This window comes from Prionailurus bengalensis, chromosome X (genome assembly GCF_016509475.1).
Source record: "Prionailurus bengalensis isolate Pbe53 chromosome X, Fcat_Pben_1.1_paternal_pri, whole genome shotgun sequence".
Lineage (NCBI taxonomy): Eukaryota > Metazoa > Chordata > Mammalia > Carnivora > Felidae > Prionailurus > Prionailurus bengalensis.
In genome coordinates, this window is record NC_057361.1 from 99,604,848 (window position 1) to 99,880,729 (window position 275,882).

The following is a 275,882-nucleotide window of genomic DNA, read 5'->3' on the forward strand; positions in this document are numbered from 1 at the left end:
GCCTGGGGGGCTCACTCAGTTAAGCGTCCGACCTTGGCTCAGGTCATGATCTCACAGTTCATAGGTTTGAGCCCTGTGTCAGGCTCTGTGCTGACAGCTCACAGCCTAGAGTCTGCTTCAGATTCTGTGTCTCCCTCTCTCTCTGCCCTCCCCTGCTCACACTGTCTCTCTCTCAAAAATAAACCTTAAAAAAATGGCAAGAGAATATTCTTTGACAGAATGACTAAACAAACTGTGGCATATTCAGATAATGAAATACTACATGACACTGAAAAATTAATTACAGCTTACATGCATAAATCACAAAAAATGTTACATGGAAAAAGCAAATCACAGAACACACGCAACTGATAAGTTTTTTGTAAAGCTCAAAAATAAGGAAGACTCAATGGACAGAAAATGTGGTAAAAATCATTAAAAGATAGAAGGGAAAAAATAAACACAAAACCCAGGATAGGGGATTGCTCTAGGGGAAACAGGGAAGAATTTAAGTAGATTCAAAAGCATTGATAATGTTCTAGTTCTTAGATTGATAAATGGTTTCATGGGTGTGTGTTTTCTTAGTATGCTCCATAATTTACATGTCCCACACATTTTTCTGTATGTATTAAAATTATATAATAAAAAGGTTTTTTTTTTAATTTTTTTACATTTATTTATTTTTGAGAGACAGAGACACAGAGCACAAGTGGGGAGGGGCAGAGAGAGAAGGAGACAGAATCTGAAGCAGGCTCCAGGCTCTGAGCTGTCAGCACAGAGCCCGACACAGGGCTCGAACTCACAAACTGTGAGATCATGACCCGAGCTGAAGTCGGACGCTCAACCAACTGAGCCACCCAGGTGCCCCTATAATAAAAAGTTTAAAAAAATTTTTTTAATGTTTATTTTTTTAATTTTTGAGAGAGAAACAGACCATGAGTGGGGGGAGGGGCAGAGAGAGAGGGAGACACAGGATCCGAAGCAGGCTCCAGGCTCTGAGCTGTTAGCACAGAGCCCAACGCAGGGCTCGAACTCACAGACTGCGAGATCATGACCCGAGCCGAAGTCAGACACTCAACCGACTGAGCCACCCAGGCGCCCCTAATAAAAAGTTTTTTAAAGTATAAAGACTGGGGTGCCTGGGGGCTCAGTCAGTACAGCATGCGAGTCTTTATCTCAGGGTGTGAGTTCAAGCCCCACGTTGGGCATAAAGATTTCTTTTAAAAAACTGGAAAAAAAGTTTTTCTTTTTAAATATTAATGAATAAATTATAAAAGGCTAAGTGGTGCCTTGTTGAACACTAGTGCATAACAGTTTGGAGAAAGAATAGCTGGCAGAGATGGTAAATGACAACTAGGACTGATTTCTGGAACATTTAGGCATTTCTCATGGATTCTTTCAAGTTACTTGGGGGCTGGGGGAATCACCCTCAAGCTGATGGAAGAATAGACTTTTCATGGTCCACAAGATGGGGACTTAAGAGTTGCTGTAATTGTGCATTAATTATACAAATCTGAATGTAATTTGTAGTATCAGGATAGTGAGATCTGGAAACCTAGGGGTTACTTGAAAAAGGGAATAGTGTATACAAACACGTGGAAATACGAGAAAAATGATGGCCCATTTATGCAAATGCAAGTATTATTATGCTGTGTGACTAATGTGCAGTAGGTTTGAGAGGGGGATGGTAGGAGAGGAAGACAGAGAGGCAGGCAGGGTTCAGATCATGGATAACATTCTGTGCCATGCTATAGAGTTTAGATTTGATTCCCCAGGTCATGGGTAACCACTCAAGGGCTTCAAGCAGGGAAGGGAATAATCTGATCAGCTGTGCATTTAGAGATGTCCAGGTCTCAACAACTTTTAACTACAAAATAAGGTGACACCTCCCCCTAACTCTCTGCTCCCCAACAAAAACCACTCCCTAAACATAACCTCAGTTCACAGTTTACTAATTAACAATCTTTCTGTACACCTTTAGCAACATACAGTTGTTGCTTTTAAAAAAAATAGATCATACATGAATTGTTCTGTGAGTTTATTTTGCTTACTATTATATCACGGACGTCTTTCCTAGTCAGTATACATAGATCTACCCCACCACTTTTAAGGGTAGCATAGCATACTGTATATGAATATACATTCCCCTCTCACTTTAAAAATTCTAATTATTGCATTATTGTTTGTTTTTCCCCTCTCCTTACTGGATTGACTGAATTGACTGAATTTCCCTGTTTCCTTTTTTTCAACTATTAGTGGTTGGCAAGTTCTACACACTAAATTCTATTACTAGTTGTCTTTCAGTTTTGTTAACTTACACGAATGACACACACATTCTTGTAGAAAAACATATAGAAAAATATAAAACAAAAAATCCCTTCACTGGTAGGTTTGGTGCATAGCCTTCCTCAGTATTTATATACATATATTTGTATATCTACAAATAGGCAGCTTTGGTATTTTTTTTTAATTTTTTTTTTCAACGTTTATTTATTTTTGGGACAGAGATAGACAGAGCATGAACGGGGGAGGGGCAGAGAGAGAGGGAGACACAGAATCCGAAACAGGCTCCAGGCTCTGAGCCATCAGCCCAGAGCCCGACGCGGGGCTCGAACTCACAGACCGCGAGATCGTGACCTGGCTGAAGTCGGACGCTTAACCGACTGCGCCACCCAGGCGCCCCTGGTATTTTTTAATAGTATCATTTCTGTAAATTTGGCTCTACAATTTGCTTTTTAAACTCAATATACTTCGGACAGCTTTCCATGCCAGTGCATAGAGATTTCATTCTTTTTAGGGGCTGCATACTATTTCATAGTACAGCCATCCCTTGTTTTATTTAACCACTCCCTTATTTTTGGATATTTGGCTATTTCTAATTTTTTTCTATTACAAATATGCAGCAATAAACATCCTGTGATGTAAATCTTTATGCAGGCATAAAAGTAGTTCTGAGGATATATTTGAAGAAGCAGAATCAAGGAAAAAGTATATTTAAAATGTTGATAGATTGCCATCTTACTCTTCAGAAAGGTGGTACATACACAGTCACCTTCAGAATGACTGCTGATTGCCCACACCATTAGCAACACTAAGAATTATCAAACTTTAATTTTTTTCCCAAAATATACATGAATTCATTCTCACTGTAAAACAACCACAACAAAGCATAAGTGCCCTCTACCACCATCCTCTCTCCAGAAATTTATTTGCATCTTGCTATTAATTTTTATATGAACAGTTTCATGCTTGATTTTTTTTTTTTTTACTAAGTAAGCTCTATGCCCAATGTGGGGCTCAACCTCACCACTCCAAGATCCCCAAGTCCCATGCCCTACCAACTTGAACCAGACAGGCACCATTTCCTAGACATATTCTTAACAATTATTTGTATTTAACTCTGAATTTAGCTTTTACTACTTCATTTGTTCACCATTATCTTCTGAATTGAGGGCACCATACCTCCCTTTCCCTGATCCAGGTAACAGTGACATATTCTGTCTTTGAAGGGCTGCATTAGAAAACAGAATTCATGTTTGCAGCAGTCCTCTCCCGTATCTGTATAGTGTTCTGGATTCTCGGACTCTGGCTTCTCAACCAAGTGTATCCTATTTTTATGGCTCTATCCTTTTTTTTTTTTTTTTTAACGTCTTTATTCTTATATTTATTTTCCATCTTTAATGCTATTTTGTGGAGAAAAAGCACAACTGTTCAGACTAACATCTTAATCTGCCATGCCCTTTTAAATTACGAAGACTTGTGCCCCCCACTCGCCCCCCGCCCAGTTGCTTAACCGGCAACAGACAGACTCTGGACATCCTCCAGCTATTCCGGAGGGTCTCAAAGTACGACCTCACTGCGATCTGAACCAGGTCTCTAATTATTTTCTATTTTGGCCTCTTCGTCAGGCTACAGAGCCGCGGTTGTTGGGGGTCCTCCCACGTGGTCACCACCTTTTCTCACCACCACCTTCTCTGTGGAGAAGATTTTCTCCACAGATAACTATGGCTCTAACATGATTTTCCCTAAATTCATATCGCAGGTGAGTAAAGGCTATAACTTCTAACATACCTTTTAAATGCTTGCGAATAACGAAAAGAAATACAACAAAGAGAATAACTTAAAATTGCCAGAAGCGGAGCCTTGGCTTATCGTCTCTCTGCCCGAAGTCAGGTCCAAACTCAGTAAGCCCCCAGAAGATACCCCCTCCGCTTTCCCCAGTCTCTAAGGGGCTGTTTAACTCACCGTCCCAAGAGGACCAACGGGATTTGTTGTGGTTACCGGCGTTTTAGCTATCGATTCGGATCTCCAAACCAACGTCTCGAAATACGAACCACGGCCGCCAACGAAGGACCGTCAGTCACGCTAGCAACACGCGTGTTCTTAAAGCTAGGTCCTGCCCACTGAAGCTGGAGTTCCGGCGTATCTAATAGGTCAAGGATGGCTGATTGACAGCGGATCTGACCAATCCCTTCAGGGAAAAACCCACTCATCTAACAGACGCCTGGTTGGCGCCAAGGCAAAAACCAAAAACTCAAAATGTATCTGATTTTGATCCCACCCCCCCTTTTTTTTTTTAAAGAGAAAGGGGGAGCCCGAACGGGGTCGGCGGGGGAGGTGGGGGGGGGGGGGGAGAGAGAGAGAGAGAGAGAGAGAGAGAGAGAGAATGAATCTCAAGTTGGCTCCATTCTCAGCACGGAGCCGACTTGGGCCTGGATTCCACGAACCTGAGATCAGGACCCTAACCAATGTCAAGAGTCAGATGCTCAACCGACTCAGCAACCCAGGTGCCCCGAAAAATAAAATGTTTAAAGAAGAAAAGAAGAAAAGAAAAATAATTTTGTGGGAGCTTTATTTGTCTGTGCCAGTTTGTGTTTCACACATATCTTTTTCTACTCTTGTGAATGAGATAGTTTGTTTCCTGTTTCTATTCCTGTTATTGTTTAAAAGAAAGCTGTTGGAATATAATAATACAATGGTAATTGTAAAATCTAGGTGGTGTGTATTCACTATTAAATTCTTTAAACTTTTCTATACATTTGAAATTTTTTATAATACATGCTGGAAAATAAAACAAGAGGGAGCTACTTTATAGTACTTTAAGAAAGAAAAAAAACAAAAAACTTATGGGATTCAGTGTTTATATCTTACATACAGCTTGTATTAGTTAGGACTCTGGTTTGCAAGTGACAGAAACCCAAGTTGAATAAGCTTGACGAAAATGGAGTCTATTAGCTTCTATAACTGGGAAAGACAAAGCAGATCTCAGACACACCAGGATCCAGAGACTCAAATGACTAGGTTCTCAGTCATCTCTTCATCTCCATTCTCTGCTTCTCTCTTCTCTGGATTGCCTCATTCTCTAACACTCTTCCACATGATAGAGACATGGCTACCAACTGCTTTGGGGTCACAGCCTTACAGTTTAACATCCAAGGAAAAGAGAGAGCTATTTCTTTACCTCTGATTTGGATTATTCCAAGAAAGGTCTTATGTATCTGGCCTAGGACACATGCCTACCCCTTGCAGCTGCTACTGTGCCCAGCAGAGTTTGATATTATTTTCTTTCTTTTTAAAAATTTTTTTAACATTTATTTATTTTTGAGAGACAGAGAGAGATTGAGTGTGAGTGGGGGAGGGGCAGACAGGGAGGCAGAGAATCCGAAGCCGGCTCCAGGATCCGAGCTGTCAGTACAGAGCCCGACACAGGATGTGAACCCACAAGATCATGACCTAAGCTGAAGTCGGACACTTAACCGACTGAGCCACCCAGGTGCCCCCAGAGTTTGATATATATTATGATTAGCTCATCCTGGGTTAGGTGCACAGCCATGTGTGTGGAAGGTGAATGGGACAAGGTACTATCATTGCCTATCCTACCAGGACTATACTGAAAGGACAGTGGGGTGTCTGGGTTGCTCAGTTGGTTAAGCATCAGACTCTTGATTTCACCTCAGGTCATGATTTCATGGTTCGTGTGATTGAGCCCTATGTTGGGCTCTGTGCTGACAGCACGGAGCCTGCTTGGGATTCTCTCCCTCTCTCTTTTTTCCTCCCCTGCTCATGAATGCTCTCTCTCTCTCTCTCTCCCCCTCTCTCTCTCTCAAAAATAAATAAATATTGAAAACAGAGAAAGGACAGTGAAGGAGGAGCAGCTCTCCAAAGGAAGAAGAGTGCTATTACTAGAAGCAGGAAAGAAAGAATGCTGCCAGGCAAACTGAAACAGCAGATGTCCACTATATAGACTTCTTAGTTTTCATGTTTTTTTAAATTACATTTCTTGGATTCTCAATGAATATAATCATATCATCTGTAAATAATTATTCTTTTTTCTCTGTATTCCTTTTAGATTTATATAGCGTTTTTCATTTTCTTCATTTATTACATTTTAGAACCTTCAAAACATTATAGAGGACATCCGTACCTTATTCCTGAATTTGTCGGGAGATGACTTGATCATGACGCTTGCAGATAGCTTTTTAATATTCTTTCCTATGTTTAGAAAGTTCTCTTCTATTCTTTTGTACTTAGAATTTTTATAAGGCATAGCTGCTGGTTTTTATCCAGTACCTTTTGTCCATCCATTGACAGACATAAAAAATAACAATTTTTGTAAGGAATGAAGTACATAAATCACCTGGAAACAATAAGGAAAAGAAAAAACTGGAATGTAGATTCCACCTTCCCTGAAACCAAGAGATAACTGTTACATGAAAGCATAAGTTGTGAAAATGGAAAGCAGGTTGACAGGCAACTGAATGATGATAGCTAGCATTAGGAAGCACTCACAGTATACAATAGACTGTTCTTTTTTTCCTTTTTTTAAGTATATTTATTTATATTGAGAGAGAGAGAGCAGGGGAGGGGCAGAGAGAGAGAGAGAGAGAGAGAGAGAGAGAGAGAGAGAGAGGGAGAGAATCCCAAGCAGGCTCTGCACTGCTAACACAGAGCCCAATGCGGGGCTCAAACTCATGAACCATGAGATCATGACCTTAGCTGAAACCAAGAATCAGATGTTTAACCGACTGAGCCACCCAGGCACCCCTACTATAGACTGTTCTAAGTGCTTCATGTATGGTACCCGGGCAAAGAGGTTTCTTATTTGTAGAAACTGAACCAGAGAGAGATCTGAATGCTCATGATACGGTTCTTTCTGCTTGTGAACGTTCACTGACCTATACACTTACCATTTGTGCATTTTTGTATGTTATCTGTCAGTAACAAGTTTTTAAAGTAGACTGAAAAACAAAGAAATGACAATGAACCTGAGAGGTTATAGACTTGAAGACAAATAAGGGTAGTGGAGTGTGCTAGACTAAAAATAGGGGCAATGGAGGAAAGTCAAGGATTTTAGTTTCCACATCCAGTGCCCAGAATACAGGCACCCAGGCTTACAACCCAGGTAGGATAGATTTAAACTATCCTTCTCCAGGTGCACCTGGCTGGCTCAGTTGTTAGAGCATACAACTCTTGATCTCAGGGTTATGAGTCTGAGCCCCATATTGGGCATGGAGAGCACATGAACAAACAAGCAAATAGTCCTTCTCTGGAGAACTAAACCACCCCAGAGAAAAGACTACTGATAGCCCAACCAAAAACTATCCTGCCATTTGTCCAATCACATACAACAAACACCCCCGCAACCCAAGCACACAGAACTTCCAATTGGCTTTTTAGTGCCTCGCTATTAAATATGAACAAATGACCCAGGATTTCAGACAGTTCAAGGAAATTTCAACATGAAAGCCAGAGGCCATTCCAAAAAACAAAAACAAAAACAAAAAACAAAAAGAGGAACTTGGATAAAGGGGACAATGTAGGGAGCAGATGAAAACACAAAAACAACCACTAGGCTTCTGCTCTAATTAGTATTTCAGAGAAATAAGAGACAATGTTATATTCATAAAACATGAAACAAGAATGGGGAACAAAAAGCCCACACAGAGGCACACCATTGTGAAATTTCAGAATACGAGAGTTAAAGAGCACAACTTAAAAGCTTCCAGAAGCAGGACAAAAGGCCCGTACAAAGGATTAGGAAGAAGAATAACATTGGGCTTCTCAACAGAAATAGGTAAAGCCGAAAGGCAATGGAGTCACGTGTTCAGTATTCTTAGTGAATATAATTTCCAAGATAGAATTCTATATTCAGCCAAACTATCAATTGAGTGAGTAGAATAAATACATTTTCAGACATGCAGTTACCAAAACTTTTTCTTCCCGTGCATGTTTTCTCAAGAAGCAACTGGAGGACATGCTTCACTAACCCCAAAGAGTAAACCAAGATGGAAGAAGACACAGCATGTAAGAAACAGAGGATCCAACACAGAAGATTGGAGTAGGAAGACAGAGGGCTCCAAGTTAAAAAAAAAAAAAAGGAGGAACTGATAGATTATCTGTTAATTTAACTGTGTTAAAATGTATATGGAGGGTGCCTGCATGGCTCAGTCAGTTAAGCATCTGGCTTTGGCTTAGGTCATGATTTCACAGTTCATGAGTTTGAGCCCGGCATCGTGCTCTCTGCTGTCAGCACAGCCTGATTCAGATCCTCCGTGCCCCTCTCTCTGCTCCTCCCCCAACCTCAAAAATAAATAAACATTTTTTTTAACTTAAAAAAGTTACACTGAAAGTTTGTTGGATGGTTTGGAAGGACTTAGCCATAGGTACAGACAGGGCTGCCATTACATAACTGCACTGGCCATGTGCTGTACAAATCTAAGGAACACCGTACAAAACACACAAAGCAAATGAAAAGGAGGAACAATTATTAAATCCAGGAAAAGAATAAGTTGTTTAAGAAAGGAAATATAACCATAATATAGTACTCGCTCATCAGTGAATTCTTTTTATGTAATCATAATGATATAAACAGAATAGTTGATCCCAAAATTGCTGTAATTCTACCAAGAAGATGAGGAGGAGAGGAGAGGTGGAAAGGTAAGAGAGCTAAATAGTCCATGGCCATACCACACTGAACATGCCCAAATTCACCTGATCTTGGAAGCTAGGCAAGGCTGAGCTTGTTTAGTACTTGTATGGGAAAACTAAATAAATCATGATATATCTATGCAAAGGAATACTATGAAGCCACAAAAAAGAAAGGGCTGGAACTATATGTACCCATTTGAAAGGTATTTTTGATGCATTAAGTGGGATATAAAATCAGTTATAGCCCAATGTGTATTGACTAATCCTATTTTTGTTTAGAAATATGGAGGTGCCTGAGTGGCTCAGTTGGTTAAGCATCTGACTTCAGCTCAGGGCATGATCTCGCAGTTCGTGCGTTCAAGCCCCCGTGTCGGGGTCTGTGCTGACAGCTCAGAGTCTGGAGCCTGCTTCATATTCTGTGTCTCCCTCTCTCTCTGCCCCTCCCCCACTCATGCTCTGTCTCTCTCTCTCTCTCAAAAATAAATAAACATTAAAAAAAAAGATGGGCCATTTGTGGAGCACCTGAGTAGCTCAGTTGGTTAAGCGTCCAACTTCAGTTCCAGTCATGATCTCATGGTTCATGGGTTCGAACCCACATCGGGCTGTGTGCTGACAGCTCAGAGCCTGGAGCCTGCTGCAGGTTCTGTGTCTTCCTCTCTCTGCCCCTGCCCCACACGTGGTCTGTCTCTCTCTGCCTCTTAAAAATAAAGAAACGTAATAAAAAAAAATTTTTTAAAGACCTCTCCCTTTAAATAAATAAAATAAAATACAGACCTCTGCTCTTGATGCTGAGGGCAGATCTATCTCCAGTGAAGAGGGCCTAGTCTTTAAAACCAGAGGTCCCCGACTGTTGAAGGCATCATCTCTGGCTACTCTACCATGTTGGCTTTGCAAGGGCTCAGGGAGGTCAGAGACCTGTCTCTTGGGGCAGTGGGTGGTGGGGAGCAGAGGCTGCTGTCATAGGAGGCCTAATTGAGCAAAGTCTTTCTGAGCTTGAACCTGACTTCTCAGCCCTGCGAGTGAAATTGGGAGAAGCCCCAGAGGTTGGAGGCTTTGTCTCTGGGCATCGTAATTGGCATTAGCTGAGGCTACCACTTGCTGTATATGGTTCTGCCGGATGTGTCCTGCACAAGGATGCACATTTGAAGGTGTATGTGGGAGGGGAGTAAAATCTTCTAGCCTTGTGCCCTCCTGCAGGAATGCCACTACTGGCAGAGAAAGGCAAGTTTGTTTTCCAATTGGCCTATCCAAAGGGGTGCCATTTTCTTTCTTTCTTTTTTTTTAATTTTTTTTTTAACGTTTATTTATTTTTGAGACAGAGAGAGACAGAGCATGAACGGGGGAGGGGCAGAGAGAGAGGGAGACAGAATCGGAAGCAGGCTCCAGGCTCTGAGCCATCAGCCCGGAGCCCGACGCGGGGCTCGAACTCACGGACCGCGAGATCGTGACCCGGGCTGAAGTCGGACGCTTAACCGACTGAGCCACCCAGGCGCCCCCCCCCCTTTTTTTTTTTTTTTTTGCCATTTTCTAATCAATTCACCCTGAGGGGGCACTTTTATTTTAGGCAATTTTTCTACTCTGAGGGTTCTGCTAGTGGCCAGCTTGGCCCTCTCAGAAGTACTGAAATGCAGATACTAGGTTTCTAGATCCTAATGGGGGTTGATTAGAAGTCCTGAGTAATCAGAAGCCAGCACTGTAAGAGGCCCTTTCCCCTCGCCTCTCTCGGAGTGAGTTCTAGCCACTCTCTTTGCCTCAGGCAAATTGACGTAAGAAAATTACTTTGGTCAGATTAGATCAAGATGACAGCCTAAGCACTAGTAACTTTGTCCCTATTGTCTCCTCCCCAAATCCTTTAAAAGGACCAAGAGTGGGATAATTAAAGGCAAGTGTACCATCAGCAGTTCAGAAATTGTAACGAATCCCTTGAGGATAGAAATCAGATATAATCATATTGATAAGAGAGGAGAAGGAGCCCAGTCTAAAACATGCAAGAGAAAATTATTTGAGCAAATCCAGAGAAAATCAAATCTCAGAATGAAGAAATACAAAAAGGGGGGGGGGGCGTGTCCTCTAGTCAATTACAGAATTGCATTCAGAAAACAAAGATCAATTCTGCCCCTCTGTGACTAGCCTGCCTGTCCATCCCTCAACGCACTCCAAAGTTAAAACCTAAAATTTCACACCAAAGTTAAGTGAGCGATTTGCTTTGCAAAGTTGGCTTGTGTGAGTACAGGATTCTAGAAAAAAACAGAGCGGACCTTGGTATGTATGATCTAGACTTCCACAAAATATGTGAAAAACAAAAAAAAGAAGCACCTCTGGCCAGGAGAGAATACCCTCAAGTCCTCTGCCAAAGTAAAATTGTTTTGGCAATTTACAGAGAGCTAGAGCAATAGCGTTTCTACCTCTTCCAAACCCACCCACTTTATTTATTTATTTATTTTTGATGTTTATTTATCCTTGAGAGAGAGATTGACAGAGTGTGAGCAGGGGAGGCAAAGGGAGACCCAGAATCCCAAGCAGGCTCCAGGCTCTGAGCGGTCAGCACAGAGCCTGATGCGGGGCTTGAACTCACAAACTGCAAAATCATGACCTGAGCCGAAGACAGACGCTTAACCTACTGAGCCACCCAGGTGCCCCTAAACCCACCCACTTTAAAGTGAAGCCTCTTTACCCACCACTTTATTTTTTTAATGTTTATTTATTTTGGGGGGGGGGAGGGCAGACGGAGAGGGGGACAGAGGATCTGAAGTGGGCCCTGTGCTGACAGCAGAGAGACCGATGTGGGACTTAAACCCACAAACCATGAGATCATGACCTGAGCTGAAGTTGGACGCTTAACAGACTGAGCCACCCAGGCACCACAGTATACCCATCCACTTAAAAACAGCACATGCAACCCACTTATACAGAGCCTACCTGCTCAGGAGACAGGCCAGTTGGGGAACACAAATCTGCAGAGGAAACCCAGGCAAGCTATGTTTGCTAATGATTTGTCCCTTATTCATGAATATATATGGATAACAAAGAATTACCGAAAATATTTGGAGAGAATCTACGACATAAAACAGAAAAACAAAAATGAATAAATAGTACAATTGACCCTAAGTGGTGAAGGGGAGTGGGGAATGAAATAATATACAGAACAAAACTCCAATTTTCAGATTCTAATTTTTAGGCATATTCAGAACACATTGTAGACATATTCAGAACCTCTATGAATGACTCAGGTAGGCATTACAGCAAAATGAAAAATGAATCCTCAAAACAGGAACATTGTAGAATGTAAGAAATAGTGGTAAGCAAAGAAATATAAAACTTCGAGTTTTCCAAATGCTAGCATAAAATGAGCACCATTTCAGGGGTACCTGGGTGCCTCAGTTGGTTAAGTGGCCAACTTTGGCACAGGTCTTGATCTCACAGTTTGTGGGTTCAAGCCCCGCATCGGGCTCTGTGTTGACAGCTCAGAACCTGGAGCCTGCTTCAGATTCTGGGTCTCCCTCTCTGTCTGCCTCTCCTCTGCTTGTTCTCTCTCTCTCTCTCCCTCAAAAATAAATAAATGTAAAAAAAAGATCTTTGAATCAAAAGAAAATATAATTCAGAGCTAAAAATATTAAGAGACAAGGGGCGCCTGGGTGGCGCAGTCGGTTAAGCGTCCGACTTCAGCCAGGTCACGATCTCACGGTCCGTGAGTTCGAGCCCCACGTCAGGCTCTGGGCTGATGGCTCGGAGCCTGGAGCCTGTTTCCGATTCTGTGTCTCCCTCTCTCTCTGCCCCTCCCCCGTTCATGCTCTGTCTCTCTTTGTCCCAAAAATAAATAAAAACGTTAAAAAAAAATTAAAAAAAAATATTAAGAGACAAAAGGATACTTAATCCTGATAAAAGTTACACTTGGGGCGCCTGGCTGGCTCAGTCAGTGGAGCATGCAACTCTTGATCTCTGGGTTGTGAGTTCAGGGGGCATGTTGGGTAGAGATTACTTGAAAACAAAATCTTGGAAAAAATAACAATAAAATAAATAAAATCTTGGGGCGACTGGGTTGCTCAGTCAGTTAAGGGTCTAACTCTTGGTTTCAGCCCAGGTCGTGATCTCGTGGTTCGTGGGTTTGAGCCTCATGTCAGACTCTGTGATGCCAGTGCAAAGCCTGCTTGGGATTCTCTCTCTCTCTCTCTCTCTCTCTCTGCCCCTCCCCGGCTCGTGCTCTCTCTCTCTCTCTCTCTCTCTCTCTGTGTCTCTGTCTCTCTCTCTCTCTGTCTCTCTCAAAATAAATAAATAACACTTTAAAAAACATAAATAAAAAAATCTTAAACAAAGAGGTACATTCCACCAAGAACATGTGACAATCATGGACCTTAATGCATATAACAAATGAATGAAAGATACACAAAGTCAAGTCTGTTAGAAATACAAGGAGAATAAAAATTTACAAATAACCAATCATAGGAAGGAGATTCCCCCTCTCTTGCTCCCCCTTTCCTCTCTCCCTCCTTCTGTCCATATCCCTTTCCTACCTTCTCCCCTACTTTCCTCTAAAAATATATATTTAGCAGCTAATACATGTCAGGTATTGTGTTAGGTACTGTGAGCACAATAGCAAGCAAAACAACCTTGTTGCCAATCAGTGGAGCTTACAGTCTAGTCAGAGAGACAAATGTTATTCATTTTTTAAAAAGTTTATTTATTTGTTTTGGGAGGGAGAAAGTGCAAGCGGGGGAGGGGGCAGAGAGAATGGAAGAGAGAGAATCCCAAGCAGGCTCCACACTGCCAGCATGGAGCCTGACACGGGGCTCAATCTCACAAGCCTTGAGATAGTGGCCTGAGGCAAAGTCAGACACTTAACTGACTGAGCCATCCAGGCGCCCCGAGACAAACATTATTCTAATATTAATTCAAATACATGTAAAATTATAACTGTGATGAGTGCTCTGTAGGAGAGGTACACAGAGGTGTGAGAGGTCAGGGAAACTTCCCTGAGCAAGCGAAACCTCTCCAGAGATCTGAAAAGTGCATGGGAACTAACTCGATGAGAAAGGAGAAAATATATTCCAAGAAGAGGGAAGGGCATGTGCAAAGGCCCTGTGGCAGGAGGAAGCCTACTGCATATGAAGGACAAAAGAGAGCTGGTGCCGCTGTGGCTCAGTCAGCAAGTGGAGAATTTTAATTAAATTTATATTTTAAATGTTTATTTATTTATTTTGAAAGTGGGGGGGGTGGGGAGGGCAGATTGAGAGGAAGAGAGAATCCCACACAGGCTCTGCACAGCGCAGAGCCCAGTGCAGGGCTTGATTCCACAACCCTGGGATCATGACCTGAGCTGAAATCAAGAGTTGGATACCTAATCGACCGAGCCACCCAGGTGATTCAGCAAGTGGAGAATTTTATAAAATGGCGCTGAGGAGACAGATGTTGGCCAGATTGTACAGGGACTCAGAGGCTATGTTAGTGATTTGTGTCATCCTAAACACAATAGGGATTACTGAAAGGATTAAAAGTGAAAAAGACAACTCCATCTGTAAAAGGTACTGGATGAGGGGCAAACATCAAAACAGGGAGGTCAATTAGAAGACTACAACTACCTGTCTGGTGAGAAAAGAATATATCTTAGTGGTGGTGAGAGTGGTAGACACTGAGAGAGAAGAGAGCTTTAAGAGGTGCTTGGTGAGCAAAACTGATAAGGCTTCAGGATGGGTGTTGCATGAAAACGGGAGAACCGGGACGTGACAAGGGTGACCTGTCCTGGTTTTCTGGCTCTTGCAAATGGATGGATGATGGTGTCGTTCACCAAGATAAGGAACACCGCAAGAGGACTGGATTATTGTTTCTGATTTTTAGAGGGAAGAGGAAGGAAAGAGTTTGGTTTTGAATATGTTGTGTTTGAGGTGCTTTTGAGACATCCAAGAGGAGATGTATAGTAAGCATGGGATAAAAATATTTGAAGCTCAGAGAAAAGCTGGAGATACAAATTTGTGAGATATACGAACAGGTGGTAATTGAAATCCCGGATTTGGATGAGATTTTATTTTATTTTTTTAAAATGTTGATGTCTTTTGAGAGAGAGAGTGCAAGCACAAGCAGGGGAGTCCAGCATGGGGCTTGATCTAATGAACCGTGAGATCATGACCCGAGCCAAAATCAAGAGTCAGACACTTAACCGACTGAACCATCCAGGCGCCCCAGGATGAGATTTTAAAGTGAGGAGATGGGCTATAACTGAGTTGAATGTTATCATTTAGTGGTTGAACAAAGGAGGATAAGGAGGAACCAAAGAGGTATGAGAAAAGCCAGGAGAGTGATGTGTCAGATAATCCAAGGAAAGGGAATATTTCAAAAAGAGGAGAAGGCTGTGTGGAGGTTCCCCCCAAAATTAAAAAAATAACTACCATATGATCCAGCAATTCCTCTTCTGGGTGGAAGAAAACAAAAACATCAATTTGAAGAGATATATGCCCTCCACGTTCATTGCAGTATTATTTTGTTTAAAGATTTTACTAAGTAATCTCTATACTCAACATGGGGCTCAAACCCACAACCCTGAGATCAAGAGTCACATGCTCCACAGACTGAGCCAACCAGGTGCCCCCAGTGATGCATTATTTACAATAGCCAAGATATGGAAATGACCTAAGTGTCCACTGATAGATAAATGGATAAAGAAGATGTGATATATATATACACTGGGATAATACTCAGCCATATAAAAGAATGATATCCTGCCATGTGTGACAGCATGGATGGCCCCAGAGGGTATTAAGTGAAATCAGTCAGACAGAGAAAGACAAATGCCATATGATTTCACTTCTACGAGGAATCTAAAAAACAAAACAAACAAAACAAACAGAAACAGACTCATAGATACAGGAAACAAACTGTTGGTCACCAGAGAGGGGAGGGTTTGGGGGATGGACAAAATAGGGGAAGGGGATTGAGAGGCATAAATTTCCAGGGGTGCCTGGGTGGCTCAGTTGGTTGAATGCGTTGATTTCAGCTCGGGTCATGATCTCACGGTTCAGGGCATTGAGCCCTGGTTTCGGGCTCTGTGCTGACAGTGAAGAGTCTACCTGGGATTCTCTCTCTCCTCTCTCTCTGCCCCTCCCCTACTCACATGCTCTCTCCCCACCTCCCTCTCTCTCTCTCTCTTTCTCAAAATAAATAAATCAACTGTTTAAAAAAAAGAGGTATATACTTCCCGTTACAAAATAAATCAGTCATGAGGATGTAAAGCACAGCATAGAGAATATAGTCAATAATATTAAAGTAATTGTATGACAGATAATAACTAGACTTATTATGGGGATTGTTTCATAATGTATAAAAATATAGAATCACTATGACGTATGCCTGAAACTAATAGGGTATTCTGTGTTGGTGATACTTCAATTAAAAAAAAAAGAGGGAACGGTGACCTATGACAAGAGCTGCCTACAGGGTAAATAAATGAGGATGAAAACATGTCTATTACATTTATAGCAACATGAAGGTCATCTCTTTTTTTTTTTTAACTTTTTTAAATGTTTATTTTTGACAGAAAGAGAGACACACACAGAGTGTAAGCTGGAGGAGAGGGAGGGAGACACAGAATCCAAAGCAGGCTCTAGGCTCTGAGCTGTCAGCACAGAGCCTGACATGGGGCTCGAACTCACAGACTGTGAGATCGTGACCTGAGCTGAAGTCGGACGCTTAACCGACTGAGCCACCCAGGCGCCCCTTGATGAAAGTCATTTCTGACTGCTCCAGTTATTTATTTCTGCATAATCCACAATCCCAAAATTTAGTGGCTTAAAACAAAAATTTAGTTATTTTTTTTACAAGTTTTTAAAATGTTTATTTATTTATTTTGAGAGAGTGTGAGCAGGGGAGGGGCAGAGAGAGATTGGTAGAGAGAAGTCCAAGCAGGCTCCACACCATCAGGACAGAGCCCAAAACAGGGCTCAATCGCACAAACTATGAAATCATGACCAGAGCTGAATCAAGAGTCGGACGCTCAACTGACTGAGCCCTCCCAGCGCCCCCAGTTATTATTATATCCCATGGTTATTTGTGTCAAGAGTTCAGACGGGGGATATCAGAAGAAGCTCATGCCGGATGACTCGAATAGTTCTCCAGTGTCTCCTCATTCGCACCAACACATGATATTATTTGCCTTTTTTGAAATTATTTTTTATTTTTTTCAAGTTTATTTATTTTGAGACGGGGGGGGGGGGAGACAGCATGAGTGGGGTAGGGACAGAGAGAGGGAGAGAGAGAGAATCCCAAGCAGGCTCCACGCTCTCAGCACAGAGCCTGATGAGGGCTTGATCGCACGACCCTGAGATCATTACCTGAGCTGAAATCAGGTGTTGGAGGCTCAACAGACTGAGCCACCCAGGTGCCCCTGTTCAGTTTTTAATAATTTGAAAATTTTCTGACACCCCAGTCTTATCTTATATTTTCCCTGCCTGGGTCCTACAGCCAACGTTTCTCCATGGAGCCCAGGTTCTTTCTATTGGAGAATGGAGGAAATTTGGTAGTATCTATTAAAGTAAAAATCTACTTAACCTTCAACCTTGCAATTCTATTAGGAATATAGCTTAAGGGGCGCCTGGGTGGCTCAGTCGGTTAAGCGGCCGACTTCGGCTCAGGTCATGATCTCGCGGTCCGTGAGTTCGAGCCCCGCGTCGGGCTCTGTGCTGACAGCTCAGAGCCTGGAGCCTGTTTCAGATTCTGTGTCTCCCTCTCTCTGACCCTCCCCCGTTCATGCTCTGTCTCTCTCTGTCTCAAAAATAAATAAACGTTAAAAAAAAATTTAAAAAAAAAAAGGAATATAGCTTAAAGAGGGGCTCCTGGGTGGCTCAGTTGGTTAAGTGTCCGACTTCAGCTCAGGTCACCATCTCATGGTTCATGGGTTCCAGCCCCACGTTGGGCTCTGTGCTGACAGCCCAGAGCCTGCTTGGGATTCTCCCTCCCTCTCTCTCTCTGCCCTTCCCCCATTCGCACTTTCTCTCTTTCAAAATAAACAAATAAACTTAAAAAAATACTTTAAAAAAAGGAATGTGGCATAAAGAAATAATAACACTGTTTTAAAAGAGGTATGTGCAAGCCATTTTTTGTGTATAAGCATTTTAAATGCATTATTGTATGTATTAATAATTCATTCAACAAATACTTCTTGCATGTTTATTATGGGTTCATCACTATTTTAGACCTTGGGAATAGAGCAGGGAATTAGACAAAGTACCTATCCTCTTGGAGCTTACAATTTAGTGGGAGAAACGATCAACACTAAAAAATGGATAAATAAGATGAATGTAAGACAGTCCTGCTAGTTGGAGTACTGGCAAAAAATAGATGGTACATTCTAATGCAAGAATTGATGAGTTTAATGAAAGAATATTTACAAAATGGTGAACAATGGTAAGGGAAATAACAAGGAATGATTCAGCACCCAGAATGGGAGAGGGGTGAGAAGACATTACCATAGCTTGTCATTAAGAGGCAAGGGGAGGAAGAAGTTAACTGGAACTTGGAGAGAAATATAGCATTAGGAGAGAGTCACCGGCTAGGAATGTGGCAGCTGCTGAAAAAAATCATGGTAGGGAGGGAGATGGGGAATTAATACCACAACTTCAGTCTCTCCCACCCTCCTGTCTCTTAAGGGGGCCTTTCATAGGCACAACCCAAGGGGGAAGCCAGAAGGCCAGGAAGCCTGTTGTTGAAGATCATAAAGCCTATTGTTGCAGGGCTCAGAGCAGGGTGGAAAGGGATAGAGCAGATCTGGACAGGCAACACGAGAATATTCAAGTGGTGTGGGCAAAAGAAGGGGAAAAGAAATAGAAAGTGAAATGGGTCACTATTTTATTTATTTATTTTTAAATATTTGTTTATTTTGAGAGAGAGAAAGAGAGAGAGAGAAAGTGCACAAGCTGGAGAGGGAGAGTGCACGAGCAGAGAGAGAGGGAGAGAGAGGGAGAGAGAGAGAATCCCAAGCAGTGCCACACTGTCAGTGCATGGAGCCTGATGTGGGGCTTGAACTCACAAACTGTGAGATCATCACCCGGGCTTAAGTCAGATGCTTAACCAACTGAGCCACCCAGGCAGCCCCAAAATGGAACACTATTTTAGATAGTATTAGGATAAGGTAATATTTGAGGAATGGCATGGAGAAAGTGAGGGAGGGAGTCACATGGATATCTGAGAGAAGCACACTCTAGAGGGAGCAAAGTGCAAAGACCCCGAAGTGTTATACACACAGTGAAATATTACACAACAACCAAAATGAGTGAACCACAGCAATGTGCAAATATATGTGGATGAGTCTTAGAAAATTAAATATTGAGGGGAAAAATTATGCTCTGAAAGAGTACATATAGTCTAATAATCTTTTTATTAAAAAGTAAAGATAATAAAAATACATTTTTAAGAATGATATATCTATACATGTATGTATGGACACACACATACACACTCACAAACATGTAAATAAGTACAATAGAATTGTATTAGGAGCATCTGGGTGGCTCAGTCGGTTAGGCGTCTGACTCTTAGTTTGGCTCAGGTTGTGATCTCATGACTTCCTGGGTTTGATCAAGCCCCAAATTGAGCTCTGTGCTGGCGGCTCAGAGCCTGTTTGGGATTCTCTCTCTCTCCTCTCTCTCTGCTCCTCCCCCACTCGTGCTGTCTTTCTCTCAAAATAAATAAACTTAAAAAAAATTGTATTAAATAGAGTGCCACAGAGTGATGAACGCCAGATTCAGGATGATGGTTCTTCGCCTTGGTTGGGGGGTGGGGTAGAGGCAGGGGAATGAGATTGGGGGCCATGTAGTCAGATTTGGTTATTGGGTTCATGGATACTTACTACGTTATTAAAAATAACTAAAATTGAGCTATACTTGGATTAATAAGGAGAATGTGTCATTAATCAAGGATTATGATTAATTTAGTCCTGTTCATCTGAGGACCAGTGAAAAAAACGACAGGCTCTGAGAACAATATAGACCATGCTCGGCATTCTCGTGGAAAAGCAGGAGGGCCACTGTGGTTGGAGCACAGTGCAGGAAGGGGAGAGTAGCACTAGATGACATGGAGGGATGACTGAGGGCCAGATCGCATAGGGGCTTCAGGGCATGGTGATGACCTTGGACATTATTATAACTGAGATGGGAAGCCACCTGGAGTTTTAAGCAGGAGAGTTACATGATCTGACTTATGTTTTATGTTTTTTTTTTTTTTTAATGCTTACTTATTTTTGAGAGAGAGACAGACAGGGCACACACGAGTGGGGGAGGGGCAGAGAGAGGGAGACAGAGAATCCGAAGTGGGCTCCGGGCTGACAGCAGACAACTGGATGTGGGCCTTCAACTCATGAAAGGTGAGATTATGACCTGAGCCAAAGTCAGAAGCTTAATTGACTGAGCCACCCAGGCGCCCCATCTGAATTAGGTTTTAAAAGGTTCACCCTATCTGCTGTGTAAAAAGTAGACTGTAAGGTGGCGGCAGGCACGAGAGTGGAAGGAAGAAGGGAAACTGAGAAGCTAGTTTAGTAGTCAAGGTGAGAGATGATAGCAGATTTGACCAAGTCGCAGTGGTAGAGGTATGTGAGAAGTGATGATTTTGGATAAAGATATATATGTACTGTATATACATATGTATATATATGTTTTTAAAATTTTTAATGTTTATTTATTTTTGAGAGAGAGAGAGAGAGAGAGAGGGCATGCAAGAGGGGGAGAGGCAGAAAAAAGGGAGACAGAATCTGAGAGAGATTCAGGCTCCGAGCTGTCAGCACGGAGTCCGATGCGGGGCTCGAACCCACAAACCATGAGATCATGACCTGAGCCGAAGTCAGACACCTAACCGACTGAGCCACCCAGGCGCCCCTATATATATTTTTTAATGTAAGCTCTAGGTCCAATGTGGGGCTTAAACTCACGACCCTGAGATCAAGAGTTGCATGCCCTGCCAACTGAGCCAGTCTCCCCAGATTTTGGATATATTTTGAAAACAAAGGTGATAGTATTTGCTGATGGACTAGATGTAGGGTGTGAGAGGGAGGACTTAGATGATTTTTGACCCAAGAAAATAGGTGGATGGAATTGCCATTTACTGAGGTGAGAAGACTGCAGATTGGGAGATGGGGACAGGAAGGGAGATGCACAGAGCCACAGAGATCAGAGTGGGTGGGATGAGGGGTGACTTGGGAGTCTGGGTCTTCTTACGGGACTGACGTAAGTGGAGATAGATGTTGTAATGAGAGCAGTCCCTGGTGGATTCAAGGTAGATAGTGATGGTGAGGTGGTAGGGAGCACTGGGTATCTGTGCTCCCACCTGACTCTTGTTGATAGAGGTGAGGAAGTGTGGGGAGGCTTGAAATTTGCCCCACTCTGGGCCCCCTTTTGAGTACTGTTGACAGTGGGTGAAAACCTCCAAGAGGTGTGGTTTTAGTCCCAGTGTATGAGTTTATTCTTGACTTCTGTGAGGGGCAGGGCTGTGTATGGGGTTCCCAGTGACCTCCTGGTGTGCAGTTGAGGATTTTTTTTTCAAAAAATTTTTTTTAACCTTTTATTTTTATTTTTGAGACAGAGAGAGACAGAGCATGAACGGGGGAGGGGCAGAGAGAGAGGGAGACACAGAATCGGAAGCAGGCTCCAGGCTCTGAGCTGTCAGCACAGAGCCCGACGCGGGGCTTGAACCCACGGACCGCGAGATCATGACCTGAGCCGAAGTCGGCCGCTTAACCAACTGAGCCACCCAGGCGCCCCAGTTGAGGATTTTTAAAAAAAAGTTTATATATTTATTTTGGAGAGAGAGAACCAGCAGGGGAGGGGCAGAAAGAGAGATTTGAAGCAGGCTCTGCGCTGGCAGCAGAGAGCCCAATGCACTGCTTGAACCCATGAACCAGGAGATCATGACCTGAGTCAAAGTCGGATGTTTAATCGTAAGAGCCACCCGGGCTCCTCAGTTGAGGACTTTTGAGGTTAAGATAAGTGTTAGAGCACAGGGCCCTGACCCCTCGTAATGGGAGGCCAGTAGAAGTTCTGAAGAGCATTGGAGTTCTATGGGTCCGTCCTACCCTTCAATCCTCTTGTCAGTGCCTAAATGACTATCAGAAGAGACTAGTTAAATAAATTATGGTACATACATACTGTGGAATGCTCTATAGCCATCAAAAGCAATGAAGTACTGTGTACCTATCATCTATAATCTGACATAGGAAAATCTCCAAGATATATTTCACCCATAAAGTAAAAAAAGCAAAAGCAAAATAGCATGCATAGTATGATCCTACCTATGTTTACCTATATATGTAAACACAGCAAAAAATTTCTGGAATGATACACACAAAACCATCACCAGTTATTACCTATGGGGATGGAAGGGAAGGAAGGAAAGAGCCCAGGAGGGTGGGGTGGGGCGGGGCAGGGCAGGGCAGGGCAAGGGGGAGGACTTGAACTGTTGTGATTTAGAGAGCACTACTTGGGTTCAAATCCAGATTCTGGTACTTCATAGCTTCATAATCTTGGGCGAGTTACTTAACCTCCTTTTTCTTTAGTTTCCTCATTTGTAAAATGGAAATAATAATAGTATTCATTTTATAAAGTCACTCCGAGAGTTAAATGAGTTAATATATGAAAGCACTTGCAACAGTGCCAGGCACAGGGTAAGTACTCAATAGGCGTTGCCTATTATTATTGTCATTATTGTCTGCCCCTCCCCTGATCATGCTCTGTCTCTCAAAAATGAATAAATAAAAAAAAATTAAAAAAAAAGAGGTGAGTTATTTGATAAGACTGAAGGGGCTGCTGAGGAGTGGGAGTTCTGAGAATTCAGAAGTTTTTAAAGAATCATCGGAGACAATAAGAGTGGGCTGAAAGCAGGAAAGGATTCCCCAGGAATGCTGAGGATCCATTTGTGATTGGAAACCAGAAATTCAGAGCAGTACCAATTTATTCAACCATGTGCTTTTTCTCTTGCAGTGTTTAACAACTCTAGGGTGGAGAGGAAAGGCTGTGGACCAGATGCCAGGATCTTCAATGAATCAGTGAAGGTGTTGAGGTGTAACCAAATGGTATGAAACTTAGAGGAAGAATCAGGGTTTTTCACCTGAGGGTGAAGGAGGAATTATCTGGAAGTTGTAATGTGGTTGGAGGAGGATTCCCACCTCAGCTCCTGACTCTGCGGTACACACATGTGTTGGTACAAATGGTTTTCACTTCAAAGGGCAGTAAGGGAAGCTCCATCCTCATGGGAAAGCCGTGAATATTCAGGGATGAGTTGGAGAGGATGGTAGGAGAATTTGTTAGTCATGGAATGGTGTTCTAGGAGCCACAGCAGAAGGACCTGAAGTTAAGGTAGAAATGAGAGATCAGGTAGAAAGCACAGAGGAATATGGGGAAAACAACACCGATATAGTAATTTAATAATAATAATAGGGGCACCTGGCTGCTTCAGTTGGTAGAGCATGGGATTATTGATCTCAGGGTCTTTTTTGTTTTTAAGTTCATTTTTGAGAGAGAGCGTGAGAGTGAAAGTGGGGGAGGGGCAGAAAGAGAGGGACACTGAGGATCTGAAGCAGGCTCCACGCTGACAGCAGAGAGTCTGATGCGGGGCTCAAACTCAGAAACAGCAAGATCATGACCTGAACGGAAGTCAGACGCTTAACCCACTGAGCCATCCAGGTACCCCTTGATCTCAGGTTCTTGAGTTCAAGAAATGTGCTGGGTGTAGAGCTTACTTTAAAAAAATATTGACAATAATAACTAAGAATGCTTTGCATGAATTAGCTCATTTTATCTTCACAGCAACCTCATCAAATAGAGCCTTTATTGTATAGATGAGAAGACAGACACAGTCTGTTCAAGTCACTTGCCCAAGGTCACAAAGCAAATAAGTTGAACTGGGTGCTTACAAACATGACAGTGACAGAGGAAAACAAAGATGTGAATGAGGCATGGTGAGTTTGACTTATCACAAGTTTGGCAAGATTGTTAGTCCTAACACTCTTCCGATAAATAGAGGGCTCTCAGCTCTCTCCAAATTTTCCTGTATTTGGCCCTGGAGGCAGGAGCTGCCATATTGGTGCGACTCTTAGGTGTGCCCTACCCTAGTGGGGGATCAAAGCCAGACTGCAGAGAGCTCTAAGGTGTAAGGCTGAGAGGCAGTTTGTGGGGAAAATGACCTTAATGGAAGACATCACAGGCTGTAGATGTTTTTTAATGTTTTATTTATTTTTGAGAGACGGAGTGCAAGCGGGGGAGGGGCAGAGAGAGAGAGGGAGACACAGAATCCCAAGCAGGCTCCAGCTTCTGAGCTGTCTGCACAGAGCCCGACACGGGGTGAGATCATGACCTGAGCCGAAGTTGGATGCTTAACCGATTAAGCCACCCAGGGACCCTCACAGATTGTAGATTCTGAGAGATGTGAGGCCCAGCAGGGGTCTGGCAGTGACCCAATTCTTTCTTGCAGTAAGAGCCGCTTCTCCAGTGTTCCAAACTGTGGCCTAGCTCCTAAGGAACCCCCTCTTTACCGGCTGCTCTGAATGGTTTTGGTGCCAGACTCATTGCTTAAGGAAGCTTATGAAGAACGCGAGGCGGTCTTACTGCAAACTTCCCCTAGCACCATTTTAGAGCTTTGTGTCAAGATGACCCTGTAAAATCCTTTCGTAAATTTAAGGGGGCAAATACCATTGCGAAGCATTTAATGTTTATTATGGCTAGGTTATTTGTTTTAGTAAAACGTGTGATATGATAGACTTGGGTTTTCTGTGTCTTATGCTGTATGTACGTTGAAGCACCTCATAAGTTGTGTGCAACATTCGTGCACAAATTACAGCACAGAGGAGCATGTTTGACTAAAATGTGAAAGTCCTTCATAAATACTTATTGCATGAATAAATGAAGTTCATTATTTAAAATTTTTTTTTTAACGTTTATTTATTTTTGAGACAGAGAGAGACAGAGCATGAATGGGGGAGGGTCAGAGAGAGGGAGACACAGAATCTGAAATAGGCTCCAGGCTCTGAGCTGTCAGCACAGAGCCCGACGCGGGGCTCGAACTCACGGACCGTGAGATCATGACCTGAGCCGAAGTCGGCCGCTTAACCAACTAAGCCACCCAGGCACCCCTCATTATTTTAATTTTTGAAGAGGTTTAGTATGAGGTATTCTTTTGTGACATATTGTTATAGCAATGATTTATTTGAAGATAAGTCTTTTGTCAGGACCAAACCCCCAATTATATAGCCTTGGAAAAACAAAATCCACTTTATGATGATACCACTTACAACACAAAACCAAAAACACATTACAGTGAAAATTGGGTTCTCTTTATGTATCTGTGTAGGTGGGTCATGAATGAAGGTATTCATGCACATATACAGAACTAAATATCTCATTAATGCTAGTGACCTAATTTAGCATTTGTCATAATTCAGATTCAGTTTCTGTGATTATCAGAGTGTATGAAAGTGGATTAAAATATATATGTACATATTGTACATGGGAATATATCTATTCCCATGGATATGAGATTTGTCATAATTTGGATAGAGTATGAATAATTTTATAGAATTAAAAGCTATTATTCCTAGCACTGCAAATATTTAACTGGTTTTTTTTTTTGCCAGCACAGAGCCCAATGCAGGGCTTGAACTCATGACCCTGAGATCAAGACCTGAGCTGAGATCAAGAGTTGGACACTTAACCAACTGAACCACCCAGGCGCCCCCACAATTCCCGTTTTAAAGATCTATGACAATTTCTCAGAGAAATAAAGCAACTTTCCCAAAGCCATAAAGCTAATAAATCTTGAAATATGTTTCACCTGTCTAAGAAAACAAACTGTATTTTTTTAAAGATTTTTAAGTAATCTCTACACCCAACGTGGCATTTGAACCTACAACCCCGAAATCAAGAGTTGCATGCTCTACTGACTGAGCCAGCCAGGAGCCCTCAGTATGATCTTTTTTACACTCATCTCAAACCACTTAATACCTGTTTATTTGTTTTAATGTTATTTGTTGTTACATGGCAGGCTCCCAGGGTGATGTGCCAGGAGAGGAAAGCTATTTGGCAAGAAGCCTGACAGTGTAGCACCAACCACAGCTTGGGGTCTGGGCTTCAGTTTTACATGTTCATAAACTCAATATTCTAAATGTCATAGAGTTGATTGATGCCAGGAATGTGGAGTCACGCTAAGGAAGTTGACAAGAGACTGATGTATAAACCAAAATGACAGTTCATTAATTTACAAAGATGAACAATTGTTCATGAGGATTTGAAAATAGCGAATTCTTGCCAGGCAGGTCTTCATGAGAAGCTAAATTATAATTAGAAGATCGTTCTTACCATAGAATCCAGGAAAAGCGAGTTAGTTGTACAATTCAAATACATACATTTGTTGTGATTGCTCTAAGTGCCTATCTCCCCAATATATACTATTTGCTCCCTGGAGACTGGTTTGTTTGTTTTACATGTGAGTGCAAATCCACTCCACCACCTGGGGTGGTGTCTGTTTAGTTAGGTTTTGTATGTTTCTATAGTTTCTTGGCTATTTTTTAAAAAGTAGGCTTTATGCCCAATGTGGAGCCCAACACGGGGCTTGCACTTACAACCCTGAGATCAAGACCTGAGCTGGGATCTCCAGTCAGTCTGCTTAACCTCTGCTTAATTGACTGACCCGCCCAGGCATCCCCTGATTCACTTTTTTTTTTTTTGAAGTTACACTAGTAAAACGTGTTTAACTGTTACCTCTCTTTTTAAATAAAGTTTATTTATTCATTTGGAGAGAGAGAGAGAGAGAGAGAGACAGATGGAAAGCAGGGGAGGAGCAGAGAGAGAGGGAGAGAATCCCAAGCAGACCGGGAGCTGTCAGCACAGAGCTCCACTCAGGGCTCAAGTCTCATCTCACCAATCGAGATCATGACCTGAGCCGAAATCAAGAGTTTGTCGCTCAACTGACTGAGCCACCCAGGTGGCCCTAACTATTATCTCTTCAATTGGATTAGTCTGAGGGTGCCTGGGTTGCATAGTTAAGTGTCCCACTCTTTAAAAAAAAATTAATGTTTTATTATTTGTTGAGAGACAGAGAGCAAGCATCAGTGGGGGAGGGACAGAGAGAGAGAGAGAGGGAGACACAGAATCTGAAGTAGGCTCCAGGATCCAAGCTGTCAGCACAGAGCCTGATGCGGGGCTCAAACTCAGGAGCCGTGAGATCATGACCTGAGAGGAAGGCAGCCACTCAACCGACTGAGCCACCCAAGCACCCCAAGCGTCCCACTCTTAATTTGGGCTGAGGTCAGGATCTCAAAGTTCCTGGAACTGAATCACTCCCCCCACCCCAGTCCCCTCGGGCTCTGCAACCACAGCGCAGAACCTGCCTGGGATTCTCTCTCTCCCTCTCCCTGCCCCTCCCCTGCTCATGCACACATGCGCGCTTTCTCTTTCTCTCAAAAATAAATAAACATTAAAAAAATTAATCTTGTATTACTTGCCTAGAGACCATTTTATCGACAAGGAAATTACCTCCCTTGAGGTATAGCCCAATTTATAGGTATGGGGATGAGACAGGGGACAACAACCGAATGAATAATTCTATGTGGTCACCTCACTATGGCTGGTGAGTGTGGCTGCCCGATTAAAATACAGGACGTCCAATTAAATTCAGATAACAAAGAAATTTTAAAAATATAAGTATGTCCCCAAAATCGCATGAGGTGCAGTCAAACTAAAACAAACAAACAAACAAACAAATTCACTGTTTACCTGAAATTCAAAAATTGGATGTCCTGTATTTTTGTTTGCTAAACCTGGCAAGCCCACCAGTACATTAACAAGATGCCGTGAGGCTTGCCTGGGTTCCCGGTGGTCGGTAAGCACCAGTCCATTCGGTTGTTTCGGGGAACAAAAATCGTTCCCATTAAAGAAATTGCTTAGGTTAACAGCAGGTAGCAACCAAACACGGAACACTCTTGACCCTTTGAGGAGCCCGTAACTGACGCAACTGCCATAAATGCTGCCTTGGTTGACTTCCCCGCCCCCTTCATTCTTCTCTTCCTGCAACCAGAATGTTTGCTCTATCTCTTCTTCCCTTTCTAGTCCCGCCCTTCCAGCTCTCCTCTCTGGAGAGGAATCGGTAGCCCCAAAAGAGTCGGCAAAAATGCCGACGTGTTCAGAGGAGCGGAAGTAGTCAAATTTCACTGAGAACCGTAAAGTGCGGCTGTCTGTCTCCCTTTCCGGATAACGACAACAGCTCTTGACTGTCAGTGCCGGCCTTCCTCGTGTCAAGGGATCTGCCGGACCCTTGCTAATTCATTTTTTCCCCCCCATTCCGGGCCCTTCCCTATCGTCGCCCCCTTCACCTTGGATCATGTTCAAGAAGTAAGGACATGCTGTGGGCTCCACTGGCTGCTCACAAAGTCGGTGGGGTGGGGGTGGGGAAGAGGGCGAGAGCAAAGAACCTCTTTCTCTCTCCCCCGCCCCTGCCATCCTTACTCACTAAGGTTTTCTAGAGTACTATGCTCTTACTGGCAACTTGCAACATTTAAGCTTTCCATCCCTAATCTTCAGTCGGGTTTTGATCTTCCCACCCTCGTTTTCTTTTTCCTTACTCCTCTTTTTCTTTTGCCTCCTCTCCCAGTCCTATCGCCATCCCTAGGGTTCTACCAATCACATCCTTGTACTGTGATTTAAGGGTGTATCCTCTTTAGCTGAGAGGAGAGCCCTGCACTCACTGCCATATGTTTATTAGTTATGAACTGAATAAGGGAAGGCTTGACTTCCTGGGTCATGGGAGTGAAGGAGTCTGGGTGACAGGAAGCAAGCGGCCTGTCATGCCTATTTGCCTAGCTGCCAGATTAACCTTGTCTTGAAAATAGCGTGATTGCCCCATAGGCTACTCAGTATAAGGAAGACAAAAATTCTTTGGGAACCTACTTAGTGGGTTTGCCTTCCAGATTTGGTAGACGCAAAAAGCAAAGGGGGAACATGGGCAAAGGAAGGTGGGTTTTGTGCATGACATTTTGAGCAAAAATAAATAGAAATCTTAGAAGTCATCGTCATCACTTAAAAAAAAAATCTCAGCAGATTACATAGCCTAGCAGGGGCTAATTGCCTAGGTTTTATTTGGGTTGGTCTTTTGTATTTCAATGCTCGAGGGTTTTTTTATTTTACTTTTTTTTGTTTTTGTTTTTGTTTTTTTTGTACACAGGTTTTGTTATAGGTGGGAAACTGTTTCTTCCTGGGTAGAATTGAGTAGGGTTTTCCAAGAAGGGCATTTGTGTAGCTGATTACAGATTATAATGTGAAATATGCCTCACATCCTCCCACCTGCCCCTCCCCTTCATTGTGTATACATGACAGTTTAATATTGTATTAAGACACTGGTTTTGTGCTGGACAGAATAAAAGGGAAATTATGTTAAAACAATTTATTTCATAATTATTTTAGACATCTAAATACTTGGGAATAGATGACTAATTAAAACAATATTTTTAGCTATTCTGATATTTTTGCTTAGAAATCCCTTTTTTTTCCTTGCAAAAATCATTTGACAGATTTGATGAAAAAGAAAACGTGTCTAACTGCATCCAGTTGAAAACCTCAGTTATAAAGGGTATTAAGAACCAATTGATAGAGCAATTTCCGGGTATTGAACCATGGCTTAATCAAATCATGCCTAAGAAAGATCCTGTCAAAATGGTTCGATGGTAAGTCTTTATTTATCTCTATGCACAGCTCAGAATAGCTTAATATTGTATGATTAGATTGCACTCATAAAAAATGGAATTATTGTCACATTAACCATTGGTAGATTAATTATAGGAGCAGATAAATAGAATAATTCTAAAACAATATTCGTACTGTCAAGTGTTTCTTCATGTTTGTGAAAAATGTGGCTTTGTGTACTAATTGTTTTATTAAAGAGTTAAATGTTTTTATTCAGACTTGGATTTAATTTATTTCAGTTTGTACTGTAAATATTTGTTTTATTGAATTACCTAACAATGAAATTAAAATAATAAAATGTGAAATACAATTACAGTAGGTCAAAAAAAATTTTTTTTTCTACTGGACTGGTATGGTAGATGAAACAATTTAAATAATGTTTTTTTTTGCCTGGATATTTAATGAAATTAAAAAGAGGCTGCTGTATCTTTGTATATATATGTTTCATATTTGTTATTATTTAAAGGGTGTTTGGTATATTCATTTTTCGAAGAAAATATCTAACTTGGTACTTTGTGACATTTGTCTTACAGCCATGAACATATAGAAATCCTTACAGTAAATGGAGAATTACTGTTTTTTAGACAAAGAGAAGGGCCTTTTTATCCAACCCTAAGGTTACTTCACAAATGTAAGTCTTGTTAGAAAATACATATTTGGGGATATGGAAAGATATAAGGAGAGTTGAAAGTGACTTCTGGTACTTAACTTATTTATTAATACTAGGTGATATGGGGTATAAAACTAAAATGAATCCCCGTCTTGTGGTAAATCTGAAAAATGCAAATTCTCTCATTATGCGGTCCAGAAAGGCCAAGAAAGAACATTCATTCATTCATTCAGCAAGTATTTATTGAACTTCTATGTGTCAGGTACCGAGCTAGGTACTGAGAATATGATGGGAAGCAAAGGCAGACATGGTCGCTGTCCTTATGAAGCTCACAGTCTAGTTGGAAGAATAGACAATTAGATCATTACATGAATGTTTATTCACAGACTGTGATAAGTGCTGTGAGCACTTCCGTTTTTTAAATTCGTATCTAGATATGCCTCCTAGAGATTAACTCTATCTAAGGGAAAGCATTGGCTAATTGCGGTAGTCCCAGTTATTGTTAGTTGGGTGGCAAGGTCAGCTGTTGTGAAACAAAATAATGTTTGTTACATACCTACATTTGCACATTGTTAGATTGAGTACATTACAAAAGAAAACTCAAAGGAGATAAAAACCTGGTGCACAAGAGGTTTTCAACTGTGAAGTTAAAATTTCTGCTTTTCAAACCAGTGTCTTTCTGGCATTCTAGCCAAGAGGCAGAAAGAAGGGGAGTGACTGGAAGGCTGTGTAGGTGGTAGTGGTAACTTAATGAGTTTGGTTTTTGGTAAGATGAGATAAATTTTGAATTACATGGTGGAGCAGAAGTCTGGAGCAGTGAGGCAAATCTTAAAAGAGGTGAATCATTTTAGTATTTATAAAGAATTATTTACAATTACTTGACTAAGTATTGATTTCATCAGGTTAAAAAAGTACATTGGAGAGAAACTGAGTCCTGATGCAGTGGAAAAAGTTTAAAATGAAAATATTCTGGTGACGTTAATTCCTACTCAACTAAAAGAGGACAGAGACAAAGTACTCAAATGTATTGCATGAATCTAGATTAGATCCTGGTTTGAAAAGCAAAATTCAAGCCCTCCCCCTTCCCCCACAAAAAAGATAAAGAACACTTTCTTAGGGCTCTTGGGGGGAACTCTGAATATGGTTTGGCTATAAGACAATATTGTGGGACTATTGTTACAGTTTTAGGTATGATAATAGTATTGTGGTTATGTAGGAGAATGACTATTTTTAGGTGATATGTGCTTATTTATGGTGAAGCATTATGTTTGAAATTTCAAATGGTAGAGGACAAAATGTGTGTGCATAAATAGAGATAAAGCAAACAGAGCAAAGCGTTAATGAACAATTATTCAATCTCAGTGGGTGGCGTCCAAGTATTCATTGAACTATTCTTTGTTTTTCATTTTTTGATGTTTGTTTATTTTTGAGAGAGAGAGACACACACTTACACCACAGGCAGGGGAGGGGCAGAGAGAGAGAGAGGGAGACACAGAATCTGAAACAGGCTCCAGGCTCTGAGCTGTCAGCACAGAGCCCAACGCAGGGCTGGAACTCTGAAGGGCAAGATCATGACCTGAGCTGAAATTGGACGCTCAACTGACTGAGCCACCCAGGCACCCCTTCATCAAACTATTCTTAATGGTTTTTCTGTATGTTAAGCATTTGCATAATAAGTTGGAATAGAAGGGTGTTCCTATTTAATAATATTTTGCTGGGAACCAACCTTTTAGAACATCCTAAAGTTATTGATGTGCAAGAAGCAGGATAATATGGTGGTTAAAAGCATACTTGGAGTTAGGCAGACCTGGGTTCAATTTCCAGTGTGTGTCACTTATGCCAGGCCACTTAAACAGGTCATCACTTGTTTAAGCCTTATTTCCTTTTCTTTCTTTTTTTTTTTTTAAAGATTTTTTTTTAATTTTTAAATAATCTTTACACCCAACACAGGGCTTGAACTCACAACCCCAACTTCAAGAATTGCATGGTCTACCCACTGAGCCAGCCAGGCACTCCTTAAGCTATATTTCCTTATCTTTTAAAAAAATGGATACATTGTATATCATATCTCCCAGGATTGTGAGGATTAAATGAGATTCGTGCATGCAATGCCTGGAACACAGTAATGGCTCAATATATGATAGCCATTGTAATGATGTAGTAATTGTTAAGTAACTGTCCACTGCTACTGTATATTATCATCATCATGCTCAAGATCATCATCATCATCATTATTATTAAAGGGCAGGTATTAACGAGGATGGAGAACTAGAAAACAAATTATGTTTGTTTCAGGTTTCTTTTTTTCAATAAGATGTTTAAATTAATATGTAGTCTTGGTAGAAAAAATACTTATTCTCTGAATAGTGGGAGGGCTAGTGGTAAGACATTAAAGTGAATGAATTTTACCAATTATTAATATTCCTAGAAAGCCCTGAGAGGTCTAAAAAATCCCTGCTGCCCCCCCCCGCCCCTGCCCAGCCATTGTTTTGAATCTTTCAGGGATCCTTTAATCCTTAGATTATGACACACACACACACACACACACACACACACACACACACAAATAAATTTTTTGGGATTATAAAAGGAATTTGTGTTCATTCTAGAGAATTGGAAAGTGCAGAAATAAGATCACCTGTATTCCTATGACCTAGAGATAACCATGGTTAGTATGTTGGTGTACTTCCATCCAATTATTTCCTATATTGTGTATGTGTGTTTATATATTTTTTCCTTTTTTAAAAATATTTTTTCCTTTTTAAATTGGGCTCTCCGTTAAATAGCTTTTAATTAATTGACTTTATTTTTTAGGGCAGTTGTAAAATGGAGCAGAAAAAAGAGTTCCCATATACTTCCTACCACCCTTCCCTTATTATTCTTTGGTGTCATGCATTTGTTATGACTGATGAACCAATATCAATTCATTATTATTAACCAAAGTCCATAGTTTACATTAGGGTTCATTCTTTGCATTGTACATTTGGTGGGTTTTACCAAATGCATAATGTCATGTATCCATTGTTACAGTATCACTATGATACTGTCATATGATAGTATCATAGTATAATTTATTGCCCTAAGAGTCCTCTGCTCCACTTATTTGTCCCTTCCTGCTTTTTCTCCTCTCACTCCCTAGCAACCACTGATCTCTTTGGTATTTTTTTTATTTTACTTTTTTCCTCTTAACATTATATTATGAACATTTCCCAGAGTAATACATATTTTCCAAAAGTATTGTTCTATTATATACGTACTATAGACATACCTTAAGTCATTTATCTCTTCATTGTTGGACATTGAGGTTGATTCCAGTTTATTTTTATTGTAAATAATAGTGCTGCAATGATTATATTTCTGCCTAAATATATTGTATATCTCTAATGTTTTCTTAGGATAAAGTCCTAGAAAGAGAATTACCAAGTCAAAGAGTATGAACCTTTTCAAGGCTGTTGATACATGTTGCCACGTAGTCCTAAAGAAAAGTTGTGCTCCATTATAAGCCTTCTAGCAGTGTATGAAAATGCTAGTTTTCCTAAACTCTTGCAAGCACTGGGAATTACTTTTGTTAAAAATATTTATCAACTTGATAAATGAAGGATGGTATTTCAGTTTTATTTTGCATTTTTCAGAATACTGTAATTTTGGGAAATATTTGCTCATGTCCTTTGCCTTTTTCTGTTGAGTCATTAGTCTCATTAATTTATGTGATGTATTTCTTTTCTTCTAGATCCTTTTATCCTGCCACACCAGCAGGTTGATAAAGGAGCCATCAAATTTGTTCTCAGTGGAGCAAATATCATGTGTCCAGGCTTAACTTCTCCTGGAGCTCAACTTTACCCTGCTGCAGTAGATACAGTTGTTGTATCCTTCCCAGGCTATAACTGCTGAAAAATGTATTCACAGTATTTTTGTCATTACTGGAAGATCTATCACCCAAGAGAAGATTAGGTGTACTTTTCTGGAGGTTACCGCTACTGTTGCCTCATGACTTTCTTGTTACATTTCAAGATGTGGGAAAAAACATCATTTCAGCCTTTCTTGTTGCGTTTCAATGTGTGGGAAATAACATCATTTCTATGTCCCATCTTAGAAGTTAAATGGGAACAAGTAATAAGAAGTCCCAGCTGCATTCCGGCCCAGTTACTGCCCAATGTTATCAGACTCAGGACACAGTATAAAACTTGATTATTTTTTAAAATGTTTATTTATTTGTTTTGAGAGAGAGTGTGTGTGTGTGCAAGTAGGGGAGGGGCAGGGAGAGAGGGAGAGAGAGAATTCCAAGCCGGTCCCATGCTGTTAGCACAGAGCCCGATGCGGGGCTCAAACCCACGAACTGTGAGATCATGACCTGAGCTGAAATCAAGGGTTGGACACTTAACTGACTGAGCCACCAGGCACCCCTGAAACTCTAGATTATTAATGGAGAGGCTATATATGATATGATTGGATCACTTCTTTAGACATCAGCTTGCTACTTTAAAACATTTTTTTTAATGTTTATTTTTAAGAGAGAGAGACAGAGCGTTAGCAGGGGAGGGGCAGGGAGAGAGGGAGACACAGAATCTGAAGCAGGCTCCAGGCTCTGAGCTGTCAGCACAGAGTCCGACGTGGGGCTCAAATTCACAAACCGCAAGATCATGACCTGAGCCAAAGTGGGATGCTTAACTGATTGAGCCGCCCAGGCGCCCCCATCAGCTTGCTACTTTTATAGTTGGCTTATCCATATATACTGGAGTAAAAGCACTCACAAGGGAAAATAGCTTAGGCACCAGGTGGAGTGTTAGAAGTGGGTAGTGGGAAATACTGACAATCCCCAACTTTTATATTACAGATCATTTTTAAGTTGGATGTTTGGGCCTCAGAACATATTTTCTCAAAGAGAAATGTTAAAGTTTCAGATAGTCCTTAAAACTCATGATGTAACTGAGTAATTTTGCATAATTTTCATTTCTACAGTGGTGTTTAGCTATATTCTAGATCAAATAGGTTTTTGTCAACTAGTCTGGAGAGGAGGAGATCTTCTCTTTTGTCATAAAGGGGCCATTTGCGTCAGGTTGAGAAAATACTTGGTAGGTATAGGGAAATCACTGTAGAGTGGGAAGGCCATTGGAGTGGGTTTAAGAGTGTGTCCTGTACTTGAAGGAGATTGTCTAGTCTCCCGACACTGCCCAGTGTCCTCTGTTGTGGCAGTTATGTTTAAGGGGTAGATTGTATAAGGTGTATGTTGGTACCTTAGGAACAGCTTGTGTCGACAGAGATACTGGTCACATAATAGGTGCTCAAATATTTTTGGAACGCTGAGTCTATGAATTGAAAATGAGATGGAGAAAAGTATTTTGTGAGGACAGGTTTTCTTTTTAATGTTTTTTGACTTTTCTAAGTGTTGTAGGTTTATAGTTCTGGAGATTCTCTTAAATGGAAGAATTTTCAAGTGCCTAACCTTTGCTTTTAAAGTAATTTTTATTTTGAAACAATTACAGACTTTTAGATAGTTGCAAAACTAGTGCAGGGAGATACTGTGTACCCTGGGAATTTTGCTTTGTAAAATATGTACTGCAATGTGTAACATTCTAAATGCTTCAAATGATAACCAGGAACATTTTGGTTGTTCTAGAAAGGTTGAAACATACACTGGGTTGTTACAGATAGACTGGGGGTATAATTATTATTTTAATGTGTCCATGGGGCACCTGGGTGGCTCAGTTGGTTAAGCGGCCGACTTTGGCTCAGGTCACGATCTCGCGGTCTGTGAGTTCAAGCCCCGTGTCGGGCTCTGTGCTGACAGCTCAGAGCCTGGAGCCTGTTTCAGATTCTGTGTCTCCCTCTCTCTCTGACCCTCCCCCGTTCATGCTCTGTCTCTCTCTGTCTCAAAAATAAATAAACGTTAAAAAAAAAATGTGTCCATTACATAAAATCGGCATTCATTGATTACAACATTAGAACAAATCGTGTTTATTTATTTCACAGTTTTTAATATTTACATGAAAAATTTTATCTTTTTTGCAGGTCTTATTTTGGTTTTGTTGGCATTGGGTTATGGTATTAACATTTAACTTAAAAACCAAGAATGATTATTAGATTCATTCATTTAGCATTTATTGAATATTTACAGTGTGCCCACAGACTCTGCTAGGTCCCTGCCCTCAATTGAGTTGATGGTCTGGGTGAGGATACAAGATGGGTTCAAAGTGGCTTAACTAGTAACGTGATCATTGTTTGATACCCCCTCTCCAAGGCATTTTGATAGTTTTCTTAGCTGTGTGTTTTCAGGCAATCATGGCAGAAGGAAAACAGCATGCTCTGTGTGTTGGAGTCATGAAGATGTCTGCAGAAGATATGTAAGTCTCACATTAGGCCCCCTTGGCTTTTGAGAAAGGGTAACCTATGCGGGAAGCATCAGAATTACAGGTGAAATTTGCTGTCATTCATATCATATCTTACAAATACTTAAGCACAGAAGCCTCGTTTCTGATTTTTCCTGACACTTCGGAAGCCATTGAAACCTATTTTGTCTCCAGGATTGCATTCTTTCTTAAGCACTCTGAAAAGAACCGGGTGCCAACACAGCTGTTTTATATGTATGTGTGTGGTATTTTAGGAAATAACAAAATTTTTTTTTGTTTGTGAGAGAAGGTATACACGCACGCGCTTGCGTGTGGATGCGGGAGTAGGGACAGAAGGAGAGGGAGAGAGAGAATCCCAAGCAGGCTCCGTGCCCAGCGCAGAGCCTGATGCTGCCTCATCTCACACCATGAGGTCATGACCTGAGTCGAAATCAAGAGTCAGATGCTTAACTGAGTGAACCCCACAGGTGCCCCAGGAACTTTTTATTCAGTATGACTTAAATTTTTAATTGGGGGGAAGAATGTTGTGCTACTAATTTTTAAAACTGTGACACATGGGGCGCCTGGGTGGCGCAGTCGGTTAAGCGTCCGACTTCAGCCAGGTCACGATCTCACGGTCCGGGAGTTCGAGCCCCGCGTTGGGCTCTGGGCTGATGGCTCAGAGCCTGGAGCCTGTTTCGGATTCTGTGTCTCCCTCTCTCTCTGCCCCCGTTCATGCTCTGTCTCTCTCTGTCTCAAAAATAAATAAATGTTGAAAAAAAAATTAAAAAAAAAACAAACCGTGACACAGTTCAGCACCACATGGTATTTATCTTCTATTTTGACCTAGTAGTATAGATTATTAAGGAAGTATTAAAGATATTTACCAAAATGTAGTCAATATATTGAAACACTTGGAACTCATTTGATGACCAAATTAATCCTGTTAATTTTGTTCCACAGTCAATTACAACACTCTGATGTTCTCCTGGTATGGTGACATCATTACTTTGTTTCTATAAGGCCCACTAGTTAGATCACTAGAATCATTTTAAGACAGGAACTGCAGCAGAGTAATGTCATTTAATGTAGTCAATAACGTTAATGTAATAAATAAATTCCCTGCATGGGGCTCAATAATTGCAAAATAGCAATGCACGCGGAATTATATTTACCATAAGTAAGCCTATAAAAATTCATAACAATATGTTTATGTGCTTTTCTCCTTCCACAGTGAGAAAGTCAACAAAGGAATTGGCATTGAAAATATCCATTATTTAAATGATGGGCTGTGGCATATGAAGACATATAAATGAGCCTCAGAAGGAATGCACATGGCTAAATATGGATATTGTGCTGAATCTGTGTTTGTGTGTGTGACAGCATGAAGACAGTACCTCTGTGGTTATGCTGAATAAATTCAACAGATGCTAAAATTCTGTTAGCTTCAAAAATTATTTTAATTTTTCTTAAAGTCCAGTTAAAATTGGGTAGCAGACTTGGACATTAAGAGGTATCTGGTAAGTAATCAAACTCAGACAACTTAATGTCCTTTCTTAGGCCAATAATGTAAAATTGAAGGGCAGGACTTGGTAGATGAACCTGCCGACCTCCCAGAGAATTTGGCTACTTAATGGGGCTGGAAGCTGGACTGGGAATTTTCTCCTATTACCCTAGAAATGCCTCTTCTCTTTTGTGTGTGTTTTTTGTTTGGTTGGTTGTCATTTTTAAACTTTTCATTATGGAAAATTCCAAGCATATATAAAAGTACGTGGGGAATAGTAGTATAATGGACCTTTTCTGTATCCGTCACCCAGCTTCAATTCATGGCAAATCTTACTTCATCTATATCTCATTTACTCCTTCCCCACCCTACTCCCTGATTATTTTGAAGCAAATCCCAGATATCTCATTTTATCCACAGTAACTTAAATATGTATCTTTAAAAGCTAAATTTTTTTAAAAACATCATTACACCTAAAATATTATCACACCCCAAAAAAGAACTATTTCTTAATATGATCAAATATCTTGTTTAAATATGTGACAAATGAACTTGATTGCCTCTCTTTTTCATTTTTTTAACCATTGGTTGCTTGAAATTGGTACCAGACAAGGTCCACATATTGCATTTAGTTGTTATTTATTTAAGTCTCTTAATCTAGAAGGTCTCCCTTTGTATTTTCCCTTTAAATTAATTATTGAAGGAATCTGGTTGTTTTGTCTTACAGCGTTTTCTCCCACATTCTGGATTTTGTTGATTGTATCGCTGTAAAGTAATTTAACTTGTTTTTATGTCCCCTGTATGACCTGTATACAGATAGGCTTGAAGAGATTCAGGTTCAATTTATTTAGTGCCCTGGCCTGAAGCTGGTAAACTCATACTACACAGATGCCCAGAACTTCCAGATTTGGGTCCTTACTGTATTCCCCCAAAGAGCGTGTATGTCCTATCCTAAGTGGCATATGAAGGCCATGGACTTATTTCAGTAAGAACAGTAAGTAAGCTCTTTTGGGAGTTAAAGGAGCAGTTATGAATTTACATAGTGACAATAGGCATTTCTTCCTAATAACCTCGCTGTTCTAGTGTCTCAGCCATTTTCATTTGGTTGTTTACAAATATGTGACATGTGGTTTTATTTTTCAGATGGATACAGACATTTACAAGATTGTGGTGACCTGTGTTACAGTTAGAAGTTGGTGAGAAAGGTGAGGGTGGATAGTAAAAAGAGGGAGACCATTTGGCTGGCTGTTGCAGCTAGGCCTCCCAAGATACAACATAGGTGAAGGTTGTAGATCCAGGGTCTGACCCTCAGACTGAGAAACCATCTCCCACTAAATGAAACTTGTAAGACTTGGAGATTCCCACATTAGAATGTAAATGTGTTCATCTATAGTGCTAAGTCTGCTTAGGGTAAACAATTAGGAAACTGGAAGTTTCTTGGTGAACTTGGATAAGAGTAAAGGAAGGTTGAAATTTTGGGGGAGTATTTCATCTGGGCTGGGGTAAGGCTTAGAGAATTTTTCTTGCTTCATCATTAGTTACAATGCTTATGTCTGCCAAAATCTTTCCTAGCCCATAGAGGTGCCCTGATATTTTACTTTCTATAGCCTTTTGAAGTTCTTTGTAGAATATTTGCTTTTGTTATGACAGTTATATCCTACAACTTTCCGTATTGTTACATTTTCCTATGTATTCCTGGTGTATAAAAGTGTAAATAGTTCCTCAGTAGCCCATTTATAAATCCTCTTTCCGGGTATGTTTCTTCAGCAGGTCTCATGTTATGCTGACTTACTGGTTTCAAAGTCAGATGTCTTTCCATTTGAGGGATGAGACGCCCTATTTGAGGCCTGTAGCACCTGGTGTTCTTAAGAAGAAAATATCTGAGTCACTGATGTCAAAACCGAACTTTGAACCTTTATTGTTGGTACTAAGTTAATGTTAATTGACCAAGATTGCCTATGGAGTGATGGCAATGAAAACAAAGCACTCGCATATTAGAGAAGTTAAAACCTTTAATTGCCTGGTTTCTGAAATAATTTATCCTTGTTTCTAACCACTGTTAACAGTGGGTGTACGGAACACTTTAAAAATATTTAACATCATCATCTGTGCTTGTTTTTCCTACTATGCTGAGGTACAGTGACTGTGTTGCCTTGGTGATGTAGACTAAATATGTATGTTTTCTCCTTCCCCTGGGTCTGAGGCCTCAGGTCATGGTGTTAATCAGGGGTGTCACTCTACACTGGGAGCCTGATCAGTTTCTAAGCATAAGGTCGTGCAGGAAAGCTAATTCAAAGAGGTTACACTAGCATATCAGCCTCTTTGTGCTGCGTTTAAAGGAAACTTAGTTTACCCACATTCCTGAGATTACGAATACAGGGAGAGCCTGTTTTCTCTCAGGCAATGTGTCTTCGGTTCATTTTTAGTTTCCAAATTAATTTTGTGTCAAGCCAGCCTACAATCTTGCCATTTCTGTGTATATGACATCCTTAGTCAGCCAAGGTCAGTTCAGCTCAATGGACATTTATTGAATATTTGCTAGCTTCTAGGTGACGTGACACAAAGATGAATAATACACAGGTGGCCCTTGCCCTTAAGGAGCTTCCAGTCTAGTGGGTAAATTGACATTTAAGAAAACCTGGGTAATGGTTACAGCCCAATACCAATTTATAAAGCCACTGGGAAATTACTAATACTTTTCCAATTTCAGTCACTAAAATTTGCAAATTACACATGAGCTAAATATAAAAATATTGCTTAGATTGTATCCAATGTGAGAAGGTTAAAAAAATCCAGATGTCTTGGAGTTGCAAGGATTGAGCATTCCAACTCAAAGGTTGTCCCATTGTGCAAATAATATAAAGGCCTGTTCAGCCCTCTTCTAGCAGACTATTATAGTGGTTTGGTGGTGTTTTGTTGGCAGCTGCATTTTTCCTTTTCTTGTTCTTTTTTTTTTTTGTGAATGTTCTGGACCCAAAACAGGCAGCTGGATTTATCCCAGGGGTAGTCATGAACATTTCCAATTTGAGATTTGATAGTCCCCAAACAGAAGGTCATATGGCATTTGTCAAATAATGATTATATCTAGCCAAGTTCCTCCTCTGCATACAAATCAGCTACTGAGGATACAGTATTTCTAAGCATAGTGCTTCAGAAGATAAAAGAATGGCAAATGACTCAATTTGCAGATGTGTTTCATTACAGTAAAATATTTCACTTTTTTGTTGTGAGAATATTAATCATGTAGCAATTATATATTAATGGGAATATGAAATGAATGTATACCCAAACAAAATATAGTAAGTATTTTTAACTTTGTTTATCTAGGTTCCTTAATTTTGAGAATATGTCTCTCAAGGCTCTTCAGGAGACTCAAAATGTTCCAATTTCTAAAGGAGTATCCACTAAACCTGATTTATAATGAAAGGAAAAAAATGAAAATGCATGCATCCTGTGTCACTATAACCATCACTTCTGAGGTCTCAAGCAATCAGAAGCTTACTCAAGCTATAACCTGTAAGAATTAGGCCACTGAAATATATTTGGAAAGCCCTTCAGAACACTTGTGTTTAGTATGTTGTTAATTGTATTTAGATTAAATATAATTGTATTCTTAATATCTCAGTCTCTCAGCAACAGTTCCTAAAGAAATCCTGTCTTTCAACATGGAGACTGATGCGTGTAAATGTATATTTTGCATTATGTTTTTATACTTTTGTATGTATACTTTATTATGCTTTTTGTAGCAGGTAAAAGAATGACTACCTATAATGAACTATAACACTACTTTGTTTCATATTATATTAAAACTAATTAAGTACTTGTAAAGGACTGCAACTCCATCAGAACAGGAATGAATGAATGTGATTGAGAACCAGTTTTTAAATCTATATTGACACTATTAGACAGGTAGGTTGGTTGGGTTGATTGGTTGATTGGTTTAAAAGGTTGGCCTCTTGGAGAATATAATTTATGTGTGGATAAATATACAGGAGATGATTTGCTGGAATTCTCCTGGTAATATTATGTTCATTAGAACAGGTCATGGGGAGGAAAAATAGATGAAAACATCCAAACTAATTAGTACTATTAATATTTGCCTCTTGGAGTGAAAAATGAAAGGACACCAAATTTTATCCTTGAATACTTTGAGAAATAAAAGATTAATTAGTGAAATAATTTCTAATTAAGGGGTGCCTGGGTGGCTTAGTCAGTTGGGCGTCTGACTCTTGATTTTGGCTCAGGTCATGGTCCCAGGGTCATGGGATCGAGCCCTACGTTGGGCTCTGTGCTGAGCATGGAGCCTGCTTAAGATTTTTTGTCTCTCTCTCTCCCCCCCCACCCCCCGCCTCCCTCCCTCTCTCTCTCTCTCTCTCCCCCTTCCCCACTCATGTGTGTGCACTCTCTAAAATTAAAATTTTTTTTTTCTAATTAAAACCCCAGTTGTTGGGGCGCCTGGGTGGCTCAGTCGGTTAAGCGTCTGACTTCAGCTCAGGTCATGATCTCATGGTTTGTGAGTTCAAGCCCCACATCAGGCGCTGTGCTGACAGCTCAGAGCCTGGAGCCTGCTTCAGATTCTGTGTCTCATTCTCTCTGCCCCTCCCCGACTTGTGCCCTGTCTCTATCAAAAATAAATAAATATAAAAACAAACAAACAAAAAAACCCAGTTGTTAAAGAATGACATGCCTCACTCTAATTAAATGGGTTATCCTATACATTTTAAAATTTCATTTTAAAAGGAAAACAAATCACGATTTCTACATCATATTTTTTATTGCTCTTCTTGTTCCATTCTTCAATTTTAAAGTACTTTAATTTCAGCCAATATGTAATAGAGGGGACTTTTGGGGTATAATCATTCACTCCCTTCAGGTTCATTGTAAGTGTTCCCAGAGCTCTGTCATAGGGCGAAATAACTCTAAATTGAAAAGTTACAAAGATTGATTTTCTTTCCTTCTAATTTTAATGTTTTATCACAGGACGTGATTGTGAGTGATAACTATGAACTTTCATTTAATCTCCTATGATGAAATAAGTAATTTCTTCTGATTGTCACAAGCATATGAGCAAAAGACCGTTTTAAGCAATAAATCATGTAAGCGTTTGCTTGGAGGAAGTGCCATTTCTCCAAACATACTCCTTGAAAACAAATCAAATTCAGTTCCCTTTTTGCCTCAGGGAAAGCCATACTGGGGAGACTTTTGAGGTCGGGCAATCTGTTTTTATTCTTTCCACTTTTCTTTTTTTTTTTTTTTTTTTAAAGTGGATTGTGATTTTTTAAAAAATTTTTTTTTTAACATTTATTTATTTTTGAGACAGAGAGAGACAGAGCATGAACGGGGGAGGGTCAGAGAGAGGGAGACACAGAATCTGAAACAGGCTCCAGGCTCTGAGCTGTCAGCACAGAGCCCGACGCGGGGCTCGAACTCACGGACCGCGAGATCACGACCTGAGCCGAACGAAGTTGGCCGCTTAACAGACTGAGCCACCCAGGCGCCCCTATTCTTTCCACTTTTCTATTTCAAAAGGAGACTTTCTGTCTTTGTCGCCAAATGCTGGGGTTGTCCTAGGCTGATGCATGATAAAGCCCCCCAGGCTTGGAAATTTGCAAACCAGTGAGATGATTTTGTGATGAAACTGCATGTTGGATTGATACTACCTGTGATTGAGCTTAAATTTGAGACAACTTTTAAAAGGAGCTGTGCACTTTCTATCAGGGCTTGAAATGTCTGTTTCTACACACTGATGTCTTAATAAGTTTTAGTTTCTCATGATCTGATTTTGTATGCACTTCTTGGTCTGGGTACTGTTTTCATCAGGTCAAAAGCTGCCCCATTCAGAATTCACTTTGTAAAGCCAAACTCACTGTTCATTTAAACATCTGGACTAGGTTGGACAGGATGAGGAGGATGGGAGGAGAGTCCTTTTTGCCCTGTAGGCTCTGGAAGGTTTCTTAGAGAGTTGGTTTATCCAGGATTAGGAAAAAGTATGCTTTTGTATGACTAAGATCTTTCTGAAGTTTGCTTGTGTAAGCATTTTAGATTTCAGAAAGTTCAGTCTGAAATGTATGTGAATATAGAGTAGAAACAGTTTCATTTGGTGGGATAATGGCTGTCTCTAACTCATGAAATTAATTTCTCCTAAATAGCTTTCAAAAAGCCCAGGATTAGAAAATATTTGTCAATGGCAGTGCTTTATTCTGTTTTAAAAATAGTAGGTCTAAAATCTAGTAAAATGTGGACACTTAGCCCTGTACTTATTTTATGTTGTGATTTACAAGGTACAAATTTTATATTTTGTAAAATGTTTTGAAAGAAGTCGACAAAGTAACTCCCCTTTCTTGCCCCCAAATGCGGAAGTCTGAGAGAAGAAGGCACATGGCCGCATGAGCTTCTGGGTATTGTCAAACCCAATTTTCTCCCAACTACCAAATGCCCAGTTACATTTACTGGGGATGCAGGAGTCCCATTTAAGCAGTGGTTTTTGCCAATATAAAGAGAAACATCTTGATTAAAGTCTGAAGAGATAGGAACCATACTGATTTGGGCAGTTTTGGCTCTAATAATGTCTAATTTGCTGTGAAAGGGGAACTCGCTCTCAGTTAATGTTCTTAAAAGCAACTTCTGAATTTCTCCTGAAAACATATTGACTTTATAAAAAAAGCTGTTTGAGGAAGAGCTGTTTTATTGCATGGCACAGATTAGATGTACAGATGTTATCTTAAAACTTAATTAAGGAGTTCCCTTAGAATTTGAATATTCAATACCAGCTATTATTCACATCAACATTTTAATATTTTACCATCTAGGTATTTAATAAAAAGGATTGATCCATATTTAGCTGTGTGAAGTGCTAGTTAATTTGTTCAAATGGCTAAGAGGGAAAGGTAAATAACATTCCCTGGGTGCCTATATGCACAAGCTCTACTTGCAGTATCTTGCTTAATCTTTACGATGATTCTGTGAGGTAGATTTGAATTCTCATTTTACAAATGAGGAAACTAAGGCACCTGAAGATACATAACTAATAAATGACAGAATTGGGATTTGAACCTACGACTGCCTCACTGCAAACCCTGTTTTGCAGAAAGTCTCCCCTCACGTTTCATAAAATGTTAACCTCAGCCCACAGTCGTATCCCCATCTTTGTTTATGGGTTATTGGAGAGGAGTGTAAATTGGCCTGGCCTCTGTTCCACAGTGGGGAAAATATGGGTAGGATTTGAAGGTGAGAAGAATGGGTTGCTTGCACAGTGTCTTATCTGTGCTTCTGAGGGAATTTCTCTTTCCCCCTCATCAGCGGGTTATGTGGGGGAGAACCTTCTGAAATTGTGGACTCAGTCCTGAGGACTGAACTTTTTCTATTAGTCACCTTCAAGCCATGTGATTTGTGACCATTTACAGGTTAGGCCATTTAGGAGCCTTTGCGGATCTTTTTAGAAAAGGATACAATGGGGAGGGTTAGTCACGTGGGGGAGATTATAATGTGCAAAGGCAGGGCTAGCAGCTGCTTTATGACTATCCATATATTCAGAAGGTAAATAGGGGAAAGGATTAGCGAATATGAAAATTAATGACAGGGGCAGTTTGGTTCAGTTGTAATCTAAGGAAAAAAAGCTGAGGGGTCTAATCTATATATTGCTCTAGATCCAGTGATTTAATTTTCAGAAGGAAGGTCCATGCAAGGAAATGGCCTGGGGCCTGCTAAAAGTCAGGTTGCAATTGACATAGCATTCAAGACAACCAGAGAAACAAATAGGACTTTGGGAAGAAACTTCAAGTTTTCTCCCATTCATGTACTAGCCTTGGGGTGGGGGGTGGGGGGCTTATACTTCTGGAACTGGTTAGAAATGTGCTATAACTATAAAATACATACTGGATTTCAGACAATAAAAAATGTAAACTAGCACATTAATTTATTTTCTGGTTACATGTTGAAATGACAACATCTTGGATATACCGGGTAAAATAAAATACTAAAAGTAATTTCACCCATGTCTTTACTTTTTTAATGTGGCTACTAGAAAATTTAAAACAACTCACGTGGCTCACATATTTCTATTGGATGGCACTGGACTGGAGAATAGGCAGTATTCCCTGAAATTTCCCTCTAGATTCAAGTGCCTTAGAGTGGTTAAGTACAGAAAGGAAGATTCCCGGTGCCAGTATTCACTCCTCCATCAAGCTACGACCAGTTTTTCCCCTTTCCTCTCAGATGGTATGGGGCTTCTGTTTTGACTATTAGAACATCCCCGTTTAGCCAACACTTAGTACCTATGTGGATGTCTTTTTTTAATATATATTTTTATTTTTGAGAGAGAGAGCGGGGGAGGGGCAGAGAGGGAGACACAGAATCTGAAGCAGGCTCCAGGCTCTGAGCTGTCAGCACAGTACTGACACAGGGCTCAAACCCACAAACTGTGAGATCATGACCTGAGCCAAAGTCAGATGCTTAACTGACTGAGCCATCCAGGCGCCCCTGGATGTCTCTTATCAGTCACTCACTAGATCAAAGCATTCATGTTGTTTTTAAAGAAAAAGGCAAGCCCATCCCATTAAGGGCATCCTTCCTCCATCACTCCCATCCATCCATGCATCTGTTGAAAATCTGAGTCTTCTTTTTAGGTCTGTTCTTCCTGTCAAAGCTTTTGCCAAATTGCCAAAGCAACAGCATAATCAAATATGGCCATTCTTGCATGGATTTAGTGAAAACTATGAAAGAAATGAGAATTATGAGTATTTATCGAATTGAGGACTTTGAAGGCAAAAGGACCACCATATTCTAATAATGAACTATAGCTTGTTTTATTGCTCATGCAGAGCTTACATGAAGTGATTGACTCTTTGTATGAATTATATGACTTTGGGCCTCTTTTGCTTTCCACAAAATACCAGGCCTAGTGTTGAGCTGGTAGACACTCTGTTTATGCAAGGAACATTATGTTGTACAGATGTCTCACTAATAAAGGTGGATTTATCTTTTTTTAAAGTTTATTTAAGTAACCTTCACACCCAACCTGGGGCTCAAACTCATGACCCCAAAATCAAGAGTTGCACGTTCCTCTGACTGAGCCAGCCAGGCACCCCAAAGGTAGATTTATCTTTTTAAACAAAAAAAATTACGGTAATTTTAAAGTCGGTAAGCTTCCAACTTAGGCTCAGGTTATGATCTCACCATTCATGGGTTTGAGCCCCGTGTCGGCTCCACCCTGATAATGTGGAGCCTGGAGCCTGCTTGGGATTCTCTCTCTCCCTCTTTCTTACCCCTTTCCCCCTCAAAAAAATAAAATTATAGTAGGGGCGTCTAGGTGGCTCAGTTGGTTAAGCGATCAACTTCAGGTCATGATCTCGCGGTTCGTGAGTTTGAGCCCCGCTTCAGGCTCTCTGCCATCAGGACAGAGTCTGCTTTGGATCTTCTGTTCCCCTTTCTCTCTACCCCTCCCCCTGAGTCTGTCTCTCAAAACCCATTAAATATTAAAATTATGGTAGAAACTTCAGATTTATACCATCATTTCGTACTTTCTGAACAAGTCATTTCCCCCATTATCCTTTAAATACTTAATTTTATCCTTGATGATATTGGAATTATTGAGTGATAACTTTTTTATTTTTTATTTTTTGAGGGGGGGGGAGGGGCACAGGGAGAGGGAGAGAGAGAATCTAAAGCAGGCTCCAGACTTCAAAATGGATGAAAGACCTAAATGTAAGACAGGAAGCCATCAAAATCCTCCAGGAGAAAGCAAGCAAAAACCTCTTTGACCTTGGCCACAGCAACTTCTTACTCAACAAGTTTCCAGAGGCAAGGGAAACAAAAGCAAAAGTGAACTACTGGGACCTCATCAAAATAAAAAGCTTCTGCACAGGAAGGAAACAATCAGCAAAACTAAAAGGCAAACAATGGAATGGGAGAAGATATTTGCAAATGACATATCAGATAAAGGGTTAGTATCCAAAACTGATAGAGAACTTATCTAACTCAACACCCAAAAAACAAATAATCCAGTGAAGAAAGGGGCAAAAGACATGAATAGACACTTCTCCAAGGAAGACATCCAGATGGCCAACTGACACATGAAAAAATGCTCCACATCACTCATCATCAGGGAAATACAAATCAAAACCACAATGAGATACCACTGCACACCTGTCACAATGGCTAACGTTAACAACTCAGGCAACGACAGATGTTGGCAAGGATGCGGAGAAAGAGGATCTCTTTTGCATTGTTGGTGGGAATGCAAACTGGTACAGCCACTCTGGAAAACAGTATGGAGGTTCCTCAAAAAATTAAACATAGAACTACCCTATAACCCAGCAATTGCACTACTAGGTATTTATCCAAGGGATATAGGTATGCTGTTTTGAAGGGGCACATACACCCCAATGTTTATAGCAACACTATCAACAATAGCCAAAGTGTGGAAAGAGCCCAAATGTCCATCAATGGATGAATGGATAAAGAAGATGTGGTGTATACACACACACACACACACACACACACACACACACACACACACAGAATGGAGTATTACTTGGCAATGAAAAAGAATGAAAGCTTGCCATTTGCAACTACATGGATGGAACTGGAGTAAAATTAGAGAAAGACAAGTATCATATGACTCCACTCATATGAGGACTTTAAGATACAAAACAGAGGAACGTAAGGGAAGGGAAGCAAAAATAATATAAAAACAGGGAGGAAGACAAAACATAAGAGACTCATAAATATGGAGAACAAACAGGGTCACTGGAGGGGGTGTGGGAGGGGGGATGGGCTAAATGGGTAAGGGGCATTAAGGAATCCACTCCTGAAATCATTGTTGCACTATATGCTAACTAACTTGAATGTAAATTGAAAAAAAAAAAAAAAAAGGCTCCATGCCCAGTGCAGAACCCAGCATGGAGCCCGATGTAGGGCTCAATCTCACCACCATGAGATCATCACCTGAGCTGAAATCAAGAGTTGGACACTTAACCGGTTGAATCACCCAGGAGCCCCTTGAGTGATTTTAAAAAATGTTTTTAAATGTTTATTTATTATTGAGAGAGAGAGACAGAGCATGAGCAGGGGAGGGGCAGAGAGAGAGAGGGAGACACAGAATCTAAAGCAGGCTCCAGGCTCTGAGCTGTCAGCACAGAGCCCGACGCGGGGCTTGAACCCATAGACCGCGAGATCATGACCTGAGCCAAAGTTGGACGCTTAATCGACTGAGCTACCCAGGCGCCCCATCCCCTTCAGTGATTTTTAGTTAAACTTTGGGGGACTCTTTTGTGGAGAGGTTGGCAAACATTTCTGAATTTCTTTGTATGCCAAAAAAAAAAAGCTAAACTTACAAACATAAAGCTCTTCATGACACCACTCAGATCCTGCATCGAATTCATCAATACAAGTCAGCCAGCACTTAAAGGAACACAATATTCTTTTTTTTTAATGTTTATTTGGGGGGGGGTAGGGCCAGAGAGAGAGGGAGACACAATGTGAAGCAGGCTCCAGGCTCTTTGCTGACAGCGCAGACACAGCCTGATGTGGGGCTCAAACTCACAAACCGTGAGATCATGACCTGAGCCTAAGTCAGAAGCTTAACCGACTGAGCCACCCAGGTGCCCCAGGAACACAATATTCTTAAAAAATTAAGGGGAAATTAGTGGTACCTCATCACTAGACTCTGTGATTTTGGTAACCTTCCTAATACAGGTGTGCCCTGTTTTAAGAAGGCCCAATTAGGGTGCCTGTGTGGCTCAGTTGGTTAAGTGTCTAACTCTTGATTTAGGTTCAGGTCATGATCTCATGGTTCATGGGATTGAGCCCTGTGTTGGGCTCAATGCTGACAGCATGGAGTCTTCTTGGGATTCTACCTACCTCCTCTTGGGATTCTCTCTACCTCCTCTCTCTCAAAATAAATAAACTTCCCTCAAAATAAATAAACTTGAAAAAAAAGCCCAAAAGAAGGGTGCCTGTGTGGTTCAGTTGGTTAAGTGTCCAACTCTTGATTTCGGCTCGAGTCATGATCTCACAGTTTGTGAGTTTGAACCCCATGTTGGGCTCTGCACTGACATTGTAGAGCCTGCTTGGGGTTCTCTCTCTCCTCCCCTCTCTCTGTCCCTCCCCTGCTGTCTCTCTCTCTCAAAATAAATATACATTTTTAAAAAGCCCAAAAGATGAGTTTAAATGCATTACAGCAAAATCTGGGCACTATAAATCAGATTGGATACATAAGCAACCTTTTAGCTACATGAAAAGAAAAAGGGCAAGGGGTCTAATCTGTATTTTCCTCCAAACTGAGTGTTTTCATTTTGAGGAGGAAGATCTAGTGATTAAATTCACACAAGGAGATGGCCTAGGGCCTGCTAAAAGTCAGGTTGCAGTTTCCACTGCATTCAAGATACTCAGCAAGATAAATAACTTTTAGAAGAAACTTCAAATTTTCTCTCATTCACATCTCACCCAGTGGGTCTAACATTTCTGGAATTGGTTAGACCTGTGTTGTTCAATATGGTAGCCACTAGCCATATGTCAAATATATTCACAACCATGATCAATTTTCATTAGACTTTCACTCTTCCCAATTCTGTCCTCAATAACAGAGCGAGGTCAGGGTTACAGTTTTTGCCTATTGAGTGCACAGTGATCAAAACTGTAACCGTGACCTCAGTAATACTATTTTCTATGTTACTGATTCAGATTTTATCTACAAGACTGGGTACAAATAAGTTCAAAGACACAGCATATTATTTATTTTTCCTCTTTTTAAAAAAAGTTTATTTTTGAGAGAGAGAGAGAGAAAGAGGCAGAGAGATGGAGACACAGAATCTGAAGCATGCTCCAGGCTCTGAGCTGTCAGCACAGAGCCTGACGTGGGGCTTGAACCCACAAACCGTGAGATCATGGCCTGATGCAGAGTCAGACGTTTAATTGTGCCACCCAGGTGCCCTGAGGCAGCATATTATTTAAGACAAATAATATTTTATAAAGGAAAACTTGTGTATAAAAATACAACCAAAAGCATCAATTTGGTTTATTTCAAACATTTTTTAAATTTTTTATTAAAGTTTTTTTAATGTTTAATTTTGAGAGAGACAGAGAGACAGAGCACGAGCTGGGGACAGCAGAGAGACAGGGAGACAGAGAATCCGAAGTAGGCCCCAGGCTCTGAGCTCTCAGCACAGAGCCCGATGTGGGGTTCAAACTCATGAACCGAGATCATGACCTGAACCGAAGTCAGATACTTAACCGACTGAGCCAACCAGGTGCCCCTAAAAATTTTTTTAAGTAATCTCAACACCCCATGTGGGGCTCAAACTCACAATTCCAAGGTCAAGTTGGCATGCTGTACCAACTGAGCAAGCCAGGCACCCCTGAAGAGCATCCATTTGGTTTAAAAAGCAATTGTTACCTGAGGCGCCTGGGTGGCTCAGTTGGTTAAGTGTCTCACTTCAGTTCAGGTCATGATCTTGCAGTTTGAGCCCCGTGTAAGGCTCTGTGCTGACGGCTCAGAGCCTGGAGTCTGCTTCAGAATCTAGGTCTCCCTCTCCCTCCCCTGCTCACACTGTCGCTCTCTCTCAAAAATAAAATAAACATTAAAAAAAATAAAAGCAATTATTATCTTAGCACCCACTAGAAAATCAAACAATGGGATGCATTCTCTGATATATTTATTACAATTACACCTTAATATACTAATATAATTGAAGCCGATAAATGCATAATTAAAAAAATATATTGTTGGGGCACGGTTGACACTAGTAAAATTTTTTAACGTTTTTATTTATTTTTGAGACAGAGAGAGACAGAGCATGAACAGGGGAGGGTCAGCAAGAGGGAGACACAGAATCTGAAACAGGCTCCAGGCTCTGAGCTGTCAGCACAGAGCCCGACGCGGGGCTTGAACTCACAGACTGCGAGATCATGACCTGAGCCGATGTCGGCCACTTAACCGACTGAGCCACCCAGGCGCCCCACGGTTGACACTTCTAAACTGGGTGTCACACTCAGGGTGATATTGTTTATCATTGTACTTACACCAAACATGACTAGATCTGTATTAATTGCATCTGAGACCACATATTAGGGTGCTTGATAAAGAGATTTTTATTATTTTTAAAAATTAACAATTCTTCATTTTAACCAAAAACCCCAATAAGGAAGATCAGATCAATTTTTAAAAAGTGCTTTACACACCATTCTGATGATCAATAATAATTTGAAGCCTGAGGCCCTCGAGGAAATTCTTTCTGGTTTGCAAAAGCTATGGGAGACCATTAACATCATGAGGCCAGTTACGGCAAATATTGATCTCTAAAATGTCATGGTCTCACACCCTATGGGGGGCGGGGGCTTATGGATCTGACTTAATATAGCATGTGCAGGCCTGATTATAGGACAAATCAGTTCCAAGTACTTCACACATTTATAAGCACAAGAACTATTGTATCCACCAGTGGATAAAGCTTCTGTGTAACCACTGAAATGAGGCAAATGGTATGGTAATCCAAGGTGACTGGTGAGGTTAAGGCCTCCACACCCAAAACCATTGGATAGGATGCAACTATGAACATGGGAAAAATCTCAGGATTTTAACAGGTAAAGAAAAACCAGGGCAGACTCCACTGCCAGATTACCAAAACAAGTTCTTCAAAGACTTCCAAAGAACTCATCCACCCAGCAGCAGTAAAGAACACTCAAGTATTTTTATCCAAACCACAGCCAAGAGCTTGATAAAGTGGGAAACAACACAGTTAAATGTTAAATGAAATTAGATTCTTCATAGTGACCACCCCTATTTCATTATCTGCACAGAGAAGTAGAAGAGAGTTACACTGAGCTTGTGTATGCTGAGGAGTGCCACTAAATTAGCTCCTGGTGAAATTATTAACCTTTATAGATCATTTTCACTTTTTCTCCCAGGGACGCAATTCCACTTTCACTGTAACATTAGTTGGGAACATTTATTTCCTTTGTGGCTTGGTTGTGTATTTTGAGAAAGCAATCCATGGGCCCTTGCAAAAGTTCAGAACATATATCAGCATTACAAGTAATGGAAAACACATAGCTGAAAGTTTTAATCACAAATTCACAACTAGAGATTTCATTCACGTATCTTAGAAAGCTAAAAACACATGTTAAACTTTTTAATGGATCAGCAAAAATATGTGCCACAGATTCATAATTTAGAATTTATCACATAAATATAATATTTATAAATATCTTTTATTTGCAAAATTATTCTTAAAACATTTCTTTCCAACATGTTTGACGTTTTCACATGTGTTTTAAGGGGGAAAAACCACCCTATTTAAAATGTACCACTAAACTTTAATGTGCCATTAAACCAGTGCCACCAAAGTAAAAAAAGGAAAAGAAACATACTGCTGTGTTGGACATGCAGTTGTTACTGCAAATAGTGACAATACCTGTCCTATATGGTGATTGTACACATGCTCTTCTTTCACTTCTCAGTCATTGTCAGAACCATTTGGAGGTAAGAAGACCAATGCATCATTGAAAATATGCCCAAACGCCCTAAGACGGTATACTCCATACATCATCACATGCATCTGATTAGGAGTCAGTCCATTAAAAGTAACAGCCATATCCGAACAGCATCCTTCTACCACCAGGTTGGGGTGATTAGTCATTGCCTCTTTAATAAAAAGCCCAATGGATTTGGTATTAAATACATCTTTTCCTTCAGAATCTTCTGCATTTTCTGCAAACACTCCAGCATATTTCAGGCAGACTGCTAGCTGCTTATCTTCAGATATCTTCCAAATCATCCCTCCCTGTTCAGGACACTTTTCAGGGATACTGAGAAGGCTGTTAAGCCTTTTCATGGATTCTATACTTAAGACAATGCCTCCTTCCACACTCACATATTCAAGGTCTCCAGATTTTATAGTGTGGCCTAGATAGAAAGGTTGTGATGGATCCTTTTTTAACAAAAAATACTTTAAGTTTTCAATAATAGCAAATGTAGAGGGGCGTGCAAGGAAGAACCAGTTGTATTGGTCTCTGTATTTATCAAAGGCATATTTGTAAGCTTTTCTCATCATCAACCACATGTCATTTGTTTCCATGTTAATTGACTCAAACACTTTAACATTTTCAGAACTGAAGAATTCTGCTTTGTCACAGTGTTTGGTCCAAGTCTCCTTCACTGCAGCCCAAAGACTCACATCTTTGGGTTTTACAAGAATGATACAGTATACTCGAAAGCTCTTACTGAGCTCCATGCGTTCATCCTCTGAAATCTTCGAGATATCTTCTTTATTAGGAGCTTGTAGGTGATGATGCTCATGGTGCATTCTGTTTCCATGACCAATCCTAATGTGTCCTAGCATAGTGATCAAGGCACAGAAAATGCTTCCGAGCATCACACCCTTCAAAAATGAACTGCTTTCAGAAAGCATTTTTCCTATAAAGAAGAAAAAAGATCCTTAGGATACTTAATAGAAAAGGATTAGTCTAGTGATTTGATTTGGTATGCCTTATAGACTTACATTTTGCTCTTAACATTAAAAAAAGTTCCCAAGTTTGAAATCAAGTTAGTTGCATAGAATACCAAGAAGTCTAAGAATCTTTAGCTTCCAATGGTATCTGATTACTGTTCTGTATAAACTGGAACTTTGCAACAACACCTCTATGCACTAGAATTTTCTGGGAGGCCATTTTTGCACTTCTTCTATGGGGATTTAATTAACTAAGTACTAAATCAAAACATTAACTCTAAAAATCAATGTTGTAGGGGCGCCTGGGTGGCGCAGTTGGTTAAGTGTCCGACTTCAGCCAGGTCACGATCTCGTGGTCCGTGGGTTCGAGCCCCGCATCAGGCTCTGGGCTGATGGCTCAGAGCCTGGAGCCTGTTTCCGATTCTGTGTCTCCCTCTCTCTCTGCCCCTCCCCCGTTCATGCTCTGTCTCTCTCTGTCCCAAAAATAAATAAACGTTGAAAAAAAAAATTAAAAAAAAAAAAATCAATGTTGTAGAGGTTGTCAGTCCGTCATTCTCTTTAAAGGAATTTCACTTCACAAGCTTGCTTATATTATTTAAATATTTCTGTATATGAATGGACTTTATATCAAAACCTTAAATTGAACAGATAGAACCACCTATAATTAGCAAATCACCAATGACATCTGTGCTAGCATTTCTGTTCTTAACCTAGTGCTTTATTTAACTGATGGCTGCTGTCCTTAGGTGTTCTGAGTACATCTATATCAAATTTCTTGAGATTGAAACCATACATGTTAATATTTACTCTTTTGCTCCTAAGACTAAATGGTTTCTGATACAGTAACCCAACTAACTGATGTAATAAAAGCCCATAATGAAAATAGTTAAATTATTTAGATGAGAACTGACTCAATATAGGCATATCTGGGGAACCATTAACCAACATCTTTATTGCCTCCAAAGGCATTTTCTTATTCTCTGGGGAAGTAGAAAGAGAAAAGTCTACACTTTTATTTCAATCAGAAATGAAAAGAAAGCCAACATTAAATACAACTGTTGAGATTTCCCAATCTTCTATCTTCACAAGAAATGTTCTACTGAGCTACTTAGATTTTTCTCTTTGTCTCTTAAAGCTGAAAGAAGCCTTAGAAGTCACCTAATACCATTTTTTCTCACTTTACAGACAGGGAAAGAGAGGGTCTACAGAGGTTAAGTAACTGACCCAAAGTCACACAGTCAGTGGTAGAACTAAACCAGCAATCAGATCTCTTGAGATCAGTGTAATGCTTTTTCTATTACAGAATAGTGATCTGAACAGTGCTTCTATTCATACTGTTGAAAATTTAATAGATGGGTTACTGGATAACCTTGTTTTCCTACAAATGAAAAAAATATGGGGTTTGTTAACCGTAATTGACATTTTGCACCCACGATCAACATCCTGCTAGAAGGAAACCACCCCTTTGGTTTTCTTCTAGAGGAAATGGACTTTGACTTCTACTAGGACAAGGTGTGGAATAGTTTGACAGATGTAATTCCTGAGTGGGGGAGGAAGGGTGAGCAAAGAGGCTGGACGGTTTTCCTATGTCACTCACAGAACTTGATCAATACACAGCTCTATGAAGAAAGAGAACTGACAGAAAATAAGCTCTGCTTAGTATCAGAATTCTCAGATGCACTCTAAAAGTAATTTATATAGGATTTTGACATTTCATATTATACAATTTTCATTATTTCTAGCCCATATATGATAATCCACACGTGTCTCTTAGTTTGATAATAGCATATCTAGATCAGAATTCTTCCTGATGGGGATACTACTCATGGATCATTTGCATAAATTATTCTAAGGAGATTTTTTTTCTCCATCAGGGGAGGCAAAAAAATGTAACACTGAAGATGTACATGATAGGATATTTGTTGCAGAGGAGAGGGAAACTTAAAACTGCACACAGGCATAAATGAAGCAGAAACTCCCAGAGTGGTTTCTGAGATGGCATCTTTTTAGAAGGTCAAAGTGGTTGGATGGAGTATGGAAAAGGGAGAAGAACGAAATAGAGAAAAACGAGAGGGAGGACGTGGTCACCTCAAAACCCCACTGAGGGGCCAAGGCAGCACCTCCAGGAAGGCAGTTCTCGGTCTCCCCGACTAACTACTGCACCCCCGGCACCTGCCCTGGGATCCGGCGTGGAGCATGCTGGGAGTGGGCCAGGGCCCAGGCCTTCCCCCAGGAGAGGGGCGGGGTCGATCCGCTCCGGGGTCCGCGCAGGGTGCGGGCCGACGCCCCAGCACTCACCCGCGTCTACAACGGCTCAGGGGCGGGAAAGCGCAGCCGCGCACGGCTTTCCTCTCACGTTCGCGCGCCACACGCTTACGCTCCTGGTCGGGCTGCTCTAGCTGCAGGCGGTGTTCTCTCGTTGGTTTCGCTAAAGGCGGGGAGGGCCAGGAAGTGAACGCCGCTACGGCGCGGGTAGCGGGGCGGGGCGGGGCGGGGCAAAGGAACCCACGGCCAGGCGGAGCGGCCGGCCCGTGCTGACGTCGGAAGGGCCGGCACGCACGCGGCGCTCCTTTATTCCCCGCCTCCCGCGGAGTTCACAGAAGCGCGTCTAGCTGGCGTGACCCGCACGCTTGCCTGTATCCAATGGGACGCCCGGAGGCGTGCGTGCGTAAGAGCCGCTGACACCTCCCACCTCTTCACCTTCTTGGCGTGGAAACCGCGAGAGTGAGGTAGAGCTTTGCTGCTGGCAGCGCTTGTGTCAGGTTTCTCGGTGGTTTCTCTCACGTGCTCCTGCATCGTTGCACCTTCATATCGACGAGAGGGTGCGCCAGCCCGTATTCCTGGGCTGGGACCAAAGTGCAAGCCACTGAAATATTCCTCGAATTATGAGGGCAAGGATTTTCTGTGGTTATTGGAATGGCATCTGAAGCCCCACTGACTGGAATCCAATCCTGTCTTCACCGCGTCCTTTGGTATGCTGGGAAAGTTACTTCACCTCGCTATGCCTCAGTTCCCTCCTTTGTAAAGTACAGAAAATATCACAGTAGTGCTAGGAGATTAAATGAGTGCATATGACTCCATTAGCAAAAGACCAAGCACAGAATAAGCATTCATTAAATGTTGGCTATTACTATTATTCATCCCTGTATCACTGGCACCTAGCTTAGTGCCAGCGCACAGTAGACAATACATGTTTGTGGAATTAATGAATGTTAGAACTACAAATGAGACTAGGACCAGAAAGGAAAGGAACTTCCTAAAGGCCACACAGTAATTAATGTTGGAAGTGAGACTAGAATCCAGGTGTCCTAATTACAAGTGCAGAACTCTGTTAAACACATGATCTTTTAAAATTCTTTTTTTTTTTTTTGTGGTAGCGAGGGTTTTTGCTAAAAAACACAATTTACCCCAAATATTTAAAATGACTAGGTTCCATCCAGATAACATTGAGTGGTGACTGTCTTGGGTCTGAGTTCCTAAAGATAAATGTTTTGAGTATTGACAGTGACCCAGTTTAAATAGACTGAAGGTTTCCTGAAGCACCGAAACAACAAATAGATATTAGGCAACTACTATCCTAGCAGCACTAACCTAAATTCTGGAGATACAGTGGTGAACAAAATTGGCCCCCTGCCTTCATGGAGCTCTTAGTTTAGCAGGGAAGAAAGACATTGAACAATTCATTACAAATAATTATAGTGGTGGTATGTTCTGTGAAGGAATACAAAAACAAGTTTTAGAACTGGAAAGGAACTTAAGTATCTCCACTGTGTTTTGTTAAATGCTATATATTGTCATTGTCACATATATATAAACATATATATGTATATATGGACATACATAGTTCAGTGAAACAAGTTGCAGAATAATGTGTATAGTATGATTATACTTTGGTCTAAACAAAATTTTATATATGTGTGCATGTTTGATCTGTATGAGCAGGGAGAGTTGTGAAAGACTGGGCAGGCTGTTAAGATTACATCAGGAGGTTGAGGTGGAGGTGATTAGCTTTGTCTTTATACATCCTTGTAATGCATTGTTTCACTAGTTATAATAAGCATTTGTTACTTTTGAATTTGAAGAACAGCAAATAAAGGGATCTTCAAAATGAGAGGGACAAAGAGTAAAAGGAAAAGTTACCAAAAAAAGTACTTTTTTAAGGACAGATTGACATGGCATTTAGAATTCAGAGACTGACAAAGTGACAGTTTAAAATGCCACTTCTGGGGTGCCTGGGTGGCTTAGTCTGAAGCATCTGATTTTGGCTCAGGTCATGATCCCAGGGATCATGGGATTGAGCCCTGTGCTGTTAGCATGGAGCCTACTTGGGATCCTCTCTCGCTGTCTCTGCCCCCTCTCTCAAAATTAATAAATAAACATTAAAAAAAATGCCACTTCTTTCTAGTACAGGAAGGTATGCCAAACTGGAACTACTGATAACAGGATGCTCTGAAGCAGAATAAACCATGGGATATGTAACATCAAAGGCACTGTTATTGAGAGGTTGTCCAAGAACCCAGTTCTCTACCTAAAGCAGAGCTGAAATACACTTAATCATTGGAAGTGAAGTTAGTAAGATGATTGACTTGTAGTTAGGTGATTGCATTTTTAAAACACCATTCCACAATGTAGCCCTAATTTAAAAATACATGCAAATAGTATCTATTAAAATTAAGAATATTTATACCCTTGGCTCAGCCAACCCACTTATAATCTCTCTCCCAGAAATTAAAGGCCCAGAATGTAAGGCTAAATGTATTGTTGTCTTATAACAGCAAAAGTGGGAAACATCCATCAATAAGAGAATGGTTGAATTAATTATAGGGCATCCATACAGTGGAATATTTAGCATAAGATAAACAGTTTATTTCACTTACCTACATTAAACACTTCACTAAAAACATTAACCTGCACCTTATGCAGGTTGCTTTTGAGTTTGGTTGCCCTCATGTACCCAGCATGTAAGGCAAGATTGCATTTAAAGCTGATAATACTGCATTTTTTTCTTAAAGTTTTTTTTTACATTTATTTATTTTTGAGAAACAGAGTGAGACAAAGTGTGAGCGGGGGTGGGGCAGAGAGAGGACACACAGAATCTGAAGTAGGCTCCAGGCTCTGAGCAAGCGGTCAGCACAGAGCCTAATGCGGGGCTCAAACCCACAAACTGTGAGATCATGACCTGAGCCCAAGTCGGATGGATGCTCAACTGACTAAGCCACCCAAGGTGCCCGAATACTGTATTTTTGATAAAGACCTCCTGTCAAGTGCATGGATTATTCAGCACGAGAAGTCATAAATTTCTAGTATTTGGCGATTTACTTGCATGTGAGCACTAAAATTTTCTAAATCTGGGGGTGCCTGGGTGGCTCATTTGGTTAAGTGTCTGACTCTTGATTTCATCTCAGGTCATGGTCTCACAGTTCATGAGTTCGATGCCCCGCATCAGGCTCTGCGCTGACAGTGCGGAGCCTACTTGGGATTCTATGTCTCCCTCTTTCACTGTCCCTCCCCTGCTCGCTTGGTCTCTCTCAAAAATAAATAAATAAAACTTTAAAAATAAATAAATAAATAAATAAATAAATAAATAAATAAATAAAATCTGTCCAAAGGGCTTTAGGAAATTAATATGGCTTTCCACAACAGTTCACTGGAGTAGTAAATATTGAAGAAAACCTAAGGTAGATTGTTTTCTGCATAACATCTTTTTGGAGGGTTAAAAATGTTTCTGTGTTTACCAAAATTAAGTACCTGTAATGTATGTACCTCTTCTGCCCAGAGTTTCACAACTCTTCGTCCTCAGTAAACAAATTCCCTTGTCTGGGCAAGTTCATTATTGTTTCCATTTGAGTATAGTTGGTCCCTAAACGAATCTAATTTGTGTTTTCAGGCATATTCATGCTTGTAATTTCATTTCCAAAATGTTTTTCCACTTGATGGCCATCTGAGAATTTTCTTAAAAAAAAAACACAAATGATTCACCTGCCAACAGATACATATTAACAGTATGTCAGTCACTGTGCTAAGTATTGTTTCTTTTAAAAACTTTTATTAAGGGAAATTTCAAACACATTCAGAAATAGAAGAGTGTAATGAAACCACATGTAGTTTTTTTTTTAATATTTTGTTTTTAAGTAATCTCTACGCCCAACATGGGGCTCAAACTCAGAAGCAAGAGTAGTATGCTCCACCGACTGAGCCTTCCAGGTGCCCCTGAAGTCAATTGTACTTTTTAAGGAAGCTTCAATGTCATGAGTTCAAAGCCAGTCTTGTTGAATCTATACCCCTTCTATTTCTCTCCTTTCCAGATTGTTATGAAGGACCTTCAGGACATCATATAATTTCACCCAAAAACATTTCAATGTGTGTCTGTAAGAGGTAAGAGCTTCTTTAAAAAAAAAACCCACAATGCAACTAGACAACTGAAAAATTAATTCCTTAATATAATCAAACATCTAGTGTTCAAATTAATATGTTTCTCTGTTTTTTGTGCTTCTTATAAATGGGTAGTTAGATCTAAAGTAGGATTGTCAGATTTAGCAAATAAAAATACAGGGCACCCAGTTAAGAGTGAATTTCAGATGAATAATGAATACTTTCTAGTAAAAGTATGTCCCAAATACAATGCGTGGGACATACCAAATATTGCATAGGACATGCTTACACTAAGAAAATTATTTGTCGTTTAACTAAAATGTGATTTTAACTGGGCTTCCTGAATTTTATCTGGCAACCATAACCCTAATCTAAAAGCTTTGTTTGATTAAGGTTCAGTTTGGGGTGGGGTGGGGGACAAAATTAACTTCAGGAGCCATGTAATGTCTGGTTTTCTCTGTGATGATAGCTGCATTGATGCCCAATGCCTAGATCTGCAATTCATTAGGGTCATAATATGGCGATCTTCTAATTTTCCAAGGCATATTTTTTCCACTGATTGTTATTTTTTAACTTTTTTTAAAAGTAAGCTCCTAATCCCAACTTGGGGCTTGAACTCACCACCCAGAGATCAAGAGTTGCAGGTTCCACCAACTGAGCCAGGCAGGTGCCCTTCAAGGCATATTTTTAAGAGGAACTTTGGTGTGGTGATTAAGAGGTCAGTCCTGAATCATGCATAGGAGAAAGACTTGGCTTGAGCTTTGGGTCAGCTGCTTTCTGGCTGTGTGACCTAGGGCAAGTTAGTTTGCTCCTCTCAGCCTTAGCTTCCTCATCTGTAAACCAAGGCACATTGTAGTACCTATGTCATAAGAGTTTGTGATGATCAAATGAGTTAAGGTATGTGGAGGATTTAGAACAGGGCCCAGCACACAAAGTAGATGCTCATGAAAGCTAGCCCTTATGAGACTCTTGAAGAGTTATGTACTTTAAAATTCGGCATTTTTTTAATATTAGAAACTTTAAATCCTCCATTCAACAGTTAGGTCTTATTTTCACATTAATAAAAACAGTAAAGATTTATTGAATGAATAGTGTCTCATATTTGTCCAATGCTTTGCTGTCAACAAAGGCCTTCTTCACATATATCCATTCTCATTTGATCCTCATAGCAGCCTTTTACTTGTTTATTTTTTAAACTTTTAAAAAAATGTTTATTTTTGAGAGAGAGACAGACACAGAGTGTGAGTGGGGGAGGGGCAGAGAGAGAGGGAGACACAGAATCTGAAACAGGCTCCAGGTTCAGAGCTGTCAGCACGTAGCCCGATGTAGGGCCTAAATCCATGGACCATGAGATCATGACCTGAGCCAAAATCAGATGCTTAACTGACTGAGCCACCCAGGCGCCCCTTCATAGCAGCCTTTTAATTGGAAGGACTGGTGTTATCCATTTTTTACATCTGAAGAATTTTGGGTTTACGGATATGATTTGCTTAATGTGTAACACAGCTAGAAAGTCATACAATAGAGCAGGGACCGAGTCTTAGCCCAAGACTCTTTTGATGGAAAACATTGAGTAAAACTGTGTGGTCCTCCCTCTGTGCAGCGTTTTCATTTCTTGGCTCCAGTGACATCTGCTATCTTGTTTTCCTTTTCAACTTTTCATCTGTTTCTCAAACTGCTCCTTCCCATCCCCATCCCAGGGGTCTCTTTCTTTTCTTCCTGAATGTAGTTGTTCGTCAAGGTTCTATCCTTGGGGCATTTTTATTGCTGTATTCTCCCCTTATGATATCTACTTAGTAGTTTCATTTATTCAAATATCATTCACTCGGGGAAGATGATTTCTAAATCTGTATTCCTGGCCTTTACCTCTTCATTGAGTTTTGGACCCCAAATTTCGGTTGCCTGCTTGATATCTCCATATGGCTGTTTTAGACAGAATCTTGCATTCAGTTGATCTGTTTATCTGGTCCTGCTTTTAACCAATCAACTATAAATAAACAAGGAGGACATGAGGAAATTTGAATACTTACTGATGACATTAAGTATTTGATGGCATTAAAGGCTTAATGTTAATATTTTAGTTAAGATAATTGTATGTGGCTATGTGAAGAGTATCTTTTAGAAATAGATACTGAAGTGTTTATGGATGGTATCGTATTTATGGGATTTACTTTGAAATAATCCAGTTGGGGAAAGGGGAAAGGAGGACTAGGTAAGGCTCCTGATGAAACGAGATTGGCCGTGAGTTGATAATCGTTGAGCTGGGTAATGGGTATAGGGCTTTAATCCCCTATTCTCTCAGTTTTTGTCTATGTTTGAAAATTTTAATTATAAAACATTTGAACGATTAAATAGGTCCCAAACCAAATTGATCAACCTTGCCTACATATCCATCTCCTGACAGTCATATTCCTATTAATGTCACCTATCTTCCCAGTCACTTATTATGAAAACCTAAAGGTCTCTTGGTTTCCTCCTCCCTGACCTCTGCATCCAACCAATTGGTAAGTTAGGCTGAAACTCCCTTCACAGTGAATCCTGTTTCTATCCTTTCTTTTCCATTCAAACTGCTACTATTCTACTAAGTCCTTCATTACTTCTTGACTGAATGGTGTCATAGCATTAATACATTTCTCATTTCCAGTCCCTCCTCACTTGGTATATGTAAAGCATCTAGCATAGTGCTTGGTGCTCAGTCCCTTCTCTCTTTTTCCTGACTTGTGAATTCACCTTCCTTGCTGCCTGCTTAACCCTATGATGACGTCTCTCTTCCCTGAGAAGACTGTCCCTCTCTCTCTTTCAGCATTGCCTTCTTCCCTATCCCACCTGGATCCTGCAACCTCACTGCTGCCTCCACTCCACCCCCAGCTGCCATGCTTTGTGGAGGAAGTGTGTGTCTCTGCATAAAGACTGATTTCTCACTTCCAAAATTAGATATAAGAGCAGGATTTTTCCTAGCTGTAGGTGAGGGGGCCTTTACATACAGACAAAACAGGCATACTAAGTGTGAGTAAAAGAGAAGCAGGTCTCAAAGCTGCCTCTTTCCCCCCCAGCTCAGTGGGGAAGAAAAGGGAGAATGTCTGGTTTAGATAGATCAGCTTCTAGAGCCAGGCAGGGGCAAGTAAATGCTGGCGGCAAAGAAGAGCTGGGTGGAGAATATTCCAGCAAGTGGGGGGCTTCTTGAGGAAACACATCTTGCCTAGTCTGGCGAAGGGAGGAAGAGCACGAACTGCCTCCACTGGGTCTCAGAGGTGTCACCTCAGCAGTATGGATTGGGTGAGGGTCACGTAACCCAGGCCCAACCGAGGAAAATGGCTGCAGAACTCTTGTTTTTGGCAGCCTGGCTGGGTGTCATTCTGTCTGTAATGGAGAGCAGCTGGGCATCCGGGGCTGGGCTGATCAAGCACAAAGAACTTTTATCCTTTAAAAAGAAAATGCTATAAGTCAATCACATTCTTACATTTTAAGCATAACACTTGCAACTAAAACCAAAGTGCCATATTATAATCAAGATGCATCCGCTTATTTTATATTTAAGGCCCACAGGCTTCAACTAATTTAGGGGACCATCTGCTGAGGAAGAGAGAAAGTCTAATTACAAAGTGGCATTTGTTTGCAGGCTAAGGCCTCAGAAGGGTTTGTCCTGGGGACCTCAACAAATGTCCTGTGCCCGTGCCCAGTGCTCCCAACCCTACCACTTAGGTAGATAGAGCACAGCTTTGGAGTCCGATAAGATTCAATTCCTCCTCCAACATTCACAGCCTGGGTACCTTGAGCCACAGGACTTCTGAGGTTTGAGTTCCCTCACTGTCCTCATATGTAAAATGGGAATTCACATACCTGAAGTTGTTGGAAAGATGAAAGGAGATCAAGTGCCAGAGGCAGCCTAGAACTACCACTTCCTTTCCTGTGACCCATAACTTCATTCTCCATCTTATTCCCTCTGAGCCTTGCTCTTGCCTTCTTTGCTTCATACCCACTTCCACGTGCATAGACCCCAGGCATGCTTTTAAATTGATCTTTGAATAAAAGATAAAAAAAAAAGAATTTTTTATGAATGCTGTCATTTGTTCACCTTCCCAGAAGGTAGAGGAGTGAAATGGAATTGCCTTGGGACACGGGTCAGAAGGCAGTTTTGCCTGTCGTGTAGTGTGCTGAACAAACGTGTTCTCAGAGTCCTCCTGTCCTGTGGAAAGGATTAGATCAGTCAGCTGGGAGAGGTGCTGGTTGCAGCTCAGAGGTGGGGGTAGCCGGGGAAGCAGGTTGGTTAGAGATGAGGAATCTGGGAATGGGGATGCTTTTAGATCTTAACTAGACAACTGCTGCTGAGGTGACAGCTTTATTTCAAGTGAGAATATGAATTTGGCTGTATTCCTAGTGAGAACCTAATGCTCAAAATCTCCTCTAAATCAAGAAACAAAATTAAAGAATGATGACTGAGATTGGCAGAATGTAATCGCTGCAGCTGAGTAACAGATACCTGCAACTTAATTGCATTGTTCTCTATCCTTTTGGGTATATTCAAAAATACCCAAAAGTAGAAGGTTTTTGTTTCTGTGACAAGTGTGGGACAATAGAGGTCACTCAAGAACTGGGAATTTTGACTGTCATGTCAGAAAAGCTAGTAGAAGATATTTGGACCAAAAGAATTCCCTAGGGGAGATATGATTTCTATAATGCTTATCTAGTGAACTGGATTTATTTGAAGGATTAAATAGCATGCAGATAAAATATTAGGTGGATAAAATATAAATTGACCTCATGAAACTTTTGGTAAGATATCCCAACCACTGTTTTTTAGGGAATTCAGTTGCTATAGGACCGTGACCCTCTTTCCTCTGAGTAGATACTGCCTTAGAAATAGGAAACAAAGGTAGAGATAAAGGTGGTTAGGGATATTATTTTGACATTTCAAAAGCATGATTTCTTAGGGATGGGGAGTGGCTAGTTTTTCAAAAAACAAATCTTTATAAAAGATCCAAAGGGAGGAATGCACAGTGAAATCTCCAAGTGGAAGATTATATGAAAGTGTTCTTGACAATAAAAAGCATAGCTGATGGGAATAAGCTATAAGGAAATCTCATGGCCATGGCCCCATTACTGAATGACCTAAAGACCTTTTATTATAGGTAACGTACACGTGTGTTTGACACTAGAGTAGTTACTGGGATTGATTGTGTTACTCAGGAGACCAGATCTTACCGCCTGCTAGGACTGGCATTTTGGAAGGTATAGGCGGAGACTCTAAGGGACACCCGTAATCCATTCTGTTGGAGCTGGCACTGGGAGAGAGTGTAAAGCTAACATTGAATAGGGAAGAAAAATAGTTGGTCCTCAGAGACTTTCCTTCTTCTTCTAGGGAGAGGGTTGATCAGCCTGCTGACAGTGAAAAAATGAGTCAAATGACTCCTTGTCAAGAGGTTTACCTTTCTATCTGAAGGAAGGAAAATGAAAATAGCAAGTTCTTATGGTGGTGATGGTCGCAGAACAACACATTTCAGGGTGACAGCTGAAGAGGCAAGGTACGCTCCTGACAGGATCAGCTACATAATTTGCAGGACCCAGCGCAAAATGAAAATGTAGGACCCCTTATTCATGAATTATTCAGAATTTCAAAATAGTGACAATAGAGTATTAAACTAAACATGGGCTCTTGTAAGCATGGGGCTCTGTGTGACAGCATCGGTTGTATGCCCATCAAGCTGACCTTACTCCTGCTGCCCGGGAGCAGTGATAGCAAAAATTCAGAAGGCATTAATGGAAAACTATAAAGCAGAAAATCAAGATAATCTAAAATCCCACCACCTGGAAGTAACTGTTGTTTTCATTTTGATATATATCCCAGAGATTTTTCTCTATCTCTATATATCTATATAATATTTATGTATCTATATATAGACATGTATTTATATGATTTTTATACTATGGAAATGGTATACATTCTTTTCTGCAGCCTTTAAAAAAATTGTTTTAAATGTTTATTTATTTTTGAGAGAGAGACAGAGCACAAGCAGGGGAGGGGCAGAGAGAGAGGGAGACCCAGAATCTGAAGCAGGCTGCAGGCTCTGAGCTGTCAGCACAGAGCCTGATGTGAGGCTCGAACCCAAAAACCACGAGATCATGACCTGAGTGGAAGTCAGATGCTTAACCAACTGAGCCACCCACGTGCCCTTGTAGCCTTTTTTAACACTTAACCATATTTTAGAGAGTTTTCCATGTAGTAAGTATAGCTCATTTCAATCCTATTGTATAGAGGTTCTATTTAACCAAACCCTATTGTTGGGTGTCTGAGGAGTGTTGAGTTCTTCATTATTACAAATGATGCACACTGAATATCAGTAAAGCTGAGTGAGGATGGAATAAATTAATCGGTGCAAAGCACTTCACAGAGTACTTAGTAAAGAGCAAGCTCCTTATAAATGTTTATGTTATTTTTATATTGTCAAATAGCCCTCTATATAAAGATGAACTAATTTACATTCCCAACCACAGGGTGAGATGGCTTGGTTTCCCTAACTCCTTGCCAGTTTCAATTTTTGCCTTTTTGTATTTCTTTCTTGGTAAATGGCCCCTTCATGTTCTTTGATGGTTCTCTTCTTGGATTCCTCATTGCTTTAAAATTTTTAATTGATTTCTGTATTGGGCTATCCTTTGTAATATGAATAACAAGTACTGTTTTCTCTAGTTTTTTTTTAAATTTTTTTTTTCTTTTTTTTTTCTTTTTTTATTTATTTTTGGGACAGAGAGAGACAGAGCATGAACGGGGGAGGGGCAGAGAGAGAGAGGGAGACACAGAATCGGAAACAGGCTCCAGGCTCCGAGCCATCAGCCCAGAGCCTGACGCGGGGCTCGAACTCACGGACCGCGAGATCGTGACCTGGCTGAAGTCGGACGCTTAACCGACTGCGCCACCCAGGCGCCCCTTTTTTAATTTTTAAAAATGTTTTATTTTTGAGAGAAAGAGAGAGAGAGAGCGGGAGCAAGCAAGAGTGGGGGAGGGGCATGGAGAGAGCGGGAGACCCAGAACCCGAAGCAGGCTCCAGGCTCCGAACTGTCGCGCAGAGCCGGATGCAGGGCTCGAACTCAAGAACTGTGAGATCATGACCTGAGCTGAAGTTGGATGCTTAACCAACTAAGCCACCCAGACGCCCCTCCTAGTTTTTTTTTAATGCTTGATTTTGTTTGCTTTAACCTTGCAGATGTTTTTCAGTTTAATATGGTGAAATCTGTCCCATCTTTTCCTTAGGATTTCTGTCTTTGCTGCCCTCCTTTAGAAAGTCTTTTGCCACAGAACAGGCTTAGAATTCAGTGGTGGTGAAGCCTTTCCTGCCTTATATTAACTCCATCAGGTTTCCTCTGAGGCTTCATTCTTCCTGGGCATGGTTTTTCAAATTGTATCAATGGAGTTCACAATACTAGACTACTTTAAATGTGTATGGGGGGCGGTGCCTGGGTGGTTCAGTTGGCTAAGCATCTGACTTCAGTTCAGGTCATGGGCTCAGGTCATGATCTTGTGGTTGGTGAGTTTGAGCCCTGATTTGGGCTCTCTGCTGTCAGCACAGAATCTGCTTCGGATGCTCTGTATCCCTCTTTCTCTGCCCCTCCTCCGCTCATGCTCTCTCTCTCTCTCTCTCAAAAATAAATAAACATTAAAAAAATGTATATGGGAGGGGACTACTTTTATTAACTTTAAATCTACTTGTGAAGACACAAGATATATATATTAAAAATGAGTATTGTCTATCTTCTTCCAACCCAGAAAACACTTTTGCTGTTTTTATATTTTCTGCCTTTGTTTGCTTTCTAGGGAGAGTTCTGTCTTTACTGGAGCTATTCTTTTGGGGATACAACAAAAGATAAATTGAATTTCAGATATATTTATTTGGGGTTAGAAGGATATATTTATGTGGTTTGCTATCATCTTGGCATATAGTTAAGTTATTGGTGGCTGTACCAGTGTAGAAATGACTTATGGGAATATTCTTTTTTTTTTTTTTTCTTAAAGGAGTGTTTTTTTTTTTAATTTTTTTTTCAACATTTATTATTTATTTTTGGGACAGAGAGAGACAGAGCATGAACGGGGGAGCGGCAGAGAGAGAGGGAGACACAGAATCGGAAGCAGGCTCCAGGCTCTGAGCTGTCAGCCCAGAACCCGATGCGGGGCTCAAACTCACAGACCGCGAGATCGTGACCTGGCTGAAGTCGGCCGCAGACGCTTAACCCACTGCGCCACCCAGGCGCCCCTATGGGAATATTCTTAAAGCAGTAAGTCTAAAGTTTATTTAAAATTAGTCATTACATGAGTGCCTGGGTGGCTCAGTTGGTAGTGTCTACCGTGGTTTTGGCTCAGGTCATGATCTCACGGTTTGTGGGATTGAGTTCAGGGCTCAATCGGGCTGTGAGCTGACAGTGCAGAGCCTCAGAGTCTGCTTGGGATTTTCTCTCCTCTCTCCTCTCTCTCTCTCTCTCTCTCTCTCTCTCTCAGCCCCTACCCCCACACTCATACTCACACATCTCTCTCTCTCAAACATTAAAAAAATTTAAAAAGATTAGTCATTACGTAAAAAAACTTGACATAGCCTAAAATCACAGTTTACATATAAAAGAAATGATAGAGGTTTGATAGAGGTTTCCCCAAATTTGACAACAATCCAGAATATCTACATGACATTAATCATTGATGGGTTGGGAAGCCGAAAGAAACTTTTCTAAAGTCTTAGGAAAAACTAAATTGTTTCCCTCTTCTCTTTATAGACATTATAGTCCAAAAGTGATATCTGATGAAGAGGTAATCAAAAGATATGCAGGGAAAGGATATAGAAAAGGTAGCAAGGAGTTGTACCAGTTAATACAATGAAAAATATAGTGTTTGTAAAAATTTTGTCATGTTTGTGGGTTTTGTCAGTTTTTAAAACTTGTAATTTCTTGTCATTTAATGTTTCGTTCTAAGTAAATGTTCAGGATTATACCTCATTTTACACTTTTTAAAAACTTAAACGAGGGGCACCTGGGTGGCGCAGTCGGTTAAGCGTCCGACTTCAGCCAGGTCACGATCTTGCGGTCCGTGAGTTCGAGCCCCGCGTCGGGCTCTGGGCTGATGGCTCGGAGCCTGGAGCCTGCTTCCGATTCTGTGTCTCCCTCTCTCTCTGCCCCTCCCCCGTTCATGCTCTGTCTCTCTCTGTCCCAAAAATAAATAAATGTTGAAAAAAAAAATTAAAAAAAAAAACTTAAACGAAACGGCATAAGCTTTAGGCCCCACAAAGGCTGCATCTGCCACTGCCTGTGCAGTGACTATTGATGGTGATTTAGAGTGTTTCATGTTACAGAGGACACTGGCCTGCCCAAGCTCGCATAGATAGTCGTAGAACCAGGATCCAACCCTGAGCCTGTAAGGCTTCAGGGCTTTTCCCCCCCACTTTCCAAAACTGTCTTTTTAAAAAAAGTTTGTTTATTTTGAGAGAGACAGAGACAGTGTGCATAGGGGAGGGGCAGAGAGAAAGGGAGACACAGAATCTGAAGCAGGCTCCAGGCTCCAAGCCGCCAACACAGAGCCTGACAGGGCTCGAACTCACGAACTGTGAGATCATGACCTGAGCCAAAACCAAGAGTTGAATGCTTAACCGACTGAACCACCCAGGTGCCCCCAAAACTGTCTTCTTTTGGATGAAAATGTACAGTAATCAACCCAAATTATAGGAATAATGATAATCTACTGGCCTCTTCTTCAGGGCCATACTCAAAGTTGCCACTGAGGGCCCACTGCATTAATACTACATCAGTTGTGCTCTTTCTGGCTTTCACCAGTCCTGCTTTTGGCAACACTACTATCGTTTTCAGCTATTTTGTTGATGTAAAATGTGGTTGTCAGCACCTGGGCTGCCATGGTCCCTTTTTCTTCAAGAAAGGTAGACCCCAGGGCATACACTGGGATCATGCCAGTTCTCAGCTTGGAGGAGAAGAGGGACCTCTGGGTCATACCCTTACAACGTTCCAATATGAGTTTTTTTATGTTTATTTATTTTTGAGAGACAGAGCGAGAGTCAGGGGTGGGCAGAGAAAGAGGGCGGGAGAGGATATCTGCAATGGGCTCTGTGCTGACAGCAGCAAGCCCGACTTGGGGCTTGAACTCAGAAACTGTGAGATCATGACCTGAGCCAAAGTCGGATGCTTAACTGACTGAGCCACCTAGGTGCCCTTCCACTATGAGATTTTAAACTGCAGCCCTCAGTAGGGCAGGTGGAGGCCAAAATAAGCATTTTGAGGGCCTGTAAGAAAAGTGAAGCAGGGCTCACCTTCTTGAGTTAGAGCTGACTTGGCTCCAAGCCAGCTTAGGGAAAGCATTTTGCAGGTGTCCTCTCACTCCCAGAGACCGAGCTTGTACTTGCTTTACTCCTTCCTCCCCACTCTCCCCACTTCGCTATTAGTTCAACTCTCTCCCATAAAGGAAATGCCCTTTCCTCAAACAATTCGCCTAGGCCTGCCTTCAGCTCCAAAGCTCTGCCTTCCAGGACACCAGGTACCCGAGGGTGTTGTCTGTAATTGTTCACTTTGTGCTACAAACTCAATTTTCAAAATTGGATCCCAAGTCTCATGAGCTGTCAGACCTTGCTTGGCAAATGTGATGGTTATCCTCACCTCTGGGTCTTTATGACATAGCACAGATCTGAAGTCTTCAAAACTGGCATCAATTTATAAAAGGTCTCGGTGGTGGAAGACAACATGTGCTAAAACAGAACTCTGAGTGAGGCAGCCTCCCGATCTCCAAAAGCTCAAGAGGAAGGGCTCATGAGAGCAGTTTGGGTGAAAACTGCTTTGTTTATTTTGGTGGGGGTGGGGGGTGGGTTGTTTCCCATCTCCTACAAGGGCAGCTTTATTTTGATATGCAACATAGTTGTGCCCCAAGCACAGATCTTCCCGACTGCCAGGCCCCGGTATTTTGACCTGCCTTCCTCTCCCTCTTCAACTCAGGTGTGCTCCAGTTCTGATCTGATCACCCTGAGCAAACTCATTGAGGGGTTTTGCAATCTTTGAACAATCCTTCAGCCAGCTCCTGTAGTGTCTGCTGAATCCCCTTAATGTTTTAAAATGTTGGGACCTGACCAGTGATATTTCTAGAGTCTGCCCATCCCTTCTTGTGATTTTATATGTCCACTGTATTTTATTGAGGTCTGGCAGGCCTGGCATTTGTCAAGGGACAGTTTTAGGCTGTTTCCCAGGTGATTCAGTAATATAAGGAGCCATTGTTCTCCAGAGCTCTGCCAAACATAATTATGCCATCTAAACATATAAGCACCTCTAGGTAATTCATATCACCAAATGCTTTTTCCATCAAACTCTTCAAGGTGTCTGTGGCTCCAAAGATGTGTGGAGCAGCCTTTCAAATAGGTAAAACCTCACAGAGCAGATGAAAGCTGTCTTCTCTGGCCCAGTCAGACATAGGGATTCAGCAATAGCACTTCTCAAACATAGTGGTGGAAATTACTGATTCCCTACCATGCAGTCTAGAGGTTAATCTGGACACAGAACTTTCTGTAAGGTGGAGAAAGATAATGGAAGGTCAGTACCCCTGTCCTGCACCTAAGTCCCCTTGCCAGCCTGAGTCTGCTCTCTTCTATCATGAGCTTTCCTTCTTCCCCTCTCCATTTTTGTTTATTCAGCTAAATAGTAGTTCTTAATCCTGACTACCTAGTATAATCTGTGGAGTTTGTTATAAATTTTTTTAATGTTTATTTATTTTTGATAGAGAGACAGAACACGAGCAGGGGAGGGGCAGAGAGAGAGGGAGACACAGAATCCGAAGCAGGCTCCAGGCTCTGAGCTGTCAGCACAGAGCCCGACGTGGGGCTTGAACTCACAGACCACGAGATCATGACCTGAGCCGAAGTTGGACGCTCAACTGACTGAGCCACCCAGGCATCCCTGTGGAGTTTGTTACAAACATCTATCCTTGAGCCTCACCCTCCCCAAGACATCCTAACATTTTCTAAACACCTAGTCTATGCTAGGTCCTATGCCCTGCGCTAGGAGAGGCAATTTAGTCATGATCCCTGCCTCCATGTAGTTCATAGTCAAGGGGCAGAGACAAATACATTAAAATGTATAATTCACAGAGAAAATATGGTATAACTCCATATTCTTTCCTTTCTTTTAAAAAATTTTTTAATGTTTATTTATTTTTGAGAGACAGAGTGAGTGGGGGAGGGCCAGAGAGAGAGGGAGACACAGAATCAGAAGCAGGCTCCAGGCTCCGAGCTGTCAGCACAGAGCCCCGTGTGGGGCTTGAACCACGAACCGTAAGAACACGACCTGAGCCGAAGTCCAATGCTTAACCGACTGAGCCACCCAGGCGCCCCATCTTTCTTTCTTTTTTAAATGTTTATTTTTGTTTTTGAGAGAGCCAGAGTGTGGGCAGGGGAGGGACACAGAGAGAGGGAGACAGGATCTTAAGCGGGCTCTGTGCTGTCAGCACAGGGCCCTATGTGGGGCTTGAACTCACAAACTGGGAGATTATGACCTGAGCCAAATTCAGACACTTAACTGACTTGAGCCATCCTGCTGCCCCTCCTTGGTCTTTTCTTAATCTAGCTTTTTTTCTCACAAAACTGTGCCAGTATTAGTAAGGCAAACATAGATTCATTCAACAAGTCCTGGTATATAGGAGGAGGAGGCTTTCTTGGGTTTTTGGATGACATAAATTAAAAATTAAAAAAAAATAGTAAAATGTGAATGTCCATAGAAATTTTATTTGTAATAGCTCAAAACTGGAATACGGCCCAGATGCCCTTCCATGAATGAATGGTCACACAAACTAGTATATCCATACCTAGAAATACTACTTAACAAGAAAAAGGAACAAACTATTGACACTTGTGACAACCTGGATGAATCTCTAGACAGTTATTCTGAGTGAAAAAGGCTAATTTGAAAAGGTTATAACTTGTGTGATTCTATTTGCATAACATTCTTGAAGTGACAGAATTATAGTGATGGATATTTAATGGTTGCTAAGGGTTGGGGAATTGGAGAGGGAGGGAGGTAAGTGCGGCTATAAAAGGGTAACACGAGGGATCCTTGTTGTGATGAAAATGTTCTTTATCTTGATTGTGGTGGTGGTTATGCAAGGCTATATGTATGATAGAATTATATAGAATTAAACACCCACTGCCCCATACACTCAGACATAAATGAGTACATTTATAACTGGTAAAATCTGAATAAGCAAGGAGGATCATACCAATGTCAATTTCTTATTTATTTATTTGTTTTTAAAAATTTATGGCTTTTGCCATTAGGAGATTTAAAAATTTTTTTAAACGTTTATTTTTCAGAGAGAGAGAGAGAGAGAGAGAGAGAGAGACAGAGTGTGAGCAGGGGAGGGGCATAGAGAGAGGGAGACACAGAATCTGAAGCAGGCTCCAGGCTCTGAGCTGTCAGCACAGAGCTGGATGCAGGGCTTGAACTCATGAACCAGGAGGTCATAACCTGAGCCGAAGTCAGACATTTAACCTACCCAAGCACCTCTCTTGTTTTTTTTTTTTAATTAAAAGTTTTTTTTTTTTTTTTTAGTTTAGAGAGAGAGAGAGAGAGAGCATGTGAGCAGGGGTGAGGGGTAAAGGGAGAGAAAGAGAGGCTCAGTGCTCAGCATGGAGCCTGATGCAGGGCTTGATCCCACTACCCTTGGATCATGACCTGAGCTGAAATCAAGAGTTGGACACTCAACCAACTGAGCCACCCAGGCGCCCCAATTTCTTGATTTTGATATTGCACTATAGTTACGTAAGATGCTAGCATTAGGAGCTCACTATAGTTGTATAAGATGCTAACATTAGGGGCTACTGAGGAAACAGTGCATGGGACTTCCCTGTACACTTCTTGCAATCTTCTTTGAATGTAATTATTTTGAGAAAATAATAGTACAGGAAGTTACTAACCAGAAGTCAAAGGATTAAAAGCGTTAGACACATTTATAAATGCAAAACTATAAATGGCTACATCAGGAGAAGCTGGGAATACTGTTACTCCTTAATGTTATATAAAGAAGACAAACAGTCCTTCTCCAGGAGTATCAAATTTAAAAAATAGGGGTGCCTGGGTGGCTCAGTTGGTTTAAGCATCTGACTTCAGCTCAGGTTATGATCTCGCGGTTCTTGAGTTCGAGTCCCACATCAGGCTCTCTGCTGTCCATACAGGAACCTCTTTGGATCCTCTCCTCCCCCCTGCCCCTCACCCTGCTCACATTCTTTCTCTTTCTCAAAAATAAACATTAAACATTAAAAACATAGGTAACTTTCATTTTTTCCAACTAAAAAAGATTGTTTCTTGTGGAAAATTTAGAACATGGAGTTCAAAAAAGGTCATTGATAATCCTATCAATTTGAGATAACCATTTTTTTCAACATTTAAGGTTTATCTTTTCAGTTTTTTTCTGTGCATAAAATTAAAACAGAAATTTCACAGTCAGCAATAGATTTTTCTTGTCTTTCAAGAGTCTTGTATTAATAGTACTTTAATGTATATACAATATTCTATCATGTGGACACTGAATGAATTATTTACCCAGTCCTCTATTTTGGATATTTAGATTGTTTTCAGTACTATAAATACTACCGCAATACACATCATTGCACTTGCACCTTTGTGTGTATCTCTGATTACTTCCTTAGTATAAATTCTTAGTAAAATTACAGAGTCAAAGCTTATGTAAAAATTTTAAAGTTTTTTTTTACGGTTGGCTAAATTGCCTGCTAGAAAGGTTGTATGAATGTTCCTTCTTTGTGGAACATTTTCCAGAGAACGTTTTTTTGTTGATAATGTTAGCAAGTGGGTAGTAGGCTGGATAGACCGACTGTGGCAAATTTTCTGTCCTTGGTCCAGTGTTATAGGATCTAGCACAATGCAAGGTTCACACTAGGCCCCTAAACAATATTTGCTGACTTAATATCCTTTATAATACATTCCTGGAAACTCTTATGTGGGGCACATGGGAAACAAAATCATCAAAATACTAGTGTGCCTTAGCCCTGAATTACAGCACTGACACCTTGTGAAGTTGTGAGGGAATGAACAGGTACATCTTGATTGGGAGGAAGGACTTGGAAAAAGTTTGGAGACTTTAAAGTGGGAAGTGTGGAAATAAAGGAAACTTCATTTAAAATGGAGTCGGGGGCACCTGGGTGACTCAGTTGGTTAAGTGTCTGATTTCAGCTTAGGTCATCATCTCGCAGTTCGTGGGTTCAAGCCCCGCGTCGGCCTCTGTGCTGACAGCTCGGAGCCTGGAGCCTATTTTGTGTTCTGTGTCTCCCTTTCTCTCTGACCCTTCTGCTGCTTGCCCTCTGTCTCTCAAAATAATAAACATGAAAAAAAATTATCATGGAGTCAGGAAGTCCTGAAGGGGCAGCTCTCATGCATTACCAGTTGCTGGAAGAAGCCTATCTCACACTCCCCAAGAGGGAGCAGCTTACTTACACCAGCAGGAGGAAGATTTTCTCCTTGTCCAGCAACAACCCGGTCAGTGAGAATGCAGTGGAATAGCCCCTCCCAGCTTCCTCCTTTCCCCTGTAAAAGCTGGCCCCTCTCTGCTGTTTTCCGGATCTGCCTGTTAACCATAGTTTTCCTGCCCTGAAGTGCAATTCCTCTGCTATATCTGAGTAAAGTCATTTTGCTGGTAAAATAACTGGCTCTTTTGTTTTTTAAGGTCAACATTATACGGTGACCCAGATGGGACCCAAAAGAGATGAACCCCTGAGGAACTAATGACCCTCAGAACCATGTGAAGTACCCACTTGAGTGCCTAGTACTCTCTGCTTCCTTTCAGTTTGGTAAGTCTCTTCTCGGATCCGAGCTCCCTGCTTTCGGTTGAGCTTTCCGACTTTATTCTGGATCTGTTAAAATTGTGTGTGTGTGTGTGTGTGTGTGTGTGTGTGTGTGTGTGAGAAGGTGTTGTCTTTCCTGGTGAGTAATCTGTTTCCTGAACCTTCTTTTGAGTAATGGGATCTCAATCTGCTAAATTTTCTCAGGAGGGTCCTCCTTTTGGGACCCCAGCCAGTTTTTATGTTTAAAAACTATGGTACTTCCTCATGTGCATTTTTAACTAATTGGGCCAGGTTAACACAGAATAACTTAGGACTCCAGTGGCTGTTATGGGGAACTTTTGATCTTCCCAAACTTTTTTTTTAATATTTATTTTTGAGAGAGAGAGAGAGAGAGAGATAGAGACAGAGAGAATCCACAGAAGAGAGAGAGAGACAGACAGAGAGAATCCAGAGCAGGCTCATCACTGTAAGCACAGAGCCCCACATGGGGCTCCAGCTCACGAACCTGAGTCAAAATTGGATGCTTAGCTGACTGAGCCACCCAGGCACACCTCTTCCCAAACTTTCTTAGAACCAAATTCGAAGCTCTAAAATAAAACAAACTGAATGGGACACCTATTTCAATTAATATCTTGACGCTTCCAAGAGTATCCAAGACTCTAAAATCTTGTTTCTACAAAAACCATTTTAAATTAACCAAGGTGAACAAATAATAGAAAGAATGCAAAAAACCTTTTGAGGGCTCTTTCTTCCCTTTTGTCCTCTTTGTCTCTGTCCCCACCTCCTTTACATCCTCTGCTTCCTCATTCTATTTCTCTCAGTGAACTTCCCCTTTGTCTCTGAACCTCTTCCCTCTCCCTTCTCTGAACTCATTAGAACCTGCCCCTTTAAAATTAAACCCTTGGACAATCCTGATGCTAAGCCCCTAATGTCTTTCCCATGTCCCCTGGACTAAGGCTGAACTATGAGCCATAGTGAAAGATTTTGCTGGAGTTACTGACGATCCTTTTAGATTTGACAAGGAATTTAGTCATCCAGACCTACCAACCAGGTTCCTCAGATTTGTACCAGCTAGTTCACATGCTTGTTGGTAAAGGCCAGGCCCAACGCTGGATGAAAACAGCTAATTGGGATGATCCTGAAAAATCTTTAGAACTTATTAAATGAGAGATCAACCCCATGCCTTTTTATATGATCAGGCTGGGAAATTGCTAAATGACTTTACCTGGCTCCCTAGGGCTTTCCCAAAACTGTTGATTGGAATAAGATTGAGACTCGCTCCCAGAAACCCATGAACCTGTGCACGACTATTACTGTCATCTCTAAACTGTATTAAGGAATATTCTGGTCTCCCTATGGATGTTGAATCCACTCAGCTACCCTTCAACTCTGTATTCATTAAAGCGCTGAACTGGGATTTTCCTCTTGTAAGTTAAAAGGGCTAGGATGGAATGGGACACTGTCCACGCAGATTTAGTCATTTTAGCAAACTGGCCCACCCACACCCTAGAGAAGTCAACTACAAGGAAGACCACTAAAATCCTTAATTTTCAACTCCCAACAAACAGAGGCCCATAAAACAAAACCAACCCTCTCCTGGTCTCTGCGATTATTGCAAACAAACAGGACATTGGAAGGAAGATTGTTCCAAACATAAGCGTTGCAGGTGCCTTCAGCCCTCTAACTGACCTTTCAGTGCCCTTCAAACTCCCAACTACAGGACTCAAAAGAACTGCAGAGGCTTTTCTCAATCCTTCTTCTTCGCCAACTTGGAGGAAAAACTCTCCAGATTTGGGATGATCTCTCTCTGTCCTTATGACACCAGACGTACACTCTCAGTGCTCAACTCCACTGTTTAAATTTTTTTTGTTTATTTATTTTTGAGAGAGAGAGAGAGAGCAAGCAGGGGAGGGGCGGAGGAAGGGAGGTGGGGGGGAGGGAGAGAATCTCAGGCAGGCTCTGTGCTGTCAGCATAGAGCCCAATGTGGGGCTTGAACTCACAAACTGTGAGATTATGACCTGAACTGAAACCAAGAGTCAGACGCGTAACTGAATGAACCACCCAGGCAGCCCACAACCCCACTGTTTAAACAGCCCCTGCTGGGGCGCCTGGGTGGCGCAGTCGGTTAAGCGTCCGACTTCAGCCAGGTCACGATCTCGCGGTCCGTGAGTTCGAGCCCCGCGTCGGGCTCTGGGCTGATGGCTCGGAGCCTGGAGCCTGTTTCCGATTCTGTGTCTCCCTCTCTCTCTGCCCCTCCCCCGTTCATGCTCTGTCTCTCTCTGTCCCAAAAATAAATAAAAAACATTGAAAAAAAATTAAAAAAAAAAAAAAACAGCCCCTGCTCAGAGTACTTAAATATTTCAAGTAGTGGGGGTCTCTAATAAACCTCAACAGGTTCCTGTCTTTTTTAAAAAATTTTTTTAATGTTTATTTATTTTTGAGTGAGAGAGAGAGAGAGAGACAGAGCGTGAGCCGGGGAGAGGCAGAAGAGAGGGAAGACACAGAATCTGAAGCAGGCTCCAGGCTCTTAGCTGTCAGCACAGAGCCCGATGCAGCGCTTGAACTCAAACCATGATATCATGACCTGAGCCGAAGTCAGATGCTCAACCGACTGAGCCACCCAGGCGTCCCAATAGGTTCCTATCTTTAAAACAATTCCTTCTTGTTTAGACCCTTTGAGAGATACTCCTTCTTCTTAGTTCCTCTGCCCTATTCATTTATTGGGCTGAGATTTCGTAGAAAAATATCATATTGCAATTTTTTTCTCCTGAAAGGGGGAAGTAATTCTAGAATTTGATAGCAACAACTAAAATTGCCAACTAGGTGAATCAGATGACCCTGCAACGTCTTTTATTTGCTCCATCAGATTTTTCACTGTGATTGATTTCTTTGTGGATAAGGCCAGTCAATATCTCTTTGCCTTTTGGGGAAGGAAAACAGTGTATTTGTACAGTAATGCCCCAGGGTTTTACTGAAAGTCCTTCCTACTTCTCCCAAACCTTAAAAGTGGATTTAGCTGATATCAAGTTACCTGGAAGTTCTGCTTTATTACAATACTTAGGTGACTTGCTTCTCTGCTCCCCTTCTCAGGTGGCTTTGCAGGAAGACAGCCTTCACCAGTTCAGGCTGTTAGCCTTAAAGGGACACAAAGCTTCCCAGGAGACACTGCAGTTTACTCAGACTCTGGTTTGATATTTGAGGCACCTGAGTTCAGAACAAAGACTACATTTAGATCCAGTTAGACTTCATGGCATCCTGAGTTTCTCCAAACTAAGCCAATTACAAGGTTTTCTCAGGCTGGCTGACCACTGTGCAAATTGGATTCCAAACTCTCTTGTGGTAATGATCTTAACCCTGCCACCATTCTTCCTTCTCTGTGGACAGTACTCATGACTCCCTGTGTTGGCTTATAGCAAACTCCTTTGGATAAAGTGAGCTTCTTGTGGTTTACCAGTAGTTCTTATTTAACAGGTGAAAATGGCAAATACTATGTTGGGTATGCTATTACAATTTTTTTTGAAGTTCTCAAGGCAGCAGCTTTGCCCTCAGCTACCTTGGCCCGACAGGTTGAATGATATGTTCTTGCTTGGACCTGCATTTTAGCCAAGGGAAAAACTGCAAATATCTATACCAACAGTATGTAGGCCTTTGGGGTAGCTCCTGACTTTGGGATGCTATAGAAATAGTGAGGCTCCCTCACGTACAGTGGGGACAAAATTAAAAATGGCCTTAATATTCAGGGATTATTAGGTGCCATACTCTTGCCAGATGCTTTGGCCAGTATCAAGATCCCTGCACATTCCAAACTGGATTCCTTACAGGCCGGAGGAAACCACCTTATTGATATTTCCACAAAGAACACTGCTCTCAAAGGAACTAACAACCAGACTTCTGTCATGATCCAAAGGGATATCCCCCGCACAAATGATAATCTCAGAAATTGACTAGAGATGCCCAACAGTCAGCCCCAGAAAGGAAAATCAATATTGGAAACCTAATAACTGTTAGTTCGATTAAGAAAAGAAAACTCTGGGTTGGGCCAAATAATAATCCAGTGTTGCCAGAGACTCTAAAGTTTCCATTATGACTACTGTACATGTATCCAGTCATTGGTCTTCTGATGAAAATGAAAACATTTATGAGGCCTTTGGGGCCAATACTAGTGGGTAAATATTAGCAAGGCCATAGAATGCCTACTTTGCTTGCCCCACCTGCCTGAAATACGATTCAGGAAAACCTGTCTGCATTGTTCCTCGACACTTTAATTTGCCCAATGGACCACTCAAAGTTTGGCAGATGGGTTTTATTCAGCTTCTCCCAATCTCATGCATATAACTATGTTTTGGTAATGGTTTGTATGTTTTCTCACTGGACTGCCACTTTGTGGCTAAAATCCTACTAGAAAAGATCATCCCTACCTGGGGGATCCCTCTTGAACTTCATAGTGACCAGGGAACGCTTCAACAGGTCTGTGCTGTTTGGCCAGTGTTACAACACTTCCACTGTGCTTACTATCCTTAATCATCAGGGCTAGTCAAACACATTAATGACATCCTTAAGAAGAATATGTAGAGACCCTTCAAATACACTGGACAAAAGCACTGCCATTAGTTTTTCTAAATCTCAGGTCTATCTCTATTGGAACTTATAAACTCTCACCCTTTGAGATAATCACATCATGGCCAGTGTACTTGGCTCCTGCTTCTTTCGATCCACAAATGGTAAAGGAGGATATACTTCAGTATTGAAAAGGCCTAATTGCTTCTGTTGAGAATAACTATGCTTTAGTAGAACAATCTTTCCACAGTGTGTCCCTGGGAGACAAAGACCTTAAGCATCATGCCTTGCAGCCTAGAGATTTCACCTATTGGAAAATACATTTCCAGAAAGACTCTCTTCAACCCTGTTGGAAAGGCCCCTATCAGGTACTGTTAACCAACCCTTCTGCTGCCAAACTCCAAGGAAATGACTCTTGGATCCATGTGTCACACCTTTTTTTTTTTTAAAGATTTTATTTTTTAAGTAATCTCTACACCCAATATGGGGCTTGAACTCACAACCCCGAGATCAAGAGTTGCATGCTTTTCCGACTGAGCCAGCCAGGCACCGCCCCCCATGTGTCACATCCAAAGAAAGCACCAAACCCTGACTAGATCTGCATGTCAGCTGATGACCTGGAAATAAAGATTTCCAGGAATTGAAGCAGACGACAGCTGAAGGAGACAGCTTTCCCAAGATGACTGGGCCAGACCTGTATACCTTTTTCTTGCTGCTGCTTCTTACCTTATTTTCTCCCTTTCTTTCATGGCCCAATCTGTTGCAAAAAGGGAACCTTTCTGACTGTTGGATCTGACATACCAGAAACTTTGATATGTTCTTCCCTATTTATTTTTTTAAAAGTTTATTTTTGAGAGAGAGGGTGAGCGTGCAAGCAGGGTGGGGGGGAGGGAGGGTCAGAGAGAGAGGGAGAAAGAATTACAAGCAGGCTCTGTGTGGAGCCTGATGTGGCGCTCAAACCCATGAACCATGAGATCATGACCTGAGCCAAAATTCAGACCTGGACTCTTAACCGACTGAGCCACCCAGGCGTCCCTATTCTTCGCTATTTAAATGTTTTTTGTTCCCCTGAAGCCAAGGAAAATACAAATGAGCTAGCTTCTCTTTGTAAGGCTTTTAGAAAAGACCACTTTACAGGAATAAGACAAGGATGTCCACTCTCATCATTACTATTTAACACAGTATTGGAAGTCAGCCTCAGTGATCTGACAACAAAAAGAAATAAAAGGCATCCAGATTCGCAAGGAAGAAGAGAGGCGTTCACTATTTACAGATGACATGATACTCTATGTAGAAAACCCAAAAGACTTCACCAAAAAATTGCTAGAACTAATACATGAGTTCAGCAAAGTCATAGGATATAAAATCAAAGTACAGAAATCGGTTGCATTTCTATACACCAATAACGAAGCAGGAGAGAAAGAAATCAAGGAATTGATACCGTTTGCAATTGCACCAAAAACAGTTAGATGCTTAGGAATAAAGCTAACCAAAGAGGGTAAAAGATCTGTACTCTGAAAATTATAGAACACTGGTAAAAGAAATTGAAGAGGACACAAAGAAATGGAAGAGCATTCCATGCTCATGGATTGGAAGAACAAACATTTTTTTTTCTTAGTTTTTTTTTGAACTTATGTTTTTTTTTTTTAAGTTTATTTATTTTGAGAGAGAGAGAATGCACACACAAGGAGGGGAGGGGCAGAGAGAGAGAGAGAGAGAGAGAGAGAGAGAGAGAGGGAGAGAGAATCCCAAGAAGCAGGGGGAGGGCAAAGAGAGAGGGAGAGGGAGAATCCCAAGCAGGCTCCAGGCTGTCAGCACAGAGCCTGACATGGGTCTCAGTCTCACAAACCATGAGATCATGACATGACCCGAGATCAAGAGTCAGACGCTTAACCGGCGGAGCCACCTAGGTGCCCCAGAACAAACATTGTTAAAATGTCTATGCTACCTAAAGCAATCTACACATTTAATGCGATCCCCATCAAAATACCACCAGCATTTTTCACAGAGTTAGAACAAATAATTCTAAAATTTATATAGGACTACAAAAGACCCCAAAGAGCCAAAGTAATCCTGAAAAAGAAAAACAAAACTGGAGGCATCATGATTCTAGATTTCAAGCTATATTATTATTATTTTTTAAAGTTTATTTATTTTGAGAGAGAGAGAGAGAGAGAGAGAGAGAGAAAGCCAGTGGGGGAGGGGCAGAGAGAGAGAGGGATAGAGGATTCGAAGCAGGCTCTGTGCTGACAGCAGAGAGCCTGATGCAGGGCTTGAACTCACAAGCCATGAGATTATGACCTGAGCCGAAGTTGGACACTTAACCAACTGAGCCACCCAGGTGCCCCTCAAGCTATATTATAAAGCTGTAGTCATCAAGACAGTATGGTACTGGCACAAAAGCAAACACATATATCAGTGGAACAGAATAGAAAACCCAGAAATGGACCCACAACTATATGGTCAACTAACCTTTGACAAAGCAGGAAAGAATATCCTTTGTTGAAAGATGGTCTTTTCAACAAATGATATTGGGAAAACTTGACAGCAACATGCATAAGAATGAAACTGGACCACACCACTTTCTTACACCATACACAAAAATAAATTCAAAATAGATGAAAGACCTAAATGTGAGGCAGGAAACCTTCAAAATCCTAGAGGAGAGCACAGGCAGCAACCTCTTTGACCTTGGCCATACCAACTTCTTACTAGATACATTGCTGGAGTCAAGGGAAACAAAAGCAAAAATGAACTATTGGGACCTCATCAAGATAAAAAGCTTCTGAACACTGAAGGAAACAATCAGCGAAACTAAAAGGCAGCCTGTGGAATGGGAGAGGATATTTGCAAATGACATAGAAGACAAAGGGCTAGTATCCAAAATCTACAAAGAACTTAATCAAACTCAACACCCAAAAAACAAATAACCCAGTGAAGAAATGGGCAGAAGACATGAATAGACATTTTTCCAAAGAAGACATCCAGATGACTAACAGACACATGAAACAATGCTCAAGATCGCTCACCATCAGGGAAATACAAATCAAAACCACAATGAGATACCACCTCACACCTGTCAGAATGGCTAAAATTTAACAACACAAGAAACAACAGGTGTTGGTGAGGATGCAGAGAAAAGGGAACCCTTTTGCACTGTTGGTGGGAATGCAAACTGGTGCGTTCACTCTGGAAAACAGTATGGAGTGTCCTCAAAAAGCTAAAAATAGAACTGCCCTACAACCCAGCAATTGCAGTACTAGGTATTTACCTAAAGGATACAAAAATACTGATTCAAATGGGTCATGTACTCTGATGTTTATAGCAGCATTATCAATAATAGCCAAATTATGGAGAGTCCAAATGTTCATCAACTGATGAATGGATGAAGATGACATATATGTATGTGTGTGTGTGTACACACACACACACACACACACACACACTGGACACACACATATATATACACACACACAATGGAATATTACTCAGCCATCAGAAAGAATGAAATCTTGCCATTTGCTCCTATGTGGATGGAGCTAGAGGATATTATGCTAAGTGAAATAAGTCAGTCAGAGAAAGACAAATAACATATGATTTCACTCCTATGTAGAATTTAATAAACAAAACAGATGAACATAGGGGAAGGGAAATAAAAAAGAGAGAGACAAACGATAAGAGACTTAACATAGAGAACTGAAGGTTGATGGAGGGGGATGGGGGATGGGCTAGATGGGTGATGGGCATTAAGGAGGGCAGTTGTTGTGATGACCATTGGGTGTTGTATGTAAGTGATGAATCAGTGAATTCTATCCCTGAAACCAATATTGCACTGTGTTAACTAAGTAGAATTTAAATAAAAATTTGAAAAAAAAACAAACCAAAAAACCCAAAAGACCCCTTTTAAGCTGGGACAGTTCTATGTAGAATGTCTGCTCCTCATCTTACTCTGTTTAGTCATTTTTATTGTTATTAAAACATTTTAAAAATATTCATTTTTTGAGAGTGAGTGAGTGAGTGGGGGGAGGGGCAGAGATAGGGAGACACAGAATCTGAAGCAGGCTCCAGGCTCTAGGCTGTCAGCACAGAGCCCAGTGCGGGGCTTGAACCCATGAACCGTGAGATCATGACCTGAGCCGAAGTCAGACACTTAACTCACTGAGCCATTCAGGCACCCCATGTAATCATTTTTAAACTTTATACATATTGCCTGTCAAACCTTTGTAGAAACGACATGCCTAATAGGGTGATACTAGCTTAGTGCTTCAAGATGATCTTCAGCGTTTACCTCAGAGGGGAAATGTCTGACAGTTCTCCCTCCTACCCTTCCCTGTTACTCAAACGTGACCTCAGTGGTTTCCAATCTATCCACTTTCCCTTTTATATGGGTTGTGACCATCAAGGAAGGTCCTTTCTGGCACCAAGGGGACGAAACCACTAAATATGAAAAAAAAAAAAACACACCAAAAATCACAACCCTGATTCCTGTTCAGCAATGCTTTTGAAGAAAGACCTTGATCAAAAGGGGGAAATATGAAAATACAGTAAAACCTTGGTTTGCAAGCATAATCCATTTCGGAAACATGCTTGTAATCCAAAGCACTTCTATATCAAAGCGAATTTCCCCATAAGAAAGAATGGAAACTCAGATGATTCATCCCACAACCCAAAAATATTCATAAAAAATGATTACAATACTGTAATACACTTCAAAATAATAAAACATAAAATATAAAGAAAGATAAATAACCTGCACTTACCTTTGAGAACTTTCGTGGCTGGTGTGAGGGAAACGAGAGAGGAGGATTATTGTGTAGGACGACTTTCACTATCACTAACGAAATCACTGCTATCTATTGGCTCAATGGAATCTTTTTCTTTTTGTGCAACTTTAACAAGGAACCTATCCAATGACACTTGCTTTTGCCTCCTTTTGAGGATTTTGTGGAAATGTGACATTGCAGTGTCGTTAAACAGATTTCATCGCTTGCACTGCTACAGCCTTATTTGGGTGGTGCTTTTCTATAAAAATTTTGCACTGTTTCCCACATTTTACACATCTCCCTAATCTCCTTTGGAGTGAGGGATTCCTCCACCTTTTTCTCCTCCTCTGCAGATGAGATCTCCTCTATAACCTCTTGCTGTTGCTCACAATGCAGATTCATCAGTTTGATGGTGGTTAGCTCCGGGCCATGTTCCTCCACCAGCTCTTGAATCTTATCCTCTTTCACCTCTAGTCCCATGATCTTCCCCAGGGTTATGATTTCATCGACAACTGGCGGCTCCTGTTCATGAGCAGGCCTCTCTAAGTCATGTCTGAGAACACAATCAGGCCTCAGTTTTCTCCAAGCAGATGAGGGTTCTCTTGGTGATCCCATCCCAGGCTTTATCGATGATCTTGAGGAAGTTCACAATGTGGAAATGATTTTTCCAAAACTCTTGGAGGGTAAGATTTGTTCCTTCAGTCACCTTGAAGCATTGCTGAAGTAGTGCTTTGATGTAAAGCTTTTTAAAATTCAAAATGACCGGCTGATCCATGGATTGGAGGACTGGAGTGGTGTTGGGAGGAAGGAACCTGACCTTAATGAACTAAGATTCCTCCAGTAAGTCATCCTCATAAAGGATGGAGTATGAGCAGGAGCATTATCCATAACCAGCAAGGCTTTGAGGGGCAGATTCTTTCCTAAAAGGTATTTCTTTACTGCAGGACTGAAGACCTTGTTGATCCACTCAATGAACAAGATCCAGGTGACCTAAGCCTTGTTGTTGGACCTCCACATAACATTTAACTGGGTCTTCTGCACCTTGCATTTCTTGAAGGCTCATGGATTCTTGGAATGATACACAAGCGAGGGCTTGACTTTGAAATCTCCACTTGCGTTAGCACAAAGCATGATGGTGAGATGGTCTTTTGTGGACTTGTGACCGGACATTGCATTCTCTTCTTCTTTAATGTAGGTCCTCTTTGGCATCTCTTTCCAAAAAAGCCCTATCTCATTGCAGTTAAAATCTTGTTCCGGCAGGTAACACTTGGAAACCATGATCTTATGGAACTCACTAGCAAATGCCTCAGCTGCCTTAGTGTCCGAACTCACAGCCTGTCCGTGCCTCACAATGCTATGGATGCCACCTCTCCTCTTAAAGTTATCAAACCATCCCCTGCTTGCCTTGAAGACTTCTTAATTTTCTGTTGATGTACCTGGCGGTTTACTTATGAGGTTGGTGTACAAGGCCTTTGCCTTCTTGCAGATAAAAGTTCCTGGTCACTGTATCACCTGCTAGTTGCTTCTCATTTATCCAAACCAGAAGCAACTTTTCTACATTTTTCAGAATACGTGCCATTTCTTTGATATTCTCGTGACTCCTTTTGCTGCATCTAGTCCCATTGTTTCTTCTTTCTTCTTTAATATTGTGCAAATGGTCAACGTAGACTTCTTGTGAAGTCTTGCAATTTTGGCCACTTGCATACCTCGTTTGTACTTCTCAGTGATTTCCTTCTTTTTTTTATTTAAAAAAATTTTTTTAACGTTTATTTATTTTTGAGACAGAGAGAGACAGAGCATGAATGGGGGAGGGTCAGAGAGAGAGGGAGACACAGAATCCGAAACAGGCTCCAGGCTCTGAGCTGTCAGCACAGAGCCCGACGCGGGGCTCGAACCCACGGACTGTGAGATCATGACCTGAGCCGAAGTCGGACGCTTACACAACTGAGCCACCCAGGTGCCCTGTTTCTCCTTTTTTTTAAAAAAATTTTTAATGTTTATTTTTTGAGAGAGACAGTGCATAGGTAGGGGAGGGGCAGAGAGAGAGGGCAACACAGAATCCGAGGGAGGCTCCAGGCTCCGAGCTGTCAGCACAGAGCCCAACGCAGGGCTTGAATTCACAAACCAAACTGTGAGATCATGACCTGAGCTGAAGTTGGACACTTAACCGATGGAACCACCCAGGCACCCCTCAATGATTCCTTCTTAACTTCCACCGTAATCATCTCCTTCTTACCGCCTTTCTTTTCAACCTTTTTCTGCATGGGGGCCATTGTATATGCTCGCATGGATGTTGACTACAGTACAGTATTAATGAACTCTTGCCATATACTGTATTTAATGTAACTGGCAATAAGGCAGCAGAGGAAAGGGCTATGTCTGCTGGCAGCCTGACCTAGAATGAAGCAAAGCATTCCAATGCTTCTTCTTGTATGCAGAAGGAAAGGACTATCCAGAGGTGCTTTGAAGTGACAAAAAATACACTAGTGCCAGTTATCGGCACCTTCCAGCATTCTGAAAAATCACTGATTTCTGCCAAACACCGTGGCTTGAGACCAAGCATCCGAGCATGAGAGGTGATCACCCACAATCCTGCAGCGAGAGAGAGAGAGAGAGAGAGAGAGAGAGAGGAAGAACCATTGGCTCAGTTGTGATCATGTGATATTCAGCATCTTGTACTACTCATATTGCAAGACATCACTTGTTTATCAAGTTAAAATTTATTAGAAATGTTTGCTTTTCTGTTACTTGCAGTCCAAGGTTTTACTGTAAAGGAAACCTCATTTAAAATGGAGTCAGGAAGCCCTGAAGGGAGACCTCTCACACATTACCACTTGCTGTAAGAAGCCTATCTCACATTTCCCTGCAGGAAGCAGCTTACTATATGTACCCCAGCCTGAGGAAGGAAGAATTTCTCCTTGCTCAACAACAGCCCAGCCAGTGAGAACTCAGTGAAACAGCCCCTCCCAGCTTCCTCTCTTCCCCTGTAAAAGCAGAACCCTCTCCTCTGTTCTCTGGGTTTGCCTATGGTTTGCCATAGTTTGCTTGTCCTGAATTGCAATTCCTCTGCTCTTCCTAATAAATTCATTTTGCTGGTAAAAATAACTGGCTCCTTTGTTTTTTAAGGTCAACAGAAGCAGAAACCACCTGTGGTTTCTGGGAACAGACTAAAGGGGTCTGAAAATCTGAGGTTTGCTGAGAAGGGAGGTGGTGTCTGGGGCATTCACATAGTTGCTGTGGGGGTTGGGAGAGAGTGAAACTCTTGCCCATTACCTACTTCCCACTACCCCACTCCTTTAAGCACTCAGGATGTTAATTGATCTGGTGGCCTTTATGTAAAACATTAGTGTGCAAACTTATGCCAGCAGAAATCTGGGCATAGTTATATTGAATTGTGCTTTTATTTTTTATTGGGGGAGGTAGGAGTTTCATCTGTCTTTCTAAGTTTCCCCCTTTGTGTCCTCCATGTGATTATTACTGGTCAAGTGGGACCAGTGGCCAGAGGTCTGGGCTTCCCATCATTGGTGCTCTGCCCACCCTGTGCCTGGAATACAAGTAGGGTGGGAATCCACACAGGCCCCAGGGCTCTCTAGGAAGAGCCCACCATGGTTGTAGAAAAGAATACCATGGCTGGCTCTATTCAGTTACCAGATGGGATTAAATAATAAAAATATGTGAGCACTCAAATTATGCCAGACTCTTCTTGGATGACTTTATGTCATCTCATTTAATCTTTCTAACAACCTGTAAGATAGATCCTTATTATCCCCATTTTACAGTTGAGGACATGGGTTTAATTAACTTACCTGGGTTACCCAGTTTGTATGTTTCAGATCTACGATTTGAAATTGGATTTGAAATCTCATCCATCTGATTCCAGACAGCTGCTCCTAACCACTGCCTGATTTGAAGCACACAGGGCAATGTGCTCTTCCTGAATCTATTTCCTGCATCACATGTCTTATTTTCTTAGATTCCACCATTTGAGATTCAATCCTTTGGATCATGAAGGCTTTTCCTACCCCAGGATCCCTTTATTATTATTATTATTTAGCGTTTATTTTTGAGAGAGAGAAAGACAGAGCATGAGCAGGGGAGGGGCAGAGAGAAAGAGGAAGACACAATCTGAAGCAGGCTCTAGGCTCTGGGCTCGAACTCATGAACTGTGAGATCATGACCTGAGCTGAAGTTGGACACTTAACTGACTGAGCCACCCAGGTGCCCCTAGGATCCCTTTTTTAAAGGTATCTATCCATAGGAGCAGCAATGGCTTAAGCACATTAGATAACATTTGAGTGGAGGAAAATGGGTTGTTAGCTAAGTTCCTCAAAGGACATGGACAGTTGTTTCCTCAAGGTAGTCAGTTTTGGCGAATCAGGAACACAAAGGTCCAAAGAAGAATAGATAAGATCAAGTATACATTTTATATTGGTCTTCTCAGAGATTTGCTACCATTGATAAAGCCAACTCTTTGGGGCCTGCTCTACTGTTTTTGCATTCGAGATGACTTACTAGCACATAAGGTAAACGACACCTTTTAATTCTTCGAGGCCTCTGACTTAACCATCTGTAGCCTTTTTTGCTCCCTTCACAGTTCCCTTTATTTCTCGAGATTATAGGAAGATTCAGTCATGTACCTGTATCACGAAGGAGTTTTTCCCCTAGCAGGCTGAGATAGCATGCCATCATAGGTCCTTTGATAGTCCGCTTTTGCTGTACATTTTAATGGGTACTTGTTCAGCTTAAACAATCTGTATGATATTAACAGTATATTATTGAGTGCATGTTATATTCCAGACATTGTACTAAGCACTTTACATGCATGATCTCATTAAAGGCTCATGAATCTGAGAACAAACTCCATCCCAGAAAGGCCAACTTGTTTGAAGTCACAAAGATAGTAGCAGAATGAGGATTTAGGTCTAGTCTGACTTCAGAGTCTCATAACCATGCCTGGTGGTAGCTAGAGATAGAATGTAATAATGGGTTTAAATATAGAAATAGGGGCCCTGAAAAAAGGTGGTAGGGTATTTACTTACTAACAATGTAGTCTGTGCTACCCTCTTGCTGATTCCTGTAGGGATAACTATCAATGAAATAGCACGTTTACTTATTTTTATTCTTTTATGTTTATTTTTGAGAGAGAGAAAGTGCACATGAGTGTGTGAGTGGGGATTGGGCAGAGAGAGAGAGAGGGAGAGAGGGAATCCCAAGCAGGCTCCACAATGTCAGCATAGAACCCTACGTGGGGCTCGAACCCACAAACTGTGAGATCATGACCTGAGCTGAAATAAGAGTTGGATGCTTAACTGACTAAGCCACCCAGATGCCCCTGAAATAGCACATTTATAATATTATCTAATATAAGCAAATAATAAATAACAATTATTGTTAGTATTAGTTTTTATTTGTAGCAAATATTCATTGAGTGCTTTCTACATGTCAAAGATTGGGCAAGGTTCTGGGGATACAGAAGTAAGCAAAAAATACATGTTTTTTGCTTTCTTGTGCTTATAATTTAGCGGCAGAAACAGGCATTAAACAATCGCTCTGATGACTGTGTAATTACAGAGATAAGAGATCAGAAGGGAGAGAACATGGTTCTCAGGGGACAAATAACAAAAGAACCTGAAATAGATGGTGGGTTGGGATCAGGGAAGGCTTCCCTGAAGAAGAGAAGTAAGGATGAGTTGGAATGAAGTAGGTGAACAGGGAGTGGGAGTCTGCAGCTGAAATGCACATCTCAGGGAAGGGAACGGCATTAGCACATGTCTTAAGGATTTGGTCTTAGTGCTAAGAGCACTGAGAGGTCACTGGAAGGTTTTAAGCAAAGGTGTGCCATGATCAGATTTACATTTTAGTAAGATCACCTGAGTTGCTGCAGGGATAGTGGATTGGAGGGTAGCGAAAGTGGAAGTCAGGGGACCAATTAGCCATAGTCTAGGCTAGAGATGGTGACTTAGACCAGGGTGGTGGCAGTGGAGATGGAAACATATTTTGGAGGTGAAAAATTTCTTGGAGGTGGTGCTGATAGAACTTGGTGATAGATTTAGTAAGGAGATTCCAGGGGCACCTGGGTGGCTCAGTTGGTTAAGCATCACGACTCTTGATTTTGGCAAGTCATTATCTCACAATTTGTGGGATTGAGTCCTATGTCAGGCTCTGTGCCAACAGTGTGGAGCCTGCTTGGGATTCCCTGTCTCCCTCTCTCTCTGTTCCTCCCTTGGGTGTGTGCTCTCTTTCTTAAAATAAATAAATGTTTGAAAAATGGAGGTATTGGATGGCAGAGGACAGTGATGCCCTTTAATCTTCACAACTACCCTCTGAAGGATGTGTTACTATCCCCTCTTTTACAAAGAAGGAAACAGACTTCTCGTGGCTTTAGCATAAAGTCTACAGGCTTCATACGACCCTCAGGACATTATATAAGCTACAGTGTGTTGACTTACATATCCTGGTCTCTCTGCCATCATCCACCTAGTTCTCTGTGCTCTAGCTACAGTTGCCTTTTAGTTATTTGCTATGCCAAGTTCCTCCTAGTCTTAAAGCCTTTTCATATGCTGTTCACTTGATCTGAAATGCTTTTTTCCTTTTTGCTTGGCTCATCTTTCCTTGGGGAAACCCCTGACCTATCCGACTGGGTTAGGCTTTGAGGCTATCTGCCTCTCACAACACTTTGTACTTTTACAGTTATTAATTACACATCTATCTAGTTTTTTGTGTGCTTATTTTTGGACTGTCTCATCTACAAAACTGTAAGCTCTGGAGAAGGGATCTTGTCTGTCTTGTTTATCATCCCGTTCCCAATAACTAGCATAAGGCTTAACATATCATAAGGTGTTACATATATATTTGGTGAATGAATGACTGAAGCTTATAGAGTCTAAGCTAACATGTCTACCGTTAAGCAGTATGTGACTAATCTAAGACTTGGACCAAGTCTACCTAATAGGAGAGCCCAAGCCCTAACCAGTAATATTGGCACTGTTCTTGTTTGCAACTGAAATACTTCAAAGCCATACAGCAATTGCTAAAGAACTTAGAATCAGCTTTCTTTTTCCTCCTCCATTTCCTCCATTCTTCTTTCTTCTTTTCCTTCCTCTCTCCCTTCTCACAACCCTGCCTGCCTCCCTGTCTTTTTCTTTCTTTTATAAGATTTGGAAAGACTATTAGAAGTCATCTTGTCCAACCTGTGCATTTTACAAACGATCAAACTGAGGCTAGACCAAATTGCCTGCCCAAAGGCTACAGTTATTGGAAGACTCAATAGATAACTTTATCTTTTCTGGTGGGCATCATTCCAGCAAAATCAATGAAGATCTAATTTATTTCCATCTTGTTTACTCAATGTCTGTTTGTTATAACCAGGTTAGTCTCATCACTGACCTGGACACATGTTTTGCTAATTTTTATCTTAGTAGCATGATCCACAATGGCCCCTTTGCTTGGGATCTATTTTTTCTTTTCAACCTATCCTTCAAGCCCCAGCTCAGTTCTTATCCCCTCCATGCAGACTTTCTGGCTCATTGTAAAGTCATACAGCAGTCTAGATCACTCATTTGACCTTTAATCACAAATTAATGTGTATTTTCTTTTTTTAAGAAAAGTTAACTTATTTATTTTGAGAGACACAGAGAGACAGAGCTCGCGAGCAGGGGAGGGGCAGAGAGAGGTGGGGAGAGAGGATCCCAAGCAGGCTCTGTGCTTTCAGTGTGGAGCCAAACACGGGGCTCAAACCCATGAACTGTGAGATCATGATCTGAGCCAAAATCAAGAGTCAGATGCTTAAACAGCTGAGCCCCCCAGGTGCCCCATTCTTATAAATATTCTTATGTGTGTTGTTTCTTCTTTATAGACTGCCCTCACCCCAAGCTTATCAAGCTTATCAAGAACCATATCACATAGTGTGCCTCTTTTATAATCCTTTTGATCCCTAGAATGGTGCTATACACATGGTAGACACTCAATAGTTGTTGAATGAATGAATGAATAAATGATGTAAGCAAGGAAAAAATGAAATGGTAAATTCTGCCATCTTGTGGCTATCAGTCTTTAGTGTTGCCATTTTCACTGTTTTTCATGTTGAAATTAGAAAAGTGGCACATGGTAATAAACAAACGAGATGGTGGTGGGTGGGAGAGGTTTCTTTTTCTTTTGGTTAATGTACCAACGGCATGGTTGCTGATATTTTATAAGAGAAAACAGATCGAGGGAAACTAAAAACCAAACTAACCATGTACCTAAGGACTGGGGAATATTGATTGGATTTCCTCAGGTACAATTCCTTCTTTGAAAGGGACAAGTAAAAGAAATTGTCACAACACACCCAACAGAGCTCTGATCAGATGACCAAGCTACTCATTTCGGGGGATCTATTAATGGACCTTTTGTGAGAGTCATCTGGGGAAAAGAATCTCTGCCTTTGAGTTAATGGGCTTAAGATCCAGCCTTTGTTTTGTTGAGCAGCCTTGTGTGGATCACACAACCTCTTTGTCTCAGTTTTCTTTTCTTTTTTCAACTCCCCCCCCTTTTTTTTTGAGAGAGAGAGCAAGAGCAAGAGGCAAAGGGAGAGGGAGAGAGAGAATCTTTTCTTCTCTTAAATGTTTATTTTTCAAGAGAGAGACAGAAAGCACAAGTGAGGGAGGGGCAGAGAGAGAGGGATAGAGAGAATCCCAAGCAGGTACCATTGCCCAGCGCAGAGCCTGACACAGAGCTTGATCTTACGAACCATGAGATCACAACCTGAGCCAAAATCAAGAGTCAGATGCTTAACCGACTGAGCCACCTGGATGCCCCTCTTGTCTCAGTTTTCTTACCAGTTAATTTACTGTCCAATTTACTTTCAGGGCTGTTGTAAGACTCTGCAAAACCACAGGCATGAAGATTCTTAGAAGAGTTTTTAGAAAGTGATGTATGTTTAACATTTTCATAAAAGAAGAATGTTTGTACTTTCTGTTTGTACAGCACCTAAATATTTAAGTGCCTGTAAGGCCATTACCTATTTTCAGTCTCATGGCAACTCTAGGAGATAGGCAGGCAGATATTACCCTCAATTTACAGATGGAGCTCAGAGATTTATCTTCAGAGTTAATAAACATACGTTGAGGACCTGTTACATGCCAAGCATACTGATAAGTACTTTTGCATGTTAGAGAAGTTAGTTCAGGATCACCTGGCTGATAAGTGGTAGCGTTGTAATCTGACCCAGGTCATTTGATTTTAGAAGCCTGTGCTCAAATGCCACTATCTTTAGGTCAGTTGAATTCCTCTCCTGGGGCCATTTGCATTTAATTGTTCTCTCTCTCTTATAGAATGAAATCTTTTGTTACTGTTAAACATATTTAAGGTCTGAAGAGCAGGCTTGGTGTAGGTTACAAGCCTACACTCCACTTAAGGCAGTGGTTCTTAGCCCTGGTTGTACATTTCACATCACTTAGGGAGTTAAAAGAAGTTACTCATGTCTTGGCCCTAGAACGGAGTAATTAAATCAGTCTCTCTCTGGAGGTGGAGCCCAGGAAACAGTTTTTTTTGCTTTTTTTTTTTTTAAAGCTACTTCCGAGGTGCAGCCATGGCTGAGAACCACAGTGCTCTAGTAGAAAGGTCATTCTAACAGAGTCAATCCAATTTTTTCAGAGACTGGTTCTGGCATCAAGACTGTTCAATGAGGAAGAGGGAAGAGGAGTAAAGGAACAGCTCAGAAATGTAATTTGTTGGGTCTGCTTTTAGTAGTGTAAGCAAATTGAATAGCAGTGGCAGAGGTAAATCATTAAAGAAGAACCAGGAAAGAAAAAGGACATGGATCTCACTTTGAAGCAGCAAGAAGGATGGCAGACACCTCCTTCTCCAGAAGAGCAGACTTTATAAACCCCTGTTCATTCATTCACTCATAAGTTGTTCACTCATTAAGTATTTACTGAACATCCACTATGTGTCAGGCACTATTCTAGGTCCTGGAGATGTAGCAGTGAACAAGCCAGGTACAGACTTTGGTCTCATGGAACTTTCATTCTAGTTGTGGGTGTAAGGGAATGGTTCTGTCCTGGTGTTCTGGTGACCTTGAACATCTCCACATAGGCCACATAGCCCAGGCTCAACCACAGTCTGACTCACGTCGTAGAGGAATGCCCTGTGATCCTCTCTGGAACACGGCAAGATAGGCAATTGTGAGGAGCTGTTACAGGACCATCATCTACCTCCCTGTCTTCTGGGAGGCTGCTACATGGTGGCTGGCCTCCCATCTGCCTCCCTGGTTCTGGTGAGGCATAGAGCTTTCTTTCACATACACAGTCCCCTTAAGGATAGCTGCAGTATAACCTGCCTGGCTGTTAGTTTTGAGGTGGGTCCTGCACAACAGAATGACCCACCATTCACATCATCTGTCATCTGGCCCCTCCATTTCAATGTCATACTGTGGGAGTTGGGATGTGGAGCGCTGGCACCATGATGACCTTGCTTTTGGGGTCTATATAAGGAAGACACTGACTGTATGCATTTGGACTCATTGTCTTCTTGTTGGCCGAATCTATGGAAGTGTCTTAAGCCAGACTAGCTGCTGCCAGTGCACTGCTGTTTAGGGACTGCCTGACCGCTTGATAGAAGTTCCAGGCTGTATAATTTGATTGGAAAAACTTAGCAGTTGGCAGAACCCTCACACTGGTTTTTTGGCCAGTAGGGTAAGAGCTATTGTAGTAGAAAAGGCCAAATAGAAGCCCCAGAAACTCCTCACTCCCACCTCCCAAGATAATAAGTAAAGTAAATAGAAGCTAAAAACCATATTGCATCCCAGGAAGAATTGCAGAATTTAGTGCTTTCAAAGACTTACACAGTGCATACCCCCATCAGATACCTGTTAAATTCACTACTGTGGCCCTGAAAAAAAAAAAAAAAAAGATGAATCGTGGCAGGTGACAATATGAAGTACCACAGACTTTACTAAGTAGTACCTACTGCTCTGTCAGATGTGATATCTTCACACAGCCATGTGTTTGTGGCTACCGATCTAGTGAAGGTGTTATTTTCCATTCCCATAGGCAGGCAGATCAGAAAGTTTATATTCACATGGTATGGCCATCAGTGCATGTGACAAATGTAATGTGCCACCCAGGTCTCCTTTCAGCAATGAAGACCTTATTCCTCCAACTGCTGGGAGTGCATCTGGACATCCCTTGGGAGTCCACCTTCTTTATGGATTGCCTCAGCTAAAGAAAACTGCTTTGTCTAAGATCGTGCCTCCTTCTAAGGGAAGGCCACATCCAATGACTAATAAGTTCAGGGGTATAAATGCCCAGCCCTTTTAGCCCAGTGTGGGACAACCAGACATTCTAGTTATAGAGCCTACCGTGGGGTTGGCAGGGGCCTTCATGGGAACCATATCATAGCTTCACTTTTTTCTCCCTCTGCCTAGTGCTGTTTTGGCCACCTCTTTTCCAGAGGTGATGATCCCGAAGGCACTCCCTAGTAAACGTCCTGTGCACTAGTCTTCATCTCCAGGTCTGTTTCCTGGAGAAGCCAGACCCTGTGACAGTTGGTGCCAGGAATGGTCTGTGGAAGAGGGTGTTTTGATGGAATTTTGGGCCTGGCCCACTCACTACCTGGCTGGTATTGAGGACCCTGTACTGGTAGTTATGTGGAGCATGGATAGTCCCAGACACAATGTAGCAGTGCAGTTAAAACTTTCACTGGTGGGAAGGAATAAATCAGCTATTGGGATATATCAGATATTTGAGAAATATGGGGAGAATAGTAATCTTTTGTTGTTGTTTATTTTTTGAGAGAGAGAGAGTGCAAGTGGGGGAGGGGCAGAGAGAGAGGGAGACAGAGGATCTGAAGTGGTCTCTGCACTGACAGGCTGACATCAGTGAACCCAATGCAGGGCTTGAACTCAGGAAAAGCGAGATCACGACCTGAGCCGAAGTTGGATGCTCAACCTACTGAGCCACCCAGGCACCTCAGGGAGAATAGTAATCTTTAAAAGAATGGGATTTGGTGACTGCTCCTAAGTTTGATTGACACTCTGGCAAAAGATAACAAAAAGCTGAAAGTGATTAGCTGGCAATTTAAAGTTAAGTGTGAAAGCCACAGAACCTCTTTGGCAGCATACACAGAGGCTCACCTCCTGCAGGATGATAGAGAAAGTGAATGACTGGGCCCGGAACTTTAATCCTAAGAGTAGTCCGTCTCCAAGATGGTTAAAATCCCACATAAGGCAGGTCTACTATGCCAAGGTGAGGGCTCTGGTTGGGAAAGAATAGGACTCTGACATATGAGAGAGGAACTTTTAGGGCTTGGAAACCTTGAATTCCTATATTTCTCTGAACGCTCTGGGCCTGTAGAAGTGGCCCACTCCTCTCTGTTAAGAGCTAGCACACCCTGTTTGTTTGAACACAGTACAGAGGCCTCTCCCTTGGAAGACAGCATGTGCCTGTCCCCTGTCCTACTCCTCCCAGATGGTAGGCCAATAACTAGGGTTAAAGCCCAGTGTCACCCAGTTGGGGATGTTCTGTGCCTGCTAAGATAGGACACGAACAATACCCTGTAAAAATTGCAGCATGGAGTCAAAATGTAACAGCAGCTGGGATGGTAGATATGGGCAAGGAATTTGCTTAATCAGGAGTGGTAGAACACAAATTTGCATAGAAGATCTTTGTAAATATAGGAGTACTCTCCTGGGGTATAGGATCTCACACCCTGGCAAAGGCCCTGAAAGACAGTGCAGACATGCTGCTAGGATGGAGCTCAGAAGCATGGAAGACATGTTGGCTGAGTTGGGTAGAAATACCTGAATTGTCATTACAGACAGTGGATTAGAAGGCTCCGAGTGGAGCCTGCTGGGTGGATGGATGTTATGTGAGGCCAGAAGAGCTCCTGGAGGATAGTGTTGTACAGAAGGGCTCAGGGAAACACGCTGTTCACCAAGGCCACGAGGTACGTGCTGGTCAGAAGGACACCAGCATGACTGAGAAGTTCGTCTGCAGGCTGCATGGTGGCCGGGGTGGACCGTAGGAAAAGCAGCCACGGAGCTGAGCTCAGAACTAGCAATGGGGATGATGGGGAGACTGAAGTAACTGACGCCAGGTGGCTCTGCTCCCCTGCCAGAAGCTAGGTTGATGCGAGAGTCATACTAAGGAGCTAGGTCCGAGTGGCAGCCAAGGGGGCCTGAGTTAGTGGGAGTTATAGAGGTTAATATAGCATCCCCAAGGGCAAAACAGATGGGCAGATGACAGGGACACTGCTCAATCTGCAAAATCAAAAGCAATCCAGGTTTGGTCCGGAGGCTGAAGATAGTTGCTCCAATACCAAGTCATGACCTCTTGCTGAGTTGCTGGACATAAGTCAGTTTGCAGATGTGGAACCCGTGGATTGAATGGAGTCCAAGTCCCCAGGAGGAAGGATGTGCAGTAGTGCTTCAAGTATGTATAGTAGTGATTCCTCCAGTCCTTTTCCAGGAGGATTCAGGGCCATTCACTTGGGCAACTGTGCACTGGAGAAAGGAACTCAAACATTTTGAGAACTGTTTGACCGATGGACAAGGGTGTACAAAGGGTTTCCTCAAGTTGGGGTTTGGGAGGAAATACTCTGGAGCAGTTTATACATCCTTGCACCTGACTCTTTATGTCCCATGTGTCCTCAAACCTGTTTTTTTTTTCAGCTTATTTATTTTGAGAGAGAAAGAGACAGCGTGAGTGGGGGAGGGGCAGAGAGCAAGGGGGAGAGAGAATCCTAAGCAGGCTCCGCACTGCCAGCACAGGGCTAGAACTCATGAAACTGAGATCGTGACCTGAGCTGAAACCAAGAGTCAGACGTTTAACTGACTGAGCCACCCAGGCACCCCTGTCCTCAAACCTCTTTATATAACTTGCCAGCAGAGATGCTCATATCAGATTCCAGGTAGTCCCAAGAGGGCTATGAATATTAGGTTTGTGGACTGTGGCTATATTCCGGGAAACTGATGACCTGAGGTAAATAATAAAAGGGTCCATGAATTAGGGAGCTACACAGAGGTATTTGTGAAAGGGTCACAAATTAGGGAAATGGAAAGGATGAACAATGGTTGGAAAAATAAATTCAGTTATAATAGTCCAAATAAGCTTTGAGGGAGCAGTTAAAATAGCATTTAGGAGTATTTTTACTAGAGGAAAATTAGAATATTGACATTAGGTAGGATTAAGTGGCAAACACAGGTTCAAATGTTCTGGTTAATTAGGAGAAGAGATAAGGCAAGGGACTAACGTGAGGATCTTAAAGTAGAGTATTGGAAATTATAGTCAAAATGGCTCACCTCGACAGGTGTACCTAAGAATGAACTACTAATGAATGCAAATGCCTAAGAATCATTTTTCTTGAACTCATTTGCTGTAGTGCTTTTCTGAAGGAACACGATGCTCCTTTCTAAGCTTATTTTCTTTGTTTTGATCTTTCCTCCCTCACTTGCTGTCTTCGTTGCCAAGATCCAGGAGGCAAAGATAGGCAAGAGAACATGTCATGGACTATAACTGGATACACTGTGTGACTCAAGAGTCCAAACAAAGGTTGGGGCATGGGAACCCTGCCTTGGCTATGCTCTTATACAAATAGGTCACCTGGCTTGTTTTTTGTTACATGTATCCGTTAATATGACAATGTGCATTTTGTGATTGTTCCATTCCATGTGTTCCAATGGCATGCTGTTTTTACTCCCGTTTTACCACTGTTTTCATTCTGATTTGCATTACAGTTAAATTATTTACTATTCTGAGATCACAGAGTGGTAGCTTATGAGACACCTCTGGCACATACATATGCTTCATTAAGCTCACACATGTCGACATTAAAAAAATAGTTGCCAGTATTTCAAAAATAGGAGGGTTCATACAAAAATATGGATTCCTGACCTGAAAAAAACAGAATCTGGCACGACAGAATTTCCTCATGACAACTGGAACTGAGCAGTGGCTACTCTTGTTATTAACTTGATATTGAATCTGCAAGTCTGCTACCGTTTTTCATGGAACTGGCATTGTTCTTACAGTGACATTCAGGAGAGAGGGAAACATTTTTCTATATCCAGTTTATATAAAAATGGGGAAACCAATAGCTAGCTGAGGGGGGGAAGACTTGTGGTTTAAGAATTAAAGATGGAGGTGGGGTGAAGACAATGTTAGGCTAAGAATGGAGAATTTGGACGAAACCACTGAGATGGCAGAGGGAGAAGGTAGAGGAGTAGCTCGGTCACTTCTCTTACCAGGCTTCTCAGGGGGGAATTCACTCCTAGAACATACTGTACTGTTTTTCTGCCATCAACTGAAATTTTCATTGAGGGACTACACCACGCCAGGCACTGGTAATGGAGGTGAGCGAAGGACACAAACCCCTGTCTCATGGAGCTCACACTTGAGTGGGGGAGCCAGACATCAGTAAATACTATGAGGGAAAATAAGAGGATGTTAAAAAAAATACTGGAGAAATGGTTTTCTAATGTAGGGGATCAAGGCAGGCTTCCCTGGGGAAGTGACACTTAAACTGGGGACTGAGGAGTAAATGAGAATTAGGCAAAGAGGCAGGGTAGAGCTTTACAGACGTAGGGCAGAGCATGTGCAAATACCACAAAGCAGGCAGGAATTTGGCACCACTGAAGACCTGACAGGTCAAGTGGCTGCAGTTAGAGAGCAGGGAGGAGAGTGGCTGGGAATGAGGCTGGATGTTCAGAGTGGCAAGAGTCACCAAGAGGTTTTTTTTTTTTTAATGTGTATTTATTTTTGAGACAGACAAAGCACGAGTGGGAGAGGGGCAGAGAGAGAGGGAGACACAGAATCTGAAGCAGGCTCCAGGCTCTGAGCTGTCAGCACAGAGCCTGATGTGGGGCTCAAACCCACCAGCCGAGCTGAAAGATCATGACCTGAGCCAAAGATGCTTAACCAGCTGAGCCACCCAGGCGCTTCTCAGTTGCTTTAAATAGACCTCACTTTTTACATATGTAAGAATATCAATAATAATAGTAATAGTAATAGAAATTCTGTCCAACATATATTGAATGCTACTATGTTTCAGGAATTATGTTAAACATTTTATATTATCTCATTGAATCTTTACAACAAAGCCATGGAATTAGTTATAGTTACAGATGAGAAACAGGATCACAGACGTTACTTAGTGAAGGTGGTGTAGCTGATAAATGGCAGACTCTGGACTCTAACCCAGGTCTGAATATCCCTAAGTACATATTTTTCTCCCATGAGGGGGATTTTGCCCCTACGTTCATGAAAAATACTGGTCTGTAATTTTTCTTTTCTTATACCGTTTTCATCTGCTTTTGGTATCAGAGTAATGCTGGCCTCATGAAATGCGTTGGGAAAAGTTTGCTTCTCTGTTTTCTGATAGACATTGTGTAGAATTGATGTTATGTCTTCTTCAAATGTTTCGTGCTGAAGCAATCTGGGCCTATGTATTTCTTTTTTGGAAGGTTTTTAAAATATGACTCCAGTATCTTTAATAGAGGAATATTTAGGTTATCTATTTCATCTTGGATGAGTTTTCATAGTTTGTGGTTTTCTTTTTTTTTTTTTAATTTTTTAATGTTTATTTATTTTTGAGAGAGAGAGAGAGAGAGAGAGAGAGAGAGAGAGACAGAGCATGAGTGGGGGAGGGGCAGAGAGAGAGGGAGACACAGAATCCGAAGCAGGCTCCAGGCTCTGAGCTGTCAGCACAGAGCCCGACGTGGGGCTCGAACTCCCGCACCGCGAGATCATGACCCGAGCTGAAGTTGGACGCCCAAACGACTGAGCCACCCAGGCGTCCCCATAGTTTGTGGTTTTCAAGAAATTAGTCCATTACATCTAAGTTTTCAAATTTCAAATAGAGTTATTGTAATATTCCCTTATATTCTTTTTAGTGTCTGAGACATTTCTACTGTCTCTCTTTAATTTCTGGTATTGGCAATTTAGGTCTTACCTTCCTTTATCAGTCTTTGTCATGTTTATTTTATTGATTTTTTCAAATAATTCGCTTTTATTTTCATTTATCTTCTCTATCATTTCCTAATTTCATTAGTTTTTACTCTTTAAAAAAACATTTATTTATTTATTTTGAGAGAGAGACAAAGAGTGTGGGGGAAGGGGAGGGAGAGAGGGAGAGAGGGAGAGAGAATCCCAGGCAGGCTCCGTGCTGTCAGCTCAGAGCCGGACACGGGGCTCAATCTCACAAACTGTGAGATCATGACCTGAGCTGAAATCAAGAGTCAGACGCTTAACCAACTGAGCCACCCAGGCACCCCTGGTTTTTCCTCTTTATCATTTCCTTTCTTCTGCTTGCTTTGGGTTTATTTCATTCTTTTTTTCTTTTTTTGTAGTTTCTTGAGGTGGGAGCTTAGATTATTGACTTGAGACTTTCCCTCTTAATATATGCATTAAATGCTATAAAATTCCCTAGTCTAAGGTTTGTTTTCACTGCTTCCCACAATTTTGATACTTTTACTTTCATTTTCATGCAGTTTTATTATCTAGTAATCCTTATTAATTTTTTCCATCTTTTTTTCTCTGTATATAATTTTAAATAAAATCTGTTGCTATTTCTTCAAATATACTCATTTTTTTTCTTATGCAATTTGTTATTTGCATTTTTTTTAATGTTTATTTTTGGACAGAGAGAGCATGAGCAGGGGAGGGGCAGAGAGAGAGGGAGACACAGAATCTGAAAGAGGCTCCAGGCTCTGAGCTGTCAGCACAGAGTTCAGCGTGGGTCTTGAACCCAGAAACTGTGAGATCATGACCTGAGCCGAAGTCGGATGCTTAACTGACTTAGCCACCCAGGTGCCCCTGTTATTTGCTTTTAATCCATCAAGTGTACTTTTCATTCCAAATGTAATTTTTCACTTCTGGAAGCTCCATTTGAGTCTTTTTTATATCTCTCATTTCTCATCTCATCATGCCCATGTTTTTCTGCCTTCTTGAATATATAAGGCATAGTTACAATAGCCTTTTTTTTAAATGTCCTTGTCTGCTATTTCCATCATTTTGGTCAGATCTTGGTCTCTTTTTATTGACTTTTCTCCTGATTAAGAGTCATGTTTTCCTGCTTCTTTGTATGCCTACTAACTTTAAATGGAACGTCAGACATTGTTCGATTTTTGTTGATTGCTGGATTTTATTATATTCCTTTAAATAGTGTTGCGTTTATTTTTCTGATATGCAGTTAAATTCCTTAGAATTAGTTTGATCCCTTCAAGACTTGCTTTTAAACTTGGTCAGGGCAAGTCCAAAGCAGCCTTTGGTCTAGGGTTAATTTTGTTCCCCTACATCTTCTGAGGATTCCACTGGATGATCTGTGTATGAGGATTTTTTCTACTCTGGCTGGTGAGGACATGAAGTATTACCAGCCTTATGTGAACTCCAAGAAATATTCTAGTTTCTTTCTTTTTCTTTTTTTGGGGGGGCGGGGATGGGGCGTGGTTTCTTTCCCTGGCTCTGGGTATTTTCCCTCTCTCGTCTGTGCATATCAATGCTTAGCTAAAGACTTAAGAGGCCCCTTCTGCATATCTCTGCTACTCCTTCTGTGTGCAGCGGCCCCCTGTCTGGTAGTCTGCCCCACGAATCATAAGTGCCTTGGCCTTTGTCCCCTCAACTCAATGAGTGCTCTGTTTGGGTCCCTTCTCCTTGAGCTGCATCCTGGAAACTGCCTCACAGTAGTAACCTGGTATAATTTTAGGGCTCACTTTGTTTACATACGCTTGAGGTTACAGGCCTTCCCTGCCCAATGTCTGAAAAATATTCTCTCTTTTTAGTTTTTAAGGTGGAGGGATAAATCCAGTCCCTGTTACTCCATCTTGGCTAGAAGCAGAAGTTCAATTAACTGAGTTTTAGCTTTCAGATTTTAGCTTTGTTTTTCTCATCTTGCTGTGCTTAGTTTTGGGGAGAAAGTGGCAAACCACGGTTGTGTCAGGAATTTCTTTATTTCTTTATTTCTTTATTCATTTTTGATGAAAAAGTGTTTATTTTTGAGAGAGAGAGAGAGGGAGTGTGAGCAGGTAAGGGGCAGAGAGAGAGAGGGAGACAGAGAATCCAAAGCAGGCTCTGTGCTGACAGCAGAGAGCCCAATGTGGGACTTGAACTCATGAACTGTGAGATCCAAAGTCAGATGTTTAACCGAGTAAGCCACCCAGGTGCCTCAGGAATTTATATTAAAAACCAATTTGTAGAGCATGTCCCAGGTTCAGTCCACGCTCAGGCAATCTGAGAACTCTATGCCCTAGATGTCTAATTTTTCATAATTGATAATAATGACCCTTAGGCTCTTGGCCAGTAGAAAACTGTCTCACTTAGAGCATGCTCACTAAGAAAGGATGAGCTCAGGGGCACCTGGGTGGCTCAGTCCGTTAAGTGTCCAACTTCGGCTCAGGTCATGATCTTGCAGTTCGTGAGTTTGAGCCCCGTGTTGGGCTCTTTGCTGACAGCTTAGAGCCTGGAACTCCTTCGGATTCTGTGTCTCCCTCTCTCTCTCTGCTGCTCTCCTGCTCACACTGTCTCTCTCTCTCAGAAATAAATAATAAACATTAAAAAAAATTAAAAAAAAAAGAAAGGATGAGCTCAACTTTTATAAAATGGCTTTCCAAGGGTGGGGAGGGTATTGTGTGGTTGTGGGGAGTAATCCAAAAAGGCTTTTGCTTAACACTTAACTTACTAGAATATTCTATTGCCTAAAAGGATTGCTCCAAACTTTCCCAGTAGTACATGTTTTTCCTATACTTGATATTTATTACCTAGTTTGTCATCCCTACATATGGTTGCTTCTTATCCTCTTCTTTTCTTCCTCACCATCAGTGCTTCTTCTCCATAGACACCATTTTCTTCCTGGCCCCAGTATGTCAGAAGCTGAGCTATGTGTCCCAACTCTGATTAAGCATCAATCTTGATGTAACTCTAGCTGTACTTGCCACTGCTCTCTGCTGTGGTCTCTCTACAGGCTGGTTTCCTCACTGACTTTTCTTAAAAAAAAATTAAATTTGTTTTTAATTAGACAGAGAGAGAGAGAGAGAGAGAGAGAGAGAGAGAGAGAGAGAACATGAGTTGGGGAGAAGGGCAGAGGGAGAGAGAGAGAAAATCCCAAGCAGGCTCCATGGGGCTAGATCCCACGACCCTGGGATCATGACCTGAGCTGAAATCAGGAGTTGGATGCTCAGACCACTGAGCCACCCAGGTGCGCCCCTTCTCACTGACTTTTGAATATGTTGTACTCCTTTGGGATTTTAAGTTCATGCTGTTGCTGCTGCCTGCAGTGTCCCTTGCCGCTACAAATCTTGGCCATCCTTCAAGGGTCAACACAAGTTGCATGCAACTATCTCTGGCCTCAGCTCCACCAAGTGTACTCTTTCAATCTGTATCATTCATTTAGGCACTTAGTGCCTTGCCAGGGTTCCTAACAATATCATTCCTGCATACATCTTATCGCCACCATTGTATTGTAAACTGGAGAGTAGAGACTGCTTAGAGGTGTTCTTATCTTTCTTTGTACTCCATCCCCTTGCACCCAGTGTCTAGTGCTTTGTTATGCTCATGGTAAAGTTAGCACCCAAACAATACTCTTTGGAATGAGTAAATGAATAAAGGAATACAGAAAACTCAGATATTTAAAATGAATAATAACGGAAGCTAAGGTTTATTGAACACTTACTCCGTGCCAGGATTTTGCTAGGGACCCTTCACAGACTCTCATTTAATATTCTCTTTTTTTCAGAGGGATCAACATTCATTTTCCAAATGTTATAATAAATCCAGGTGGAATAGAATGGTGTTAGCAAATAGAATATCTTTATTTCCATCTCTACATTTGCATCTGTATCTATGTATCTTTCCATCTCTGTCTTTATAACTTCTATTTCCATATCCAGGGTTTGACCTTTATATGTTATTTACCACAAGGGGGAGAAAAGGCAACAAGAAGTTGTGTTTCATTAGATATGTTCTTTTTACCTACCTCCCAAAAGCCTACCATGTCTAAAAAGGGCACACAGTCGAGTAGCGCCTGGGTGGCTCAGTTGTTTGAGCATCTGACTCTTGGTTTCAGCTCAGGTCATGATCGCAGAGTGGTGGGATTGAGCCCTGAGTCGCTTCATGCTCCACACTCAGCTCACACCTGCTTGTGATTCTCTCTCTTCCTCTGTCCCTCTGCCCTGCTCATGCTCTCCCCCTCTCTCTCTAAAATAAAAAAATAAAAAATAAAAAGGGCACACAGTTGATTCCCACACCAGAAGGGTAACCTTATGGAGGGCCAGTGCTCCAACTCAAAGACCGTTGGAATAGCACAAGAGAGACTTGACACTCAACATGGGGTGGCATGGTAAATGCTCAGACTCTGAGAGTGCAAGCACTCTACTTCTGGCCCAGGGGCTTAGTGGGTAAGGTCAGCAAAACTTATGTGGAATGGGAGTAGGGAAGAGAATCAGAAATTGACCTCAGCAGGTGCAGAGCCAGGGAAAGAGGTGAGGACATGGACAGGAGCATTTTACATTACTCAACTCACTTGGGAAGCTGCAGGGGAGCATTTTCAACTACCCCTGTGGAAGGAAGGCCAGAGGGATAATGGGAAATTCCTCAAGAAGGAGAAGGGGGAAAACATGGCTAGGAAGGGGCAGCAGCCAGTTCCTTTTTCAGCATGGGGAGAAAGAGCACCAGGTCTGGCCAGTGACACCACAGTGACAGTATGTGTCTAACAACTTAGAAATCACCCTCCGCCCGCTCCTCTTTCTGCTCCCTGACTCTCGGTGTGGGTGCCAGTCTCTGGCCTGAGGAGATGGACAGTTCCGCAGCCTGGTGCCTTGTCCCTTCTTTTGTGTCTCTGGCATTGCTGGCAGAGGTAGCCTCTGCCTGGGACTCCTGGCTCTTGGGAGGCCGTAGCAGGGGGCCTTTCCTTCCTGGTAGGCTGCTTGATACTGCCAGCCCAACCTTCTCATTCTCCTCTTCCCCTTGGTGAGTGAGGCTAGAGACACAACATCAACTCCTTTCTGGTTTCTCTTGAAGGAAAAGCCTCTATTTGAAGGGCTCCTATAAGGGGAATTATTTCTCTTCTTCTCCTCCTCCGTTCCCACCTCTCGTCCCTTCTCCTTCCCCTCTTTCTCCTCTTTCTTCTTCTGAGTCTCTCTGGTGGGCTCTTTCTTGGACTCAAGAATTAAAGGTGCTGGCTCAATGACACTGCTGGTGGCCTGGGTGCCTCATGTATCCTATTCAGGGTGAGGAGACCCCCCTCTTTGCCTGTGGATGTTAAATCTTTACTGCTTTTTAAGTGGCCATTCTCTTGTCCTTTGTCCCTGGTGGTGGGGTAGGGTAAGTTTTCACATTTCCTTGGGGTGCCTAAGCTCTGGATGCTCATACTGAGGGTTTGCTGGGGGATACCCAGAGTCTCCCCAGACCCACACCCCCGGAGGAGCCTGGTGCTAGTGGAGTGGATTACTGAAGGAGTAGAGTGTCGGGGAGGGGCTGTGCCAGAATTTCTCATTTAATTCTTGCAACAACTCTGTGAGATAGATAGCTATTGTTATCCCTTATATGAGGTTCATAAAACTGAGTCTCAGGAGTTTAGTAACTTGTGTAAGGTCACATAGCTAGTAAGTGACTTAAATTAAAGCCCATGTTGGTCTCTAGAGCCTGTGTTCTAAACCAGGATAAGTTAGGCTACTTTGACTGCAAATCAAAAAGCAAATAAAAAAAAAAGCAAATCAAAAAGCAAGTCAAGAAGCTATGTGAATGCTGGTACTGACAACTATGACTTTTCATGCTGCTGACTGTGGGTATAAGATGTATTCTTGTCCCCTCTGAACTGTGTGTCTTTGTGGACACAGACTAGACTACCTAGAGTTCAGATGTTTGGCAGATGTGACCAGGGCCTCTGAAGGGAATTGGAGTAGTTGTCAATTGGATGACACAGTTCAAGTCACTGTGTCCTGGTCGATAGAGCCATAAGAGGTATTGCAGGAAGCACAGCTACTAGTGCTCATGGTGGAGAAATACACATTAAAGCAGAATTATTCTTGCTTGTGAAATTTCTTACCAAAGGGTTTCCTGCTGAAACTCATCTGGGCTTTGTGTCTTTTCTTGAGTGAGTCAGGTGGTTAGAATGTGGGCATCTGGCTGCCAGGAGAGTCCTATAGCCCCCTGTTGGAAGGTGCCAGCTAGAGCTCTCCTGTGAGCACAATAATTACCAAGCCATTATTGAAATGGGGTTTGGAAGAAAATTTGTTTAAAGGGTTATATATCCTGGGAATTTTTACTCCTCTAATGTTATTAAAGACCAGTTGCTGTTTTCTCAGTTAGGCAAATGTTAGAGGAAATGAAATATAAGCAGAGATTAATTTCTTCTCTCTGACGTTTGATTTGCATTAGTTCCAAGCTATACTGTGTTCTTTTTAAAAACTCTGTTCTAAAAATTAAAAAAAAAAATGGGGCGCCTGGGTGGCTCAGTCGGTTAAGCGTCCGACTTTGGCTCCGATCACGATCTCGCGGTCCGTGAGTTCGAGCCCCGTGTCGGGCTCTGTGCTGACAGCTCAGAGCCTGGAGCCTGTTTCGGATTCTGTGTCTCCCTCTATCTGCCCCTCCCCTGTTCATGCTCTCTCTCTGTCTCAAAAATAAATAAACATTAAAAAAAATTAAAAAAACCCCTCTGTTCTACAAAGTTAACGCATCTATTTTTTTCTTTTGAGATTGATAATAAACTTTAAAACTCACGTTTCTAAAGCGTTGATGTGACTGACCTGCCTGTTTTTTCATTTTTACCCCATTCACCTTTTGTCAGGCCCTTTAAATGAGTGCAGTTCAGACAAGCAAGTGCATGATGGGAACACTTAAAAAGCCACCATATTGGGGCGCCTGGATGGCTCAGTTGGTGAAGTGTCTGGCTCTTGATCTCAGCTCTGGTCATGATCTCATGGTGCATGGGATTGAGCCCTGCATCGGGCTTTGTGCTGACAGTGTGGAGCCTGCTTGAGTTTCTCTCTCTCCCTCTCTCTCTCTTTCTATCTTCCCCTCTCCCACTCACTCACTCTTCATCTCTCTCAAAATAAAAAAAAAATTAAAAAATTAAGAAAGTAAAAAATTAAAAAAAGGCACACTATTATCTGTTCTTATTCATCTGAATTCATTTAGACCTCCCACTTGCTCATCTTATTATTCTTTGTTCCTGACTTTCCTGGTTTCTTGTTTTGGCTTCTGTTTTTCACTTCTACCAGGGTTTCTTAAATCCAGGTACACAAATTCCCAGAGTCCATGGATAAATCCATCCATTATATCTCAACTTAAAAAAAAAACCAAACAAAGGGTCAGCAAATTTGTACAGGGAAAAATACAGCTGTTTTTGCTAACGTCTAACTGAAATTTAACATTTTCTTCTATCGTGAGTATAAGTGAAGAGCCGCAGTAGTATTCACAGTACCTGCAACTTTGAAGCCAGTAGAATTTTTAAAAAAATGTTTTTAACGTTTTATTTATTTTTGAGACAGAGAGAGACAGAGCATGAACGGGGGAGGGGCAGAGAGAGAGGGAGACACAGAATTGGAAGCAGGCTCCAGGCTCTGAGCCATCAGCCCAGAGCCCGACGTGGGGCTCGAACTCACGGACCGCAAGATCGTGACCTGAGCTGAAGTCGGACACTTAACCGACTGAGCCACTCAGGCGCCCCTAGAATTTTTTTTTTTAATCAAGTGACAAGTTGTAGAGATTTCCAAATACCTTTTGTGCTCATCACTGCTTTCAAATTATTATGGTAGTTATTACACCCCCTACTAGATCTCATTTAATGTGTTAATAAAGAAACACATGTATTACTATATCATATAAAATATCATATAATTGTATAGCCTTATAGTTGGTTTCCTTTTTAATCCATTGTGCCTTATTTTGTACATTTAGAAATATTATTTTGAAAAGAAATCCATAGGTCTCACTGAACTGTTAAAGGGGTCTACGGCTCAAAGATGATTAGGAACCCCAGGTCTAGACACTTCGATAACATATTTGAACTCCCTATTCTAACTTTGACTTGCTGCCTTCATCCCCCTTCATTCCCTCTCCCCTCCCTACCATGGTGTTTATTGCTTGCTTTCTGCCTGGTCCACAGGAAGGAGGCACCTCTCTTCCAAATCCTGCCTGCAGGACTGATTGCCTGGGGCCTGCTCCTTTCACTTTCTGCCAAAAGAAGAGTCTGAGAAACCTTGGCTGGCAACCCCAGCAAATGGATTCTGCCAATTATCGTTTACTAGCAATAAATGGATGCCTGATGGATGACTTTAATATATTTGAGTTTTCTACTGCTCAAGTCATTCTCATAATTCAGCTGGTTTCACATTATAATCTATTTTAGACCCCGACTGTTGGGTAAATATTTAATCCTTGACTCTTCCATGGTTTTGGCAAGCACCCCAGCCCTTAGGATTATAAAAGAAGCAGCAGGCTGGGTTCCATGCCCCTCCACACTTTCTTTTATCAGTGCTCCCCCCACCTTTTCTGCACCTTCTTTGCCTCCTTCGTCTTCATACTCCAAGATGGTTTCATTTCTTTGGGCCCAGATCTCTGCTTAGGTGGGCATCAGGCCAATCTAGTGGGCCTCACAATCTCACGGCCCCTGCATTGAAATTATAGGCATGAGCTGTGGGAGCACATGAGCTGTGGGAGCACATGAGCTGTGGGAGCACAGCTCAGGTTGAAAAGGGTGACCATCCAAGCCTCTCTGTATGGAGGCTTTGTCTCATTCTCTGCCTCAACTGTCCCAGCTGTCCCACCCAGCTGTCCCCATTTTCTCTAATTGCTATCACTCTTAGCCTTTAGGACAGTGACCAGACCTGGACAGCTACCACATGGGCTTGGTCACTCTGGAGGCGAGTCTTCCAGAGCAGGTACTAACACCCTGGGAGCATCTGTGTCATGGAATATTCAGTTTCTAATATCCACTATTCACTTGTCAGGTAACAGATAATTGCTGGTCCCTGTGCCTACAGTAAAGTGTCCTCTAATTTCTTTTATTATGTCTGAGTGATGCTATTTCTATAAATCATTTGCAGAGGAGAAAAGATTGACATGCCCTGATTCTTCCCTTCTTCTGCTAATAGCTCCTGTCAGTTTCCCAGGTAACTTTTCTCCTTAAAAGGGAATGTTCTTAAAAGAATCTAATAATTGTGGTTTATAATGTCAAAATATCTTAAAATTACTGTTCTTTTCAGATTTTTCAATGCAAAATCAGGCAGGAGAATCCTATAAAAATCTGAGGCAGACAGCTGACAATTAATTCAGGCCCACCCCAGTTCCCTTCATGGTTCTTCATTTCTGCTAACCCCCCAGACTCAGGGATCTGTGTTTTGGGCTCTGTACCAACTTTCATCTTGGCGTCCTCAGGACTCTGTGTTTGGAATCTGCTCCTTGGCTCCATCCCTTGTAACCCTGGGCAACAAACACAGCGGCTCCACCCACAGTCCTTGGAACATCGGCTCCTCCTGCTGAGCTCATTCACTTTCCACAGCCTCCAGAGATCTCTCATATAGAGTCCTGGATCATGCTTCCCACCTTCCAGCTCAGGAAAACAGTATCTGATGAGAATGAGGCAAAAACTGAACCAGCACATTGGCCTACCTCTATCCTTGTGCAGAAACAAGATAGGAGTTGCTGGCACTGTTCTCTCAGGCCTCCTGTTAAGATGCCCTTGAGCTGCTTCTGCTTCTATTACGGCTTCTCACTTCAAATACCAGCATTAGCACATAAAGCAGTTGCATTTTTGTATTGCGGTAAAATATATATGATACAAACTTGGCCATTTAAACCATTTTAAGTGTACGATCCACTGGCATTAATTACATTCCCAATGTTGTGCAGCCATCACCCCTGTCCATTTCTAAAATTTTCATCATCCCAAACAGAAACTCTGTACCTATTAAGCAATAACTTCCCATCCTTCCCTCCCTCCCATCCCTAGTCCCTGGTAACCTATAATTTATTTTTTGTCTCTATGAATTTGCCGATTCAGGCTATTTCATGTGAGTGGAATCATATAATATTATTTCGCTCAGCATAGTATTTTCAAGGTTCGTTCTGCTGTAGCATCTATCAGTATTTAATTCCTTTCTAAGGCAGAATAATATTCTGTTATATGGATATACCACATTTTTTTTAATCCATTCATCTGTTGATGGACACTTGAGTTGTTTCCACCTTTTGGCTATTGTGAATAATGTTGTTACAAATATTGGTGTACAAATACCTGTTTGAGTCCTGACTTTCAATTCTTTTGGGTACATACTCAGAAGTAGAATGCTGGATCATATCGTAATTACATTTTTAACTTTTTGAGGAACTGCCAAACTGTTTTTCACAGTGACTGCACCATTTTAATGTCCCCATCAGCAATGCATGAGGGTTCCAGTTTCTACAGTCCCCACCAACATTTGTTTGTTTGTTTGTTTCTTTTAGAGAGGGAGTGCACGAGTGGGGGGAGGGGGCAGAAGAAAGAGAGAGAGAATCTTAAGCAGGCTCCCTGCTGAGCGTGGAGCTCGATCCCACGACCCTGGGATCATGACCTGAGCTGAAATCAAGAGTTGGAAGCTCAACTGACTGAGGTACCCAGGAACCCCAACACTTGTTATTTTCTGATTTTTAAAATATTATAGCCATTTTAGTAGAAGTGAAGAAATGGGCAGAAGACATGAACAGACATTTCTCTAAAGACCTACAAATGTCTAACAAACACATCAAAAAGTGCTCAACATCACTCATCATCAGGGAAATACAAATTAAAACCTCAGTGAGATACCATCTCACACCTGTCAGAATGGCTAACATTCACAACTCAGGAAACAATAGATGTTGGTGAGGATGTGGAGAAAGGGGAACCTTTTTGCACTGCTGGTGGGAATGTAAACTGGTGCAGCCACTCTGGAAAACAGTATACTTTTAGCTCTTAAATTTAGGTCTTTGACCCATTTTGAGTTAGTTTTTGTGCATGGTATAAATTCAGGTTTACTGCTTTTGACAGTCTTGATTCATAACTTCTAGCTCTTTCTCCAAATTTGGCTTCATACCATTGTTCCTACTGTTTTTACTATTATTTCTTAAGTCTGCACCCTTGGGTTGGCTATGCAGTGAGGACCTTGGACCCGTCAAGTCTCTGCAACCATGAGTTAGCGTCACTTGACCGATGTGCTCTCTAGCAGTGTGTCAGGGAAGAGTATCAGGCATAAACGTAGAGTATCAGACAATTGGTCACCGATTCTAAGAGAAGGATATCTTCTTACATTATTATGGGGGAGAAACATGTGCCTACCACACACCTAATTGGATCCAGTATAAAAGGATATTATAATACAGAATTCAGAAGGGTTGAAGAATCATAGATTATCCATAAAAGAGCTATAAGAGCTGAGATCTGGCTCTCTCCACATTAGTCAGGGGACCCAAACTCTGGTGCATGTTAATCCTTGAGAGCAGAAAAATATCCAAACTTTTTTTTTACAGAAATATTTAAAATTTTTTTTAACATTTATTCATTTTTGAGAGACAGAAACAGAGCACAAACAGAGTAGGGGCAGAGAGAGAGGGAGACACAGAATCTGAAGCAGGCTCTAGGCTCCAAGCTGTCAGCACAGAGCCCGACGCAGGGCTCGAACTCATGAACCGCGAGATCATGACCTGGGCTGAAGTCGGACGCTTAACTGACTGAGCCACACAGTGCCTCGAAAAATGTCCAAACTCTTTAAAGAGTAAGGACTGTACAGAGAAGATAAGGCAACATGACAGGCGACTGCAGGGAATTACCTTGGACAGGAAGGAAGCACTTTCAGTGCTGCTGGGTGTTCACCACAACATGCTGCTGGTTCTTGACTGTGGCGCCACATAAGGCTGAGGCCATCTGGAAGGAGTAATGCATTTGCATCTGTGACAGAAAGTGACTCTGGAATGAAAGGCTTGCTGTGTTCCAACTGATGCTGTAGATGACAGCATCTCTCTCACTTCCTTTACTGCCTAAGGTTGTGGTATCTGCTAAGGAAGGCTGAGAATCTCTTTTTCCTTCTTCCTTCTCTTCTTGTGCAATTCAATGAAATTTCACTGAGCAATCTACTCTGGGCCAGGCCCTGCACTAGACACTGGGGAGTGATTGAAGGGTGGAAAAGACTTTGTTCTTATTCTTGGGAGCATTTTCAACACAGTCTTATTTCATTGCTACCTTAGCCTATTTATTACTTTATGGAAATGTGAGTGCCTCAGTCTGCATTGGCTTCTGGGGATATTTGTATGTATGTATATATGTATTTATATTTTTTAATATAATTTATTGTCAGATTGGCTAACATACAGTGGTTTTTGGGGTAGATTCCCATGGTTCATCGCTTCCATACAACACCCCGTGTCCTCCTCAATGCCCATCACTCATTTTCCCCTGTCCTCCATCCCCCATCTACCCTCAGTTTGTTCTCTGTATTTAGGAGTCTCTTATGGTTTACCTCCCTCCTTCTCTGTTTATAACTATTTTTTCCCCTTCCCTTCCCCCATGGCCTTCTGTTAAGTTTCTCAAGATTGGCTTCTGGGGATATTGAAGGAGCCTACATGGCATAGAGACTCAGGATTTTATGCTCAGGTTTCCATAGAGGAAGTGAGCTCTGAGGATCCATGTATGAAAGGTATAGATTTGACTGAGGGAAACAGAGCATGCTCCTGTAAGAAAATCTTCCCTCTGCCAACCAGTATATAGTTGTATGTTCTTAGATTATTGGGCTTTGATAATGTATTGATAAATAATAATAATAATAATAATAATAATAATGGTAAAAACAGTTAACAGTGGGTATTTACTTTTGTCAGGCACTGTATTTAGCATTCTACACGTATGGACTCATTAAATGTTTGCTTCAATCATATGAAGTGGGTGCTTTTATCATCCCCATCTTACAGATGAGGAAACAGAGGCACAGATGGATAGACTGGTTTTGCTATCTGTGGGTTTATATAAATAAAGCAGCACCTTTGGAGATAGACGTTTTCCTCTCAAGGGGGTGCCAGTCCAGTCGAGCTCTGCCTGGATTGAGGTTATACTTATTGCCTAAGAATGTCTGGCTACCATGTTGATTGTGTTGGCATGGATGATGTCCTGAGGGCTCTCTGAACCCTCTTAGGAAACCATGCTTCTTGTGCCTTTACTAGGAACTGCCTCTTGCTTAAGGGGCTATGAAAAGCCTTAGAAACATGTTGGTTGATTTTAAAATGTGATCAGACAGGTGAGGCTAATGTCAAATCTTAGGAAAGCAACTTGTTATAACTGACTTAACTTCATTTGAGAGATCTAGGACATTAGGATTTTGAAGTCATGGGTACTAACTCTGTAAACACTGAATAACTAAGCAAGTTTTCACCTAATCGTGCTTTGGAATTTTTTACCTGTCCAATTTCTCTGTCTAGTGAATTTGTTAACTGTTAATGTTGAGTGTTATGTATGTTATGTTATACAACCATTGGCCAAATGGTATCCTTGAAAGCTTTCTTGGGGGGCATGGGGGCACTGAGTAACAAATCAGAACATTCTTGACATAGAACATTCCCTCTCCATCTTCCTCTATTTTCTCTCTCTTCTTTTCTTTCATAAAAAAGCCCTCATCCCAGTGCTATCCCCAAAATACACAGTCTGCCTCGCAAGTGGATAGAAACTGTTTCGATAGCCCCAATTCCCTCTTCAGTTGCAATGTGAACGGCAAGCTAGTTTTGCAAGTTGTGCCAATTATATATTGAAAAAAGAAACACCAGGTAAACTATTTTTAAAGTAGGACAGAAAAAATAATTGTATTAAATCTCTGCTGCTGGAAATGTAGTAAGTCAGCAAGTATGTATATTTCTCTTATATGCAAAGCTCTCTGAAATGCTACAGTGTAGGAGATGAGAGAAGAATAAGACAGTCTCTGCCTTCCACCAGAGGCTTAACCTCAGTCTTCTCTGTTCCTCTCAAAATCGCCTCAATTGCCTGTTCTGCTTCATTCTCACTGCCAAGGTGGTAGTGTGGGCTGCTGTGCCACCAGAGCTGCTTTGCTGCCGCCTGTCTCCCAGCCCACTTCCATCTCATTTCAGCCTCTCTTGTACACCATTGCCACATTCATCTTCCTAAAGTCATGTCTCCTAAATTGTGCTTTTGGGGACCATTAGCCCTGATACATACTCCCTGTTAAAAAGAGGATTTTGTGCTAATGCAGGTTCAGAAACCAGGCAACATTCAAATCCCTCCTTGAAGATTCACAGGGTACCTATTAGCATGTTAAAGGATCTGAAAAGTCCTGAAATAAAGAAACATCTTTAACTTCCTTTAAACTCAATTGACCACAGAACTTCTTTTTCATGTAATATCAATTAGTATTACATATAACGCTTTTTCAGAAATGCCATCCTAAAACATCATTTTATCATGCCATTTTCCCAATTTTAAAATCTCCAGTGCTTCTCTGTTTTCCCATGGGAGAGGGATGTCTACCTTGTCAGCCTTATGTCAAGGACCTTTGCAACCTGATCCTAACTTAATTCAACTCAATTTCATCTTCTACTGCTTCCCTACTTGGGCCCTTTTCCCCCCAACTAGACTGCTCTGCTCATCATTCTGTGCTGATCCACTATTACGGTCCAGATGAGGAGGTAGGCCAAGAATGGTTGGGGACAGAGACGTGAGGCTTTCAGCAGCAGTCATTTGTGAGTAAGTTCTACTTGGAAGGCTCAGCAGCAGAAAGCTGGGAGTGGGACAGCCTAAGTAAGATGAAATGGAAGTAGAATCCAGGATGAGTAGGTGTGGGAATACCCATAGCTGAAAATGGCTTCTCATTTCAGATAGAATCATGAACATGCAGGGCAAGGCCAGATAGGCAGAGAAATGAACGTCAGGACAGGGAAGATTTCAAAAGTAAGTGCCAAAAAAATGAAAAGAAGCAGTGGTGAGATCAGGTCAACTATTTCTCATGTACAGAAACAGTAACATCAGAAATGAAGTGTGTGTGTGTGTGTGTACATGTGCCTTTGTTTAAGGCAGTGATTGTTGATATTCTTTGAGAATCTGATGGAAGTTATGAGGCCTCTCTTCAGAAAAATGTACATACACACAAAATTTTGCATCAAATTGGGGGGGTTTTAAAGACTCTGAAATCCATGGGCCTAAGTTTAATAAATCCTTTTTATCTAATGTTTAGGGGAGAGAGACAAAGAGAGAGAGGGGGGCAGGGAGAGAGTGCCTTCCAAACAGAGGTCCTACCAGGCCAATCTCTTAGGTATAGTTTTCTCCTTTATGTCTTCAAAGCAGCCCCAGTTACAAAAGCTAGCAGCATGGCATCAACCAAATTGTACTTCATTTCTGCTTATTGATTTACTCTGCTACCCCTTCTAGAACCGATTCACTGACCGGTTCTCCGTTACGCTTTTGAACGTCCCAGGGAAATCCATACTCTGTGACCTTTCGATCTGTGAAACACACATATGCATTCACACTCACACACTCACATAGAGTTGCTTACATACCTCCATGTCCACTTAGTATCCTGGAGAGAAGGAAACACATGAAACAAAACAAGGTGGTGTATAAATCAGATCCCCATCAGACTTTAAGGAGAGGGTTTTCTGTGTGTGTAGGGACAGGGTACAAATGAAGTTGCTGTGCTGAGGCAGTGATTAGGGTGGTGATACTTGCTTCAAGGAACAAGTGTGCTTGGAGTGGTACTCACAGTAAAGTGTGAGGCTTGAATTTCTTATCACTATTCTCCCAAAGCAATGGTTGTCAACCCTGGCAATGTATTAGAATCACTTGAAAAGCTTTAAAATTATGCCTGTGTCCAGGCCTCAAACCCCAGGGATTCTTATTTAATTGTTCTGAGGTATAGTCTGAGCACAATTATATTTTATAAACTGGAAAACATTGAACTTAAAAATGCTACTCTACATATATTAAAAATAGCTTTTATAAACATTTATAATGTATTCTCTAGCTACCTAGTTTCCTTTACCTAAAAGTATTTTATCTATTATCTATCTATGTATCTGTATCTATTATCTAATCATCTAAGGAAACTGTAAGTTTCACCTATAGAAAAGCCTGTATTCCATCGCAAACATGTATGGCCAGATTCCTTGGATATCCCCCCTCTCTTTTTGGTAGAGATATTTTAGATTTTGCATTATGATACAAAAGTAGACAACAGTATAAAGAATCTCTGTGTTCCCATCACACAGCTTTAATAATTACTACTACTACTTAAAAAAATTTTTTTGAACGTTTTTATTTATTTTTGAGACAGAGACAGAGCATGAGCAGGGGAGGGGCAGAGAGAGAGGGAGACACAGAATCCAAAGCAGGATCCAGGCTCTGAGCTGTCAGCACAGAGCCTGACGCAGGGCACGAACTCACGGACTGTGAGATCATGACCTGAGTAGAAGTCGGACGCCCAACCAAGTGAGCCACCCAGGCGTCTCTACTACTACTAAATTTTAAAAGATTTTATTTTTAAGTAATCTTTTCACCCAACATGGGGTTCAAACTCACAACCCTGAGATCAAGAGCTGCACACTCCACCAACTGAGCCAGCCAGGCACCCCTCAGCTTAAATAATTAATTAAAACAATTTTTAAAAATGTTTATTTATTTTTGAGAGAGAGAGAGAGAGAGAGAGAGAGAGAGAGAGAGAGAAAACAAACGAGTGGGGGAGGGGCAGAGAGAGAAAGAGGGAGACCCAGAATCTGAAACAGGCTCCAGGCTCTGAGCTGTCAGCACAGAACCCAATGTGGGACTCAAACTCAGAAATGGCAAGATCATGACCTGGGCTGAAGTCAGACGCTTAACCAACTGAGCCACCCAGGTACCCTGTTAAATAATTATTAACCCATGGCCAATCTTGTTATATCAGTATCTCCACTACTCCCCATGTACTTGTGTCTTAGTCTATTTGGGCTGCTGTAACAAAAATACAATAGACTGGGTGGCTTAAACAACAAACATTTGTTCTTTACAATTATGGAGGCTGGACAAGTCCAAGATCAGGGCACTGGTAGATTCTGTGTCTGGTGAGAGCCCACCTCCTGGTTCGTTAGATGAGTGTCTTCTCACTGTGGCCTCATATGACAGAGGGGAGATGGAGGTCTCTGTGGTCTCTCTTACAAGAGGGGGCTCCAGCCTCATGACCTAATTACCTCCCAAAGGCCCTACCTCCACATACCATCACATTGGTGATTAGGTTTCAAGATATGAACTGTGATTTTTTTTGGGGGGGACACATTTTGGGGGGACAACTTAGAGATATATATATATATATTCATTCAGTTCTATTCTTTTTAAAATAGGTTATTGAGGTATAATTTACCTTCCTTTACTGTAAGCATCTATAAGTTTTGAAAAACTAATACAGTTGTATAACCATCACTATGATCAGATATAGCACATTTGCATCACCCCAAAATACTCCCTTATGCCTCTTTTTAGTAAGTACTATCACATGGTAAGGATGTACCACAGTTTGTACATTCATCCATTGAAGGACTCTGGGGTTGTTACCAAATTTGACTATTACAAATAAAGCTGATATGAACATCTATGTACAGGTTTTTGTGGGAACATAAATTTTAATTTCTCTTGGGTAAATATCTATAAGAGGTGGGGGGGGGCCCTGGCTGGCTCAGTTGATACTGGGGTCATGAGTTCACACCCCACGCTGGGCGTAGAGCTTACTTTAAAAAAAATCTAAACGTGGGATTTCTGAGTCACATCGAAGGTGTTTAACTGTATTAAGCAACTATTGTCTTTATAAGTACTTGATATTGTCAGAGTTTATTATTTTTATTGTAGCCATTCTAACAGGCATGTGGTTTTATGTTGTATTTCCTTAATAACTAATTATGTTGAGCATCTTTGATGTGCTTATTTGCCACCTGTAGTGGGTTGAACAGTGTCCCCTCTGAAGTCATGTTCACCTGGAACCTGTGAATGTGACCTTACTTGGAAATAGGGTCTTTGCAGATGTTAATCAAGTTAGGATAAGGTCATACTGGATTAGGGTGAGCCCTAATCCAATGACTGTTAAGGATATCAGGATATCAGGATATGCCTCCTTAGGCATCATCACAATCCCAGACTTTAGCCTCTACTACAAAGCTGTAATCATCAAGACAGCATGGTATTGGCACAAAAACAGACACATAGACCAGTGGAATAGAATAGAGATTCCAGAATTGGACCCACAAAAGTATGGCCAACTAATGTTTGACAAAGCAAGAAAGAATATCCAATGGAAGAAAGACAGTCTCTTTAACAAATGGTGCTGGGAGAACTGGACAGCAACATGCATAAGAATGAAACTAGACCACTTTCTTGCACCATTCACAAAAATAAACTCAAAATGGATAAAGGACCTGAATGTGAGACAGGAAACCATCAAAACCCTAGCGGAGAAAGCAGGAAAAAACCTCTCTGACCTCAGCCGCAGCAATTTCTTACTTGGCACATCTCCAAAGGCAAGGGAATTGAAAGCAAAAATGAACTATTGGGACCTCATGAAGATAAAAAATCTTCTGCACTGCAAAGGAAACAACCAACAAAACTAAAAGGCAACCGACGGAATAGGAAAAGATATTTGCAAATGACATATCAGACAAAGGGCTAGTATCCAAAATCTACAAAGAACTCACCAAACTCCACACCCAAAAAACAAATAATCCAGTGAAGAAATGGGCAGAAGACATGAATAGACACTTCTCTAAAGAAGGCATCCAGATGGCCAACAGGCACATGAGAAGATGCTCAACGTCGCTCCTCATCAGGGAAATACAAATCAAAACCACACTGAGATTATCACCTCACGCCAGTGAGAGTGGCTAAAATGAACAAATCAGGAGACTATAGATGCTGGAGAGGCTGTGGAGAAACGGGAACCCTCTTGCACTGTTGGTGGGAATGCAAACTGGTGCAGCCACTCTGGAAAACAGTGTGGAGGTTCCTCAAAAAATTAAAAATAGACCTACCCTATGACCCAGCAGTAGCACTGCTAGGAATTTACCCAAGGGATACAGGAGTGCTGATGTATAGGGGCACTTGTACCCCAATGTTCATAGCAGCACTTTCAACAATAGCCAAATTATGGAAAGAGCCTAAATGTCCATCAACTGATGAATGGATAAAGAAATTGTGGTTTATATACACAATGGAATACTACGTGGCAATGAGAAAGAATGAAATACGGCCTTTTGTAGCAACGTGGATGGAGCTGGAGAGTGTTATGCTAAGTGAAATAAGTCATACAGAGAAAGACAGATACCATATGTTTTCACTCTTAGGTGGATCCTGAGAAACTTAACAGAAGACCATGGGGGAGGGGAAGGAAAAAAAAAGTTAGAGATGTTGGGAGCCAAACCATAAGAGACTGAGAATAAACTGAGAATAAACTGAGGGTTGATGGGGGGTGGGAGGGAGGGGAAAGTGGGTGCTGGGCATGGAGGAGGGTGCCTGTTGGGATGAGCACTGGGTGTTGTATGGAAACCAATTTGACAATAAATTTCATATTAAAAAAAAGGATATGCCTTCTTATAAAGATTAGGAGGGAAAAATTTGGTCACTTACAGTGGTCTGCCCTTATCTGTGGGAGATATGTTGAAAGACCCCCCGGGATGCCTGACACCATGGATAGAACGAAACCCTGATACATAGTATATTTTTTCCTATACATAAATACCTGTGATAAAGGTTAATTTATAAAGTAAACACAGTAAGAGATTAACAACCATAGTAAAATAGACCATTTATAACAATATACTGTAATAAAAGTTATGTGAATATGTTCTCTCTCTCCCTCTCAAAATATCTTACTGTACTCCACTCCCCCTTCTTGTGATGATGTGAGATGATAAAATGCCTATGTGACGAGATGAGGGGAGGGGAATGGCATAGGCCTTGTGATGTAGTGTTAGGCCACTACTGACCTTCTGGCGCTAGGTCAGATAGGGGAGCATCTGCTTCTGGACTGTGGTTGACCATGGGAAAACTGTGGAAAGCGAAACTGCAGATAAGGGGTGACTGTTCTTACATACACAGAGGGAGGACAGTCATGTAATGATGGAGGCAGAGGTTGGAGTTACGCTGCCACAAGCCAAGGTAAGCCCAGGATCACCGGCAACCACCGGGAGCTGGGGAGATGCAAGGAAGGATCCTTCCCTAGAGCCTGCAGAGAGAGCATAGACCTGCAGATACCTTGATTTTTGGACCCCTATCCTCAAAAACTATGAGAGAATAAATTTTTGTTATTTAAGCCACCAGGTTTGTGTTGCTTAGTTATGGCAGCTCTGGAAAAGTAATATACCATCTGTGTATCCTCTTTGGTAAAATGTCTGTTCATGTCTTTTGGCCATTTAAAAATTGGATTGTTTGTTTTCTTATTGTTTATAGTTTTGTTCAACACTCTACTTTCAGATAGCAGGGAAACCTGTACATCTAACTTAATGTCTTTAATATAATCAAATACTTGTTCATGGATAAATTTCTGGTTGTCTCATAAATATCATATTTTTTTTCTGTTTGCTTGTTTGAGTGCAAATAAGGCCCATATGCTGTAATTGTTTGATGTCTCTTGTACTTCTTTAAAATTTTTTTTAAAGTTTGTTTGTTTGTTTATTTACTTATTTATTTTGAGAGACACAGAGACAGCATGAGAAGGGGAGGGGCAGAGAGAGGGAGAGAGAGAGAATCCCAAGCTCGATGCAAGACTTGAACACATGAACCATGAGATCATGACCTGAGCTGAAGCCAAGAGTCAGATGCTTAACTGACTGAGCCACCCAGGCACCCCTCTTGTATTTCCTTTAATTTATAGGTTCCTATCGTATCTTTTTATTCTTTAGAGTGTATTTGTTGAAGAAACTGGGTTCTTTGTCCAGTAAAGTTTTCCACAGCCTGGATTTTGCTGAAAGCTTTCTTATGGTATTGTTTAACATGTTCCTCTGTCTTCTGTATTTCCTGTAAATCAGTAGTTGGATCTAGATGCTTACCCAGGTTCAGGTTCATTTTTTTTTTAGCAACCACAATTATTAAATACTTGGATCAAGCCAGAAGCAATATTATTGCAAAAGGGCCCTCTACGTGTTTAATCAGTTCTAGTATTGTACTTGCAACCCAACAACTCACTAATATACAGAAACAGGCATCATGAGGAGCAAGAACTATCACTCATCCATTTTGTAGAAGAGCAACTTGCAACTCCTGAACAACAGTGCTCACTTCACTGAATCTGTTCAGTCCCTTCTCATTCATCTTGAGTGAATCATGGGATGACTTAAGCTCAAATGCAACATATAAACATTTTATTGCAAAAAAAGTACAAGTTAAAAACAAAATATTTGTATAATTTACTATTTAACACCATGAAAATTGCCTTAACTAATAAGCTCTTTCTCACTATATTGAGCAGGCTAATAGGACATCTTAGGGCATGATACAGACCCTCTTATCACACATGACTCACAGGTTAAAATCTTTAAATAAAACCACCATGTATGCTTCACTGACTTCCTGAAGTACACTATGGCTGCACTCAGGAAGCTCAAATCTATTTTCAAATCCTGGATAATGTCCCTTACCAACTTCTGGAAAGAAAGCTTTTGGATTAGAAGCTCTATTTCCAGTCTGTAAGACAAGACTTTTTAAGTTTCTGGCAGCCTTAGTGGCCAGCTGTTTTCATGGGGGTTTTCCAGCCAGTGGATTTGTGAGTGTAGTGCTTTGTGTTCCCCATCTTCTTGGACCCAGCACCAAAGTCTTGGGTTGCTTCTGTGTCTGTCTCTGCCATGCTCTAGTAACCAAGCTAAGAAAAGAAGTTGCTCTTCAACCAATACCTAACCTTTCCACTCTTAGAATCAGTGTCTTTTAGAAAAGTTTGGTATGTATTTATATGGATACACACACATAGTGTGCATAGGTACACACGATACATAATTTAACGTTAATAATTTAACTTTTTAACAATATTTAAAAAATTTTATTTATTTACCTTTTGAGAGAGAGAGAGGGGAGGAGCAGAGAGAGATGGAGAGAGAATCCCAAGCAGGCTCCTCACTGTTAGCACAGAGCCCAATGCAGGGCTTGATCCCATGAACTTGTGAGATCACTACCTGAGCTGAAACCAAGAGCCGGATGCTCAGTCAACTGAGCCACCCAGGCACCCCTAAATAACTTTTTAGAAACAGATAAGGACTTTTAAAACATAACTATGATGACACCATCACTTCTAACAAAACTGACAATAATGCATTAATGTGGTCTAATACCCAGTCCATTTTCAAGTTTCCCTGGTTTTCTCAAAAAATGGCTATTTTGAATCAAGATCCAAACAAGAGCTACACAATTCATTTTACGGCCATGTTTCTTAGGTCTTTTTTATTCTATAACAATTTCCCCTCTTGCCTTTCTTCCCATGTATAATGGACCAAATGTTTGTGTCCCCCCCCCCCACAATATTCATATGTTGAAGTCCTAGTCCCCAGTGTGATGGTGGGGCCTTTGGGAGGTGAGTAGATCATGAGGTTGGAGCCCTCCTGAATGGGATTAGTGCCCTTATAAAAGGGCCCTCAGAGAGCTTTCTTGCCCCTTCCTCTGTGTGAGGACACTGCAAGAAGATGGCAGTCTGCAACCAGTGGGCAGGCCTTCACCAGGAATCCAAGCACGCTGACACCCTGATCTCAGACTTCTGGCCTCCTGAGCTGGGAGAAAGAAGTTCCTGTTATTTATAATCCCTGCATTCTATTATATTCTTTTAGAGCAGCCTGTACTAAGAAACCATACTATTGGAGAAATTGGGCCATTTGTTTCTCAGAGTGCCCCACTTTTCTGCATTTGGCTGATTACTGCCTTCTAGTACCATTTAACTTGTTCCCCTATCTCTTTTATTTCCTATACTGGGACTTGGATCTAGACGAGAAGATTGATTTGTTTCAGGTTCACTGCTTTTGGCAAAATACTTTCTACATGGTGCTGTGTGAATTCTATTGCATCAATCAGAAGGCACATCATATCTAGCTGTCTCACTTTTGGTGAAGAGATTTATTTTGTGGTGAGGTGTGGTTGGCCTATTCCTTGTTAAACTTTCAGCTACAGGTTTGGCATTTATTGATGATTTTTGCCTTAATTATTTTTCCTTAGGAGTTGCAAAGTGGTGATTTTATAATCCTGTCGTTTCTTTTGCAATGATTAGTGGAATTCTCCATAATGAAGAACTTTTCTTATCAACTTTTTACGGACCCTGAAGTACTGTTTGACCAGGAAATGAAGAATCAGTGCTTAATGGTTTAGACTTACTAATTTTTAATGTAATGAGTTGTTGCTCTAGAAACTTCCAGTGATGATCAGTGACTTTTTTCTTGAGTGTCATAATGAACTTACAGAATTTTATATATTTGACGTATTTAAGTCAGCTACAGTCATTTTTTAAATGCTCAGTTTGATCATCTTTGGCCAGGAGAAGCCCCTTTAAGTTAGCTCCTCAGTCCTTTTGGTGTATCCTCAGTAGTCTTTGATAGTGTCCTTGCTTTCTGGTGTGACAACATGCGCTAGGCTCATTTTGAAAATTCTCTACTCCATACCTGGAATCAGCCATTTCTCCAGGGAGCCATGGATCCTTTTAATGGGAAGTGCAATGGGCACAGGCAATTTTGTTTGTTTTTGAAATGGAATTTATTATTTTGTTTCTTTTGATGTTTATTTATTTTTGAGAGAGAAAGAGAGAGAGAGCATGAATGGGGAAGGGGCAGAAAGAGAGGGGGCAGAGGATCTGGAGCAGGCTCTGCATTGACAGCAGCAAGCCCGATGTGGGGCTTGAACTCATGAACCATGAGATCATGACCTGACACAAAGTCAGACTCTTAACCAATTGAGTCATCTAGGTGCCCCGAAGGAGACTTTATTTTTTAGAGCAGTTTGTGGTTTACAGAAAAATTGAGCCAAAAGTATTTAGAATTCCCATATATCTCTTCTCCCCCTTTTCCAGTTTCCCCTATTAACATCTTGCATTAGTGGGGTACATTTGCTACAACTGATGAACCAATATTGATACATATTATTCACTAAAATCCATAGTTTACATTAGGGCTATGTGTTTTATAGCTCTATGCATTTTGAAAAATGAGTATTTCATGTGTGCACCATTATAGTATCATACAGAGCATTTTCACTGCCCTAAAAATGCCCTCTGCTCCACCTGTTCATCCCTTCTCTCTGCTCTCTGAAATCCTGGTATGGTAAGCATTGATGTTTTCACTACCTCTGTAGTTCTGTCCATAAATATTTTTAAAAATTTCTGTCAGATGAAGAAAATTCCTAAAAGACCAAACGTGAGGATGGAATGTTACCCAGAGGAGACAACTGAAAGACCCAAGTCCCTACAGAGGCAAGAACAGATGGAGTCTGGAAGGGATTAGCTTCTGATAGAAGCAGCTAAATAATCAGGAAGAATGTGGATAAGAGTTAAGATCAGAGGACAGCGGAGCCCGGGGGTGGGGGGTGGGGGTGGGGAGTGGGAATACTGCCCCAGGCAGAATTTCTACCACTGGTCTCCAGGTTTTGAGCCGGAGTGGGGAGGGGGGCACAGTTCCCAGATGCTCTCAGAACCTGCCTCTTGCACCTTTGTGTGCCTGGGGTTAAGGGACCTAGCCCTTTCTTTCTTTTACTCTCAGGTCTTCCTCTTCTTTTCTCCTCCTCTTGGAGTCCCCGACTCTTAGTCCAGCTCTACTACTCATCTCTACGGTAGCTGTGAAGCCTAAGTGAGATAATACGTGTAACATGTCTTACACACAGAAAGCACTCAATAATAATCACATGTTGTTGTTGTTACTGAGTTAAGGCCTCAGGACATTCAGATCTTGAGGTCCTTTACCCTTTTATTTGTTCTCAGGTTTAATGAAGTACCAAGGCTTGAAAGATTTTAATTAGTGTCAATCTGTGACGAGGCCTCACCCAATTCCCTTACTTATATTTACCTCTGTACAGTAGCCCATCTTGGAGGACCCTTTTGCTTGGAGCCCAGGACAAATGACCACTGCCTTCCTTCTACCCTCTAGGTTTTGCAGAGGACCTTCAGAGTCCTGAAGGACTAGACATTCTACGACACTCTAGTCCATGGCTAGAGTGTGAGCGAACCTTCTCTTTTACAGGATGAAGGTCAATAAGGCAGCCAGTCTTGCCAAATCACTTATAAAAGAGCTTCACAACTGGCTGAGTTGTATTGAAAGGCTGTCCTTTGGTATATGTATGGACAAAGCTGTGGTATTCTCGTACCCACTGAAAGTTCTCCATTCTAAATAGATACTCCATCCCTTAAGATCACCCAGCAGGGCTTGAGATGAGGGATGTGGATACTTGTCCCTTCACCATCACTTATTTAGACTTTGAGCAGGAGTAAAACTGGGGCAAAACTGGAATTTTCTGTGATTTTTTTCTGAGAGAGTAACTTGCTTTGAGGAGATCCAGCCCCATGGTACAATTATAGCTCCTTGAGAAATGATGGCAGAACATCTGGTCTTGAGAGTTTGCCCAGTAGAGAAGACATGGAAATACCAAACACCATGAGTTCAGATAGGATGGGCTGTACTGCTGCTGTTTCTACAGGCCATAGTCTCTGTGGACAGAAGTCACAAACCTACTACTCTTCAGAGCTCCAGGTCTGGACCTAGAACCAGACCTTTATCAGGTACCAACATAGGAAATAAAGAATAGCTGTTGTGCCTGTTTCCCTGCCTGGGTACCTTAGATGTTCAAAGGCAACATCTAGGTCATCTGAGTCCCTGCAGGCAGTGATGAGATGCTCCTGTAGAAGTACTGTGTGCTGACAATGTCTCTGGGGCTGTTTCTGGAAGGTTGGGGCTTTGTGTCTGCAGAGTCAATCTTTGCCAACCACTTAATAAATAGGCTGATGCCATCAAGAAGAAAGGGTAGGTTCCTACCTGAGCTCTTGTGATAACTAGGGTTGGGAATGACAGAGTTAATGTGAACTCCTCCAGGAGCTGCCTTTAGCACAAGTAGCTCATGGAATGATGTCTGGGTCTGGCCAGTGAAAGCTGGGCAGGCTGGGTAGGAGGGCCATTTTGGAGGGAAGCATGTGAGTAAAAGCATATTGAACTCCAGGTCAAGCTGGATGGGTGATACCCAAAGTGTTAGTGAGGTGGAGATCCAAAGTTAGGACTCCATTACTGGCCTCAGTGTGATGGGCTTCTAGGTCTGTAAGCTCTCCAGACTGGAGACTTTGTGTTGCTCCAAACTAGAGAGGAGTTAGAGCTGAAAACTGAGGGACCAGGCGACCAGGATTTAGAAATCTTCAGGGGAGGAAGCTAGGTAGGCTTGAACCTAATCTCTTTGGGCATTCTTCCAAGAAGCATTTCAATGGCCCAACTGGCATCCTGAAATCTAGGCCCTCTTCTGTTACCACCCCTCCTCCCTTTTCTGGACAACTAGTTATTTTGTAATTAATAACTGGTTAATTGCTTGGAAATATTTACTTGACTGAGCCGAGATTTAACTTGCTTCCAGGAAAGTATCTTAGGAGGGTCAGAAGCCTACAAGGGGTAGTTGGTTGCAAAATGGAAATTAGATGGAGAAGGATCCATCTCTATTATTATTATTATTATTATTATTATTATTATTATTTTAGTAATCTTTATGCCCAACATGCGGTTTGAACTCAAGACCCCAAGATCAAGAGTCTCATGCTTCTCTGAGCCAGCCAGGTGCCCTGGGATCTGTCTCTATTAATATCCGATTAGGTAGAATTATGAAGAGAGCTAAGAACTTAATTGTTCAGTATCATCAGAAAATCACTTATTTTTATTTTTTTAATGTTTATTTATTTTTGAGAGAGAGAGCGCACAAGCTGGGGAGGGGCAGAGAGAGAGGGAGACACAGAATCTGAAGCAGGCCCCACGCTCCAAGCTGTCAGCACAGAGCCTGATGCGGGGCTCAAATTCACGAACTGCGAGATTGTGGCCTGAGCCAAAGTCGGACGCTTAACTGACTGAGCCACCCAGGTGCCCAGGAAGTCACTTATTTTAATCTCTCTTCAATAGTTAGCTATTAATTAAGTGGGAATAAAGAGGAGAATAATTGGAGATGGATTTGCTCAGACTATCTTGTGCCTTGTAGAGTCAGTATTCTTGGCTATTAATGAGATCTTGGGTAAAAGGGAGTAGGTGCAAAGGGAGGCAACCAGCTACAGGTGATGCCTGCCTAAGAGCGATATGATGGGCTAGAGGGACTCCGAGGATTCTGCATCTTCTCCGAACTTTTTCAGCAGTCTTTTCCTCTGGGCTCTACAATAGGAGTCCCACCGCTGGGGTTATCTCACTATAGACAGAACCCCATGATTTCATATGTAATGATTAAGAGTATGGGTTTGGTGTCATATCTGAGCTAGAATCCCAGCATGGCCACTTACTACCTGTGTGACCTTGAGTAAGTTACATAATCTCTCTGTTTCCTCAGCAGCAAAATGGTAGCAATAATAATACTTCGATCGTTCAGAGAATTATATGAAATTAATGCACATGAAGCACTTAGTGTACTGCCTGATAAATAAAAGGTACTTAACAATGAGTATTTCTTTAAAAAATTTTTTTTTAATGTTCATTTAGTTTTGAGAGAGAAAGAGAGAGAGAGAGAGAGAGAGGGAGGGAGGGAAGGAGGGAGACAGAGTGCAAGTCGGGGAGGGCAGAGAAAGAAGGAGACACAGAATCCAAAGCAGGCTCCAGGCTCTGAGCTATCAGTATGGAGCCCAATGAGAGGCTCCAACTCAGGAACCAAGAGATCATGACCTGAGCTGAAGTCTGAGGCTTAACCGACTGAGCCACCCAGGCGCACCATGAATATCTGTTTCTTTTCATGCTTTCCTATATCAGGAGTGTACGGTGGTGGGAAAATCCCAGTTGCTCTGATATTTTACACACATTTCTTCTGATAAGGCTGCTACCAGTGAATGCCTGATGAACCCCCAGGCCCTACTTAGGGCCGTGGCCTGGAAGCCCCTCTGTCTCTGACAAGCCCATCTCTGCTTTTTGCAATATGGTGTAACAGTTTTAGGTGTGGGCTCTGGAGTTAGATCCGGGCTGGAATCCCAGCTCAACTACTTCCTGGCTGCATTACTTTGGACAAATTATTTAACTCTTCTATGTCTCAATTTCCTCACCTATAAAATAATATTAAGTTACCTGATGGGATCGTTGGGAGGATTCAATGAACTGATGCATGTAAAGCACTCTGAACAATGTCTGGTACATGGTAAGTGCTCAAAAAGTGGTAGCTATATTATTATCTGTATTATTTTCTCCCTCCTGGCTCCCATTCTCTCAGTGACCTGAGGGGTGTCAAGAGTTCATCCGGCAAAATCATATAAGCTGACACTAAAATGGTTTAAGTGTGCCCTCCTTCCACTACCATGAAACCAAAGGCACCATTAACCAGTTTGTCACAGGTTATGAGTCCTAAACTGTGCCATTTTAAAACATGGTTCTCAAATTTTCGGCACTTCTCCCATTGAGAGGTGATGTCTAGTACCCTCCCCTTGAATCTGGGTTCTGTGAATGCTTGGTCAATAGAATAAGGCAGAAGTGGCACTGTGCCAGTTTCTGGGCCTATGGCTCAAGAAATTGACAGCTTCCTCTTCCTGTCTCTAGGGCGTTTACTCTTGGAAACCAGTCATATGCTGGGAGGAAGGTCAAACAGCCCATAGAGAGGCTGCTGTGCAGAGGAACTGAGGCTGCTGGCCCTCAGCTCTGGCTAAGCTCTCAGTTGACAGCCAGCACCGGTTTGCCAGTCAGTGTGAGTGAGCCATCCAGGACCTAGATCCTCTAGCCCCCCATTGAGCTGCCCAACCTGACACCACATGAAGCAAAGATTAACCCACTTTGCCAAACCTTGTCCATTGTTGTGACCAGTATAAATGTTGTTGTGTTAAGCCACTAAGTTTGGGGTGGTTTGTCACATAGCAATAGATAATCAGAACACAGATTATGGGCAGCTGGCCAATAGGTGGGGGAGATCTTTTGGGGCAGGTGTTCCACATATTGTGAACCACATCATGCAAGTGGTAACTGGTTTATTCCAGGTGTAGGACTGGCCATTGGCTGAATTATGGAATGGAATTGTTGTGGGATGTGGTTATTAAGTTTAATGCTTCAGTCTTAAAAAATGGACCACAAACACAAAATGTTTTTGACCAAAATTGTTGGACACTATGACACTAAATATTCATCTCCTCACTGCCAAATATATTCCTCCCCCATACCCTATATCTGAGAAATGGTATCATGTCCTATCCAGTTACTCAAGTAAAACACCAAGGAGTCATCCTTGAATCCTCCCTTTCCCTGACCCCTCACATCCAGTTAATTAGAAAATTCTATTGGTTCTATCTTCAGAATGTATCCTAAATCTGTTCACTTTTCTCCATCCCCACTGTTACTACTCTAGGCCAAATTATCCTTTTGCCTTACTTCAAGTAACCTGTATTGGACACAGACTTGTGTGCCTTCTCAGATTCTTTTTCTTTTTTTTTTTCTGGTAGGCAACTTTTATTTATTTATTTATTTATTCATTCATTCATTCATTCATTCTTCTTATTTTTTTTAATATGAAATTTATTGTCAACTTGGTTTCCATACAACATGCAGTGCTCATCCCAACAGGCACCCTCCTCCATGCCCAGCACCCACTTTCCCCTCCCTCCCACCCCCCATCAACCCTCAGTTTATTCTCAGTTTATTCTCAGTCTCTTATGGTTTGGCTCCCAACATCTCTAACTTTTTTTTTCCTTCCCCTCCCCCATGGTCTTCTGTCAAGTTTCTCAGGATCCACATAAGAGTGAAAACATATGGTATCTGTCTTTCTCTGTATGACTTATTAAACTTAGCATAACACTCTCCAGTTCCATCCACGTTGCTACCTAAGGCCATATTTCATTCTTTCTCATTGCCAAATAGTATTCCATTGTATACATAATCTCAGATTCTTTTCTAAGGTTCTGCCCACTTTCCACATTGTGCTGCTGCCATGAGTCACATGGTAGTCTAAATCGAGGTTCTGCTCTTGCATGATTCTCATGTCCTAAACACTGGGCTTATGGGTACCAAGTTCTCACTCCACTCCCACACTTGGGTAAAATGCCATACCATGGGTATGGGGTCGGGACCAAATGACGAAACTTGGGAGTGAGGGGGAGTGAGTACCTTGTCAGATGAAACTTGACTAGTGGAAATGAGGAGGCATGAAGGATCCCAGCAGCTAAACGTGTGCTACTTTCTCCCTTCGTGTACAACACTGAAACGTGCATGTGCATTTTCTTTTCAGCCATTTCAGCATTTGTTCAGCCAGCAAACGTACCTGGCAAGTGACCTGCAGTTTTGTGAAGCAGTGTCCAGTGTGGTCATGCAGCCCCTCACACTGTTTTCCATCTTTCTGTGCATTACTTACCTTTTCCCTTCCTCCTTGTTGCCTTAGGCTTGCACGACTCCCAAATGGTTAGTACGTGAATTCCTGACTCTGGCTCAGTTTTAGAAAAACCTGGCTAACACATTTGGTATTAGAAGTGGTTCCAGAAAGCAGACTATCAGGATGGGGTTTTGGAGTTGGATTGTTTACCCATCTAAAAGCAATAGGGACCTTGTATATGGTGTTAAGTGTATGGAAATAACCCCTGGCATGAAGTGACATTGCAATTACTTGAGCTTTCACCTGTGGTGTGTAGTGTTTTATTGGTACAATGTGGAGGTGCAGGGCAAGGTATGGGAGGTAAAGTGGCTCTGGCACTTAATTGATATACAAACAATGTTATTTATAAGGATCTTGGAGTACAATGACTGCTTTTGACTGCAGCAGAAGCTCTGCCTGTCTGGCAAACTTAATGGAGATTCTTATGTCCTGCAGATGCAGGACAGACTGGGCTAAAAATCAGGCTCAGGATCTGATAATAAGGGTGACAGAGATGCAAAAAAAAAAGACAAAATATACAACCTTGTAAGGTCTGGTTTTTAAAAATCTGGCAGGGAATGATTTGAACGTGGAGATCTGGGATGGTTATTTAGGTGGATGAATCCAAGTATTATGAGCCTTTCAGTTTCCTCCTGGATTTCTCTTGGTGGCAGAAGCATCCCTTTTCCCCTTGCCAGAGGAGAATAACTTCCCTTTTCATGGAGACCGTGTCATGATTTCACCTGAAGCAGTCGCCTTGTGAGATGACATTTTTTTTCCAAGATGTACCCCCACCGTCCTCATTCCCTCCAGGTCACTAACCGGAATCCTGTCTCAGCACAGCTTGGATAGAGAAGTACACACCCTGTCCTGGAAACTTTTTATGTTCATTAATAGAGAGAATCAAAAGCAGTTCACAACCTCAGAAACATTATTTGCATGCAAGAAGCCAGATACACACAAAAATACATACCACATGATTCCATTGAAATGACTTCCAGGGGCGCCTGGGGGGCTCAGTCGGTTAAGCATCCAACTCTTGATTTTGGCCCAGGTCACGATCTCGTGGTTCATGGGATCAAGTCCAGCATCCAGCTCTGCACTGACAGTGTGGATGGAGCCTCTTGGGATTCTCTCTCTCCCTCTCTCTGTCCCTCTCCCACGTATGTACTTTCTTTCAAAGTAAATAAATAAACTTTAAATGACTTTCTAGAACATACAATACAAGTCTGTGGAGCAAGAAATCAGAAAGTGGTTGCCTCTGGTTGGGCATCAGGGGATTAGCTGGAAAGTAAAGGAGGGAACCTCCTGGGGTGATGGAAATGTTTTAAGTGGTGGTTACATAGGTAGGTACAACTGTCAAAACTAAGGTCTTTATATCTTTTTTATGTAAATTATATGTTAATAAAAAACTAAACAGTTTACCCTTATACGGCAAGGACACGCTCACTGTCTTACCTTGGGGCTAGTTTAATTCTCATGCTTTCTATAATAATGTATGTAGGAAACTTAAACATCTTCACACTCTGCAGAATATCACACTAGTCCACTTTATTGAAGAATATATTTTCATCGTGAATTTCTATAGATTTGGGGGTCTGGGGCAGAACATCCTCTCTAAGGTAAAGGACAAAAGACTGCTTTGCACTCCCTACCACTAAGAAAGCGGCACAGCACTGGTGGATCTCGTGGGATTTTGGATACAACACATGGGAACACTGCTCTGATCTATTTATTGGCTAACCTAGAAGCTGACAGTTTCAAGTGAGGGCTCTGCCCTCTTGCCAGGGCAAGAGAGGGCCCTGCAGTAGGGCTAGCCCACATGACGAGCTGATGTAACTCCTGGGTGATATGATGTCTTAGATCCAATGGTGCTAGATTAAGTCTCTGGCAAACCATTAGGAAAGTCACAGTGCAGTTCTTGAAGGTTCTGTAGTGAGGCCATGCCCTTGGTGGCAGAGAACTGTTGTTTTAAAAACACCTCCTGGGGTGCCTGGGTGGCTCAGTTGGTTGGGCGACCGACTTCAGCTCAGGTCATGATCTTGCAGTTTGTGGGTTCGAGCCCCGTGTCGGGCTCTGTGCTGACAGTTCAGAGCCTGGAGCCTGCTTCGGATTCTGTGTCTCCCCCTCTCTCTCTGCCCCCTCCCCTGCTCACACTCTGTGTCTCTCTGTCTCTCAATAATAAATAAATGTTAAAAAATTATAAAAAAATAAAAACACCTCCCAACACCAGAATGCAAGCAATGAGGCTTACCCAGTTCCCCCATAAACAGTTGATTAAAGAAACTTTCTCTGGAGAAATTGAACAGCTCAGTGATGTTAACGTTTAAGCAAACCTACCAAAAAATGCCAAAAGGCCACATATTTGTTCTAACATGCAGCCCACTATTTGGTAAACTCTGCCCACACACAGAGATTCCATTCAGCATTTAGTAGTTCAGTTTCGTTTTTTAAGTTTTTATTTAAATTGCAGTTAGTTAACATACAGTGTAATATTAGTTTTAGGTGTAGAATATAGTGATTCAACACTTTAAGATTAAGTGAGCAACCGAGGATGGCTAGTCATTTGAAAAATGCATCCAAAATGAAAGAGACAGGGCCTTCTGGGTGGCTCAGTCTGTGTTGACAGCTCAGAGCCTGGGGCCTGCTTGAGATTCTGTATCTCCCTTCTCTCTGCCCCTCCCCTGCTCACACTCTCTCCTAAAAATAAACAAACATTAAAAAAAAACCCACAAAAACAAAATGAAAGAGACAAAAAGAGCACAAGAGAAATGAATAAAAAGAATAAGAGGGGCACCTGGATGGCTCAGTCTGTTGAGAATCTGGACCTTGATTTCAGCTCAGGTCATGATCTCACAGTGAGTTTGAGCCCTGCGTCAGGCTCTGTGCTGACAGCATGGACCCTGCTTGGGATTCTCTCTCTCCCTCCCTCTCTGCCCCTCCTCTGCTTGCAGGTGTGCTCTCTCTCTCTCTCTCTCTCAAAAATAAATAAATAAATAAATAAATAAACATTAAATAAATAAATAAATAAATAAACATTAAAAAAAGAAAGAAACCTTCAAAGAGAACATAACATTCTTAGAGTGGTAAGATATTCTATCCACTAAGCTGGAACAGGTTGCTATATAAAAGGAGCAAGTGAGTCTAGAACTCGTTCTAGAACACAATTTTGTTTTTTGTCTTTTAGTCCTGCACACCATGATGGAAGCTAAGAGTGCAAAGTTGTGAACCTGAGTACCATCCCGAGAATAGGGGATGTAAGTGGCCAAAATGTGTACTGAATGTTATACGAAGATACATTCCTACATTTTTCTACATTGTAAACAACCCATATTTAATTTTCTTTAAATTGTATAAGAAAAAGTATAAATTGTCAGCCAGACATAGAGCTTAGGGTCTTCTCAGCTATCTTTCTGAGCGTGCACCCTGTTCTGAGCATGAGTGTGGCCTTCTAGATTCCCAGGAGTGTGTGGAATCTTTTCAAAACCCTTACTCTTCAATGAATCTCATGGCCCAGCCTTTCCTCCCAAGATTTTTGGTTAGTCTATTGTTGGCCCCAACTGTTATCTCTTGATGGTAGCAACTAATTTGATTGTTCAAATGTTTTTTTTGAAAAATATTGATTTGTTTTTGAGAAAGAGAGCACAAGCAGGGGAGGGGCAGATAGAGAGGGAGACCAGAATCCGAAGCAGGCTCTAGGCACTGAGCTGTCAGCACAGAGCCCTACTCGGGGCTCGAACTCACAGACCACAAGGTCATGACCTGAGCCAAAGTTGGATGCTTAGCTTAACTGACTGAGCCACCCGATACCCCTGTTCAAATGTTTTTTGAGAATCACCCCCTGGGTAGTCTCAGTCTCAGCCCCTGGAGAGTTTTGAGTTAGGCTAAATAAAGGCAAGCTTTCCGGGACAGGGGGTCATCAGGCAAGTCAAAAGAGACACCATTCTTTGAGAATAGGTCTGTTCTGCTCTCCCTAGTGTTGGGTATTGAGTATTTGTACTAGGAGTGTGGGCTGTTACCTTCAAGGTTGCTGCTGAGCTGGGAGCAGGGATTGGGTCCAGAGTAAGTTAAAATGCCACAGAGCCCTCTTACCACAATCCAATGGCTTTTTCTTTAATGAGCATACCTCTGTTTCTGTAAACTTTTGATTAGTATCCAGAGTTCTGAGAAGTGAATTTTTTTTAAAAAATTATTTTTAAGTAATGTCTACACCCAACATGGGGCTTGATGCCATAAGCCCAAGATCACGAATTGCATGCTCCACTGACTGAGCAAGCTAGGTGCCCCCTGAAAAAGTGAATTCTGATGGTTTTTGTCAGTTTATTCATTGCTTTTGTGGAGAGAGGGGATTTTGGAGTTCCCTACTCTACCATTTGCACAGATGTTACCTGTGTTATTTCCTTGTTGTTGATGACCTTGACAGTTTGGGGGAATATGGGTCAGGTATTGTCTAGAATTCCTCTAGACATCTGTGTGCTGTTTTTCTCATGATTATACTGGGGTTATATATGGGCGTTAACACCATAGAAGTAAAGCACCATTATCACCACATTATATCACTGTGTGTGTGTGTGTGTGCGTGTGTGTGTGTGTGTATATGTATATATATATATATGTATATATATATTCTCAACATGATTTGTTGCCATTAAAAAGTGTAGAATTAAAGTGTAGTGGTTTAGGGGTTTGGGCTGTCAATAAAACACAATAGAATTCAAATCCTGTCTCCTCCAATTGCTTGAATAAGTGATGGGACTTTTCTAAGCCTCAGTTTTCTCATATGTAAAACAGGAATAATGATAGTAGCTACTGCATGAAGTTACTGTGGAGAATCAAATGAGAAAATGGGTGTGAAGTAATTATCATGATGTCTGGCACATAGTAAGTGCTCAATATATGTGAGCCAGTGGCATAAGAGGATGTGTGTATATATGGGTATACACAAGAAAAAGTTTAAAAATAGCATCAAGAGAATCTGAAGTGATTTTCACAATATAAAAACGTGCCATAATTTCTCGGGGAGATTTGATGGGAAACCCAGAGCTCCTTGGAATTAGATATGTTTGGGTAAAATGGGAAATTGCACACATGGGGCATTATTCCTGAGGGCAGGCCAGATGGCTACTATAGCTGGAGTTCCTGGGTAGCCAGGGTGGTCAGGGAGGGACCCTGGAAAGAAAGGAGGGGGTGAACACTATGTAATAGTTAAGAGCACAGCTATTGGAATCATACAAACCAGGGATCAAATCCTGACATCCCTTTCACAGGCCCTGTGACCTTAGGTAAAATGACTTGATTTCTGTCAGCTGAAGTTTCCTCATCTGTAAAATGGGGATGATAAATTGAGGATTAAAAGAAATAACCCCTGTCAACGGACCAGAATATTCCCTGTTGCATAGTTGGCACTCAGTGTTAGCTGCTCTTTACTACCTAACAATGGTGCGTTGGTCAGGTTGGGAGATACACCGTAACAGTCGTAAATCTTCAAGTCTGGGAGGACATTCTGTGGCAAGAGGTGGCTTTAGAAAGCTTCACCTTTCAATATGGAGGACGTTTTGGGCTCCTCCCCTTTCTAATGGTCTCTTCCTTGCTCAGGACTGTTGCAAGCTGCCCTAGGGGCGGGCAGGGTGCTTTTGTGATATTGGCTAAAAATCTGAGAGGAAAAAAAAGACTTTCCGAGTAAAATCAGAAAGAAAATGGAAATCACATGGAAAATTTAGGCCATTCCAGTGTGTTCTTAGTCTCCTTATTCTATATCCTGCTAGGCCCTCTTCTGCAGATGATGGCTGAGAATATCCTCTTTAGAGTAATAAATCACAGGAACATTAAATCCATCCCTGCAGCTGCACCATGGGCTAGTTAGAGGCCTATTCAAGAAAAGGGCTTATGTGGAGGGGTTTTTTTCCCTCCTCCTTTTAAGAAGCCACCTGTACCATTTTTGTCTTGGTTTTTTAAGTGGAAATGATTTTAAGATGTAATTTTCTTCCTCTGCTTGTGTTTATGAGGTACAAATAGTTCTTTGTTAATAGGAAAAGAAAAAAAAAACACCCCAAACCTAAATGCCAAACCTAATTAAGGCTCTTTAGAGAAAGTGTGCCTCTTTAACTTTCCAACTTCCTTTCTGAGTTAGTAATTTAGGGGCTGGACAAGATGCAGGTGGAAGGAATTGCTTCCTTGACAGCTGGCCCTGAAATCTTTCAAATTCCTGGAAGTGTACCAGTTCATGGGTAGAGCGCTATCTGGGAGAACTAGGGCTAGTCTGGAAAGAGCACATACTGTAATCTAAATCCTTTTCCTGTTGATTGGCAAAATCCCAAAAGTTCTTTGAGGCTAGAAGAGATAGCTGTGAGGAGAAAATTGGGACCAGATAATCTAATCCAGATGTCAAAAACCAGGCCTTGAGGAGGAAAAAACCTTTTTATTATAAAGGAGGCCTTGAGGGGAAAAAATCCCTTCTTTATAAACTAGACCTTGAGGAGGGAAAATCCTTTCATTATAATCATATCAATTCTAGTTAGATTCACATAATGAGGTTAGCTGTGCAATTTGGCGAAGATGATGATCAGCCACGTAGAATGATTTAAAGAGTTCCAGAAGGGCTCCTGCTGCACAATATAATCATCCCTACTCAGGTTCATCATGCCTGATATTTCTTCATCAGTGATTCTTAACCCTTTTTTGGTTAAAGACTTGCTTTAGAATCTGGTGAAAGCTACTGACCTTTCCCCCCCAAAAGTGCACATGTGTATTCACACACCACTACACATTTTTATGGGGTTTGCAGACTCCTGTGAAGGGGTTTTTGGATGGTCAGTGTTTTTCATAGTTGATTTTTAAGAGCTACATAATGGGCACCTTGCCCACACATAGACCCCCATTGAGGTAAATTGAAAAGAAGCTCTACCACATTTTTATCACCATTATATTAAAATAGTTAAAATAATATATTTAATAATATCTTCATTTCAGGGAGAAGGATGATGGTATTTAGGGACAATATTTCACCAATATATATAAGTCTACCTTGGTGAGGCACAGCTGAATCACAGGTCAACTTCCATTTTGAGTTGCCTTCTTTCCTTCCTATTTCTAGCAACTTTTAAAAAATATCCAAACTTTAAAATACTTTAAAATACTCTGGGATAGGGGAGCCTGGCTGGTTCATTTGGTAGACATGCGGCTCTTGATCTCAGGGTTGTGAGTTCAAGCCCCACATTGGGCATAGAACTTACATACGTACATACATGCATAAAATAATCTGGGATAGCTGAGAAAGAATGGCAGTATTTGATAACTATTTGTCTTAGATCTCCCCCAAGTAGCCTCTGAAGCAAGGACTTGGGTTAGATATGTTTGGGGTGTTGTCTCAGGAAGCAGGAGTGGTAGAAAAGGAGGAAAAGTCAATGCAACGGTGCGGTGTGATGTTGCTGCATTGGGCAACAAGGGCTTGATTCTCATCAGACTTCCCGAGAAGGATATAGAACATCTCCCAGAACTGTTCCTGTGATGGGTGAGAGTCTCTGATCCATTGGTTCCTCTCTTCCACTGGTTGAAGGCTATCCCCAAAGGTATTAACACTCCCACACTTCCAGGCTGTGTTTTCCTGTGCTTTCCTTTCCTTTGGAGAAGGCCCTGAGGTAGAAACAGAGAGAGAAGCTTGATCTTAAGGTAGGATGTTGTTTGAGCTTGCATAGAACTGTCCATTACAGCTTTGGCTGAAATCGGAGGCAAACTGATGGGCTGTGATGTAGGGCATGAGCGGCGGACATTTGTTACACTATTGAATCTGTGTAGTGGGTACATGGGGGTTCATTATGGTGTCCACTCTACTTTTGTATATGTTTGAAAAATTTCATAACAAAAAGTTGAAAGTCCTAACTCAGAATCATAGGCCACTGGGAACTGCCTCAAGTATTTAGTGGCTTTATTGTATAATTTTGGGTGTTTGGAGCAAATTGCAATGACAGCTCCCTGATAACACTTTGAAGCATTCTATCAGGTGCTAAAGTCCTTGAGAAAATCACAAAGGCTGGAAGGTTGAGTAGTTCAACTCGGGAAGTAGATGCATGTGGATTCCTAATCACTTCTTTGATTGCATTCAGTTCTAGAAAGCATGGGGGCATGTGCTACTGAGAGACTTAGATGTGATGTTTAAACATAGCCAATAATACGTAGTCCATTTCTTGTTGTGAGAAGTGAAGAAATCTCCATGTGTTGGGGAAGAATCAGACTCTTAGTGATAAAACTGCACCAGTTTGGTCTTTTTGAAGAAACTCTGATTATTTTAACATTAAATATAGTGATATTTTCCCACCAAAGTAATTACTTGTAGCCTCTTCACCATTCTGAACATATGGCTAAGACACATCTCTTAAGCAATGCATGTAAAATCTGAGAAATGATCCTTAGTGTCATTATCATTGTCGTAAAGTCTTTGTTTTCCGTGTCTTGTTTTTAGTAACTTGTGGGAAAGCAGTTTCTCTCAACAGCTGGTGTGCTTAGAGCAGAAAAGTGGAGTTTGGCATTTGCCCCTTGCTTCTTTGTACAGCATGCTGTGAAGACATACACTTTAGGGGCTCCAATTTTATTATATTTACAATTTTTAGTTTTCTTCAATTCTGAATTGCGGTCAGCAGACATTGCTGACCCCTGTTATCAGTGACTCAGGCAGCAAGTGGCTTGGCATTTCGATGCAACCTCTATTATTTTTGCATCATGACATATTTCGGGCCTGTGCTCATGAGTAATTCTCCTCAGAATTGATCCCAATGCCCCCTTTCCAATCTACTTCGTGATTCACATACCCACAAAAAACACGTTAACTAAATTAAAAACCTTTTCTCTTATGGGGAGAAACTGGATTACTCTTACCTTGCTGTGAAAATATAGAATAGTACAGCCATTGTGGAAAATAATAGGACTTTTTAAATGTTTTTTTTCAACGTTTTTTATTTATTTTTGGGACAGAGAGAGACAGAGCATGAATGGGGGAGGGGCAGAGAGAGAGGGAGACACAGAATCGGAAACAGGCTCCAGGCTCCGAGCCGTCAGCCCAGAGCCTGACGCGGGGCTTGAACTCACGGACCGTGAGATCGTGACCTGCCTGAAGTCGGACGCTTAACCGACTGCGCCACCCAGGCGCCCCTAATAGGACTTTTTAAAAATTGACATATAATTGTCCTACAGTATTATATTGGTTTCAGGTGTAGGACATAATGATTTGACATTTACAGACATCATGAAATGCTCACCACGGTAAGTGTAGTTACTCTCTGTCACCATATGAGGTTATTACAATATTACTGACTATATTCCCTATGCTGTACTATACATCCCTGTGACTTGCTTATTTTATGACTGGAAGTTTGTAGCTTTTAGTTCCCTTCACCTGTTTTGCCCATCCCCTCACCCCCTCCCCCTGAGCAACCACCAGTTTGTTCTATCTATCAGTCTGTTTCTGTTTGTACATTTTTTTTTTTTAGATCCTACATGTAAGTGGAATCATACAGTATTTGTCTTTCTCTGTCTGGCTTATTTCACTTGGCGTAATACCCTCTAGGTCCATCCATCTATGTTGTTGCAAGTGGCAAACATCTCATTCTTTTTTATGGCCATGTAATATTCGTGTGTGTGTGTGTGTGTGTGTGTGTGTGTGTGTGTGCATGCGTGTGTGTACACCGCATTTTACTTATCCATTCATCTGTTGATGGGCACTTAGATTGCTTCCATATCTTGGCTATTGTAAATAAAGCTGCAATAAACACAAGGGTGCATAAATTAGTGTTTTTATTTTCAAATTAGTGTTTTAATTTTCTTCAGATAAGTGCCCAGAAGTGGAATTGCTGGATTGTACAGCAGTTCTAGTTTTTATTTTTGGGGGAACCTCCACAGAGTTGGGCAGTTTCTTATGAAACTAAACACACAACCACTATACAACCCAGCAACTGCAGGCATGGGCATTTCTCCCAGAGAAATGAAAACTTATGGTTACACAAAAACTTCTACACATGTATTCCCAGAAGTTTTATTCGTGATAGCCCCAAGCTGGTAACAACCCAAATGTCCTTCATCAGGTGAATGGTTAAATAAATTGTGGTGCATACATATCATGGAATACTACTCAGCAATATAAAGGGATACATTATTGATACAACATCTTAGGTAAATCTATAAAGAATTACTCTGAGTGAAAAAAACCAGTGTATCATTCCAAACATATAGCATTCTGGAAATGACAAAATTATGGAAATGGAGAACAGATTAGTGGGGGCCAGGATTAAGGGGTGGAAATGGGGTAGTGGATGTGGCTATAGAAAGACAACATGGGGGATTCTTGTGATGTTGGGAATGTTCTGCATCTTGACTGTATCAGTGTTGATATCCTGATTGTGAAATTGGTGCTGTAGTTTTGCAAGATACTAAAATGGGGGAAAGTGGGCAAATGGTACATGGTTTCTGTCTTTATTATTTCTTACAACTACATGTAACTCTACAATTATCTCAAAATTACAAGTTCAATCAAAAAAACCCTTTCCAGGGCGCTTGGGTGGTTCAGTTGGTTGAGTGTCCGACTTGGTTTCAGCTCAGGTCATGATTTAATGGCCTCGTGGGTTCGAGCCTCATGGCCGTCTCTGTGCTGGCAGCATGGAGTCTGCTTGGGATTCTCTGTCTCCCTTTCTCTCTGCCCCTCCTGCACTTGTGCTGTCTCTGTCTCTCTCAAAATAAATAAATAAAATTTAAAAAATAGAAATAAAAAAAACCCCTCTTTCCTCTTATGGCATGGGACTTCAGGGTCACAAATTCAAAAAAGTCATGGAACATTTCATATATATATATAGCACTCTTATGCCAAGACTCTGTGTGTCAGTGGTTTTGTCTGACTCTAAAGTAAAATATCCACTCGTTTCCACATGTGTTAGTAATTGCCCTTCTACATGGTGTGCCGTAGATATTACAGATGACCAATGATGTTGTTTGTTACAGGAATTCTGCCAATAGCTCATTCTGCTTTTTTTAGGTCGTTTGTCATTACTGTTGTTCCTGGTTTTACAAGCTTCTTGGCAATAAAGTGACTTGTATTCGTTTTGCCAAGAGGTCTAACAACTTTGAAGGATACCCCTATAGCTCTAGTATATTTTCTCACAATATTCATCAATTTCATATGGCAAAGAATTACTTCATGCTTGCTCATGACAAATTCAATTGGGTCACCACAGGGTTCGCTGTACTTTGTTGAATGATTATGTAAAAGCTTTGATGACTTCATACTACAATTTTCAATATGTTTTATTCCAGATAGCATGCTGGAGACTCACAGTAAATGGATGGCAGGTCTAATAAAGTCAGATTTTCAGATATTTATCTTCTTGCTTCATATTTGCAATTTTGGCTAGCTTGTGTGATCTTGTCACATGCACAGATTTATTTGTCCCAGCACATACAGATTCACATTTGTATTTATACTGGAGTCCTGTTCGCTATTTATGTTCATGGTGTTTACTGAGTTGTAGCATTTCATTTGCTATTTTTATTACTACTTTAATATTCAGTGAACCATTTTTGAGTGGTTGACTTGGTTGGGGGGTATAATGGTACACAGTAGTCATAACACAAAATGCAAATTTAACAAGCATAAGCAATAACATGCGAAAGGCACAAATATATGTTAACAGATGAATTGTACCCTGATAAGTGAGTGCTGACAGAGACAAATACAGTTCTTGTTCATTCCCAACCTTTAAGAACATGAGGGTTGATAAGAAGGTAATGTGATTGTTGTGAAAAATAATAATTAGCCCACTTAAAATAGGTGGAAGGCATATGAAGAAATGATCTCATTGCTTTTTCCTCTGCCACTTGCTAGGTTTCTAGGGGACAGTCGGTGGCCCTCGACTACCCAGAGGCCATGCATCAACACTTTGAGAAACAATGCCTACAGGAAAGGTATATGATACACATTGAACACATTTATTCATACCTTAAGTTTTGATTCTATTTAGGTTTGTTGAACTTGATTGTATTTGATGGTCAAGTGTCCATTCTGGGTAGGAAATTGTGATGGAACATATGCCTTTTCCTCATAGGAAAGAAGTATGATATCTTCCATAATAATAGAATTGTAGCTGGGATAAGGCTGTCCTGCTGGGAACTACATTTCCCAGCCTCCTTTGTGGTCAAGTGTGGCTTTGTGAGCAATGGTATGTGAGTAGAAGTGATGTGGGCTCACTCTATGCTCAACCCTTTAAACTTTGCACATGTGCTCCTCTATGCTTTCTTCCTCTTTCTGTGAGCAAGAATATGGATGTTCCTGGGGCACCTGGGTGGCTCAGTTGGTTAAGCACCTGAATCATGATTTCGGCTCAGGTCACGATCCCATGGTTGTGAGATGGAGCTTTATGTCGGGCTCTGTGCTGACTGTGGAGCTTCCTTGGGGTGCTGTCTCTCTGACTCTCTCTCCCTCTGTCCCTCTCCCTTGCTCGGTGCGCGCTCTCTCTCTCTCTCTCTCTAAAAAAAGATGGGGTGCCTGGGTGGCTCAGCTGGTTAAGCATCCGACTCCTGATTTCGGCTCAGGTCATGATTTCATGGTTCCTGAGTTCAAGCCTCACACTGGGCTCTGGGCTGACCCTGTGGAGCCTGCTTGGGATTCTCTCTCTCTTTCCCTCTCTCTCTCTGCTCCCTCCCCTGCTCGCACTCTCTCTGTCTCTCTCAAAATGAATAAATAAACTTTAAAAAAGGAAAAAAGAGAAAATATGGATGTTTCTGAAACACAGTTTCAGTTGGGTAGATGAGACTGTCACCCCAGAAGAGAGTGGAGAGACATGATGAGATGCAATGAACCAAGTCCACTAATGACTGAATGGAGCCAAACAGCCCACCTCTACACCCTGGACTGTCCCATGGAGAGAAACTTCATTGTTCTTGACCCACTGTATTGTTGGGTCTTTATATTAGCAGCTCAGGCCTTTAACTCTGATGAAGGGAAATCCTGGAGGTCTGAAAGCTCTGGTTGGTAGGTTGTTGGAAGAGTGGCTCTCAGTGGCACAGGGCAGGCGGGAGGGAAAAGGGAATCAGGCCTTGGCACAAGAGTACCCACTGTGGTAGGTGAGTATGGCAGGTGAATGCGCACCTGATTTTTAATGCTGAATCTGATAGTGCTTCCAGGTAGGGGAGACAGGAAACAAGGGATAAGCTGGGTTGTGAGTCATGCAGAAATGTCGGGGAAAAGAATGACTGACTTACGGGAACTAGTGACTCAGAGTCACCCTGTTTAAGATTAGAAGGAAATAAAACCAAGGGGGCCACATCAGGCCAGGTCATCCCTGCGCCATCTCTTGTTAGATCCAGGAGACTGACAGCTCCAAGCTCCCTGAGGGTGACTGGGAATCTTGCCTTACTTCAGTCATGATTGGTGTAAGAACTGCTGTGGAGCTGGGTCTGCAGGTTGTGGCTTCAGCTATAAAGATTTGGGGCTAGGAGAAATCAGAGCAAAATCCCCTTCACTGTAAGTCTGATTTACAGCTGATCCAGTGCCTTAGCCACTGCTAGGGCACCTTTGAGTAAACTAGAAAAAGTGCCCCTTTTTCTGGGCACATGGTTGAGGCAACACACAATATATTAAACTAGAAAAAGAAAGCGTGGCTGGGTGAGTGCAATGCATTTTGGATTTCACATTTGGATTTTGTATTTGACTTCATGACTGGGTATCTTTGTGCAGTAAACAACATGCACAAGTGTACATGGTGGCCTTGCAGGCTACCAGAAGTACAGTGAGACTGAAGAGTGAATTTGGAGAGTGAAGGACCAATCCAAGTGTGACTTGCTGACCAAGAAAGGTAACAGGAAACTATTTTGGAGAAAAAAGGTGAAGGGTGTTTTTTAAAAGTTTAAAATTTCTTTGCAAAGGGCTATCCCCAAATACACAACATATTTTCTTTTATGAATGTACCTTTGCTCAGGCTGTTTTCCATCTGAAACATCGTCTCTGGTTATAAAATCCTTACTCGTGCTTCAAGGCTTCAGCTCTAGACTTAATTCTCCAAAAAGTCTTCTATGACCTCTGTGGCCCACAGAGATCCCTCCTTCCCTCTTTCCACTAGACCCTGACCATACTACACTTGTTTCTGCCCTGTATTTAGTGCTTAGCCTGGCCTGCTTTCCTTTTTGGCTGATGATCTCCTGTCTGAAGCTTTTCATCCTTTCTCTTGTGCCTCCTCTGTACCTACAGGAGTTTATTACACTTATTTGTTTACATGTCCATCTCTCCTTACTGGATCTTAACTCTCTAAGGACAGGGACTGTGGTTTATTATCTCTGTCCCCACATAGTACAGGGCTTAACAAATGTTCGTTGAATAAACAAATGGGTAATCTGTGCTCAAAAAGATGTCTGTTTGAGTGACCGAACCTGGAAGATTTCTTCTCCGGTCCCAAACAATGTTTAATTTCCACTTAGGGAACCCCCAACAAGCTCCTCACAGCAGGGAATGGGGACTACTTGTGACCCTTAAAATCTTTCCCCAGTTCAGACGCTATTTTTTTAATATTTATTTTTTGAGAGAGAGAGAGAGAGAGAGAGAGAGAGAGAGAGAAAGAGAAAGAAAGAGCAAGCACAAGCGGGGGAGGGGCAGAGAGAGAGAGGGAGACACAGATTCCGAAGCAGGTTGCAGGCTCTGAGATGTAAGCACAGAGCCTGACACAGGGCTCCAACCCATGAACCGTGAGATCATGACCTGAATGGAGCCACCCAGGAGCCCCATTAACAAATTCTTATAGTGCAAGGAACACTAGGCTCATTGCTGGTTCTAGTCCAGTATTGCTGTAAACTAGCCACATGACTTTGTGCGGGTCAAATCACCTCACTGGCCAGCCTTAGCTCCCTACCCTGTAAAAAGAAGAAATAGCTTTACTAGTCTACCATACTGTAAAGCAACACATTGAACAATGTGGTAATTGAGCTGAGCTGTGAAGATGTATTAATGTCTATAGTAATACCTAACTTCTAGCTCAACCTGAAGCAATTTTTCTTTGGTGGTAAAGGGTCACAAGATTTATGTATGTCTGATGATGAATAAACAGCTGTAGGAAACTTGAGGAAAATATAACTCTCCCTCCTGACCTGTGTAATTTTACTGGTTGCTATTATAATGGGTTGCCACCACCTCATCTTCCTCCTGCAAGAAGTTTGTTTGTTCATTCATCCATTCTATTTAGGGTTGACAGATTTATCAAATAAAAACACAAGATTCTTTCATATTTGCTCAGTACTTCACAGGTTATGAAGAGGCAGAGAAGTGGAATAGAATGCAGGAAGGCAGGAATAGTCTTGCTATCTAAATTGTGTCTCCCCACCCCTACCCTGGCCTCCTGGGTGGCTCGGTAGGTTAAGCTTCTGACTCTTGATCTCGGGCTCAGGTGAGTTCCAGCCCCACAGATAGCATGGACCCTGCTTGGAATTCTCTTTCCATCTCTCTCTGCCTAACTCATGCACTTGCTTGCGCTCTCTCTCTCTCTCTCTCTCTCTCTCTCTCTCTCAAAATAAGTAAGTAAATAAATAAACTTAAAAAAATTAAAAAAACAATAAGAGTGTCGTATTCCCCCCCCCCCAACTGTCAGCTTCAGGATTACCTGGGAGCTTGTTAGAAATGCCAGCTCTGGGCCCCACCCCAAACCTATTGAATCAGAATTTGCATTTTAACAAGGCCCCTAGGTGATAAATTGCACATTACATTTAGCTTGAGGAGCCCTGGGCTAGCTGCTAATCTCCTCCACCATCTGCTCTACAGCTGTCCCTAAACTCTGGAGTAGGGAAAAGGGAGAAGAAGAGTTGCCTAAAATATGAACTCTTCATTTGGCCTCTGCATCACAGGGACTGTAACAGATTCAGGGGTTTTGTAGGGCAGTGCCTGATAAATAGCAGGTAATGTTGAGTTTTCTGCCTGGGCCATGTGCTAAAATGAAGACAGAAACCACATCCACGGTGTGATAAGAGCGCTGTGTCTAGGCAAGGCTGGGCCTGGCTCAAGTTGTAGTGTGTGCCCAACCTGCTGTATCTATGCCTGTGAGTACTCTTGGGCTCCCCCTTTTGGCTCCATTTTGTCACCTACAAGGCCCTCTGCCTTTTCCTTTCAGGTGCTGGGTTCCTCCCCAACCAAAGTGAACACTGGAGAAGGGAGGTGCTCTAGTGTAAAATTAAGCACATGTTTCTCCGTCCCGGGCTCACCAGATTCTCAGTTGGCTTCTTTGCAAACCCCTTTTAAAAGGGATTTCAGTCCTCAACTAGTATTGGAATGGAGTATTTGGGGAGGGGTGGGTCATACACTCCTCTCCTTCTAGGCTCTAGCCCCAGCCCTGCCATATTCTGAAATCTCTCCACTTGACTGGCCTCTCACACAGTTGCCCCTCCTGCCTTCACAAGTGTGTCCCTCCTCCTGTTCCTCTCCCAGTTTGGGCTTTGGCGGGCAATGGTTGAGGCTACAATGAAGATGGCTTAGGCCCCAGAGACCAGTCAGGGACACAGAGGTGCTTAAGCAACTCGGGGATGCTAGGAAACCAGAATAGGAAGAAGTGCAGTGAAGTAGGCATAGTGTAGTGCCCATGGATCTAATAAGAGGGAACTGGGGACTGGGATTCAGAGGGAAAAGGGGCTCCAGATTTCAGGACATTTAGGGAGTTGGCCTCAGATCAGGGAACCTGATGTACTGACCAGGGATCCAGAGAAAAGAGTCATGACTGGGCACCAGTGATTAGCAAGAAACCAGGAAGTGGACAGAGGTTCTGAGGTCACAGAAGGGCCAGTAGCTGGGATGGATTTGGACCTATAAGTGGGGTTAGTGGCTTCAAGGGTGAAGGCTTGAGTCCTGTGCCAAAGCCTCACCATTAGCTTTATTTGTTTGAGTGATAGACCTGGGCATTACAAGGGGAGTTAAGAATGTGGGCTCTAGAGCCAGATGACTGGAGTTTAATAATCTCTCTGTGCCTCAGTTGCCATCCAGAGGGAGATCAAGAAAGATAATACATAGCAAACACCTGGCACAGTACTGGCACACAGTACCTCCTGGATAAATGTTGTGCATTATTTTTTTAAATTTATTTTTAAAATTTATTTGTTTTAATTTACATTCAAGTTAGTTATCATATAGTGCAGCAATGATTTCAGGAGTAGATTCCTTAGTGCCCCTTACCCATTTAGCCCATCCCCCCTCCCACACCCCCTCCAGTAACCCTCTGTTTGTTCTCCATATTTAAGAGTCTCTTATGTTTTATCCTCCTCCCTGTTTTTATATTTTTGCTTCCCTTTCCTTATGTTCATCTGTTTTGTATCTTAAAGTCCTCATATGAGTGAAGTTATATATTTGTCTTTCTCTGATTAATTTCACTTAGCATAATACCCTCTAGTTCCATCCATGTAGTTGCAAGTGGCAAGATTTCATTCTTTTTCATTGCTGAGTAATACTCTAATATATATATATATATATATATATATATATATATATATATACCATACACACCACATCTTCTTTATCCATCCATTCATCAATGGACATTTGGGCTCTTTCTATACTTTGGCTATTGTTGATAGTGTTGCTATAAACATTGGGGTGCATGTGCCCCTTCAAAACAGCACACTTGTATCCCTTGGATAAATACCTAGTAGTGCAATTGCTGGGTTGTAGGGTAGTTATATTTTTAATTTTTTGAGGAACCTCCATACTGTTTTCCAGAGTGGCTGCACCAGTTTGCATTCCCACCAGCAGTGCAAAAGGGATCCTCTTTCTCTGCATCCTTGCCAACATCTGTTGTTGCCTGAGTTGTGAATGTTAGCCATTCTGGCAGGTGTGAGGTAGTATCTTATTGTGGTTTTGATTTCTATTTCCCTGATGATGAGTGATGTGGAGCACTTTTTCATGTGTCGGTCGGCCATCTGGATGTCTTCTTTGGAGAAGTGTCTATTCATGTCTTTTGCCCATTTCTTCACTGGATTGTTTTTTTGGGTGTTGAGTATGATAAGTTCTTTAAAAAAAATTTTTTTTACATTTATTCATTTTTTGAGAGACAGAGGGAGAGCACAAGCAGGGGAGGGGCAGAGAGAGGGGGGAGACACAGAATCTGAAGCAGGCTCCAGGCTCTGAGCTGTCAGCACAGAGCCCAGTGCAAGGCTTGAACTCATGAAATGCGAGATCATGACCTGAGCTGAAGTCGGATGCTTAACCGACTGAGCCACCCAGGTGCCCCGAGTTTGATAAGTTCTTTATAGATTTTGGATACTAACCCTTTATCTGATATGTCGTTTGCAAATATCTTCTCCCGTTCTGTCAGTTGCCTTTTAGTTTTGCTGATTGTTTCCTTCCCTGTGCAGAAGCTTTTTATTTTGGTGAGGTCCCAATAGTTCCTTTTTGCTTTTGTTTCCCTTGCCTCTGGAGTGTGTTGAGTAAGAAGTTGCTGCGGCCAAGGTCAAAGAGGTTTTTGCCTGCTTTCTCCTCAAGGATTTTGATGGCTTCCTGTCTTACATTTAGGTCTTTCATCCATTTTGAATTTATGTTTGTGTATGGTGTAAGAGAGTGGTCTAGGTTCATTTTTCTGCATGTTGCTGTCCAGTTTTCCCAGCACTACTTGCTGAAGAGACTGTCTTTATTCCATTGGATATTCTTTCCTGCTTTGTCAAAGATTAGTTGGCCATACGTTTGTGGGTCCATTTCTGGGTTTTCTATTCTGTTCCATTGATCTGAGTGTCTTTTTTGTGCCAGTACCATACTGTCTTGATGATTACATCTTTGTAATACAACTTCAAGTCCAGAATTGTTCTGCCTCCCACTTTGGTTTTCTTTTTCAAGATTGCTTTGGCTATTTGGGGTCTTTTCTGGTTCCATACCAATTTTAGGATTGTTTGTTCTAGCTCTGTGAAGAATGCTGGTGTTATTTTTTTTAAATTTTTTTTTTCCAACGTTTTATTTATTTTTGGGACAGAGAGAGACAGAGCATGAACGGGGGAGGGGCAGAGAGAGAGGGAGACACAGAATCGGAAACAGGCTCCAGGCTCTGAGCCATCAGCCCAGAGCCCGACGCGGGGCTCGAACCCACGGACCGCAAGATCGTGACCTGGCTGAAGTCGGACGCTTAACCGACTGCGCCACCCAGGCGCCCCGCTGGTGTTATTTTGATAAGTATTGCATTGAATATGTAGATTGCTTTGGGTAGTATTGACATTTTAACAATATTTGTTCCTCCTATCCAGAAGCATGGAATCTTTTTCCATTTTTCGGTGTCTTCTTCAATTTCTTTCATAAGCTTTCTATAGTTTTCAGTGTATAGATTTTTCAACTCTTTGGTTAGATTTATTCCTAGGTATTTTATGGTTTTTGGTGCAATTGTAAATGGGATCTATTCCTTGATTTCTGTGCTGCTTCATTGTTGGTGTTAAATGTGCATTATTATGATTAATCCCCAAACTTCATGCTTCCATCCGCTGCTCCTCAAACTCACCTGTGGTCATTGGTACACATTCCCTCTGCTTGGATTCCCTTTTCTATCAATTCCTTTTCATCTTTCAGGCCTCAGTTCAGGCATCGTTTTCTGTGGGGGTCTCTATAGGAAAAATGCAGTATTTTCCTCTATTCTCATGCATACAGAACTTCAGACATCAGATGTGTGGGCTTTCCACACCAAGCGATTCTCTGACATAGGCTGGGTGTCCTACAATTCAGTTCAATTCTAACACTAACCAGAGTCATCCTGGGCCCCACAGGTTAAGGGATCAGTCCCACAGGACTACCCACATCTGCCCACCTCAGGCACTAGTCAGTTGTCAGGCACCAGTCTAGGTTGTCGGGGAGCCTGGGTGGCTCAGTCAATTAAGTGTCTGACTTTGGCTTAGGTCATGATGTCCTGGTTTGTGGGCCCAAGTCCCGCATTGGGTTCTGTGCTGACAGCTCTGAGCCTGGAGCCTGCTTAGGGTTCTGTGTCTCCCTCTTTCTCTCTGCCCCTCTCCCTCTCACACACTTTTCACCCCTCTTAAAAATAAATAAACATTAAAAAATATTAAAAAGGGATGCCTAGGTGGCTCAGTTGGTTAAGCGTCCGACTTTGGCTCAGGTCATGATCTCATGGCTCATGAGTTGTAGTCTCAGGTTGGGCTCTGTGCAGACAGCTCAGAGCCTGGAGCCTGCCTTGGATTCTGTGTCTCACTCTCTGCCCCTCCCCTGCTCACACTCTGTCTATTTCTCTCAAAAATAAATAAAACATTAAAAAAATTTTTAAAGTCCAGGTTGTCATCTGTGCTTCTTACCAACTTGCTATAAATTGGGAGTTTCCCATGACCCTGTCGTAGGATTCTATCATTTGCTGAAATAGCTCACAGAACTCAGGGAAATACTTACTTATGTTTATTGGTCTATTATATAATAAAGGATGTGATAAAGGATACAGATAAATAGTCAGATGAAGACATATATAGGGCGAGGTCTGGGAGGGTCCTGAGCACAGGAGCTTCTGTCCCTGTGGAGCTGGGGTATACCACCCTCCTAGCATGCAGATGTGGTCACCAACCTGGAAGCCCCCCCAACCACATACTTTTGGGACTTCTGTGGAAGCTCCATCATGTACGCATGATTGGTCATTACTTCAGTCTCCATCCCCTCTCTCCTCTCCAGAGGATGGGGATGGGGTGGGGCTGAAAGTTCCAAGCTTCTGATTATGACTTGGTCTTCCTGGTGACCAGCCCCCATCTGGAAGCTATACAGGAGTCCAACAAGACTAACCTCACTAGAAGAAAAGATACTTCTATCACCCAGGAAACCTCAAGGGATTTAGGGGCTCTGTGTCAGGAACCAGGGTCAAAGGCCAATATTAGAACAAAAGGTGTTCCTAGTGCTCTTATCACTTAGGGAATGACAAGGGTTTTAAGAGTTCTGTGCCACGAACAGGAACAGAGACATACATATATACATTCTGTTATCTCAGAGGGTCCCTTCCCAGGCCCTCTTGCGATGGGTGAGGTGTGCTCCTTCATGCTCTGACAGCACTTGTACTTCCGTGTCATGCTTGTAATTGCTCATTTCCTTGTCTGTATCTCCCGAGAGACCCTCAGCTCCATGAGCTTTTGGATTACATCACTTTTTCCATTGCTGTATCAGCAGTGCTGACACACAGTAAAAATTCATTAAATGTTTGTTAATTAAATGAAAAAATGGTGAGAGGCTCCAGGCTTAGATCCTTTGGGGAGCCATAACCAGGCAGGATTTCTCTGTTAAAGCTTAGTCTAAGGGCAGCTAACAATTGTAGAGCCAGAACCCCAAGGCCTGAAGTCCCTTTGAGATGAAGTCCCTTTTAGGAGGTGGCAGGGAAACCCACCTGGCTCCCGCCTTACCTGTCCGCTTCCTGTGTGCTGTGTGGGCCACAGTAATGTTGGGCAGAAGAGCCTTCAACTGGAGAGTGCCCCACACATCCTCTAAGCTACTATGGCAGCCACCATTTTTCCCAATCAATTTTGTGTAATGATGCCTGGAGGCTAGTAAAGAAAGAATAGTCCATGGAACACCTGGGTGGCTCAATGGATTGAGCATTGGACCCTTGATTTTAGCTCAGGTCATGATTCCCAGATTCGCAGGGTCATGGGATTGAGCCCTGCATCTGGCTCCACGCTGAGCATGGAGCCTGCTTGATTCTCAGCTTCTCTCTCCCTCTCTCCCCTTCTGCCCCTCTACCCCGCTCTCACTGTCTCTGTAAAATAAAATAAGTTAAAAAAAAAGTTTAATACCATTCAAAGCATTCTGGGAAGTATAGTATGTATGTTCCTGCTTCTGGTATGTGAATATGTCTTACTTCATCTGAGATCTACTTTTTTGAATATTCATAAACTCTTGTGTTAAATTTATTTTAATAGACCTGTCAATCTGTCTTTGTGAGCAAGGCAATAGCTTCCATCAGCAGAGCTGCTGGAGCCAGGATGGGGCTTGAAGGCTACAGGGGCCTGAAGAGATGGGCTTAGAAGTCATAGGGCATGGGGCACCTGGGTGGCTCAGCCAGTTAAGAGTCCAATTCTTGATTTTGGCTCAGGTCATGATCTCGCTGTTTCATGGGTTCAAGCCCTGTATCCAGCTCTGTGCTAACAGTGCTGAGACTGCTTGGGATTCTCTCTCTCTGCCCGCCCCCCCACTCTCTCTCTCTCAAAATAAATACATAAACTTAAAAAAAAGAAGTCATAGAGCAAAGCTGGACAATAGGCCCCTCCTTCCTCTTCCTAAACTATGCTGATTCTGTGGGGAACAATCACAGAACATTCTCAGGGCCTCTAAGTGACCATCGCCTCCTGCGTAGACACTTGTAGAGACATTCTACTCAGTCCTCTTGCAGGTGGTAAGGTGAACCTGGGAAGAGTTCATTCTGTGAGAGAAAGGAGGACAGGTATCCCAGAGCAAGTGAGAATTGGAGCCAGGAGGTAGCCAGTTGCTCTCAACCTGAGAAAACTAACCATGTGTACTTACTGCAGGTTTGGGGCACTGGGGTGAGGACTCAGAAGTCTGGCCCTCATTAGACAATGTGGAAAAAAGCACTCATAAACTTTGGAGACCCCGATTTCTTACCCCATTTTCAAAGGGCAAGTTAGAGTCACATTGCTGCTGTAGGATGCCTGGGTAGGGTTTGCTAAATTTTCCAAATTTGCCAGATTTAGCAAATAAAAATAAGGGATGCCCAGTTGAATCTAAATTTTAGAAAAATAACAGGTAAAACTCTTTGTATATTCCAAATATTGCATCCCGTAATTTATCTGGCAACCCTATTCTCAGGTCATTATGACTTGGGGCACCGTGCTGTTGGTCTGCTTAATAAGGCAAAATGCCTGAGAAACCTCCCACTACTGGGGCATCCTTGCAGCTGGAGTCCGTTCATCTCCCCCAGCACTGCTGGAAACTCTGACAGGCTAGCAGAGCCCCTAATGAGCTTAACTCTGTGTGTGTTTGTGCGTGCATGTGTGTGTGTGTGTGTTGTCTTAATTAAGCCTCTGCTGCTGGTGTATATAAAGATGGGGTTGGATGTAACAGCTGGTCTTTCAACTGCCCTGGCCCCCACTTTTTTCTCCTTGCAGTATGCCTCCAGAACCCTACTAGTTCATTTTCCTCTAAACCTCTTTTCCCAGCAGCCAACCCAAATCAGTCAAGGCTCTTGAAACTTTCAGCCTGAAGTCCACTTATTCTGATAAACAGAAAATGTGGGATTCACAAGGAAGCTACTGCATGTGGAGTAGTCAATGGAAGAAGGAACAAGAAGGGCACTTGCTTAGAGTCCCCATGTCTGTTCACAGGGAAACGATCCAAATATGGGAATCTGACGGAACCAGCAGGGCCTCCTTGGTCAATTAAGTAACAGAAGTGATGCAGATGCACGTGAAAGAAAAATTGAATTGGAAGCAGCATGGGTGTTTGGCAGAAGTGGTTTTTGGACCAGTGAGTTGCAAGGAGGAGCTGTTTGTTTCCCTGCAGATGTCTTGCAGGCTCCTTTAAGGAAAGAACTTTCCCTTTGTGTTCTTTGGAGTTGGACTGGAAGGGTTTCTTGCTAAGTGACCTATCTTAGCCTGTTTGCAGCAGTGAAGGGCACTTTGGCCCACTTAAGACTGAGGCCCCTGGGAGGAACTCAACCTGCCCTCTGTAGCCCTGAAGTATTCTTTCCAAGGTCTAGAGCTCAGGGAGCTGTTTGAAAGGTACAGACACTGGGTGGTTTTATGGGCTGGCAAGAAGATGGGGTGGGGTAGGGTGGGGATAATTTTGGCCCTTCTGTTTGGTTCCCAGGGAAGCCTGATTTGGAGACACTGTTAGGCTACTTAGGTAGAAATGAATGGTCTCTTCTTAATTTCCTCTCATTTCAGATAATGAGGGCTGGGTTGACAAAGAATGGTATGTATAAGGCTTAAGAAGAAAGGCCTGGTGGGACTGAGCCAGACTGGGGTTAAAGATTTGTCAGCATTGTTAGACCAGGACACTCTGGCCCTTTAGGTGGGCCCCCTAGGCTTTCAAGAGTGAAGCCTTGACCAAACCTGGGATAATTTGAGGACCAACATAATTAAGTACACTAATGAATTATAAACCATTGGGGAAAAATTGGAATCCATGAGTCCATACTGACAATAAATAGATGAATAAACGAGGAGGAAGGGAGGTCTCTCTTGGCTATAAGAGTAAGCAGAATACTGAGGACCCAGTGATATGTGAAGGAGTGCTCAAGTTGGAAAATCATCATTTTGCAGCCATCATAGTAAATATTGGATCAGGTAACAATTATCAATGGATGGTAAATCTAGGGGAAATATTTTATGAGGAGCAGGACATTTGCGTGTCCTTAAAGTGTCTCCCCATAGAATTGCTTATTACTTACAAGGGAGAAAAATTAAGTAATCACAAGGTGGAGAAATTGGACTCCACCTTGGCTGGATAATCAGAATTAACATTACCAATGAAGGCCAGATGCACATCCTGTGTCTCCAGGTGTGATGCTGTGAGAATACAACATCATGTAGGCAGTGTTCCAGTTGGGAATGCACAATCTGAATCTGATCATGAGGAAACATCAGACCAATCCCCAGTGGGGAATGTTGTATTTTTTTAAAATGTATTTGTTTGTTTGTTTGTTTGTTTGTTTGTTTTTGAGACAGATTGAGAGAGAGAGAGAGAGAGAGCGAGCGAGCACGTGAGCAGGGGAGGTGCAGAGAGAGGGAGGGAGGGGATCTGGAGTGGGCTCTGAGCTGTCAGCACAGAGCCCGATGCGAGACTCAAGCTCACAAACCGTGAGATGATTAACTGAACTGAAATCAAGAGTCTGACCCTTAACCAACTGAGCCACCCAGGTGCCCCTCTTCTATTTTTTTTTTAAAGGAAAGAGACTATATTTTTCAAAAATGTCAGTGTCATAAAAGACAAGGAAAGGCTGCGTCAACCAACAAATTTGAATACAGGGAGTAAATTACATAAAATATTGTATCAATGTTGAATTTACCAAAGTTGATTATTGTAGTTATATAAGAGAATATCCCTATTTTGGGGAATACACACTGAAGTATTTAGAGGTAAAGGGGTATGGCATATGTAACTTACTTTCAAATAGTTCAGAAAAAAACTTTTGTATGTGTATACATACACACACAGACATACACATGTGTACACACACAGGGAGAATGATTATCTTTTTTTTAAGTCTATTTTTTTATTTTGACAGAACGTGTGAGTGGGGGAGGGGCAGAGAGAGAGGGAGAGCAGGCTCCCCACTGTCAGTGCAGAGTCCGACGTGGGGCTCGAACTCACGAACCGTTGAGATCCTGACCTGAGCTGAAGTCAAGAGCCTGATGCTTAACCGACTGAGCCCCCCTGGCACCCCAGGGAGAACGATTAATTAATATTAGGTGAATCTGAGTAAAGGCTAACGGATATGTGAGTGTTCTTTATTCTTTTTTTTTCTTCCTACTTTTCTGTAAGTTTGAAATTATTTCCAAATGAAAAGTTAAAAGTGGGGCGCCTGGGCGTCTCAGTCAGTTAAGAGAGCGACTTCGGCTCAGATCATGATCTCATGGTTCGTGAGTTTGAGTCCCATGTCGGGCTCTGTGCTGACAGCTCAGAGCCTGGAGCCTGCTTCAGATTCTGTGTCTCCCTGTCTCTCTCTGGCCCTCCACTGCTTGCACTCTCTCTCTCTCTCTCTCTCAAAAATTAATAAACGTGAAAAAAATTAAAAAAAAATAAAGTTAAAAGAAAAAGAGTGGAGCCTGGAAGGGAGGTGTTGATCCCCACAGAAGGCAATGCTACTTTCTTGGGGCAGTTTGGAGGCTGGGGGGAGAAGGCTGGTTCTCCAGGAATTTGGCTCCTCTTTCTCTGACCCCCAACATGTCCTAGGCCAGAGAAGGGGCTTGTGTTGAGCCTTGACAAACTCTCCCTCTTCTCTTTCCCTCTGTTCCTTTTATACTGTCCTTAGCAATAGTGGGTAAGGCATCAGGCTCTAAAATCAGACTGCTCAGGTTTGAGTGCTGGCTCTGCCATGGTGTGACTCAGCACTTAATTCTTAACATCTCTGAGTCTTAGCTTCCTCACTTGTAAAATGGTATTTATAGGGCTATTGTTAAGTTTAAATGAGATAATACATATACAGCACTTAGAAAATTAAGTGTTCAATATACGGAGCTATTATTTCTTCCTCTTTCTTACAAAAGACCTGCTTACCCTTACCAAATATTATGAGTTGGGGGAGGGAAGAAGAGTGAGGAGAAAAAGAAGATTTTTAGGGCATGCAGCTACTCTGTATGGTATGTTTTAGGGTATGAAACTACTCTGTATGCCATCCATGTCAATATAATACATGGTCTTAGATGTTCATCCAAATCCACAGAATGTACACATGTGGGGAACGTTGATAGCTGGGGAGGCTATGCATTGTAGGGGCAGGGAGAATATGGAAAACCTCTGTATCTTCCCTTCAATATTGCTCTGAATCCAAAACTACTTAAAATTTTTTTTTAACGTTTATTCATTTTCTAGAGACAGAGAGAGACAGAGCATGAACAGGGGTGGGTCAGAGAGACAGGGAGACATAGAATCCGAAACAGGTTCCAGGCTCTGAGCTGTCAGCACAGAGCCTGACGCAGGGCTCGAACCCACGGACCATGAGATCATGACCTGAGCCGAAGTCGGACGCTTCCCGGCGCCCCCCAAAACTACTTTAAAAAAAAAGTCTATCAAACACAAGAAAAAAAAACAAAAAAGGAAATCCCATGTAGCCTTATTATTAACCATAAACCAAAGGAGCACCTAAACATAGGAATTTCATGCTCATAGGTCAGCAGAGGCAATACCTGGAGATAGAAGAGTCTCATGGAAGCTCCTCACTTGGCAATGGATAGAGTTGAGTCTACTACTTGCAGCAGCGTAGCACACTGGTGGAGAAATTCAGGATTCGGAGGCCAACAGGTCAGGGCCAAAGTCTTACTGCCACCTCCCAGTGGCACGGTCACAGGCAGGCTACTTGGCCTTTGTAACCCATAATCTCTTCATCTGTAAGAAGAGATGATGGCAGTACTTGTCTCATAAATGTTAGGAAGATTAAATGAGATACTGTGTATAGAAACCTTAGAGCCTTGCAGATGGTAAGCACTCAGTGAACATTAGAAATGAGTAATAAGTGCCCAACACTATATTAAATAAACACATATGTGTCTGTTCACCATCACCCAGCTGGTAAATGGGACTCAGTTCTGTCTGACTTCATAGATCAAGTTGTAAACCATGAGCCCATCATTTCTTAGCCTTTAGTCTCAAGACTTTTGCCATATCATGCATTATCTATACTGTTATTTCCTTGATAGTTTTGAAATGACTTGCTCTTTAAAAAATATTTTTCAATGTTTGTTTATTTTTGAGAGAGAGAGACAGAGACAGAGACAGAACATGAGTGGGGGAGGGGCAGAGAGAGGGGAAGACATAGAATTTGAAGCAGGCTCCAGGCTCTAAGCTGTCAGCACAGAGCCTGACTTGGGGCTTGAACCCACAGACAGTGAGATCATGACCTGAGGTGAAGTCAGATGCTTAACCAGTTGAGCCACCCAGGCGCCCCTGACTTCCTTTTTTAAAAATAAATTTTATTATTTTTAAGTAGGCTCTATAACCAACGTGGGGCTCGAACTCATAACCCTGAGATCAAGAGTGGCATGCTCTACTGACTGAGCCATCCAGGCACCCCAATATTTTTTTTTTTAAAGTAATCTCTACACCCAATGTGGGGCTCAAACTTACAACCCTGAGATCAAGAGTCACGTGCTTTACTGACGGAGCCACCCAGGAGCCCTTTGACCTGCTTTTTTAATATTTAAATACATTTTCATTAAAAGGAAATATTGTTATCATATATTGAAATCCAGTACCAAGTGCCCTAAATAAAACTATAATAGTAAACCTGTAACTGTTAATTATAAAGGTTCATCTGGGTATGACTAACAGTCATCTCACATCTCACTGGTGGTTTGCCTAACGTGCTCTGGGCAACAGTACATTGTTCTTTTTTTTTTTAATTCTTTTTTAACGTTTTATTTATTTTTGAGACAGAGAGAGACAGAGCATGAATGGGGGAGGGGCAGAGAGAGAGGGAGACACAGAATCGGAAGCAGGCACCAGGCTCTGAGCCATCAGCCCAGAGCCCGACGCGGGGCTTGAACTCACGGACCGCGAGATCGTGACCTGAGCTGAAGTCAGACGTTTAACCGACTGAGCCACCCAGGCGCCCCAACAGTACATTGTTCTAAGTAATTTCTCCATCCTCAGGATTATAACACTCCTTAAAGGTCATCTACTGAACCTCCCTCCCCTATGCAATCCTGAAATAGCCTACACAGTTTTGATTGATACTCTCCTGCCTCATCTTGAACTTCTCTTATGAGGAAATGGAAAACCTTTTGCTTCTGACGAGAAGCTGCCATCACACATTCTTCTTTGCCCTTTGATGTTGACATAAGTATATAGCCTTTGAAGAACTTTTACTACTAGTGGAAACCAGACATTAGGCCACGGGGGTGTCCCCACCTTTGCACTTCCTTCTTTCTCCCTTGTCTTTTAACTTAGCCCTTGTAGAGAGAAGGAGAAAGGAGTGTCTGGGTAATGCTGGTATGTTGAAGAGTATGCACAGGATGGAAGTTTGATTTATGTGCTTCACTCCAAATGAAAAAGCCAGGTACAAATGAGCTGAATCTAGTAGAAGGGGAAATGCTGTATGCAGATGTGCATGTCTTCTAGTCCAGCTGCCTTTCAGATCATTTCTGAATCTTCTGAGAAAAAGGAAGTGGAAGAGAAGGGAAGAGTCTGTAAGAAAGACCCAACAAAACCTTCGTAGGACATCAGCACATTAGCAAGCAAGCCTGCTTGTTATTCTCTAACAAAGGGTATCACAAGGGCAAGAGGCACTCCCCTTCATCTACAAGAATATGTGGCGCGGCAGCTTTGGCATTTCAAGGGCCCTAGTGCCTCAGCTGTAGCAGCAGATAGTAGTGCCCAGCAGACATCCAGGTACTAAGGAGGGCAGCAGCAGCAGCCCCTGATGGGAGCAGATATCCCCTATGCTCTAATAATATTCAGGGGTCTTTTGTTCGAGGCTGAGTTCTGCGTGAGAGATCAAGGCCAGAGCTGATAAAATTTGGGAGGGGTAGTGTGACTCTTTATACCCCCACAGGCTGGCAAGACCTAGGGAAGCTCAGGTTCCATGCAGTTCAGAGGAAAACTTTGTGCTAAGGCAGACGAAGCCAGTTCCAGACCTTGCAGAACAAGGGGTCCATACCCTTATAATGAAGGTGTCTTTCAAAGTTCTCAGAAAGGCCTTTAAAATATAATACATGGAAGCAAAGCCTGCAACAAAGACGTGGGGTGTCCTGCCCCATCATTATTGTGAATTAGCCACTTGATCACCAGCCGTAACTTGAACACAGTGCATACTGCAAATGGACCCAAGTAATTGGAGGCCAGCTATTTGTTCGCTAGGGAGACAGAGCTATTAGAGTGATGTCTGGGTGAATTATTGAAGGGGAGGGATGCATTCATGGAACAAAATGGGTCCTCAAAATAGTTTCTTGTGTGATGGCTCAGAAAGAAAACTAGGACTGCAGCCCTTTACATGGCAGCAGTTACCATTTGCTAATGTCTGTCGCATCCCCACTGGAGTGGGGTCTGTCAGCAAGTTGCATGTTGACACAGGTGCTAGGGGAGGCTGGAGACAAGGAGGAAATAGGCTGGCAGCGCTGCTGTCAGGATCAGCACTGGGGTGGGGAAGTAGCCGCTTTTGGCTGGTAGAGGTGGGAGGAGAAGGAGCAGAAGCTTGCTGGGTTCTGTGTGTCTTCCACAGACAACACTCACCAGCCCAGCTGTGCCCTGAGGGCGTGGGATAATGCAGCCCTGGGCAGCCTCTGTGGGGAGAGGAAAGAGTTCTTGCAAAGCATGCCAAGGAGCTACTCTCTTTCCTCATTTTCTTGGGAGAAGAAAGGAATAATCATGAAAATCTATATTTGGTGAATTTTCCATGAGCCAGGCATTCACAATGATCTTGATAGGTAGGTATTAATAGTGGCTCTATTTTACAGATGAGGATAGTGAGAATCATTTACCCCTGCTTATTTTTTTTACAACACTGATCACAATCTTTAATCGTCTTGTTTGTTTGTACCCTTGTCTGTCCACTCCTGTAGAGTGTATACAGTATGAGAGAGGACTTTTGTCTCTTGTTCGCTGTGATATGTCCAAAAGCCTAAAAGTGTATGTGGCACATCACAGCTTCTCAATAGGTTATATCTTCTGTCAGGTCTGGGGTTTGATTTTACCTTACCTACAGACTCATAATTTAGCCTGTTGCTGTTTCATGGGTGCTGGAAGAAAACAGAAGACTCCTGGATCAGAGACAACAGACTGTGTTTCTCATAGCACAGCAAGCAGCATGAGCACTGGCCTGTCTGTGTCAGTTCCCCTTATCCCCAAATCCCACAGGGGCGACACAAAAGATCCCAGATGCACGCTTTACACATAGTTGGTTTACATCACAGCTGAGGGACACCGATCTTGGGGAACCCAGCATTTTATAGCAAGCAGTAAGCCTGCCTACTCTTTGTCCCAGAGGGTGACATTAACTCCTTCCACAAGATTGCTTGCTGCAAATATAACCTTGAGAAATGTCCAGATGAAGAATGGTTATGGCCTTGCATTTTTGGCATAGCCAGCAAGAAATATAGAGGCATAACAGACCCATGGCAGAGTGTCTCTCAGCATCCTCTCCCTCCTTGCACTTCTGAACAATGTGCAGGCACTTGGCAGAACTGCCCTGTCTCTCTCTAATGCATAGGCCTTGTCTCTATATCTGGTTTAGACCTTGAACTTATTGAGGACAATCCTCCTGTGTAATTACTCTTTATAGTCTTCATAACTGAGTGATTTGCATACAGCAGCTCCTTAGTAAACATCAAAGACCATGACAATAACAGCAGCAGCCTGTGGAGTCACAGGCTTAGGTTTGAATGTCAACTCTGATTCTAACTCATTTTATGGCCTTGGGCAGTTTGCTCTACTACTCTGAACTTGTTTTCTCATTTGTAAAATGGTTACAATACAAGGTACTTATTTTAGAGGGTTCCTGTAGTTTAAATGAATTTATCCAAATTTGGTGAATAGAAGAGTGTCTGGCATGGAATAAATATTTAATGAGTATTAGCTATTTATCATTGCTATTATTATTGAGCCTCTGTGTGCCAGGTGCTTTAATATTCAGGTTTTTAAAAATATACTCAAGCACAATAGTTGTTATCCCTTTTTTATACACAAAGAAATAGGCTCAGGTAGATGAAAGTAACTTTTACACAGAGTAGCAGAATGGAGTTTTGAGTCCTCTGTGGTATTTCTGCTTCGTGAATTGAATGGTTTCATCTCTTCTGAAGGAGTGGAATGGCGAGCTTCCCCACTTAGGCCATTTCTTCACTGAAGTGCTTTGACCCTCAGCCACCACGGATCTTACAACCTGCCCCAGAAACCTGGCTTGGGGTAGAAGCTGAGAGGAAGAGAGAGGGCTGGCTTTCTGGGGAGCTGAGGGTGAGAACAGTGTGTTGGGGGAGGGCCAATGCAGAATGAAATCCAAATGCAGGTGATTTCACCGAGGCCAGGGAAAAATAACAGCTTTCTGGCAGAGAATGGAAGCTCCGCCCACCAGAGGCCAGCAGGGGCTGGATCCCAGCAGCTGGGAGGACTTCTGCACTCCTTACAGCCAGTTCTCAGGGATCCAATATATGCGTCTCTTTCTCTGGGGATTTGTGCAGAGAGAGGTGTAGGGAGGGGTACAGAGCAGATAACCCAACTCAAGGCCAAACAGATGCTCTCTTCTTGAAGGTGTTCAGGGTGACTCGATCTGCAACAGGGCCCCTTGTCACCCCTAATTTAGAGGCTTCGTGTTGGGGGAGAGCTCATCCCCTTCTCCTAGGACCTGAGCCTGCTTCACTAAAAGCCATGTGTGCACTTTGTCCCAGATCTGAGCTTGCTGTGAAGGGCCTTTGAACTCTTCAAGCAACTCCAGGAAGTGGAAGAGGATCAAAGAGCATAAGAGAATCAAGGTTTAAGCTTCTTTTCAGGTCTAGTCTGGATGTACTGTGCAGAGGGAGGAGGCAGCTTCCTTGCCCAAGGGCATTCACACAAAGAGAAGAGCTGTGAGTCCTCACAAAGGACCACTTGCCCCATAAGTACCCAGGCGGAGGGGAGGTGGGGCTAATAACTTGAAGATTATTCGGCCCCCCTCAGACCCTCCAAATCAGAACCTCAGGGATCGGGTCCCAGCAGTTAGCATGTCATACAAGCCCCTCTGATGATTCTCTTGTACAAAAACATCTGAAGACAACTGGGCTAAGCTATGGGTTTTAGAGAGTTCCAATCCTGCCTCTACTACTTACCAACTGTGTGATCCTGGGCAAGCAATTCAACCTCTCGGAACCTTAGTCTCTTCCTTATAGAAGGGGATAATAGTACCGTCCTCGCAGTGCTGTTGGGAGGATTAAATGAGATAATATGTGCCTAATTAAAAATGGTAGTTCTTATTAAATGTCTGTCCCCCCCACCCATGTGTTTTTTCTGCTTTCCCTTTTCAGTGGGAAACGCAAACTTACTTTGCTCTACTTGATGCATCCCCCTTTCCTCTCACCATCAGGTATTTGGTACCTCTGAGCACTTGTTTAAAACAGGATTTAAAGCCTGGGCAAAGCAGAGGCTCCATATAGTGGTTCCAGATGCTTTACCATCTGACACACCTCCCTGAGAAGTGGCTACCTGGGCACTGTCCCTTTTCAGATTGCCTTCTGTCCCCTTCCTTCCCCCTAAATTAAAACTTCTGCATCCAGTACTCCTTCTCTGTATGGCTCTCCTGTCAGGGCTATGGCACCATGAATTAGTCATGTAGCTGCATAATAATGTGGCCTGTGTTATCAGTCTCTTGTGAGTTTGGTGAAAGGGAGCTAATCTTCATGAAGATCCCCTCTGAATGGGCTGACAAAATAGTTTGTTAACCTCTAACACTGAAAGCTGGCTCCTGGACCCTAGGTGGTCCTGTGGAGGCATAGGGCACACAGAGGCATAGCCTCTCTGTGTTACCTCTTAACCATAGCATACTCAGTAATGCCCCACAACTCTGACTTCGGCATGCTTCACTGACTTCTCCCTTCGGTTTTGTCCCCTTGGTGTTCATTTGAACCTGATCTCATCTAGATTCTTTATTTAATGAATACTTAATGAGCTAAGAAGGGTGCAGTTGGTTTCCGCTGTAGAAGGCTTGTCCCTGTTATTCATAAGATATGAAGAACTATTTGACTTTTTGAACCAGGAATTAATGCTGGATGCATATTAGGATTACCTGGTTAGCTTAAAAAAAAAAAAAGATTCCTGGGACCTACTCCCTGAGATTCAAATTTAATTGATATCAGTAGGTTTTAAAAGCACACTACTCAAGTGGTTCTAAATGTACAGCGAGGGCTGGGAGCCACTGCTTTAAACTATGTGAATTTACTCATTCTACAAATCTTGAGTGTTTATCATGTGCCAGGCACTGTTATAGGCTCTGGGAACACAGCTTTGAAGATAACCAACAGACAATATAAAACTAATATAACACTCTCTATTAATTAAAAAAAACAACAGAGGGGCACCTGGCTGGCTTAGTCAGTGGAACATGTGACTCTTGATCTCAAGGTCATGAGTTTGAACCCCACGTTGGGTGTAGAGTTTACTTTAAAAAAAAAAAAAAGAAAAAAGAATTTTTAAAAAACCATAAAGGGGCACCGGGGTGGCTCAGTCAGTTCAGTGTCCTACTTTAGCTCAGGTCATGACGTCGTGGTTTGTGAGTTCGAGCCCCTCATTGGGCTGTCTGCTGTCAGTGTGGAACCTGCATTGGATCCTCTGTTCCCCTCTCTCTCTGCCCCTCCCTGGCTCCCACACCAGGGGGATGTTTATTTATTTATTAATGTGTATTTATTTATTTATAATTTTTTTTCAACGTTTATTTATTTTTGGGACAGAGAGAGACAGAGCATGAACGGGGGAGGGGCAGAGAGAGAGGGAGACACAGAATCGGAAACAGGCTCCAGGCTCTGAGCCATCAGCCCAGAGCCTGACGCGGGGCTCGAACTCATGGACCGCGAGATCGTGACCTGGCTGAAGTCGGACGCTTAACCGACTGCGCCACCCAGGCGCCCCAATGTTTATTTATTTTTGAGAGAGAGAGACAGAATGCAAGTGGGTTAGGGGCAGAGAGAGAGGGAGACACAGAATCCAAAGCAGGCTCCAGGCTCTGAGCTGTCAGCACAGAGCCCGAGGTGGGGCTTGAACTCAGGAGCTGTGAGATCATGACCTGAGCCGAAGTCAGTTGCTCAACTGACTGAGCCACCTAGGTGCCCCAAATATATGTTATTTTCATATGATGATAAATACAATACGAAAAATAAAGTAAGGAAGGGGGGGATAGGGGATGGCAGGAGTGGGTGTTGCATTATGCATTTTGGATTGGGTGGTTGTCTTCGTCCCTTCAGGCTGCTATTAGAAAAAATACCACAGACTCGGTGGCTTAAACAACAAGCATTTATCTCTCAATGTTCTAGAGTCTGGGAAGTCCAAAATTGAGGCACTGGTAGATTTGGTGTCTGGTGAGGATCCTCTTCTTGGTTCACAGCTGTCATTTGGCTGTGTCCTCATGTGGCAAAAGGGGTGAGGAAACTCTCTGGGGTCTCCTTTATAAGGACACTAATCCCATTCATGAGGGCTCCACACTCATGATCCAGTCACCTCCCCCCAAAGGCCCTGCCTCCTAATACCATCACACTGGGAGTTAGGATTTCAACATAGACATTTTGGCCAGGGGACACAAACACTTAGTTCAAAACAGTGGTCAAGGAAAACTTCACAGAGAAAGGGACAATTAATGAAGACCTGAAAGAGGTTGCTGGAGTGAACCATGCAGATATATGGAAGAGTATTCTTGGCAGAGGGAATAGCCAATGCAGAGAGCTCAAGTCCAGAGGTCGCTTGCCGTTCTAGGAAAAACAAGGAGCCTCCTGTAGCTGGAGGGAAGTGAAGGGGAAAGCGGTTGGGGGTGGGCAAGTTGCTTAGGGCCTTGTAGGCCCTGGGTCAGGACCAGGACTTTTAGTGTGAGTGAGATGAAAAGACATTGGATGAGCAGCATCACGGGCTGCAGGGAAAGAGACTGTGGATCAGTGGCCTGTACGTGGAGGATGGACTGGTGGCAAGGATGGAAGGAGGGAGGCTACGTTGGGGGTTGGGGGAGTAATCAGATTTGCCTCCGGTGTTCTTGTCTGCTCTTATCCTCTCCCCTTGTGGGGATGGGGGAGTGGTGAGATTCGTGACCCTGGACTTTGTGCCACAAGGGTAAAGGGGGAAATAAATCAGATATGAAAGTGTGCCCAACATTTGCAGATGTGTTTGCTGTAGGCTAAGAGCCAAACACACCCTGGCAACTTGAATCTCTCCCTCTTTTGTCCCTTATTCTACCTCAGAAAATGCTCCCAATCTATTCCTTGAGGATTCTTAGGCATGTCCCCCTCCTCCCCCAGCTCAGTGTGACCTAGGTCTTTTGTCCTGTTTTACCTCCTGCATTTGACAGAGAAAGAGATAAAGACTTCTGCATTGATGTGAGTGGAGATCTTATTATAGCAGCCACCTGTGAAACAGCAGCAGGAGGTAGAGATGCTTAATGTGTAAAATGTTCATTGTCCTGGAAAAAATCAATACCAAAATGTGGACTTAATGGCACCCCTTGGGGAATGGGAGTCTGGGCAGTGTGATATTCTAGTTAATTGAAAGGTAACCCATTCCTCACCCCTGCTTTCCCCCACTTTTCTTCACATTAGCTCTTGTGTCTGAGTATAAAAATAATGGTTTTTACTGGGCCCTTATAAAGGGCTGCACTATGCTAGGTGTTTTATAGACATTGTCTTATGTAATCCCTGTAATCACTGATGATGCAGACTTATCGCTCTCCCCATTTGAAAGTTGAAGAAGCTGAGGCTCAGAGAAAGTAAATTACTCGCCCAAAGTGTCCCAGCTCATAAACGGCCAAGCCAATCTGTCTGATGCTGAGGATCAGCCTTAGCAATCAGCGTTTGTCCTTCATAGATTCTATTGTGACTGGTTTTGGGGGCTTTAGACAGGGCCTGAGCGTTACCATGTGGGTAGTCTAGGGAGACAGCTCAGGGCAGCAATGCAGGCAGAGAGGGAAGTCAGGAGCTTGGGAGGTGCCATGGAAGCCTTGGGAATGAGGTGCATTTATTATTTTTTAAAAAGTAAGAGACCCAGCATCAGCTCATTTTCTTATTGTTATGCTCTTGCAGTGGACTGCAGACAAGCAATGTTCATCGAGAACAGTGTTATGTTACTATAAGCATTAAACCTCCTTAATTTAGTTACCTAGTTTTTATTTGGGGTGGGGGGGATGCAAGGAAACCAACCTGAAATAGCTTTAAATCCAAAATTCAGACTATTTGCGTGGGCGCATGAGTGGCTCCGCCAGTTAAGGGTCTGACTCTGGTTTTAGCTCAGGTCATGATCTCACGGTTTTGTGAGTTCGAGCCCCGCATCAGGCACCCCACTGACAGTGTGGAGCCTGCTTGGGATTCTCTGTCTCCCCCTCTATCTGCCCCTTCCCCACTTGTGCTGTCTCTGTTTCTCTCAAAATAAATAAACTTTAAAACAAACAAACAAAACAAAATCCAGGCTATTTTCAATAAATATCATTTCATTCCTTTCAGTCACATTTACTGATATGAGCTAATGCTAACAAAGTGTCAAAGTGAGACCTATTTTAATAAACAGATAAGAAAAATTGTATTCATTGTCCTACACAGATGGAGTCTTACATAGTTTAAAAATGTCTGAAAATGTTTACTTTCTTCCAGAGGATTCAAAGCTCTTTTTGCCATTTAGTTTATCCTCCTTATTTGGTTCACAAAGCCAGTTTTCACAGACCAGTGAATGATACTTTGATCTCCGCTCCTCTCAATTACTGCAACATTTGAATGAGAAGTTCTGTGCTCGATAGCTTGCCTCTCCCCCTCCAGCTCTTCTCTCCATCCTTCTCCACCCTGCACTCGGCCTCTGGAGGCTGTCCTGTAGGGATGACATCAAGGGCCTCTGCTTCTTTAGTTGGGCCTGGATGGTAATGGCATCCCCAACTCCTGTCACTAGCCCTGGGCACCCGCACCTTTATAAATAGTCCATTTACTAACCTTCTCTTTCCAAAATACTTTCCTTGAGTATGCCATCTAATTCCTGAGGGGACACTGACTCATGCAGGTTTTGAATGATGTCTGTATCTTTATTTCACCTATGGGTCTGAAACCGATTTCAGGGTGATATAATCAACTACCAATTTGAACGTACAAAGCTCCATACAAGTCTGGTGATTGGGTAGTGATTGGCCATCGGATTTCTGTGACATGAGTTTTAGGAATCTGGATACAGAGAGATTGTGACTGGGAAAAAGATAGGACCAGAGCAAAGGGTAATGGTGACTAGTCTGGCCTCTTTGTTTCCCTATCAAGATCCTTCTAGCCAGGCTTGTGTCTCAGGCATGGAGTTAAGGCAGGAGAGCCCTGTCAACTGGATTCAATGCCTGCAACTGGTCTAAGGAGTAAAGTAGAAACATCTGGCATAAGTAAGGGGCTTAGGAAAGGAATCTCGGTCAAGAATCAAACAGACAGCATGACCCAGGAGAACACTGGATTGTAAACTGAGGGAAGACGTTGGGACTACCTTGTTCATTGCAATGTGATTACCTGTCTCATTAGTCCCTCGCCAATAGACTGGCAGATAGCAGGCATTCTATAAACATTTGAATGAATGAATGAATGCTGGAGGATAAAAGAGCATGATGACTGAATACACAAAGAAGTTAGGGGGCTACCCTAGGGAGAATCCTAACTCAAGTATCAAGATCCATATTTGGGAATAAATGGTAATTTGCCTTCCATGGCTAGGAAAGCCCCAGCTGTGCACTACACATAATCCTTTGGGCAAGTTAGACTGCTGGAGCCAAGGACCAGAACCCACAGTCAGTTTGGCCACTACTAGTTATTTTTAAGTTTATTTAGTTTGCGAGAGCATGAGATGGGGAGAGGGGCAGAGAGAGAGGGGGAGAATCCCAAGCAGGCTCCATGATGTCAGCACAGAGCCTGACACGGGGCTTGCAGGGATCAATCCCAGAAACTCCAAGATTATGATCTGAGCCGAAGCCAGCAGAGGTACACTTAACTGACCGAGACACCCAGGTGCCTCTGGCCACTGCTAGTTTTAAATAGAGAAGAAGAGCAAATGGGGATCTGATTTGATGAAGGTCTTCTTGGGGCATAAGTAGCTATTTGAAAAAGTAGGGAGGTTTTTTCCTACTGAAAACAAAATGTACTCATATAGTCTCTTTTACTAGAGACATGGGACATATCATTTTCAGGTATTCTTGCCTAAAAACACAAGATCACATGGAAGATCTAGTTGCAGATTTGTGCCTTATAGTTCTTTTGACACTTGTACTGGCACAGCCAGTGGTTTTACTTGAGTATAATGTAAAAAAATAGGGTGTAATGTGCAAGTGAAATGTTTTGGGGTTTTAAAAGTGAGGGGCGCCTGGGTGGCTCAGTCGGTTACGGGTATGACTCTTGATTTCGGCTGAGGTCATGATCTCATGGTTCATGAGTTCGAGCTCCACGCTGTTAGCATGGAGCCTGCTTGGGATTCTCTCTCTCCATGTTTCTCTGTCTCCTCCCCTCCTCTCAAAAATAAATAAATAAACTTTAAAACAAAAAGTGAGTGTGCATGTGATTAGAGGATCTCTGTTTTATCATTTCTTCTTAGGTCTCTTGAGGACTTCTTCTTGGCAATGATTGGTGGGGAGAGGGACACTTAAAGTCACACCCTGTGCTATAAATTAAGAAGGCAAATTACAGTACTGGAAGGCTGGATGTTTTAGATATATCAGATATTGCATCTGGAGAGCCTCTCCGAAATTCAGATACCTCCCTATCTCCACATTGATCAGAATCAGTTGGGAATCACCAATTTAAACTTTGTATCAATTTGGACCAGACTCTTTCCTTCCCACTATCTGAAATGGAAAGTTACCCTGAATTCCATGAAGCATGAAAAATGGTGTGGGAGACGTTGGGTCAGTGAGGTTTTAGGCTCAACCAGTGGTAACAGATTATGGTGATCCAAAGTGAATTGTTCCTTTCCACTCAACCCCTGAATTTTTTAACATTTCAGGTCAGCCTTGGTAGCTAGAGTTGGTGGGAGAGAGCACCTTCACAGCCCTGCTGAGCACCAGCTGACAAAAAAAAATGAGATCATGTCTTTCTTTTACACAATTTTAATGTAATCCTCACTAGCATTAGCGAAAATTGCTTTTTGGTGGCTGGAGGGAAGCAAAGAGCACTCGACTGTCTTAACATCCTCATCCCTGACAGCCTCTGTTAAAATGGAAAATTGTTGCGTTGGGAAGATCAGCTTCAGAGACTCTGACAAAGGGCAGCAGGTTCAAATCAACCTTGATTAATCCATCTTCCTTGAAAATTGGCTGTGTAAAATGGTCAAGGTCATAAGGAGACACTTCACTCCCTGATCCTGTTCACAGAGTGATTGTTCTGTCTTGTCCATGTAGAACACTAAATGTTCCATAATTATGGTGGGGGGAAGGGATTCAGAAAAGGAAAAGGAAGGGACGGGAGGGAGGGAGAAGAGTTTTGTGAGCAGAGATGAAAGTAAAAGAGAGTGGATGCGAAAAAAGTAAGAGGTGACAAAAGAAATGAAAGGTGGGGGAAAAGGTGGTTATAATTCAGCCCCAGCAGGGTATTGATAGAGCCTCCAGGGCATGCTGGGAGCACACTCTAGGGAACTGAGGAATAAAACCTAGATTAGGAGGAAGGGGAAAATGGTATAAAATCTGGCTTCTTGGGATGTGGGGGAAGCTGACAGTGCAAATATCACGTCCCAACGGGAAGGGGACAGTTTTACTCTCGTGGAGGCTCTGGGGCTCTGTACTTATGGGAAGTATGACAGGAGTGCATTTCGGGGAGTACAAGGCCAAGATGGTGACAATGCCCATTTCTGTACCTGTTTGCTTAGGAGTTTGGTCGGAAAGGGGCCAGTCTAGCCCCATGATTAGCATCGTATGGGGTGGGGCTTAGGGGAGACAGAAGCTGCCAGTGCCCACAAGTCCTAGGTAGGCATGGAGAGGCCAGTGGCTCAGGTATCTGTGCTGTTTAGGGGGCCTTCCAGCCGAAGAGGGCTACAAAGAGGCTGTGGCTGAGCTGAGTGGTTCCCAGGACCTTGGCAGCTGTGGGTGCTTCTCCCGGGTCTGCTGTGGGACAGGTGCCGCTGGAAGACCCCACCCGAATTTCAGGCTAGGACAGGATGAGAATTGTATTCGGAGGAGGATGAGTCTAAGAGAAGGAACAAGGTACAAGAGAGGGGAGGCATGGAGAAAAAAAAAGCTGGAATAAGGGAAAAAAAACCCAGTGTGTAAAAAATATGTTTTAGAATCATAGATTCAGGAAACTGGAGAAAAGGAAAGATCCTTATGGCAAGAGAAGGAATGAGCAAAGCGTCCTTCCTTCGTCACCTTCCCACCATTGAACCTGTTACTGATGTCTGAAAAAGTCTTGTTTTCTATGGATGGTTTATGGGCAGAACAGTTTTATGTATTCTGCGCTAATTCAACCTTGAGTGATTTCTTGTGCCTCAGTGGTGGCATACTGCATATTCTAGTTCTAAGTGTCCTAAAAGCTATTGCTCAGATACCATCCCATGTACTGTATCTAGGATTTTTCTGCATCATGTGGTGGTGGTGGTACTAGAGCGCTGAAGACACCAAGTGAATGGTTTCTGGACCCTCACCCTTTCACATACACGAATCAATTTCAATGTGATCAAAGGAAGTGGTCTGCCCAGCCAGCCTGGCCCTGCCTGTGTATATGGGTCCCTTCCTGCTCCACTAATCAGGATCCTTTTAAAAGATTTGCCTACTCAGTTAGCTGTTCTCCAGGGTGGTGAGGCGTGGCTGGCCTCTCTTGCCAGATGTGCTAGCTGCTTCTTGTAGCACCCCAGGGAGCCAGGTTTTAGTGGCCGCTTACTTGCTATTTCTGAAAGGATTGGATATGTCTGTATTCTGTGCTTTATGTGTTGCTTCTGGCTGCTTTCAGAGGTGGAGAGAGCCAAACGCCACGGATATTTGTCTAAGGTGGTTGTTACCCACAATCTCTGATGTCAAGGGAGGCAAAATTAATGCTAAAAGCAGGAAGAGTCCCTTGTTGGCCTTTGGAATGCACTTGGCTGTACTTGATTCATTCCATATGTTTGGTAACCTTCCTGAGCTTATTGGAACACTTAATAGCATTTTAAGCTCTTTCCTAGTAGAAGGAAGAGGTTACTCCCCTTTCCATTGGTAGTCAGCCAGCACGTTTCTGGAACTATGTGCTATAGTGGAAAAAGGACTGGATGGAGGGGGCAGAGCACTAGTTCTATCAGGTATCAACCTGGTGAACTTGGACACCTGGGTCTCAGTGTTCTCATCTGTGAAATGGGAATGTTGGGATAGTGTAAGTGTTTCTCAAACTTCCACATGCGTTGGAATCACCTGGAAGGCTTGTTATAGCACAGCTTTTTAGGTCCATCACTCAAGAGTTTCTGATTCAGGTGGAGCCTGAGAATTTGCACTTCTGTAAATTCCCAGGTGATGCCGACATGGTTGCTCTGGGGAACCACACTATGAGAACAATTGGATCAGACAATATCACCAAGACTGTCTCTTTCTTAAATGTTGTGGTTGTGTAACTCTGTGGAGCATGGAGCATGGTGGAGAGTAGCCAGAGGGAATGGACGGCCGGCTCTGAGCCTGTTTTTTTTTTTTTTTTAATTTTTTTTCAACGTTTATTTTTATTTTTGGGACAGAGAGAGACAGAGCATGAACGGGGGAGGGGCAGAGAGAGAGGGAGACACAGAATCGGAAACAGGCTCCAGGCTCTGAGCCATCAGCCCAGAGCCCGACGCGGGGCTCGAACTCACGGACGGCGAAATCGTGACCTGGCTGAAGTTGGACGCTTAACCGACTGCGCCACCCAGGCGCCCCTGCTTTTTTTTTTTAAATAAATTTTAATGTTTATTTCTTTTTGAGAGAGAGAGAGAGAGAGAAAGAGAGAGAGAGAGAGAGAGAGAGAGAATGAGTATATGAGTGGTAGAGGGGCAGAGAGAGATGGAGACACAGAATCTGAAGCAGGCCCCAGGCTCCAATCTGTCAGCGCAGAGCCTGACGCAGGGCTTGAACTCATGAACCGTGAGTTCATGACCTGAGCCGAAATCGGACACTTAGCCAACTGAGCCACCCAGGCGCCCCTGAGCCTGTCTTTTAGTCAGAGTTAGAGGTAGCCCAGGGGCACTGAAAATTAGTTCTTTTCCCAGCCCTGAGCCTGAAATCTGTACCAGAAGTCTCTTGGTTGGCTTTCAGTCCCTCTTAGAACGTAAATATGCTACCGGGGAAGAGAAGGCAGATACTTACCAGTCATTAGTTTCCTGAATTCAGTCCTGTCACTCAGCAGGTCCTCTAGGACTGGGATAGAGGACAGACAAGATTTAACTAGGTAAGACAAGGGCTATAGCAAAGCTTGCTTCTTGGAGAAGGCAAGCCTAGGTAAGGTATAGTGGTGGCTCTGGCTAGCATGAGGACAGTAGGGACCTAGGGGGTTGAATGGTGATGAAAACCAACCTATTTTAACCAGGTGATCTTGGAAGCAGTGTATATTACAAGAATATAAATGATGATAGTTATTGGAAAAGTAAACTAATACTTACCATACAGTCTGCAAAGTTCTAGAAGAGAAGAAAATAGAAGATAGAGGAACTACACAAAGCAGAACTGTTTCATAAAGTCTAGCATCAGTGCTTTCCTTATCTACCCACTTTTATTTATTGCAAATTCACTGTGTGCCAGATACTACACTAGATGCTTCATGTGAATCATTATATCTAACATTCACAAAAATCATACAAAATATTATTAACTGACTTTTATATATGAGGAAACTGAGATCCAGAGAGGTCAGGTGGCTAGCTCATGGTCACACAGCTGGTAAGTAGCAGAGTTAGGAGTAAAACCTCTAATACTAAAGGTAGAAACTTTTTAAAAAAAATACTTATTTTTGAGAGAGAGAGAGAAAAAAAAAGAGAGAGAAAGAGAGAGAGAGTACTTGAGAGCAGGGGAGGGGAAAGAGAGAGGGAGACAGAGGATCCGAAGTGGGCTCTGTGCTGACATCAGAGAGCCTGATACGGGGCTCAAACTCACAAACCATGATATCATGACCTGAGCCGAAGTGGGACGCTTACCTGACTGAGCCACCCGGGCACCACACCAAAGGTAGAAACTTTAAAGATCAACTTTATTGATAATTTACATATTATAAACTGCACCCTTTGAAAGTACACAATTTAATGAGTTTTGGCATATGAATATACTTGTGAAACCACCACCATGATCATAATATCGAACATATATATCACTTCTAAAACCTTTCTCCTTCTATTTTGTGGTCCATCCCTGCCCCTGCTCAGCCTCGGGAAACTACTGATCTGGTTGCTGGTGCTCCAGACTAGAATACATTTCCTAGACTTTTATATACATTATGTAGTATTTTTTTGGTCTATCTTCCTTCACTCAGAGCGCTTTGAGATTCATCTGTATTGTTGCATCTATTAGCAGTTCATTCCTTTTCATTGCTGAGTAGTATTTCATTGTAGGGATATATCACAGTTTTTATTCATTCACTTGTTGATGGAGATTTTTCCCTCGGTTTTTGGTTGTCATGAATAAAACTCTGTGAATATTTGTGTACAAGTCTTTGTGTGGACATATATTTTTGTTTTCTTAGGGAAGTGACTTTCAGTATCAGCTCTGATATGTGTAAAGAGATTGGAGGTCCCTGCTCCCATCCTTACAGGAAAAACTGGGCAAGCTGAAAATCAATGACTTTATTTGGACCCATCAGAGAACTAAGGTCAGAGGGCAAATTGCTACCCCCAAATTTGGAGAGACAGGTCCGTAGGGAGAAAAACAGCATTTGAGATTTGCTTACATGGAACAGAAGTCACTGGACTCCATAAATAGTAGGACCACTTACGTGGCTAGTAATTTTGACAAATTACTGGACTCTGTATGTGGGCTGGCATGAGAGTGAAAAACTCCTGGGGGCCACAGTTACAGGTGGACCCCCACACTTGCATGAGTTTTCCCTCCAGGAACTCCACCAGGCTCTCAAAGTGAGGATCTGAGAAAGGTGCCCTCCTAGCCCTGGCTGGGGAAGAAGAGGAGCCATTGCAACACACACCTGAAGAGTGCTCCATGACAAAGTCCTCCTTTCCAGGGAAAAACTTTTACCATTGGGTGATACTGAAACTGTATCCCACCTGGGAGAAGGGCCTTGCTCCCTACCCCCAATCCAACTGACTCTAGAATTCCTATTACAATTAAGACAAACAAAAACAAAAACAAAAACACTAAGACAGTCATGAGGGGACAGGGTTTCAAGGAAATAGATTGGGAATGGTGCAGCTAGGGCAGGGACCGGGGGACAGGGCGGGGAAAAAAGCTATACCCCTGGATGAGAGGCAGAAATGTTTGTGAAGGCCATATCCAAGAGATGCTGGACCACTAAAAGACCGGGACTTAAACAGAAGAGTGTAGAACGGCCCCCTCCACACCAAACTCCTTCCACATCAACCAGCCTCCAGTATGCTAAAAGGGGGTTACAGCTGAAAGAGCCACGAGGCACAGATGCTCTCTAAGGAGGAGTACTTGGGGAAGATCAAAGTTAAGGAGAGACAAAAATAAGGGCACTAGAAGAATTTGAGGCCTTTAGTACCTATAGTTATAACACACCTTAAACACACTCTAGTTTCTACCATATTAACATAAATACACTAAAAATCTATTTGCTTTGTTTCCTATTAACATAACATGGCTAGTGTTCAGCCCAAAATTGCAAGGTATGCCAAAAAGCAATTAAGTAATTTGAAGAGAAAAAGTAACCGTCAAAACCAAATTCATATATGACACAGGATTTAAAATATTTAAAGCATTTAATTTAGGGGCATCTGGGTGGCTCAGTCAGTTAAACGTCCTACTCTTGATCTTGGCTCAGGTCTTGATCTCACAATCATGAGTTCGAGCCCCATGTTGGGCTCTGTGCAGAGTGTGGAGACTGCTTATAAATAAATAAATAAATAAATAAATAAATAAATAAATATTTAATTTGAAGTAACTGTGAGAATTTAAAGTAACTATGATATGTTAAGGACTAATGGAAAAAGTAGACAACATGCAGGAACAGATGGGTAGTATAATCATAGAGATGAAGATTATAAGAGAATCAAAAGGAAATAACAGTACAAGAAATAACACCAAAGACAAATGAAGAATGCTTCTGATAGGCTCATTGCCAAACTTGACACAGCTGAGGAAAGAATCAGTGAACGTAAAGATAGGGCAGAGGAAACTTACCAAACTGAAATACAAAGAGAAAGAAAGTAATGATTAATAATAATAATAATAAATAGCAAATTTAAGAAATGTGTTACAGTATCAACGGGTGTAACATTTCTCTTAAGTAAGTACCTATGATAGACAGAATTCTAATATGGCCCCCAAGATTCCTGCTCCCTGGTCTATGTATCCTATATAATTCCCTTTATTGAATGTGGTTGGGCCCTGTAAATATGGTGGGAGATCATGCCTATGATTAGGTCACATGATATGGCAAAGGTGAAAGGATTTTGCAGTTAAAGTCCCTAGTTGGTTGACTTTGAGTTAATCAGATGGAGATTATTCTGGGTGGGCCTGACCTAATCAGGTGAGCGCTCTTAAAAGCGTGTCTAATAGAGAGGCAATCTTTTGGCTTGGAAGAAGCAAACTGCCATGAATTATGCAACTGCAAAGATATGAATTCTGTAGACAACCACATAATCTTGGAAGAGACCCCAAACTCAGATGTAATTGCAACTGTGGACAACACCTTGATTGCAGCCTCGTGAAATCCAGAATAGAGCACCCAGTTAAGCCACACCCACACTCCTGAACCGTGAGAAATATAAGATTCTAAGTTTGTGTTGTTTTAAGCTACTATGTTGGTAGTAATTTATTATGCAGTGTAGAAAAATTAATGCAGTACCTATGGATTGAATTCTGGGGTCACATGATAATTGTGTATTTAACTTTGTAAGAATCTGCCAGTTTTCCGAACAGGTTGTATCTTTCTATATTCCCACCAGCAACATATGAGAGTTTCATTTGTCAACATTTGTTTGGTATTGTCCATCTTCTTAATTGTAGCCATTGTAGTGGGTATGGAGTAGTAGCTCATTATGGTTTTAATCTGTCTTTCCTTTTTTTAAAAGTTTTTATTTATTTATTTATTTATTTATTTTTAAAAATTTTTTTTTCAACGTTTATTTATTTTTGGGACAGAGAGAGACAGAGCATGAACGGGGGAGGGGCAGAGAGAGAGGGAGAGACAGAATCGGAAACAGGCTCCAGGCTCTGAGCCATCAGCCCAGAGCCTGACGCGGGGCTCGAACTCACAGACCGCGAGATCGTGACCTGGCTGAAGTCGGACGCTTAACCGACTGCGCCACCCAGGCGCCCCTTTTTAAAAGTTTTAATATTTAAGTAATCTCTACACCCCATGTGGGGCTCGAACTCATGACTCTGATATCAAGAGTTGGAAGCTCTTCTGACTGAGCCAGCCAGGCACCCCAGTCTGCATTTCTTTGTTGGCAATATTTTCATGTGCTTATTGGCTATTCATGTATCTTATTCTTTCAAAAAAGTTTATTTTCAGGGGACAGGGCAGAGAGAGAGAGAAAGAGAGAGAGAATCACAAACTAGGCGCCACACAGTCAGTGCAGAACCTTATGAGGGGGTTGAACCCATGAACCATGAGATCATGACCTGAGCCAGAGTTAGATGCTTTTCTGACTGAGCCACCCAGGTGCCCCCATTCATGTATCTTCTTTTGGGAAGTGTCTGTTCAAATATTTTGCCCATGTCTTTATTTATTTATTTATATTATTCTTTATATACTCTGTATAAATGTCCTTTGTCAGCTTTATATAATGCAAATATTTTCTCTCATTCTGTGGCTTGAGTTTTCCTTTTCTTTTTTAAACTTTTTTAACGTTTGTTTACTTTTGAGAGAGAAAGCCCAAGTGGGGGAGCGGCATAGAGAGAAGGAGACACAAAATCCTAAGCAGGATCCGGGCTCTGAGCTGTCAGCACAGAGACCGACGTGGGGCTTGAACTGACGAACGATGAGATCATGACCTGAGCCAAAGTCAGACGCTTAACCGACTGAGCCACCCAAGGGCCCCAAGTTTTCCTTTTCTTAGTGGGGTCGTGAACCAGGTGAGAATAAGTTATATATATCATCATGATCATACAGTGGATCTTCACAAGAATAAGTAATATTCTCTTACATAACCACAGTATAATTATCAACTTCAGCGAATTTAACACAGATACAATATTTTATCTAATTTACTGATGCTGTGCCAAGTTTTCCAGTTGATTAAGTAGTGCTCTTAATAGCATTATTTGCCCCTCCAGTACAGGATCTGATCTAAAGTCAGGTTCCTTTTAGTTGTTGTGTCTCTTTAGCCTCTTTTAACCTGGAATATTTCCATAGCCTTTGTTTTTTTTATAGCATTGACATTTTCAAAGAATAAAGTCCTTTTAAAAAATAGAACATTTCTCATTTTGGGTCTGTCTAATGTTTCCTTATGGTTAGATTCAGGGTATGCGTCCCTAGCATGAAAACTACTTCAGTGGTGCTGGGTCCTTCTCAGGGCATCACAGAGGCACGTGATATCCATCTGCCCCTCGTTGGTAATGCTAATCTTGCTCACCTGGTCGAAGTGTTATCCAATTTCTCTAATGTATGCTTACAGATTTTTTCCCTGGCAAATAATAAGCAATCTGTGGGAATAGTGTTCCAGGCAAAGGGTATAGCAAGTATAAAGGCGCTGAATCAGGATTATGCCTATCATGGTGGAAAAACAGGATGGAAGCAGTATGGCTGAGGCAGAGTGAGTGAGGGTGCAGACAGTAGGGGAAGAGGTCAGAGAGGTAAGAGGTGGCTGACCGTAAGAGCTCTGGAGGCCATTCTAAAGAAGATGGCTTCTTACTGGCCACAACAGGGAGCTACTGAAGGTTAAGAAGGGAGCCATTTGTCATTTTTTGTTTGGTTATTGCTATTAGTATTTAAGGGCCCCAAGTTTGGAGGGCCCAGGTTTCAGTGAAGCAATCCATTCCCAGAATTGGGCAGCAAGTGGATACTTGAATTAAGGGACAAGACAGAAGCCAAAAGAAGGGCTGGGACCCAAGATCTTAGGTGGACCAACAGGATGGGGTGGTGAGCTCCTGAGCACTGTTAGAGGGCCCCTTTGGACTTCCTGCCATTGGTCTGCAGGAGAGTTAAAATCCAAGTGTGGCTCAGCCTGTGGATGGGAGCAGTGATCCGTTTGGGAGGAGATGGGGGCCTCAGGGATCCAGAACCAGGCTGGTCCTGATCTCCAGCAGCTGACCCTGTTTTCTAAAGTGAGAACCCAACAAATTTGATTTGTCTAGCTATCCTCCTGGTAGAAGTCCAGTTGCTTCCTCTCTCATGCCAAGTACTCATTCCCACTTTCCACTCCCTCTGTCAATCTCCAAATGTGTAATAGGTACCAATTGTGTACCAGATGGCACCTATCTGTGGAAACAGGTCCTTGGGGATAATGCCTTGCTGTTGTTAGCCAACCTTTTAAGCAGTGATTTAATGATACTCATTCCAGGATCAACTAATAACTAGTAAGGGCCATATTTTTAGGTGGGGTAGAAGGTGAGAAGGGTGTGGGGGATGAGGGGTTTTCAGTAGATACAGTATAGGGTGGAGATCAAGAGTTTGGGCTTTGGAGGTAGACTGTGCTCAAATCCCAGCTCTGCCACTTATTAGCTGTGTGCTCTTGGGAAAGTCCCTTAACCATTTTGTTTCTGTGTTTCTTCATCTTTAACATGCAGGTAATAATAATACCTATCTTATAAGGTTTTTGTGAGCACTTAATGTGTTGATATATGTAAAGTACATAGAACAGCGCCTGATATTAGTTATTACTTGTAAATATTAGCATTATCATTATTAATGCCCATCTTTGATGGCATGGTTCAGATGCAAGGGATCCACAGTTACTCCTTGTTCCTCCTTTTCTTCCATCCTTGGGAAGAGTCCTGGGGCCCAAGAGCCTGTGGGCTAGACTGGCAGGTTCCTCAGTTCCAGCTGTGCAGAGCAGCTGGGCATTAAGGGTGTGCAGGACTCAGGAAGCCTTGCCAAGCCTGCAGACAAAACATAAGTCAGTGAAAGCATCGTGTAAATTACATCAGCTGCCGATCCCTGGGTGAGTTCAAAAGGGGAGAAAAAAAGACTCCATCTATTTAACTCTTCTCTCAGTCCACTCAAATGATCACCTCACTTGTCAGAACAATCACAGTGCATTTGTATCTCTTTATATCTCAGTCCTGATGAACTGCACTTGGCATCCCCAAACTCCCAAAGACCTTCACACTCTCAGAGTCAAACCCAAGGCCTTCTTCCCTCTGGCTACCCTTCTTGGATGCAATAAAGATGGAAGAAGATATACTTTATTTTTTGTTTAACTTGTTATTATGGGAAATTTCAAGCATATAATGTAGCAGATGGTGCTCCCATAGCATCCCCCCTGCCATCCGTCTCTGATTTTAGCCACAGCTCTAACAGCCAGTGCCAAGCAAGCTTGGACTGATCTCGTGGTGACAGTATCCTACCTTCAGTATGTTACTCTTCTTTCTACTTTCTGCCCCAGGCCCTTTTCCTATACTCTGGGTAGCCCACAGCCATTGTGGATGGACGAATGTGTTTTTCTCCCATACTTTAGGTAGTCAGTCTTGGGAGCCATTCTGTATGCCTCTCAGGTTGTCCTAGCATCTTTGAGTCTCCACTGCCCACAGTAGTGACCTCAACAGCATTCTTATATTTTCCACCTTCTCTCTTTCACTCTTCCAACTCCCTTAATCCTGCTCCCTGGAATCGAATCCCAAATAAACTACCAGCACCCACGTCTTTGTCTTAGGCTCTGCTTTTAGGGAGTCTAAACTAAGAAATATGTAAAAGTAGATAGAACTGTATAATGAATCTTCTTGTACTTCTTACCCAGCTCAACAATGATCAACTCGTAGCTAATCTTATTTTATCTATACCTCACTCTTAGCCCCACTGCCAGATTATGTTGAAGCAGATTCAAGACACCATATAAAGATGCACTTGAAGCTTCCCTGAACCCCCTTTCTAGTCTGGAGGGTAAAATGATCAGATTAAATTGTAGTCTTGCATTTGTTATTTAGTTTGCAGATGTTGTATACCCAGATTTTATTCTTACTATACAGTAGTAATACCTATCTCCTAGCTAAAAATTCTGAAAACATTAACTTTTCCTAGTTGCTTCTGTATACAGTGATTCCTGTGGTTCTCTCACTGCCCAAAGGTTAAAGTGCCTCAGCCCAGAGATGCTCTGGTGTAATATAGCACTGAAGAGCCAGAATGTCTCCGTTTCTAATTAGTAGTGTGTCCTTAAGCTAGTTACTTGATGGGTCAGAGAATCCAGTTTTTCATCTGTCTACCCTGCCAACTTTATAGGGTTTTAGAAGATCAAATGAGATCAGTATTTGAAAGCCTATTAAACTGTAGGACACTCTAATAAATGTAAAGATCCTATTCAAGGGCCTTCATAGTTTGGCCCTCCTCTCCCTTTCGGGTTTTATTTTGCAGTGTACTCCAACAGACACTTCCTGTTCCATACCTGCTAGTGCATTCATTCATTCATTCAATAAACATTTACCGAGTGCCCAGGTGCTGAGGTTATGGGCATGAATTGGCAACAATTCCTGACTTAAAGGAGTATACTGGCAGGTAAGGGAGACAGACAAGTAGACAATGACAATACAGTGTGTTAGTAGACAATGAGAAAAGTAAGCTGAAGCTGCCGCTTACTTGGGAAGCTGTGCTGGGAAACGGAATCTAGGAAGACTGCTTGGTAGAGGTACTAGGTGAGCTAAGAATGAAACAAAAGTAGGCGTTCACCAAGCAGATTGGGGAGAGAGGGCATTACAAGCAGAGGGAACAGTGTGAGCAGAGGTCCAGAAGTGTGAAACAACTTGATGTATTCAGGGGAATTGCAGCTGGTTTGGCAGAACTGGAGGAAGGAGTGACAGGGAGTTGGCATAGCTGGAAGAGTAAGCAAGGATCACCTTCTGGAGGTCCTTCTCGTCAAGGAATTTACCCTGAAGGCGACTGGGAACCTTTGGAAGGCTTAACCCTCAGTATATTAACAGGGTCTTTTGGACCCAATTTTATTTTTTTAAGCGTCTTATTTTCAACAGCTGTAACTAATGGTGAGGATTGGTGTTTAATGATTTTTATTTTTTTCTTAGAGGTTTTCAAAAGAACAAATAGAAACTTACTTATTGTGTTGCAATTACCATGTGAGCCCATTGAACCCTTTTATAAAGTTAAGCTACATTACAGTATCTTACTGATCTTATTTTTTTATATCTTGAAACACTTTGCTATTTCAACATCCCAGGAATTATTTCTTTTCTTTTTTTAAAAAAATTTTTAATGTTTATTTATTTCTGAGACAGAGGGAGTCAGAGGAAGAGTGGGGGAGGGGCAGAGAGAGAGAGGGAGACACATAATCAGAAGCAGGCTCCAGGCTCTGAGCTGTCAGTACAGAGCCTGACACGGGGCTTGAACCCACAAACCCCGAGATCATGACCCGAGCTGAAGTCGGACGCTCAACCGGCTAAGCCACCCAGGCACCCCGCAGGAATTATTTCAATCATTACTCATCAGTTACTCTCAACCATGCTGAAAAGAGTAAAATAATAAGAAAATAGAAGAATCATGGAATATTCTGGAAGGATAATGCAGTTCTGGAATAAATCATGAGTATTATACCACCTTCTGGCTTGGTTTATTGTGTTGTCCAAAGTCCTTCATCACCCTTCAAAAATATAAAAAGTTTGAAAACACATCTTTGTAGGTTTTTTAAGGCTTTTATTAAATACAGTTGAAAATTCAGAAATTTTAATTTTTTACTAAGAGAAGAAAATTGAGAGGATGATGTTTTCCAATTATTAGATAAATCAGAAGGGAAATCCAAAGAGACAGCAGCACTCTAGACTAATGGTGATGGTGAAGTTGATCATATAAGTAAAATCTCAGACCGTGGGTCTAGAGATGTCAATATCCGAGATATAATTTTCAGTCGAGAATCTATGAGGGAACAGTGTAATTTCAAGGACAAACAGGAAATATAGTGTTCTTATCCAGCTAGTCATGCAGGAGGAAGGAGTTCACCAGGCCATATTTTGTGACAGGGACCTGGAGTACCCTGTTTGCTAAAAGGGCATGTGCCATTATTCTTTCCTCTTTCATAATGTAGATATAAACCAGGAAAACCTTCAAGACCAGGAACGTATAGAATACAAATTTGATATACTATGTCTAAATGCTTATTAAAGTTCCTAATCAGCATATTTAAAACACAAGAAACTAGAATGGCTAAAATGAAAAGACTCATCATCCAAAGTGTTGCCAAGGACACAGAGCAACTGAAAGCCTCGTATACCGCTGGGTGGGTGCGGTGTGAATCATACAACCTGCTTGTAGCACTATGTAACAAAATTGGGCATCCATATACCCTGTGACCCAGAAATTTTCTGTCTTCAGTCTATACCCAGAAGAAATACATATACACATCCAAAGACCTGTACAATAATGTTCAAAATGGTAGAGTTTGTAATAGCCCCATGCTGAAAAATATCATATATTCATATAAGTAGTGAAAACATGAAATTAAAGAAGCCAGACATAAGTGAAAAGAGTTCCTAATCAAATGGTTTTTCATGACCCCTTTATCCTTAGTTGGGTTAATTATTTGTAAAATTACTTAAAATACAGAACTATAAAAAGATCCATTGGATCCAGATAGTAAGTGATTATGACGATTTTTCTGGGTATACTGAGAGTTAGGCAGGAGAATAATCTGGTTTCAAAGTTAGTAAATGACATGCAGGGGGTTTAACTCAGATTTACCGGTCTACTTTTCTATGTTATGATGTCTGAACAATCCTAAATTATTTAGAGTCCTTGCAAGTTGGGCATTTCCAATGGTGGAGATGGATGGACAGACTCTTCAGGGCAGTAGGATGGCATAACAGTGGCTATCAAATGGATAAGTTTGTCCTAAGACTTGTATTTGGGAGCTGAGGATTGCTGGTACTTCTCTTTCTTTTTTTTTTTTAATGTTTATTTATTTTAGAGAGAGAAAGAGAGCACAAGCAGGGGAGGAGAGGGAAAGAAGGAGACACAGAATCCGAAGCAGGCTTCAAGCTCTGAGCTGTCAGCACAGAGCCCGACGCCAGGCTCAAACTCACAGACCAAGATCATGACCTGATCTGATGTCAATTGTCTAAGCAATTGCCCCCTGCTGGGACTTTTCAATATTTTTATGTAACTGTGTTGTGTACCTGTGCTTCATCTTATCTCCCAATATGGATGTAAGACCCTAGAAAGCATGGTGTCAATTTCTTTTGAATTTTCCTCTGTCTGTAGCATTTAGCAAATATATCAGAAATCTTTTCTGAGGGCGCCTGCGTGGCTCAGTCAGTTGAGTGTCTGACTCTTGGTTCCGGCTCAGGTCATGATCTTAACGGCAGTTGGATGGAGCCCTGTGTCAGTCTCCACACTGAGTGTGCTTAAGATTCTCTCTGACCCTCTTTCCTGCTTGCGAGTCTCTCTCTCTCTCTCTCTCTCTCTCTCTCTCTCTCTCTTTCTCTCTCCCTAAAATAAAAAAAAAATTAAAAAAAAGGAAGAAATCTTTTCCGTGTGGTGCCTGGGTGGTTTAGTCAGTTAAGCATCTGACTCTTGATCTCAGCTCAGGTCTTGATCTCAGGGTTGTGAGTTCAAAGTCCCGCATTGGGCTCCGTGCTGGGCATGGAGCCTACTTAAAACAAAAGAAAGAAAGAAAAGAAAAAAGAAATCTTTTCTGAATGGACAATAATAAACCTAAGCAGAAAATAAAATCAAGTGACTCATTGTGACAGAATGGGTAGAGGTTGATTCAGCCAACATTCTTTGAGTCCTTGCCCTGTCCTGGAGACTGGGGATGTGCTACTAGTGTCTGTTCTCAAAGACCTCTTTGTCTAGCAGATCAGGTAATCCAGAGAGAGTAACGGAAATACCTGCTGCCTTATTGTCTGTGGCATTGGCACTGGAGACCTCTCAGCACTAGATTCTGTTATGCCTTTGTGCTTTTTCTAAAAAATATTTTTAATGTTTATTTATTTTTGAGAGACAGAGACAGAGACAGAGTATGAGTGAGTGAGGGGCAGAGAGAGAGAGAGGGAGACACAGAATCTGAAGCAGGCTCCAGGCCCTGAGCTGTCAGCCCAGAGCCCGACGCAGGGCTTGAACCCACAAAGTGTGAGATCATGACCTGAGCTGAAGTCAGATGCTTAACCGGCTGAGCCACCCAGGTGCCCCTGTTATGCCATGTGCCATATACATAGTGGACCTTTGGTACAGGGTTTGAGGCTAACTGTGTACTCTAGTTCCCTAGTGCTGCCAATTTCAGAGTTCTTTTTCTTATTAAATTTTTTAAATGTTTATTTATTTTTGAGAGAGAGAGACAGAGCATGAGCAGGGGAGGGGCAGAGAGAGGGAGACACAGAATCCAAAACAGGCTCCAGGCTCTGAGCTGTCAGCACAGAGCCTGATGCAGGGCTCGAACCCATGAACCGCGAGATCATGACTTGAGCTGAAGTTAGACCCTTAACCAACTGAGCCACCCAGGTGCCCCCAGAGTTCCTTCTTTGACTCATTTCTGGTCCTTTAATTCTGCCTCCTGACTACAGATGATCTCTCTTTTTTAAAATGTTTATTTATTGTTTATTTATTTTGAGAGAGAGAGAGAGGAAGAGCGAGCAGGGGAGAGACAGAGAGAGAGAGAATCCCAAGCAGGCCCTGCACTGTCAGCACAGAGCCAATGTGGGGCTCAAACCCATGAACCATGAGATCATGACCTGAGCCGAAATCAAGAGTAGGAAGCTTAACCTACTGAGCCACCCAGGTGTACCTACACATGATCTTATAATATGCTGTTCACTAAGTTTAAATGTTGTCAAGGATCTCCTAATTAACAAGGGCCTGGAATTCTGTCCTTAGACTCACCTACACATCCTTGATCCAATATTTGACCAGAAACCAAACCAGACTGTTATTGGCACAGAGATTCAAATGGAGGCAAATAATTGAACAGACAGTATTTCTAGGTATTGGGTCCATCTCTAGCTCAGCGATTTATTATGATTTGGGTCTAGAGGCTTCAAGTTGTATATTAATATCCATCCGTCCAAATTTGGCCAAGCTCTTGAGGATCAGCTCTGCCTTGCTTCAAGGGCTCATGTGTAAAGAGAGAAGCATTAGCTGCAAATCATGGGCATTGGCATGTCCGTCAGATAGACCCGGGATCAACTCTGTCAGTTGTCCGATTTGGGACAGGTGAATTTGACTTCTCTGGTCCGTCTCAGTTTCCACATTTTGTAAGATGGCATGCCTGCACTCAGGATGGTGAGGATAAAATGAGCTCATGTGTATAAAGTGCTTGGTACAATACTTGGGTCTCAGATGATGGCTGGTGCTGTTAGTCCTTGGGTCGGCCTGACCCCTGAGCCCTCCTCTGACGGCCAGGGTGGCACAGTGTTGCAGGAGTCTAGTGGGGCTTCTCACCAGTTCTGGCAGGATTTGTCCGCTCCACATGTTCCCTTTGAGGTTGATGGAAGCTGCAGGCTCAGAATCGGGGCAGGGGCAAGGTTGTGCTGTGCAATGGCTGTGTGCGTGCCCTCTGGGCCAGAGGGAGTCTGGGGGAAGACCTTGGGTATGGCAGAGATGCTGCTAGGGCCGGAGGGACTGAGGCATTCAGATTCCTCTGGCTTTGACTCTTTCACATGGAGCACCAGATGCCTGGCCAGAGGAGGCCACGCCTCCTTCCCTGCCTCCTGCCATGCCTCATGGGTGCCACCTGCCATCTGCCCAGCATTTGACATACGCTTGGGGTTTTATTTAAAAATCCAAGGAATCTATGTTTTTATTAGAAGTTGTTTCTCTTTATACATCCTTTGTGTATCTTACCGAATATAAAAATAAAATTAGAACTGCATAACATGGACAGGTAACGTACACCCTCCCCATTTCCACTCTCCAGAGATAACCCCAGTTAAGTTTGAGATGTATTCCTCCAGATGTTCTGCTTACCAGTATTCAGGGCATATGTGTTTTATGTGTTCCTGAGGACCCCCATGTAATTAGAAATTTGCATAATTCGAGACCAGTCTGAACAAAAGAAGGCCAAAATTTGTTTATTAGCTAAAGTGGCACCACCATGTGGCGATAGTGTGAACATGGCTTACAATCCATTTGGCCTTCCGGCTTTGAAATGATGTGATTCTTGGTGACATTTTAATTTGGGGAGATTTGCATTATTTTGAATGTTGTACATAAACTGGGACTAAAATATTTTTATATCAAAGTATTTCAAATTCTTATAATTCAAATTTATTTAAAATGAGTCTACGCTATGTTAACTTTAAAAAGGAGGACATATTACAAAAGCTGTTCCAAAACTTGCTCTTTAAAATTTAGATGACAATATATTTTGGACATTCTATCATGCCAGCAAATATACTTTTACATCTTTCTTGTTAAGGGCTGTAGATCATTCCAGGATCGTAGTGTATCCTAATGCATTAGGATACCAGTCTTCTATATTGATGGATATTTCTCCTCAGGGATAAGGCCTCCCTCTCCTGCCTTTCTGTCATCAGATTTATCCTTAGTACCAGGGACGTGGACAAAGCTTGAGGTTCAAGCTATTTGTTAGGGATTTAATAATACCAGCAAAGTGAAAGGAGAGGAAGCAGAATTGAGCAGAGGAAGTTGAACTGCGAAACAGGCCAGCCACGGCTTTGGCCAATGTGGTAGGGAAGTTCTGGAGCAAGGACTGTTCACCAGAGCTATCCTGTGTAGGGATGCAATGCCTTGGCCTTTTTATTTATTTCTTTATTTATTAAAGTTTTTAAATGTTTATTTTACTTATTTCAAGAGAGAGCGGGGGAGGGGCAGAGAGAGAGAGGATCCCAAGCAGGCTCCCCACTGTCAGCACTGAGCCTGATGCGGGGCTCCAACCTGCAAACTGTGAGATTATGACCTGAGCGGAAATCAAGAGTTGGTCACTCAACGGACTGAGACACCCAGGTGCCCTGAGATATGAATATTATACTATTTTCTACTACCTTCGTGAGGCATGCAGTGGTGCTCAAGTAATTCTACTTGTTGGTTGATTTGTTCATGGGACTGCAGATAGACTATCAGGGTTAGTTTCTGTCGCTGTCCCTCCCATACTTGCTTCCTCTGTAAATTGGATGAATGTGCCCTCTGTATTTATTAATGACCACCATGTTTGCCTTTAAGCCCTGCTTTGAAAACAAGACATTAGGAAACCGTACTCTTTGGTTCTATCCCCAGGATTAATGAGCCTCTCTCAGTGAATTTGAGCAGTACCTAGCCAGACTCCCTGTGTCAGAGTCTCTGCAGATGTGGCTGGGGTACTTGTATTGGAACAAGTTCCCAAGATGATTCTGATGAATGGCCCAAAGACTTGATCATTGGGTCGCACGTGTTTTAACTGTTCCCTCAGCTCTTCTTGTGTGAGCTTTATTTCTCCAGTCATGTTGTTTGCTTCAGGAGTATTACGTGTTCTTTTTTTTTTTAATTTTTTTTTCAACGTTTATTTATTTTTGGGACAGAGAGAGACAGAGCATGAACGGGGGAGGGGCAGAGAGAGAGGGAGACACAGAATAGGAAACAGGCTCCAGGCTCTGAGCCATCAGCCCAGAGCCCGACTCGGGGCTCGAACTCACGGACTGCGAGATCGTGACCTGGCTGAAGTCGGACGCTTAACCGACTGCGCCACCCAGGCGCCCTAGGAGTATTACGTGTTCTAATGCTATGAGCTGGAAGACTTGTAGTAGGGGCTTAGTTGGCTATGGGTTACTCTGGTGTGTGTGTACGTGCACGTATGCACATAGGGGAGGAGAATCAACTATAGCAATGATATTTTTCTGCCTTTTGATATGTATAGAATTTCACACCCTTTTTTCCATGCAGTTTGAAATTTCAAAATAAATTAAATATGACTAAAAGCAAATAAAAGCAATCATAACAAGGATATCTCTTTTCATCTTCAACAAAGAAGGCAAGAATATGCAATGGGAAAAAGTCCCTTCACAAATGGTCCTGGGAAAACTGGACAGTGACATGCAAAAGAATGAAACTGGACCACTTTCTTACACCATACACAAAAATAAACCCCAAATGGATTAAGGACCTAAATGTGAGACCTGAAACCATAAAAATCCTAAAAGAGAGCACAGGTAGTAATTTCTCTGACATTGGTTATAGCGACATCCTTCTCAATATGCCTCCTAAGACAAGTTAAACAAAAACAAAAACAAACTATTGGGACTACATCAAAATAAAAAGCTTCTGCACAGCAAAGGAAACAACCAATAAAACTAAAAGACAACCTATGGAATGGAGAAGATATTTTCAAAGGACACATCTAATAAGTGGTATAAAAGTATATTGGGTTAAAGTATCCAATATATATGAAGAACTTACACAACTCAACACCAAAAAACCAAATAATCCAATTTAAAAATGGGAAGAAGACATGAACAGACATTTCTCCAAAGAAGACATCCAGATGGCCAACAGACACATGAAAAGATACTCAACATCACTCATCATCAGTGAAATGCAAATTAATACCACAGTGAGATATCACTTCACACCTGTCACAATGGCTAAAACCAAAAACACAAGAGGGGCACCTGTCTGGCTCAGTTGGTACAACATGTGACTCTTGATCTCAGGGTTGTGAATTTGAGCCCCACGTTGGGTATAGAGTTTACTTAAAAAAAAAAAAAACACCCACAAGAAACAAGTGTTGGTGAGGATGTGGACAAAAATGAATCCTTGTGCATCGTTGGTGGAAATGCAAACTGGTGCAGCCACTGTAAAAGACAGTATGGGGGTTGCTCAAAAAACTGAAAATGGAACTACCCTATGATCCAGTAATCACACTACTGGGTATTAACCCAAAGAATATGAAAACACTAATTCAAAAGGATATATGCACCCCAGTGTTTATTGAAGCATTATTTACAATAGCCAAACTATGGACACAGTCCAAGATAGATGAATGGATAAAGAAGATGTGGTATATATACAATGGAATATTATTCAGCAATAAAAAGAATGAAATCTTGCTATTTGCAGCAGCATGGATGGGTCTAGGGAGTATTATGCTAAGTGAAATAAGCCAGTCAGGGGGTGCCTGGCTGACTCAGTGGTTAGAGCATGCAACTCTTGATCTCAGAGTTGTGAGTTCGAGCCCCTTGTTGGGTGTAGAGATACTTAAAAATAATGTCTTAAAAAAAAAAGAAGCCAGAAAAAGACAAATACACACATATGTGGAAGAATATGATTTCACACATATGTACAATTTAAGAAACAAAACAAACAAAGGAAAAAAAAAGAGAGACAAACCATAAAACAGACTCTTAACTATAACAAACAGATGGTTACCAGAGAGGAGGTGGTGGGACAGGTTGATGGGTGGAATAGGTGAAGGGGATTAAGAGTACACTTACCTTGGGGCGCCTGGGTGGCTCAGTCAGTTAAGTGTCTGACTCTTGATTTTGGCTCAGGTCATTATCTCACGGTTCGTGTCGGGCTGTGTGCTGACAGCGCAGAGCCTGCTTGGGATTCTGTCTCTCCCTCTCTCTGTCCATTCCCCACTCGTATCTAGTGCACACTGCGTATACACACTCTCTAAATAAATAAATAAACATAAAAGAGTACATTATCTTGATGAGCAGTGAGTAGTATATGCAAGTGTTGAATCACTGTATTGTACACCCGAAACTAATATAACATTGTATATTAACTACACTGGAATTTTAAAAAAATAAAGAAGGTTCAAAATAAAAGATATATTGGATGTTTCTCATCCCTCCAAAATGCCAGAACTATAATAAAGTGCCACTTTATTATATTTTTTCTGTCAAATTGGGGGCATTTTTGAGGAGTTGATGAATAAAGATACTAAATTTCATATCTTATGGTAACTCAGATTATCAATAATATTCCCACTAGAACACCTTCCAAATTTTTTATAATGAACAGGTAAGAATTATTATTTATTGATAACTTTGTTTAAGACAGGGATTTGCCAAATTTCCAAAATACAGTTTATTGGGGTACCCAGCTGGTTTGGTCAGTGGAGCATGCCACTCTTGAATTCGGGGTTGTGAGTTTGAGCCCCATGCTGGGTGTAGAGATTACTTAAAAATAAAATCTTTAAAAAAATACAGTTTATTTTTTTTAGACAGGTGAAACATATTTCAAGATTTATTAGCCTTATGGCTTTGGGAAAGTTGTTTTATTTCTCTGAGAAATTGTCATAGATCTTTTTTTTAATTTTTTATTAAAAAAAATTTTTTTTAACGTTTATTTATTTTTGGGACAGAGAGAGACAGAGCATGAACGGGGGAGGGGCAGAGAGAGAGGGAGACAGAATCGGAAGCAGGCTCCAGGCTCTGAGCCATCAGCCCAGAGCCCGACGCGGGGCTCGAACTCACAGACCGCGAGATCGTGACCTGAGCTGAAGTCGGATGCTTAACCGACTGAGCCACCCAGGCACCCCTGTCATAGATCTTTAAAATGGGAATTGTGGGGGCGCCTGGGTGGCTCAGTTGTTTGAGTGTCCGACTTCGGCTCGGGTCATGATCTCAAGGTCCGTGGGTTTAATCCCCGCATTAAGCTCTGTGCTGACAGATCAGAGCCTGGAGCCTGCTTCAAATTCTGTGTCTCCCTCTCTCTGTCCCTTACCCGCTCATGCTCTGTCTCTCCCTCAAAAATCAATAAACATTAAAAATAAATAAATAAAATGGGAACTGTAAGGGTACCTAATATACAGGCTGATTATATAAACCGAAATAATGCTTATATAATAGTTAACATAATACCTGCTAGATAATCATTGGCCAATAGATATTAAATGCTATTATTGTGTATAATAATAGTGATGATGATGATGTCTGTGTCCTTACTTACAAACCAATCTGTGTAACCTGGAGGAAGTCACCTTACCTTACCGAACTGTAGTTTTCTCGTCTGCAAAATAGGGACAACAAAACTTGTTTCATAGGGTGGTTATGAGGATAAAATGAGGTGTGTGTTGAGAGTGATTTTTGTATGTATGTATGTATGTATGTATGTATGTATTTATTTATTAATGGAGGGTGCAGCTAGGGGCAGAGAGGGAAGGGGAGGGAGAGAGAGAAGTGGGGCTCACCGAAAGCAGGGCTTGGACTCATGAACCATGAGATCATGACCTGAGCCCAAGTCAGATGCTTAACCAACTGAGCCATCCAGGCACCCGAGAGTACTTTATAAGCTGAAGCTCATGAAACCCCACATCTAACTTATATTCCTTATTTGCTTAATAAATTCTTCCAAAATAGCAACAATATGAACTTCATTGCAGTTTAGGTCAAATCGATATAGATTCTCAATGAATAAAGAGTTTAGATGGAAGAAGAGATACAATTTTCAGAATGCTCAGTAGGGACGTTATGGGGGAGGGGGGTTGTGCTCTCTAGCCTGCAAGAAAGGTCTACTCTTATCAGTTGTTGAGCAAATACTATGATGGGAAGGATAGATGCTGTCAATCTTAAAATTTGACAAGGCCACATCCATGGGAGAGCGGATGCTTTTTCTCATCAGGAGGAGACTAGCATCTTGCTTTAGAAGGACTTAGGCTGGGTGGCCAGTGGACTGACCAAAAAAGTCATTCAACATGAAGATAGCCTCCATGGTAACCTTTTTTTTTTTTTTTAACATTTATCACTTTTGAGAGAGAAAGAGAGATAGAGCATGAGCAGGGGAGGGGCAGAGAGAGAAGGAGACACAGAACTTGAAGCAGGTTCCAGGCTTTAGCACAGAGCCTGACATGGGGCTTGAACTCATGAGCCGTGGGATCATGTCCTGAGCTGAAGTCGGATGCTTAATTGACTGAGTCACCCAGGTGTCCCCTTTTTTGTTTTTTAAATTAAGTTTATTTGTTTATTCTGAGAAAGAGAGACAAAGGAGGGGGGGAGGGAGAGAGAGAGAGAGAGAACATGGGGGGAGGAGGGGCAGAGAGAGAGAGAGAGAGAGAGAGAGAGAGAATCCCAAGCAGGTTCCACACTGTCAGTGCAGAACCCTATGTGGGGCTTGAACTCACAAAACATGAGATCATGACCTGAGCTGAAATCAAGAGTCAGACACTTAACCAACTGAGCCCTCCAGGTGCCCCCTCTCAGTTTTCTTTTAGCGTTTTCAGGATCGGAGAGTTTCTTGTGGGAAATAAACGAAACTGTTCAGAGAGTAGGTGCGTGACAGGCAATATTCATCCAAAGATAGAATGTCAGGCAATCTGTGCTTCAGAAGACAATAAACCTACAGCTCAATCAGGCACATGTGCAGTCAAGTGAGCTCAATTTCATGATTTATTAATTTATTAAGTATTTTTAGCAAAGCCTTTTTTACACAAAATGCCCAAAGAATGGAATTTTCTAGCTAACTGCAGGCTGACCACATGTACTTATATTTGTGAAAATGCAACCGTTAAAAGTTTATTTTCAAATTAGAATCTTTAAAAAAAATTTTTTTTAATGTTTATTTTTGAGACAGAGAGAGACAGAGCATGATCGGGGAGGGTCAGAGAGAGAGGGAGACACAGAATCCGAAGCAGGCTCCAGGCTCCGAGCTGTCAGCACAGAGCCTGACGCAGGGCTTGAACTCACAGACCGTGAGATCATGACCTGAGCCAAAGTTGGATGCTTAACCGACTGAGCCACCCAGGTGCCCCTCAAATTAGAATCTTAAAAGCCTAAAGAAAGAGGATGTTTGTACCAAAAAATAGTCTTTTTAAGCTACAAAATAGTATTGCTAACATTCTTCTCTCTTCTTAGAGAAGACTTACTTTTTTAAAAATCCATGGCGAATGGGAAAAAAGTAACAGTTGCATGAATTCCTCAACTTGTAAATTCAATACATATGTCTTAAGTATTTTCATACTTTTCTGGAAATGTTTTATTTTATTTTATTTTTCTTAAAAAATTTTTTAAATGTTTATTTATTTTGAGGGAGAGAAAGAGTGCAAGCAGGGGAGGGGCAGAGAGAGGGAGACACAGAATCCGAAGCAGGCTCCAGGCTCTGAACTGTCAGCACAGAGCCCGACATAGGGCTTGAACTCACAAACCGTGAGATCATGTCCTGAGCTGAAGTCGGACGCTTAACCAACTGAGCCACCCAGGCACCCCAATTTTATTTTTCTTAAAGTGGGATTCAAGTTACAAGATAAAACCAAAATTTGTATGGTAGATAGGCTTTGTGGATGTTTTGTTCTATGGAAGGTTGGAGTTTTACATTGCTGTGGTTCTTTTTGAGTGTCTGTATTCTCTTAAGAGCAAAATGTGTCGGGAGAGGGGTGGGGGGAACTCTGGGTTTTCCACTTGCCTTGTTGGTGGTTGGCTTCTCACTTTCCGGCTAGAATAAAAATTAGATTCAAGAATGCTTCATACCTGGAGGCTTTGACACTGTGTGAAATTCCAGGCTTTATGGCTCATTATGGCTGTAATCATCATACATAATGATTACACTTTCAAAGCGACTTGCTCAAGCTTTTTTGCTTTTGTCTGAAACCTGCAGTTAAGCAGTTTATAGTGTGAGGAACTTGACTTCTTCCTGTCTTCTCCATAGCATTAGTCATCTACTCTGGCAACTTCTGCTCTAAAAACAGGTGCTACTTCAGGGGACTTCTTATCGCTACAGGTTTTGCTCATTAAGTGTCTACTTAGTGCACAACATTACACAGAGCCTTTCAGAGAGGGAGAAAGGACAGTGATTCCCAGCACCTAGCTTGGTCCTTCATTAGTTCTCACTGCCTGTTTGAGATGACCAGGACTCACTAGTATCTGTTCTCTTCTTTCTGAGCGCACCACCAGACTACTTTTCCTTGCCCCCCTGGGGGGGTGCACTGTGACCCTGGGGCTGGGTCACAGTTCTTGCCAATGGAATGTGATCTGAAATGATGAGTGCAACTTCCAGGCCTGTGCACTCTCCTTTCATCTACCACTGGATGAAGAGAATCCAGGGGAGGATGCAGAGCTATTCAAAGATGACCGAGCCTAGATATCCGAATGACTGCCTGGAGCATGACCCTCCTCCCCACCCCTCTCCATAATCCATATGAGACCGTGACGTGAATGAGAAATAAACCATTAAGCCATTTTATGTTAAGCCACAGAGATTTCTTTGAAAGTAGTCAACCTGCCTTTACTAATAAGCTTCAGATCTGCTTCTCCTAATTGGACTACGTATGAGCACCTGACCCTTCAAAGACAGTAATTTCCTCACTGGCTCATGACCCCATGGCCTAGCATGTAACACAAGATGAAGCAATCAGATTCCTTCCTTCATGAAGAGGCTCAACTGGAAGCAAATATAGTAGATATGAATCTCAGCCCATGTCACTTAACATTTGCTGGAAATGTAACATTTTTCCTATATCTGTTTTCAGCTTGCATTCAGCCAGTTAGCAGAAACTTAATTTTGGTCTTTTTTCTTTTTTTAAAGCAATCTCAGTCAATTCAGGGTTTCCGTAGTGAATTCAGAGTATCAACCCCCTCTGCCCCAGCTGCAGATGACATCTACGTTTGTGGTATTTCTTCTTCTTCTTCTTTTTTGTATATTTTTTTATTTTTGAGAGAGAGGGAGAGAGAGTGCAAATGGAGGAAGGAAGGGCAGAGAGAGGGGGAGACACAGGATCTGAAGCGGGCTCTGTGCTGACAGCAGAGAGCTCGATGTGAGGCCTGAACTGATGAACCGTGAGATCATGACCTGAGCCAAACAAAGTTGGTCGCTTAACTGACTGAACCACCCAGGCGCCCTGAGGTATTTCTTCTTTCTGCTGTTGTATCCATCCAATATTGGGTTCTCTTGTCCTGATCACTAAGTGTCTCCAAGTTCAGCTCTCTCAGCTACTTCCTTCCTCTGGATACATGGGAAACATCTGGTTGTTCCTCACACCACTGTGGGGAAGCTCCACGAGGCTGTTCCAGGGCTGTTTGCCTGGATTCATCATATAGCCATCTCTGTTGTTCCTTTTACATGTTGGTGAGCGATAACTCTGCAGGGCTTGCCACTTCTCTGGGCTCCACCCAGTAAGTTATTAGGCACAGACCCTGTTTATTAAAATTTTTTTAATGTTTATTTATTTTTGAGAGAGAGAGAAAGACAGAGAGCATGAGCGGGAGAGGGGCAGAGAGAAAGGGAGACACAGAATCTGAAGCAGGCCCCAGGCTCTGAGCTGTCAGCACAGAGCCCGATGGAGGCTCAAACTCACGGACTGTGAGATCATGACCTGAGCCAAAGTTGGACGCTTAACCAACTGAGCCACCCAGGTGCCCCTTTAAAAAAACTTTTTTTAATGTTTATTTATTTTTGAGAGAGACAGGGACAGAACACGAGTGGGAGAGGGCAGAGAGAAAGGGAGACACAGAATCTGAAGCAGCAGGCCCTGTTTATTTTTGAACCCCCAAATCTATCTGTTGGGTTCTACACTTGCCCGCAAGAAGTTGGTTCAGGCTGGTAGGGCACAGGGATTCCCATTAACATAAAATTCATTTCCTTTCATGTGATTCATCCTCTCTGTGGCCTAAGAGTCCTTTAGTATGGGTGAGAGGGATGAGAAAAGCATAAGAATAACAGGAAATGATGGGATAGGAAGCACTATCCTATGTCAATATTATTTGAAATGTTAATATGTCAATATCATTTGAAAGAAAGAATCTGCCATCTGGTAGCATGACAGAGAGAATCAGATGTGAGGAGTAGAACTGAGTTGGGTGAATGATGGAACACCAGCTTGTAGGTCAGGAACCATCTAGGATCCCAAACCACACTGTGACTCCAGCCTCAGTGCGGCCTGAGGCCTCATGCTCACAGTCTTGGATTCTTGTTTTTATTTGAGAAATTTCTAGGGAAGCTTATACTAAAATGTATCCAGTTGGTTCCCCAACCTGGAAACCTTGGAGTCATCTTAGCATAACCTCAAGTTTTCCCAGATCACTATCTTGGCATACAAATGAGGTCATACTAATAAATAGCTCATTTCTTTTTTTAATGTTTATTTTTTGAGAGAGAGAGAGAGGCAGAGAGAGAGAGTGGGACAAAGGATCCAAAGCAAGCTCTGCGCAGACAGCATCGAACCTGACGTGGGGCTTGAACTCATGAACTGTGACACCATGACCTGAGCCGAAGTCGAGTGTTCAACCAACTGAACCACCCAGGTGCCCCAAGAACCCACATTTCTTAACAGAGGACCCCAAAGAATTGATGGGTGGCATTAGTTCATCAGATATACCTAGATAGATCTATATCCTTGTCTAAGCTCAATATGGACATCGCCACCCCTACCCACACATACACACATGACTCCTTTCCTCCTTCTTTGACATTCAGTTAATCACCAAGTCCTTTTGGTTCTACTGCTTTAATATTTTTTGAATCTGTCCCTTTGACTCAACCTTCACCTCTGCTGCATTACCTTAGGAATGGTCCTCATGTCTCACCTGGTTTACTTTAAAACTTTTAATTAGTTTTCCTAACCCAAGTCTGATGTATTTTCAAACATCTGTCCTGCAGAGTGCAGCCAGAGTGATCTTTTAGAAATGTAAATACATCTGATCATGATAGATACTTTCAATGGTTATTTATTGCCCTCTGTATAAATTTCAACCCCCCCACCTTAGCATACAATCCCTCATGACCTGACTCCTCTTTAGTGTCATCTGCCACAACTTCCTGACACACCTCCCCTTTGTGCCTGTCGGGTGGAACTACTTGTAGTTTCCTGATTGATGCAGTTTCATAGCCAGGGGCTTTTGCACATGCTGTTTCTTCAGAGGGCTCTCCCTGGCCAGGCCAGACCCCGGATTAATTAAATCGCAGTGTCTTGGTGGGGTGAGGAGGCATTAAAAGCCTCCCTAGGTGATTACACTATGCATCCAAGTTTAAGAAGCAGCACTTTAAACTCTAAGTCAAGCATCACCTCCTCTGAGAAATGTTCCTTGAAACCCCAGTCTGATCAAGTTCTTCCTTCTCTCTGCTTCCACAAAGCCATCTGTAGCCTCCTATTGTAATAGCCATTATTTTTCTGTAAAGAAATTGCTAGTTTATTCATTTGTCTCTGTTATTATACTTTAAACTCCTTGAGGGCATGGACAATTTCTTAAGTGGCTCTGTATCTCAAGTACATGACATGATGCCTAGCACAAGGCGTGTACAATAAATGAATATATGTTTATGAAATATTGTCAAAAAATTTATACAGCACCCACTATATGTCATACATGATGCTAGCAGGTTTTCATATTACCTCATTTAATCCACACAACAGTTCTGAGAAATATGAATGATTTTCCCTGTGTTACAAATGAAGAAAATAAGGAACAGAGAGGTCAAACGATATATCCAGTTGCACAGCCAATAGTAGGTGTAGGATTTAATCCCAGATCTTCTAAGTCAAATTCACTGTTTCTTTCTTTTTTTTTTTCAAATTAAAAAGAATGTTTATTTATTTTTGAGAGAGAGAGAGAGTACAAACAAGCAGGGTAGGAGCAGAGAGAGAGAGAGAGAGAGAGAGAGGGACAGAGGATCCAAAGCAGGCTTGGCACTGACAGCAGAGAGCCCGATGCGGGGCTTGAACTCACGAACCATGATATCATGACATGAGCCGAAGTCAGATGCTTAACCAATTGAGATACCCACCCAGGTGCTCCACATTGTGTTTCCTTCTGTCTACAGCGGCTGGCGGAAAATAATGCTGGGTAGCTGTATGCCACTGATACTAGTTTTCCACTGTTGTATAACAAATTACCACAAATGTAGTGGCATAAAGCAACAGCCATTTTACTAGCTCACAGTTCCTTAGGTCAGAAGTGTGGGTTCAGTGTGGCTCAGCTGGACCTCTGCTTAGAATCTCCCAAGGCTGAAGTCAAGGTGTCAGCCAGGCTGGGTTCTCACCTGGAAGCTCTGGGGAAACAGCTGCTTCCCAGCTCGTTTGTGTTGTTGGATTTCAGTTCCTTGCTGTTGTGGGGCTGACATACCTATTTCCTTGCTGGCTGCCAGCTGGGGGCTGCTGTTAGCAAATAGGACACCCGTGTTCCTTGGCAAATGGCTCCCGCCCCATCTTTAAGTCAGCAACAGCATGTCAAGTCCTCCTTGTATTTTGAATCTCAGGTTTAAAGGGCTACATGATAGGTCAGGCCCACTCAGATAATCTCCCAATTTTAAGGTCGACTAATTTGGAACCTTAATAATATTTGCAAAATCTCTTTACAGGAACACACAGGTTTGTGTTTGGCTGAAGGACCGAGACAAGGTGTATGTATACCAGGGGCCTGAATTTTGGGGTTAATATCAGAATTCTACCTAGCACACTGCTTATGCTTTATATGTGAAGTTTTCTCACCACATATATTATTTCATTTTTCTTAACATGCCATATTAAATAGGCAGGATGGTATGATGGCCATTTAAAAAAATACATATAGGAAGTTGGAGCAATCAAAAGCAGCCAGTTGATGACACAGAAGGAATTAAAACCATTCCAGGAAAGAGGGAAACATGGCAGAGTAGGAAGATCCTGAGCTCATTTTCTCCCATGGACACACCAAGGCTGCAACTACATATGACACAATTCACTCTGAGAACAACTTAAGACTAGCAGAGCAACCCTTCTCCAGCTAACTATATAGAAAAAGCCACATTAAGAAGAATGGGAGGGGGGCGCCTGGTTGGCTCTGTCGGTTGAAGGTCTGACCAGCTCAGGTCATGATCCCTCAGTTTGTGAGTTTGAGCCCCGTATGGAGCTCTCTGCTGTCAGCATAGGGCAAGCTTCAGATCCTCTGTCCTCCTCTCTCTCTGCCCCTCCCCCAGTTGCGCTCACTCTCTCTCTCTCTCTCTCAAAAATAAATAAACATTAAAAATAGAAGAAGAAGAAGAGTAGGAGGGGCAGAGACAAAGTTGGGAACCAAAGCCCCAGCAAAGTGACTTACAAGTGGGAGGGATCTCACAGGTGAGGAGGTCCTCCCAGAGGAGTGAGGGGCTCAAGCCCCACATTGGGCACCCCTGTCTTCACACTGGGAAGACAAGTCCCCATAAGGTCTGGCTTTGAAAATCAGCAGGTTTTAATTCTAGGAGAACCAGAGAGCTACAGGAAATCAAGAGTCCACTCTGAAAGGGTCCGCACACAATATTACTCACAGGAGACTCAGCACAGAGACAGCAGTTTGAAAAGCCCCCAGGCTGTATGTGAACCAGATTTATTGACTGCTTTTAGGATGTGTGTCAGAGGGGCAGGGATCTATAGCATCTTTCTTTGGGAATGGAAGCACTGGTGAGTGCCATTTTTCTTGCCTTCCTTCAGCTTAGCTGGCCCAGTGCTAGAGGGCAGCAGTTCTGACATTATCCATCTGTCTTGCTAGCACCACTCACCTGTAAGTGTTCCTCTGGTGTTACCCAGGGGACCTGCCCCACTCTCAGCCAGCTGTGTCAGAGGGTAACCCCACCCACAGGCATACCCATGGCAGCTGCAGCTGGGCATTGCAGCCAGCCCCACCCACCAGGGCATCCCCAGCAATGGCAGCCCAGTCACAACAGGAGGGTGCATTAAGCCCACACACAAGATGCTCTTGGAGCACCTGGTTCTGGTGACCATGGGGGACTGCACTACTGCAACCACAGAATACCTTCTACATCAGGCCACTACCTTTACAACCAAGAGATGTAATTGACCTACCTAAGACATAGAAACAAACAGAGTCAGACAAAATGGGGATACAGAGGAATATGTTTCAAATGAAAGAACAAGACAAAACCTCAGAAAAAGAACTGAACAAAATGGAGACAAGCAATCTACCTGATAAAAAGTCCAAAGTAATGGTCATAAAGTTGCTTATCAGACTTGGGAGAAGGGTAGATGAACTCAGTGAGAACTTCAATAAAGAGATAGAAAATGTAAAAAAAAGAATCAGAGCTGAAGAATACAGTAACTGAAGTGAAAAATACACTAGAAGGAATCAACAGCAGATTAGAGGATGCAGAATAATGGGTCAGTGATCTGTCAGTGGGAATCATCCAAACTGAACAGCGAAAAAAACCCACATTTTTTTTTAAATGAGCTTAGGTTAAGGTACCTCTATGACATCATGAAGTGTACTAACATTCACATTATAGGGGTCTCAGAAGGAGAAGAGAGAGAGAAAGGGGCAGACAACTTATTTGAAGAAGTAATAGCAGGGGAGCCTGGCTGGCTCAGTCAGTAGAGCATGCAACTCTTGATCTAGGGGTTGTAAGTTTGAGCCCCATGTTGGGTGTAGAGATTACTTAAAAGTAAAATCTGAAAGAGGAAGAAAGAAAGAAAGAAAGAAAGAAAGAAAGAAAGAAAGAAAGAAAGAAAGAAAAGGAAAACTTCCCTAACTGGGGAAGGAAACAGGCATCCGGGTTAGGAAGCACAGAAAGCCCAAAACAAGATGAACCCAAAGAGGTCCACTAAGACACATAATTAAAATGTCAAAAATTAAATATAAAGACAGAATCTTAAAATCAGCAAAAGAAAAACAACTAGCTACATACAAGAGAACACCCATAAGACTATTAGCTGATTTTTCAGTGGAAACTTTGCAGGCCAGAAGGGAGCAGCATGATATATTCACAGTGCTGAAAGGAAAAAACCTAGAACTAAGAATACTCTACCCAGCAAGGTTATCATTCAGAATTGAAGGAGAGATAAAGCATGTCCCAAACAAACAAAAGTTAAAGGAGTTCTTCACTACTAAACCAACCTTATAAGAAATGTTTAAGGGACATCTTTAAATAGAACAGAAAGAGCTACATCTAGAGGTAAGAAAATGGTGAAAGGAAAAAAATCTTACTGGTAAAAACAAACATATAGTTAAAGGTAGTAGATCAGTCACTTATGATCACTTTAGTCTTTTAGTGAAAGTAGTAAAATCAATTACATCTATGATAGTTAAGGGATACACAAAATAAAAAGATGTAAAATCTGGCATCAAATGCATAAAACATGGTGGTGGTGGTAAAAATGTAAGCTTTTAGAATGTGTTCAAACTTAAGTGACTATTACCTTTAAAAAGACTGCTATATATGTTATATATGAACCACATGGTAACCCTAAACCAAAAATATATAATAGATACACAAAAAATAAAAAGAAAGGAATCCAAACAGAACACTGAAGAAAGTCATCAAATCACAAGGAAAGAGAGCAAGAGGAAAGGAACAGAGAAGAACTACAAAAAACAAGGAAACAATTAACAAAATGGCAATAAGTACATATCTATCTACCTACCTACCTACCTACCTACCTACCTAGACTAAATGCTCCAATCAAAAGACATAGGGTGACTGAATGGATAAAAAAACAAGACCCATCTATATGCTGCCTAGAAGAGAGTCACTTCAGACTTAAAGACACATGCAGGCTTAAAGGGAAGGGTTGGAAAAAGATATTCCATGCAAATGGCAAAAATAGCTCAAAATGGCTCATAATGGATCAAAGACCTAAATATATGACCAGAAGTCATGAAACTCCTGAAAGGAAACAGACAATAAACTCTTGGACATCGGCCTTGGCAACATTTTTTGGATCTGTCTCCTCAGGCAAGGGCAACAAAAGCAAAAATAAACAACTGGGAAAATATCAAACTAAAAGGCTTTAGCACAGTGAAGGAAACCATCAACAAAATGAAAAGGCAGCCTACTGAATGAGAGAAGATTTTGCAAATAATATATGCAATAAGGGGTTAATATCCAAAAAATATAAAGAACGCATACAACTCAACACCAAAAAACCCCAAACAATCTAGTTAAAAAATGGGCAGAGGAGCTGAATAGACATTTTCTCAAAGAAGACATCCAGATGGCCAACAGACACATGAAAAGATGTTCAACATCACTAGTCATCCAGGAGAGGCAAATCAAAACCACAGTGATATATCACCTTATACCTGTCAGAATGACTAAAATAAAAAACACAAGAAATAACAAGTTTTGGCAAGGATGTGGAGAAAAGGGAACCCTCTTGCACTGTTGGTGGGAATGTAAACTGGTGCAGCCAGTATGGAAAACACTATGGAGGTTTCTCAAAAATTTTATTTAATCAAATTTATTTATTTATTTATTTATTTATTTATTTATTTATTTATTTATTTATTCATTCATTCATTCATTCATTCATCTATCTATCTATCTATCTATCTATCTATCTATCTATCTATTTTCTAAGTAGACTCCATGCCCAACATGGGGCTCAAACTCATGACCCCAAGATCAAGAGTCACATGTTCCACTGACTGAGCCAGCTGGGTACCCCAGCTCTCAAAACCTTTAGAATAGGAATACTATATGATCCATTAATTCCACTTCTGGGTATTTACCTGAAGAAAATGAAGATACTGTTTCAAAAAGATATATGCACCCCTACATTTATTGCATTATACCAATAGTCAAAATATGGAAGCAGTCTAAGAATCCATTTATAGATGAATAAATAAGATATGGTATACACACACACACACACAACGAATAAGAATTGATGAATAAGATTGTATATATATGTGTATATATTATATACACATACACACACACAATGGGATATTACTCAGGAATAAAAAAGAATGAGATCTTGTCATTTATTGAAGGAGAGATAAAGCATGTCCCAAACAAACAAAACATGGTTGTGTTAACATGGATTGACTAGAGGGTCTTATGTTAAGGGAAATAAGTCAGAGAAAGACAAATACTTATATACTTATATGTGGAATCTAAAAAAGAAAACAAATGTACAAAGAAAACAGAAAATGATCTATAGATACAGAGATCAAACTAGTGGTTGCCAGAGGGGATGTGGGTTGGAGGACAGGCAAAATAGGTGAAGGATATTAACAGGTGAAGTGTATTATAACTTTAAGTTTTAAAATAAATTAGTCACAGGGATATAAAGTACAGCTTAGGGAACATAGTCATTAATAGTGTGATAACTTTGTATGGTGACAGAAGGTAACTAGCCTTAGACCATGGTGAGCATTTTGTGGTGTATATAAATATCAAGTCACTATGTTGTAAACGTGAAACTAATACAATATTGTATGTCAACTATACTTCAATTAAAAAGAAAACAACCTTTCTCACTCAGTGCTCTTTTTTTTTTTTAAATTGTTTTTTCAACATTTATTTATTTTTGGGACAGAGAGAGACAGAGCATGAACGGGGGAGGGGCAGAGAGAGAGGGAGACACAGAATCGGAAACAGGCTCCAGGCTCTGAGCCATCTGCCCAGAGCCTGACGCGGGGCTCGAACTCACGGGCCGCGAGATCGTGACCTGGCTGAAGTCGGACACTCAACCGACTGCGCCACCCAGGCGCCCCACTCAGTGCTCTTTTAATGTCACACCCACTGTTGCTTTAAAAACATTTTATAATCCAATTTTGATATAATAGAAATGAAGAGCATTCACTGTATAATGTAAATAGATTTGTTTAAATATTTTTTTACATTTAGTTATTTTTGAGAGACAGAATGAGACAGAGTGAGACAAGGCACAAGTGGAAGAGGGGCAGAAAGATAAGGTGACACAGAATCTGAAGCAGGCTCCAGGCAAGTGTTCAGCACAGAGCCTGACCTGGGGCTCGAACCCATGAACCGTGAGATCATGACCTGAGCCAAAGTTGGTCACTTAACCAACTGAGCCACCCAGGCTCCCCATAAATTTGTTTAAGTGTAAGAAGACTTACATTGTATCCAAGGTATTCTAATTCATTTGTATAAATGTTTACATTAAGGAAGGATCAATCATGTTTTATTATTTATTTATTTATTTATTTATTTTTCAATCATGTTTTAAAAATGGTTTACAGTAGTCTTTTATTTATTTATTTATTAAAAAATTTTTTTTTAACATTTATGCATTTTTGAGACAGAGAGAGACAGAGCATGAACGGGGGAAGGTCAGAGAGAGAGGGAGACACAGAATCTGAAACAGGCTCCAGGCTCTGAGCTGTCAGCACAGAGCCCGACACGGGGCTCGAACTCACAGACCGTGAGATCATGACCTGAGCCGAAGTCGGATGTCCAACCGACTGAGCCACCCAGGCGCCCCACAGTAGAGTCTTTTAAGTTGCATTCATTATTACCTCTATCTGCTTAATGAATAAAACAATGATTTATATTTGTTGACTTTTTAGTTTGCAAAATGTTTCCATCTATATTTTATTTGCTTTTGTGCCCACTACCAGTGAAAATTATATTTATTGTAATAAACACTTATACATGTGAAAATGATTCAGAAAGTCATTTAAAAGAGTTGAAGTTGACTTTCATCTATACAATTTTTATATTTACTGAATTTTCAGGAGCATCCTTTTGTGAAAAGTGAGGTATGACTGTAGGAGGTATAGGTGTTGGTGTGTGCGTGTGTGTGTGTCTTTGTGTAATAAGCACTGGCTGATTGGAAGTTGTATTGACAGAGTGGAACCAATGGCAAAGGCTGGGGAGCAGAATGTGTATGTACACCTGTGTGTGGTAGGGACACACAGAAAGTCACTAAAAACAGTAAGAAGGAAATTTGCAGAGTGAGAGACCAAAATGGAGAGAGCACTTAAGTATCTGGTCACAATGGACATGAATTCTTCCTTGTCTGACTTTCATAAGGAAGTTAGTTCTTACGTACCCAGCCCACCTCTCCCCTCCACTTCCCGGCTCTGATAGCTCAGCCACCTGAAGGATAGTTGGTAGCAGCTTGACAGGTGTTTCTGTACTGCTAAGAATCCTCTTGGCCTCTTTCCTATCACAGAGGCCATATCTGTGTTTCCCCGCCATGAACAGTGTCATTAGTTATGAGGGCTACAGCATTCCCCTCCAAAAGCAGTGACGTGTACTAACAAGGGCCTTTTTGTCACTGGCAGCAATTTGATTATGGGTGGTAGGGGGAAAGGCTTTGCATTTTGGGGGACTAAAACATATTTGGGGAGCATTTTAAAGATATCTACTGAAAAGGAGGGGAGCGGACTGGAGGATATCTGAGCAGGGCACAGAGTTTCAGAGTTGCTGATCAGTGTATAGTCATTCGGGCTAAAAGATCTGGTATTTATGCTATTGAGATAGAAATATGGGCTTGGGGGATGATACAAAGAGTGAGATTCCACCTCCTGAGAATTGAATTGGGTGCTGAGTAATTTCTTTAGATGTTAACTTGAGAGGGAGAAATAACTTCTTTATACTACTTGATAAAATGATAATAGTTCTAACACCCTGATTTTGACTCTCCATCACATTAATCAGCCAGGCCAGAGAGCTACCATCAGAGATCTCTGAGAAAGTAGTCCTCTTTCAAAATTCCACTAATTCATAATGTTTTTACGACTTCTTTTTTTATATATAATGTTTATTTATTTTTGAGAGAGAGCATGAGCAGGGGAGGGGCAGAGAGAGAGAGAATGATTGAGAAAGAGAGAATCCCAAACAGGCTCTGAACTGTCAGTGCAGAGCCCCAAGTGTGGCCCAAACCCACAAACCTGTGAGATCATGACCTGAGCCGAAATCAAGAGTTGGACACTTAACCAATTGAGCCACCCAGGCGCCCTATAATATTTGCCTCCTGTAGACAAGTAGACTGGAAAGTAAAACCCTCTTCTTTTACAAACAAAAATAACAAAAAACAGTTTGTGGAACTCACATATACACAAGCAAATACAATTAAAGACAAGTCCAATTGTATTTCTTCTTTTGGTCTTGACATTAGGGACTGAGGAGTTAAGTATATTAACTTTGGAGTCAGACAAAACTGGATTTTATTTCTGGTCTGTCAATTGATAGCTGAGTGATTTCTGGCAAATCATTTTGCCTTTCTGGCCTTACTTTCTCATCCATAAAATGGGGGCTAATAATAATAATTCTTGGGGTGCCTGGGTGGCTCATTCGGTTGAGCATCTGACTTTAGCTCAGGTCATGATCTTGTGGTCTGTGAGTTCGTGCCCCATGTCGGCCTCTGTGCTGACAGCTCAGAGCCTGGAGCCTGCTTCAGATTCTGTGTCTCCATCTCTCTCTCTGGCCCTTCTCCGCTCATGCTCTGTCTCTCTCTCTCAAAAATAAACATTAAAAAAATGAAAAAAAAATTCTTGACTTACAGGATCATATTGAATATTAAATTGGATAATAAATATGTTACAGTATCTGGAACATAGTAAAGTGTTCAATATTATTATATTATATATTATTTGTATTTACATATTTATATAATATTTATAAATATCATATATTTATATAATAATAATAATTGTTATTGTTGTAAATAACCTAGTTGTAGGGGCTCCTGGCTGACTCAGTTGGTAGAGCATGTGACACTTGTGAGTTCAAGCCCCATGTTGGGAGTAGAGATTACTTAAAAATAAAACATAAAAAAAATAACCTAGTTGTAGAAGTTGATATGGATTGCCATTCTAAGACTAGGAAAGCCCTTTTGCCTTCAAGAGACATCTTATGGCCTCTGCTGTCCCCCTATTGAATACAATACTTTGCATGTGAAAATAGAGAATCTCTTTTCAGATCTAATTTTCCAAGCAGCCTCATTGTGAGTTCTATAGGTTATTAAGTAATACAGGGAAGCAGTGTAAGGCAGGCAGTGCTGTGGGCTTGGATCTTGGGTTCTCAGCTGAGAAAAGGCTTTTATTTCCACCAAGGAAACAGTACCATAAAATGGGGTAAGCTTGGGGTAAAAAACCCCAACAATTTGGGTCATATAGGAGAGAATTTGTTTTCAAGTAGATGAAGTAGTGAAGAAAGATGCTTAACAAGAGGCACAGTGAAAACAGTCCTGGGCCTCTGTACATGGTGATAATAGTAGTACTTGAAGCTTACAAGTGTTGTGAGGATTAAATGAGATAATACATTTTAAATGCTTAGCATAGATCCTGGTACACATAGCAGACGCTCAATATATAGTAAATATAGTACTTACTGATACCATACAAGTCCTGTTACCACCCCTTGGAGATTCTAATTTGGTAGATTTGAAGAGGGACCTATAAATCTTGTTTTTGTAAAATCTTCTCTAGTTGATTCTGAGGCCTTAAATGGAAGCATGTTGCCACATGTCCCTGCTGTGACATGTGATCATGTCTCCTCTAATTCCACCTTACGCTAGTCTCCCTAGTCAATACTGCAGTAGTGACTCTTAATGGAGTAAATCATACCAGAGAATTACATACTGGAGTAACAGCGACGTCCTGGAAGCTGCTATTTAGGATTCATTATGTCTCCAGAAACTTGTGCCATTCTAGAGGAAGAAGAATGTCTTCTATTTGCCTACCAACAATAGCCATCTTCTTGGATCAAATTTTTCTTAATGTTATTTATTTTGAGGTGGTGGGAGGGGCAGAGAGAGAGAGGGAGAAACAGAATCCCAAACAGGCTTTGCAATATCAGCACAAAGTGATGCGGGGCTCAAACTCACAAACCATGGAATCGTGACCTGAGCTGAAGTTGGATGCTTAACCAAAAGAGCCACGCAGGTGCCCCTTCTTGGATCAATTTTGAAAACAAATCCCTTAATGAGATTATTTTCTGTTGACATTGGATTATAATTTTTTTTTGTTCTAGAAATATCCAATCAGTGATTCCTTTTCACTAGTCTGTTTTTTCTTTGTGCTTAGAGCAAAGTATTTTGGTGTACCATAGACTAGTAAGGGGAGTGGAAGCTCATTTAGAATGGCAAGACAGGTGGATGAAGTTGACCCAAGTCCTAGAAAGGATTAGCCCTTGCCAGAGCCTTTTTTTAAAAATGTTTATTTATTTTTGAGAGAGAGAGAGAGAGAGAGAGAGAGAGAGCACGCGAGTGAGCAGGGGAGGGGCAGAGAGAGAAGGAGACAGAATCAGAAGCAGGCTCCAGGCTCTAGGCTCTGAGCTGTCAGCACAGAGCCTGACATGGGGCTTGAACCCACAAACTGTGAGATCATGACCTGAGCCGAAGTCAGAGTCTTAACCAACTGAGCCACCCAGGTGTCCCCAGGGCCTGCTTTTTTCATCCCAGTTTCTAGAATAGTAGGCTTTACAACAGAGCCACCACAGAGGAGGAAACAGGCCAAAGAATTTTGAGGGAAACTGAGGTCAAATAATTTGCCTGTGTTTTCCCCAGTGCTAGAGATCTTCAAACCCATGCCATCTGACTCCAGAGCCCCAGCTATTAAGGTTAAATGGTCTCTATGTGTATTTTGACAAATGCTCTATGAGAGATTCTGACTGTACACCTAGTCAAGAGCTCTTTTTCTTTTTGTTTTGAAGTCGATTTATTTTGAGAGAGAGGGAGAGTGAGCGTGAGTGGGGAAGGGACAGAGAGAGAGAGAGGGAGGGAGACAGAGAATCCTAAGCAGGCTTCATGCTGTCAGCACAGAGCCTGACACAGGGCTTGAACTCAGGAACCTCGAGATCATGACCTGAGCCAAAATCATCTCAACCAGACACTCAACTGACTGAGCTACCCAGGTGCCCCAAGAACTCTTGATTTATTTCTTGAATCCTTAAAATTATTTTAAGTAAAGTCTAAAGTATTTTCAGTAAAAAACTCATACAAAACCATGGTAATAAGTTCAAATTATACAAGAGATCATACAATGGAAAATGAGCCTGCCTCTCCCACCTATGCCAGTTCCACAGTTCCCAATCTTCCAGTTCATCTTACTTAGAGACAACTACTATTTTTCCGTATGTCCCTCCAGAAATATTCTGAGCATATAATGAATGTGTATGTATGCATGTATATATGTATGTATATATGCAGTATATATGTGTGTATATGGAATATATATACATGTATATATTCAGTATTTCTCTTCCTCTCTCTCATACACATGCACACACACACACACACACACACACACACACACACACGCTCCCTTAAAAGATAAGTGGAAACACATCATACATACTGATCTTTCCAGTTTAACTCGGAAATCCTGACCTGGCAAGTAATAAATACCATTTCCAAGATCCGAGAAAGTTTACTAGCCAAACACAGGTGAGGGCAGGATGGATATGATGTTTTATATACCTAGGAAAACCCTGGTGCAGCAAAAAATTCATTTTGTAGTGTCAAACAGTTAATATGGATAGGAAGTGGCTCCATCTGGAAGTATCTGCTTTGAGGGGCCTTTGCCCACTTGGGTATATGTCAGATGGCATTGCTCCCTGAGCACTGGGATCTCCTATGTCTTGTAGAGTGTTGTATCTCACTCAGTATCTAATGAGCTTAGCTTCTTGTGTGTACACACTGGGTGCTAAGTCAATGATGATGCATGCATGCCTGTAACATTTGTTTTTTAGCTTTAAAAAACTATCCTTGCCATAGAGAGTGGGTTATACCTATGCCACTCCCATGATAACTCCTTTCGTTATCCACATCTGGCCTTCTGTACTAAGGTGCCCTGAAGGCTTCAGTGTACATATCTTGAATCATGCTGAAAATCTAGCTTCCTGCACTCTGGCAAAGACTGTTGGTATGGACAAGCATGGCATGAAAAAGAAATCCTGACTAGTATTTTTACTTTCAGAAAAGCATGAACAAAATACCACCTAACACCTGAGCACCATAGGAACACAGACAAAATATCACCTATTTATGAATAAAAAAGAGATGTTTTACTATAGGTTTATAAAGAATTGGTATTAATTTTTTAAAACAACTATCAGTTTTGGGGGAATAAAGTTTATGAATTACGGGTATGAGAGATAAAGACAGGATATATGTGGAACATGGTCAAAAGTAAGGCATTGAGGGGTGCCTGGGTGGCTCAGTCGGTTAAGCATCCGACTTCGGCTCAGGTCATGATCTCATGGTTCATGGGTTCAAGCCCTGAGTCAGGCTCTGTCTGACAGCTCAGAGCCTGGAGCCTGCTTCGGGTTCTGTGTGTGTGTGTGTGTGTGTGTGTGTGTGTGTCTGCTCCTCCCCCTCCATGCTCTCTCAAAAATAAACATTAAAAAATACTAAAAATGAGGCATTGAACAAAACTAAAACACAAACATTAAACTAGAATGAATCACACTAATCTGCTAAACATGGTGGGGAACCTAGTATAGCAGAAAAAGCACAGATTTTTGAGTTGAACGAACTTGGACCTTAGTCCAACTTTGCTCTTAGCCAGTTTCATCATTTGTAAAATGGGTATGATCATGATTAAAATCTTATTATAACATGAATTTAAGCAAACTAAACACTCATCAAAGGAAAGAATTCTTTTATTATCATTGAGGAAAACAAAACCTCCAAAACACATAAAAACATCTTTCCTTATAAATTGTTCCCCTAATTGCCTATACTTATTTTCACAGTTCACTTTAAATCTTCAGTTTATACCCTAAACCCTTTTAAAAGTTTTTCTTTGGCTCTTGAGTTTATTACCTGTCCCAATGTGGAATGCAGACTTCTAAGATGGCACCCAATGATTCCCACCTTCTGCTATTCATGTCCTTGTGTAATTCTCTTTGAGTATAAGCTGGATCTAATGACTAATTTCTTTAAAAAATTTTTTTAATGTTTTATTTTTAATTTTGAGAGAGAGTGACAGAGCAGGAGTGAGGGAGGGGCAGAGAGAGAGGGAGACAGAGAATCCAAAGCAGGCTTCAGGCTCTGAGCTGTCAGCACAGACCCCGACATGGGACTCAAACCCACGAACTACGAGATCATGACCAGAGCCGAAGTCGGCTGCTTAACTGACTGCGCCACCCCATCGCCCCTCTAATGACTAATTTCTAAGGAAAAGAATACAGCAAAAATGATGGAATATCACACTTGTGATTAGATTATAAGACTGTGACTTCCTTTGCTAGCTGACTCTCTCTTGCTGGCTTTGATGAAGGAAGATATCAGGAATTGGAGAGGCCCATTTGGCAAGGAACCGAGGGTAGCTTCCATCCAATAGCCAGTGAGGAACCTCAGGCTGAGAGCCTGTGAGGACATGAATCCTTCCAAAAACCACATGAATGAGCTTGGAAGTGGATCCTCCCTCAATTGGGCCTTGAAATGAGAACCAGCCTGGGCTGACACCTAAGTTATAGCCTGTGAGAGACCCTAATACAGAGGTCCCAGTTTAGCCACGTCCAGATCTTGACCACAGAAACTCTGAGATAATGTGTGTTGTTGTAAACTGCTAAATTGGGGGGGGGGGTTAATTTGTTATCCAATAGGTAACCAGTATGTCTAGAATTTATACTCTAGTACTATTTCCTAGAATTCAAAAGAATGATCCCTGCTGACTTTCTGTAGAAAAATCTAATAACAGCATAGTCTGTCATTTATTGAACATTTTCTTTGTGCTTAGTATTAATTGCTCTACTGTATTAAATTCATCAGCTTATTTAATCCTCATGATAACTCTATGATGTAGGTATTATGATCTCTATTTTACAGATTAGTAAACTGAGACTCAGAGATTAACTAACTTGTCCATGGTAAAACAAATAGTGGTCTGTATTACTTCAAAAACGCATGCTCTAATCAGATGAATATAATTAGCTTCATCACAATGTGATGACTTAATATGGATTCTTACCATGCTTTGCTCAGTGATCAGCTCATAGTAGGTGCTTAATATATGTAAGTTACGATTATTAGACCTTGAACTCACAACAAAGAGCCTCTGTGTCTGTCCACATTCAAAAACCTGCTCCTCATATACCCTAATGAGGCACATGATCCTGCTCATAGTGATCCACACATCCTGAATGAGGGTCTACTTCACCAAGTGATCTTAATAACCCATACAAAGATGTCTCCTCAGGAGGCCCATCCAGCATGTTGCAATGTGCTAAACTCATTTTCATTCTATTTGGGTGCTACCATTGAGCTCTGGGGGCCCTTGATCTGTTCACATACGTTACCTATGCCCATATACAGATGCGGGGCTATTTAGAATAGTGATTGAATTTGAGGCACCAGTTACCTTCCAATGATCTGTTGCAGCTGAAATTAAATACTCCTTTCTTTTATACCTCTACAAGGCTTGGTTAACTCCTATTTACAGATGGAATTTTACAGCCAGCATATTTTATAGAGCACTTGCCCTAATGATAATAACAGAAACACCTTATAGTTGTGTCAGCTTAGCTGTTTATAAAACACTTTCATATGCATCTCATTTGATTCCATGGCACTTCATCTATGCCTTACAAGATGAATGATTTTCTACCTTGTATTATAGCCTATTTATATACATGAGGCAGTATGGTTTGGTGGAAAAAAAAATCACAGATTCTGGCATCAGACAGACCTGGATTTGAATCCTAGACCCACAACTTACTAGACGTGTGGCTTATGAACAAGTCTGTGATCCTCACTGAGCTTCTGTTTTCCTCATGTATAAAATAGGCTTAATTATGTTCATCTTATAGGGTTATTGTGAGGAATGAGATAAAATGTCAAGTACAGAACAATAAACTCAACTAATATTTTCTCAAAAATAATGTTTGTATGCTGTTAGCTAGAGAGATCTGTGACTGTTCTTTGTATCTCCAACAGGCCCAACATTGTGTTCTATCTTTTAGAAAGAAGCCCAATTCATACTTCTTGAATGGACAAGCCTAGGGGTAGTCAGAGAAGTTATTATTATGACAGTAGATGGAGGTTAAATGGCCTGCCCAGGGCTTACATGGCTGATAAATGATAGGACTGGAATTTGAATTCTGGCCATTTTCTTCCTAGTCCAGCGCATCTTCTATGGTCTTTTGGATTGGTTTGCAAGATTGATGTGCTGGGAATAAAATCTCTTGTAGAAGAGACCCTACCAAGAGCCTAGGCTCAGTTTTCCACTAGGATGCAGATATCTCTGGGCATGCTGTGAAGAGGCTCCCCACCCAACTCCCCCGTGGGCTACCAAGGAGACTTCTGAGAGAGAGCCGCATACACCTACATGCTAGGTTCAGTAATAGAGCCTTGGTTGTTAGATGGTTGGGGCAAATCTGAGGAGAGTTTATTGCCAGTCATTCACCTTTATCCTAGTTCCCCAGGGATTAGTGTCTAGACACAATGGTTGAGGAATGCTGAAAGTAAAAACGAAATACAGGCCGGGCACCTGGGTGGCTCAGTCAGTCAAACCTCTGACTCTTGGTTTCTGCTCAGGTCGTGGTCTCACAGTTTGTGACTTTGAGCCTCACGTTGGGCCCTGTGCTGATAGCGTGGAGCATGCTTGGGATCCTCTTTCTCCCTCTCTCTCTCAAAATGAATAAATAAACTTAAAAAAAAATACTAACTGGAAAAACACTTGTTTCTCTAAAGATCTCTGTGAGGCTCTGGAAGGGAGATAAGACAGCACAACTTTTATGCTTACCTAATTGAGAGTTAGTTCGGAACGTAGCCAACTTTGGCAAAAGGGGGTCCAGGGAACAGAAGTGAGCTTTGGCACTTGGGGGGCCGCAGCACGGCAGTGACGCCAGGGGCAGCACAGAGCTGTAGATGCTACCCGGCCTCCAGTGATTGGCTCAGAAGTAGCACCTGGTGCCATTTTGTTTCAAGAGCAGCACAAAGCAGCATCATGCTTGATGTGGCTCTGGAGGCTTTAGAAACAGAGGGAGCAGTATCCTTGGTACAGACATCAATGCCCTTACCTTTCATGGTAAGCCCTGGTAGCAAGGATGAGGTGCTTGTGATGTGGCTTCATAAGTAGTGGAGGCCTAGGAAAACCACAACACTGAGAAGTAGACTTGAGACAACCACTGCAGAGTATGAGAAATAAATAGAAGCCCTAGGGTTGGATTAAAACCAGAGATGCTGTTTATGACCATTAATATATTTTTTTAAACTATAGTTTGGTATGGTTTGGGTAGTTTCAGATTAGTAACCTGACACCAAAGGTCAGATTGACAACAAGTTACCCAGTCATCTGGAGCCTGTCCTGCTCCTGTTCCCCAGTATGAGAAGTACTAATTGTCCAAGGTAGAATCCTATCTCCTTCCTCCTGCTCCAGCACCCTACAAGTTCAATACTCTATGCTATCGAGCAGAATCCCTGGAAACAGAGATTCGAGAGGTTTTTGAATGGGACTCCAAATCTCCATCTGACCATTTGAAGTAACTCAAGCCAATAGGCTAAAACTTCCAGGATGATTTGGATGAAGGTGGTAAACACTTTGGAGCTTCTGAAGTGTGGGGGTGGGGGAGGCAGGTGCAGGGGAGAGGGGTTGGCAGCAGGAAACCAGCCAACATTAACTCTATACACAGACACTGCTGGTCATTTGTACTGTGGTGGGTGGCATAGCTGTGCTTTCCCCTTATTAAGTGTTACAAAGTGTTGCCCACGCAGGGGCTGAGATGGTGGCATGATGCCTTTGTGTCATTACATCTGCCTACTCTAAGAGAAATGGAACAAGCTTCTTTCCTTCAGGATGATCTAATTGTCTTTCTTGTCCTTGAAGGTTAGCCAAAGATGTGGTAAAGGCATTAGGTATGTGTCAATAATGACACCAGCAGCAGCAACAAAAGTAAATACTTATGTAGTGTTTATTCTGTTTCAGGCACTTTTCTAAGATACACACACTCATGCATACACATACACGCATGTGCTTCTCTCCCCCCCCCCCCCATTAGTCCATCTGCCTTCTCACCAATGAATTAGAGATGGAAGATGGAACAAGAGTTCTCATCCTCAGTCAGGTCAAGCTGGGTTTTCCCAAAATGTGTTTCTAAGACCAGTTCTTGCAGGGAAGTTGAATGGTGGTGTACAGAATGGATTCCCTGATCAAGTAAGCTTGGAAAACATCGGGTTGTACAATGTAAGCATATTTCTCTACTATAGGACTTCCCAGTGGTCTAATGTGTATGGAGACATTTTGGGAAGGGAAAAGGAATAGATGGACTATTAGGAATTTCCCAAAGAGAAGCAGTAAAGCATGGTGTTATGAGTGAGGGCCTCTGACAGCCGACTTTCTGGCTTTAGAACCCTGCTGGGATCTGTCACTTGCTACTTATGGGACTTTGGAAAAGTTTGTTTCTCCTTTTTGTGCCCATTTGTCTTTTTCTGCCAAATGGGGATGACAATGATAGTACTTATCTCATAGGGTGGTTAGAATATATATAAAGTGCTTAATGGGGCACCTGGGTGGCTCAGTTGGTTACTATCTGACTTCGGCTCAGGTCATGATCTCAGTGTTCATGAGTTTGAGCCCCCATTGGGCTCTGTGCAGACAGCTCAGAGCCTGGATCCTGCTTTGGATTCTGTGTCTCCCTCTCCCTCTGCCCTCCCCCGCTCATGCTCTGTCTCTCTCTCAAAAATAATAAACATTTAAAATATTTAAAAAAAAAGAATATGTATAAAGCACTTAAAAGAGTTCTTGGCTCTTTGGACGTGCTCAGAAAATGCAAGCTAATATGATCTGATTCTATAACCCTTTTCCTGCAAGGCATCTCACAGCATTAGGGTCTTAAAGCACACACACTTTGGGAAATGTTCAACTGGATCTTTCTGGTATAAAGGTTATAGGGGGACAACATAAGGGAAGAAAGCAAGTAAAGGAGATCAAATCAAGCCTGAGCTGAAGGATTACAATTCAGGAGTTGAAATCTCAGTGACTATTTCCTACCCCTATCTCTGGATATTTCTTACCTTTTTATGGAGATAATCACTTGCTGGCCTCAAATTGGTTATGTACTTCTTTTGGAGAAAGGAGAATGGACTAATGACTGAGGTGTTTTGCCGATTATCCAATGACTCGAATGGCTTTGATTTCTACATCTGAAAAATGGATCTGCTGTTACAGAATTGCATCTTGGAATTTTTCTAGGTTGAAGGATCGATACTGAAACATCGAAGATTAATCCAAGTTCACAATCAAATTGAATTACCTTCCCACGCTCCAGTTTCATGAGAAAATGGCAAATGGCAAGAAATCAACCTGCACCTGACTGGGCAGAGTGTTCTTTGTGAGCTGAATGTTCTACACCTTCAGGTACCTTTTAGAGACAGGTACCTTTTAGAGGCAATATAGATTGAGAACTGCTCAAAGTTTCTTGTGTCTCAGAATCACCTTCGTGGCTTGTTAAAGTACAGGGGGTTGGGCCCCAGAGTTTTTGTTTGAGTCGGTCTATTGGGGACAGGTTTGGAGAGAGAAGGCTGAGAATTGTATTCCCAGGTAATGCTAATGCTGTTGGTCTGCGGACCACGCTTTGAGAGCCACTGATATAGCGGGTAAGGGAATGGGCACTGAAATTGGACAGGCCTGGGTTTAAATTCTAGTCCCACCACTTAAAAGATGTGGAATCTTGGTTAAATTACTTACTCCCTGTGTCTCAGCTTACCCATCTGTAGTGTGGGAGTAATAGTAGCACCTACATGATGGGGTTGTTATGAGGATTAAGAACTTAATATACATAAAGCTCTTAGGGTAGTGCATGCTGTATTAGTGTTAGTTGTTATTACTATTGTTGTTATTGAGAGGTCAGGCCCCTGAGTTTGGACAGGATCTCTAGGAGTACGAAGAAAAGAGCATTGACATGGATAGCCGTATCATTACCTTTTAATTTGCCATTTACAAGGGACATTCATGGTAGAGCTTGATACCTTTGTTTTCTAGAGATGGAGATGCTTGGGGGTAGAGCTGAATTGAACTCCCCTATTGTCTGGTGAGATGGTGTGTCTTTTTACCCCACCCCCTCATCTCCACACCACAATACACTTCAGCTCTCCTCTCTTAGCAAAGCAGTAACAGTACAAGTTTGGCCACAGGCCTCTAAGACAGATGCTCCATGCCTCTTTGGGAATCTCATGGCAATATTTTCATTCCAGGGAACATTTATGAAGTGCTCACTTATGTTCCAACCTCCATGGTTTGATGTTTCTTTTAGAGTCCCGGCTAATTATCCTGTATAAAAAAAAAAGTCCCAGTAAAGTTCTGATGCCTTTGGTAAGTCGTCCACTGAAGAGAAAAATGTATGTTTATAATCCATTCACCCTGCCCTCAGGTATGCCTCCCTTTTCCTGAGGCCCTTTTACATGCGTTTCCTTTTGATGATAATTAGGAAGCTTGTTACCATCATCTGGATGTAGCTCTGTGCCCTGCCTGGGGGAAGGTGAAAAAATCTGGACATACTGAAACCGATTCTCAGTCTCTTTGGATGACAGTCCAGTGTGTTTTCTAAAGATCAGTTCCTGCACTTCATTGTGGTGGCTGATTCTGGCATGCTGCAGGGGAAGGTTAATAACGCCCGGTGGGTTCATTAGCTTTAGCCAAGTCTTTCTTGATGTACTAAAATGGACTATAGCTATCATCCACAGCGGCTCTCTCCCTCTGCTCATTAGTTAATGTCAGGGCTTTAACAGTACCGAGCAAGAGAAAGGGTGTGTGTGTTTGCATGTCCCCATTTGCCTTTTCCCTCGCCAGCTGAGAGTAATTTATTTCTTTCCACAAAGGGAAATATGCCTCGACGATAAGAGTCCTGGCCTATAAATTGGAAAACCTTGATTCTGGAACTAGCATCACCTCTGACTTGCTTTATGACCTTGGATGTATTAGCTAGATTTTCTGGGCCTTTGTGTCCTTTTCTGCAGAATAGGACGACCCTGATCTTCCCGTCTCACAGGGTTATTGATATGTGATGAGATGATAGAACCAGTCATGCTTTGGAAACTGATTAGTGCTTTATGTATAGAAGAGATAATTATTATACCTAACAAATACGGATGAGAGAGCCTGTGCTTTCTTCTCACACCTGCCAAGCCCTATTTAATGAGAATAACAATCCTCATGATTTTTAAAGCTAAAATAGAAACTAAATAGCTCTGCGTATTTTACCAAAACAATTAAATTATAGTGTAACGGTTTCCAAAGGGCAAACGAAGAAAAATCCTCCACAATAAAAAACACAGGGGAATCGATCTAGTTCATGCTGTAAATGGAAGGCTTTCAGAAATAAAAATGCGCTTCAAAACTGACCAGTAGATGTCAGTGTTGGACAAGCACAGAACTACTAGCAGCCAGTCCCGCATTAGCGTCTGGCTCCATTTCAGCTATCAAGTTTCTCTGCAAAGGAGAGGGAGTTTGTGTAACTGAAGCAAAGATTTTGCTTTCTCACTTCTCGCCCCGTCTTGCGGAAAACAGCCTGATGCTCTGGGTAAGTCGCCGTGATCTTCACTTTCAGCGATTCCGTTTATAGATCTGCAGTCTGCTGAGAAGTTTAAAACACAAAATTAAACATGTGCTTAGCTCCCTGAAGGCCACATACTTGTTTTTCTTCACAAAGGTGCTTTTCTTTTTCCAGACCAGCCTTCCCTGCCTACCCTTTGTGTGATATTAATCAAATATAACAAGGAAATACCGCTCTTTGGGGCCCAGGTTCCAGAGCTATCAAAACAAGCTCTTTATTTTATTTTTTATTTTGATTTTTTTGCTACAGACTGACACTTGCTCAGATTTCAGATCATTTTCTAAAAATGGCAGCTACTTGGTGTGTCATTTTTAAAAAGAAAATATGGTCGCATTTATAGCTGTGCGAAACAGCCTCTTTCAGCTTTCATTTTACACTTTTACCGGAATGCTTGAAAAGAGGTGATGTAATTAGGTTCTAGTTGTCTCTGTTGAACTCAGAGATGCTCACCTTTTCTTGGGAGAAGATGAATTCCTGTTATGTTGGTTTCTTATCACATCCTGGATTAGGGAGGAAATGTGTGGCGAATTCAGACTAAAGCTAGTGATAAAATCAACTTAGCTCTTTGAAAGGGCCACCTGCTTTGGGGTTTTGGAATTCAGACTTGCAGGGCTTCTGCTCTGGAATAATTTTCAAGGGCGGGGTAATCATTTTTGTGTGTGTGTGTGCCTCTCTTGCTGTTCCTAGGCAGGCAGCTCCGATGCATCTAGAAAGCATTATGCAGAGTAGTTTGGCATTGCAACATCCCCTGCTTGGTTTGCTCTAATCCTTTTTGCCCTCTAGTTGGCCAAAAAGAATAAAACGGTTTAGTGACACCAAGTCAACGGTCGCTTTAGACTTTGGCCATACTTCCTGGAGAACAGTGGAGGAGATCTGGCCGTGACAGCGCCTGCCAGTGCAGAGTAGCGTCCTGCTGCAGCATCCTTAGTGGCTGCTGGCCAGGGTGTGGACTTGTCCTAGGGAATGAGTCATTAAACATAAGCAGCTTGCTCTTGGAGGCAGACTTGGCATTGGTTTCAAGGTCCTGTTGGATCCGGTGCATGTCTGTTCCCACTTCACTGTGTCTCTGCCTCCCTGGGTCTCCTCAGCAGGTGTTGGGAGTCTTGGAGGAAGGAAGGGCCCTCGTCCTCTTACAGGTTAATTTTGCATCATCTTGTCACTTCCCAACTCGTTCCTGAGACCTTATGCCTTCCTGGCTCCCAAGGGACTCTTGCTCCCATACACATCAGCTTCGGATCTGGCCATCTTCAACCTCTCCGTCACCTTACTTCCCCTCTGCCTTCCTACAGATGAGCGAGTTAAGGGCAATAGTTTTGGAGGCAGACATACCTCCGCCACTTGCTACCTGTGTGACATGAGGCAAGTTCCTTTATTTCTCCGAGCCTCGATTTCTTAATAACAGTACCTACCTTGCAGTGTTTTGTGAGGATTAAGTGAGGTAATATGTGTAAAGCAACTAGCGCTGTGCAGGATGAGGTAATCCATAGCAGCTGCTGTTAATTTTTTTGTTATGATTCTTCTAATTGCTTGCCTGCTCTCCTTGCTCCCTCTTCCCTTCAGCTGTTCAGTATTTCTAACTATTGATTGGGTTATCCTTACATTTACTCTTCTGCACTTACTCATTATCCATCCCCTTGGTTTTGGCAATTATATTTTAAATTCCAAAGCTTTGTCTTGTTCTCTTTTTCTTGCTTGCAGTATCCCATCCATATTTTATAGATGCAAAGGTCATCTCAAATCACTCTAAAGAAAACAGAAGTTTTTGTTAAACCTACTTTGTTGAGAATTTTTATCATGAATGGATGTTGAAATACAACAAAATATGTCCAGCGTTTTTTCTGCATCTATTCAGATGATCGTATGCTTTTTTATCCTTCCTCTTGTTAATCACATGGATTGATGTGCAGATAATTAAGCCACCCTTGCATCCCTGGAATAAATCCCAGTTGAACGTGGTGAATGATTTTTTTTAATGTATTGTTGGATTCAATTTGCTTACATTTTGTTGAGAATTTTTGCATCTGTGTTCATCAGAGATGTTAGCCTGTAGTTTTTTGTTTTTGTTTTTTCTTTGTAGTGCCTTTATCTGGTTTTGATATCAAGGTAATGGTGGCCTCAGAATGAATTTGGAAGTTTTCCTTCCTCTTCCATTTTTTAGAATAGTTTGAGAAGAATCAGCATTAACTCTTCTTTAAATGTTCGGTAGAATTCACCTGTGAAGCCATCTAGTCCTGGACTTTTATTTGTTGGGAGTTTTTTTTTTATTATTCAATTTCATTACTAGTAATCAGTCTGTTCATATTTTCTATTCCTGATTCAGTTTTGGAAGGCTGTATGTTTTTAGGAATTTATCCATTTCTTCTAGATTGTCCAGTTTTTTCACGTAGTTTTTCATAATATTCTCTTATAAGTTGTATTTCTGTGGTGTTGGTTTTTATTTATCCTCCTTTGTTTCTGGTTTTATTTATTTAAGCCCTCTTTTTTTTTTCCCTTGATGAATCTGGCTACAGGTTTATCAATTTCATCTGTCTTTACAAAGAATCAGCTCTTGGTTTCATTGATCTTTTCTATTTTTTTTTACATTCTCAATTTCATTTATGTCTACTCTAATCTTTATTATGTCCTTCCTTCTAACTTTGGTCTTAGTTCTATTTCTAGCTCCTTTAGGTGTAAGGTTAGGTTGTCGGTTTGAGATTTTTCTTGTGGTAAGCCTGTGTCGCTATCAAGTTCCTTCTTAGAACAGCTTTTGCTACATCCCAAAGATTTTGGACCATTGTGTTTTCATTTTCATTTGTCTCCATGTATTTTTTTATTTGCTCTTTGATTTCTTTGTTAACCCCATGGTTGTTTACTACCATGCTGTTTAGCCACCACGTATTTGTGTTTTTCCCAGTTTTTCCCTTGTGATTTATTTCTAGGTTATACCATTAGTGGTCAGAAAAGATGCTTAATATGCTTTCAGTCTTCTTAAATGTATTGAGACTTGTTTTGTTGCCTAACCTGTGATGTATCCTGGAGAATGTTCTATGTGCACTTGAAAAGAATGTGTATTCTGCTGTTTTCAGATGGAATGTTCTATATATATCTCTGTTAGATCCATCTGGTCTAATGTGTTGTTCAAAGCCATTGTTTCCTTGTTGACATAATTTTTGAAATTCTCTTTTGTTCCCAGAGTTTTCTATATTCCAGGGTCTTTTTATTTTTCCTGTTTGTTCATTCCTGTTTGCTCAGTTATCCTCCCTTCTCTGGTTATTGGAGTTTTATCTATTTTTCTATTATTTTATCTATTTTTTCTATTTTTCTATTTTATCTATTATTTCTACAGCTCAATGCTGTACCTTCCATAATGTCATTCTTAATGTCTTAAATTGGAAGCAAATATTCCTGGATTGCCTTCTGTAACCCTTAGTTTGCACCTTTTTATTATATAGTGCCATCTATTGTACAGCTAAGTGCTTGTTTTTGTAGCTCAATTTGATTTCTTCTTGGAGTATAAATTCTTGGGAGTCAAAGACTGTGCTATACAAGCTAACCTCCCTGTAGGTGTTTAGTACTGGGCTTTTGTCTGTATGGAGACAGGGAGGGACTTTGCTGGTCACCACCACAGTGTAAGAATCCTATAAGACTTAAGTAAAAATGATGGGGTGCCTGGCTGGGTCAGTTGGAAGAGTAGGCAACTCTTGATCTTGGGGTTGTGAGTTCGAGTTCCACCTGTTGGGTGTAAGGATTACTTAAAATCTTAAAAAAAAAAAAGTAAGTAAAAACATCCTGGTAGATCAAGGATAGCAGTAGTTGATGGAAGAGGTGATAGATCTCTTGTAGAAATTTTACAAATGGCCATGTCTGCATTGGACTGAGATGAGTAAAGTGGAGACTTTCCTGAAGTGACATCATGATCACAGTGAACTGTTGTGATTCTATAAAGACAATGGCTGTGGGTCCCGTGAGACGACATTGCTGGGATGCCCTGTCCCCCTGTAGCAAATGGCCAATAGCTTCAAAGTACGTGTGTGTCAGCAAGGGCCTGGCTGAGTCAGGTTTCAGCAGCGGGTCTGGACTGCATCAGGGTTTCTTCAGAGGGGATTAATGCATATCTGAATGTTTTAACCCAAACTGCCCAGGAGAGAAATCCTTCACAACAAACCCTGAAGTACAAATGAGAAGATTATCTGTCTTTTTGCCTGAGGCCTGTCGATCTCACACATACAACACAAGGCAAGGCCAAGGCCAAAGCCTGACTAATTCCACTGGTAGGGACACAATGAGCCACTTTTGGAGTTCGATGGTTTAGTGTTCCCATAGACAGTGAAAAGAAGAATAAGTCAAAAGTGCCAGTTCACTGTGGTCCTTGTCCCACACGCTAGAAAGGATGACATGGAAACACAAGGAGCCAAATGTCTGCAGTGTGACCTGTGGGGCACCCTGTTGCTGAGAAGCTCAATCTGGGCTGCCACTAAGTAGATGTATATTCTGCAGTGTGTGTATATATTTATATTTATATTGCATATTTATATTGCATATTTATATTTTATGTAGTATTCATATTTTGTAAAATTAGGTATGTGATACATATTAAAGCAATTTTATATTCCGAGGAGGCAAGGCAGAAAACCCCATACCTCATCAGAACCGGAGAGCTGATGAGAAACTGTTTTTGGTGTTTTTTTTTTTTTTTTAAGTTTATTTATTTATTTTGAGAGAGAGAGAAAGCATGGGTCAGGGAGGGGCAGAGATAGAGGGAGAGAGAGAGAATTCCAAGCGGGCTTCACACTGTCAGAGCAGAGTATAACATGGGGTTTGAACTCATGACCCATGAGATCATGACCTGAGCTGAAGTTGGACACTTCACTGACTGAGTCACCCAGGTCCCCCTGGTTTTTGTTTTTCTAAAGTGAGCAGCAAGCAAGAATTTTATTAGAGTATGTAATTAGAAAGTAAGGATAGTGTGAAAGCTCTCTTTAAAGAGAAGGGGCATTTGAAAGTGAATGCCCGAGAAACTGTCTTATAACAGCCTTGCAGGGGAGGTATGGAGGTGAGTGGGAGATGGCCTTACAGGACTCTTGTGTGGTCTTATGCTCCAGGAGGTTCACAAAGCATTCCCCAAGCCTCAGGCTGTGGTTTGATTCTTTGCCCGTATGACATATATAGACATATGCAAAGCTGCCAGGGTGCCATGGAGGAACCATTCCCCTATGGGAGTCATTCCGCCTTTGGAGCCCAGTCACATAATAACTGATAATACCTTTGGTTTATGCATACAGAAACTTGTGAAGGTGCCCCACCCCACCCCACGCTAACCCTTCCTTCTTTAGATTCATGTTTTTAATCGCTTATTGGCTTTTTGGCTAAGATCAAGTACAGATTCACATTTTAGGTCGTTTTCAACAAAGTTATTTGCACAATTGGCTATTATTTTTTGCCCTGTGCCTTATGCTCCCTACTCAGGTTAGGCTGATTTACTTCATTGCTTCGTTATCCACGGTTCTTTTGCCATAAGAAACATCCAAGAAATGTCCTAATCAGGACAGGGATTGGCCTCTGAATCTGGGTCTCCTTGAGCCTAGCACCTCTAGTTTGCTCCCTTGCTGACTTTGTCCTGAACATTTGGTTTGTACAGGTCTTCAGGATTCTGAACACATATATGGCTTTATATATGTGACCTTTATCTACTCTATGTCACACATGTCCGTGTGGTTTTGACTGCCTTGGAGCACCAGATGATTTGGTTGTCAAATGTGAGAGCCTTAGCTTTTTACTCTCTTGCCTAGTTTCTGTTCCATTGTTCTTTTTGTGCTTCACATGTACTTCTTTTTATTTTAATTTTTATTGTTATACTTTTAAGTAATCTATCCAACCCAATGTGGGGCTTGAACTCATGACCCTGAGATCTAGAGTTGCATGTTCTGACTGAGCAAGTCAGGTGCTTCTTGATTCCTGATAGCCTCCCTGCCCAGATACTAACTTGTTACCTAGTCTAGAGCCCTCACTTGGAGAAGTCACTGGCTCTTCGGATCCTGGCTCTCTGCCCTGGATCTTCCTGCCTATGTTTCTAGCATTACCAGCTTTCATAAAACTACATATCGAAAGAGTCTACTCTAACACAGCAAGGCTATGAACCAGATGTGAATCCTGCCCCAAATCAGTGCTGTGATAGGATACAACTGTATTTATATTATTGGCTCAATATCAGTACTGTGATGTACTTCCTTTTTGTGTTAGATATTGCAGATTAGGCTATTTAAAGTAAACAAAATTGGGTCTCCTGAGTGGCTCAGTTGGTTAAGCATCCAACTCTTGGTTTCAGCTCAGGTCATGGTCTTGCAGTTCATGAGTTCAAGCCCCTCGTTGGGTTCTGCGCTGACAGCACGGAACCTGATTGGGATTTCTCTCTCCCTTTCTCTCTGCACCTCCCTGGATAGCTCTCTCTCTCAAAAAAATAAAATTAAATTAAATTAAAGTAAGTAGAATATACTCCAGCCCTGTTCTCTTGGAGGCCATACCCAGGCAGAGGAGAGTTTCGCATGAAGAGTCACTGGGGTGCTTGTTCCCTCTACTATGAGTGAATGGTTAAGTGGTGAGTCTTTCTGGGGATGGCTGTCTTGAGCAATACAGTTTTTAAAGACTTAATTTTTTTAAGAGCAGTTTTAAGTTTACAGTAAAATTGAGAGGGAAGTACAGAGATTTCCCACATGCCCCCTGGCCCCACACATGCACAGTTAATATCCCCCACCAGAGGGGATGGTGGTGTACATTCTATGAGTTTGGATAAATATATATGAAATGTTTCTGTAATTATGGTGTCCTATATTTTCACTGGCCTAAACATTCTTGATGATCCACCTATTCATCCCTCTCTGATTCCTACCCCCCAACTCCTGGCAACCTCTAATCTTTTTACCATCTCCATAGTTTTGACTTTGCCAGAATGTCATATAGTTGGAATCATATAGTGTGTAGCCTTCTCAGATTGGCTTCTTTCACTTAGTAATATGCATTTAAGATTCTAACATGTTTTTTCATGACTTGATAGTTCATTTCTTTTTAGCATTGAATAATATTCCATTGTCTGGCTATACCTCAGCTTACTTAGCCATTCCCCTACTATAGGACATCTTGGTTGCTTCCAAGTTTTGGCAGTTATGAATAAAGTTCCTATAAACATCTGTGTGCAGGTGTTTGTGGGGCCATAAGTTTTTAATTCTTTTGGACAAGTACCAAAGAGCACAACTGTTGCCTTGTATGAGTATGTTTTGTTTTGTAAGAAACTGGCTAACAGTCTTCCAAAGTGACTGATTTTGCATTCCCACCAGCAGTGAGTGAGAGTTCTTGTTGCTCCACATCCTCACTAGCATTTGGTGTTGTCAGTGTTCTAGGTTTTGGCCATTCTAATAGGTGGATAGTGTTATTTAACTGTTGTTTTGATTTGTATTTCCCTGATGCATATGGTGTAGAGATTTATGTATATATGTATGTATGTGTGTGTGTGAGAGAGAGAGAGAGGGAGAGAGAGAGGAAGGAAGGAAGGATCCCAGATGGTCTCTGCACTGTCAACGCAGAGCCTGACATGGGGTTCGATCTCACAAACCAGGAGATTATGACTTGAGCCGAAATCAAGTGTTGGACACTAAACTGATTAAGCCACCCAGGTGCACCCTAGAGCATCTTTTCATATGCTAAGCAGTATCTCTCTTTTTTAAAGATTTTATCTATCTATCTATCTATCTATCTATCTATCTATCTATCTATTTGATCTCTACACCCAATGTGGGGCTCAAACTCACAACCCCAAGATCAAGAGTTGCACGCTCTTCCAGTGGAGCCAGCCAGGTACCCCGTGAGCAGTATCTTTTTTATGTAATCATGGGAGCATCTATTATGGTTGGGGTTGAGAATAGGGACTCATTTGTTCATCTGTTCATCCATTGCTTTTTTCAATAAATATTTACTGAGTGTTTTTTAATGGACCAGCCACTGTTCTAGGCTCATATATGAACAAAAGAAATAATATCCTTGAAACTTTCATAAAATTCTACTTGGTGATATGCAGAGAGAAAACATTAAGCAAGTAAAGAGAGATAATCAGATAAAATCAGGTACTAACAAGTGTTATAAAGAAAATAAATTGACAATGTGCTAGAGTAGACGTGTGTGGGATGAGGGAGGCCCACCTGAGAAGGCCATATGTGATTTATACAAATTTCAGAAGGAATAATAGAATTCTAGGCAGAGTGAACAGCTGGTATTGAGGCAATGAGCTGGGACTTTGTGTTCTAGGCTGAGGGAATATAAATAAAGTCATGGTGGTTCAGATAGTTTTCACAAAGGGCTATGGTGGTGGGTTTTGGAGGGGGAGGAGGTGGCACTGCAAAGACTTCTGTGTTGATCTTCCTTTTATTTTTGAAGGTTTATTTATTTATTTTTGAGAGAAAGAGAGCAAACAGGGGAGGGGCAGAGAGAGAGAGAGGGAGAGACAGAATCCCAAGCGTGCTCTGCACTGTCAGTGCAGAACCTGATATGGGACTCCATCTCCCCAACTGTGAGATTGGGACCTGAGCCAAAGTCAGATGCTTAATCAACTGAGCCACCCAGGCACCCTTTGATCTTCCTTTTGTTAACATCCTTCCAAACATTTAAGGACTCAGGTAGTTGGCAGGTTCCTTGACTACACACAGAAGAAACTGAAAGTGAAGCTTTCCAACTTTGACACCCATTCTGATATTCAAGGAGTTGGCAGAGATGATTGTGAATTCATTTTTAGGAGCCTGGAAAACATGACTTTGGTTTCCTTCCCCTCCTTCCCTCCCTCCCTTCTTTCCTTTCTCCCTTCCTCCCTTCCTCTTCTCTCTATATATACTTAGTAGAAGAACTTGACAGATTAATTCACACTAAAATGTTGGTGACTGTATGTAATCTCTCCTATGAATGTTTGCCTTTGAAAAGAAGACTCCGGGGGAAAGGTAACAAATATAGGAATAAATAAATGAATGAATGAGCCTCAAATGTTGGAATTTCAAACCCTAGGCTAGCTAGGTAAAGGAAAATGTCCTCTTTAAGTTTATTAACATTTCTCATCTACATTTTCCAGATTCATGATGTCACATGTCCGTACCTCCATCCAGACTCCTTGCTAACATGCCTTCCCTGTCCCAGATCTGGAGGCGGTTCTAGATGTCTGTACAGCAGCCTCTGGGGACCATCCACATTTTCCGTCTGCTGTTGGAGCCCATTTTCTTGAACCTTGGTTTCCTGCCTGAAGATAGGAACAATTTCTACCCTCTCTTCCCACCCCACACCCTGCCACCACCATGAGCTTGGAAGGCTGACAGGGAAGATTAAGATCACTGCCATCAAGTTTTTATCTGCTATAAGCAAAAACAGGAAACCAAGAAATAAAGGCACAGCTCAGTAATAGCTTCTGAGTGGGTAACATGGGAGAGGTTTTTCTAAAATCCTTTTTCCCCTGTACCTTCCCACCCACATGTTCTTAGTCAGATTTATTTTTTGCATATCAGTTTCTGAGGATGACAAGAAACTTGCCCTTTTCTTAACTATGGTTTTCAGAAGCAGATTATCCTGCACTTAGTTGAGACCTCTTGCCGAACCCATGGAATAAATAATACCCTGGGCTGAGGAAGTGGGTGTTGAATAGAGATTTTATGACTCATAATGGAGTGTCAAAATAGCCACTGCTGATGTATGGCTCCCTTATCAATTTTGGAAATGACACTGGGCAGAGCCACACTTTCTCTTGTATAGAAATGCTGTGATTGAGGGAAAGATCTAACAAGAACGTTTATCATCTCTTGATATTTAAAAGTCTCACATTGAATGTTGGCCTTTTTGAAAGCTGACTTGCAGTTAGCCCGGACAAGCAGCTGTCCTCGGAGGAGGAGACCAGAGCATTTCTCTGGGGTAGGGCAGCCCAGGACCCAAGCTCCTAGGATGAAATGAGAAGATTGGTATTTCCCCGGCCTGTGTCTTGATGTGCTTCTTTTTCTTTTCTTTTCACTTAATGTATATATTTTTAAGTAATCTCTACACCCAACGTGGGGCTCAAACTCACAACCATGAGATCAAGAGTTGCATGCTCCACCAACTGAGCCAGCCAGGCGCCCCTTGAGGTGCTTGTTTTCAAAGGAGGGTAGGGTCAGGGTTGTATGCTTTCCCCCAGAGTAGACTGAGAGATCTCTCATGATATCATGCAGTTAGGCCACATTTCCAGGGCTCAGGCCTCTGCTGTACTCTCTCTCCTGCTGTTGGAAATAAGGATAGTTCTGTCACTAGGCTCATGGGCCTGAGGGTGGCCTCACTTTGAGCTGAGCCCTTCTCTTTGGGGTGTTGTCTCAAGGACCATACTCTGAATAGGCCCCATTAATGCAGGCTTTTCATTAGTCATTGTTTTGTAGTAATGAGGTTCTATGTTCTTGCCTCTTGGACTATTAGTGCTTTGTGTATAAACCACTCAAACAACAAATACTTATGACTATCTACTGTGTTCATTACAAGGAGTTACTTGAAAACAATATGAAATCTATTCCTGCTCCTCATGAGTTTACCAGCCAAATGGGGAGATTTAAAAACCCTAGAATAAATCAAGAAAAATGTAGGTCAGCGTAAAATGGAGTGCTAGATTATGCGATTCAGGCTCTAGGGCTTAGTAGGCAAGAGGAGGGAAAAATGACATGGGCTGGCAAGTCTAGGAATATCTTTTTTTTTTAAGTTTTTTATTTTTGAGCGAGATGGAGAGACAGAGCATCAGTGGGGGAGGGGCAGAGAGAGGGGGAGACAGAATCCGAAGCAGGCTCCAGGCTCTGAGCTGTCAGCACAGAGCCTGACACGGGGCTTGAACCCACGAACCGTGAGATCATGACCTGAGCTGAAGTCAGACGCTCAATGGACTGAGCCACCCAGGCACCCAAAGGCTAGGAAGGTCTTCCTGGAGGATGCAGGGTAAAGGGAAGTGAGTGCCTTTGAGGCAAAAGGGCCAGCAAAGGTACTGAGATAGAACTGACTGTGATGCATGCAGGTGTGGGGGGCCATCAGCGACATGCCGGCAGGATTGATATTTCTGAAGTGGAGTGTTCCTGTTGAGGGGGTTGTGGGGCTGGAGGCCTAGGTAGGCCTGTGGGGCCAGTTAATGAGCATCTTGGAAGCCAGACACGATTTGATTTGAACTGGTTTTTTTTAGGCTCTTTGGTTTGTAAGGGATAGAGACTCTTTCAAATTCAGTCACGGGGTGGGGAATGTACAAGAGTTGTAAGGGGGAAAGGGATTTTAGGGACTGAAAGATCAGGAACCAGAGTGCGGTGGGACCTCGCGCTAACTGCATTTGGAGCCGTGGTAGCTTAAGGGGGTTCAGCTGCGGGACTTGGGACTTTTCACTTCAGTATTCTACCGTGAGCACCACTCCCTTCTGACTGCCTTAGTTTTTCCTGTCTGCTCGGGTTCTCTTTTCCATTCTTCCCAGTTTCCATTTTACTCCTTGTTTCTGCTTCCTTAGCATTTTGGTCTGGATGGCCCATCAAGGTTCCAGTTTTCTACTTTTTCCCTTAGAGTTCTGACTCTTCCTCTTGGTTTCTCTCTAGGCATCCTTATGGCTTTAGCTCTTGCTCTCTTCTCTCTCTTTCTCTCACTCTCTCTCTTCTCTGTCCCCCCCTTCCTCTCCCTCCCCTTCCCTGTTCCCCTCTAGTATTTTTAGGCCAAATTCCTGACAGAGTATCTGATTGTCCTACTTCATATATTTATACCAGGCTCTGGCTCAGATCACTGGCTAGAATGTAGAGTGGCAGCTGTTGGGTCAGGGGTCCTTTCAGCCAACGCTGAGGGAGAAGAGGTGACATCATAGAAACCATATAAGAGATTGGTCATGAAGGAAGTGATGGATCCTGGATGTGGGTTTTGGCAATGGGAATGGAGAGGAAAGGATGGATATAAAAGACGTTTCAAAGCAAAACAACTGGCAGGAACCAGTATCTTATTGTCTATAGGGTTTGATAGAGAGAGGGAAATTAATGATAATTAATGATACCGATAATACCACATTTCAGGTTTGGGTGACTAGAAGAATGATAAGGGAAGGAATAATGGAGCTGGGACAAGGAGTTAGTTTAGGGGGAGAGATGGTGAGTTCTCTTTTTGCTGTGTTATGACTCAAAAGTGGGATCTATTGGACATCTTTGCTGTATTCTTGGCTCACTGATCTTTCTCCTATAACTTGGGAATCCAGTTAGCGTAGAGTACTGAGTGGCCCAGGTGATTTAGGCCAGAGGCTACAAGGCATGTGGAAAGCTTCTCAAAAAAGGTCTACTTTACTCCTTTTCTCCTTCACCCTTAAGTAGCTAATTGGCTCCAGGGCGCAATGGTTTCTGCTGGGAGGGAAGTAAAGAAGGCAGACATGAGGAGACCTTCTCAGTCCTGTGTGAGACCTGATTCTGTTTTGGTTGCTGGCTTCTGAATCTTTAGAAGAGATAAAGTGAGTAAAGATGTAAGGAAATGAGGTGAAGAAAAGGAGAAACAGCCTTGAAGAGTTAGGAATAAGTTACATCTTCACAGCTGTTCCATACCCATTTTGAGAAAGGCAATTCAAAGGAACATGCCGAGCAGAGGGCACACAATCTTTTGATGAAGACCCAAGTGGAACTAGCTTAACGTAAAAGACACTTTATAGGAAGAGTACCCGGTGGCTCACAGGTTTGGAGAAAATGCTGAACAGCCAGCATTTTGGGAAGGACAGGAACAGGCAGCCTCAAAGTTGGGCTTAGGGACCAAAACTAGAGGCTGAGAAGCTGTCAGGACTCTCTCTTAGCATCTTACCCCTGCTTCTCTCTGTGTGTTGGCTTCATTCTCTCATACTGAAGACAGGATTCTCCATATGGTGGTGGATTTGGCTGCTGCTAGTTCTGAGCTTACATACTCACAGCTCTTTGACCAGAGAGGAAGGAGTTCTTCCTTGCCAGCTCCAGTCCAAGAAAACCTGGGGAAGAGTTCTGATTGATTGGTCTTGAGTAATGTGCCTACCACCAGACTAATCACTGTGGCCAGGAGCATGGAACCCTATCCATGACCAGTTTTGGAGCAAGCGTTCCCTTCTCATCCAATTGCTATGACCTGGGATATCGAATCAAGATATGGCAGCTACAGGGGCACTTGGGTGGCTCAGTTGGTTAAGCATCCGACTCTTGGTTTTGGCTCAGGTCACGATCTCATGGTTCGTGAGTTCAAGCCCCGCGTCTGGCTCCGTGCTGACAATGCGGGGCCTGCTTGGGATTCTCGGTCTCCCTCTCTCTCTCTGCCACACCCCCCCCCCCCCCCCGCAAATAAAGTTAAAAAAAAAAAAAGAATAGCAGCTACAAATTGAGCCACATGCCTGGAGCTTGAGGGAGAGGAGGAGTAGTTCATCAAAAGAAGGGAGGGGAGAGGCCACACAGACAGGGCCACCTGGGGTACCTTTGTGAGCCAGGTAGTCCTGCAATTTGTGTTTTTTCCATTGCAGTTTACTGGCCAATGATGATGGAAGAAAACTATAAAGTAAGAAGGCTCACACAGAAAGAGAAAGTATTAAAGAAGCAGTGTGCATCATTTTAGTACTGCCACTTGCCTTCCCTTCTCTATTATCTACTTCCCCATCACCACGTGCGGTGTAACATTGCAATTATTTCAGTTCCTTAAAAGCACTGTGCTCTGTCATTCCTTCAGCTTTATGCCATGCTTCCGGATTCATTTTGACTGACACTTTTCTTTGGGAAAACCTATCTACCCCCACCTTCAACTCTGGGTCGGGCGCTCTTTTTACATGATCTCATTGCACCCTATACGCTACTTTCTATGTTTTTAATTTCTTTGTTACTCTTATTTCTCTCCTGCTAGAATATAAGCTCCGTGCAGCTGAGAATTTGTCTTTCTCAGTCACTATTCTTCTGCAGTGCCTAGTGATGTGCCAGTTGTGTTGTTGATGCCCAATAAATATTTGCTGAAGGAGTGGCAATTTCCAGGCTCCAGTGGCAGGGCTGGATGACCTGAAAGGATCCCGAACAGTCCAGAAGCAATTAAGAAAGAGCATGCCCTTCTTTCAGATTTTTTTTTTTCTGAAATAAAGAAAAAGAAGGAAGGAAAAAAGAAAGTATTTAGGTAAATGGAACTTATTATAGCATTTCAATAAAGACAAAGGTACTTGGTTTGTACTTAGGAGTTTCTAATTTTTTTACTTTTTGGTTTCACTAAGTAATGAGTTGCTTGTAATTAAAAATAAGGGTTGGGGTGCCTGGGGTGGCTCAGTCGGTTAAGTGTCCGACTCTTGATTTCGGCTCAGGTCATGACCTCACAGTTGTGAGTTTGAGCCCCATATTGGGCTCTGCACTGACAACATGGAGCCTGCTTGGGGTTCGTTCTCTCTCGCTCTCTCTCTTTCTCCTCTTTCTCTGCCTCTCTCCATACTGGCTGGTTCTCTCTCTCTCAAAATAAATAAACATTAAAAAAAGATAGGGGATAAAAATGTTTTTATTTTCTTTATAAATTAACAAGTTCACAATACATTTTCCTAATAAAACAACTATACCAGTTGGAATATACCAATTTTTTGTTTATTGGTACAAAAATACCAATTAGGAAATGATTGTTTCCTAAGAAAACAGAAAAGTGAACCCGTGGTGAATTGTGTTATAACCCTTCTTCTCTTAGTTTTCCACACCTGAAGAAAGCTTACGTGTTGGGTGTAAGTTAGCCTGGGCACCAAGTTTTATTTGGCAGCAATTGACCGATATGTCCAAGACAATAATGTATTGAAGTATGGTCCACAGACCACCTATGTCAGGGGTGAGGAGAAACTTGCTACCATGCTGGGACCAAAAGCATTCAGGCACTGGCTCTGAGACTCTGGGGGTCTTGTGGCCCAGTAGTCTATGTGCAGTGAGTCCTTCAGGTGATTCTGATGCGGGCTCAAGTTTGAGAACCACTGGACAAGAATGAGTGAAGGGGCACCTGGGTGGCTCAGTCGGTTAAGTGTCTGACTTGGACTCAGGTCATGATCTCAATGCTTGTCACGTTGGGCTGTGTGCTGACAGCTAGGAGCCTGGAGCCTGCTTTGGATTCTGTCTCCTCTCTCTGCCCCTTCCCTGCTGGTGCTCTCCCTGTCTGTCTCTCTTTCTCAAAAATAAATAAACATTCAAAACAAAAAAAAAAGAATGAGTGAAATAGTTGCCAGGGGGAACCACTATGCCTCTTTACCAAATTATGAGATAGAATGATCAGATAAGAGACCTCTCATTATAGTTTTCATGGTTCTATTGGGATGGTAATAGCCTGATAAAATTCTGGTGGGCTGATATATGTATTTGCTGGCAGGGTGCTACTCATGCCAGTGCACCTGCAAGTCTGGCTTTCCTGGTGGTCTAGCCCCTCCCCCCATAGAGTTTGCTCAGTTCTACGTAAGTAAGGTATGGCACTAGAGTGCTGGGTGAAAGTGACATTACCTATGTCAAAGATTGTATCTAAATGTGCAAAAGAATTTGAAAAGAATAGGTTAGTTCTACACCTCCCCTAAAATGGCCAGGGGAGAACCCCTGATTGGTTGATGTTAAGCATTCTTTAGAAAGCTAGCTGGTATGTAGAGACATAGACATTGTTTCCAGAAGAGCCTTGATTAGGCCCATTTCAAGCTGAGGAATGGTTGTTGAACAGAAACATAAGGTCATTATTTTAGAAGGTACCTTTTGCCAAGAAACCTCTTATTTCCTTCTTGATTCCTAAATTTCTGTTTGTTCAGTTTCTTCTTCTTCTTTTTTTTTTTTTTTTTTTTTTAAATTTTTTTTTCAACGTTTATTTATTTTTGGGACAGAGAGAGACAGAGCATGAATGGGGGAGGGGCAGAGAGAGAGGGAGACACAGAATCGGAAACAGGCTCCAGGCTCTGAGCCATCAGCCCAGAGCCCGACGCGGGGCTCGAACTCCCGGACCGCGAGATCGTGACCTGGCTGAAGTCGGACGCTTAACCGACTGCGCCACCCAGGCGCCCCTCTTCTTCTTTTTTTAAATGTTCATTTATTTTTGAGAGAAAGCACGAGCAGGGGAGAGGTAGAGAGAGAGGGGAACACAGGATCTGAAGCGGGCTCCACACTGACAGCACAGGGCCCAATGCGGGGCTCGAACTCACCAATGGAGAGATCATGACCTGAGCCGAGGTCCGATGCTTAATCGACTGAACCACTCAGGCACCCCTGTGTGTTCCATTTTTAAATGAAAAATTACAGCTTCAATTTCTAGTCTAGTACAATCATAGCTGGCATTTTGAAAGATCATGTAACACTTTGTGATGGTCTCTAATGATGCATCGAACATTCTGGGGATTCCCTACTATCTTTCAGGATTAAGGACAAGTGGTAGGTAGAAATTGGTAGGACATTCTAATAAGTGGTAGTAATATAATAGCCCTGTGCTGTGCATCTCTGTGAAGCACTGTTTCTCCAACTATGTTGTATGAGGTGTTCTATGAGATGGAAATGATGGTTCTACTGATGAAAAAGTGACCTGTTGTTAAGTAGGTTTCTGGTGCTGCATACTATAAAGCCCTTTTAGAGATTCATCATTCCTGTTAAGGCTCTGATAAATCCTACCATAAAGTTGTTTAAGTTTGTGTGATGTTTTTTCCCAAACATATTTAGCTCCCTTCAGTTGATTAGTTTCTTCAAATGGAAACAAAATGTGCCAGACGCTCAACTAACCCAGACAGGTTTCTTGAACTCAGTGTTGTTTCATTTCAGACATACAAATCAGGAGGTGGTGGCTGACCTGGGTAGCTCCCCACTATAAGGTTTATGAGCCTAGATGCTCATCTAGAATCTTCCTTAGCCTTTGGAGGCAGCCTGAAGGATAGCATACTACTTTCACACATGACCTTGATTTCCAAATCATCCTTACAGTAAATGATACCTAACTTTTGTAGAACTTAAAAAAAAAACTTCATTATTACATATAATCCTACCAAGTATTTCAGGAGAGTATTATCATTCCAATTTTAGATGCCTAAAGAGGCTGAGTACTGGCCGAAGGATGTAGATATAAGAGTTGGGAGTTAAAGTTTCCACAACTATGCTTTTACCTTAACACAGTATTGCTTTCCTGACATGTATCTATGTCTGTCTGGTTAGATATGTAGAAATCTTTCCATTTCATCATGCTCTTTTTTTTTTTTTAATTTTTTTTTCAACGTTTATTTATTTTTGGGACAGAGAGAGACAGAGCATGAACGGGGGAGGGGCAGAGAGAGAGGGAGACACAGAATCAGAAACAGGCTCCAGGCTCCGGGCCATCAGCCCAGAGCCCGACGCGGGGCTCGAACTCACGGACCGCGAGATCGTGACCTGGCTGAAGTCGGACGCTTAACCGACTGCGCCACCCAGGCGCCCCTCATCATGCTCTTTAAACTGTGCCCTGGAAGAGCCCTAGGGGTTGAGAAGCTCCCTTAGGGGCCCCCTAAGGGGGCAGGATGAATGGGGAGCCAAGAGAAGTTAGGGGAAGACCCTCTATTTTAAGCCACAGAAACTTTTCTTTATTTAATATTGTCGATTTGAGAATAAGATTTCTTTCTTTCTTTTTTTAAAATTTAAGTAGGCTCCACACCCAGTGTGGGGCTTGAACTCACAACCCCAAGATGAAGAGTTGCAATCTCTACCAACTGAGCTAGCCAGTTCTTTAAAGAAAAGTGTTCCTGAGAAAATTTGCAAACAAGCTGAAAGATTAATTTTCTAGTTTCTGGAGAGGGTAAAGCAGGTACTATCTCCAGATGAACAGACCTTAACACAGGCACAGCCTCACAGAGTATGGATGTAAATCTAAACCGGCTTTAAGGCCATTTTTGGTTCCTCAAGAGATGTAGTGCAGAAGAAACATTGGGAGGGGCTCCCTAGGCAAAGAAAGATCTTAAGAGTTATACTTGCTCACCACTTGTCTCCTGATAGAGGAGAAGGAGCTGGATCTTTCTTCTCTGGGTATAAGGAAGACAGCAGTCATCTGAGTACGTCCTAGCAGGTTCAGCAGTGACAATACTGGTTGGGTTTGTGGCTTATTGCCTTAGGTAGTCCTAGAGAAACCAGCTGTTGCCTGATATCCCCCTGACTCTCATTATAGAGCCAGATAGGTGTGGCGTTGGAGTAGCCCAATAGCAACAGCCTGGAGGTCTGATCATCTGGAGGGGGTGACCATGTGTTTTAGAGATAGGACTGCCCAGGCATTCGTGGGCTGGGCATCCCATGCAAAATTAACTCAGTAGTCCTTTTTAAATTTTTTTTTTTCAACGTTTATTTATTTTTGGGACAGAGAGAGACAGAGCATGAACGGGGGAGGGGCAGAGAGAGAGGGAGACACAGAATGGGAAACAGGCTCCAGGCTCTGAGCCATCAGCCCAGAGCCCGACGCGGGGCTCGAACTCATGGGCCGCGAGATCGTGACCTGGCTGAAGTCGGACGCTTAACCGACTGCGCCACCCAGGCGCCCCAGTAGTCCTTTTTAAAAGATAGATATTTAAAAGCTGATTAAACACTTGCATTTCACACATGGCATTGGTATCCATGATGATAAATTTTATGTGTCAATTTGGGTAGGCAACTGGTATGTAGCTGTTAGGTCAAACAGCAGTCTACATGTTGCTGTGGAGGTATTTTGATCAAGAGCTCTAATCACTTGACTTTAAGTAAAGCAGATTACCTTCCTTAAGGGGGTGGGCCTCATCCAATCATTTGAAAGCCTTAAGAACAAAAACTGAGGTTTTGCAGAGAGGAAGGAATTCTGCCTCAAGACTGTGTTATAGAAATTCTGCCTGAGTTTCCAGCCTGCTGGCATACCCTATAAATTTTGGACTCGCCAGCCTCCACAGTCACATGAGCCAATTCCTTAAAATAAATCTCTTAATATACATATACATATATCCTGTTGGTTCTGTTTCTTTGAAGAACCCTTACTGATATAGTATCTAAATTCAAGCTGCTGTCATACAATCACTTTTTATCAGCCAGCTGTATGTCTGAGGCCTAGGGCTTTTAACCATTCTAAGGAATAGTCCAACAACGAGAGAGTTTCCTTATGACATGAGTTTTGTTTGCAAAGGCCTACATTCCCTTTAAAGGGGATTTTCCGGGGTGCCTGCCTGGCTCGGTCGGTAGAGCATGGTGACCCTAGATATCAGGGTTGTGAGTTTGAGCCTGATGTTGAGTGTAGTGATTACTTTAGGGGCACCTGGGTGGCTCGGTCGGTTAAGCATCGGACTTTAGCTCAGGTCATGATATAATGGTTTGTGAGTTCGAGCCCTGGCTAAGAGTACAGAGCCCGCTTTGGATCCTTTGTCTCCCTCTCTCTCTGCCCCTCCCCTGCTCATGCTCTCCGTCTCTCTCTTCCACAAAAACAAACATTTAAAAATAAATTAAAACTAAAACGTTTAGGGGCACCTGGCTGGCTCAGTCTGTAGAGCATATGAGTCTTGATCTCAGAGTTGAAAGTTTGAAGCCCATGTTAGGTGTAGAGATTACTTAAAAATAAAATCTAAGTAAATAAATAAATAAAATCTTTTGAAAAAGGAAAAGAAAGGGAATTTTCTAAGGGATCCCTACCAAACACCACCTTCACATTCTTATATTGGAGAGACAAAACAATGTTGGCTAGAGTTTTCCTTGCCCAGTTTAGGAGGAAATATCCCAGAATTCCCAGAGGGTTATATAATACTTCTCTGGGAACTGAAGGGGTAACGTACTCTATCTGCATGATACATATCCTGCTTCTTACTCTATTTCAAAGTCCTTTCACAGACCCTGTCTTGACCCTTTGACATAGGTATTGCTACTATTTACTTTCTAATACTAGTTTCCCCTTTGTTCCCTAGTAGAAACCCATAATCTTTTGCTGAGTTAATTGCTACGCAATAAAAGGACTGCTAGTCTTGGGGTGCCTGGGTGGCTCAGTTGGTTAAGTGTCTGACTTCAGCTCAGGTCATGATCTTGTGGTTCGTGATTTTGAGCCTCACATTGGGCTCTGCTGTCAGCACAGAGCCTGTTTCAGATCCTTTGTCTCCCTCTCTCTCTGCCCCTTCCCTGTTCATGCTCTTGCATGCGCTCTCTGTCTCTCTGTCTCTCTCTCAAAAATAAATAAGCATTAAAAAATGTTATAGGGGCGCCTGGGTGGCGCAGTCAGTTGAGCGTCCGACTTCAGCCAGGTCACGATCTCGCGGTCCATGAGTTCGAGCCCCGCGTCAGGCTCTGGGCTGATGGCTCGGAGCCTGGAGCCTGTTTCCGATTCTGTGTCTCCCTCTCTCTCTGCCCCTCCCCCGTTCATGCTCTGTCTCTGTCCCAAAAAAAAAAAAAAAAAATGTTATATAAAAAAGACTACTAGTCCTCCTCGGAGCTAAGTGGGACCTGGCCTTGTTTTCGCAATGTAGCACTATGGTTAGGCATACGGATTTTGGAGTCAGGCTGTGTAGGGTTCAAATCTCTGCTTCATCTCTTACTAACTATTAATTTGCTTCTCTGTGTCTCAGTTTCTACATCTATAAAATGACATGCTAATAGTACCTACTGTTTTGAGTTTCTATGAGAATAAATGAGTTTATACAGGTAACGCCTTTAGAACAGTGCTTAGCATACAGTAAACACTATAGAACTACTAGCTGTTATTTTTATTGTTATTTTGGCCAACAAGATGTAAGTGGGAGTGTTGTGTGAGGTATCTAGGAAGTGTTAAAGGGAGGGGCAAACCCTTCTGCTCCTTCTTACTTCCTCATAGCTGAAATGAGGTTAGAGTTTGAATGGCCATCTTGGAACAGGCAGCGACAAGCTAAACATGGTGGGATAGCAAGATAGAGCCTAGGCCTCTGATGGCTGTGGAGTGTCCTAACAGTCCTAGACTGCCTATCTGCAGATTTCTCTTCATGAGAGAGAAATAAACTTCCTTCTTGTTTAAGACACCATTGTTATATGCGGCCAAGCTTAACACTAATAGATTCTGTAAATGTGACAAGTGGTACTACCCTCCCCGGCAAAAGTCAGGATGTTGGATTGAGGGGAAAGCAATGATTAAACAACCCCGATATATAACCCAGTCCAGGAACTGGTATGGGGGAAATTTGCCAGGCCTACATTTGGAGACAGCTGTCCCTTTTTCTCCCAGTGCTGTCTTTGCTTCTTCCCTCATCTCAAGCAGAGCTGCTTGATCATTAGCTGCCTTTTCCTTCTGCGTGGAAATCGTAAGAAGACAGGGATCACATTAATAATTGTATTTAAGAGGCACTTAGGGCCCTTTGTTTTCCAAGGCAGAGTTCTCTTCTAGATTCACTGAGATATTATTTCTATTTTCAGCTTTCTTCCTGGAATCTTTATTTCCCATTTCCCACTGCACATTGAATTGAATTGACTCTGTCGCATCCAACCCTAAACCCACCTCCTTCAGACAACCCTCTCTGATTGTTCTAGCTCCTTTTAAACAGCCTGTGCTGTGGCTCTAGCCAGGAGGTCCAGCTTCTCGCTGCTCCCTGATGGAAGAAATCTTAAGCTTTCATTACCTAGGAAGGTTTGAAAGCAATGTCCATGAAGCGATGAAGAAGGGGGTCTCTCCTATGTAGCCAGATTAGCTGAAAGAAACCTGGTGATCAGTGAAATGACATGTCACAGATGACCTCCTGTCTTTCTGCCCCTCTTTGAACACCCACAGTTCTTTTTTAAAAAAAATTTTAAGCTTTATTTATTTTTGAGAGAGAGAGAGAGAGAGAGAGAAGCAGATAGAGGGAGACACAGAATCTGAAGCAGGCTTCAGGCTCTGACCTGTCAGCACAGAGCCCGACACGGGGCTCGAACTCACAAACCGCGAGATCATGACCTGAGCCGAAGTCGGACACCCAACCAGCCGAGCCACCCAGGCACCCCCCACAGTTCTTATTTATGTTATTCAGATGTCAACTCAAGATTTAGGTTGATGATGGGGTGCCTGGGTGGCTCAACCAGTTAAGAGTTAGACTTCGTCTCAGGTCATGATCTCACAGTTCATGAGTTTGAGACCGAATTGGGCTTGCTGCTGTCAGTGTGGAGCCTACTTGGAATCCTCTGTCCCCCTCCCTCTGCCCCTCCTCTGCTCATGCTCTCTCTTTCAAAAATAAATAAACTTAATAACAAAAAAGATGTAGGTTGATGAAGGTTTACATTGCTAGGTTAAACTAAGAAAAATTTGGCTTTACAGCTCTAAGTGCCTAGGGCCTCCCTTTGTATATCCAAGATCTCTTTTATGTATATCAGTCCATTTTTTCTAGAGTCCCTTACTTTAGCAGCACAAAAGGACCAGCAAGGGCTATGAAATATATTTTTCTCCTCCTTTCCCACCAGTCTCTGTGAGGGGAAGGGAATATATCCCTACTAGTATGAAATATGCCTCCTCCCTTAGAATGCAGAAGTGGAAAAATTAGTTTGAGGTTTAAAAATTCTTTTAATTGGTGTTACACTAATAATTCTTGCTATTTCTTGTTTACTATGGAGAACATTATGTGAAACATTTAATGTACATTATTTTATTTCATCATCACAACACTATGAGTAGGTATAATTACTGTACCTATTTTGCAGATAAGGAAAGAGGCTCAGGAAGGTTAAGTACTTTGTCCAAAGTCACATAGCTGGTTTTTGAACTCGGGTCAGTCTGACTCCAAATTCCATAAATTCAGCCATATGCTATACTGACTTTCTTGTCAGTACAACTTAATTTGTAGGATTTAATTAATTACTTGGCAGTGTGATATAGTAGAAATAATGGCTCTGGCATCAGACCTGAGTTTGAGTCTGAACTTGTTCTCTTGCTAATGGTTTGACCTTGGGCATATCTACATCATTTAAATGGGTAAATGAACGAATGAATAAACACATCTTGGAGGGATGTGGTGAGGATTAGATATGACTATGCCCAACACATAGCAGATACTAGATAAAAGTTTTCTCTCTCTGTTCTTCCCTCTCTTACTTAGTTGGCCTGTGTTTTTCCAATAAGACTATAAATACCTTAAGGACAGGGACATGTGTTTGATTTCTTGTATAGCCTCAGAACCATACACAGTGCTAGGCACATTATAGGAAGATAATTAATACTTTTTTGTATTTATGTGTTACCTTTTTAAAGGAAGTCTTTTTGTATTGTAATTTGATGCCTGTAAAATATTTGAAGAAGTTTTTCTCCATTCTAGAAGCAAATAATTAACTGGGAAAATATTATCTTGGCCCTCTTCCTTTGTAGTGTGTCACAATAGTACAAGCTTGTTTCTTAATGCTTTAGTAACAATTTTTCTAACGTATAATGTAGGAAACAAGTAATTAGTATTGAAAGCATCTCCATTTAACTTAAAATTTTATGTTCTCTTCCAAAATGAGAATTAGTTTTTGATTTGACGATAACTTCTGAACTCCTTGGCTTGTCCAATTTTTTATGTCCATCTTTAGGGCATTAAAAAAGTTAACTTACTCTGATAACTAGTCAAGGTAAGGGGCCCCCAGGCCTCTCAGTCGGTTAAGCATCCAACTTCGGCTCAGGTCATGATCTTGCAGTTTTGCGAGTTCGAGCCCTGTGTCGGGCTCTGTGCTGACAGTGCAGAGTCTAGAGCCTGCTTCGGATTCTGTGTCTCCTTCTCTCTCTAGCCCTCCTCCTCTCATGCTCTGTCTCTCTTTGTCTCAAAAATAAATAAACATCAAAAAAATTAACTAGTCAAGTTAAAAAAATTTAGCCAACCTATTTGTTTGACTGTACTGTCTCTTTGACTAGATTAATTGGTAGAGTTTTTAAATCAGGGTTACTGAGGGCATATGTCTTGATATTTTAGTGTCTGTGTTTAAACTCCTATTTGAGACCTGTAAAGAAAGGTTAAGAGACATAAAGGATAGATTTAAAAGGCTCAACATATGTCTAACATGAGATACAAAAAGAAGAACTAGAGAGGATGGGGGCAGAGGCAATTTTTAAGGAGATAATTATTGAAAATGTTCCAGAATTGATGAATGGCATGTCTCTCAATTCAGGAGGGATGAATGCAGAGTAGAATGAATAAAACTAAATCTGCTTTCTAGCCACACCATGGTGAAATTGCAGAACACCAAAGACAAAGAAAGGCTCTTCAGGTTGACTTGCTCATGATCATAGAGCCTAGTAAGTAGTGGAGTCAGTATTCAGACCCAGTGTTTTAAATCACGAGTACTAGATCATCTAGTTATAGGCTGTCATGTACAGATGAGGTAACTGAGGCCAAAAGATGACAGAAATTTGTTTTAGGAATTTGATGGTAGCAGGTCTTGAAGTTATCCTGGCTTCTTTACCTTAGAAGTAGGAGAATCCTTGCTGTGAGTGGTAAGAGAGACAATGCTCTATCTTGGAAGCAATCAGTCACGGATTTTGGACTGTTTCTGAGATGATCAGCAGACACTACAGCACATAGTTAACAAGAGCATCCAATACTTACCATGCTTACCATGTGGCAGACATTGTTGTAAGTTTTTAACATATATTAACCCATTTAATTCTCATACCAACTCAATGAGTTAGGTACAGGCATGCCTCAGAGATCTTGCAGGTTCAGTTCCAGGCCACCAAAGTAAAGCAAATATCACAATAAAGTGAGTCAAATGATTTTTTTTATTTCCCAGTGCATATAAAAGTTACATTTACACTATAGTCATTTAAGTATACAATAGCATGATGACTAAAAAACCAATGTACATATCTTTAAAAATACTTCATTATGGAGCGCCTGGGTGGCTCAGTCGGTTGAGTGTCCCACTCTTGATTTCAGCTCAGGTCATGGTCTCGTGGTTTGTGAGATTGAGCCCCATGTGGGGCTCTGTGCTATCAATACAGATTCTTTCTCTCTCTCTTTCTCTGCCCCTCCCCCTGCTCGTGCTCTCTGTCTGTCTCTCAGAATAAATAAACATTCTAAGAAAAAAAAGTAAAATAAAAATACTTTATTGCTAAAAAATGTTAACCATCATCTGAGCATTCAGAGAGTCATAATCTTTTTGCTGATGGAGGATCTTGCCTCAGTGTTGATGGCTGTTGACTGATCAGAGTGGTGGTTGCTGAAGGTTGGGTGGCTGTGGCAATTTCTTAAAATGATAACAAAGAAGTTTGCTGCACTGATGGACTTTTCCTTTCATGAAGGATTTCTCTGTAACATGCAATTGTGTTTGATAGCATTTTACCCACAGTGGAACTTCTTTCAAAATTGGAGTCAATCCTCTGAAACCCTGCAGCTGCTTTATCAACTAAGTTGATGTTATATTCTAAATACTTTGTTGCCATTTCAGCAGTCTCCACAGCCTCTTCAGGAGGAGTAGTTACCATCTCAAGAAACGTTTTTTGTTCACCCATAAGAAGCAGTTCTTCAGCCATTCAAGTTTTATCATGAGATTGCAACAATTCAGCCCCATCTGCAGACTCTACTTCTAATTCTAGTTCTCTTGCTGTTTCCACCCCACCTATAGTTACTTCCTCCACTGAAGTCTGAAAGTCTCAAGGTCATCCATGAAGGTTGGAATCAACTTCTTCCTTAATGGCATGTAGAATGGTGAAAACTTTCCAGAAGGTTTTCAATTGACTTTGCTCATATCCATGAGTGGAATTGCTATCTATGGCGGCTAGAGCCATATTAAATGTATTTCTTAAATAGTAAGACTTGAGAGTTGAAATTACTCCTTGATCCGTGGGCTGCAGAATGGATGTTGTGTTAGTAGGCATGAAAACAACATTAATCTCATTGTATATTTCCATTAAAGCTCTTAGGTAAACAGGTACATTTTCAGTGAGTAGTAATATTGTGAAAGGAATCTTTTTTTTTTTTTCCTGAGCAGTAGGTCTCAACAATGGGCTTAAAATGTTCAGTAAACTGTGTTATAAACAGATGTGCTGTCTTCCAGGCTTTTTTTGTTCCGTTTATAGAGCACAGACAGAGTAGATATAGCATAATTCTTAAGAGCCCTAGGATATTCAGAATGGCCAATGAACATTGGCTTCCACTTAATGTTACCAGGTGCATTAGCCGCTAACAAGAGAGTCAGCCTGTTATTTGAATCTTTGAAGCCGGGCACTGACATCTCCTCTCTCTCTGGCTGTGAAAGTCCAAAGGATGGCATCTTCTTCCAAAGGACTATTTCGACCACATTGAAAACCTGTTGTTAGTGTGGCTACCTTCATTACTTATCTTAGCTGGATCTTTTGGAGAACTTGCTGCAGCTTCTCCATCAGCACTTGCTGCTTCACCTTGCACTTTTATGTGATGGAGATGGCTTCCTTCCTTAAACCTCATGAACCAACTTCTGATAGCTTCCCGTTTTTCTTCTACAGCTTCCTCACCTCTCCCAGCCTTCATAGAATTGAAGAGAGTTAGGGCCTTGCTCTGGATTAGGCTTTGGCTTAAGGGAATGTTGCAGCTCGTTTGATCTTCTGTTCAGATCATTACACTTTCTATCAGCAATAAGGCTGTTTCACTTTCTTATCACTCATGTGTTCACTGCAGTAGCACTTTTAGTTTCCTTCAAGAACTTTTCCTTTACATTCACAACTTGGCTAACTGGTGCAAGAAGCCTAGCTTTCAGCCTGTCTTGGCTTTCATCATGCCTTCTTCACTAAACTTAATCATTTCTAGCTTTTGATTCAATGCGAGATATGTGTGATTCTTCCTTTCACTTGAACACTTCGAGGCCATTGTAGGGTTATTAACTGGACTAATTTCAATATCATTGTGTCTCAGGGAGTAGGGAGGCCCAAAAAATGGGAGAGAGACAGGGGGAGGGCAGGTCTGTAGTGCAGTCAGAACACACACATGTATTGATGAAGTTCACTGTCTTATATGGGAGTGGTTCGTGGTGCTCCAAAATAATTACAATAGTAACATCAGAGAGCACTGATCACAGATAACTATAAAAAATATAACAATGAAGAAAAATTTTGAAATATTGTGAGAATTACAAAAATGTAACAGGGACACAAAGTAAACCAGTGCTGTTGGAAAAATGGCGCCCATAGACTTGCCTGATGCAGGGTTCACACAAAACTTCAGTTTGTAAAAAATGCAGTATTTTTTTTTAAAAAATTTTTTTTTTCAATGTTTATTCACCTTTGGGACAGAGAGAGACAGAGCATGAACGGGGGAGGGCAGAGAGAGAGGGAGACACAGAATCGGAAACAGGCTCCAGGCTCTGAGCCGTCAGCCCAGAGCCCGACGCGGGGCTCGAACTCACGGACCGCGAGATCGTGACCTGGCTGAAGTCGGACGCTTAACCGACTGCGCCACCCAGGCGCCCCAAATGCAGTATTTTTGTGAAGCACAGAAAAGTAAAGCATAATAAAACGATGTATGTTGGTACTGGTGTTATCAAAATTTTTATCACAATTTTTTTTAAATCACAGATTTTGAGGAAATTATGGTATATAGAGAGGGGAAATGATTTGCCAAGGTCACAAAGCCAGTAAATGGAAAAGCCAGGATTTACACCTCAGGTAGTCTGACTGCAGAGTCCTTAACCTCTACACTATACTGACCCTGCCTTAAAGTAAGTCTTGTGAAGTCAGGAACTGTGTCTGTCTTGTTCCCTGCTGTATCCCTAGGACCCAGTACAATGTCTGGCACATAATACTCAATAAACATTCTTTATATTAACAAGGGAATAAATAAGTGAATAAACTTGATTTGCAACGCATATCCAGTGTGGCTACATGGACCAAACTGTCCCATTACCTGCTATCTAGTTAGTAATAGTGAAATTTCATGAAAATAGGGCTACTTTCTTTCTTGTGAAGCCAAACACCTTGGCAGTTTGAGTTGTGACTTAATACCCTTTGCTCACAACATCAGCTTTGCCCTGCAGCTTTCATGATCTGGCTAAAGTGGATCTCCTGGTTTTGACTCCCAGCTCTGAATTGTAGCTGAACCCTATTTGCCACCTGCTGACTTGTGACTGTCGGGCCCAGAGGCAATAGGACCCTGGGTGGAGAGAGTCCCAACTATGATTAAAAAATATGGATCTGGGGCGCCTGGGTGGTGCAGTCGGTTAAGCGTCCGACTTCAGCCAGGTCACGATCTCGCGGTCCGTGAGTTCGAGCCCCGCGTCGGGCTCTGGGCTGATGGCTCAGAGCCTGGAGCCTGTTTCCGATTCTGTGTCTCCCTCTCTCTCTGCCCCTCCCCCGTTCATGCTCTGTCTCTCTCTGTCCCAAAAATAAATAAACGTTGAAAAAAAAATTGAAAAAAAAATATGGATCTGTAACACAAAGGCAACAAGAGGCAGCTGAAAACTGCCCATATCCTGCATATTCTCTGGGGGACTGCTTGATCATGTGATCGTAGATTCGTGGCAGAATGAAAGAAGCAACATGCTTATAACATAAAAGCATCTGAGAGGCAGTGGGAAGCCATCTGTCTTTTAGCTCTGAGACCAAACTCAGGGCTAGTATTAGGCCTCTTGTGTGTTACAGCTCCATTTTATTCTTAATTCAAACCAGATTCCTATTAAAACAGACTCCTAAAACAGCCTAAGTGGGCAATCACTCTCCAAAAATGCAATCTCTTTGCCTTCACTCTGGGACCCTTGTGTGACATTATGCAATTTTTAAAGTTTTAAGAGAATGAATTTTCACTTAAAAGATGGCAGAGACCTCTTTGTCTGTCTTATGCCTCAGAATACATAGCTATGTCCACAATTCAATCATTGGAATTCTCAGGTTGATAATGCAGCTTGATAGAACTAATGTATTGTTCACTGTTTAATATGATTATACCTACTCAGAATCCGTGGTCTGAGCACTTTGCCTGAAGTGATGGGTCTCTTCAGTAAAAAGTAATTAGCAAAAGACTAATTTGATAATGTGACTGGCTTTGTTAATTTCTTACTACACTGGACAAACCCGTTTTTTTTTTTTTTAATTGTTTGCCTCAACCAGTTGTTTGGGCATTCTGTATTGAGCTACATCTTCAATAAAACCTGTCTACGAGTTGGTCAAACCAGTCCAAACATTTGAATAACTGCAGAGCATGACCCTGTGCAGACAATAGAATTATTGTCCTCTCTTGATCAGAAATAGAAGGATTTAGCTATTCAATCATGATAGAAAAGATAACGAGAGTGTAAATTATTAACGGGAATGTTGTCAACACATACCAGTGCTCTCACTAAGATGTGACTATTTATCAAGGGTGTAGTTACCTAAGAAATGAACAATGTGGGAAGCAAATGGGTAATAATACCCTCGTCTTTTTCTAAACTAGAAGACTTCAACTTGGTTTGGGCATGATCAGTAAATGCTCCTTCTGCTCTGAATAAACCCTCTAATTTGCAGCCGTCACCACATATTTCCCAAGACAAGAGCTGGTAATCTTTTGATTTCATGAAATATTCTCATTCATAATTGTCATTAACTGAATAGAGCTGGAGCTATTCTTTTTTCTCTGGATTTCTTTTACCAGAACATGATTATTCTGCTTTCTTAGGTATATAACTAAAAAATAGATAAATCAAAGAGATAGAAGAAGAATTATCTTTGATTGAAGGAGGTGGAGGCACTATAAATACATGTCTAGACACCCCTTTTTTAACTTCCAGCTCTGCATCATTAATATATTCATTAATGAGGGCCCTGTTCACATATCTCTTATCAACTCTAATCATTTGTGTGTTTGAATCAAGGCCTCCTGCCTTCATTAGTGTCATTAATGCCTGTCAGCAAATGATAATGTAGGAGAATCTCACAAATTTATATGCATTTCCAGAAAGGAGACCCAAACTCAGTCAGTCTTCTTGTATGACAGAAGCTGTAACAAATGACCATCCTTCCCAGGAGAAGTGTAAACAGGACGCTAATTAATGCATTTGCCATTAGCTTCTGTTTAGTCTTCAGTCATAGCATATTCATTCATTATGTTGGGACACTGAGTACAATGTTGTTATGGAAATGAGGTATTTGTACAGTCTCCTTAGATCCACATGACAGATTGAGTTATCTATTTTTCTCTCAGCACTTTCCCAGATATCAGAGAGTTTATGAATGACCTTGGAGAAGTCCTACTTTATTACTAGCTGCCTGATGTAAATTGCATAATGGGTTGGCAGTTTACTTAAACACATGCAGTGAAAATCAGCCCTTGGCGTGTGTGTAGGGGTGGGGGATAAAATTGGGGCATATTGAGGAGGAAAGAGGAAAGTGAATTCTAACTTTTAGGAGATGTGATATAATGGCAGGGAATTTAAATCAAAATTAGAAGTAGAATGGTACAATGAGAGGTTCGTTGCTGCTGAAAGATTGACCTATACATATAGATGGTCAGTTTTCTTCTCTCATATCCACAAAATGATCAACAGTCTTCAAAGAAAGACATAGCCAGGACAAACTTTTCTTTCTTCCAGCTGGAATTTCTAAATCCCCCAAATCCTTACATAAAAGATTCAAATTAGGAATGGGGGCATCAAGGAAGCCTAATCACACCTTATTCATTGACTGTGTATGTTATATACTGACTACAAATAGTAGTTCTTGACATAGCTCATCTGATCACTTAACAACGTCTGTAGAGTAACATTTGGGGCCAGGCACTGTGCTATATGTTTGGGATATGGAGATGAAAAAGATATAGCTCTCCCTTCAAGAAACTCAGAAGACAGACTGAAGAAACAGTATGGTTATCATAAGGAACATAAGTGATATGATGACTTTATGTTCAGGAGGCTTTGGAAGCATAAAGAAGGGATTTGTCCTGGAAAGCTTAGGGAGATTTCTCAGAAGAGGTAACATTGGAGCTGAGTCTTAAAGGATTAGTAGAAATTTTTAAAAGAGGAAGGGAGGAGACATATATGTCAGGTGGAGGGAATCGAATGTACAAATGTAAAAAGACATTAACCAGTGTGTTGTGTTTTTGGAATGGTGAGAAATTCAGAGTGACTGGAGCATTGTCTACATACAGGATAGGCTATCAGGAAGTATGATGGGAGAAAACTAATATATAAGAAGTAGATGAGGGCCAGACAGAGTCTTATATGTCATACCAAAAGGTATGCAAGGAATAAAGAGTTAATGGAAGCATGACGTAGCTAAGTTGGTCTTTAGAGAGTACCTTAGTAGCAGTGGGGAGAGATTGGGAGCAAGGAGAATGGTCAGGAGCTTGGGGAAGCAGTCTAAGCAAGTGATAAGGAAGGCCTGAATTATAGAATTTAAATAAAAACTTGAAAAAAAAAACAGAGAAAAGGCTCAGACTGAGAGATGAAGTACAAAGAAGAGAAAGGAGGGTCTGAATTAAAACAGGAATATTAAAAGAGAGAAAGGAGGTTTTGAATTTAAGGAATATTTGAGAAATCCAAGTAAGAGGACTAGTGATAAGTAAACGTTGGGAAAGTGAGAATTAATAGTCAAGATATGCTTATGGTTATCTTAATTTCAAAGATATTTGGAAGCTATGTTACTATGATATATACTTGTCAATGTGCAGATGGAGAAACTAGGCATGAGGATTATGCAATTTGTCAAAGTCAAGTCAGGATGAAGAATTCTCAGGATTTTAGGGCCTTTAATAGATTTCTTTCCTCAAAGAGCTTCCTTTTCCAGGATTATGAAAGAAAACTTCTTTTTCTTGAGGTTTTGGACCTAAACTTCAACTTGTAAGTGTAAATTGGGAAATACTTATTTGCTCTTCCCTGTTATTTTCCTTCAAGAATAAGGCCATTTTTTCACGTGTTTTCTTTTTAGCCATGTCTACATGATGACCACACATGCAATTAAATAGTAACAGATTCAATCAATGAAGTGGAAAGAAAACTGGAAGGGAATCAGGGGACATAAAGTCTATCGTAGTTCTTTCACTACATAGCTGTTTTGAGTTGAGGCAAGTTGTTTAACCAATCTCTAAAATGACAATCAAGCCTTAATATTTCCTTTAACACAATTTCCCTCATGACCATTAAGGTCATTCAATCACCTTGAGTGTTTCAGCTTTAGATTCCCCTTTGCTTAAAGAAAAGGAAATTTGCCCAATGGGAATATGAATAAAAATACAACAAGGCAGGATGATAGGATCCCACGGTGTTGTGGTGGGGCTATAATGTGAGATGGTTGGACATGTTTTTCTTTTCACCTCTGGTATTCCCCTGTGGCTTCTGATGCTTGTCTATAATACCTTGTAGTATAATGTTTAGATAGTTGCTAGACCCAGCTGTCTCCATGGAGACAAGGCTAGATTGTGAGTGTGCTACTTATTCCAAGTGACCAACTGCAGCACTTTGTCCAGCCTTTTCTTTTTTTTCCTGCAGCTCAGGAGTCTTGAAAAAGCCCACTGTACTGCGTGACTTGTACGGAATCCACTTTGTAAATTATCTTCCTTCCTGAATTTAGTTTATTTTGCCTTGGGGGAGAGTACAGTTTGTTTATAGGAATGATTGCTTCTTGCCTGGAAATACTCTCTTGGTGACGTGAAACAGTAGCATATAGGAGACTTTCCGAGCCTCACTGCCCAGCTCCTCTGAGAAGACATTAAGTGGAACAAAGGTAAATGAGAAATGTGCTTGACTAAGAATTACCACCATATGTAAGACACTCCAGAGCTTGCAAAGTTTTTCCCTCATTAGAGTAAAGCAGTGGACCAAAGCCATAGCCCCCCCCCCCCCCACCATGGGTTCTCCATCTAGCTGAGCTTATTCTGGCCAGGAGAAAGTGGCCTACTTATGGTGGTGGTTGATAGAACCGAAGCGAGAGAGAGAATATAGGACAATTTCTCTCCATAACAAATCCCTCTGAAAGTGGGCAGCTAACAGCAGGCGATGCCATCAAAGCAGTCTTTGGCTTTCAGAGTTAGCCCTTCATCTCCAGGCCTGGCATCTTCCCTTTCCTTCTCTCAGGCTTCCCTTGATACTTTCACTAGAAGCAGAACAAGTTCTGGCCCTATAGGATCCCAATTACCCTTGCCTCAAGCTTGAATATAGGTAGGCTGAGTTTGGGAGAGTCAAGTTCAAGGGTCTCAGAGCTTTGAAAAAATTTTTTCATGGAGTTAAAGGTCTAATGTTAATCCCAGTAATTTTAAATTTGTAATAACTTAGAGGGCAGACTTGAAAGTTGCCTTTGTTCAGCAGTGTATTGAAAAAGAACTTTATTATGGAAACTGTCAAACATACACAAAAATAGAATAATATAATGAATCTCTACATACCCTTCACCCAACTTGAACATTGATTACCATTTTGCCACTATTAGCAAAGTTTTTCTTTAAATTTTTTTTTTAAAAAATGTTTATTTTTGAGAGAGAGCGAGCGAGCACGAATGGGGTGGGGGAAGAGAGAGAGAGGGATACACAGAATCCAAAGCAGGCTCCAGGTTCTGAGCTGTCAGCACAGAGCCCCGACACGGGGCTCAAACCCATGAACCATGAGATCATGACCTGAGTCGAAGTCAGACACTCAACCGACTGAGCCACCCAGGCGCCCCAAGTTTTTCTTTATGTAGAGTTTCATCTTGGTTTCCTTGCTTCCTTCCTTCGTCCCTCCCCCCTTCCTTCCTTCCTTTCTTAAATTTTGCTTTTTAACTAATCTCTGCAGCCAACGTGGGGCTCAAACTCACAACCCCAAGATGAAGAGTCACAAGCTTCACCATCAGAGCCAGCCAGGCGCCCCTCATCTTGGTTTTGTATAGGACTGTTTACTGACCTTAAGACTTGAAACTATCTTAAGAAATTGTAAATACTTTAGAAGCTCCCCCTTTACATAGCAATATTTGATCTATCAATTACAAGTAATTCCTAGTTGTTCATTAAATAGGTCTCTCAGCATCATTCTGGGACAATACTTCCTTTAAGGCACTTTGAGTCCAGCTTGAGTTGTTTTTCTCTGAGAGTAGTAAAACTTTTTATTTATTTATTAAAAATTTTTTTAATGTTTAATTTTGACAGAGAGAGCATGAGCGGGAGAGGGGCAGAGAGAGAGGGAGACACAGAATCTGAAGCAGGCTCCATCTCTGAGCTGTCAGCAGAGACCGACGCAGGGCTCGAACTCACCGTGAGATCATGACCTGAGCCGAAGTCGGATGCTCAACCGACTGAGCCACCCAGGTGCCCCTAGTAAAACTGTTTCTAGAAATTATCCTATGATTTGGATTTTTCCCTGGTTCACACTGACCTTATGCTTTGCCGTTTTCCTTAGGTAGTGTCAGTTACCAAAGAGGGCCGATAAACTTAAGAAAGATGGTGTTTGCAGCCCTGAGTTTTGTGTAACAGCTGAGCTCTTCCTGTGGAGGCACAATCACTTAAGGCCAGCATTTCAGGCTGGATCACAGGAAGCCCTTGACTTGTTTGTCCAAGCAGAAACAAAGAGGAGTGTGAATGGGGACTAAAGGAGATAGTGATTGTCCATTAGCCCTCCAGGAAAGGATGGAGTCATACTGTCCAAAGGGCATTAAATCAATCTGGGTTGCTGGAGTGGATGATTCACTTCCAAGTTGCTTGGATTAACAACATTATTATTTCTCTGCCATCGACCAGGCTTATTATGCCTTGTGTGAAGCAAGACTAATATGCTTGAAAGCACTTAAAAGTGCTTGAAGCTTTCCAAGCTTCTAAAAATTTATACACAACCTGGTGTAAGTGCTTGGTATATCTGAGGCCTATCTCTGGGTGCTTCGGAGCTATTAGCTTCTTGACTGTGGAGGAGAAAATGTGACCTCCCACTTTTTGCTTCATTAGCGTCGTGGCATAAATGAGGAAAACAAAGCATGTTATCAGTCGACTTGACTTTTGCCGAATTCCACTCATTCTGGCTGTCATAGGCTGCTGTATCACGTCTCTAACAGAGTCAGCTTTCTGTGGTGCTCCTCCATGTCTCTGGAAGGAAGAACTTTGAGTTAATCATAATACTTGACTGTGAAACCCATCCACAAGTCTCAGGGGGAAAGTCTGCTTCCCACAGACCCTGGGTATGATGGGATATGTAATTAGAGTCTCTGTGGTCTGAGTTAGGGTGGCTGCAAATCAATTAAGCTCAGCACTTTAAAAACCGTTTTGTCTCGTCAAAGTGAAAAAGAATCCCAAGTGCAATGTAGGTTTGAAGGAAAAAAGCATCTGTGTAAATCGCCTCTTGGAGGGGCTCGTAAGACCTTTATTTTGGGAGATAAATTATTCTCTCATTGTTCCCTACCCTCTCATCTTCTTTCTTGTTTGATAGTGGCTGAATTTGGAAGTAGGACAGGGGGATGTTTCAATAAGGACATGTAATTGCCTTCTGTTTGAATGTACAAGTGTTGAGATAAGAGCAACACTCAACTGGAATGCTTGCAAGATTTTTTGTTTTTGTTTTTTTGGAAAGAGTTGGACTAGTAATGACTGTTGGTTTCAAAGCCATGTTTTATAGCATCTATCTGTTCATATTTCTTGATGGGCTCCATCATCTTGATGTGGCATTTGTTTCCTGTCTTCAAGTATTTTTAGGTACCCTGGGCCCAGACACTTCTTATTTCAGGAACTGGAAAGGGAGAGGGAAGAATGACTGGGATGTGATGGCCCTGTGCTTTAATTTTTTAGGTCTGAGATTTTCTTCTGTTTTTTTTTTTTCCCCCCTCTCCATTTTCTGACAACCTCCAAAAGGCAGGTGCGGCCAATGGGAGGAGGATCAGGCCATGCCTCCTCCCTGTACTTCTCTGTTTGTTGTCTGTGGCCGGCAGGGTGCCTTCTAGTTCTCCCCAACTGCTGTCCAGGAAATCACCATTTCCCCATCCATCCTGTTGTGACACCTCTCGTTCCTTACATGTCCTGCTTTGGTGGAAGTAATCGAGTTGTTCCCAAAGAAAACAATCCAATGCTGTTGTTTTGCTTTTCCTCCGAGCCAAACGTATCGATGGTTGTTTCTGTTGGGAGCAGGGGAATCTAGAAGTACCTTTAATGAAATCAAACCCAGTTATTTCTCAGGGTTGTGTTGGTGGGAGGATTTCCACATGGGTGGACAAGCTGGATTTAAGAGCCCTCAGTTTTTCTTTCTCTTAGATCTCTTACTCTCTTAGGTGATCTGCTACCTCTACATTTGCTTGAATCTTATGTTTTCAAAAATGGTTGAGAAGCCTGCTTTGAAGGTCTAATTCTCTTATTAACCACCTGTTGGGCCTTGGGCAGTTCCCTTTTACTCAGAATCCTCATCTGTAAAATTAAAGGGTTGACAGAGATTATAGATCTCTAAGGTTCCTTCAAGCTTTCTAGTTCTAAATTTGTGAGTCATCTTATTTTTTTTTAAGTTTATTTATTTTTTTTAGTAATCTCTACACCCAACGTGGGGCTCAAAGTCATGACCCTGAGATCAAGAGTTGCATGCTCCTCTGACTGAGCCAGGCATGTGACCCTAAATATGTGACTCTTCTGATCACTTCTGGTGAAAGGCATCACTGAGTTCCACAGAGACTGGTCCAGCAGGTATCTGTATCATTTACATAACGGCGAGCCTTTTGAGTTTTCTTTTTCTACTTCTGGGTTATAAGATATAACAAGCAGAACTAATTATTTTAGGCCCCCAACTGTAAACTTAGTTTCTTAAATGAAGAGTGAATAACCACGTTTTGGAGGAAAAGGGAAAAAGCATTTGGGACCTAATGGTGTGGATCAGATTTCCTGAGGAATGGCATTTCAAGGGGAATGTCTAAGCCTGGCACCACTGGGATGAGCAAGAGTTCAGAAACCACTGTGGTTTCCTTCTGGGACTGAGTAGCTTTACCTCCAGGAAGTCCTAGAATGATGAAGTCCTCATTTTGGGTACATTGCAGGTATTGCCACATGAAACCACTTGCTCCATTGTAGTTGTGGAGTTGGGTTAAGAGAGACAGGCTTGGAAACATTGACTTAGTTGGGGCTTCCTTTGTGGCTCTCACAGCATGTATCCTGTTCAGCACTTTTCCCACTGCCTCGGGGTTACTGGGTAGCTATGTCTCCCTTATGTTCCCCAGGAGCTCCTTGAGTTTCTAGAACAGGAGCAAATACCTCAGGCACCTCTGTATGCCTAGCATCTAACACAGGACCAGGCACTCAATGGGTGTTCAATGAATGTCTTCTGAAAAATCTACTCTGATTCCTGAAACTGGAGTCACACAGCTCCCATAGCACCTTCTTTTCATCCATCAGAATACTGATTACACTGTATTGTAGGTGCCAGCTAGTATCCACTACCTTGTAGGTAGGATTGTATATGTCTTCTCTACCACAGTGACTGGCACAGAGGATGTACTAAATAAATATTTGTTTGATGGACGTGTAGATGATTTTATTGTTGCAAAGACCCAAATATCATGTGGTAATGTCTCCTTTCCACTCTATGGGGCTCCTAGAAAAGTACGTCTCCCAGCATTTTGCTCAATATTTTATCCTTGTCGTTCATTTAATCCCCATTGCTTGAGAACCTACAATATATGTATATAATACCAGGAGCAGTCTCTATACAGAGATGAATCAGATGGATCCAGCCTTGTCAAGAAAGGTTTTATAGGTGAAAAACCTTCAGAATTAAACCAATGTCACTAGGGGCACCTGGGTGGCTCAGGTGGTTAAGTGTCTGACTCTTGATTTTGGCTCAGGTCATGGTCTCATGGTTCATGAGTTTGGGCTTCGTGCTGACAGCATGGAGCCTGCTTGGGATTCTCTCTCTCTCTCTCTCTCTCTCTCTCTCTCTCTCTGCCCCTCCCCTGCTCATGCACACATGCTCTCTCTCAAAATAAGTAAACTTTTTAAAAAGTCCCTATAAAATGAGAAAAAAAAAATCTTAACACATAATATGGGAACTTTAATCTTAAATCAGATGGTCTAGGGGTATACAAACAAGATTTCCCTCTTCTCCATTTTTTCCTCCCTATATCCCATTCCTGGCTGTCTTTATATATCTGCCTATCTCTTGTGTGTGTGTGTTTCCAGGCTTCAGGTTAGAATCTGCAGTGTTGCAGCCTCTCGCTACTTTAGGTCTCATTGAGGACTCTTCATTTATGATGCCACCAACCTAAATTCATGCTTAACAGTGGTAGTGGAGACTTGCTAGTAATGTTTTACTCTTTCATTTTATGACTTGATTAGGCACCAGAGCTGATTAGGTAACTTTCTTTTTTTACTTACAAGAATGATGTTTATTTCAGTCCTAGAATCTTTTGGGAATTTTTTTCAATGGTTATTGCATAACATTTGCTTTGTAGATAGATCAATTATGCTTTGTTGTTGTTGTTTTCCATCTTGTGAGACTAATAATTATCCTATATCCTAATGTTTAATGGGCAAAAATCAATCACACAAATACAACTCTCTATAGGGGATACTGGTAAACACTGTCTACATGTGGCCAGAAGAAAGGGAAACATGTTTTCTTCAACACATAATGTGTATAAAATGTACCTTTAGGGAGACCACTAGAAAGCTAAACGATTCCTTCCATATCTGACTCCCTTCCACTGGTGCAACAGAGCCACTGGGGGAACAAATTTGTTGTTTCCTACTCCTGTTGTCTTTCCAGATGTGCTCTAAGCTCTCAGGTGGAAGGAGCTAGACCCCAACCTGATTGATTTTAAAGGACTATTGATCCAAAGGTCAAGAATCATTCCCTGAATGCCAGTTTAAAGAATGATAAATCTCTAAAGAGCATTACATCATCTGCGGTTTTCCCTTTACCGTTTCCTCACAGGTTTGTCTAGAGGTGAGGAGACTTGGATTTCATTCTAGTTCTTGCTGAAAGTAGACACCTGGGTGGGTTCTGAAGTATCAGCAGGTCAGGGCCAGTACCTATATGTGACATTATCAGAATGAGAGCTGTGCAAATATTTACCAAGCAATCAACAGTGCCAAGTACTTGCTAGGAGCTGGGGATTTAGAGATGAACAAGACAGTCAAAAACAGCAATGAGATACTCTTTTTTCTGTGGTAGTACTGGGAATGTTTAGAAGGCTCACAATGGCATGTGTTAGTAGGGATGCAGGGAAGTGACAGCTCTTGAATAATGCTGATGGACATAAAAATTGGGGATAGGTACATTGGAGAACACTTTGTCAGGGTCCATGAAACAAATTCATATGCCCTACAATTCAGCAGTTTTACTTCTAGGTCTCTTTATTAAAGTAATAGTTATACATAGATACCAAGAGATATTTGATAAAGCACATTTGTTGTAACTATTTTTTGTTAATAGCACAATCTTGGAAATAATCTAAATGCCCATCAACAGGGGAATGGGTTAAATAAAATGAAGTACATTTCCATAATGGACTATTATACAGCAATTAAACAGAATTGGCCAGATACGTGTATCAACGTGGATATATTTCTTTCTTTTTTTTTTAATTTATTTTTTTATTTTTTAATTTAATTTAATTTAATTTTTTCAACGTTTATTTATTTTTGGGACAGAGAGAGACAGAGCATGAACAGGGGAGGGGCAGAGAGAGAGGGAGACATAGAATCGGAAGCAGGCTCCAGGCTCTGAGCCATCAGCCCAGAGCCTGACGCGGGGCTCAAACTCACGAACCGCGAGATCGTGACCTGGCTGAAGTCGGACGCTTAACCGACTGTGCCACCCAGGCGCCCCTCTTTTTTTTTTTTTAACGTTTTATTTATTTTTGGGACAGAGAGAGAGCATGAACGGGGGAGGGGCAGAGAGAGAGGGAGACACAGAATCTGAAACAGGCTCCAGGCTCTGAGCCGTGAGGCCAGAGCCCCACGCAGGGCTCAAACTCACGGACCGCGAGATCGTGACCTGAGCCGAAGTCGGCCGCCCAACCGACTGAGCCACCCAGGCGCCCCTCAACGTGGATATATTTCAAAAATAGTTTTGAGTGAAAGAAGTGGCAGAATGATGCACATAGCCATGCGACATTTGGAAAATGATGTGTAAACCAATACTATATATTTTCTATGAATACAGTTAAGTCTGTAAATATATCAAAAAGACTGTAAAGATACAGATTAAACTCATATTAGTGTATGGAAAGGTAGGGAAGAAATATAGCATAGGGGTGGAGGTCAAGGGGACATTTGGATTTACCTATAATATTCTATTCTGAAACAATGAACAGTGTTTTCATAAATTACTGTTAAAGTAATAAAGAGAAAAGACTAGAAGCAAAAATGCCAAAATGTCAATAATAGTTACTTGTGGATGTTAGAAACATGGGTGATTGTTATATTACTCTTTGTACTTTTCTGTATATTTTTACTTTTTTTTATTTTTTAAAAAAATTTTTTTTTTAACGTTTATTTATTTTTGGGACAGAGAGAGACAGAGCATGAACGGGGGAGGGGCAGAGAGAGAGGGAGACACAGAATCGGAAACAGGCTCCAGGCTCCTAGCCATCAGCCCAGAGCCCGACGTGGGGCTCGAACTCACGGACCGCGAGATCGTGACCTGGCTGAAGTCGGACGCTTAACCGACTGCGCACCCAGGCGCCCCTACTTTTTTTTATTTTTAAGAGTAAGAGAGAGCATGTGAGCAGGGGAGAGGAGCAGAGGGACAGATAGAATCTTTAAAAAAAATTTTTTTTTAATGTTTATTTCTGAGAGAGCGTGAGTGGGGGAGGGGCAGAGAGAGGGGAGACACAGAATCTGAAGCAGGCTCCGGGCTCTGAGCTGTCAGCATAGAGCCCAATGCGGCGCTCGAACTCACGAATTACGAGATCATGACCTGAGCCAAAGTTGGACGCTCAACCAACTGAGCCACCCAGGTGCCCCTTCATAGAGAGAATCTTAAGCAGGCTCCATGCTCAGCACAGAGCCCCATGCTGGGCTCAATCCCATGACCCTGGGATCATGACCTGAGCCGAAATCAAGAATCAGATGTTCAACTGACTGAGCCACCCAGGCACCCCTCTGTATGTTTTTAAATTACAAACAACAATCAGAGAAAAAACCCACAAAATCCCATTGCCCATAATTTCAAAGAGCTTGCTCTCAAATGAAGAAAGACAGATAGGCAAACAAACACATAAATAGGTAAAGAGTTCAAGGTGCTGAGAGAACAAAGAGGTGAGGCTCCTAACTTAGGGGTCCAGTAAAAACTTCCCAGAAAAGATGCCAATGATTTAGACCTTGGAGATCAAGTATGAGCTTTCTAAGTCAAGGAACTGCATTCTGTGGTACTCTAGGCCAAGGAAAGAGCATAAGCAATGCAGTAAAGATAAAAAAAAATGGCATTGGTGTATTGGTACATGAAGAAACTCCAATTGGTTTTGTTTTTCTTGAGTATAAATTGCCCGGTGTGGTTGGGGGAGTGGCAGGAGATGAGGTAATGTAGGTATTCATAAAGATTGGAAGGGCTTCAATAAGGAGCTTGGGCTTTTTCTTATTATAATTACTAAAATTTACTGAGTTATTTATCATGTGCTAGGCATTGTATGAGGCTTTGTACATATACATCTCTTAATTTTCTCCACAGTCTATAAGAAGTAGGTACTACTATTATCTCTATTTAGAGAAAGGAAACAGGCTCATTGAGAGGATCAGGTCTGTATCTGGGCAGTGAAATGCCTTTTTGATTATTGACTGAGATCTAGTTATGGAGATGAGTTTGCACTAAGCCATTGATTCTCAAATGTTAGTGTCAAAATCACCCAGGGGAGCTTAATAACATGTAGGTTCCTTGGCTCCAACCTATAGGTTTTAATTTAGCAGATCTGGGTTGGAAACCAGGACTCTGTAGTTTTAATATTCATCTCTAGGTGATTCTGATGTTGGTGGGTTTGGGAATCACACTTTGAACAATCCTCACAGTATTGACTTTCTTCGTTAAGAATATTGGGCCACTGGTATCCATTTTAAGCATAGTTGCCCAGGGCAGGGCAAAGCTTTAACTACAAGAATTAGCCCTATTACCTTGGGACTCTGTTTTACTTAGATAATCAGTCACTGACATAAATAACAAAAACCCATCTTCAAAAGCCATAAAGTGAGTTAAAGGTCTTTAGTTTTTTACCTGAAGTCTTCCAGTTCTTGGAACTTATCAGACCCAAGGCTGAGCAATTGGTGTGCACTTTAAGTAAACACTGCTGGGTAGTCAGTTGATTAGGCTCAGCATGACAATAAGTAAGAGTGATAAATCATAGGTAAGTCATCAATTTTGTATTTTACAAGCAAATACATCATGCATATAGATTACTTGGAAAACCACTAGATCTGTAGACAAGAGATTTTTACAAATGGAATGCAGAGGACACAGTCTAACTTTACTATTTACACATCACAAAAAGCAGAGACCCAAACACTGTCTTATAGCCTTGATTCAGAGAGATCCCATATTCATAGTCTTGCCATGATGTAAATTCTCCTTTACCTGCTTCTATTCTCTGGGGACTGAGAGTTTCTTCTGGGTCTTCTGAACGTTTTTTTTTCTTCTTCTGTCTTCCGTGTCACTAAAAGCTACAGGTTGGGGCAGAGAATTCATGTTCAAAGCCATTAATTTCCTTCTCCCTTAAATTTAGATGGATTGGTAGGAGATTAATGAAGTCCTTTGAAGTTGGAAATGAAAGTCCTACTGAATCACAGTCTTTTGGTTCCCATAATGGTCCTATATTCTTGCCTCTTTCCTTTGAAGTGATAATAATTTGAGGAATTGGTAGAGGCTGTCCTATTTTACAGTGATATACCTCAATCCTTTTGCAGTTTTAGGGCCACACTCAAGATTATGTTAATAAAGTACAGTTTTGATGAGAGGAAATGGTCATATCTTAGCTTAAATGCTTTGGTCTAGAATGTGGTAAGGGCTAAAACATAACAAGGATGCATTGTTATTTATGTGTTCATTCATCTTTGTACTCAGCATCAAAAATTCTGATTAAATAGTGTTTTCCCTCAGGATCCTTTTAATAGTTCTTTTGTCAAAATAATATCTTCCTCCTGGTACCATAATTATATTTCTTCACACTTTCCGGTCTTTTGTAAGTTCTCTGTCCTTTTTAGACCAAGTTGTATTTGTAAGCTATGCTGATAAAATATTCATGTGACTTGAAGTGAAAGATCCAGCCAAAGAACTTCATGTTGTTTGTGTGTTTTTCCTCTCCTGTGGAGTGAACTTCTTTCCGTTTTCTTTCTTCCTTGCTATTAAAGATTTATTTTGTTGTAGACATACTCTGTGTACATTAGGGGGAAAAACACTGGTATGGGCATTAAAAATGATGGAGTCATTCATAGTGTGACTGAATAGATAAAAAACAACACCCATCTATATGCTGCCTATAAGAGATTCACTTCAGACCAAAAGACACATACACAAAACAAAACAAGTCTCAATAAATTTAAGAAGATTGAGATCATATTAAGCTTCTTTTCTGACCACAATGGTATGCACTAGAAATCAAATATAAGAGAAAAAACTGGGAAAAACACAGATACACGGAGCCTAAACAACCTGCTACTAAATAACCAATGCATCAACAAAGAAATCAAAGAAGAAATTAGAACATACATGGAGACAAATGAAAATGAAAACATAATGGCCCAAAGTTTTAGGGATGCAGCAAAAGCAGTTATAAGAGGGAAGTTTATAGCAATACAGGCCTACCTCAAGAAATGAAAAAAAACCCTCAAACACCCTAATGTTACATTAAAGGGAGCTATAAAAAGAAGAACAAACAAAGCTCAACTCTAGTAGAAGGAAGGAAACCATAAAAATTAGGGTGGAAATAAATGAAATAGAGACTAATAAAACAATAGAAAAGATCAGTCAAACCAAGAGCTGGTTCTTTGTAAAGATAAACAAAATTGATAAACCTTTAGATAGACCTGTCAAGGGAAAAAGAAAGAGGACTCAAATAACATCAGAAATGAAGAAGGAGAAATAACAACTGACACCAAAGAAATACAAATGATTATGAGAGAATACTATGGAAAATTATATACCAACAAATTGGACAACCTAGAAGAAATGGATAAATTCCTAGAAACATATAATCTTCCAAAACTGAAACAAGAAGAAATAGAAGATTTAACAGACCAATTAGTAGTAATGAAATTGAATCAGTAATCAAAAAACTCCCAACAAATGAAAATCCAGGACTAGATAGCTTCATAGGTGAATTCTACCAAACATTTAAATAAGAGATAATACCTTTATTCTTCTTCTTTTTTAAAAGTTTATTTATTTTTGATAGCACAAGCAGGGGAGGGGCAGAGACAGAGGGAGACAGAGGAGCCACTGTGGGTTTTGCACTGACAGCAGCAAGCCTGATGTGGGGCTTGAACTCATAAACTGCAAGATCATGATCTGAGCCAAAGTCAGACACTCAACTGACTGAGCCACCCAGGTGCCCTTCAAACTATTCCAGAAAGTAGAAGAGGAAGCAAAAACTTCCAAATTTATTGTATAGGGCCACTGTTACCCTGATACCAAAATAAGACAAATACACTATGAAAACAAAAACAGAAACAAACTACAGGCCAATATCTCTGATGAATATAGATGTAAAAATCCTTAACAAAATGTTAGCCAAACAAATCTAACAATACATTAAATTATTCACCATGATCAAGTAGGATTTATTCCTGGGATGCAAGGGTGGTTCAATATTTGGAAATCAATCCATGTGCTACCTTATGTTAATAAGAGGTGGTATATGAAACATATGATCATCTCAATGGAAGCAGAAAAAGCATTTGAGAAAATATAACATCCATTTATGATAAAAACATGCAACAAGGTGGGTTTAGAGGGAACATACTTCAACCATATATGAAAAACCCATAGCTAACAACATACTCAATGGTGGAAATCTGAAAGATTTTTCTCTAAGGTCAAGGATATCCATTCTTATCACTTTTATTCCACATAGTACTGGAAGTCCTAGCTGCAGCAGTAAGACAAGAAAAGCAAATAACAGGTAAGGAAGAAGTAAAACTGTCACTAATTGCAGATAACATGCTACTATATATAGAAAACTTTAAAGGCTCCACCCAAAAACTATTAGAAACGATAAATGAATTCAGTAGATTTGTAGGACACAAAATTAATATACAGAAACTAGTCACATTTATATATGCTAATAATGAAAGAGAAATTGACAATCCCATTCACAGTTGCACCAGAAAGAAACAAATACCTAGAATAAATTTAACCAAGGAGGTGAAAGACCTATGCTGTGAAAACTATATGACATTGATGAAAGAAATTGAAGATGATACAAACAAATGGAGAGATATACCATGCTCATGGATTGGAAGAATTAGTATCATCCGAATGTCCATACTGCTTAAAGCAATGAACAGATTCAATGCAATCCCTATCAAAATATCAGTAATATTTTTCACAGAACTAGAGCAAATAATTTTAAAATTTGTATGAAACCCCAAAAGACCTTGAATAGCCAAAAAAGTCTTGAGAGTAAACAAAGCTGGAGGTATCACAATCCTGGATTTCAAGATATACTACAAAGCTATAGTAATCATAACAATATAGTGCTGGCACAAAATGATAAATGAATATATATTTAGCAACATATATATATATGTTTATTTTGAGAGACAGAGTGGGGGAGGGGCCGAGAGAGAGGGAGAGAGAATCCCAAGCAGGCTCTCCCTAGTCAGTGCAGAGCCTAACACAGGGTTAGAACTCACGAACCATGAAATCATGACCTGAGCCAAAATCAAGAGTCAGAGCCTTAACTGACTGAGCCACCCAGGTGCCCTGTCCTTAGCAACATATTTATGTAAATGTCTCCTCAGGCAAGGGAAACAAAAGCAGAGGATATCGTTAGGTGCCATAAGCTTCATGACTCCATCATATTTTTATTATAGTACAATCCATTATATTAGTTTAAGGTGTACAACATAATTATTTGATATTTGTATATGTTTCAAAATGATCACCACAATAAGTCTAGTTAGCATCTGTCACCACACATAGTTACAAAAATTTTTTTTCCTTCAGTTAGGGACTTTTAAGATCTCTCTTTTTAACTTTCAAGTATGCAATATGGTATTATAGTCATGATGTTGTACATTATATCCCCATGACCTATTTATTTTATAATGTAAAGTTTGTGATGATTCCATAATTTTTTAAATTATTGAAGTACATACAATGTTACATTAGTTTCAGGTGCACAACACAGTTATTTGATAATTCTATACCTTACTCAATGCTCACCACTAAGTGTGGTCACCATCTGTCACCATACAACATTACTACAACATTATTGACTATATTCCCTATGCTGCACTTTTCTTCTCCTGACTTATTTATTTTATAACTGGAAGTCTGTACCTCTTAACCCCCTTCACCTATTTTGCCCATTGCCCCACCCAAATTCCCTCTGGCAGCCACCAGTTTGTTCTCTGTATTTAACTCTGCTTTTTGTCTGTTAATTTGTTTTGTTTTTTAGATCCATATATAAGTGAAATCGTATGGTATTTGTCTTTCTCTGTCTGACTTACTTCACTTAGCATAATATCCACTTAGTCTGTCCATGTTGTCACAAATGGCAAGATCTCATTCTTTTTAATGGATGAGTAATATTCCATTGTATATATATGCCACTTCTTTATTCATTATCAGTGGACACTTGGAATGCTTCTGTATCTTGCTATTGTAAATAATGCTGTAATCAGCATAGGGGTGCATATATCATTTCAAATTAGTGTTTTCATTTTCTTTAGGTAAATTCAGGAATTCAACTATTTATTTATTTTTAAAGATTTTTTTTAAGTAATCTCTACAACCAACTCGGGGTTCGAATTTAAAACCCTGAGATTAAGAGTCACATACTCGGGGTGCTTGGGTGCCTCAGTTGGTTAACTGTCTGACTTCAGCTCAGGTCATGATCTCGTGGCTCATGGGTTTGAGTCCTGCATCAAGCTCTGTACTGACAGCTCAGAGCCTGGAGTCTGCTTCAGATTCTGTGTCTTCCTCTCTCTCTGCCCCTCCCCTGCTTGCACTCTATCTCTCTCTGTCTCTCAAAAATAAATAAAATGTTAAAAAAAAAAGTCACATGCCAACTGAGCCAGCCAGGCACCCTGTAAATTCAATAATTTAGATGGTATGAACTAATTCCTCAAAAATAAAAAAGTACCAAAGTCACCGAAGAAAAAAAAAATAGTCTGAATAGTTCTATAACTATGAAATAAATTGAATCTATAGTGAAAACTCATTTGAAAAATAAAACCTAGGATTTGATGGTTTCACTGGAGGATTCTACCAAACATTTAACCAAGAAATGATACCAATTCTATTTAATCTCTTCTAGAAAATAGAAGAGGGAACACTGCCCACCACATTTTCTGAGACCAATATTATCCTGATGTCCAAACCAGATATAGATAGTATAAGAAAAGAATACTACTGACATTATAGTATTCCCCATGAACATAGATGCAAAACTCCTCAACAAAATATTAGTAAATTTAATACAGCAGTATAAAAATAATAATACAGCATAGGGGCACCTGGGTGGCTCAGTCGGTTAAGAGTCTGACTTCAGCTCAGGTCATGATCTCATGGTTTGTGGGTTCGAGCCCCACGTTGGGCTCTGTGCTGACAGCGCAGAGCTTGGAGCCTGCTTTGGATTCTGTGTCTCCCTCTCTCTCTCTGCTCCTTCCCCAACTCATGCTCTCTCTCAAAAATAAATAAACATTAGAAAAATTAAATAATACAGCATGACCAAGGGGGGTTGTTCCAGGAATGCAAGACTGGTTTAATATTCAAAAGTCAAATCAATTTAATCTCTATCAACAGTCTAAAGGAGTGACTCCACATGCACCAATCAATTCTTTTTTTACAACATCCAGTATCCATTCATGATAAAAAATTCTCAGTGCACTAGGAATAGAGGGAACTTCCTCAATCTGATGAAAGGTATCTATAAAAAAACCAACAGCTAACATCATACTTAATAGTGAAAGATCAAATGCTTTCCTCCTAAAATTGGGAACAAAGCATGGAGTCGCCCGCTCACCACTCCTATTCACCCATGTACTGCACTGGAAGTCCTAGCCAGCACAATAAAGAAAAAGATATAAAAGGCATTCAGATTAAAAGGAGGCAATACAATTGTCCCTGTTTGCAAACATGATTTTTTATGTAGAAAATCCCAACAAATCTACAGTAAAACTCCTAGGACTAGTAAGAGACTTTAGTTAGGTCACAGGATACCAGACACAAAAATCAATTGTATCTGTAGATACTAGCATTGAGAATTAGAAACCAAAAATTTTTAAATACACCATTTACAATAGTTCCAAAAATGAAATTATATACAAATCTAATAAAACATGCATAGGCTCTGTATTCTGAGATTTATAAACTGCCACAAAAGAAATCAAAGACCTAAACAAATTGAGAGATAAACCATGATTATATTGGAAGACTAAACATAGTAAAGTCAATTTTACCCAAACCTCTGTATAGATTTAATGCATTTCCAATCAAAATTCTAGGGGTATGTTTGTGTATGTCGACAAGTTGATTCTAAAATTTATTTAGAAAGCAAAATAGAATAGCCAAAAAATTTTGAAAATAAAGAATAAAGTTGGATAAGTTACATGACTCAATTTTTAAGACTTGCTGCAAGCATACCTTGGAGATATTGTAGGTGTGTTCCAGACCACTGCAATAAAGTGCTATCACAATAAAGTGAGTCAAATGAATTTTTTGGCTTCCCAGTGCATATAAAAGTTACGTTTACACTATACTAGTCAATTAAGTGTGCAAAAACATTATGTCTAAATAAACAATGTACATACTTTAATTAAAAATACCTTATTGCTAAAAAGTTCTAATCGTCTGAGCTGTCAGCGAGTCTAATCACTGATCACAGATCACCATAACAAATAGAATAATAACTGTAAAGTTTGAAATCTTGCAAGAATTACCAAAATGTGACACAGAGACATGAAATGAGCTAATGCTGTTGGAAAAATGATGCCAATAGACTTGCTTGATGCAGGACTGCCACAGATCTTCAACTTAAAAAAAAATTCTCTGTGATGCTCAATGAAGCAAAGCACAATAAAGCAAGGTATTCCTGTATAAGTCAGTTCTCAGGAGTTTTTGTTGTTTGTTTTTTTGAGAGAGGGTGCAAGTGAGTGAGGGACAAAGAGAGAAAATCCCAGGAGGGGCAGGGGGAGAGAAAAAGAGCCAGAAGTGGGGCTCACCAGAAGTGGGGCTTGTGCTCACCCAAAGTGGGGTTTCAGCTTGTTCACCCAATGTGGGACTTGAACTCATGAACTGTGAGATCATGGCCTGAACTGAAGTCTGATGCTTAACAATTGAGCCACCCAGGTGCCCCTCAGGAATTTAAGTATCATAGTGGGCATGGATTTCTTTGGATTTATCTTGTTTGTGATTTATTGAATTTCTTGAATCTGTAGGTTTATATCTTTTGGCAAATTTTGCAAGTTTTTATTCATTATTAGATGTTTGTTTTGCATCATACTATACTATTGAGTCTATCTAGTGAGTTTTAAAAACCCTTTTTACTTGTGTACTTTTCAGTTCTCAAATTTCTATTTTGTTTTTCTTCATATTTTCTATTTTTTTCTGAGATGCTGTACAGTTCTCTATTCATTTCAAAATTTGCCTTTTTTCATGCAAGTTGTGATTTTCTGAATTCTTCATATGCTGAGTAATTTTGAATTCTGTCTTCCAAATTTTAAATGAGTCTGGGTCTTGTTTAGAGCCATGGAGAATGTTAGTATTTTTGTTTTTAGCAGACAGTCTACTCGTTTGGGTTTGGGTTGTAAGTTTTGACCAGATTTCTGTGGATTTTGCTTGTAGTGTTAGTTCCATTTTCAAAGCTTTTGCAATGTTATTTGTATCTATTTTGCCCAGTGGCCAGTATGAAAACTTGGGCAGTGGTCTACCCTGGTGCTCAGTTCTGAAGAACTTTGGGATACATATTTGGGTCTGATCCACATATGCATAGCTTAGTAGTGAGCCCAGGAATTTATAAACAAGTTTTGGGGCCAGGCTCCTCCTTCTCTGGCATACTCCCCATACTTTCTTGTTATTTGAGGCTTCCTTTTTGGTCCTTTGGCCAGTAAATTGGCCTTCATTAGACCATTCTGCTGTGCATTTCCTGCAGCTGTGCTCACATGTGGGGCCAAATGATGGGAGCACAGAAAGAGGAAAAACAATGCTGTTTTCCCTACTCTTGGGACCACTGCTCCTCTCACCTTTCCTCCGTGTTTAGCTGCCCTCAGGTGCCACCCCTCCCCCCATGCCTTGCCAATTCCTTCTTTATGGAATTGCCTGGGGGCTTGGATATGACACAACAAAGGCAAGACAAACAAAAGAAAAAAAACACAGAAAAAGGGGATTTATTCTACTGGCTCTGGGTGTTAGGGGACTACTTTCCCATGCCTTGAACCTGAACTAGAGGGCTTCTCTTAGAGTGCTCTCTGTCCTGACCTGGTCCCCAGTTCTGGGTTTTGGGCTGTCTTGGACTTGGTCCAGAGGCCACTGGGGGAAAAATGAGAAGCTCAGTACCGGTTCAGTGGTACTTTTAATTCTGCTCTTCTTCCCCATTCTGCCTGCTACTTTCTACTTTTTCCTCAAATAGTTGTTCCGTGCCTTCTGCCCAGGTTTTATAGCTGCATTTAGTGGAAAACGCTGGTTGGAATGTACTTACTCCATCCTATCTGGACCTAGAACTTGTTCACTGCCTTTGAGGCTGTTAATAATCTGGTTCCCATATTCTTTTTCAACACTCAAAAACCCGAGTTTGAGGTTTCTACCCTTGTGGCTCATGTTGCCTGGCCATTTTCCTCAGGAAGTGAGCTGAGAGCCTCTAGTTGGGATTTAAAAAAAATTGTCACATTAGCTAACATACAGTATATACAGTGTAGTCTTGGCTTCAGGAGTAGATTCCCATGATTCATCACATACATACAATACCCAGTGCTCATCCCAACAAGTGTCCTTCTCAGTGCCCATCTCTCACTTTCCCCACCCCCATTAACCCTCAGTTTATTCTCTGTATTTAAGAGTCTCTTATGGTTTGCCTCCCTCTCTGTTTGTAACTTAGTTTTCCTTCCCTTCCCCTCTAGTTGGGATCTTTGTTGAAAGCAGTTTTAAAAAAAGTTTATTTATTTTGAAGGGGGAGCAGGCAGGGAGAGAGAGAATGGGAGAGAGAGAATCCCAAGCAGGCTTGACACTGTCAGAGCAGAGCCTGACACGAGGTTCCATCCCACTAAACGTGAGATCATGACCGGAGTTGAAATCAAGAGTTGGATGTTAACCAACTGAACCACCCAGCGCCCCTGAAAGTGGTTTTCTACACCTGTGTTGAGATTAGAATTAAAGGGGTACCATATTCTCAACAGAGTGTGTATTAGATAGGGCTGGTAGCTGAGATAAGGAAAAATGGGAAAGTACTAGAGTAAGGCAGGTGTGCCCCCAGTACTCCCTCCAATTTAACTCGATACACATGCACTTTCTCATTCTGACAAATAATGGCTCCAGCTGTGTGTCTGCTGAGGGTTCAAGGGACACAGGCTAATGGATATTAGTATGTGTTTATTTATTTTTTTTATTTATTTATTTTTTTTATTTTTTTTCAACGTTTATTTATTTTTGGGACAGAGAGAGACAGAGCATGAACGGGGGAGGGGCAGAGAGAGAGGGAGACACAGAATCGGAAACAGGCTCCAGGCTCTGAGCCATCAGCCCAGAGCCTGACGCGGGGCTCGAACTCACGGACCGCGAGATCGTGACCTGGCTGAAGTCGGATGCTTAGCCGACTGCGCCACCCAGGCGCCCCAGTATGTGTTTATTGAAAGAGGTGGCTAATATTCATGAAAGTTGATGGTAAATGAACATTTATTTTTATTTTCTTCCTTGCCTGTGAAATACCAGACATATGAGATTCAGAATTACTAGTCTTGTAAATATGAATAGGGTGAATGTCCCATCTCTCTTAACGGAAAAATTTCATTTTGTAATTATCAACCTTTATTGCAGAAACAGTATCATTATTGGCTTTCCCTCCCTTCTATTTAAGGGAATACAGAGTATGGGGTAGAGATAATTTAATTACTTCAAGGTTAATTAATTGCCTCTGGAGTTGGGTCCCTTTCAACCTCTCTCCCCCCAAGTCATCTCACCAACCCCCTGTGTAGGTCTTAGAGTGGCCAAAGGCACCAGAAGTCCCCATGCTGAGATGAACCTTGTAGCTGATTTGAAAGCTTGACATGGATATAGAAGGCCACAGTCATCTGCACTTTCAGCCTATCTGGTGATGTGTGAATACAGAATTCTAGAGTCATTTGTCCAAGCTGAAAGGGTTCATTTGAATCCTCAGATCCATGGAGAACCTTAGACTGGGGCCTGATCTCTTATTATACACATGGAGGAATTGACATGTTGAAGATCATATGAAAGTCAGTGGCAGCTCTGAGCATAGAACACTTTCTTCTGACTTCCTGTCTGCCCTTTGCTCTTTCTATTATACTTTCCAAAGACGTTAAGGGGAAACCAGGTGCTATAAGAATGTGTGACCCCTGGAATGATGGGTGATAAGTTAGTAAGAAGAGCAGATAGTAGCCTAGGCTGCTCAGAGTAGTGAACTTAGGACTTCACAACACTAAGGAGAGTCCCATCACTCTTCAGGTGGGAAAGATAAGAGAGGGTATTAGCTCTAATAATTTTCATGACCCCTGGGTAAGATAGGAAATTTTTGTTCCCATTTAACTAAGGAGGAGACTGAGGCTCACTTGTATTGAAGTGCAAGTCACAGAGTAAAATTCAATGTCTGAAATAGAACTTAAGTTTCTTGACTCCTGTGTATATCATTAATGAATCCATTTCTTTTTTTTTTTTTTTTTTAAGATTTTTAAGTAGTCTCTACACCTAACATGGGGCTCAAACTCCCAACCTTGAGATCAAGAGTTGAATGCTCTACTGACACCATGCTCTGCAGGCACCCCCATGGATCCATTTCTGATTCCTGAGATAAAGTTGGGTTTTATTAAAAAGAACCAGATACCACAGCTAGTCATAAGCAGGGTGTAAAAATAGTTTTATGGAAACTTCTACTATACATAATATCATTCCTAATTTTTTTTTTAATTTTTTTTTTCAACGTTTATTTATTTTTGGGACAGAGAGAGACAGAGCATGAACGGGGGAGGGGCAGAGAGAGAGGGAGACACAGAATCGGAAACAGACTCCAGGCTCTGAGCCATCAGCCCAGAGCCCGACGCGGGGCTCGAACTCACGGACCGCGAGATCGTGACCTGGCTGAAGTCGGACGCTTAACCGACTGCGCCACCCAGGCGCCCCCCTAATTTGTTTAATAAACACATGTCAGATGGCTTCTATGAGCTTTTTTACTGATGTTTTAAATAATTTATTGGATCTATGTATAGACAAAACTGAAGAATAGAGTGAGCCTGCTTAGTGTTGTTGAAAGAGCATTGAAGGGTTGTGATCCTAAGTGAATCAGTTAATCTCTCTGGGTCTTAGGCTCCCCTCTGCATGATTTGGGAGCGGATGGTCTTTAGGGTTTAGCCTAGCTCTGAAATTTTGTGCTTTTGTGATTTGTGTTGCCTTAGTATTTTCTTCTAAGCTTTAATTCTCCCTTGCTGCATCACCCTTCCCTTACATTAATTTTGTGTGTGTGTGTGTGTGTGTGCGTGTGTGTGTGTGTGTGTAGGGAATGAGGGAATAACTTAATGAAATTACTGTTCTGAGTTGCTTACCTATGTTTATCACAATTTAACAGAAAAGTCTCTAAAAAATTGAGTGACTCTTTTATTTCCTGGAGGATAAGTATGGTGATAAGTGAACAAATACTAGATAAGCAATAATTTACAAACTATCAAAAGAAAGCAAAAATGTATAGAACCCCCAATCCTGCTCAATATTCTAGTAATTCTGGATGGATAAGTAGGAATTGTTTTGTATTAAGTTTTTCCTTCCATTTTCCTTCTTCTACCAATGAGAGAGTTCTCTTAGCTTTT

At 41.7% G+C, this 275,882-nt stretch overlaps 2 protein-coding genes and 1 long non-coding RNA gene across 5 annotated transcripts; 2 read left to right on the forward strand and 1 right to left on the reverse strand.

Annotated features, from left to right (window-relative positions):
• Positions 1-27,934: 27,934 nt before the first annotated feature.
• Positions 27,935-41,917, forward strand: MCTS1 (MCTS1 re-initiation and release factor). Of its 2 annotated transcripts, none has more exons than XM_043569795.1 (6): positions 27,935-28,256; positions 29,432-29,584; positions 30,137-30,234; positions 33,944-34,077; positions 36,487-36,554; positions 37,774-37,975. In XM_043569795.1, the coding sequence occupies exons 1-6, from the start codon at positions 28,246-28,248 to the stop codon at positions 37,853-37,855; spliced, it is 546 nt and encodes a 181-aa protein (XP_043425730.1). In that variant the 5' UTR covers positions 27,935-28,245; the 3' UTR covers positions 37,856-37,975. The 2 variants fall into 2 exon arrangements, with proteins under 2 accessions (XP_043425730.1, XP_043425729.1); XM_043569794.1 differs by lacking the exon at positions 27,935-28,256 and adding an exon at positions 28,683-28,876 and having other exon boundaries at positions 37,774-41,917.
• A 10,190-nt stretch (positions 41,918-52,107) lies between these two features.
• On the reverse strand, positions 52,108-56,899 carry C1GALT1C1 (C1GALT1 specific chaperone 1). 2 transcript variants are annotated; one of them, XM_043571087.1, is made up of 2 exons: positions 56,787-56,899; positions 52,108-54,454 (listed from the first exon to the last, which is right to left on the reverse strand). In XM_043571087.1, the coding sequence occupies exon 2, from the start codon at positions 54,447-54,449 to the stop codon at positions 53,496-53,498; it is 954 nt and encodes a 317-aa protein (XP_043427022.1). In that variant the 5' UTR covers positions 54,450-54,454; positions 56,787-56,899; the 3' UTR covers positions 52,108-53,495. The 2 variants fall into 2 exon arrangements, with proteins under 2 accessions (XP_043427022.1, XP_043427023.1); XM_043571088.1 differs by lacking the exon at positions 56,787-56,899 and adding an exon at positions 56,577-56,682.
• Positions 56,900-56,901: 2 nt separating this feature from the next.
• On the forward strand, positions 56,902-221,771 carry LOC122477756. The gene is made up of 4 exons (XR_006295758.1): positions 56,902-57,460; positions 60,794-60,863; positions 76,555-76,678; positions 219,625-221,771. It is a non-coding gene; the product is annotated as an uncharacterized LOC122477756 (long non-coding RNA).
• Positions 221,772-275,882: the final 54,111 nt, after the last annotated feature.

What these genes read in the sequence shown, in the direction of transcription:
- MCTS1 (XM_043569794.1), top strand. An exon ending in CCTGTCAAAATGGTTCGATG is followed by an intron (nt 29,585 to 30,136) that starts GTAAGTCTTTAT and finishes TTTGTCTTACAG; the next exon opens with CCATGAACATATAGAAATCC. An exon ending in AAGATGTCTGCAGAAGATAT is followed by an intron (nt 36,555 to 37,773) that starts GTAAGTCTCACA and finishes CTCCTTCCACAG; the next exon opens with TGAGAAAGTCAACAAAGGAA.
- C1GALT1C1 (XM_043571087.1), bottom strand. Translation starts at nt 54,449, where the DNA reads ATGCTTTCTGAAAGCAGTTCATTTTTGAAGGGTGTGATGCTCGGAAGC.